This window comes from Pogoniulus pusillus, chromosome 18 (genome assembly GCF_015220805.1).
Source record: "Pogoniulus pusillus isolate bPogPus1 chromosome 18, bPogPus1.pri, whole genome shotgun sequence".
In the NCBI taxonomy this organism is placed as follows: domain Eukaryota; kingdom Metazoa; phylum Chordata; class Aves; order Piciformes; family Lybiidae; genus Pogoniulus; species Pogoniulus pusillus.
In genome coordinates, this window is record NC_087281.1 from 15696840 (window position 1) to 15985197 (window position 288358).

The 288358-nt window shown below is 42.0% G+C and overlaps 2 protein-coding genes across 8 annotated transcripts; one reads left to right on the forward strand and one right to left on the reverse strand.

The window, feature by feature from the left end:
• Positions 1 to 61121: 61121 nt before the first annotated feature.
• Positions 61122 to 189335, reverse strand: SIPA1L2 (signal induced proliferation associated 1 like 2). Of its 7 annotated transcripts, none has more exons than XM_064158534.1 (23): positions 188925 to 189333; positions 160834 to 160909; positions 141611 to 143311; positions 135350 to 135483; positions 133647 to 133835; positions 133353 to 133527; positions 131580 to 131683; positions 124099 to 124256; positions 121645 to 122221; positions 119539 to 119813; positions 109116 to 109373; positions 106446 to 106529; positions 104669 to 104772; positions 104200 to 104303; positions 93198 to 93586; positions 90504 to 90728; positions 86341 to 86494; positions 82167 to 82386; positions 74729 to 74860; positions 66700 to 66753; positions 65636 to 65759; positions 63469 to 63550; positions 61122 to 62353 (listed from the first exon to the last, which is right to left on the reverse strand). In XM_064158534.1, exons 3-23 carry the CDS (start codon positions 143073 to 143075, stop codon positions 62207 to 62209), a joined length of 5154 nt encoding a protein of 1717 aa, XP_064014604.1. In that variant the 5' UTR covers positions 143076 to 143311; positions 160834 to 160909; positions 188925 to 189333; the 3' UTR covers positions 61122 to 62206. The 7 variants fall into 7 exon arrangements, with proteins under 7 accessions (XP_064014604.1, XP_064014607.1, XP_064014605.1 ...); XM_064158537.1 differs by having other exon boundaries at positions 160834 to 160931; XM_064158535.1 differs by lacking the exon at positions 188925 to 189333 and adding an exon at positions 170100 to 170190.
• An 83725-nt stretch (positions 189336 to 273060) lies between these two features.
• MAP10 (microtubule associated protein 10) lies at positions 273061 to 275616 on the forward strand. Its single transcript, XM_064158543.1, has one exon. The coding sequence runs from the start codon at positions 273064 to 273066 to the stop codon at positions 275434 to 275436; it is 2373 nt and encodes a 790-aa protein (XP_064014613.1). The 5' UTR covers positions 273061 to 273063; the 3' UTR covers positions 275437 to 275616.
• The last annotated feature ends 12742 nt before the right edge of the window (positions 275617 to 288358 follow it).

Consider the following 288358-nt stretch of genomic DNA (forward strand, 5'->3'; position numbering starts at 1 on the left):
TATGTCAGCTTTTGCAGATCTCTTTCGCAGCTGCCTGACTCATTTCATAACCTCAGACCTCTCACTGAGTTTATTTTCCATTGTAAGAGCCTCTGCTATGGGCACAGGGCAGGAGCTAGGCCACAGCACTGCTGCAGACAGGGTGAGATGTTAGCCCAGATAGAGCTGCGAGGGTGGATGAGGAGAGAGACTGCCAAGCAAGGCTCATGCTTGGCACCTGACCTTTGCCAGGTCTGTGCATCCTAGCAGTGAATTCCAGCAGGGCACCTGAAGTTACACAACTGAGCCCAGCCACCTACTCAAACTAAACCTTCCTGCTGCCAAGGTCACTATCAGCCAACACTCAGCCCATCTGATGGATCTGTATATTTAATCCTATTACCTAAACATGAGAAGCTGAGCAGTGTGACATAGCCAGGAAAAAGAGTTAACAATTTGTGTGCATGCAGGAAATGTTTCAGTGCCGGTGGCAAAGCCACATCAACCCACAACCAAAGACAAAAACAACCCACAACCCACAAGCAAAGACACTTCCAGGAGTGATGATGATAATATCTGGTTAGCAGCAAATACAGAAACTTAATTTAATTAATTATAACAGAGCAGTTTTTCAAGATGCCTGAAGTATCTTACTGGAAATGAAATGCAATACCGAGGAGAGACAAAGTAAATCTGTATGCATAAAGCAGGGGACACTTCAGCTGCCCACTCTTGTTCTCCTCTGGTAATGCTTCCCCTTACTTGTTCTCCTTTCACTTTCGTCTTCACCTGAAGCTAAATGCATCATCAGTGATATCAAAAAGAGAGAGAAAATGTTGAAGAGACAGAGCACTCATAGCTACACCCAATAGGGGCAAGGTGTGTTCAGCTTCGTATTAAGCTCTGTCTTGATGAAAGAGCTGATCTGTGACTTGAAAGAAAGCCTGTAAGGAGAACAGGCTAAAGCAGACAATGAATCAGGCAAAGACTTTAACTGAAAGTGGGTGAGGAATGGATGTATTTCAAATTGCTCAGAATTTTATCTCAGTTTTTAATGATTTATCTAGCCAGGTAATGGGTGGACAGCTGATGGAAATAGATGCTTTTCTATCTTTCTCAAGGCTTCCTGCCTTCAGGGCATTTGCAGAAAATAATCTTCTTACAGTATTTTGAGATCATTTTCATAGCTGAGGCCACAAGCAAGCAGTCATGTGTAAGACCCATGTGTATATGTGGCCATTTTCTAAGCTCACAAACACCTTGGGCTTCATTCCAGTTCCAAGTAAACATCTTTTGCAGATATTATGCTACCTGAGGGGTTCACCCTTCTGCATTTCTTTCTGGTTCCACCCTAAGACTAAGAAGAAAACTTTCTTGTAAGGTTTACACCTCAGATATTCAATACCTTACTCTTCTTGCTTGATAAAAAAGAGCAAACTATTGCAGTGAAGATACATTACATGGTAAAGATCCAAGAGGGAATTTAAATTCATGACAGCTGTGACACAAGAGATGTATTTTGCTGGGTTTCCTTTTCTCCTGAAAGCAAAAAAAAAAACACCCAAATCCAAACAAACCAAAAACAAACCAAACAAACAAAAAAGAAACCCCACAACACAACAAAAGAGAACAAAATGCAGACAAAACTGGTTTGCTAGAACTGGACTACTAGTCATTACTTCTTCCATGCTAAACTTTCACCTACAGAGATCATTCCACAGAAGCCCAGGATAAAAACTTTCCTTATACTGCACGATACCTCAAACAGACCAGTTCCTTGCAAGTGTTTAATTTTGCATGTAAGACACAACTCTTAACTCCACAGAGTAAATATCTGGTTTGGATAGCCTGTTCTTCTTTTCCGTGCTGTGAAGCAGCTAAATGATGGCAATAATGAAGTAGAAAACAAAAATATTGTGGCCATAACTTTGGATGACACTTGATTTTGCAGTGTTAACTACGTGCACTGTTTTCTGACCAGCTCCAGGTAGATTGCCACACACATATGAAATGTCACCAGACTGATGTGATTGGTGCTAAGAATCATAGAATCAGCCAGATTGAAAGAGACCTCCAAGATCATCCAGTCCAACCTAGCACCCAGCCCTATCCAGTCAACTAGACCATGGCACTAAGTGCCTCATCCAGTCCTTTTTTGAACACCTCCAGGACCAGTGACTCCACCACCTCCCTGGGCAGCCCATTCCAATGCCAATCACTCTTTCTGGCAACAACTTCCTCCTAACATCCAGCCTAGACCTCCCCCATCACAACTTGAGACTGTGTCTCCTTGTTCTGTTGCTGATTGCCTGGGAGAAGAGACCAACCTCCACCTGGCTACAGCCTCCTTTCAGGTAGTTGTAGAGAGCAATGAGGTCTGCCCTGAGCCTCCTCTTCTCCAGGATAAACACCTCAAGCTCCCTCAGCCTCTCCTCATAGGGCTGTGTTCCAGGCCCCTCACCAGCTTTGTTGCCCTTCTCTGGACACATTCCAGCATCTCAACATCTCTCTTGAATTGAGGAGCCCAGAACTGGACACAGGACTCAAGGTGAATATATTCAAGAATGCATTCAAGAAAGAATGCCTGGAGGTCAGCTCTTTGAAAGCAGAGTAAAGATACCTTGCTAGAGCACCAGATGCATAGGAAAAAGCCTGCTAGACTGTGCCAGCACAGTATCTAAAGGGAAGAGGAAAAAAAAACCCAGGTTATTTCAGCACAGCCTTTCTTAGAAGGTCTACATTTATCTTAGTAACTTTCTTAGAGGAGTCTTTCACTAAGTTGCCACCTCTAGATGCAATTCAGTGAGGTTTAGAATCAGATCCCAGTTTCTCCCCACCCTTATTATTTTACATTTTTACACAAGACTTCATGATTATTGGTTTGGAACATTAAAATGCAAATGATAGAGGGAGCAATACATATTTAAATGTACAGTGTCATCTTGGTATAAAAGCTTTCCTGGAACAGAATGACAGTATTTTCTTCAGCAACTTCTAAAAGTGGCAAAATAAAAATGAAAGGGGAAAAAAAATCCTTCAGGCCTATTTGCATTCATGCTTTATTGCCCACGCTGAAAGAAAAAGCTTAGTAAGCTTGGAGCAGGGGGCAGGTGGAGAAAAACAGTCATTAGTGTAAATGCAACGTGCAGCTAACTGTGACTTCCCAGAGAGCAGAGTGAGGAGGAGAAGAGTGTTGGACTGGATGATCTTTGAGGTCTCTTCCAACCTGGTTGATTCTAAAACAAAACAAGAGAAAGGAAGAAAGGAAGAAAGGAAGGAAGAAAGGAAGAAAGGAAGAAAGGAAGAAAGGAAGGAAGGAAGGAAGGAAGGAAGGAAGGAAGGAAGGAAGGAAGGAAGGAAGGAAGGAAGGAAGGAAGGAAGGAAGGAAGGAAGGAAGGAAGGAAGGAAGGAAGGAAGGAAGGAAGGAAGGAAGGAAGGAAGGAAGGAAGGAAGAAAGGAAGAAAGGAAGAAAGGAAGAAAGGAAGAAAGGAAGAAAGGAAGAAAGAAAGAAAGAAAGAAAGAAAGAAAGAAAGAAAGAAAGAAAGAAAGGAAGGAAGGAAGGAAGGAAGGAAGGAAGGAAGGAAGGAAGGAAGGAAGGAAGGAAGGAAGGAAGGAAGGAAGGAAGGAAGGAAGGAAGGAAGGAGGAAGGAAGGAAGGAAGGAAGGAAGGAAGGAAGGAAGGAAGGAAGGAAGGAAGGAGGGAAGGAAAAGAAAGAAAAAAGTTCTTCTTTTTAGAATGCTTGAAAGTGATACAGGTTAAGCTGAAGTAAATTCCCGAGGGGCACAAACACTCTTCATGTCAGTCAGTTATCTCGAAATAGGGCTGTATTACTTTCACAGTTTCTAAGCTGCATGTGTTCCTAGGTTGTAGATTATCAAGCCACAAACTAAATTAGCTTGTTCATTGCTTGCATTGCCCTTCATTACCACTTAGGCCATCTTGTGCTCCCTCCAAGGATGAGCTCACTACAGCAGAGCTAGAGCCAGCAGCTGTGGGTGGGGGACTAGGCGGGGTGCTTTGCTCTTTTCTCTGCTGTTCTTTCCCTTTGGAGGGTAGAAAGCTTCTGAGCCACAAGTACTCTTTATGTCTCTTACCCTTCAAAAAGTCATCTTCAATAATAAAACTTATTCTTTAAAATAGAAATTCATTCCAAGCAGTGTCACTCATTCCTTTGCCTCATCCCTATGCTGGCATCATACAAGTGAAAGGCCGCCTGTTCCCCGCTGTCTGACCTCTGGGCCCTTTATCAGGGGCACCCCTAACTCAAGACAGGAAAAACTGCCTGCTCTGGGATTCTAGCTTCTTGTGCCAGTACATGAATCACACTGGAAAACATTACAAATGTGAATTAAAATAAGCCATGGAAATATATTATGAAGTTCTTCATCGTTAGTTGAATGTCAATAAGAGGGTAATGGTCACAAAAGGGAATCTGATGCTACACTCCAAAACAGGCACCTCAGAGAGGCTGTGGGGTCTCCTTCTCTGGAGACTTTCAAGGCCTGTCTGGATGTGTTCCTCTGTGATCTGTGTTAGATAGGATTGTCCTGCTCTGGCAGGGGAGTTGGACTTAATGATCTCCCTGGGTCCCTTCCAACCCCTAACATCCTGTGATCCTGTGATCCAGATTTAATGACCTGGGGAGTCTGACCTCTTGGTCAGCACACACCTTATCCCCAAATGCACCTGGCCAGAGGTGAGGTCCCTCATTTGAACTAGTGTCTGTGCTACCCTTGGAGCCAGCAGAAACAGAGGAAGGCAACTCTGATCAATTCGTTCCTTTTTAAACCAGGTGGATGAAGAGGTGGGATAAATCACTGCCTGGCACTGCCTCCATTGACTGCAGAGGGAATTAGACAACTAAATTAGGTCAGATGCTTAATTTCTAAGTGACTAAAATTAGGTTAAATTAATCCCTGCCTGTGTTTTATACTAACGGGGAAGGCTAATGATTGCACATTATTTGAAGAGAGATTGTTCCTCAGCCCAGTAAAACAAAATCCATTTGTTTTCCAGCTGTGCTATTTGTTCTGATGAGGGTATCACTGCTCTCTAATACAGCAGGTAAAATGAGAGGAGACAGCTTAATCACTGATGCAATATTGCCAGTTGTTTGTATCTTATTGCTGGTCTCTCACAATATGTTTGGTTTCTTGAAGCCTTGAACATTGCAAACAAATGAGAAGACCACCTCCATTTTTTAATATAAACCACAAGTTCATGCTTCTAGTCATCTGGAAAAGAAGTGTGAAAAAGCATGACCTGACTGCTATACAAGAAGAAGAAAAGCCAAACACAAACAAAAATCACCCAGGATATACTAAGGAAGAACAACTGTCCTCCGTTTTTATCTGGTTTTCAAGTTGGACCAAAGATTTCCTTCCTTTTGCTGCCAGTAGCTTTGCTTTATGAAACTCTAAGATTTCATACAAAGTCTTACTTAAAAAAAAAAACAAACCACAAAACAGCAAACAAAAACACCTAATAAAAACAAACAAACCAACCTAAAAACAAGGCAAACTTTAATATCAATTACACCATGGTCAATGAATGGCATGAAAAGTAGCCTCTTACAAAATCATAGAATGTTTTAGGTTGTAAGTGACCTCAAAGCTCATCCAGTTCCAATCCCCCACCTTAGGCAGGGACACCTCCCACTAGAATAGGTCACTCAAGGCCTCATCCAACCTGGCCTTGAACACCTCCAGAGAAGGAACATCCACAACTTCCCTGGGCAACCTGTGTCAGTGTCTCACCACTCTCACTTTAAATAATCCTTTCCTAACATCTAGTTTGAATCTCCCCTCTTCCAATTTAAACCAAATTACTCCTCATCTCTACTACCTTTTTCTTCATAAGCCAGACACTCTAGGATTTTTCTTCTTCTTTTTTTCCCCCCAAAAACCAAGGGCCACATGCAAAGCCCAGAAACTGTCTCTGTCTGTTACTTATTAATTGATCCACTGCGTGGAAATAGAAGAGAGTTCAAAAAGGTTTCATAGCTGTTGTGATGCTTTGGGTGTTAACTTCCTAAGTGTGGAGGTGGTGGAGTAGGAGTCAAAAAGACTTTTACTATTTTGCTGGGTTCTGAGCAGGGTCGCTGGGACATAACATCTGAAAATGAAATCAGGAAGAGACTTGATGTAAAAGGAGTTTGCATCTTGCTCGACAGTCAAAGATTCTCACTCAGGCACCAACACTTGATTTCTGTTTTAGTTGAGCAAGTCACTGGTGTCTCAGCCTTCACTAGGCAGCTACACTTCAAATGGACTTATTCCACTCAGTCTTTCACAGACAGTGGATTTTTTAAGTCACCTTTGACATGCTGAAATTCTGCAAGGCAAGGAATTATACACGGCGCACAGTACGGCTGCCGTTTGTGTGAGTCATCGACTGTGTTACCAAAGATAGATTTAGGTGAATTAATATGCACAAAACAAGGCTGCTTCTGCAAAACTCAGAGATCTCCTGCTCTCTGTGTAGATGTGAACACAACGAATGGTGCTCTGGGATTTTCCCAAGTCTGCTTCTGCTGCCCTTGGAGGGAAAACGCTGACTACTGGGCCAAGGCTGAGTGCTTTGAATGTCTCGCTGTGACTCCTTGCGACCCATGGGAAAAACAAGAAAGCCTGGGAGAGGAAGGAAACAGGCATCTGATCCACAAGCAGAGGAAATTTCTGGATTACTGACCTAGGATGCCCTGTTTGGCCAAGCTGCATAGAGAAGCATGCTGATGGAGAGCTGACCCTGATGAGCTGGCCATCTGGTACACAGAGCATGCTGCAGTGGGAAGAAAGGGGTGTTGTTTGCCAGGCGTGCTGTAGCCAAACTAGCAGCAGCAGTGGCAGACAGGCAAAGAGCCTCATTCTTTGGGCAAAAGCCTCTCCATCTATACATATGTCTGTTCCCTCACTCATCCCCTGTCTGAATGAGAAATCAGGGCCTTCTTTACATGAGGCAGCACATGCCAGATGCTGAACAGTCAACAAGAGTAATACTGCCAGAGTGACAAAAGAGGTAATCATATAAATACTTGAAAGCTCCTTTAAATCAAAATGTTCATTGTCCTTTTTTAAAAGCAAGGTACTTTTAAACAGCTATTTAATTCCTTTTGAAGGCAAGAAAGGGGTGGAGGAAATATTTCTTTACAAGAATGAGGCATTTTTTCTTTTCAGATTTATAACTTAATAGAAAATGTCTTCCTTTTATTTCCACAGTGTTTTTCCCCGTGGAAGTTTATGAAGAAAGCAAACTTGGACTACTTTTTTCTTCATGCATATGTAGATTTTAGAAAGAGTATGAAGAGTGTGTGTCTGAGGAAAAGTAATCCCCTGACAGCATGGCAGAACCTAGTACGAGCTGATTTGCTACACTGTCCCCAGCCTTCTGAAACACCCAGAAATCTGCTGGTTGTTAGACTCATGTGTGATGGTAGGCCTGGTAGATGTATCCATGTTGGTTTGCCCAGACATGTTTTCCTGCTCCCCCTACTTCTATGCTGGGGGAAACAACTGTGGGAGGGGTTGGTGAAAGCCCTGGCTTCATCTAATATGGTGAGGCTTGGCAAAGTGCCATTCTGATTGGCTAATCTATGTCCAATGCCCCATTAGTCTCAGGCTGGATATCAATAAAAAGGATAAGCAGGTAGCACAGGGGCTGCTGCTGCTGCCTCATTTTGCATCCTGAATTTGCCTGGAGAGCTTACCAGGAACAGGCTCTAAATGCCTGCATGTGATCTGCAAAGCCAGCATGACATTGTGCTGAGACTGCACATTGCATTGCATCCTGCCTGCACCTGATAGCCTCCTGCTAAGACTAGAAGTCCTAGGGGTACACAGATCATCCAAAGGAGCCAGGAGATAAGGTCAGAGATTGTCTGCCTCCTTTCCCCAGATGTCTGGGAAGAATCAAGTCTCAGCAGCCAACAAGACAGAGTTCCCCATGCTCTGGGTACTGTCTGATTTATACTTTGTGAGCAAATACTTAAAAGCCTCTTCCAGTATAATATTTGCATTTGTCACTTGAAGAAATAAGTGGTCAAGTTTTGCCTGTCCACTGCGTGTATAAATTTCCAACCTGTGCATTTTTGAACCTCTGAATAAGTTTTCTGGCGAGTTTTAATGTTAATGAACAGTTTTCATAGTTATTAACAATCACTGCCTGGATATCAGAATTAATACAGAGTATTAATTTTGCATTATCTGTCATAGAAATGTGCCTGACAATTGCCACCACCCAATTTTGTTATTAGCTTCTTGTATTTATTTCTAGTATGTCCATCTATGTCTAACATGTCCACTGACTCCCACTCCTGCCTGGAAGGGCATCTGAGCCTTTCCCCCATACAGAGGAAATGCCTCACCAAGTAGTGCCCAGCCTATCAGCAGGCAGCATCACCAGTGCTGTCCCAGCCACTACAGCAGAGTGCTCACTGGTGTGAGGCTCTTTGCTTCCCATAGCCATGCACATACAGAGCAGCTGCCTGAGCTACCAGAGAGGACAAAGACTAGCAAATGAGAATTGGATGCAACACATGGGCTTCGTGCTTGTTCCCTAGAGTGCCTCCTTTCTCTGAGGAAAGCACAAGAGCAGCTGTCTAAAAGTTCACTTTAATTTTAAAGTGAAGCTTCACCCATGGTCTTTGGGAACAGCTGCATTGCCTCTTCCCTTTTCAGTTGCGTGGAGGAAAAGCAATGAAGGATGGTACTGGGACTTGGCATCCCAGGTTAAAATCATTTGTATGGTTTCTTCTATGCTACCCACACTCCTCCCCTCTCCCTGTGAGGATGCTGGCACTGATTACAAGCCTGTCAAGGTCTCAGGGGATAACACCATCTGCAGTGAGGCTGCTGAATTAGATTCTGCACGCCAACAGTAGGCAGCATAAACAACACCCTGACCACTTGGTTGCTGCAGAGGCAATGATGGGGAAAGAAATCTTGATTTGTCATTGTGCCTTTTCCTGAACACATTCCAGACAAATGTTTGCCTTCGTCTTCTCATTTATGAAGGCAGCCCCCAGGACAACTTCCACAGCTAGTGATGCCAGTTTATGTGCAGTGGTTCTTCTATGGATCCTGTCTCTAGGATCCTATAAGGCTTAATTAGGCTGTGATCTTAGAATTATAGAATAAACCAGTTTGGAAGAGACCCTCAAGATCATCCAGTCCAACCTATCACCCAGCCCAGTCCAATCAACTAGACCATGGCACTAGGTGCTTCATTCAGGCTTTTCTTGAACACCTCCAGGGATGGCAACTCTACCACCTCCCTGGGCAGCCCATTCCAATGGCAAATCACTCTCTCTCTGTCAACAACTTCCTCCTACCATCCAGCCTATAAAGTGTCTTTCTTTAAATACATAAATAGTATAAGACCAGAGTCATGTCTTTTTTTCTCGTGATCTGTCTCACTCTAAGTATCACTTTAGTGTGGCACAAATAACTCAAAGAGGTTTCCTTTGGTTAGTAGTTATGCTCTTGGCTAACACAAGTGCTCTTCCTTCCACAGGTTTTACCTTGCCTTTCACTTAGAAAGAAATGCCAGACATTTATTTGATAGTGTGTTTTGTCAAGGGAAACTTGGCAATGTGACCCCAGATGATTACTCAGGAGCATGTCCCAGATGTGTTGTATCTCCATGATTGATGGCTGACAGATGGTGACTGTGGAGAGGGCAGAAATAGGTACCATTTTAACATGGTTTTGTCTAACGTGACCCCTTGATCCTCAGGAGAAAGCAAACACATGGTATACAAGAGGTGTTGCCTCTGGAGAGAGCAGATTAAATACAGAACCTCAGGAATATCTCATTTTAAACTGTGCCAGTAGCACTTTCTAAGTTCTGACCCAGGATCATGAAGGTTGCTTGTCTGTGTAACTGAAAGGAGAAAAGCAGGGAGGAGAAGCTGTTTCCATTCTGGCAGGAGCTGAATATTTGCAGTATACAAATGCTAACAAAACTCTTCACTGATTCACAGTGAGAATTGCTGCTGAGGCAGATGCAGCCTTTCCATGCTCAGTAACTCTCTCAGCACTCAGTGAGTGTTCAGGTGCTGTGGTAAGGGTACTTCTAGCTCATGAAGTTCTGGCCTGAGGAGCTTCAGCCTTTGTAGTTCAGTTTTCTCCATGGCATCCCTCTGTGTATAGAAAGTGTCATTCACAACACATTCACACAGCAGGACACTGTTAAGAAAACATCAGCTGACATGAACAATTAACATATTTAACTATCAAGACTGGATGAGGCACTTAGTGCCATGGTCTAGTTGACTGAAAAGGGCTGGGTGCTAGGTTGGACTGGGTGATCTTGGAGGTCTCTTCCAACCTGGTTGATTGATTCTATGATTCTGTGGTACCCTCTCTTATGAGATACTGCCACTTCCATATTGCTCAAAATCCACGTGCTAAAAAAATGCAGAAAACCTGTAAAAAAAAGTTATTCAATTGCTATTTACAGCAAGGATTGAGTGCTGATATTGCCAACTAACACCACCAATATCGAAGAGCAGTTTGTCTTTCTGTGCAAACCCCACCTGCCTGTAGCTTGGCTGAAGACAAAGCAAAGAGGTCATGAAATAATGAGGGGTGAACCTTCCTGTGACAGAACTTTCCTATGGAGGTAACTTTTGTGCCAGCTAGGTAAGTACACAAAGAAACCATTTACCTTCAGTGAAGAGTCTGTTTTGATATGTTAACAAAGAGTTGAAATGTGCCCGTTAATAGCAGAGAATCCTATTGTACATAAGCAGTTCCCACAAAACCTATCAGATAGGTGGTCCTTCTATCTGCCCTAGCCCATACCTATCTCTCTGTGTCGGGGGAGGAGAGAGAGGACACTTCTTTTTGTTTCCAGATGCCAGCTGTGGATTAAAGTCCCTTGGTAGCTTCTTGCAGGGTCAGAATTAATTCTCTGTAATGTGAACACTCAAGACTGGAGCACTTTGAATTATTTACTAAGTTATATAATGAGTTCAGCTTTCTGTTCCCATTCATGAAGCTTCTGCAATGAGAGAATGCCTTCTACAATGTGATGATTTGGGTGTTACTAACCCTAACCTGCCCCACTTAAGAAAATCACCCAGACTAGACTCAGTCGAGCTGCAAATTAAAGAATAAAGCTTTCTATTTACAGCTTAGCACAATACAGAAGCAGGCATTTACAATATATACAGCTATGGACAGAAATATGCAAGTTAAAAAGGTAATACAGAAACACAACAGCCCTCTTAGAAACCAGAGTCCCCAGGAGGGGCTCCCAACCACCCTTCCCCCTCCTTTCCACCCCTCTACTTTATCCCAGACTTTGCCTTATGTTCAAGGTGAGTTTGGAGAATCAGCCAGGGGGGTTAGGAAGCAGGCAGATTAGTCACACAGACAGAACATTACAGAGAGAAGGGAGGCAGCCAGAGCCAGAGAGCAACTCTGTTATCTATGTTTGTGTTCTTGTTTTTACATATCTCAGCAAGCCTAAGAGTGCAGTAGACATCACCATTGTTTCCTTTTCACAGCCTAGAATCTAATTCCTTTCACCAAAATATCCTTTTTGAAGGACAGCTAGCTTCAAACTAGCACATGGAAGCATGTTTCTTCTTTACGAGAGTTTGTTTTAGAGCTAACAGCTCTAAGCATATCTATACAACAAATGACCAAAGCTGCTATCCAATTTCTTCCTTGGCTGGGACAACAGAATAATAACCAGGACCTGCCTTCTCTCCCACCATTTGCAGTTGCTAGGTAAATCTTGAGTGGTTTTGGGAAGATTTTAAAACAGACCCAGGAGCACTATGTGAGCAGCACTTTTTCTGACTGTTATTATTTATGATGTTTTGGTTTCTACAAGTAATCCTGCAAGTCAGAACCCATTCATGTCCATAAAAGGCAGTGAAAGGGATTAGAGGCACCAGCAATGTGAGTCAGCAGCTTTTATTTTTGTAGGCATTTGTGAATACTCCTTTTTTTAATTTTAATTAACTAAGGGATCTCTCTTGCCAACTAAATAAACAGTGGCAAGTTGTAAGGCAGAGGAAAGGTTATCACAGAGACTATGTGAAAAAACTCCTCTAAGCAGATGGTCAAGTTAATAGTGTACCCCCACTCCTCTGTGGCAGCTTTAGGTAGTACTGCAAAGTGTCCCTCTGCCCTTTCTGTCCACTACCCATCAATCAGCTTCACCTCATAGCACTCTTGATGAGTGGGCACACACTGCCATGCATGCACACAGGCATGGAGAATGAAGTTGGATGTTACATCATCTATTCACCTGGAAAACTGACCAGATTCAGTACAAATGAGTCACACTTCTTACTTCTCCAAACATCATGAGAGAAACATCAGCGGTTGTTCTGGTAGCCCAGCATGGACATTGTGAAATCTCCATCATTCAGCTGGAGCTGGATCAAATCAGATCTTTCCCTGCTGTTGGCAGCCTTTCACAGTTCTGAAATGTGTCTCTTAAGGCCTGTTTTCAGGTGTTGGTGTTCAACATAGTGCAAAAACAAAGACTGCAGAATGCAGTAGCGCAGAAGATATTCAGCTATTCCTTGCAGTAGGAGCCAGCTGACTCATGCCTCATCAACCTGCACAAAATTTTCAGTCTTTCTTCTATCCCTAAGCAAGAATTAAGAGCTGAGTGCTCTAATGACTTCATGTTTTACTAAAATTTCATTTTTTACTAAATATAAGCCAGCACATTGACTAGCACATTAAGGAGTATTACTACCAATGATTAAAAACTGAACTACAGCTGTACAAATAAATGAAAATAGTAAATCTTATAATGCATGATTCTTGATTTTATACTGCATTTAGTCACTTTCTGATTTGCAACATCTAATGGTTCACTGCAAATTAGTGACATTCTAGAGCACATACATTTTACCAATGACTTATGAAACGTCCATTCTCTTGCTGGAAAAGATACCTGTGAGTGCAACTGGGAGAAAAAGCAATAGGCCAGCAGATCAGAAATTCAAAAGATGCAAAGGAAAACTCCTGCTTCACCTGTCTTGTCTTTCAACCACCAAGAGTCACTAGAAGATATTTTTCTTTGTGTGATTTCTGAGATACTTCAGGAGCATCCAAAAGACTAAGCGTCATCACTGCTGCGCTACTAACCTGGAGTACTGCAGAATGAGGAGACTTCTTGAGTTTCAGGGTGGTGCTGCAGAACATCTGCAAAGGATGGGTGTGTTCAGGAGGCTTAGTTGTAAAATGGAGTTGTGATACTGGCACACTGCAGGATGCAGAGCAGGGCTATGGAGCTGCCCATTCACACAAATGGACACCAGCTGCAGAGACTCAGAGCTATAGTGCAACAATGAAGAGAGAGAAGGAATGGGCTATGCCTTCACTTCCATCTTTATACCCTGCTTCCTGTAGCATGGCTAAAACCCTGTGCAGCCTGGACAAAACATTCAGAGGAGTGCCTATCCCCTGTTTAAAAAATGAATTGGGCTCTACAGATTCTAAGCTTAATGGGAAATCACAGAAGCTTTCTTAGGACACAGTACAACTTTGTCCAATTATTTAGAGAGCAGCAGATAGATTAACACATGGCTGAGAGAGAGAGAACAAGACAGAAAAGAAGATTGATCATCATAATTAGAAGTCTATGAGACACTCATATATGATGCTTTGTTACTGGGGTAGGTTTATTGCTTCCATGCCAGTGAAACTTAATAGCAAGTCATTAGCCATCAAATCACTAATATTGATTTTAAATGAAATAACATCTCTTTGAGATTTACCTGTAAGAGCTTGGGTGTCTGAAAGATAATGTGCTACTTGATCATTAAACCAATTAGGAGGCTGCAGGTTAAAGATGCTATGTAAAGGAAAGCTACAGTTTTCTGCAAGACAATAGGTCTGGTTCTTACTTAATTCACCAAGGGAACCCCTACTAAATCTAGCATTTCAAGCTAGATCCATGAGATCAGAGCCGGACTTAGCTTTTCAGAGTTCTATCTTCTTTTTGCACAGTGATTAAAGCCAAGACCTCATTACATGTGATCAGCTGCTGTGGCATACTATGTTAAATGTAAGTCTGTCAAAGGGTGAGAAAGTGAGGAAAACAAACTATTACACAAAACCAGGTGCCTGTCTGGTTTTGCCTTCCTATATAATTTACACATACTCACCTTTCTATTTATATTGCAAAACCAGCCAAAACTGATGAAAGGAAGGCACTTTGAAAGGAAGCTCGAGACTGAAGGAAATTTCACATCTGGGCGGTATGCTCTGGAGGAAAAAGGCTTTGTAAATACAAGTGCTACTGACATAACCTTCAGTGCAGCGATGCTGGCAGTTCCTACAATGTGTAAAAGCTGAGAAATGCTAACAATCGTTTGTTTCCAAAGGCATCACTTTCCATCTTCTCATGGGCAAGTTGCAATTAGGGGAATGTGTGTTCACAGTCCATGATCTCTCTAATCAAGCCCTCTTTAACTCTTTTTTTTCCAGACAAAATTCCTTTGAAGAGAGTGAGAAGCTCTGCACGGGGTATAGTTGTACAGAGTCATACAGCAAAACCTAGATTACTGAATATAATGGGAAAGAGCACCAAAACTGCAGATTCCTGCAATGAAGAGGAGAGAGGATGTGTAGGTGAAGCAGCTTCTCTTTTTCCAGCGTGGTGTAGGTTTTCCTATAAGCTACATCACTACAGAGGACTCAGCATATTACAGTAATGAAGCCTGTGGGGTTCTTGCTCATTTGGGCCTTACAGTCTCTATGCATCATATTGTATGACAGCTCATTATGGCAGGAACTAGAGGAAATCCTGGCTCCTCTTGGAAAAGAGAAGGTCAGCGGAAAACATCCAGCCATGGTTTTCATCTCAAACATCAGACTCAGGGAGAAACAGAAGAGTAAATGAGGACTTGTGAGTTTCATACTGTGGCCTCAATATTAGGGCTGGATGGTTCAGGCTAGCACAAAATAGGCACTTTTTGGTGCCTTCAAAGACACCAAAATGGCAGTAGTTGGCATTTCTCATGCTCATTTTTTGTGGGTACCTCTAAGTGGTTCAATGTCACCTCATTGATAATCTGCAAGCAATTCTCCAAGGTGCTCCTTCCTACAGCCTTCAAGACAGGGAGAAGGGTAGGGAAGTGAGATTGGTGACACAGAAGCAATCTTATCTGATTTTAAAAAGAGCTCTTTAGAGAGTTCAACTGAGTCTCCATGGCTGTGCCAGGGTATCATTAATAACTGTTCCCACACCACTGCTCTATTGACAAACAACAGCGTCAGCCACAGAGGGATCCCTAATGCCCTCTGGCCTTGCTGGTCTAGTGCTTCAGCATGAATCACCACAACCATTTTCCACTGGCACCTCCTTGTTTGTGAAGTGCCTGCCCTCATAAAAAAGTGTAATGAAGAAAATGCACCTGACCCACAGTAGTGCACAGCACATGGCACTAAATGTGTTCCCTTGGATACCACACAAGGCACTTTCATCCCAATGACTTGCCATACCTCAGCCAGGGGCATTATTTCAGGCCTTATTCTTGTAGGAAGTCTTTAGGTGTGAATAGAGAGCTGAGCTTTGTTACATTATGACTATCCACTGCCGACCCACGCTATTTTTCATGAAGTGGGCTGTGATCCTCTTAGCCATTTGCAATCTAGAAAGCAGAAGTTAAGCTCCCTCCTTGCCATTTAGCCTTCGGGTTCAGAACTGCAAGCTTTTGGGTTTTTTTTTCAGTATTAACTGTTTCCTCACTATTTATCAATTACAGCATTTTTTCCTGTGGAGCCACATTAATCTTTTGCACTAACATTTCACAGAAACCAAAGCTAAGCCTTCAGGGTATGTCTGGGACGCAGGCGGTGTCTGCAGTGTCAGTTGGTTTCACATCTCGAGAAGGTCAGGAAGCGGTGAAAGTCCAAATGGAAGCACCCTTCCCCATGCCTAGGGGTTACACCCCCATCTACTGCCAAAACTGCTGACCTCCAACTCCATGCCGTGCACTGCCAGCACCGGGGAAAGATGGGCAGAAGCTCTGCTGGAGCTACTGGCCCGAGGACTTGAATACAGATGGTTCATGGAAGTTGTCCTGCCTCTTTCCCCTCTTGGCTTCATCCCTTCAAGGAGGAATCACTGACCCTGAGATGCAAATATTCAAGGACATGGTTCATCCTTACCTTAACTGGGAAACGCTGGAAGGACCCAGCCATCTGGCTTCTCCATCAGGTTGCTAATGTAGTTCTACAGAAAAGTTTCTCAAGTCAGGAAGCTGCCCTGGATCACTGGTGTGGGAAGGAAGGAGATACTGGCCAAGCATTTATGAGTTCAGCTTCTTGTGACCCCCAAAAGTCCTGCTGAGGGTTAAAAATCAGGCTATTAAAGAGATTACTTTTATTCAGACACCTAGGTTACTTTAAAGATCTAGATTCTGGCAAAGCACGAAACAAAAGTGAAGGATGCAAAGTGCAGATTCTTTTTTTTATGACCAGGAGTTAGCAAATCTGTCAGAGACATTTTAATAACTCCCAGCTAAAGTCTAATTCCTGAATCTGTCAAAACAAAAAAAGCTTTATTGCTGTAAAAAAAGTAGATCCACTCAGTGCATGATGCTAAATGTGGGAGGATTATGGGCACAGATAATCTCCTACTTTTGCTTCTGGCTTATATTGTTTATTAACTGTCCTCCATTCCAAAAACTCATCTCTTGCCTTTTGCCAGCTTTTAGATGGCAACTGGGATGATATTTAGCAAGGCCAAGTGCAGGATTCTACACTTTGGCCACAACAACCCCAAGCAGCACTACAGGCTGGGGACAGAGTGACTGGAGAGCAGCCAGGCAGAAAGGGACCTGGGTGTACTGGTAGATAGTAGCTGAACATGAGGCATCAGTGTGCCCAGGTGGCCAGAAGAGCCAATGGCATCCTGGCTTGGATCCGGAACAGTGTGGCCAGTAGGACAAGGGAGGTTATTCTGCCCCTGTACTCAGCACTGGTCAGGCCACACCTTGAGTACTTTGTCCAGTTCTGGGCCCCTCAATTCAAGAGAGATGTTGAGATACTGGAACAGCTAAGATTCATATTAGTTGCTGAAAACTTTCTCAGTAATTAAATTTGCTGGCTGAATTGTGATAGACCTGTGCAAGTCATTTCATCTATATACTTCATCTCTGTGGCTGGAATATGGGGAAAAGAAACCCACTTATACAGCTCTTCAAGATGACTCAGGTACTGGAAGGAGAAGGACAGAAACCCCCAGGTCAAAAGCAGTGGAACGTGGGGCATGATCAAGGTTGCATAGGATGTTCTCAATGTCTGATAAAGGCATTTCATCAGGCTCTGCATCAGACACTGGGTCATGCGTTTTCTGATAAGGCTAGAAAGAACACTGGAACAAGTACACTGTTCACAGCACAGCTGCACAGTGTTCATCCTTCCAAAGGAAGAGGTAAAGATCCCAACAAAAACATTGTGTGATGGTGAAGTGATAGTCTGCCTTGTAATGGGTAGACACACATGCACACAGTGTTACTGGTGTGAAAACACCAATGGCACTTTATCACAGTCACTTCCCTGCAGCTGGTTTCACAGCCTTGAAAACCTAAATGTTCTTCTAATATTAGACTTCTGGTATGGTGTTTTATGACTTCATTTGTCATTTAGTTTTATCTTAGGCACTGTCTTTATTTGTGCTTTTAAATGGAGGATGTGTGGAGAAAGGGCAATAACTTGCCTGTAATAGGGGGCAGAAAGAATAAGTTCATTGCCTACTTTTGCACAAAACAGAGGCAAAATATTCAGTGTAAGAGAGTTTTGATGATAACTTATCTTTCAAGTCTTTCTCATATTTTCCAGTAATGGTGCTATTATGTATCTTTGATTTTTTTTATGATTACAGCTTGAGACATCCTAGTGCAGTGCATCAAATGTATTTGTTTGCAATGATACAGAAGCTTTCGTTTCCACTTCACTGCTTCCCTTATCTACCAGCTGCCCATCATTCAGTGTCTCTTTGTCACCTTCCCATTCTCCTTACTCCCCTTCACCCCAAAAGAAGAAATCAACTGTTGGTTGAAAAATAATCTTTATATGATAACTTCTCATTTCCATGGGTAGAAATATTAGTTACAAATGGAACCTGCTGCTGCCCCATGTTGATGAAGGAGGAGGTAAATTAATGACAGCACCTAAAAGCCAGAATGTGTAGAAGTCCAACAGATGCAAACCAAGACCACACTGCTCAGGACTGGCAAGGCTGGAGAAAATGTATTCCACTGCTCACATAAGTGCTTCGATCACAGTGGCCAAAACAATAATGGTTTTCTTTACAGTCCAGTAAGGACGCAGGTGGCCTGGAAAGACTATTACTTTGGCAACAGGTTATACAGGAATAACAGTGTTTAATAATAGATCTGATGCATCCTCCCTAAACCTGGATTACTAAATTTAAGTCTTGTCAACTTAGGTTTTGAAACCACAGAATTGTTTCAGTTGGAAAAGACCTTTAAGATTATCAATTCCAACAATATAACTAACTCTACCAAGTCTGGTACTTAGTCATGTCCCTTAGCACCACATCTATGAGCATTTTAAACACCTCTTAGGGTGGTGATTCAACCACCTCCCTGAAGGTTCTGTTCCAGTGTTAAAGAATCCTTTCAGTGACAATCTTTTTTTCCCCCTAATATCCAAACTAAACCTCCTCTGGTGCAATTTATGGCCATTTCCTCTCATCTTATCCTCTGTTGCTAGTGAGAAGAGACCAACATCCACATCTTTACATTGTTCTTTCAGACTGTAGAGCCTCCTTTTCTCCAGAATAAACAACTCTAAGTTCCCACAGCTACTCCTCATAAAGATCTGTTCTCTTCTTCCCTTCCACAAGATAATATTAGTTTCTACATCTAAAAAGGACATATAGATAATCCTCAGCATGAAGCCAGGCAAAGCACATTAAAGAAGAAATTATGTAGTGGATTGGGGTTTATATAGAGAAGAGGCAGTACCTGGTTGACCTAACCATGAAACATTGCCTGTCTGAGGTATGTTTAATCTTCTGCTGTACAAACACCTTTTAAGCAACTTCTGATGGAGTACTTTAAATAGACTTTTTGGAAACAATGAATAAGACCTTCCTCAGTGTCATGCAGTGCCCAGTATGCTGCTGATCATTCCAGGTAATAAACATGTGCAGACTTCAGGAATTTTGTGTGTCAAATACATATTTCCTCAATGAGGCTTGCTTAAAGTTAGCTTCTTGTAAACTGAACTTGGCTGTTTCAATTCCCATCTCAGTCCCTGGTTCAGGGGCCATTTGTGACCATGATGCACAACCCCCATTGCTGCTCCACAACAGAATTCCAGAAATGCAGAGAGTAAAGAATCTCAGAAGTCCTCTATTACAGTGTTGCAGTATCCCCAGCATCACAGAGTGTCTATAACAGAATCTCAGACTGTCCTTAACAGAAGAAGTCTCAGAAGTCCTTAACAGAAGAAACCCCTAACAGAATCCCTAAAGTCAGAACAGAACTCCCTATTACCCAAAGTAAATGGTTACACATAGAATCATAGAATGAACCAGGTTGGAAGAGACCTCCAAGATCATCCAGTCCAACCTAGCACCCAGCCCTAGCCAGTCAACTAGACCATGGCACTAAGTGCCTCATCCAGGCTTTTCTTGAACACCTCCAGGGATGGTGACTCCACCACCTCCCTGGGCAGCCCATTCCAATGGCAAATGGTATACAAGCTAAAAATGTCCCCTATAAAAGTGCTAAAAATATCCCCTATAAAAGTACTGAAAATAGCTCCATATAAAGAGGGGTCTCAGCACACCCAAAGGTCCAGCTTCTGCAGGGTCTGGCACTCATACAAACAAGTTCACTGTTGCATTAGAAATTAATAATAGTTATGAATTATGAATATTAATGTCTGGATGAATATTAATTTCATTAATATTAAAAAAACCAGGAAAATTCCCTGAGATTCTTTGGATTTTTGGTTGACAGGAAGCAATTGCAGAGAATGAAGCAGTTTAAACAATCAGAACTTGGAAAATAGTTACACAAAAGCAGGAAAAATTCTAACTATGTTCATGGAGTCTTGGCATTCACTCCAGCAGATGTACTCACGATGCTCTTGGTCCCTGAGTAAGTCTCCTGTATCAAAGACGCTTTCAAACTCACGATAACGATCCTGGGGTAAAATACGAACCATTCCAGGCAGAGGGAAGGAGAGCTGGGTTGCTGCGGGTGTGAGCTGCATAGACGTGGTCACCTTTAACGAGGCGCAAATGATGCGAGTTGGGAAGGCTCGAAGGCTCCATGCTGAACGCAGGAATGCAGGATGCAGAAAGGCTTAGCTTTCTAAACTCCTCTGAAATGCCATGGTATGCAACAAAATTCCTGCATCCTGCAAACTAGAAGAGAATACTGAGCTATGACCTTACAAAGAACTTATTCTAAGCAAAATTGCTCCAAACCTATTCTAATTACAACCTGTCCAATGATAGAACTTATTAATTGTCACCATTACCACTATTTTACTGTTAGCAGTTGCTATCTCCTTTATTAATATCACTCCTATTACTATTGTCTTACTATTTAAAATAATATATCCTGTATTATTCCACTCCATCCCATCCTATTACTTATTATTAATGATAATTAATTAGTAGTTATCACAGTCAATGATAATTATTGACTGACTATAATATTCTATTATAATTACTTATTACTCACTATAGTAATTATTTTATTATAATTACTTATTACTTACTATATTATAGTTACTTATTACCATAAGGAATAAGTAATTATACTTAGTATATTATAATTACTTATTACTTACTATAGTAATTATTTTATTATAATTACTTACTATAGTATATAATATATGAGAGAGTGATTTGCCATTGGAATGGGCTGCCCAGGGAGGTGGTGGAGTCACCGTGCCTGGAGGTGTTCAAGAAAAGCCTGGATGAGGCACTTAGTGCCATGGTCTAACTGATTGGATAAGGCTGGGTGCTAGGTTGGGCTGGATGATCTTGGAGGTCTCTTCCAACCTGGTTCATTCTATGATTCTATTCTATATTATAATTGCAGGCTATTTTATCATAATTATTTATTATCTCTCTGTTCCTATGCCCATTCCTATTAATATTATTATTGTCATTATTAGTATTGTTTTTCTCTTGCATTTCACATACCTCCCATCTCAACTTTATGTACTGCAATTTTACACTAGATTTATTTATCCACATCAAAAAACTTGTGTTGACTTTTACTTCATTTCACATTCCTCTGAAAGCATCCAACCACATTATCTATATCAAAATACTTCTATTTCTTAGCTGTTCTATTTTTCTTGCTACTGTTTCTGAAAAATTCCAACCACATTCTGTACACCAAAATATTGCTCTTTGCTTGTAATTTTCTTGGCATAGTTTCTGCTAAAACTCACTCATAGAGCTGTTTGTTGCTTCCCAATATGACGTTCACATGGATGGCATTTCACAAATCAGGCAGTAATTATTGCAGGCATTGAAAAGACAAATCTTAAAAATCTATTACTAATCAAAAAGTAATTACAGAATCACACAGAATCAATCAGGTTGGGAAAGATTTTTGAGACCATCAAGTCCAACTTAACACACAACATTATCTAATCGACTAAACCATGGCACCAAGTGCCACATCCAGTCTCTTTTTAGACACTTCCAGGTACAGTGACTCCACCACCTTCCTGGGCAGCCTATTCCAATGGCCAATTACTCTGCAAAGAACTTCCTAATATCCAGCCTAAACGTCCCCTGGCACAGCTTGAGACTGTGTCCTCTCATTCTGTCACTAGCTGCCTGAGAGAAGAGAACTCCCAACCAGCTACAACCTCCTTGCAAATAGTTGTGGACAGAGATGAAGTCCCCCCAATCCTCCACTTCTCCAGGCTAAACAACCCCAGCTCCCTGAGGTGTCATGAGAGAATTTGGCATCATCCATACCACAGTTTGTAACTGCAAAATCAATGCATGTTAGAACATCTCTTGTAACCAGTAAACAAATTCAAAGCACTGAACAGTTGTATCAGAAAAGCATTTAGAGGGAGAAAGAGCCGACATGGGGGCTGCACCAGGTCAAGCTGGTTTCAAACCGACTATGGTGCCAGTGAAAACCATAGGCTGGGGGCAGGGAGGATCCAAGCCCTGTAGCTCTTTGTAGTTGCTATTCAGGCTGCTTACCTGTAATTTTGCCTTCTAGTCAGTCATACACCCATAAATCAGTCACTTGTAAAGTCATGAATCGATTGCCACGTAAGGTAAAAACTGCACATGGGAGTTCTGCTCCCATCCGTTTCAGAAAGCAATCTTGTGCTGGTGCTAACAACACTTGACCAAGAAAAGCAGTGTGTGCATCTGGGAGAGCTACAACTGAGAGGGGTCGATGGACCACAGACACCACTAGACCAGCAACTCCTACCTGACTGGTGAGCTCATTTCACAAAGGAGCAGATAGATCCATTTAATTACAGACACCGAGTGTCCTTGGTCACCTCATACATAGCTGCCATTACCAGGCCAAGCCTGAAAGAGCAGCTTTTTTAAGCAAAACTGGAAGTGACATTTATGAGCTCAGCTTTTTCTCATCTTCCTGCTTCCAGAATCCTGAGTTGGATTCATCTGAGCTAGTTGATCACTTTATGCCCTCTGGAGAGAAAGAGTCAGGTTAGGTTAGCTTGGTTTCCTCTGCTCTTGCTTGTTGACACCTTTAAAACAAACCACTGGTGACAGGTCACTGCTTTAACTGCCATCTTCAAAATGGGAAAACAGTGTTGGCTGTCTCCATTTCCCAAAGGTTATGCAAGATTTAATTCATCCATTCATCTGCCCACTCCTCTTGTAAATGGCTTTAAGATTCCTGAAAGGAAGAAATTAATGGGAATGCACAAGGTCAGGTTAGCTCATCCACCCTTTGTTATGATGCAGCTGAGTGTAATCATCTTTTAGAGGAAATACTGTACTCAAGCCAGTGCTAAATTGAACAGGAGTGAAAAATCCTGCAATGCCTACAAAAATAATATTTCTCTTCAGGCATACTCTAATGTGCTCATTCTTCATAAGCGTTCGCATCGTTAGTTCTGCTTGCCTTGAGATCTCAGCTGTAAGTAAAAACATTGCAAGAAGGAAAACAAAAGACCTGGACTGATTTGTCATTTGCACTTTTGGTGTTGCAGTCTCTCTGTGTGTAGAGGCTTAGATGATTTCTCTGAAATTTGATTTGCTTTATGGAGTATCATTTCCCTGCTATGTCTTCATCTTTGTAGCCTGCTGTGCTCTCTCACTGCCAGTCCAGAGACTGCATGAGTGCCGGCAGCACCTGAGTGGTGCTTTCATTCAGCCTGCAGAGGGACTCATGCTGTCAGCAGGCTGGCACCGGTCAGACACCTTCATCAATGCCCTGGGGGAAGAGTTAATATTAGGAAACATTTGAAAAGTTCTTTTATTTGCTACAGTTGGTGGCAAGGACAAAGGCACACTGGCAAACCGAAGCCAGGGGCTGCACCACCTTCAGTGACTTCAGCTCACGCACCTTTCCTCACCTTCCAGTCCTGGTGTTTTTCCTTCCAACAAAAGGCTTGAGCTGTCATGTAGGGAGCTGTGGGATGGCAGTGGCTGTCCTCCTTGCCAGCTGCCATACAGTTGCCAGCTGGGACCCACTGAACCTGAATTCATGCATCTATTCAGCCCTGAGTTCTCCTGAAGGGGCTGAGGCATGGAAGGAACACATGCATTGTGTGAGGTGTCCAGGCCACCTACTCCCTAAAGGCAGTCAAGGAATGATTTGCCCTGGCACAAACCCTTTGCAGGGTCTCTTTGGACCCTTATGTATTGTGGAACTCCTTCCTTCTCCCCCAGCACTTAAAAAGAAAGAAAATGGCAATGCCATGTTTCTAACCAAGGCAATTCTACATTGGTGCCAAGTTACAGTGTCATTCCTGTTAGCTTGTTACGACAGACCTACCAAACCGGATCCTTCAGCACATGCATGCCCACAGAGTCCCCTCTGGCTTCGCTGGCAAGTAGCCTGGGTATGGGTGCTACCAGAAACACAGCAAGGATGAGGCCACAAGCCTTTACACTTTTGTAACTCCAGGACAAGAAAAATGTATAGCCACTATTTGAAAACCATTTTACTGCTTCTGAGGGGTTTGTTAGCTTCCCGTGTGTGCGAGTGACGGCCCCCTTCTGACAGCATCTGCTTCTCTGTGGAAGAAGGTATGGTGCTTGGGCACACCTTCACTTCTATAGGGGTGGGCTCTGGCTGTAGGCAGAGTTCCTAGAGTTTGGCTTGCTCCTGCATAGCATGCTCAGGAAGCACTGCTACCACACCGAGTTTTCCCAGGAAAAAAGCATCATTTAATCTGGAGGCACCACTAGGAAGCTGTCACTGCCAGGCAGCGTAGGTTTACATGTGTGCGTAGTTAAGGAGCCACTGAAAGGAAATACACTAACGTGAGGAGAATGTCGAAGGAAATTATGGTGCTCACTAACAGTATTCTAATTAATTAATAGTAAGTGACATGAGAAGGAAATGTTTGATGTGGGACCATCTGCTTGGAGCTGTGGCAGTTCTGCAGCATGGGGTGAGCTGGAGCACAGGAGCCATGAGTAAGTGAGGGCTCCCCACTGCCCTTTGACGCAGGTGGCTCCTGAAGCCATGAAAAGAGATTTTTGAAGGACACAAGAGTTCACTGATTAAAAAGATAAATCTCCTGAATTGCACTCCTCTAATTACATCATCATTACAGCAAATACAGCTAAATTAACTTACAGGATTATGGCTTTTGCCTTGCTCCACTGTGTTTACATACAAATCCCTTCATGTAGCAGACCCTTGACTGCTTTGCTGACTTGTTTAGTACCATATGCTTCGTTCTGTACACTCCAATGGGCAAATCCAGTCATCTTAATAATCCAAATAACTACATCACAAAGTTCAGAACATTGATTTTGGTCATATGGTGCTCTCTCTCCTCAGTAACAAGGGAGTCTGACTCACTGCCTGAGCTCAGATCACCTGTCAGAATTAATCTTTTCTTGTTAAATCATTGTATTTGGTATTCTTCTACTGCAGCATCACACTCAGACCTTTACCCCTTGCAAAGCTCAGCCCTTCTTCCTGACAATTCAGCATTGTGCCTTGGGATTGCTGTGCAAGGCTCTTTCTGACGGTGACTTAAGTAAGGCTGGTTTGCACCATGGGAAGAAATGCTGGCTTGTACTGAAGCTGGGGAGAGAGGAATGTGTTCAAAATAGGAACAGAGGAAAGAAACAGTAATAGCAAAGCCAGGGACTTTGCAATGAGAAACACAAGCACGGTTAATAACAGCCTCGTTTCTCCTCCTGTCCCATTTGAGTGATGTTCTCACTATTGTCAGCCTGTGAGCTAGTAGGAAGGTGAATAGGCTGTGCTGCAAAGAGCACCATGTGAGACAGTGTAATGGAGAGGTAATTAATTAATGTGAGATTATATTCTTCCAAAATTAATATAGTTTATTAATTCTCACTATTCAGGAGTCTCGCTACCCCCATCCCCCCCAACCACTGATTTTAATAATGATCAGTTCTTTGAATGGTCATGAATCCATTATACAGAGGAATAACTAGATCTAAAATTAATTAGCAAAATATATAACATCAATTGAACTAGAAGAGAAGGTTCTTGCAGTCAATACACTGCTTGTGGTCAATATACCTCTTGTCCACTAGATGGACTCAAGAAGCTTCTTTCTGCTTATGGCAGAAGGCAATGGTGAATCACGAGGGGCTTTAGTATTTACTCACAAAATCTTATCTCCTGACTCACTTCAGACAGCACCCAAACGCTTTCAGGGAATTCTGTTGGTCTTGTCAGCTGCTGAGGCTTCTGATTCTTCCCAGGCTTCACAGAGTGCTTGGGGAAAGAGACAGACTATCTCTGACCTTATCTTGGCTCCTCTGGATGATCTAAGCAGGACTTCCCATCTTGGCAGGAGACTTTCAGGTGTAGGCAGGATGTCTTGTGATGTGCAGTCTTAGCACAACATCACGCTGACTATGCAGGCTGATCACATGGAGGCATTTAGAGCCTGTTCCTGGTAAACTCAAAGCAGTGTATAGAATCACAGAATCATAGAATCAGTCAGGGTTGGAAGGGACCACAAGGATCATCTAGTAGTTTCCAGGCAAACAAATACGAAGCATCAGAGTTTGTTACCTTGTGGCAGAGCTAGCTTATAGCTTAGCATAGCATGGCAACAGGCAGCAGTAGGCAAGCAAGAATGAATACAACAGCAGAGCATGTCATGTTACCTGCTCATCTCTTTTTATCAATACAGTCCAAGACTAATGGCCCTTCAGACACAGAATAGCCAATCAGAATGGCAGTTGTCCAAGCTTGACCATATTAGGTGAAGCCATAGGTTTGCTTTACCCAAATTTGGGAAAAACATAGGCTTGCACAAGGCAGGCACATGCTAAGCCTGTGTACCTTGTTTAACCACAGGAGCAAAACAAGTCTGGCCAAGCCAGAGTCCTTAGACTTGGTGGCTTCAGGTTCTTTGCCCTCTTTCCCATTGTTACTTCTCCCCATGTCTGCTGAGCATGGTGAGGAAATGTACTTACACCAGTAGCCTCAGAATGGTTGAATTAGAGATGGAACGAAATGGGATGGGATTGGCCCCTCAAGTGGAGAATCACAGAATATATCTAGTCTGAAGAGACCTCAAAAATTGTCCAGCTCAACCTTTGAATCAGTACTGAAGGGTCAACACTAAACCACATCCCTAAGCAGCAAGTCTACACACTGCTTGACCACACTCAGGGATGGTGATTCCACCACTGCTCTGAGCAGACCATTCCAATTTTAGCCCTTTCAGTGAAGAAATATTCCGTAATATTCACTCTAAACCTCCCCTGGTGCATCTTGTAATAATTTCCTCTGTTGCTTTGTCATCAAGCAGAAGAAGCTGGCTGCTTCAGGTAGGTGTAGAGAGTGACAGGGTCTCCACTCAGCCTACTCTTCTCCAGGCTGAACAATGCCAGGTCCCTCAGACACTTCTTGTAGATCATGTGCTCCTGGCCCTTCACAAGACTTATTGCCCTTCTCTGGACATGATCCAGCACCTCAACATCCTTCCTATAGTGAAGGACTCAGAAGTCAACAAAATATTTGAGCTGTGGCCTTACCAGTGCTGAGTACAGGGAGACGATCACCTCCCTATTCCTCCTGGCCACAGTGTTTTGAATACAAATCAGGATAGCACTGACTGTGTTGACCACCTGGGCAGAAAGAAGCTACCAGACTAAAGGAGAATGAAACACAGAGGAAAGAGGGAAGAAGACATGGCTGGTCCCATTACTCTGGCCAAAGGCAGTGTGCACTCCCTTCACCAAGGCAGATAGAGACTGTAGATATCTGGTGGGGCACTGTCTGAGCAGGAGATGCCTGTATCCAAGCTGCTCCTCCTCAGTGGAAGCAAGACCTCAATTCAGACATGCTGAGTAGGAGTTTTGCCTGCCCTTGCTTGCCAGGGCTACTAGTGGATTCTGCAGCAAATACAGCCTTTGTTGATTGTCCACCATGGTCCAGCTACATCCCCTGAGCCAGGAGCAGGGAGTTCCCAGTGGTTTTGAAGCCATGGGGAGGGTGAAAACAAGCATCTCAGAGGCTCAGCCACTGCCAAGCAGTTTTGAGGGTGCTGAGCATTGTGCTGCTCAGAGCTGAGCTGTAACAGAGGCAAGCACAAGTTTTTCAGCACTACCTGTCAGTAACCTGGAAGTCACAGAACCACAGAATCATAGAATCATAGAATCAACCAGGTTGGAAGAGACCTCCAAGATCATCCAGTCCAACCTATCATGCAGCCCTAGACAATCAACTAGACCATGGCACTAAGTGCCTCAGCCAGGCTTTTCTTGAAATGCCAAATCACCCTGCTGTACTGGTTCCCAACTTGACAAAGCAGAGACTTTCAGAGTTCCTCATGCTGCCACTATGATGTACTTGTATGCAGCTATTGTATCTCTGCATTGCTGCTCAGCTCTCCTCGTGAATCCCACATTGTTAGCACCATATGGATACAAAATAAAAGATGATCTGGCATCCAGATGGGGGTAAAAGGCAATCATTTGTGAGCAGTCTGCTGTATGGATCTAACAGAAAGTAGGATGCTGGGCTGAAAGGAATCACTAAAGGCATTGTTCTTGTCCATCCTTCCTTCCTGCCTCAGTTCAGGAGAATGTTCTCAGTTCCTCCTGAGCTATTCAGTAACCTTTAATCCCTGGAGAACTCACTCTGCAACTGTTCTTGGCCAGTTAGCAACCGTTTCCCCCTTTGCTCAGCCCAACTACCAAGATCAGCAGTTCTGACTGCCGTAGGCAGTGTCAACACAGCAGTCAAGACATTCCAACTCCTCCAATTCAACTGTGTAGTAGGGCTCAGGAGCCAGAAATCAGAAAGGCAAGCACATCCAGCAGTTACCCTACAGGTCTTGCTTTCTCCTCCCTGGCAACATAGTAAAAGCTTATGCCTCAGTCCCGTCACATGAGAGAGCTGCAGAAGCAGCCACAGTGCTGAAAACAGATCCATCTGCATCACAGACTATAACGAGGAAACTCTTTTCTGAGGGAAGTGTCCATCTCCTAAGGTATGTGTGTGCTTCTATGAATACTCTGGCAATGCTCTTTCTGTCAGCCACAACGTCTAGGGAAAAAAATCAGTGGAAGGAAACAAACTCAAGCCTTTCCATGCCCAGCATCATCCAGTGAAGCAAGCCACACATCTAAATATTTTATCAGACTTGAGGATTCTTAGACTCTCTGTGTGTGTGTGTGTGTTTGTTTAGGTTTTTGGTTTGGTTTGTATTTTACCTAGGGCATTTCTCCTTCATTTTTACTGGATTTTCCTCACAGTAACACTGCAGTGGCAGGAGTGATGACTTCACATGGCTGTCGTGCTACCAGAGCTGTTTCAGGGACCTCATGCAGATAGCACCTTACTGTAAACCTTTGGCTTTTAGCATATTGTGTTTCTGGGGGTTTTTGCACTAAATGTGTGCATGGCTTACTTCTAAAGTAAGAATGTACCTGCATTGCTGTCATACAACAGACAGCTGATTTGGCCTGCACCAAGCTCTTGGGCCACCACAGCTACACAATTACCACTGCTACAGCCAGGCAAATTAATCCTGGCTCAGGAATTGGCATGTGGAATTGTTGCCATGTATGCCTATACAGCTGAAGGCGATGCTTGCCCCAGTCAGATGTTGCAGGAGGGCACACCTTAGCGGCAGAAGGAGCACACTCTCACCAGATATTTGGACTTCTCAGACCAAAGGTGAGGTGAAGGATGTGCGGCTATAGCAGAAGAGCAAAAGCATGGTTACTTTCCCCACTTCCTGAGGCAAGGAAACAATGTGTGCTGCTGACTTTCAGGTGAATGGAAGAGCTTGCAGGAGTTCCACTTCTCCATCCTCCAGTACATTCATGAGCTGCCCTTGCTGTAGAGCTCCAGCAGCACTGCTGTATCTCCTCAGCACATTCTGGTGATCTTTGTAAAGCCCCCAAAAAGGGCTTCAGGTATCCACACAGCTCTGTCTTGGGTGTTGTTTGCCAAATGACACAGAGTCTGTACCATCTCAGATCTATTCAGTCCTAGTTTTCAGACTCTGTGGTCACAGCTCACACCACCTGAATGAGCCATCGTGCCCCTTCTTATAAAGAGAACAAAGGCCATAACTGGAGGCCTGGGCCATAACTTGAACCTTGGGAAGTAGAAGTCTGGAGATAGAACCAGTAAAGTTCCACTGTCAAGTTTGCAAGAGCAAAAGTACACAGAGCTGTCACGCTCTCATTTCACTTAGCAAGCATCAGCATGCTGGAAAACCTTTTCTTTTATAAATATTTGCTGCAGCAGTGCAGAGCTCAGTAACTAAGAACAATGCCTCATTCCAGACACCACCAAACTCTGACTGCTATAGATGCTTCTCCTCAGTTTACATTCTATCCAATCTATATTTAACAGTTCTTGGCAGCTGCATGGACAAGGCAGAGCCGGCTGACTGAAAAGCAAGGCAGTGTTTAGTTCTTCTTTCACCTCCTTTCCTCCTAGGTCTTGTTTCTTCTCCTGCCAGAAGCTCACACACATCCCTAAGGAGTGAAGTACAGTAGTATTGTAGAAACACAATCTTGGAGTATATAAAGCCTTACAAAATGTATTTTAGATGCATTTTAAGCTGAACTGGTATCGTAATTTATTGTTGAGACCACCTGGTGCTTTCCAGTGTAAGCTCTTTTTATCTCCTGATTGTGATTTCAGTAAATGTTTCACGGATTTAGATCCTGAAATTTGTCATGCCCCCATGTCCTCCACACAGTAAGGGAGACTTCAGTCAAAAAATCTTACCTATTTTTAGAAAAGAAGCATAAAGACCAGAAAAGCATAATCAAGCAAAAGCGTTCAACTTTAAAATTACCTAGTTTGGGTTTGTACAAGGAACTCCCAACAAGATAGTTCAAAGCTCAAAACCTTCAGCAGGAGTTGCCTTCTGTCAGAAATGATTTTCATTTTATCATTCCCATAAAGATCTGGCTCAATTTAACCACAATCTCAGTTTGAGGAAGCTCATTAAAGACTGCTAGCTGCTTGGGAGAGCGTGACACTCCCACGATGATGGGTCTGTGTTCACAGCAGCTTTGGCAAGGAACAACAAGCCCTGTCTCTCTCAACATCTGGCTGCCTTATGCTGGCATTGTGCCCCACACTGAGTCCCCTGCCTTGCTCTGTGTGACCCCACCAGGGCAGATGGGGCTGAATTCCTACAAAGCCTCTGTGTACAGAGCCTCTGCCTCTTTACGTAGAGCCTCTGTACCTCTGAGGCTCTAAAACAGCCTTCGAGACCCAGCAGTGTCTCACAGACACAGTACTGCAAGAAGAATCAGGGGGCTGGGCTCTGGCAGATGACTCTCACTTTATACAAGCCTTATCCTTGAGCTTACCTCCTCAGTAGCATCCTTCTTAGGATTACGGCCACTAGAAATGAGAAGCTTACCTTTCCTGTCCTATGCAAGGATGGGATGCTACTGCCCAATTCCAATCTGAATGTGCAAGGAAGGTTACTTGACAGAAGGGAAGGCAGAAGACTAAAAAGATTGCACACTTTACCACAAATGTTCTCCAACACATTTGCAACACATACAGTTGCATATAGACATTAGAGCCTTTTCTTTTGTCCCTGTAGCACAAGGTATAGGGATACATTATGAATGCACTGTGCATGAGTAATGATGGAGTCTCTTCCAGTGAAGAAACTGTATAGTGGATGAGGAAAGGGCCTTTGGGAGGAAAAGGAGCAATTTCATGGAGGCTAACTAGACTGAATACTGTCTAGGAGCACTAGATTTAGGAGGAAGTTCTTCACAGAGAGAGTGATTTGCCTTTGCAATGGGTTGCCCAGGGAGGTGGTGGAGTCGCTGTCCCTGGAGGTGTTCTAAAACAACTGGATGAGGCACTTAGTGCCATGGTCTAGTTGATTGGACAGGGCTGGGTGCTAGGTTGGACTGGATGATCTTGGAGGTCTCTTCCAACCTGATTGATTCTATGATTTTAGTTCAGCCTTTGCCATAAGATTCCCATGTAAAGCTGAGTGAGTTACTTAACCCAAAGGTCATCACAGTTCCCTGTTTTCTGTCTACCTAACTTGAAATTTGGGCTTCGTTTGCAGCAGAGATGAGCCCTCAGAGGCACAAGGCTTCTCCTCTTGCTTCACCATACTCAGTCTCACAGAATTGCTCTGAAAGAATTTAATTGATGTCTGAACTTATCCCATGTCACAATGACGAGTCCCATGGAGAAGCCTGGAGGAAACAAATAGCTCTGGCTTGACAACAGTGCTTGCACCGCAAACTGCAAACAAGGCATGAGGCCACATACTGAACAAAGGACCAGCCAGTTGCTTCTCAATCCAATTTTGTTTCTTCTGTGCACTCAAGCAGTCAGGGGTGCATGAAAGCAATTTGAAACTTCTCTCCTTTGCAAAGCCTGCAGGAAATTTGACAGCGATAAGGAAGCTGCTGCTTTAGGCTTTCGGCTTGCCTTGCTGACAGGTGATTTCTTCCTCTGCTCCCTTGTGTATTTGGATCCATCATTTACCCCAGCTACCACACTGGGGCAAGGGTACAAAGGATACAGCTGTGAGCACAAGGGAGCCCCAGCTGAAAACACATTTCAGAGGCTACTTCAATGTGTATCCTAAATGATTGGGATGATATAAACATGCACACAAACCTCATGCAAGTCTCTCTTCTTTCTGTAGCTTCCTCTGTGTCTCCTATATTCACCCTGTTTCAGTGAGGCTGCAGTTTTGTAGTGCTGTATTTTGGATCATCTCAGGACTCCAGCTTACAGTCACCCTGGAAAACAGTTGTGATGAGAGAGTTGTCAGGGCATGGCACTGTAGCAAGGAGGTGGGAATGGGAAGCAGGATAGCTGCTTGTGCCACTTACAAGCAGTATGTGATAAGCTCCTGGAGTGAGATTTGTGTCTGACAGCTTGAGGAAAATTAAATGTGGGCCTCAGATCTTGGCCCAGTAGAATGTTACATATTTTCTTTCGTTTGCTTTCAGAGCACTTAATACATGTCAATGATTTCACTTTCATAATACCACCCTGAGCTGGGTGGGAAAATGAAAGGATCAGAGGGGTCAGAGCTGAAGGAGATGGGCACTTGTAATTCAGGATAGAGTTTCTAAAGCATTTAGTTCTCCCTGAAATGCCTCATCACTAGTCACGTTTTCAGATGGATGCTGAAGGCAGCTCCAGACTTGCAGTGGGGCTTTGGCAGTGCCTCCTTCTTTCTACTGCAAGGTGACTTCTGAGGCTATTTTTCTTCAAGTCAGATTTGCAAAAGAGGCAGCAATGCCACCTCTCACAGGGGCTGCTTGTCTCTTTGCAGGAAGAACTCCTAAAATGTTTTAACGCTTGACTTCTCTGGCTCTCTAACTGGGAACCCCCTGCCCCATCCAGCTGAGAGGCTCTGACCCCACAAGCCAAGCACCAGCCTGTGCTGAGCTTTATTAAACCACTGCAATGCTAACACCAAAAAGCCCTCACAGTGTGAAAAAATGTGCCCTCTGGCCTCTGGCTTACCCTGCCCTTGTCATCGAAGTATTGCCTCTCCTGCACTCACCAAGCTGTCTCATCAGCAAGGCAGAACCTCATTGTTTCTTCCAGTTTCCTGAAGCCTCTCTGCCTTCATGCACAAAATGGGCTGCCACAGTCAGCAGCCAGGTACACAAAAGGGCCCCTGCTCTTCCCACCTCTCTACTCTTATTCAGCCAACACATCACGGGCAGTGGGAACGTATTCATGCCAGAAATATCCACGCCAGGGCTATAAGTACTTTGCAACCTCTCTCCAGCAAGAAGCTTTGGATTTTTCTGTTTAGTGCCACTTGCACTTTGCTGAGCTGAGTCGACTTCTTTCTTTCAGCAAGCTAATCTTGTTCCCACTGTGTCTCCCTGTCACCTGTGTGAGTATGTTTCAAGCAGCCCATTTCCTTTCCCAGGCTCCAGGGCTTGTCGCCACAGGCAGGTGCCTTCATGCTGCCAAGTGCCAGCGAGCACTTCCCCAGCCTACCTTTCACCAGCACTCACCTGGAAGAGCTGCAGGTGGCACAAGGATTACCTTTCTTTACTGAATAAGATAATGTGTGGCTGAGTCATGCCCTGATACACAGTTCCCTGGGATGCTCACTTGGGCAGTGTGGAGATGTCATAGGCTGTTTGCTTTGCAGTGATCTGTTCATGGAAGGGAGAAATATGCTTTCTGCAGCCCACACAGGGCAGCACGTTTGGGATAAGCCTCTCCACCCACAAACAGCCCACTGGGAAGCTGTCGTGGGTTTAAGACAAGATGTCATTAAGAACCACAGAGTTCCTTAAGGTCCTCCAGAAAAGTTAGATAGGTCCAGGGGTTGGACACTGGAAATTGTAATCCCATAATGCCTGCATCTCTCCTGCATCTCTGCCTGCAGAGTCACTTCTGCCCCTTCTTCTGTCCTTTCCCAGCAGCATGGGCTCCCTTATCTTTGGGTTGCAGCTGAGCAGGGCCTTGAGCTGGCAAGCTAATTTTTCCTGTGTCATTTGTGCCTAGTGGGGAGGGAAGGCAGTGAGGTACTGGGGGGAGGGAGGGCATTTGAGGTCTGGTTTGGAGTGAGTTGTGAAAAGCTTTGGCCTAAGGAGGTTTTTGGGGAACTGTGGCTGAGGGGCATGAATTTGTGTATTTTATATGCTTCTGTACTCTTGTGTGTAGTTATGAATACTACTTCCATTTAAATTTCCAATTCTTTCCAATCCTACGTAGAGCATTTCCTTTACTCTTCTTGGAAGGCATGAAGAGCACCTGCCTTCCCTAAACCAGAGACAGAAGCTTTGCTTTTCCTTAGGAAGAAGAGCAGGATGTGCCATGCAATGTATGTACACATCAGATCAGGGGAAAGCCCATGGCCGAGGGATGTCAGAGGCAACTCCTCCCATTACAGAAAGCAAATGAAGACCTCTTAGCTTGGAGGTGCTCTCAGAGGCCCAGACTGGGTAACAGTGCTCTGATCTGAATCAGTGCTTCCTCTTCTAGGATGTAAAAGTCTTGCTGGTGGTGCTTAAATAGAGCACCTGTTTTTCTCCCCTGTCTGCAGGCTGACCTAACGGCAGTGAAGCAATTTCTCTCTCAGTGCACAGCTTGGCAGCTGCTCACCAGTGCTAAATCCAGGATTTTGGCCTTTGGGAATGCTAATAATTTCCAAACGATTTTACATTTTGCAGTGTGCATCCTGAGAATGCATACTGGCATGCACACTGGCTCAGGGCTCTTCACACAACACCTGAGGCCATTATGTCCTCCCGTGCTTCCCAGGCACCCCAAGAGCCTTGTCTGAACAATGCCCCAGCCAAACAGGCAAGGAGGTGTTTGAAGGACCTGTGCATGCTCTGAAATGGAAACTACATTTCATCTGCAGCTCCTGGGGTGTTGTGGTGGGAGAGCTTTTTCACTAAAGCAGAGGGTAAGCTGGGGCAATACACAGCTCCTGGCCCTTCCTAAAACAGAAAGACACAACTGGGAGATACAGCTCAGTAGGACACAGGAGGTGGGATAGGATTTGGGAATGTTGCAGTACAGGCACAAGGACAAAGCAGGAGGGAGGAGATAATGTCAAGTGTCACAGCTTCAGTAGCAATGCAGGAATCCAGCAACTGGCAAGGCTCTCCTGGGTTTTGGGTGATGTACACTGACCACAGTGTGGATTTAGGAATGGTGAGACTGCCAGGCAGACACCTGCCTTTCCTCAACAGTGAGATGAGAAAAACAGCAAGAGGCAGGATTCCCCTTGCCTGCCAGGGATCTCTGTGTTGCTTTTAAGCAACCACAGACAGCTGTGTTTGCTCTGTTCAGGCACCAGTTTAATTGGTGTACTCACTGTTTATCTTTAAAAATACACAGTTGCCTTTCCTGTGCAGCCTTACATCAAGGAATACAACAGCTCTGATCCAACACTGAACACTTTTTCCTTCCAGGTTATCAATAAAAGCCTTCTCCTGGCAGTTCCTTGCTCTCTGCCTCCTGGGTGTGGTGCTTCATCCTGGTAAGCCACAGCAGAGTCTGCTGTACAAATCTGCTGGACGATGATTTTGCTGGTGCAGCACTCAGACAGGCATCACTGAGAACCCTTCCAAAGCCTATCATGATGGCTCTGCTTTTATTCAGCCCACAACTTAAGGATTGATTTTCCAGAAATACTTAGAGGTTATAATTCACAGTTAAGAAGTGAAAGAAATAATCCCCATGGCATCTACCTGCTCTAAACTATAAGGTTACTAAATGCATTTGAAAGTATTGCCCCAGAGGTATTTGATCATCAGAAGCAACCCACACGCACATAGCCCCTAACTAGCTTCCAGGCACTTCTCAAAGTGACCCTTGGCAGCTGTCAAATGGACCTGAAATCTGTTGCCTGGGCTCAGATTTTTAAGGAAACACAGCAGCAGCTGAGAACATCAGTCACAGCAAGGACTGTTTTGGCAACACACAGAAACTCTGGGTCAGGTGATGTGCAAATGGCACACATGCAATTGCGCCTTTAGTTACAGACTGACATGTGTATATTTCATGCAAAAAGGACTTTCCTCCCCCCCACCTCAGGTAAGTAGTTTAAGAGTTTTGAAGCTAAAACAAAAGATGGGAAGCATCATGTAATGAAGTGGCAGTCCTGTCACATGTCACATGTCTTGTGAGAGGGTGGCAAGGAGAAGGGGAATGTGGGAAGAAGTCTTCGACAGGAGACCACATCCCCAGACACAAACGCCTGTGTGTATATACACTGGCAGGACCCAGCTGTGCTGGCCTGTCCTCCCAGAGGTGCTGTTACAGCAGCTCCTCTAACCAGGAAGACCCTGTAGCTTTCAGCTAACAGACAGACAGGCAAACCAAGCAAGGGAACCGGGATCACTTCACATCAGAGCGAAGGAAGAAAAGGGACTTTGGCTTTCACAGAATCACAGAATTAACCAGGCTGGAAAATACTTCTAGGATCACCAAGTCCAACCTATCACCTAACACCTTCTAATTATCTAAACCATGGCACTAAGTGCCTCATCCAGCCTCCTTTCAAACACCACCAGGGATGGTGACTCCACCAGCTCCCCAGGCAGCCCGTTCCAATGGCAAACCACTGATTCTGTGTAGAACTTCTTCCTAATGTCCAGCTTAAACCTGTGCTGCTACAGCTTAAGACTCTGTCCCCTTGTTCTGTCAATGAGTGCCTGGCAGAAGAGACCAACCCCCCACCTGGCTACAACCTCCTTTCAGGTAGTGGTAGACAGCAATGAGGTCTCCCCTGAGCCTCCTCTTCTCCAGACTAAATGCCAGCTCCCTCAGCTGCTCCTCATAGGGCTGTGCTCCAGCTCCCTCACCAGCCTTGGTGCTCTTCTCTGGACATGTTCAAGCACCTCAACATCTTTCTTAAACTGAGGAGCCCAGAAATGGACACAATACTCAAGGTGTGGCCTGACCAGTGCTGAGTAAAGGGCAAAATTACTTCCCTGGTCCTGCTGGCCACACTATTCCTGATACAGACCAGGATGCCATTGGCCTTCTTGGCCACCTGGGCACACTGCTGGCTCACATTCAGTCTCCTGTCGACCAGCATCCCCAGGTCCCTCTTTGCTTGGCTTCTCTCCAGAATGACTGCTTTCCCCTATCTTTGCAGAAAGCTTGGCCTTGGACAGTGCAGTGCAATGAGGTTTTGCACTGCCTAAGCAGGTTCAAATTAAAGTGGCCAGGAGAAGACTGTAGAAAACTGTAAGATCTGCTTCTAGGATTAATCTCCTTTTGTTTCTTCCCCACCCTCCCCCACATCCCCACACCCCCCTCCCCCCCCCACTCTCCCCAGCAGAAATATTTTACTGGCAAGTATCTATTAAACTCTTGTAGCAGATGTGAGTCAAATCTACAGTAGAAATCTGCATCATAGGACTATTCCTAGCAAATGCAACTTCCCTTTCACCATTCATTAAAGGTGCACACCAATGTTCCTGTATTGTCTTGCTGCTACTCAGGCAGTGACAGCATCTTTAGTCCCCAGAGCACCTAGATTCACAGGAGAAAGCCCATGGGAAGCTCTGAGAGGCAGGCAGAAATGGAAAGGGAAAATAAAGTATGTTTCTAAACTGAAAGAGAACCACTGCATGGGACATCCATCTCTTCCAGTCCTGGCAAGATAAGGACAAAGTAATTGAATTGTTACATAGAAGAGTGTAAGAGAAAAAAATCTAAGTAAAATCAGTGCTCTGTCATGGTACTTCCTTAGGATGAGCTGCTTCTTTCATTTTTTACTTCCTACTTTTCACTATCCAGATTTCATATGTGCCTTGCACTCTCTGTGTTTCACCAATGGTCCCACTACCCTGCCTCTTGAAGGTACCTGTTTTCCAGCACTCACAGACCTTGCCCACCCACCTCCATGGTCCCAAGCATGCACAGGGCTTCTGGGAAGCACCACTAGTCACCAAGAACCCTGTGGGGCCACTTAGTTCCCCAACAGGGACATGAGATCTGAGTCAAATAGGGACCCAGGACAAGCCCAGGTCCAAGTGTCTAATTGACAAAATAATGACTCAGCAAGTAGCTTATATCTATAGCTCAAACAAGAGGCAAATCTGCTGTCTCTTTATGATCTCACCACTGAAACCTGAAATTGCTGTCTAGATTTTCTAGTGCTCAACTACAAAAAGGTCTGTAATTGCTGAAGGCTGCAAGGCTATGGAAGTGCAGCCTGTAACTCCTTGAAATACAAACTGTAAGTGTTTAGCAAGGATTTCTGCCATGTGACTGCTGCCAGGAAAACAGACTCCTTGGGCTGAAAGCCCCGGGCTACAGATCCCCCTGAGGCTACATATTAGTAGTACAGCAAAGGAAGGAGTGGTAGGGTCACCAAATTGGGACAAAAGGATGAGAGATGGGGAAAGCATCAGTCCCTCATCAGCTCTCCCTGTTTCTGTACCTCCCTCTGTGCCTTGGAGGTAACTGTCATGCACTGAGTTGAATCTGCTGCTGTTATTTATACCATGCCATAGTCGTGCCAGCTTAAAAAATGAAAGTACTTGGCTGGAGCAAAGTATTGTGAGGCTTGAAGTTCAGCTTGTCACATGGGAGGCTTCCTGCTCGTGGTGGGTTTACCCCACTTACAGTTTGGGATTTACCCACCAAAGGTAAATTACCACACTGCTCAGAATTTGGAAATAAAATGAAATTATTAGTTACAAAGCAGGCTAAATAGAAAAGGTAATAAATGTATACTAATACGTGTATATATTTGTAACTAGACAAAACCCCCAGCTAACCTCCCCTGGACAAAAAGTCCAGAAGTCTGTGTACCAGCTGAGACAATATTATCTCCTCCTCACTCCCAGTCTTACCAATGGCCCAAACAAATGACCAGCTGTTGTGGAGGCAGGGAATTAACGTGGCCAAGTCAGGAAATATATAAAAATAGAATTGTTTTCTTTTCCTGGAACCCTGCCCCCAAAACTATATACAAAAACGAGTTTAGTTTATTAGCAGACTAAGTTTGATCAGGAATATTTAACAAAGGATATTATAGCTAAATTTGGCTATTTAGGGAGTCTGGAACTGGAAAAGGCTAAGCTATAAACACAGCTTCACCCCACTGTCAATTAGGCCAAGCAGAAGATTAAAGGAAGAGCTTACTCACGGATGTGAGCTAGGCACTCGGCAAAGATCCCTGCTGGATTCCTCTGCAGGAGCAGCCTTCTGACGTTGCAGACAATATCCAATAAAAGAGATCCACACAGCAGACATCTGAGACGAGTCGCAGAGCTGCCAAACTCAGAAGTGTTTCGAGCACTTCTTCCTGAGAGGGATGGTTGTGGTGCGATGCTGCCCTCACAACTGCAGGGGAGAGCCAAAACTGCTATGGTCCCCAGTCCGGGAGGCAGCCAGCAATTAGTACTGGTAGGGTCTGAGAGAGGGTGGTCCAGGTGCTGCTGGTTCTCTCTCTCAAAGGACCTGAGGCTTGCTAAGTCTGCCAGTTTGCACAAAGGGGGCAAAAGGGTGAGGAGAACCATCCAAAGCAGAGACAGAGTATAACCACAAGCCATATAAAGGTAGGAGCCATACAAAAGTGGGGACGGTCCAGTCATGGCAGGAACTTGTGCTTTGCAGTGGCAGGGGACTCTCCAGATGGGAACTATCAAGGCAGGAACCCAAGGCAGGAACCCTTGCTCTATTTATCCCTTTTTTCTAGACATAGTGTTCATTTCCCCTTTTCTAGTCAGTGGGGACTTCACCAGACTGCCATGACCTGGAATATAATAGAGAGGGGTTTAGCAACCTCACCTGCCAGGGGACTTGAACACTTTCAGGTTCTTCAGTTGATGTGCCAGTTCCCTCAGCACCCATGGATGTATCCCATCAGATCCCATGGACTTGAACACTTTCAGGTTCTTCAGTTGATGTGCCAGTTCCCTCAGCACCCATGGGTGTATCCCATCGGATCCCATAGACTTGAACACTTTCAGGTTCTTCAGTTCATCATGAACCTAATCTTCACTTACGATGGGCAGCTCTTCCTTCCAGCCCCTGTCACGATATTCCATGGCTCCAGGAGTGTGTCTGGAGGCATTTGCAGTGAAGACTGAGGTAAAGAAGTCATTGAGAACCTCAGCCATTTCCATGCCACTTGTGACCATTTCACCTGTTTCCTTTCTGAGGGGGCTCACAGCTTCCCTCGTCTTCTTTTTACCATTAATATACCTAATTGACTTCTTCACTTCATCTAAATTAGGGAAGAACAATTAAATGGCTGCAAAATCAAATAAATAGCAAGGAAAAGAAAGAGGTTTCCATTTGTTCTGCTTGCTAGAGGCACTGAGACTCTTGCACTGCTAGTAATATACAGAAATGCTCTTTATGTGCCTTGGGAAAATGGCTGCACACAGTGGACAGACTTAAGACAGCTAAACATGCAGGCTTAGCATTACCACTGTGGTCACACTGGCATACACAGGAGAAGGAGTAAGCTTACTTAAGGGGAAAAAGACAAAATCCAGGCCAATTAGCTTCTGAGGTACCTCAGAAAACCTGGCAAGTGCACAAGGAAAGCAAAGGAATCAAGAGAAACACCAGACTGAGGGACCAGCTGTGAGTAACACAAGCCAGTATACAAATCTTCTCAATCCTACTCTAAATAAGACCCTGGGAACAGACTTAAGCTGTGTAATACTGATCTAATGTAATAGTATTGCTGCTTCTCATAGTATAGCCAGAGATGGCTGTGCCTGGGAGTGGAGAAGAGCTGCTGTAAGGCAGTGTGGACCAGCTCCTGGTCTGCACACCACTGAGGTGCTCCTAGGAAGACTTGGGTCAGGAACTGGAGATGAGAAAAGTAAGGCTTCAAGTACATAGAGTAATTATTTATCATTTGGAAGGCAGCATGGCAGCAAAGGCTGCTTCTTAATGTTCCCCTCTGACTTTGAACTCCTAACATTTATTCTATACCACAGTTTGGCTAAATCAAATTTGGCTCTTATTGGACTGCTGCTGAGTGCAGACACCCAAGCAGAACAGCTCAACTGCCTTTCCTGGTGGTGACATGGTCTCGTCCTCTTCTCTCTTCTCTTCTCTTCTCTTCTCTTCTCTTCTCTTCTCTTCTCTTCTCTTCTCTTCTCTTCTCTTCTCTTCTCTTCTCTTCTCTTCTCTTCTCTTCTCTTCTCTTCTCTTCTCTTCTCTTCTCTTCTCTTCTCTTCTCTTCTCTTCTCTTCTCTTCTCTTCTCTTCTCTTCTCTTCTCTTCTCTTCTCTTCTCTTCTCTTCTCTTCTCTTCACCGTACTTCTGGAAGCTTCTTTCTTCCGTACCCTCATAAGGGTCAGTGGTGCAGGATACTTAGAACAGGCAACAAGTGCTGTCTCTCATCACCCTCCATGGGACTGCATTCAGGGCACGTCCTGAGCACTTCTTCAAACTCCTCCAGGAGAGAGGCTCACGTGCAACACAGAGAGTGACCTTGCAGAGAACTAATAAGCTTTTGACTAAGAAAGACAAATTGAACCAAGGAAGAGAAAGCTGTGATGGGTAGGTGAACCCAGTGAAATAGAGAAAAGCAAGGAAAGTTCACACTTCAAGGGCTTGTGTATCCTTGATCCTACGCTGCACAGACAAAGGCCATGCCCTGGCATAAATCTGAAGGTTGTCATAATGTATTGTGAGCTACCAACAGTCCCATGAAGCAGCTACAGTAGATAATGTTGCACAAGAAAAGGAAATCTGAGTGATGTCCTTACTGTCAGGCAGAAAGAGCAGGATGGGAGACTAGTGCTCTTTATCATTCTGGGAGTCAGCATGGCATTTCACCATGACTGCAATGCTAAGGATGAGTTTGCTATTTGCATTTCAATCTTAAAAATACTGGATAGCTTCAGCTCTTGGGCTGTTACATCACTTTGAAGGCTCTCACACTTGCAGGATGCCAGGCTGCAGCATCTAGACAGAGAGAGGTACTTCACACCACTTACCTCAGCATGTCAGCGCAAGTGGCATAAAGAGATATGACTCAGACTGAAATGGAGGCATTTACCTTAGGGAAAAAAAAAACAAAACAAAACAACAACCGATTTTAGAAAGCTTTAAACATCATAGATGAAAGGTGAGCTCACCACAACAGAGGTTAGGTAAGTGTTGGTTGTGGGAATATCCCTTAAGTGGAGGACAACGGGGCAAGAGCAGTGTTTGGAAGGGCAAGTGCAGTGTGCCCCTGCTAGTCCTACAGCAGGCAGATGCAGGCAGACTGCAGTAGTGAGCAGATGACCTCTGATTTACTGCGGGGCTCCCTTTCCTAGGGACAAGCAGGGAAAACTGCATAGACTGCCTCTTGGGTGAAGTAGTCAGTTACTAACTAATGAAAGCTTTGCCTTTTTTCTGCTGTTCCCAGGAGGGAACAAGGATTGAAGAGTCAAAGCCTTACTTCCTCTGATGTTGCAAAGTCTGTTGGAGGAGCTGGCCTGCAGCTCCAGCTCCAAATAACAGCAGCTCCTTCCAATGCTACAAAGATGGTGCAGAGCATTCACTGATGCTCACGTGCTCCTCCTCACTCGTGCAGATATTAAATGCAGAGAACCTGGCTATGTCCCTGAAGTCTGCTGAGCTGGTGCTCTGAGCCACCTGTTTCCTATGGACTTTGCTGCTGTTAGAAGAGACATTTACTTATGGACACAATGGACTGTTGTGCTTTCCAGGGGAGAGCAACAAGCCATGCCTGGTAGCTCTCAGGGGACAAGAGTCTTGCTTCACAGAGGACAGGCAGATAAGAAAGTGAAGCTAGGAGTGACAGTCCAGCCATCAGTTTCAAGGAGGAGTGGCCCCTCTGGACCTCACGTCAATGCAATAGCTCAGAAAACACCAGAAGAGAGCAGGACCACTGACCTCGAGGGCACCCAGCACCTCTGCAGAGAGGCAGCACAAGCAGGAAGGAGAGGGGCGGATGGCTTGAGAGGAGCAAAAAATTTTTCATGCTGTGTTTAAATGGTTACTTGCTGCCTCTGTAGCACTCCATTTGAAATGTTCAGCTTTCTGCAGGCTGTTAATTAATTTCACACCGTTCATTATTGCAGCCTTCATCTACAGCTGAACAAGCACAGTTGCAAGTGGGCTGCATGCAGCTTCCAAGAGCCATGTTGGCTTCCTGGGCTTGAGTTGAGCTTGTGGACATGGCTGCATTTGTGTGGTGACACTACTCTAGAGGAATGTCACACAGCTCAGGCCTGCTATCCCTGACTCTAATGTTAGTGACTGTTTTTTGGGAGACACTCAAGGCTCATTCACAGGAGGCTTGGGGTGAACTTACTGCTGCTGTAAGGGTTACAGCTTTCTTCCCCACAGCCCAGCAGTTTTGCTACTCATCTGAGGCTCAAGCTCCTCAGCAGCTGGGACAGCTGCCTATGATGGGCTGGCTGATGATATGTCCCTATCTGTGTATGTTTTTATATGTATATTTATGTGCATCTTCATCCCATGCTGGGTAACATTGAGGTGTCTGGCAAACAAAAGGGGGTTTGTACAGATGCTGAGAGAGAAGCAAGTGCAATTAAAATGGAGAAATCAATAGTGGATTTTGAAGAGAAACAATTATAATTTTAACAGTAGCTGACACACTGTTTGGAAACACAACAGGGATATTTGTTATCTTTTCTGCCATGATGACCAGGTCTGGGCTTATTGATGTTATCTTCAAGATGCTATCTGAAATGAGAATCTAGGCTTTAAGAACAGCAGTTGATGCTGAGGGACAGAGTGATTGAAATCAGCCATATTTTGTAATTCACAGTAGTTTCAGTAAGCAACTCGAAGATGCAGCTGCCCCACTGCTAACAATTTCCCCTCAATGGCTACAATTCATCTGCCAGAAGCATCTCCCTCAGCTCAAGTTATCCTTGAAGCAATAGTGGCAAATGTATCAGACATTTGTGTGGAGGGCTCATATAGTTTTGTCCATTTGCCCAACATCACACATCTTTCCTCTAAAGTAGCATCTCCACTCACATGGCTGGCAGCACTGCTCATGAAATTCCCTTCTGATTTATTAACACCATCAGTAGGAGACATCAAAAATCCCCAAGATACAGAAAAACCATGACAGTTGTCACATTAGGAACCAAGTAATGCACACTCTGTCCTCTACTGACAAAGTGAAAAAGAGGCTGATTAGTAGTTCTTAACAACTTATTTGTGCAAATACACGGAAAGATCAGACTCAACAGACTCAAAGACTGACACTTGTTTATCAATGATCCAAGAGCAGAAGAAATCTCCCTCCAGTGTGCCTCAGCTCTGACATCCAGGAGATGTCTAAATCATTCATCTCCACACCATGAAGGGTCCCATATTTCCACTGGCCTCATTAATCAGTGCTTTGCCATCATGGTAATGTGGGGCAGAGCTGAGGAGAGTGCAGGGGCAAAAGTGGCAGTTAGTGGTAGGTGAAATAAGAGGCCCTGTTCAGCATGACAGGGACAGGCTTTATTCCTTCTTGTTTAGAATTTTGGGTCCTGCTACCTGTTTGTACATCACATGTCTTGCCTGGTGCACTGATGGAGCTGATGGCTATCTGAGCTGGCCTGCTGTCAGATGTACAGCCCCAGCCTGAGCTGAAGGCTCTGATAATGTATTTCTGACTCCTGTCAGTAAAGCTACAAGGACAGCATCATGGTAAATCCAGAGGGTTAGCACAGAGAGCAAAAGACACCTCTGTGGTCTGCTACATTTGTGTATGGTAGCTCTTTATCATACAGAGTTACCGTGCCTGCTCTTGTGAAATGCAAAGCATGCAGGTGTTAAGCACAAGCAATTTGTTATTTTCACACTCTTCCTCTCAGCAAAGATATCTGTTTTATGCTAGGATGAAATCTGAGATTTGAAGGATCCACTTTGAATGACCAAAGGCTTTTAATCCCAGGCCCTCACCCTGAGCACATAAGGAGGAATGCAGAGGCACAAGGATGAAAGCCTCCTTATGCCTAGGCTGGTGCATGCTCTGCAGCTGGTAGGGTCACACAAAACCGTCTTGGCTGTGTCAGGTTTGGTTGGCTTTGAGACAGGACACTGGAATGTTGAAGCACTTGGATCAGGATAAGATGTGTGTGAGGATGTGAGGAAAGTAATGCATGCATCGGCATGCTGCTACAGCTGCCTCAGTTCAAACTCCAGCCAGCTCGAGTGCACACACCAGCCTGCTCACATATTCCTCTCTGAGAGCTTCTTGGTGAGGCATGTAATTAATTAATTACTCAATAAAAATATACATTTGGTTATTGTTTGTTAGTCACTAATCATACAGAGCTGTGTTTACCCAACACCACGAGAAAGATAACAGCAGAAAGATCTGACCCCACCCTGTTGATTACTAACCTCAGCAGAGAGCATCAGTCTCAGGAAGTGCTGCTGCACATCCACATGGCCAGCTGCTTTGCCTTTTGGGAATGGTTGAACCAGTCCAGAGCTTCACTCTGGGGAGATACTTCACTTAGACCTGTTTTGCTCAGGCAAGCTGGATAAATTGAAAACCTCCTGCAAAAGTGGCAGCCAGCCTCGTCTTTCTCTTGCTATATTGGCAGATGGATGCCAGATTTTCATCTGTCATCTCTTCCCATCAGCAGTAGTTTAAAAAGTGGTGCCAATCACTCCTCTACCCAGTGCTCCTTTCCCACCTGCATGAGAGGATCAGCTCCACAACTGATGACCCTGGAAACCTGGAAGACAGAAAAAAATCTTGTTACTTCTGTGTCCTGACCCTGATGCCTCACAACTGAGGCTGCAGCAACTAAACATTTTAATCCTTCCCATTATGCTTGCTTTGAAAATGCTATAATATTCCTTTTTAAGTTTGAATTTAAATAGGAAGAATATGCTTCTGAATGCAATTTTTCTCATGCTCTAATGCACTCATTCAACTGTAATATTCAGGGAACTGATTATCAGTAATGTATAACTCACTGTATAATTTTTTAGTGCAAGGGGGATCCAAATTGAGTTTCTGAAGCTGTTCTTCATTAAATGCAGCCAGGAACAAAAAAAAAAAAAACAGGTTTGGTTTGCTGCAAAATAATTGGCCCAGCACTTGGCCTTATGAGTTTTGAGTTCCTTTATCAGTTCCCTGAATGCACAGGAATTTGCAAGGAACAACAATGGCTATCATCTGCATTCAGTGTTTTCTGATAAGTTTACTATGCTGTCCAGGGCAACCCCAAACTCCTCTCTATTCCCTCTCACTCCATGGGTTTGAATGGGAGAAGAAAGGCACAAAAACCTGCTTCCCCTTCTCCCACTCCTTCCTGCAGACTTGAAGGGGGGCAGCAAAGGGTGCCTTCTGCACATGGGCTGACCTGTGTGGAAGCCCACACTGGAATTGGGCTGGTGGTTGGCTGGGTTTTCACACCCAGTATAAATGGTAAATGGACACTTTGTCTAGAAAAATGATAAATAGAGCAGGAGTTCCCACCTTGAGGGTTCCTGTCTCGATAGCTCCCGTCTTGAAAGAGCATCTGCCTTAACAGAGTGCCCAGCAGGACAGGTTTCTGCTGTGACTGGACCATTCCCACTTTTGGATGGCTCCTACCTTTTGTATGGCTCTTGGTTTTATCCCATCCCTGGTTTTGGATGGTTCTCCCCACTGTTGCACTCTTCTGTGCAAACCTGCAGGCTTGGCAAGCCCTGGGGTCCTTAGAGAGAGAGACGGAGACATGTGGAGCTCCCTCTCTCAGGCTCTATCAGTAGCAACTTCCTGGCTGCCTCCTGGAGACTGAAGAACACTAGCAATTTTGGCTCTCCTCTGCTGCTGTGAAGGCAACATCATTCCACAACCATCCCACTCGGGAGGAAGTGCTCAAGACCTTTCCGAGTCTGGTGGCTCTGTGAACCCATTCTCACAAAGGAATGATAGAGAAGATTCTGCACAAATTAAACTGGAGTTTCCTGGGGGAATCTAGCCCATGGAACCAGGCCAGCCTCAGAAGAAGCATGGTGTCCAAGGTTAAATAACTTCTCATGGATTAAGAAAATAACATTCCAAATCAGTTAAAGAACAGAAAGGAATCATTTGCATTGATTAAGGTGTATGGTAAATTGTAACTAGAAGGGATGCACCATGATTACATCTATTATCTCACTGGTATCTCTCCAGGTAACAAGTAGGAAGCTATTTAATTGTGAAAAGCAATTATGATTTTTTTTTAAGTATTCTGATTTTCTCCTCCTCTTTGCCATGCTACATGCTGTTAACCCACCTTGAAGACAACAGTTTGTCTTGCACCACATAGTCCCAGGATCACAGGATATTAGGGGTTGGAAGGGACCCAAAGAAATCACCCTTTCCAACCCCCCCTGCCAGAGCAGGACCACACAATCTAGCACAGATAACAGAGGAAGGCATTCAAAGAAGCCTTGAAAGTCTCCAGAGAAGGAGGCCCCCACAACCTCTCTGGGGAGCCTTTTCCAGTGCTCTGTGACCCTTACAGTAAAGAAATTCCCCCTTGTGTTGAGGTGGGACAGCAATGTCTCACCACAGCAAAGGCTACTGAAAGACAGCCCAGGTGCTCAAGCCACAACTCAACTGCCTAGAAGATTTGAGAGGTGTGGGAAGATGTAGCTGTCTCTCCATCCTTCACCAGCCCTTGTACCTGCAGGTGCTGAAACCTGCACTTTGCAATGGCCACATTCACTTATTATTTTGGGATGCTGCCAACTTTGGAGAAGGTTAATGAAGGAAAATAGCATTCATAGAAGTTTATAAGTGAGCTAATTCTTAAAGAGAGTTTTGTGGCTGAAGACAGGGTGTATCTTTAGATCAACATCTGTCCAGATGCCAAATTCTGACCATCTGTTACTGGTAACAACAGAAACAAATCTCTTGTGCTGCCATTCAGTGAGACTTGGACAGGCTGGGAGTTGAGCAGGGAGAAATGGAATGAAATTCACCAAGGGCAAGTGTAGTCTTGTACCTGGGAAAGAACAGCCACAGGGATCAGTACAGGTTGGGGACTGACTTGCTGGAAGGCAGTGAAAGGGAAAAGGACCTGGGGATCCTGGTGGATGGGAGGTTGACCATGAGCCAGCAATGTGCTCTTGTGGCCAAGAGGGCCAATGCCATTCTGGGGTGGATTAGAAGGGCTGTGGTTAGTAGGTCAAGAGAGGTTCTCCTGTCCCTCTGCCTTGGGTAGACTGCATCTGGAGTACTGTGTCCACTTCTGGGCCCCCCCAGTTCAAGAGGGACATAAAACTGTTTGAAAGAGTCAAGGACAGAGATCTGCTTGAAGGAGTCCAGCAGAGAGACACAAAGATGATGAAGGGAATGGAACATCTCACTTATGAAGAGAGCCTGAGGGATCTGGGACAACATCAACATGTAATTTCAGTAATGTATTATTACTGCCATTATTCCAGAAATTCCTTCTTCAGAAGTTATGAAATATGGATCAAGAATAAGCACATATTTTCTTTGTTCTGTTAATGGCCTGGCTGAAGTCCATCAAAACAGGTTTGCGTGTGTGTGTCTGATGGTTTTGTTTCAAACCTCTGGATAATTTACATATATTTTGACTGGCTGCATTTCTCAACAGAAGAATGATGATATATGACACATGTTGTTGGTTTGTTTTTTTTCTCACAGATAAGTCTTTAATTTCTCTCAGTGAAATATTTCAGTTAGTCTCAAACCAGCACTAACTGGATCATTGAGAGAAACCATCCCATGTCATCTTTCTTAACACGTGTTGCTCACCTCTTTGGACGCACTTACGCTGAACCAACATAAGCATCTAATCAGAGCCTCTGGTCTCCAGTGCCTGTGGGAATTTAGACTGGGTAAACACATCATCAGCCTTCATTTCCCCTTTGTTTTACTGACATGGATATGGACCTTCAGAGAGCCTCCCCACTGCCAGCCCTTGCACAACAGCACTGTGCACGGCCACACAGGATACACAGACCTTGAGCAGCCAGAGCATGCGTTCCCTCACTCCATTCGATAATCACACCCCACATCTGAATTGGATGAACTATGTCTGGCTTGAGTCTCTTGTCCAGCTCAGCCTTTTACTTCTCTTTCAAGACCAACAACAAAAGCTCCTGCTAGAGTCAATTGTGATACTAATACCTTCTGGAGACATCACAACATACTGCTTCACCACATCTAGGCTACCAAAAAACCTGCTGCTTTCTTTGCTCCCTGCAGGGAGTGAGAAAGTGGAGGAGGGAGAAGTGCTGTTGTAAGCAGGTAAGGTACAAACAAACCCTTGCATTCTCATCTTGCCCTGCCCTTTATTCTTAAGCCAGAAGTAGTTAATGTTTTTCTGAGCAGTGTGTTAAGTCATCAAAGGTGTTGTACCTGCCAAATTGCTCTCTGAAGATGGAGTTCCTTTGAGTGATGCTTCCCTGGAACCATTGCCTTTTGAAAGCACAATGCTGACACTACACCAGGTAACCAAACAGAACTAGTTCCCAAGAAATTGCAGGCTGTGGCATCTGGCATTTGACTTTGCTTTTACATCCCAGTGCAAATCAGTGGTAATGCCTGTGTGGGAGTGATCTTAGATCTGGGCTCCCATATGGAGACATTTCACCTTGGCTCCTAGGAGAAGCAGGTGCAAGCTCTTGAGCTATAAAAGTACAATGACTTCTCCCATAAAAACGTTTCAGAAGACACAAATATAGAACTGGAATTGTACTTTAGGGCAGCCAGAACCCATGTGCTCAAGGGAGGCACCTGGAAGTAAATAACATGAAAGAGGAGGAGTGAATCCAGGTTAGACCTTTCATCCGAAACAAATACTATCTGCTGTGCCAAGGCTGCTGCTTCACTTGACACATCCTGCTTACCTACCTCTCTTTTTTTTGCTTGGAATATCCCAGGCTGCAGCTGGCAGAGGCAAGTGAAACTCTCTGTCTGAGCCATCCTGTGGGTGAAAAGCTTTCTTCAAGGGAGTTTTCTGACTCAGGGAATCTGGCAGTCCATAAGTCACCAGACTAATGTTAATCGTAAATTAAGGCAGAATCAGCCAGGCAGAACACTCCAGTGGCTGAACATTTCACACATTATAAATAGGAGTAGTTGCCTTGTACATCATGAAATTATGAAGAAACAACAAGACATCCCTTACATTGTGGTTGCAGAGGCTCCCTCTGTGCACCTGGAGGAAGTACACTGTAACAGTATCGTAGATTTTATGATCAATGGTTAGGCTTCAAAGACAAATTCAGCTCCTTTTTCTTGGCTCTTCACTCCCAAGTGAAATAGAGTTTGTCATTCTCCTTCCTGCACTAGAGGAGGAAGAAAGCCCTATGAATTGTTCATCTTAAATTAGTGGGGAAGAGAAATAAACTGATTTCAGTTTAACATTTCCATGGCTCTAATTCATATCAAGGTGCCTTTGAACCTGCTAAGGGATTGAGATGTAATGACATACTGAAACAGCCAAACTGTCTTAAGGCTCCTCCAGGCTTCAAGTGAGCCCTAAGAACCAGGCTTGCAGCAGGCAGTCAATGGAATACCTGGTGGAAATTGTAGCAATTACAACTTCCAGGACAATCTCCCTACCTTCTGCTTAATTTAACCTTTTCCCTTTCCCAGGTCTGGCTATCCAGGGCTCTGACACAAGCAGAGAAAACACAGAAACAACATTTAAGACCACTGCTACCCCAGTTGCCTTCAGCTTGAAGCAGCAGAAATCAGTTGCTGAGGAAAGAGGCACCAGAAATATTTCAGATGGCTAAAATTAGTGAGTTGTGTCACTGGGTTTCCATTCTTCAGCCAAGAATTGGTATGGTTCCATGCATAGTGATGGTGCTTCAGTCATGTCTGGTCATGGCAATGTGTATGTCAGGCACTCCTGGGAGGTGTAACAGCATGCTCCACCTGGGATGGGAAGCTATATGGGACCAACACAAGGGGGAACTTCTTTACTGTAAGGGTCAAAGAGCACTGGAACAGGCTCCCCAGAGAGGTTGTGGAATCTCCTTCTCTGGAGATTTTCAAGGCCTGTCTGGATGTGTTCCTCTGTGATCTGTGTTAGATAGTATTGTCCTGCTCTGGCAGAGGGGTTGGACTGGATGATCTCCTTGGGTACCTTCCAACCCCTAAAATCCTGTGATCCTGGGACCATGAGCAGATGTAAAAATGTATCAGTCCAGAGGTTCAGGAGTTATAGATGAATAGAGCCTGTCACTCCATCAGCTCCCTGTTGCTGTATCTGCATTCATGTCCCTCTAGCCTCCACTTTTTAGTTTGTAAAAAGCTCTAGCTATTCACAGCCAACTGCCTTTGAAGCTCCCTTGCCTTCCCCATGTATGCACAGCTTTTGTTTCTGTCTGAAAGGATGAAATCTGTGGTCTGCAGCGTGAGCAGCCAGGTCAAAAGTCTTCACTGCAGCAGTTCTACCTAAATGGTAGGGAAATGCCATTCTGGCCAGGAAAATATCATCCCTCCCCTCATTCTGCAGGGGAGATCAGTCTCACTTGTTTCTAGGGATTCTTCATGCTCTTTCCTTACTTCTCTTCATGTCCCAGATACACATCTTCTGCTCATTCATGAACAACGTTGAGCAAAAGATTGCTTAAGACAATGAATACCATAGATTCATAGAATGACTTGGGCTAGGAGGGACCTTAAAGATCACCTGCTTCCAACCTCCCTGTGCCAGGTTGCTCAAGGCCCCTTCCAATCAGGCCTTGAGCACCTCCAGGGAGGGGGAAGCCACAATGTCTCTGGGCAGCGTATGCCGGAGTCTCACACCAAGCTTTGCTCTCCCTATTTGCTTCAGTCTGTAACTTTCTCCCAGTTGATGGCAACATCAGGAGGTCTCAGGCTGTTTGTAGCTGTGGGTGGACTAATCCACAGTCCCTGCCAAACTGTGGGTTCTTCACAAAATAGCCTTTCGTGTCCTGAGTCCCTTACCTAAGAACAGTTCGTTCAAGTCATGAGCAAGCATAAGAGGAGCTCAGCAAAAAAACCCCAATGAATACCCTTCAGACAGGCAGAGGAGGCAGTGTTTTCATTGCAGAACATCCAGAGGACATGTAACCATGACTCTGCTGAGCAATCTGCCAGCACGGCCCATCACTGGCTCTCCTGGTTTACATCAGTTGTGGCTTGAACTAACAGTAGTAGCAAGAACTAATAGGGTGTATGGAAGACCTCAAAGTCAAAGCAAGCAGGAAAGTATCCTGCTGTCCTATACTCAGTGGGAATGAAGACCACAGAGTTCAGATGCTCCTGCTATAACAAGTGCTACACAGCCATAGGATCGGCATGGGGCTCTTCAGATCTGGTAGTTCCCGAATGTGGTAAGGTTACTCATCTGGGCACACTCAGCCTACAGGGCTGCAAGTGCAGAATGTGAGGTGTATAGAACTCTGTACCCTGGGACAAGATACCAACAGAAGAGGTGGAGACTGCAACTCACTAAGTCTGTCCGACCATTTACAGCTTCACAGAGCAGGGAGTTTTATAATTCACACTCTCCTTTATCCCTGAGTGTTCTGCTTCCCTCAGCAGCGATATCACTTACTCCAAGACTGTCAGCAAGCATTTTTTTTAAGGCCTCAGGAGATGCAGTCATTTTGTGAAACCTCACACACTTTAGATCTAAAAAGACAGTCCCAAGTTGTGCCAGGGGAGGTATAGGCTGGATGTTTTTTTCCAAGAGAGAGTGATTTCCCATTGGAATGGGCTGCCCAGGGATGTAGTGGAGACACCATTCCTGGAGGTGTTCAAGAAAACCCTGGCTGAGGCACTTAGTGCCATGGTCTGGTTGATTGGACAGGGCTGGGTGCTAGGTTGGACTGGATGATCTTGGAGATCTCTCCCAACCTGGTTGATTCTATGATTCTATGTTCCTATGACATTAGATATATGATTAAAGATTGTGATAAAACATACATGTCTGTTCCCAAACCTAGTCTTGGAAAACTCTTGTATTCCTTCCCTAAAGCATAAGCACCAGTGTCACCATTTAAGGGTTTCAGGGAAACATTTTCTCACTGGTACTCAAAGAAACTCATGGTTTCACAGAAACACTGTGACTTTGAGTGCCATCCCTGTACAATGAGGCAAGCAAAAGAAATAGCATGTCTTCTGCTACTTGTGCTTGCAGTATGTCAACATATTCACCTATACAGCCCTGACACCACCCTGTGTACATTGACTTAACCACAATTATTCAGAAAATCTATAGAAGTGTGTGACTGCAAACCTTGGTACTCCTTGGTAACTCTATATAGTTCTTATCACCATCTCTCCACTCATTTCATTCTGCTACTAAATCCTTCGTGTTTTCTCAGGCTACTTATCCTTGCAGTCTAGAGGTCAGCTTGTACTCAGACTGGCAGATTCTGCTCTGATAGAATGTTCAATACCAGGGAGAGTCCCTGCCTTCAGCAAGCTTTTCAAATGAGATTATTGATTTCACTTTGTAAACTAATCAAAGTAGATCACCTGATAGACCACTGGGATTACATTTGAGGGGTAAGGACAAAAGGTGAAGGTTTTCTGTGGAATGATGAGCAAAATAAGCAAAGAAAGGCTCTTGTAGTTTTGAAACTCTCAACTCTGTCTTGGACATTGTCAGAGAAAACTGAGGGTAACAGAAATGGTCTCTCCACGTGGGATGTCACACTCATTATTCTCGTAATGACTGTTGGATTATGGGTCACTTCTGCCCTTTAGGTCAGTAACTGGCACCAGTACATTCACCTTAGGGTAAGACACACTGCCCTCTGCTTTCTGGAGTGGCAGAACTCCAGGTTCCATAGCACTAGGCTAGTTTTCCTGCTACAGCACCAGTTTACATCAAAGGCGAGTTGGTCTCTCCTGGCAGATTGAAGGCAGTGCCTTCTGACTCTTATTTCTGTTTAGGGAATGAACATAATTCTTTCTCACCAAGTTCTGAAGAAAGGCAGCTAAATTCTACCAGGCTTGCAACATGGCCTGCCCCAAGCACAGACCTCTTTAGTAAGGCAAAAGAACAACATTCTCAGCCAAACTCTTCCATAGGCATAAAGAGAAGAGAGGGAGGAGTCTTCAGCCTCTCTGTAGATCATGGCTATAGGCACTCCAGCCTCCTGGGATTCCAATCATCATAGAATCATAGAATCAGTCAGGGTTGGAAGGGACCACAAGGATCACCTAGTTCCAATCTCCCCTGCCATGCCTGGGGACACCCTACCCTAGATCAGGCTGACCACAGCCTCATCCAGCCTGCCCTTAAACACCTCCAGGGATGGGACCTCAACCACCTCCCTGGGCAACCCATTCCAGGCTCTCACCACGCTCATGCTCAATAACTTCCTCCTCATGTCCAATCTGAACCTACCCACCTCCAGCTTTGCTCCATTCCCCCAGTCCTGTCACTCCCTGAGAGCCTAAAAAATCCCTCCCCAGCTTTTTTGTAGCCCCCCTTCAGACACTGAAAGACCACAAGAAGGTTACCTGGGAGCCTCCTCTTCTCCAGACTGAACAGCCCCAACTCCCTCAATCTGTCCTCACAGGAGAGCTGCTCCAGCCCTCTGATCATCCTTGTGGCCCTTCTCTGGACACACTCCAGCACATCCACATCCTTCTTGTAATGGTTGCTCCAGAACTGGATGCAATAGTCCAGGTGGGGTCTCACCAAAGAAGAGTAGCAGGGGAGAATGTTGCTGTTCTTATACGTCTCAGCAAGCCTATGAGTGAAGTAGACATAACCTTTTCAGAGCCTATAATCTAATTCCTCTCACCAAAACATTCTAGCTAGCTTCAAACTAGCACATAATCCTTTATGGCCTTAATGTTCAAGGATCAGAAACCAGATGTCCTTAGTATTTCAGGCACACTCCCTTCAATGACAAGGTACAGGTACCTTTGCACCTCTGATGCCACTGAGCATCTCAGTTTACTGTCAGCACAATTTAGCAATCTCACTCACATTCACAACATTGTCTAAGGGGTTCCTACCATTATCAATGAGTATTTCCACATCACTTTAAAAAAAAAAGGGTATTTCTGAGAGCTTTCCTAATGCTGAAAAACAGTGATTTTTGATGGTAGGGAATTCGTAATATTCCTTGTGAAACATATGGACAAGTCATTATTACCATATTGTTAGTCAGCCACTGCAATGTGGATTGCTGGCTGCACAGCTTGACAGAGAACCTGTGGTGCATTCAGGAATTATACCCTGCTCTGTTAAATATGCAAACCTAGTTATTTCTCTCTTTTCCTAAGAGGATTACCAAAGCGTCTCTCTGACATTACAAAACCATTTTAAATGGATGCTCATCTGTGCTAGTCTGAAGATTGATTTCACTTAGTTTCCTTCTGTTTCTGTCAGAGTCTATTCTTTTTCATGTTTGGCTTATATTTAAAAAAAAGTGAAAAAATAAACAGTAGCTGAACAATTCTGGGTTGCTCTGCAACAATGAACGAGCATAGACTGGAAAGGAAGGTACTGACATACAGCCTTAGCAAGAATTCCTGCTTCAAGACTTTAAGAGGATTTTATGCATGACCCTTCATAAGGCTATTTACAGATGATAAAATTCTCCCCTCAGCATCCCTTTAAAGTTTCTCTATATAAATACCAACAATCTTGCTGGACAATTGGCGAGACATTAGGAGGCTTAGTGCATGCTGTGCTGTGAAGCTATCTAGTTTTAAAGAGCAAATGACTCATTTAATAGATATGGTTCTGTTGAAAGAACATTCTTCAGAGCTTAGTAAGAAGTTTAAACCACATTAACATTAGAAATCAACGAGCCAAAAAACTGTGGACCACTGAGGTCATGGTTAATAAAGAAATTCTTCAATTTTATTTTAATATCCTGGTTCTGGTCCAATCATTTGAGCTTGTTTTTAAGCGTGGTCTGGATGTAATTCACCATTCCACACAAAGAGACTGATTCCCAGTTTTACTCTCTCTGGTAATTTCAATTATACTAAACTTGATTTACACCAGACAAATTGACTACATTTGCTGATATTTCTACAGAAATCAGCCACCTAGCCCACAGTGCCCTGTGTGTCTCTCTTCAGAATCATGCAGGCAACCAGCATGACATCGCTTAGATATCAATATGATGTATATCATCAATGCTGTTTATTGAAGCTAAGAGTGATGCTTACATAGTGGCTAACACAAAGTCTATAATTCTGATTGGTCATATAACAGAAATACGAGCAGAGCTGACCAACTACCCCCCTGAATCCCCTCACTTAACTAGCCACAAATAACCAGCCTACTTTCACAGCTTGTCTGCCAGCCTTCCCAAGGCCACCTCCTTGCAGCTGCGCCTCCTTATCAGAGTAACCTAACATTACCCTTCCTACTCTCCTCATTTTCAGACTGCTCAATTCCGTTCAAACCCTGACACCATTGAGCACAGGTCTACTTAATGGTGCCATTTGGAGCTTTTCTAGCTACATGATATGCATCTTCTGTTGGCTTTGTGACATCAAAATATACAGCAGTGAGCCCAACGTTTGCTTTCACCTTTGAATGACATTTCTCACTGTTCAAGCCAATGTAGACTGGAATTAATGGAATGGCATTTCCCTCCCTGGAGACAAGGCTGCCTCTGGTCTATATCCAGACCAAAAGCATGCTGAAGACTAATTCTATCAATTAGTGCTTATGCTTAAGATCTACTCATACACAGACATTTCTACAGACAGACATTGAATTGTTCTAGTCACCCTAAATCTGTTTTTTAAGCTTTCTGACAGGAGATGTGTCATGGTAGGCCTGATAGACTCAAAATAGGTTTAATACATGTCCTGGCTTGCCCAGGCATGTTTTTCTGCTCCACAAGAGACACAGCTATGGGAAAGAAGACAAAAGAACCTGGAGCCACTAAGTCTAAGGACTCTGGTGAGATCAGACATAAACGAGGATGCCACTTCTAAGGCAGAGCATTTTGTAATTTGCCATGATTTGGTTTGGTCCCTTTTACAGAAGCAAACCTCTGTGTCTGCTCAGATGTTTATTTCTGCATCTCAGTACTTCACAGTACAGCCTGCTGTGCTGGACTTTGGTGACATTTAAAACTCCTCCATATTACTGTTTTAATTCAGATCACAAACATATCTCTGAAGTAAATTTCCCAACTGTCCACACTTACTCCGCTTTGGTTGATTGGTCTTTGAGTACCCAGATGAAGCTAAGCAAGAGCCCACCTAACATGCCACTTCAGGCCCTGCAATGTCCAGGCATTGGACTAGACAAGAACGAACCTCAAAGATCTCCTACACCCAAACCTAGGTTAACAACACTGCATTTCCCCAACACACCACACTAGCTGCTCATGCCAGCTTAGCCTTTGCTTCCACATGTCTAGAAAAGGCATTTTTGTTAGCAAAATATCTCTGAGATTATTTTTAAAAACTAGTGTAAAGGGTTAATCCCCTGGGGGAGTGGTCTTGACTCTGACCCTAGGTCCTACTGACTCCTCCTCGGGGGATGGGCCTGACCCTTACTCCAGAGGTAGTGTTTAGCCCACTCCCAATTCTTGTCTAGCCCCCTATAAAAAGAGGAACTTCCTGTTTCATTCTCTCTTGCCCTGCCTTCCTGCCTGCTAGCATCACCTTCCTGTTTCCTGCTGTTCTTTGTTTTACCACGTGGCCATCAGTGCACGAGATGGAAAACCCATTGCCTTCAATTTGGTTGTGTATATATATTGTATCTTGTTTTCCTTTCCTATTGTTGGCAAGGCAGGGAATGAATGTGGCCAAGTCAGGAAATATAAAAAATAGAATTATTTTATTTTCCTGGAACCCTGCCCACAAAACTATATACAAAGTTACTTTAGTTTATTAGCAGACTCAGTTCAATCAGGAATATTTTCCCCCAAAAAATGATATTATAGATAAATTTAGGTATTTAGGAAGCCAGGAAATGGAAAAGGCTAAGCTATAAACACAGTTTTACCCCAATATCAATCAGGCTGAGCAGAAGATTAAGGGCAAAAGCTTACTCACGGATGTGTGATAGGCACTCAGCAAAGATCCCTGAATTCCTCTGCAGGAGCAGTCTTCTGATGGTGCAGACAATATCCAATAATAGAGATCCACGCCACAGAAGTCTGAGATGAGTCCCAGAGCCGCCAAACTCAGAAATGTCTCCAACACTTCTTCCCGAGTGGGATGGCCATGGGACGATGCTGCCCTCACAATGGCAGGGGAGAGCCTAAAACTGCTAGGGTCCCCAGTCCAGGAGGCAGCCAGGAAGTTGGCTACTGGTAGGGTTTGAGAGAGGGTGGTCCAGATGCTGCCGACCCTCTCTCTCCAAGGACCCGAGGCTTGCCAAGCAACAGCTTGCACAGAAGAGTGCAGAAGTGGGGAGAACCATCCAAAAGCAGGGACGGCCCAGTCGCGGCAGGAGTCTAACTGGCCAGCCACTCTGTTAAGGCAGAAGCGCTTTCAAGATGGGAACCCCAAGGCAGGAACCCTTGCTCTATTTATCCTTTTCTAGACAAAGTGCCCATTTAGCATTTATACTGGGTGCAAAAACACAGCCAATCACCAGCTCGATTTCAGTGCAGGCTTCTACACAGGTCACCTCAAGCGCAGTAAGGACCTTTCGCTGCCCCTCCTTCAAGCCTGCAGTGCAGGGGTGGGGGAACACCTTTTTGTGCCTTTCCTCTCCTACAGAGTGAGAGGGAGAAGAGAGGAATTTGGGGTATCCAGGGCATCTATACCTTCTTTGTAACTCCCCTACTTCAAACACCTTTTATTTATTGTGAAAGTTTTCTCTTTCAGCTTCCAAGTCAAAGTGAGATTATTTATTTGGGTGCACTTTACCTTTTCCTCTCTACATCTAATTCTTTTTCTTTGGAAAAAAAAAAGAGGGGGAGAGAGAAAGGCATCCCATAAATTGTTATTGGTTCTATTAATTCACTCTGAGTGCCTGGGAAATGTAAACTAGAACCGAGACAACTAGTTAATTAAAATGTCCAATTTGATATCCTTTACCTATGCCAAACCTGTAATAACGGTCTGATAAATATTATATTCATGTTATTAAACCAGTAACAGCCGCAAAATCCAAACAGTAACAAAAGCTTTTTCCCATGGTGAAAGTTATTAAGGAACAACCATATGCCTCTGACAACTGTTTTTGTCAGCAAAGGGAGTAGGAGATTTGTAGACAAAGCTTTCTGTCACATTTGGAGAGAAAATGTTCCAACTGGGTGAATAAAGAAGGTAACTCCTGAAATCCCTTTTGTGTAGGTAGTTTTCAGTAACTTGTTTGTCTGATTCTATTACTTGCTTTCAATAGCTGAGAGATAAAGACCTCAAGTGAACACGGGACCATAAACTCATACAAACCTGATAGTGTCCCTTCAGAACAAGCTTATTCTCGAGTTCATTTCAGTTACCATGCCTTTTCAAAGCAGGCAAGTCCTCAGAGACACACATTCACAGCCACACTGCCCAGGTTGTTCAGCACTGTTATTTGGCAAGGTCTCCAGCCAGATGGGTTTGCTAATGACTCCTGTAAAGGGCTTAAATCAGAATCCAGTGTAACACATGACTGCCATGTTTAATTACTCTGTTAATACAGCTTAATGGATATTGTTTTGTATGCAAAAGTCAGATTCTTTCGGATGAAAATTAGAAAGATAAAACAGTCTTTTGCATTTGAAAGTAAGGACAACAACAGCTTCAGTATCTGCCCATGTATAACCTTTCCTCAGAGCAGTCACTCAGAAAAATTGCTGCAGCAGAGGTAGACATTGGTTCAGCTTCAAAATATTTCTTAGCCAACATGTACTAGCAATGGACACAATTTTACTTGCATTGGTTCATTGGTTGAATACTTCTTTTTCTATGGTTTTGGTTTTTTGCTTTGGGGGATTTTTTGTAACTATTCAACAACTTTCTGTAAGAGTGCCTGAATGCATTCAGCAGCTGAAAGGAAAGTGGGATACAACCATGACCTTGAACTACCTCTTTTTTTTTTTCACTCTCCACTCAGAAGGGTAACTTGAACCTGCTCATTAATTTAATCTCATTTTGCTACACTTTTCTGATGTAGAATTTAAGCTCAGCACTATAGGTAAAACATTTCACATATGCCAACATTGCAATCAAATCCTCAACTGCAGGCAGAAGAAGATGGCCAACTTCTGCTACAACAAATGGAAAGCAATATGAGAAACCCAGATACCTTTGAAAAACTACTTCAGGATGAATTTTTGGGTAAAGCAGGCTTTTTTGGTGATGTGAGGTTTCTCTGTTTTTATTTTTCCTCCCAGGTGACTATTGAGTGCCTGTGAACAGTCAAAGCAGCTTTTGCGCCTTGACTTGTGAAGCTACCTCCTCAGATATAGGACAGGACATACCAAAGACATTAACTCTGATAACGTTGATGATCCTCAATGGTACCAACGGATCATGAGGGGCTGGACTGTCCCTGGGATTGAGAATTTAAAAGTGTGCTGAACAGAAACTCAAACTATTATTTAGGGAGGTTATTCTTACCTTGTATTCAGCACTGATCAGGCCACACCTTGAGTCCTGTGTCCAGCTCTGGGCTCCTCAATTCAAGAGAGATGTTGAGATACTGGAACATGTCCAGAGACGGGCAACAAAGCTGGTGAGGGGCCTGGAACACAGCCCTGTGAGGAGAGGCTGAGGGAGCTGGGGGTGTGCAGCCTGCAGAAGAGGAGGCTCAGGGCTGACCTCATTGCTGTCTACAACTACCTGAAGGGAGGCTGTAGCCAGGTGGGGGTTGGTCTCTTCTCACGCAACCAGCAACAGAACAAGGGGACACAGTCTCAAGTTGCGCTGGGGGAGGTCTAGGCTGGATGTCAGGAGGAAGTTCTTGCCAGAAAGAGTGATTGGCATTGGAATGGGCTGCCCAGGGAGGTGGTGGAGTTGCTGTCCCTGGAGGTGTTCAAGCAAAGCCTGGATGAGGCACTTAGTGCCATGGTCTAGTTGACTGGATAGGGCTGGGTGCTAGGTTGGACTGGATGATCTTGGAGGCCTCTTCCAACCTGGTTAATTCTACAATTCTATGATTTAGGCCAGTGCTTACACATAATGCAAGAACCAATGATTGAGGTTTAGATTTGTAATGTTTATTAAAAAAGCAGGATGTATGTTCATTTCAAATTAAACAGTTAAAAATGTTAAAGCATACAAACAAATCAATTGTGTACTAGCAGCATCCAATTAGAATTTTCTAGAACTCCTCAGTACAGTCTTGGCAAGCTAAAAATATTACAACTTGCAACCAACTGACCTCACCATAGTGCAGATAAATCAAACTTTATAAAAACAACAATTTAAGGTTAAATAAGCTTAAATAAAGGTGTTAAATACAAGACACTTGATCAAAGCTTCTGTACAAAGATAAAGAAATTTGGCATTGTACAATAGATTGGCTGGCTCACACCGTACATGGTTTCCATAGTTAAGCAGTGTAACTGTTTAGCTGAACATCAACTATACAAAAGTAACTGAAGTTGGGAGAGGGCTAACCCCAGTGAGCCATTTACAAGGCATGTGTATCTTTAGAAAACCAGAACACTGTTTCTATTCAGGCACCATTTGTTCCTGCAAATAAATAATCTCTAACGTTTCTGCATCCAAACTAGTGTTAAACACATCAGTGCTAACATTTTATAAACACAGCTTTGTGACTATTCACTATACTTCTTATTGCTATGACAATATGGACTGTGGAAATAAAACTATTGTACATACAAAAAAATAGAGCACCTTTTAAACATTAAAGTATACGCCTGGTTATTCTTTTTATCTTACAATACTGAAGCCCAAGCTAATGTAAATTGCTTTAACATCTTCACCAGTGCACCTGAAATGCAGGAACTAAAACTCCAAATATTCCTCTTCAGGCAAGCCCCAGACAGAGCATCTTCTAAAATTGTCTAAAATGACACTAAGGATTTTTTACATTCATCTGCACACAAACAAATACCTGCTATTCTCTGCTTTCTTCATATGAATTTAAAGACAGATTACCACAGTTCTCTCCCCTTTTTAAATGAGTAAAGCTGGACAGAGAATGTGGCAGAAACACCTACAATGGATTGTGAACACAGTGAAATTATTACCCTGCTAATTAAAAAAATACAGCTGTTACATTGTTTGAAGAAGTATTTTCCAGGGGTCTGGTTGTTAGGATTTTTTGTCTATCGTGTTGAAAAACCATTCTGTAAATTTCCTCAGTTGAGCAGCTGCTGTTTGAGACTCCTCCTGAAGTCTCATGTTATCTTGTCTCAGGTGTTGTACCTCTGCTTGGAGAACTGCCTTGTCCTGTTTTTCCTGATTAACAAAGATGTAAGTTGAGTAAAGTGAGTAGCATTTATTTTTGTCATTAATATTTCTGTGCAAGTCATACAGCTGTATTTTGTTGAGCTCCCCAATTCGTTCTGGCAGCTGCTCTAACTCCCCAATATGCTCTAACTACCTCATTCACTCTGAGAAAATACTGCAAACCGGAAAGAAAATTAGATGCTCCTTAATAAAAAAATGAGAATTTACTACATTTAACAAAAATATTCAAGCACATAAGAAGCTTTTAGCAATCCTCTGTGACAGCTCAAGCCATAAGAAACTGATTTCAAGCATATGTCAACCCTAAAACATCTAGTTTCAAAATTTTCCCCTACATGATTGTTATCTTACCAAAAGCAGTCTCATTTCTACCAGTTCTGGCATTGCCTCCAGTTTAGAAATTAAGACAGCAAATGAGGTACAGAGCAAGTTTCTCATTCTTCTCCCAGGCAACCAGCAATAGAACAAGGGGACACAGTCTCAAGTTGTGCCGGGGTAGGTCTAGGCTGGATGTTAGGAGGAAGTTGTTGGCAGAGAGAGTGATTGGCATTGGAATGGGCTGCCCAGGGAGGTGGTGGAGGCACCGTCCCTGGAGGTCTTCAAGAAAAGCCTGGATGAGGCACTTAGTGCCATGGTCTAGTTGACTGGCTAGGGCTGGGTGCTAGGTTGGACTGCATGATCTTGGAGGTCTCTTCCAACCTGGTTGATTCTATGATAAGTAATTGTTACCTGACCAAAATACTACAAGTCAACAAGGATGACAAAACTGGAGCAATAGCACCTGTGTCCACACCCCTGCTCTGTGGTAAATCCAAGGTGCTACAAATGGAGAAGAAATGTGTCATTCTTTCTAGAGTATGAGTTTATGTAGGGCAGTTATTCTGGAATAAAGATCTCTAAGGCAGTTAGCCTTGGGGCAGCTTGTTCACATAACCATTCCTACAGGATCATCTGTACCTCAGCATTTTGATCACCCACTGGGCTCTACAATCCATTAATTACACTATATACAGTTCCCCAAAGCCCTGAAAGAAATTTATCAGTTAACCTAAAGATGCAACCATTACAGCTGAAGAGTAATAAAATAGCTTGTGACTTCTTACCTTTCTCAGATCAGTTTGTAGTTGCCGGAGGATTACTTCTAGTTGGTTTACTTTTCCAGTCAGAGTACTTGGAGCATGTTCCCTGTGAAGGAAACCACTACTTTTACTTGGAGTTTGTAAACATTTGCTCCCCAGGCTTTTGCAGAGTAACACTTTTAATGATAGCAGAGGAAATAAATCCATTCAGACACAGTTAGGAAAGCACAGACAAAATGAACATCAGCACAAGACTGTTATTGGAACATAAACCCCTTGCTACATCACCTGAAACATGACACTGCCTCTCGTGAACACCAGGTAGAAATTATGCTCATTTTCAGAAGAAATGACTTAAGATTTATTTGCATATACCTCCACAGTGTAAGTCAAACTTGCTGCTCTGCAGTGTACCAAGCACATTTGCTAACAAGCTACTTTCTGAGGACTGCATTACCCTGAAGCAAGCTGCAGTAGCAATTACTGTAAACCGAGAGATCTGTCAAGAGTTCCTTTGTCTGGTCTGCAGTTATGTCATTTCCAGTAAAAGATAAACATAGGTCTTTATGTAAACAAAGATTTTGTTTAGAGATCAAAACATATGAAACATTGCCACAGGTTAATGAAATGCTACAACCAAAGGAAAATACTGAGAATAACTTCTTCTCTGTGACAAAGAGCACTATGTGAGACAGTTTCATATATATGATAGATTAAATTAGCCATCCTGTGAGTAATTTTGTCTAGCAGGGAGAAGCTTTATATACAAAGTGAATGGGCTGCTTCATGCAAGTGCACAAATCTGACAGATTTGCCAATGCTCAAAGTGCAACATTTTTAACAATTGCTACTGGTCGCTAGGCTGGGGAAAGAAGTGAACTTAGAAGTCACTACAAGAAATACACTTACATGGTAAACTAAGTTAATTTGGGTAAAATTGATTCAAATTAAAATATGATAGTCTCACAAGCAAGAAGACTTTTCTTAACATTTCTTGTTCCACCATTCCTGCAGCTAAAGAGTAATGCTAATCAAGATGTGTTTTTCTTTCAAAGCATAACAGCAGACACAGTATATTGCTGAGTCTGTGTTTTTAACAAGTATACTCCTCATGGCAGGGAAGACAAGGAAAAAAAAAGGGGGAAAGGGGAAAAATACCCTCAGAACTCTGGTGCAAATTAGGCAACTTGGCATAAAGGTCTCCTGCAGTCCTCAGTTACAGGTTTTTTTGACTATTTTACCTTCGTGTAAAAGAAAAAATATTGATTGCATTTCCATTCATATCCCCTATGTACCCACTATATAGTAATAATAATTTGCTATGCTTATGTGCTGGTTCCAGGCTAATTTTTACTGAGAGAAATTAAATCCTTAGCTGTGAGAAGGAAGAAGAAAAACATGTGCCTTATATCACCATTCTTCGGCTGAGAAGCACAACTAGTCAAAATAGAGATGAGGCAGGCACTTCACACACACTGCTCAGCTCTTCATTTCGGGCTGTGCCTTCTTTCTGGCAGTCTGCTCTCTGGCTGATTCTGCCTTCAACTCTCTAATCCACCTAACCCCTTTTTCCTCTAACCTCCTTGTTGTCCCTTTTTGACATCTCACCTCAGATCTCCAAATTTATCATGTGAGATACATGTGGGTTGATCTGGTTATTTCTGAAGGGAGGGAAAGAGGGAGGGGAAGGGGGTTTGGGTGAGGAGCCCTCCTGGGGACTTTGTTTCTGGGAGGGGTTTTGTGTTTCTGTGTTACTTTTAATTTGTATATAACTGTATATATCTCTGTATGTATGCTTATATATCATGCTAAGCTGTAAATACAGCTTCATTCCTTAATTTCCAGGTGTCTGAGTCTAGTCTGTGTGATTTTCTTAAGTGTGTGTGTGGGTTGGTAACTCCCAAACCATCACAGCTTATTTCTCTTTTCATTTGATCAATTGAAGCACTGCATCTAACTGTACTCTGCATTAGAGGTCTACTCTAGTGAGAGAGCTTTATCTGCCTCTACTACAAATCTTCTAGGTAGCCTGGCTGAAAGATGGATTACAAGAAACAACAATTTTCACATTAAAGACATGATCAGTCAAGGTAACAGGTCTGCCATCAAATGTCAGTGAAACATGCAACATTAAGAGAAAAATAGTTCCTTAAAATATTATTGCAAGAAATACATCTTAGTTCTGAAATACCCAGTAGCCTCAAGGAAATCTTTTCCATCTGGTGGACTCTCATCCAAAGGTAAGTCTTGTGCTCCTTCCAAGCCCTGAGCTTGCTGCATGTCATTCAAGGTGCAAAAAGATGCTACTCTCTGATCTGTAAAAAAGTAACATAAATATATGCTTAAAACTGGACACACATACACAAAAAAAGGCTACACTACAGCTATTATCCTGGTTCAGACAGAGAAATGGATGTAGGTTTCTACATCACATCTTTGGAGATAATTGGCAGATTCAAAGTATATTCTGCTTAGTTGGCTTCCCCACACCTGCATCCAAAGGCAACCCCAAAGCAAATTTTTGTGTCTGTCAACAGAGTACGACCTTTTTTTGGACCAGTTAATGCTGATATGAACAGTAAATTGGTCTTGATGAAATCTGCAGAAAACTATTTGAGAATTCAGAGTCATAACAAACAACAATAATAATTCAGCAAAGTGGTTTGCATCTCCCATGGACTTAAAGCCATAAGATTGCTCAGAAATCTGCACTGTTCAACTTGTGCTGTTTTACTGTCTCAAGCATTTGCAGAACCTAATTGCAATCTGCATACTTGAAAAACAATAAATTCACACTATTTTTATCAATTGAGCTTTTGTTAGCTATTACTGAGGTAGGCTGTTTTCTACACTGGATTGCACTAGAACATAATCTAATGGGCAGAGATGCAATTACCTATGGATATACAGTGTGGTTGCCAAAGTATGTCAGTCACCACGTAATAGAAGGTTGCCATGCAGATCATCATTGCACAGAACAGGAGCAAATGATGCATTCATTAAGACTTTTCTTCTTAAAAAATAAAAGACACCCAAACAAAAAAAAAAAATATTCTGTGGAGGTTGATTTAATTTATTTCTCTCAAACAAAATCCACATCTATAGGCCTGCATAAATTCTGGCAACACATGCCTGCCTTGCCCTTTCTCCCCTCACTCTACCACCCCACAAGCCCGAAGCTTGCATTGTCATGCAAACGTGCAAACATAGGAGATATCAAAGCAAAAAGGCAAGTCATCAGTCTCAGACCATCACCTAGAAACGGCGTGTGATGACAGAACGGCCCAAATTCTTCATCTGAGTCAAAACCTGGAATAAGATTTAGAATGTTCCTATGAACAAGACAGTCCATTTCCACTGGAGCTGCTGTGGCCCTCGCGTACAGCGCACACAGCGGGATGCTCCCCGTGCCACGCACGCTGCCTCTCGCTCCCAGCCATGCAATGCTATTTCTACACAACATCAATAGTCAAAGCACAAGGTGCCACGGATTGTGTTACTAAGAGCAATACCTAGCATGGTGACACAACGTGACACCTTGGCACGATACAGAAAAAGCCAACCCTGCACCCAAACAATGAATAAAGACCACAACCCTGCACCCAAACAATGAATAAAGACCACAACCCTGCACCCAAACAATGAATAAAGACCACAACCCTGCACCCAAACAATGAATAAAGACCAGGTCACTTTAACTGGAAAGGAAATTTCGGGTTGAAAACCTCTACCCAATGAAACTAGGAAATGACTAAGAAACTCTTTAAAGAGGTTTTTTTTAAATGAATAGTTTTAAAGACTAGCTAAGCCTTACAATTCATCTACAAGATAATGAAGAAAAACTGTATGCAATTTTTTGTCCAGTTTTAATGATCACAGCTTGTTGTCCCTACTTTAATACTTATTTCTCACTAGGAATGGACTGCAGCATTGATATGTGCTGACAAGGTAAAAATACAATTGCAAACACATAATTGATGACACCAGTCACAGATGTGAAACTTAAGCTGAATAGTTATAATTAGTTCAGACAAAAATAAAAGTAGTTTCCCAGATCAAGCACAGTCTGTAGTCCAGAAACAAGACTGTGTAAACAACCAGTTTGAAGTAGAATCGTAATCATAGAATCAAACAGGTTGGAAGGTCTCCTTCTCTGGAGACTTTCAAGGCCTGTCTGAATGTGTTCCTCTGTGATCTGTGTTAGATAGTATTGTCGTGCTCTGGCAGGGAGATTGGACTTGATGATCTCCTTGGGCCCCTTCCAACCCCTAACATCCTGTGATCCTGTGGAAGAGACCTCCAAGACCATCCTGTCCAACCTACCACCCAGCTCTATCCAGTCAACTAGACCATGGCACTAAGTGCCTCATCCAGTCTTTTCTTGAACACCTCCAGGGATCGCTTGCGCCTTTACATTGTTCACATTTTCATTACCACTTGACTGGAGAAGACAAATATTATGCTACTGCAACTTTTTCTATGATCAACAACATGAGCCATACAACACTGTGTCTCAGAGGCAATTCTACTGCAGTATTAAAAAAAAATAATAATTGCATTTTTCTCTCTCTGCCAAGTAAACTTAAAGAGAATGGCCACTTGTCTGGTCTACTTTGTGAGGTGAGAGAACGCTTTTGTCAGTCTGATCTTTGCAGCAGTATTTAAAAGCATCTTTTTTTTGAGGGGATAAAAAGCAGGTACATGCAGTTATTAATGAAATTAAATGATGCCACTTTTAAACACAGTATTTTAAAGCATTTGTATGTTATTTCAACACACAACAAAAACATGGGGTCTTGGATCAAGTACAATGTGTGCATTTAGTTCTTATCTCTGTGTAGCTCCTAATGAATTTCAACTCCATATAGTTTAACAATAATAGCAACAATTAAGAGTAGGAAAATAATTGTCAAATCTTTTCTATTTTACTAGTATAATTTAAACCTATTTTTCAAATAATGATACCTTTATGATATACAAAACCATATTATCACATTCATTATGTATGAGACAAAGTCACTACATGTCCACTAGTAATCAGGTCTCTGATCATACAGCATACTACATAAATTCCCATGTTGCTCTTCGAAACGTAGTTGCTTAATTCTCAAAAGTCTAAACCATTCTCTGAAAAAGTAACAATAAATCTCTACAATAACTACTACAAGATCCTGGACTAGAAAAGGTTTTGCCTTTGAATACTTTTCAGGTACTTTAAAAGACATTTTTGTTTTCACTAACACCACCAAATCTCATTGATCTCCCCAGAAGTATTTATTTAGCATCACCAATTTATTATTTAAATCAAAAGTGGTTTAAAACCTTTAGTGTGGTGAAGGTTGAATTTGTGCTTCCAAGATCAAAATCTTCCTATCTTTATTTAATTAACAGAATTGTCTAGACTTTATATAGATGAAAATGAGCTCACAGCTCTCTTAACTGGCAGTCAAGTTTTCCAAGGAAAAAACAAGTGTATTTCTGACTATGGTGCTAGAGACATAAATTCTCTTTGTCCAAACTACAGGGATGGATATTGCTGTATTCAATTTACATGATATGTGCATACCAAACAGAAGAACACACATACAAATATCAGAGCTCTTATCTGGGCCATTATTGCCAAACCCCACATAGGACCCATCCAGAGAAAACTATTTGCAAAAACATATTGGTGCTTATATCAAAAGTTTAAGCAAACACTTAGCAGGACCAAAGATGAGACAAAATTCACATCTCACTTTGAAATTGTAAAACTGCACAGCTGTAACCGTTAAGAATTTGAATTTGTATTTTCATTGTTCAAGACCATTAACAGAGACCAGAAAAAAAACCCTCCAGGCATTTTTGAATGTATTTGAGAGAGCAGAAAAGGCTAAAATGAGTTTAGTGCATGAAGCTCCCCACACATTATTAAGGCAAAGCCTACCCACAAACACACACTGACGAAAACCATTACATGTGTGTGCACAAGAAATGACCAAACCTTAACTAATATTTTTTCCCTAGTAGTATAACTAGGGGGTTGGACTCAATGTTCTCCTTGGGTTCTTTCCAGCCCCTAATAATATCCTGTGAACATGCTAATTTGGTTAAAATAATTATTTCTCATCCTGAATGCTTCACTTCTTTCTCATTATGTGTAGCATTACTTGCACTAAGCTATAAAGGTTTTAAAGTAGAAGAATTAAAATAATATTAATTATAGTAACATGGAGGTTACTCCAAAGCTAAACTGGCATTAGAAAACACTGCACTCTGACTGGCACTAGTTATGTTCTTAAAAATAACCTGGGCAGATATCTGAAGTTGAAACCACATGTGCTAGTTTGAGCCTAGCTGGAATATTTTGGTGAGAAGAATTAGATTATAGGCTGTAAAAAGGAAACAGTGGTGATGCCTACTGCACTCATAGGCTTGCTGAGATGTATAAGAACAAGAACATAAATTATAGATAACAGAGTTGCTCTTGGGCCCTAGCTGCATGCACTTCTCTCTCTAACCTGTCATCTAATTCTTCTGCTTCCTAACCCCCCTGGCTGGTCCTCCAAACTCACCTTGAAAGCAAGGCAAAGTCTGAGGTAAGGTAGAGGGGTGGGAAGACAGTGGACAGGTGGTTGGGAGCCCCTCCTGGGGACTCTGGTTTCTGGGAGGGCTGTTGTGTTTCTGTATTATTTTTAACTTGTATATTCCTGTCTATAGCTGTAGATATTGTAAATATCTGCTTGTATATTGTGCTAAGTTGTAAATACAAAGCTTCATTTTTAATTTCCAGCTCGTCTGAGTCTAGTCTGGGTGATATTCTTAAGTGGGGGGGGCAAGTAACACCCGACCATCACACTACCTATTTTAAGAGCCTAAGACACATCAGAGGGACTTTCTTAGGCTATTAGTTCCTAAAGTATGATTTGCCAAGCACCAAAAAGCTTTTTTATCCTTTGAGCAAGATAAACCCAGTTTAAGGTAGGACAAATGGTACAAAGTTCTATTCACAACGATAATCAGTATTTATCTTTCTGTCAATTCCCTTCTGTAATGACAGTAACAGATACAAACACCTAGAAAGGCTTATTTTGTTCCCCAAAATATCAAAAAGATCCAAAATTAGCCATCATTGACATAAGAAGCATGTTGAAAGGCAGTTCTTTTTCCCTAACCTGGAGATCTAGTGGAAGGATAATACAAAAAGATAGTGAGAAAAATGCATTCTCTCCTTTCTCCTCATTCTTTTCTGAAATGTCTTTGTTCTCCCTTTTTTATTTGCCTTTGCAATTTATTCTATAAATCCCCTTATCTTAGTTTTAAATACTTTTTTTCCCCTTCTTTACATTTTCTCTTTTCTGCTGTACTGTCACATATAGCTCTATTTTTATTGTTTGCTTCAGGAATGGATACAAGAATATTGAAATAGTGCACTTCTACCATGTCAGCTGCTCCCTGCTTTCTATCTCTGCAGCTGCAACCAAAGCAAGAGAACTACTGGAAGCATCCATGTATGAAAGAATGAGAGCACACTCCTTGTTACTGACTGCTTGCAAGTTAAAGATGATCTCTGGATAAATATGAGAGTCAAAACTAAGATCTACTGTGAAGATCTACTGTGAAGATCTACTGTGAAGATCTACTGTGAAGATCTACTGTGAAGATCTACTGTGAAGATCTACTGTGAAGATCTACTGTGAAGATCTACTGTGAAGATCTACTGTGAAGATCTACTGTGAAGATCTACTGTGAAGATCTACTGTGAAGATCTACTGTGAAGATCTACTGTGAAGATCTACTGTGAAGATCTACTGTGAAGATCTACTGTGAAGATCTACTGTGAAGATCTACTGTGAAGATCTACTGTGAAGATCTACTGTGAAGATCTACTGTGAAGATCTACTGTGAAGATCTACTGTGAAGATCTACTGTGAAGATCTACTGTGAAGATCTACTGTGAAGATCTACTGTGAAGATCTACTGTGAAGATCTACTGTGAAGATCTACTGTGAAGATCTACTGTGAAGATCTACTGTGAAGATCTACTGTGAAGATCTACTGTGAAGATCTACTGTGAAGATCTACTGTGAAGATCTACTGTGAAGATCTACTGTGAAGATCTACTGTGAAGATCTACTGTGAAGATCTACTGTGAAGATCTACTGTGAAGATCTACTGTGAAGATCTACTGTGAAGATCTACTGTATCACTATGCCCCAGCTTGTGGACACCGATCCTCAACAGACACAGCTTAAGCAAAATCCCTTACTCATGCAGCCTGTGAAGATTGTGAAGTTCACAGCTGCATAACTCTCCATTGTACCATGAAGACCTGTCATAGGAATAATAGAGGACTGTCAGGGAGTGTTTGAAGTAATATTCCACTTTCCATGAAAGTTCTTGCCAAGCAACGGCAGTGAAAATTAAATCCTTGAAAAGTTGAAAGTATAATGAGAATTCTTTCTCATAACAACCAAGTAACTCTGCCCTCATGGACCACAGTTTAAAAACTATTCTACTTAAGACCAAAGCTTCTGTTGAATAAAAGCTAATTAATAAACATCCTAGTCAAATGTTCAAAAATGAGACTTCTGTTCTTGTTAGACCCACGAGTAAACTTGGAGTACTGATGATAGCAAAAACCTTGCTAAAATAGTTATTTTAGTCTAATGCCAACATTGCAAACATCTAAAAAGGTGGTATTTAGCATTAATCAAGATACAGTTGCATTTTAAGACAGATGAAGGACTGTGAGGCACACATTATGGATGTCGTACTGGCCAACATACAGAGAGATACAGAGAAATCATAGGGGAAAGATCCTGAGTGTGGAATCAGATTGGTCATTGTAAAACTGATGTTAAGACAAGACCTTTTACAAAGGAAAAACTGAAGTCTTATTTCCGAGTTCTAAAAGGGAACACACTTTGAAACATCAGTGGTAAACAATTCCTATCTGTTTTCTGATCTTTCTCATTGAATGTTTGGGTGAGAGTGGCATAGCTTATTTTGAGATGATAGATGGTCCCACATACAAAGTGATCACATTTCCACCCACTTTAACAAAAAGATTAATGCAGTTTTATATTCAGAATGGGATATTAAAACATCCACACTCTTCTAACTAAACAGAAGTTGGAACATTCATTTCAAATTACTCTTAAATAATAAGTTGAAGCAACTCCTAAGTCAACAACACTAAAATACAAGAGGAATCTACATCTGCTAATTCCCATCACAATGCATTCCCTCCTAGGCATTTTTTATGACCTGGCTATCAGTTATATTTTAAATGCTGTTCAAATTGCAAGATACAGGATGGAGAAGTTTGAAGAAGGGATTAAGAATTCCATTCCTTGTAAAAATGCCAAATTACAGCACTATGAACTTAGTAATACCATTTCATAGAACATATATACACAGATGTATCTATTGCAGTCCTAAACAGAAAATAACTAATTCCTTCATAGAAACCAGTGGTATTGCTAATCAAAGTCTTCCAATAATTAAAAAAGTAAACCAATTAAAATTATCTGTGTGGCAACTCAGACCATCAGCTCTTCAGTGTTATCTAGATATATGTAAGATGTTGCAATTAAAACCAAACAAGTGAATGCTACTCCACCCTAGGAGAGTGTACTGTGGATAGATGAATCGTTCTAACTCTTGCTCTCAAAATAGATGAATAGTTCTAACTCTTGCTCTCAAATACAAATGGTAATTACTATTTACTAATGTGAATTTTTTTCCATCATTATATTAAGTAGTAAATGAAACTCCAGTAAAGTTTTCAAAGAAAGCTAAAAATACAGGAGCATAACTAGTACAGAATGATCTTTTTAAGTCAGATGAACTGGAACTTGATCTATTACTTATGACCGTGATAATATAAGATAAATTCATAGAATGGTTTGAGTTGGAAGGAACTTTAAAGATCATCTAGTTCCAACCCCTCTGACATTGGCAGGGAGGCTTTCCGCTCGACTGGGTTGTTCAAGGTCTCATCCAATCTGGCCTTGAATAAACTCAGGTTTAGATTTTTGATGTTTATTGAAAAAAACAGAATGTATGTTAATTTCAAATGAAACAGTTAAAAATATCAAGGCACGCAAACCAATCAGTTGTGTACTAGCAGTATCCAGTTGTTAGACTTTTCTAGAGCTCCACAGCACAGTATATATTCTTCAAGTCTAAGATTACAGATTTAGTTGTTTGCTGACTCAAATCTCTTTTCAGTTGTTTAACATATCAACAACAAATAGCAGGATGTTCCCTGAGAATCTCAGCAGCGTGGTACTCGCTGCCAGCCCAAACAGGCATGTTTGAGTAGTGCTGAATAGTAATGAATGCACAGTTGATCAGGTTAGGAAACAATACAGTGTTTTATATTCCTAATCATCACTGTTGGGTTGGGTTTTTAACAGGGATGTTTAAATGAGTATAGTCAGTAGTTCTGAAGAGCTTTTGGTCCAACTGAAATTTCATTACTCAGGGAAAGAATTGAGTACCAGAAAGCTGATTATCATGGCTGCTTTTAAAAAACCCAACAGAACAACATCTCATCACTCATACATTTAAGACCTGTGTCTTAATAGAACAATGATTGTGGTAATACCATCCTTAATCACAGATACCTCAGACTTCTCATACATTCATTAATAACATCAGTTAAGAAATGTCACAAAATTCAGGACAGCACAGCAACCTAAACAAAACATCACTCCAAAACAGTGAACCACAAACATTTAACTGTAAATATTCATGTATATATATACTGAAGCCAACCTCCACCTTTCTGTGTTTATAGGTTGTGGAGGTTTAGCTCTCAGAGAGATGAGTAAGAATTTTTCTTAGTCAGCCTGGTCTTATAATTTAATAAGGCAAACCTGGTCTACATCCTGCACCTCAAGTTCTGCTGCTGGAAAACAGTGTACATTCTTGCTGATTTCAAGGGCTTATTATAAAAACTGAGAGAGACTGCAACATCATTTGGGCTACACATACAAGTTCACAAACACAATAAACTCAAGGTAGTATTACTCCCAATTTCATTTTAAACATCTAACTTCAGTGCTTTGACTCTGCCCCTAAAGGGATGAATTGCATCTAAGGAATATACTGAATGAATAACCCAAATTTTCGGTGATAATCTTCCACACTGAGAAGTGATAGTGCCAAAAACAACCTAGAGGGCTGTGTAGGCAAACACTGTTTTTTTGTAATTCAGAATGTGGCTATACAATATATATAAATACTTAAAAGTTTGCACACTGAACATTGATCTTTATTCAAGTTTTCCTGTTACCTTCAAACGCTCGTGCAGCATCTACCAGGTGAGACCAGTCTAGCCCTGTGGCAGTCTCTGGCAGGGGCATCAGGCCAGGATCATTGAATTTGGCTTTATCAGATAAGGACCCATCTGAGAACCAGAATTCATCTAAACAATAAACACAATAATTAGTCTTCCTATAACAGTGATGTACAATTAATTTTGAAGCTATTACAACGAGCTGTTAAAAAAGAGTGCTTCATTTCTCTAGTTTCTGTGTTTTTCTATTCAATACTTCTAACATGGGTAGAACAACTTTCAGGCTTTGGCAGAATAAGATGGGAAGGGTTTTTGAAGAGTTTTTAATGTCACTTTGCACATGAGATGGTCTTTGCATTTTCATGTGAATGCTGTCTGAGTAGGCATCATCCATTCTTAAAGCACTGAGCAGAAAAGTTGTTTGATACAGAGTTATATTTATAAGGCTGTGGAACAACGGATGAAATATTTATATGGAGAGGTTTATACTGAAACATATTTCAGTTCCAGAAGCAGTTTTAAAAATACCATTTTTTTCTTTTCATGCATTTGTAAATTCTAGCCTATATCCAAAGCTCACATTCACATTGAAAATATTACCCTATTAGTTTAATATTTGCCGCTGTATATCAAAGAATATAAGGTGTGTGCCAATCTCTACACTCCAGAGCATGCTGTAATGCACTGCATATTAACCAAAATGTATACACTATATTAGTTCAAACACAGCTTTTTTTTTCCTTCCCCCACCCCTTAATTTCTAAATGCAGTCTTTTAGAAAGGTACCACAAACATACATCTTAAAGAGGTTCATGTTTTCTTTATCTATCCATGGCGATCCTCACCCTGATCAATGTGAACACCACATGAAAACTGCTGAACAGGTACATAAACCAGATACATTATTTATAATGACATTTCATCTTAACCATAAAGCTGGTGATACAAAATCATACCTTTATTTCACAGTATAGCTAGGGAAAAGGAAATTTTGCTTCAGATGTATCTATTTCTATTAAGTAGAAAGGTCAACACAGTAATTTTCCCCTCCAATATTTCAGATGGATATTTCTATCTAGTTATTCTATTGATTCAGATTATAACGTTTTTAAGGAAGATTTTGTTCCAGGAAAACACCTAATGCCAAAGTCAATGAAGGAAAAGCAGCTCACATACAAGTGGAAGACACATTACAGTTTAAGAAAATGGCATGCTGTCATTGTCCTGATACTAATGAAAAAGAAAACAGAAATCACAGAATCATAGAATCAATCAGGTTGGAAGAGACCTCCAAGATCATTCAATCCAACCTAGCACACAGCCCTATTCAGTCAACTAGACCATGGCACTAAGTGCCCCATCCAGGCTTTTCTTGAACACCTCCAGGGATGCTGACTCCACCACCTCCCTGGGCAGCCCATTCCAATGCCAATCACTCTCTCTGGCAACAACTTCCTCCTAACATCCAGCCTAGACCTCCCCCTCCACAACTTGAGACTGTCCCCCCTGGTTCTGTTGCTGGTTGCCTGAGAGAAGAGACCAACCCCCACCTGGCTACAATCTCCTTTTGGGTAGTTGTAGACAGCAATGAGATCACTCAATCCACTTAAACACAAGCTTTCTGAGCTAATAAAGCAAAACCAGAGCATTCTACTGCACAGAGCAGTGTGACCAGGGCATATCATATTCTTTGCATAAGGCTTGGATTTCATTTTTTTCAATAATGTCAGGAACAGGAAAGTAATGTTCTGTATTTGTAACATAAATTGCTCAGTAGGAGTCCAACAAAGAAAAAAATCTCAGAAGCAGAAATGCTGTTTACTGTGGAATTTTATCTTGTTCTGTAACTTACAAGAAAGATGCAGTATTGGTATATTACAATTGGAAATAGCTTGACAAACATCTATAGAGATATCTTTCAGTATACCTGCTCTTAGCATACTAAAAGTGGATGTAGTAAGAAATGGAAGATGTAATGTAAAACTACATGACACCAAGCTGTGTGGCACAGTTGACTTGCTAGAGGGCAGGGATGCCACTCAGAGGGACCTGGACAGGCTGGAGAAGATACAAAACCACTATCTAAGGTTACCTGAGGCTGCAAATACATTGGGAGCTCACCATCAGAGCATTCTCTGTGCTTTTGCACATGACCTGGGAATTATAAAGACCTTATTTATGCAACTGCAGGCATTTTACACACCACCATGGTGGCAAAACGAAAGAATGCCTTATCTGAAAAGCTGGCAAGTCAGCTTTTGGTTCTGGACCAGGAGGCAGGCCCCAAGGGATATCTTTGCTTTTGTGTGAGCAGCCTACAGACACTGACTGTGAAACCTGTCAAGAAGATGCCTGTTCCCAGTGCAATTCTGCTGGCTTTCCAAATTAAAGTGTAGGAGTGATGCATTACCCAGTAGTCATCCTTCATTATGCACTGTCATTGTGAGAACCTCAGTTCACTTTAGAGTGGATCTTGTTTGGTCCTGTATAAGATCTGACAGAGCAACTCAACTGCAGAAAGCCTGCCAAAGCAAAGGTTTCAATATTGATAGCTTCGAAAACACAAGTGCTGCTGGCTGACACTGTGTGGAACAACTGAACAGGTATAAGCATGTCACCACAGAAGAATTCTCTTTCAAGATAAAAATTATGTGTTCCCCTGCATGGGGGCTGGAGAACTGGAAGAATGACACAAGAATGTTTTAATGGCATAGGAAGAATGTTCTAAAGACATAGGCCACTTTGTGCTTTTGATTGTCACAGAATGTGAAAAGCATTTGAATTTCCTCATCTCCTCCCTATTTACACTGCTGTTACCTCTATTGCTTCTCTGCATGACTGCTGCATTCTGATTTGTACAAAGGTGGCAAATTATGCTTGAACATGTCCACCCCTGTGTGTCCAGGAGGATATGGCTAAGCTTGTAGACTGCTATCTTGATCACCCACAAGATTGGCTTTGAAGCAACAGAGACTTACCTGTTATTTCCTCTGGAGAAACAGTGTAAGTGTTATCTTTCCATTTAAAAGATCATTTTCTGTACTCCTTTTGGCAGAAAAGCACTGATCTTGTGGTTGCTGATCCCTTCAGTTGTGCTATTCCCATTCTACACTTATGAATTTTCTTTATTTTTCTCATTGACAGTAAAACTATAAAGCATTTTGAAGCTCTTTTTTTGCACCAAAAACACATGGCCAGTTCATTTTCCAACAGAGCTCAATCAGCTTGTCATCAGTCCCACATATCTCTGTATCCAAGGCTTAACTAGTGATACAGAAAGATTCACCTAATTTAACCATTTCAACTCTCAAAGCAAGTATCCTGCCTCAACTGGAACCACATCATTATGTAGAGACTGTAGATCATGAAAAATATCTGCTAAGTACTCCTCACTTAATATGCTCAATCCAGATATCACTTAACAAATGCATCTCAAAAGGTGCTGCAGTTGAACAAACCCAACAAGTCACACAGACATAAACCCCACTGTCTGCTGTTTGTTCTTCTGTCATCACCAATTATAGCACTAGCAAAGGAAGATTAAAGAAAGCATACCCACTCAGATTTGTGTGGCAAAACCTTTCCAATTCTCCTGATCTTCCTAAATTACTATATTGCCAAGAAGCATCTTTGTGAAGATTTTCCCAAATGAATTAGACTCCTAAAATTAACTAATTTGTATATAGTTTTGGGTGGGCCTTTCCAGAACTAAAAATAACTATGTATTTTATAACTCCTGCCTCATTAATTGCCCCAACTAAATCACTGTTCCACATGCTGGGCAATAACATGCAAGAATATATTTTTCTAACATTAATTCCAGCCAAAGACACGTTCTGTGAACTGATTTCTGTAAACATTAAACATCAATAAAATGATGTTTTAAGATCAGAAATGTGTGAATTTTACAGAAGACTTTACTATGACAGTTAAATATGAAACTACATATTCATATGAAATATGAAACTACAACCCCGAGCTAAAATTATACATGAAAACAAACCTCTCATGTCATGACTGTTATAGAATCATAGAATCAACCAGGTTGGAAGAGACCTCCAAGATCATCCAGTCCAACCTACCACACAGCCCTATCTGACCAACCAGACCATGGCACTAAGTGCCTCAGCCAGGCTTTGCTTCAACACCTCCAGGGATGGTGACTCCACCACCTCCCTGGGCAGCCCATTCCAATGCCAATCACTCTCTCTGGGAAGAACTTCCTCCTAACATCCAGCCTAGACCTCCTCTGGCACAACTTGAGACTGTGTCCCCTTGTTCTGTTGCTGGTTGCCTGGGAGAAGAGACCAACCCCCACCCAGCTACAGCCTCCCTTCAGGTAGTTGTAGACAGCAATGAGGTCAGCCCTGAGCCTCCTCTTCTCCAGGCTGCACACCCCCAGCTCCCTCAGCCTCTCCTCACAGGGCTGTGTTCAAAAAACTTTCCTCAGAAGGGCCAAAAATTAGTTTTATATGAGGGCATAAACTAATCTTATTTTGAAAACAAAGGTCAGCAACTCATGATGTTTGTTTTAAGAGTGTAGTTAGGAAAAAGAAATCAAATCATCTTGGAAATAGCCATCATAAAAGATCCTATATTCCTGGCCTTGAAAGGCACTTTTATAATACAAAATCAGATGGAGAAAATAGAGGGGATATAAAAAAACAGCATGAACTACCACAGATACCAACAGACAGCTTCATTTTGATTGACAGGATAGTATTTTCATGTTTCATCCCAGCTCTGTGCAGAAATAACTTGCAGCAGTAAGAGTGGAAAATAAGGTGTTTAAGACAGAACTAATAAACAGAACAATAAAATTTCACCGCTGGAGTTGCAGTGTACAGCTTGAATACACACTACTAATTCCTGTGTCAATTGCTGGAGTAAAAGCACCCTGAAGATTTGATCCCACTGCACACTGACACGTACAAGAAATGTCTCTAAAAAAACCACACATCTGACACAGTAAAAGAATAAAATACAATCAGGGTGCCTGATTTACATACATAGGTCCTTCACAGATTACAAAATCTACTGAGTTAATCTCAATGAAACTAGCCAGTCAACTAGACCATGGCACTAAGTGCCTCAGCCAGGCTTTGCTTCAACACCTCCAGGGATGGTGACTCCACCACCTCCCTGGGCAGCCCATTCCAATGCCAATCACTCTCTCTGGCAAGAAACTTCCTTCTAACATCCAGCCTGGACCTCCCTTGGCACAACTTGAGACTGTGTCCCCTTGTTCTGTTGCTGTTTGCCTGAGAGAAGAGACCAACCCCCACCTGGCTACAGCCTCCCTTCAGGTAGTTGTAGACAGCAATGAGGTCACCCCTGAGCCTCCTCTTCTGCAGGCTGCACACCCCCAGCTCCCTCAGCCTCTCCTCATAGGGTTTGTGTTCCAGGCCTTTCACCAGCTTCACTGCCCTTTGGCCAGAACTCAATCTCATAGCTAAGGCCACTATGACTTCTGAAAGTTTAAGTGACTGCTAGTTCCTGAAGGACAGGATGAATGACAGATCCCTTTTTAATTACTACTTTCCTATGGAAATGTGCTCTAGTAAAGCCCTTAATGTATTCAAGAAATCCACTCACAGCTTCTTCACTATGCACCTCAGAGTCTGTAACAGCTCTACAATTTTTATGATTGTGGTCAGCTCTGATTCAACATTAAAGTTAAAACTTTCAAAACATGTAAAACTAAAGCAGCCCCCTTGTTTTCTCTTTTTCCTAGACTGAGTATCTCCTATATGTTAACCTAAAACAATTGAGAATTGAACAAATTTAGGTTTTGCTGGTTTATTTTTAAAATCTTATCTAAATATGGCTATCTACCCTAAATATGATTATTAGTCTGTTGATTTAGGCTATTGTGTATAAGAATACATAATTTAAACAATTTTGGGGGGTAACTTTCACAATTTTCATTTAATAAAAAAAATAAAGTACTGAAAATGTATAGTTCATCACTCCATACTGCATGACAAGCTTATAATAAGGATCTTGCTTATGAACATCTCACAAGAGACACCTTCATAAAAGTTTTAATTTGGAATCCCAGACTACCTGTCCTCTGCCCTTGAGAAAGTAAACCCTTTGCAAATAACACAAGCATGTTTAAGAAGCAATACCAGCAAATCCAGTTTTGAAATTGGAGATGATAACTACAACACCTTGAGTACTGTGTTCAGTTCTGGGCCCCCCAGTTTAGGAAGGACATTGAGATGCTTGAGCGTCCAGAGAAGGGCGACGAGGCTGGTGAGAGACCTTGAGCACAGCCCTATGAGGAGAGGCTGAGGGAGCTGGGATTGGTTAGCCTGGAGAAGAGGAGGCTCAGGGGTGACCTTATTGCTGTCTACAACTACCTGAGGGGTGGTTGTGGCCAGGAGGAGGTTGCTCTCTTCTCTCAGGTGGCCAGCACCAGAATGAGAGAACACAGCCTCAAGCTCTGCCAGGGGAAATTTAGGCTTGAGGTGAGGAGAAATTTCTTCACTGAGTCATTGGACACTGGAATGGGCTGCCCGGGGAGGTGGTGGAGTCGCTGTCCCTGGAGCTGTTCAAGGCAGGATTGGACGTGGCACTTGGTGCCATGGTCTAGCCTTGAGCTCTGTGGTAAAGGGTTGGACTTGATGATCTATGAGGTCTCTTCCAACCTTGGTGATACTGTGAACACATTTCCTTCCAAGATGTTACTAAAAGGATCATCTAAATAGAAGCTGCCCTGTTTAGCTATTGTTTTCAATATATATAAGAACATAATAAGGATCTTGCTTATGAAGATCTCACAAGTAAAGAGACACCTTTATAAAAGTTTTGGACTCCCAGACTACTTGTCTTGAAAAAGTAAACCCTTTGCAAATAACACTAACATGTTTAAGAAGCTGTATCAGCAAAATCAGTTTTGAAATTGGAGATAACTACTACACATTTCCTTCCAAGATGTTACTAAAAGTATCATCTAAATAGAAGCTGTCCTGTTTAGCTATTGTTTTCAATATATATTTGAATATATTTCAGTATTTTGGATGGCCAAAAAAAATAAAATGGTAACAGAAATGTCTTCAGAAAAAAAAACCCAAACATTTGTTGCCTATCATTTGTCTCATGAAATTTTTTTGGGGAAGTGAATTCTAGCTCCAAGAAAAGACTGGATGAGGCACTCGGTGCCATGGTCTAGTTGACTGGATAGGGCTGGGGGATAGGTTGGACTGGATGACCTTGGAGGTCTCTTCCAACCTGGTTGATTCTATGATTCTATGATCACCATGACAAGATGCATGCACTGCTGACCAAATATGCTCTTAGTAGGATATCCAGAACATTGATTTGACATTTCATAACTTCACTTTAAACATAAAATCTAATGATATTTGATGATTTGTTCCAGTTTATGACAAGCATTCCAGACCCAGGAATTAAAGGAACAATCACTTACTTCTCAGATTTCCCATCCCAGGTGTAAGGCTCATTCTGGGAGGCAGTGTACTGTGATATGGTGGAGTAGTGCTGAACAAGATATCATTTGGCAAGGCCTGGTCTAGCATTGAACTTCGAGAGCTAGCATATGAGGATCCTCTTCGATTGCTACATATACTTTCATCAGACAGGGTACGGTAAAGTGTCCTCCGTGGAGAAAGGTTTCCATAAAATGAAAACTAAACATTAAAACAAAAAGATATAAAAGCACATATCATGGTTAAAATAATTCACACAGTCATATCCCATCACTACTTTTCTAGGCAGGCATTCTGGAATTCTTGAGCTCATATGGAAGGTCAGAGATTTATTCCACTATAGCAGATCTACTGGAGTCTCAAAAGGGTTACTGAACTGGATTTTCATACTTCTTCATGATACTTAGGAAATATCAACATAAATTTATCAGATACTGAATAGTTTTACTAATTCTGCAATGTTAAATGAAACCTCCATAGTCTTATGACAGCAGTGTTTTCCAGAAATACATACATACATTTATTCAAGACTACCCACAGAGCTGGTTCTATTTCAATTTGAAATGACTACGCTTTACTGCAAAGCATTCTGAATTCCTGTACGGTGCAGTATTGTTCACTGGACAATGAAAGTGACTGGAGATGCTGCTTCTCTCCCAATACCATGAAACAGGCTTAGAAAAGAGGACAAAATCCAATGAAAACTGTTTATACATTTCAAAACATAGCTGTAGTAAAGCAAGATATTCCTGCACTGTAAAACTGAGCCATTGCACTAAGTAAGTTGTCCATCAGCACCACAAATAGAGTTACACTTCACATCTACAATATAGAAACAGAGAAACAGTCAGGGTTGGAAGGGACCACAAGGATCATCTAGTTGTAAATCTCCTACCATGGGCAGGGACACCCTACCCTAGATTAGGCTGGCCACAGCCTCATCAAGCCTGGCCGTAAACACCTCCAGGGATGGGGCCTCAACCACCTCCTTGGGCAACCCATTCCACACTCTCATGCTGAACAACTTCCTCCTCACATTCAATCTGAATCTACCCACCTCCAGCTTTGCTCCATTCCACCTAGTCCTGTCACTCCCTGATGTCCTGAAAAGTCCCTCCCCATCTTTTTTGTAGGCCCCTTAATTTTTTAACTGGTTTATTCTGCACAGAACAATTTAATGTCCTGTCATTTTTGCCTTGTAATTAATTATGAGCTGTACAACTCCTATGCAGAATGTATGCTTAAAAGCACTAGCTTTTATATTATATATAATGAATATATATACTATATTACACATAGCGAGTATAGCATAAGTTTCAAGGTATATACATTGTCATACTTCTGTCAAAACTTGCTCAGTTATAAATGCTTTTAAAAGGAATGCTCAGAAACACTCAGTCATGGCACAAGACGTGGTCTTTACAAAATGCTTAAATACACTCCATAGTGCAGGTTCAGAAATGCATCTACTTTGATGGCAATAGAATCAATCAGGTTGGAAGAGACTTCCAAGATCATCCAGTCCAACCTAGCACCCAGCCCTAGCCAGTCAACTAGACCATTGCACTGACTGACTCATCCAGTCTTTTCTTAAACATCTCCAGGGACGGTGACTCCACCACCTCCCTGGGCAGCCCAATTCAATGCCAATCACTCTCTCTGGCAAGAACTTCCTTCTAACTTCCAGCCTAGACCTCCCCTGGCACAACTTGAGACTGTGTCCCCTTGTTCTGCTGCTGGTTGCCTGGCAGAAGAGACATAATATGCTCAATTGTTTGAAGCCTCAACTATATCTGAGATAAAAATGAGGGAGATACTCAGATTCTAATCTAGGAAAGCATCAAAAGACTTGTAATGGGTTCACCACCTGTTTCCCTCCAACACAGAAGTGAGGCAAGTAACACCAAAAAAACCCTCTGGGTTGAAGAGTTGAGATAAAGAGCTTTAATGAGAAAAATGAGATAACAATGCACAATTTGCAGAATGCCCAGCACAGCAAAATACAGAAAGCAGCAGTAAGCAGTAGCCAGTGAGCTAAACCCCACCACTCTTGCTATTCCATGCCAAATCCAGCATATGAGACCAACACCCCTATACTGGAAGCTGCAACCAGAACAGGAAACCTCTCATGTTGCAATCTGAACTTCAAGACCCATGATATTTTGCTTCAGCCAGCACTTTCATTTTGAGCCAGCATGACTGTGGCATGGTATGAGTAGCAGAAGATTCAACACAACCTGTGGCAATACTATGTCAGTTCTAGAGATCAGCCTGAAAGATATACAAGGTGTGGGAATAATTATCCAAAACTTAAACACATCTATACAACAACCACAAAAATAAATATAAGCAGCATCCCTAAATGAAGATAGAAGACAAGCACAGCATCCCTAAATGAATGGATATATGGCATCTTTCTACAAGCAGATGACAAGACTGTGAGCTTAATTAGGGACAACATTGGGCAAAAGGTTAAAAGCCTTCACCTTCCAAATTGAAGCATCTGCAATCCTCTTTTCTGCACTCAATATTCCTAGCAAGCAACCTGCTGCAATTCTTGGCTGCTGTTCAAGACTCCTCCACCTTACACCACACCTTCTGTCTATGAAACTATTCATTAGCTATCCAGCCATGCTGAGTGTCAATTGTTGCAGCTTTACAGTTTACTTTCAGAGTGCAACAAAAATTAAACATTACCAAAATGGATCATTATTCCTTGGTCTATGAAAAAAGTAAAATCAAGCCAAACCAAGAATGTGATTTGGCTCTGAAGATTCTCATCTAGTGAGAAAATTCTTTCCTAGCTTTGCTGTCAAAGACAACTGACTTTGTCAGTTGCCCAGGGAGGTGGTGGAGTCACTGTCCCTGGAGGTGTTCAAGAAAACCCTGGATGAGGCATTTAGTGCATGATCTAGATGATTGGATAGGGCTGGGTGCTAGGTTGGACTGGATGATCTTGGAGGGCTCTTCCAACCTGGCTGATTCTATGACTTATATACACCAAGATTACTACCCTCTATGAAGGCATAATCATAGACAGCATACTACTGAGTCCTGCAACTGGAGATCCTCTGTGATTGAGAGCCTGCAGTCTCTCTCACTTAGGGAGATTTTGTTTCAATGTCTTGCAAGGGGAAGAGAACAGCAGAAATTTATCTCAGGATGGCCACACCTCCCCATTCTTTGTTGTTTCTTACTCAAGTAGCCAGAAACATCAGCAGTTCTTGAAATCATCACAGAAAACCAATTACTGTATCAATCATCAATCTTAAAGCCCTCCAGGACATTACTCTTGAGAATTCAAACACATATAATGCATACTTAACATAGTGCACATTTAAAACAATATATGATCTGAATTTTCAATTGCACTCTGCACTTCCAGGATTCCCTTATGGTACTTTGTTCAGACATGATGATTATGCTGTTTAACACACTGTATAAACATAGTGGGTTAAGAGAGTATTTAGTTAATATCAAAGTGTGACAATTATCTCAAGGCATTTAATTGCTCTGTGCTTTATTCCACATTAAGTGCAGTATTCAGAATCATGTATACTTTAGGGAGTATTACATTTTAGTTTCTCTCTCCACTTTTTGTGAACTTATATGTATTACAAATTGCCTTCACACTATAAAGATTTGATGTATCCTCTCCACTAGCACAGAGAATTACGCTCCTTGAGCAGTCACCACCAACATATTACACTGTGATTCAGACTTCAAAAAGAATTGTTGGTACTGAGTATCAAAGGGCCAGGAAAAGCAGGGGTTTATTCATGTGCCTTAATATCATATGACATGTATATATTTAGGCATCCAACTTTGAAAATGTTACTTGTAATCTTTGAAACTATAATTAAGTTGTTTGGCTGCAACTGTCTATGCTCAAGCTAAGCAAAAGCATATAGAATTACTGAATCATAGGTAGAGGCTGGGAGAGATCTCTAACAAATAACTCTATTTCACATATACTCAAACTGAATATAATTTCTATATTGTTGGAAATTGCATTTTCAGACTCATGATCAGTACTCATAGCATCCCCGTGGAATATACTTAACTTCCACACAATGCTATTGCCTTCTCTATAACAAGTTTGGGAATATCAGAAATTCATTTCTAAGATATACAGAGATGAGGAAAGTAGCTAACCTTTCTTCTGCCTTCCTCCACAGAGAGGCTGTCTGGCAGCATCAACTTCAGAAAATCTTCTTTGGACAAGACTTGCTGGCTTTCAACAATGGCATCCCTCACAGAGGTTTGGAGTGGACTCGATGTAGACACAGCATCAATATCATCATACACTCTGTTGAGAGAATTGTGTTTTTAGCAAGACAAGCAATAGTGCTCTTGTCTCCTGACACAGTACATTCTTACTTAAATGGAACAAAAACTTTTCTCCATCATTTTATATTTATGAAACTGTCTGTGGGTCCAAAGTGAAATTCTTTAATCACTGAGATAAATCCATTTCAGGAATTCTGGACAATTTAAAAAAGCCTAATGCTTGTTTCTCCTAGCTTGTGCCTCTCTTCAATTCTTCACACCACACTTCTCTGTTATTAAAGCTATATTTATATCAACATTTTCAAGAGTTCATTACCAAATACTTTAAGTATTTTCAGCAAGTAAGAGCAATACCTTGCTAGTGTGATATTGTATCCAGCTTCACAATCTGACAGAATTCCTATGGTGACCAGTAGCAAATTTGAAGTGCATTGTGCCATGTGTCAAGTGTGTTTTCTTATCAGAAATTAAATAAATCTCTACATATAAAAAACTACCTTACTTATGGGCATAAAAAAATGCATTTACAGTCAACAAAAGACTGTCCAAGAGAATTGTTATCTTTCAGCTTCCTTTCAGATAGAAGAGAGAATTTTAACAAGTTTACTCTTGACATGCAGCTGAAGAACTGGAGATTCCAAATCATACAGAACATACATTTGAAGCCAGTATTTTCTGCCAGTGACTGTCTTCAACAGAGAGGAAACAAACTTTCCTATGGTAAAACATAATTCTGAGTGAATTATATCACAGAAGGTTTTAGAGGCTGGAAGGGACCTTGAAAGATCATCTAGTCCAAGCCCCCTGCCAGAGCAGGATCACCTATACCAAATCAGGATCACCTATACCAGATCACACAGGAAGGTACCCAGACAGGTCTTGAATATCTCCTGAGAGGGAGATACACAACCCCTCTGGGCAGCCTGTTCCACTGTTCCACCACCTTCACAGTTAAACTCTCTCATGTTTCCATGGAACTTCTTATGCCTCAACTTCTATTCACACTACTTGTCTGTCATTGGGCATCACCAAGAAGAGTCTGGCTCCATCCTCTTGGTACTCACCCTTTATGTATTTATAAACATTAATGAGGTTACATCCTATGATGGCACAATGTTCAGCAACTGGCTTAATTTTCATTATCATACCTCATTACAGATGTTATTTCCTCCCTGTAATGTACAGAAGGCTTTGCTAGAAAGCAAAGGCGAAGCAATGTTGTACAGCATGGAAAAACCTGAAAATGTTTTGCTGGATGAAGTTCTGCCATGTTGAGTTAATATTCCTTAAACAGAACTACCTCCAGAAGATGCCTTTCTAAATTGCTGTGGCTTCAGTACAAATACCAATTTTGTTTTAAGGGTTCCATTCAAAGTAAAGAGAAATTGTTCCAGGAGTTAATCAATTACAAAATGCAAACACTTGTGGAAATCAGTGAAGTTTCCACTTTAAATGCAACTACTACTATGACTGAACAAAGTGATTAAACATTAGGACACACACACATGAGAATCACCAGTAAAATAACATAAAGAACTAGAAATAGGCAGGACAGGAAGGTGGTAAAACATACTATTTTAAAATATGAAAGTTGCATAAATATGAGCATATATGCAATATGAGGTATTAGATGCAAATAACATATTCCCATTAAACAAAGAATAATCCTACATTAAACACTGGAAAATCAGGTACTGCATGTCATCTTGTCAGCTTATTGAGATACATAGGGCTGAGCATGATTTACTGAGAGAGACAACTGAATAGCTTATACACAAACAGAAAGCAAAGAGGTTATCTGAGATGATGATTTTGAAGATAGCAGGAAAGTAACAGTTTGTGCTAGTTTGAAGCAAGCTGGGATGTTTTGGTAAAAGAACTAGATAATGGGCAGTGAAATGAAAAACAATTGATGTCAACTTCTCTCACAGTTACGCTGAGAACTCTGGGAAGAAGAAAGACTTTTTCTCCATTTTGTTTCTCACTCTTGCTTTTGCCTTAGACCTGGTCACATCTTATTAACCCTGCTCCTACTAACCTTGCTCCCTAACCTCTTGGCTGCACCTCTTTTCTTCCTGAGAACTGGGGTAAGGTTGAGAGGGGCTGGGGGAGGTGTTGGGGTGGTTTAAAAGCCCCTCCTGCGGACTTAGGTTTCTGGGAGGGGAGTTGTGCTTTTGTATTGTTTATCCTTTGTATATTTCTGTATATAATTGTATATAACTGTATATATTGTAAATAGCTGCTTGTAAATTCTGCTAGCTGTAAATAAATTGCTTCATCTATATTCCCAGGGTCCGTCTGAGTTAGCTGGGGCAAATTCAAAAGTGTGGGAGGGGTGGGGTAACCCCCAAACCATCACACAGTTTATGAACAGGAGATTCAAACATTACTTATTACTGCTGCAACACTCAAAAAGCATCACCTCTATGTTCGAGATACTGCATCTTTTCCTTAGAGTGCAAGCCTTTCAATTCCACCTCAGAAGAATACATTTCTCATGAGCTATTCCTGTGTTAAGCTCTACATATAAGCTATTCATTAGAACTGCTCTGAATATTTTTTCCTAAGTGTCACTTGTTAAAACAAAATTGCAGTTGGATTGAAGTCTGCATATTTTGTAGAGTCTTGTGAAGAGAGAGTCAGATACGTCCACACTTAATCTTTTTCTTGTGGGATCATAAGCATGGGCATTAAATTCTGCACACAGCTGCCAGTGACAATGGTCCCACTTGGACTCTTTGGCAGAGAGCTCCTAATTAGACACATGGTCATCCTCTTGGTTTCTGGGATTGTAGCTACAGAGGTTCAGAGGCACATTACACCCCAACAGAGAAAGAGATACTAGCATATCATATCAGAGATATCATATCAGAGATATCATATCAGAGATATCATATCAGAGATATCATATCAGAGATATCATATCAGAGATATCATATCAGAGATATCATATCAGAGATATCATATCAGAGATATCATATCAGAGATATCATATCAGAGATATCATATCAGAGATATCATATCAGAGATATCATATCATTGAATATCATATCATAGATGTAGCAGCCTATGAAGGAGTGAAAGCAGCTTCTGAAGTGATTGGAACTGATTGCTTTTAGTTCCTAGACTGCCAGTTCTAAACTGAATTTTCAAAGGCAAAGGTTCATCATCACATCATGCCACAGATGCAACCTGGTCTAAATGGATGGCTTTGCTAACCCAACAAGCATGAATGGGTAATCTCAATCACCCTGCTCTGGTGGAAGTCTGGTGGGCAGATTCTTTGTCTGGGAAGGAATTCAGATTTCTGTATTACATCTAATTTGTATACAGTTGTAAATACTTGTAAATATATTGTGTATCTATGCCTGTAAATTCTGCTTTGCTGTAAATATAGCTTCATCTTACTTCCAGTTTGCACGTACTGATGAAAAACAAAGTCACAAAACATACCAAAGAATCACTAAAATGCCCCTAAATGGCAACACATTTTAAAATACATCCACCATAGGTCACCAATACATTTATGGCCATGTCCCTCCTCTGTAATGGACTAGGTGATGTAATAAGCAACAAGGTACTAAGGTTTAATACAGAAACATCAAGAAGTAAGCTTTTTTTCAAACAAGTAAAGCTTCTGAAGATTTGTAGGAAAAGGCTTTGGGGCATTAATAACATTGTACCTTCACAATTGTTTCCTAGAGTTTCAAAGTGGAAATTCAGGATGCCTGACACAGCCTCAGCCATATGTTTTTGTCTACCCGCACTCTCAGAAACTTCTGTCAGCTTGCTTTATTTGACATGGGGAAAAGATGCAGGTGGATAGAACAGAGAAGAAAACAGCCTCCTGTGCAGCACTTTTACCCCTTTTTTTTTTTAATGTGTAGCTTTGCTACATCAGTGTATAGAAAAAAACCCAAACATTTAAAATTGAAGCAGAATTTGTAGTTTTTTCACTTTTTCTATCCTATTTTAAAACTTGTTTTTCATTACCCTTCTTCCTCCTCAAACTTAAACATAGATCTTACTCATGGCATTCAGAAACTTCAGATTCTTCAGGTGTAGGGCTTCCTTCTGACTTTTTCCATCCAATGACATATTTATTCACTGCTCCTTGTCTGTGGTACGGTTTTGAAACTGACCCGGAAATCTGTTGACTACTATGTTGTGACACTATGTAGACTTTGGAGGTATCTAGGGAGCCACTCTTCTTAGAGCAATGTGTTGATGGGCTTCCTGAATGGTGTGACCCACTAAAACCAAAGAAAACACACAAAAATAAAAATTAAATCACAAATGCTTCATTCAGTATGCAGGTATTGTTCTTCTGAAGGTTAAAATCAAGGTAGCAATATTGGTACAGTAGTTTTCTACATACCAGATTTCTATATACCTTTAAGCTCTTTGAGAACAGAATGTGACGAGTTTCTACAAGTACTCTATATAATTCAACTTGTAATCGTAGAATCAACCAAGTTGGAAGGCACCTCCAAGATCATCCAGTCCAGCCTATTTAACCTAGTTCATCCAGTCCAGCCCTATCTGATCAACTAGACCACAGCACCAAGTGCCTCATCCAGGCTTTTCTTCAACACCTCCAGGGATGGCAACTCCACCACCTCCCTGGGCAGCCCATTCCAATGCCAATCAATCTCTGGCAAGAACTTCCTCCTAACATCCAGCCTATACTTCCCTCGGCACAACTTGAGACTGTGTCCCCTTGTTCTGTTGCTGGTTGTCTGGCAGAACAGACCAACCCCCACCTGGCTACAGCCTCCCTTCAGGCAGTTGTAGACAGCAATGAGGGCACCCCTGAGCCTCCTCTTCTGCAGGCTAAACATCCCCAGCTCCCTCAGCCTTTCCCCACAGGGCTGTGTTCCAGGCCCCTCACCAACTTTGCTGCCCCTTTAAGCTCTTTGAGAACAGAATATGAGTTTCTACAACAAGTACTCTATATAAAATTCAACTTGCTGAAATGCCAGTGCAAATTACTAATTAAAAGATTAAATTCAAGACATACATATATATATATATATGTATATAATTTGTGCATGGAATTTTAAGCAAACACATACATGTGTAACTAATGGTATCATTCCATTTACATCAAGAACTACACAGGGAATTACTTCAAATATCTTTCTAATTATAAAATTTAAGTGTTTTTCACTTAATGTTACTTTGGCCAGTTCACACCAGTTTAAGCTGTGTTTTCATGAATTATTGTGGAGAACTTAAAAGAGGTAAATTTCAGTTCCAACAGTCCCAATGAAACTAATGAAACCTCTACTGAAGACTCTCAAAATTATTCAAAACTAAAGCAAACACTTCCCTGAAGAATAATTTTCTTCTCATCTTGGGTGAAGCAAAGCATTCAGAAACCAAGTGCCTTGCCTAAAAACAGAATTTCACAGAATCATAGAATCAACCAGGTTGGAAGAGACCTCCAAGATCATTCAAGTCCAACCTATCACCCAGCCCTAGCCAGTCAACTAGACCATGGCACTAAGTGCCTCATCCAGCTGACACACAAGTGTTAAGAATTCATACACAAGCCATTAAAAATCTATTTCAGCTCATTATAATGACTTCCAAGAAACACAGACTTGTGTTTTAGAAGTCTCATGATACAAAATCAGATCTTGACACAAAGTAGAGTACATCTGGATTATTACAGGGGTAGGGAAAGATTAATGTGAAAGCATTTGCCAAGTTTTCACAACAGTCTATATGTTCTTCTATAACCTGTGTACAAAAACACAGAACTCAAAGTATTCAAGATTAACTCACTCATGTAAAGCACATAAATGAGAATAGAAGATATAATTTGGTTATTTTCCTGCACTTGTTGACATTTCAAACAAGAATCAGAGAGAAAGAACTTTTATTCTTTCACAAAATAAAAACCTTAACAGAGAGACCAAACCTTCAACTCCAAAATCACAACAAAATAGAAACTCGGAGATAGAGGCAACCAGCTGTAAAAGTGAGCTTTCAAACTTTGCTTTACAACAGATGTACCATGCACATGTTTCACCTGGTAACAAAAAGAAGAGCTGAAAACCAATGAGAATTTAAGTTCAAACAATAAATTTGTAAAGGGTACATCATCACAATGTCAAATAGGGGGGAATGGTATGCAGTGCAGCTCTACTATATGAAAAAACTGTCCATCACTACTTGTAATAACTGTCCAATGCAATTTCTCTGATTTCCCATAACAGTTTTTTTTTTGCATGTCCCTAAAAGAAACTTCACATCTGTTCAGGGATGTTTCCCAGCTTAAAAAGCTAAGCAATATGCACAAGGTCACATATAAAGTCTTCATCAGGTCTGTGAGTAGGGAATAGCTGTGTTTTTCAGACAGACTGATCAAAAGTTGCCTGAAGATTGCTCACACAGGCCTTCAAAACCAGTAAAAAGTCAAAATCAGTTAAGTGCACTTCCAAATAGCAACAATAAAAAAGTCCTGCAGGTTTAGGCTGGGTGTTAGGAATAAGTTCTACGTGGAAAGAGTGACTGCCCATTGGAACGGGCTACCTGGGGTCACCATCCCTGGAGGTGCTTAAACGGAGGCTGGATGAGGCACTTAGTGCTGTGGTTTAGTTAATTAGAAGGTGTCAGGTGATAGGCTGGACTCGATGATCCTAGAGGTCTTTTCCAACCCAGTTAATTCTGTAATTAGTCTATAGCCCAGTCTTTAATTTTTAATAAACACATACCTGGAATGAGATGAGATTTCACTTAGGTCTCCCATACTGCCTTCAGCTGCATGACTGGTAGACATAGCAGAAGCATAGCTATGAACAGCATAGATTTTAGCTGGATCATCATCTGGTCCAGGAGTTTCAGTAGACTCAGTCCACTGTTCAGGATGACAATGTACTCCAGACCTGCTGCCAGCAAGGTGCAAAGGGGCCAGGAGAGGAGCAGGCATGCACGGAGCTGTATCAATTCCACTGTCAGTAGAAGCCCCCTTTATATATGTTAATCCAAGCAGCTCAGGATCCATCAGATCTCCAGAACCAAAGTGTTTTTCATCACTGTTGCTGGAGGTATTACTGGATAGGGTGTTGCTGCTTGAGTGGCTTGAACAGCTTTTGTCTCCAATCTGAAGAAGAAAACAAACAAAAAAGACCCTCCTCAAGTTAAATATTTATTTTCATATAAATGAGTGGAGATGTGCCACTCAAAGACCATTTTGTTATATTTTACAGCATGCTGTAATTGCAAATAAAGAAGAAAGCTAATTACACCACCAGTTTCTATGAAATTAATTGCATATTACAGGTTGATGCCACTGCAAATAAGAAGGCTCTAGTTCCATCTTCCATGGCAAATTTCAAGATCACACTTGAATTTTCTGATTTTAGGCCCTGCTTAATGTGCACAACAGTTTCTGAACAGTTAAAATAAGCATTTGTTAAAGCTAGAAGCACTAGTAACTCTTTGTTTAAATAAGATCTACAGCAAATCTCAAAACCATCAAACCCTGGATTATCACTGGCTTTGTCTCAGTGTGTGTGAAACACGTAGCTTGTTGGATCAAATCCATCTGGATGTGCAGCTAGTCAAACTGAAGCCAACTGCAAGGCATGCCTACCAGATAAAAGTAGCTGAAGCCACGGGACCCTAAGGTAAGCATATCAGCTAATCACGTCAGGCCTTTGTGTACATGAAATTGGGGAGTTTTGTGCATTATCTTTTGTAAAAGAAATTCCAGAGTTGGATTACCTAAACTATTTGACAGAATAGCCACAATAAGGGCACATGGGACATCTATTATGTGCAGAATGGGGAAGGTTGACTGTTTGAGATCATCCTCCTAACAGATGCACATAATCACAGCTGTTGCTCACACAGTAAAGGTGTTAGACAAGGCAGCCTTTCCAGAAATGATAGTTCTATCCCATATGGAAATTAATAGGTCTCAACAGCCAAGGAAAAAAGGGAGGGTTACCTTTAAAAGATGTCTGTGGCCTTAAAAGCAATTGAATAATTGATAAAGATACAATGAGCAGTTTTTCCAAGGAGAGAGACTTGAAGAAAGGTGTATGGATAAAAGACATTTCACTTCTTACTGTAAATGTAAACTGGAACTTAAGTGGAATGATACAAGGGAGAAAAAGTTCCAAGGCATAAAATGAGTCTCAGAAGATGTATTGTATATATGAATCCTCCCTAATGCTGTAGGCACTGGAAAATCTGAACAACAGCTATTAATATAAGATATCTTGAACTGCTCAAAGTTCACTGTGGCCATAGCTTAGGATCATTTTATGCATTTCTTCTTGCCAAGAGAAATTACTGCATGAAAGCTCAGCATGGCTCTAATTGTTCATGTTGTTAAAGACTGTTGTGGAGCAAGATTTGAAACAAAACCAAACAAAATCAAAAGCAGCAGGAATTTGTTTATTCCAGGAGAACAAAAGAAGTTTGAAGATAGCCAGGGAAGCTCCTTTCCCCCTGTGCTAGTTTGAAGCAAGCTAGAATGTTTTGGTAACAGAACTAGATAACGGGCAGTGAAATGAAAAACAATTGATGTCAACTTCTCTCACAGTCACGCTGAGAACTCTGGGAAGAAGAAGAAAACATTCTCCATTTTGTTTCTCACTCTTGCTTTTGCCTTAGACCTGGTCACATCTCATTAACCCTGCTCCTACTAACCTTGCTCCCTAACCTCTTGGCTGCACCTCTTTTCTTCCTGAGAACTGGGGTAAGGTTGAGAGGGCCGGGGGAGGTGTTGGGGTGGTTTAAAAGCCCCTCCTGGGGACTTAGGTTTCTGGGAGGGGAGTTGTGCTTTTATACTGTTTATCCTTTGTATATAACTGTATATAATTGTATATAACTGTATATATTGTAAATAGCTGCTGGTAAATTCTGCTAGCTGTAAATAAATTGCTTCATCTATATTCCCAGGGTCCGTCTGAGTTAGCTGGGGCAAATCCAAAAAGTGTGGGGGGGCGGGGTAACCCCCAAACCATCACATTTTTTATTGGCTTTCCCAACGTGGGGCTCGATATTTCAGTGAGTGGAAATTAGCTCTGGGAATTAAGATGAAGCTAATCAAGCAGCTATTGTACTTGGTGGGGATTGCTGTGTGGCCTGTTTTCTGGTTTTTTGTGTACAACTGTATCAAAGATCAAATTGGTTATTTCTTACTTCATGTAGTTTTTAAGAAGGCTAAAGTTAAGCTTTCAAACATGTTCTGGAGCTGGGGTGATTTTATTCTTGGTTATGCTGGTTTTAGTGTCACTGAGAATATTACTAGTGATATTACAAGAGTTTTTGTCAATAATGTTACAATCAATCGAGAGTCTGCTTTATCTACTGCTCTCATGAGGGTCATCCAGCCCCAAACTGAAATGCCAAATCCATGCAAGGATTTCTACTCGAAACAGAGCATGGCAGGGATGCTGGGCATTATACTGGCTCTTGTAGTTTTAAATTTCATATTAATTTTGGCATTATGTGTGAAAAATTCAAAACCAGCTTCTGTAAGAGCTAGGAAAAATTCTGTGTCTCAGAAGCAGTCTCTTTCACAGCAAAACAAGGGAACACAGTTATCGGCTTCCCCCTTGCCAGCCTCTCCACCCTCCTCTGTAGGTTCTGGGAACACAGCCAGCGTTCCCGCCACTAACGTAAACAATGATAAGGATAACCAAAACAAGCCACAGAGTTTAGCAGGAGCCTCAGGAGGACAGGCAGGTACCCAAAATCAGAATGTTCCTAGCAACAATCAAAACACATCAGGGTTGGCAGGCATCCCAGGAGGACAGGCAAACAATCCCACTAATGCTAATAATACTACTAGTGCTAGTAACGCTAGCCCAGTCAGTCCAAATCCTAATGACACCAGCTCAGCTAATTCGAACCCCCAGCCAGCAGACCAGAACCAAAATCCTCCTGTTAAAAGCAAGGCAGATTTGAACTCACAAGCTCCAAGTCAGACTCCTAAAGATTCAAATCCTCCAGCAGACACATCCAAGTCTGTTGCTGCTCAGGCTCTTCTGGCACCTGCTAAGGCAAAAGCTAAGACAAAGAGTGGTTCGCAGGAGGATGTAAGAGATGGGACCTCTGGTGATCAGCAAGGAGAAGAGGAAGAGGAGGCAGTTAGTCTACGAGACCTTGTAGATGTGCTGAGACAACAATACTCAAGTGAGAGGAGTGCTGTGAGGTTAGCTGCCAGGAGAGAGGATGGTTCCCATGAGTTTAGGAATGCTATGAGGAAGATTGTGTTAGGCCCGGCACCACCAGAACAACAGGAAGAGGAGGAGGAAGATGACATCCAGGGTTCCAAGGATCCACTCAGAGAGGTCAGGGAAGTTAGGAAGGAATACACAAGGGAATCAGGTGAGCCAATCTTAAGCTGGCTAGTGAGATGCCGTGGCATTGGTGCTAATGCCCTGCAGGTAGGAGACAAGTCTGCCAAGCAGCTGGGACCACTCACTAAGGAGAGTGGAGTGGACAAACACCTAGCAAGTCCTCTTGGTAGGGTTAGCTTGTGGACACGCCTTCTGTTGGCTGTGGCTATGAGATATCCTTCCCGAGATGATTTGCCATGGGCTGCCAAGAAGTGGAACACTGTTGAGCAGGGAATTAAGCTTCTGAAGGAGTTTGCTGTGAAGGAAGTGCTTTATGGAGATCATGGCACACATGAGCCTGATGATATTCCTTTGGGAACAGGTCTCATGAAGAAGCTGATTAAGCTTGCTCCTTCATCCTATGCTAACATCTTGGCCAGCAAATTCCTAGCAAGGAGTGATAATGGAAGATCTTTCACTGTTGGTGAATTCACTGACCAGCTCAGGCAGATTGAGGATAGCTTGTCACATTCTGGTATAATCTGTGCCATAAAGACTATGACTACAGAGCTTAAAGATGGTATTAGAGATGGCATTAAGGAGAGCATGAAAGAACTGAAGGAGGATCTTACAACCTCAATTTCCAATCTGGTCAAGGATACCATTCCTGCATCATCTGAATGGGTGAATGTTTCTGCAGTCAGGAACAGACGCCCACCTCCTGCAAGGCAATTCCAGCCCAGGAGGAGACAAATTCCACCCAGACAGCAGCAATCACGTGCGTCACTGTGGATACTTCTGCGTGACACATACGGTGAGAACATGAACAAATGGGATGGTAAACCTACTTCAGCTCTTTCAAAGAGGATCAGGGATCTGCAGAGTGGCAGAAACAGAGGCAATAATGCCAGGAAAGTAGCTGTCACTTCTTCAGCTCCCGAGAGCAACTGCAATTGTTCCAACAGTTGCAGTTCCTCTCACAACACCACCAATCATTGTGTACACCCTACATGCCATGTTCAGCATTAGGGGTGCCCTGCCTCCAGCCAGGAGGAGGAAAGGGATAGTGGAGAGAACCGAATCTATTGGAATGTATTCATTAGGTGGCCTGGCAGTTCAAGAGTTCGGAAATACAGGGCTTTAGTTGACACAGGTGCTCAGTGTACTTTATTGCCATCTAATTGTAAGGGGACAGAGTCCATTTCTATCTTTGGAATCACAGGTGGATCTCAAGAGTTAACTAAGATACAGGCTGAGATCAGTTTAACTGGTAAAGAGTGGAAGACACATACTATTGTAACTGGTCCTGATGCGCCTTGCATTTTGGGAATTGACTTTTTGAGACAAGGTTGTTTCAAAGATCCTAAGGGTCATAAATGGGCTTTTGGAATAGCATCTGTAGAGATTGAGGATGATAAATTGAAATTGTCTGTTAGACCTGAACTTTCTGATGAATCTGCAGTTGTGGGACATCATGACATAGAGGACCTGGAAGTGCCAATTGCAACTCAAACTGTTCATCATAGGCAGTACAGAACTAACCGTGACTCTTTGTTGCCCATTCATCAGCTGATTCGTCAGTTGGAGAGTCAGGCTGTCATTGAGAAAGCTCATTCACCTTTCAACAGTCCCATCTGGCCTGTGCGCAAACCTACGGGCGACTGGAGACTGACAGTTGACTTTCGTGCCCTCAACGAGGTGACGCCACCCATGAGTGCAGCTGTGCCGGACATGCTGGAACTCCAGTACGAGCTGGAATCGAAGGAGGCTAAATGGTATGCAACCATAGACATTGCTAATGCTTTCTTCTCTATTCCCATAGCAAAGGAGTGCAGGCCTCAGTTTGCATTCACCTGGAGAGGAATCCAGTACCAGTTCAATCGTTTGCCTCAGGGGTGGAAACACAGCTCAACCATCTGTCACTCAGTCATCCACAATGCACTGGAGAAAGGTAAAGCTCCAGAGCACATCCAGTACATCGACGACATCATTGTGTGGGGCCAAACTGCTGAGGAAGTCTTCGAGAAAGGTAACAAAATCATTGACATTCTGTTACAAGCAGGTTTTGCCATTAAGAGAGACAAGGTCAAAGGACCTGCCAGAGAAATTCAGTTTCTGGGAGTGCGGTGGCAGGATGGTCGCCGTTACATTCCTCAGGATGTGATCAACAAAGTCTCTACCATGGCAGTTCCCACCAGTAAGAAGGACACACTTTCTTTCCTTGGTGTGGTGGGATTTTGGAGACTACACATTCCTGGTTTCAGTCAGATTGTCAAACCTCTGCATGATGTGACTCGTAAGAGAAACAATTTCGAGTGGGGACCTGAACAACAAGCAGCCTTTGATCAGATCAAACGAGAAGTAGTCCATGCAGTGGGCCTGGGACCTGTGAGATCTGGTCCGGACATTAAAAACATTCTGTACACGGCTGCCAGTGACAATGGTCCAACTTGGAGTCTTTGGCAGAGAGCTCCAAATGAGACACGTGGTCGTCCTCTTGGTTTCTGGGGACGTTGTTACAGAGGTTCAGAGACAAATTACACTGCAACTGAGAAAGAGATTCTAGCAGCCTATGAGGGAGTGAAAGCAGCTTCTGAAGTGATTGGAACTGAGTCACAATTGCTTTTAGCTCCTAGACTGCCAGTTCTAAACTGGATGTTCAAAGGCAAAGGTTCATCACCACATCATGCCACAGATGCAACCTGGTCTAAATGGATGGCTTTGATAACCCAACGAGCACGAATGGGTAATCTTGACCGACCTGGTCTGGTGGAGGTGATCACCAACTGGCCGGAAGGCACAGACTGTTCCAAACCTCCAGAGGAGAAAATAACTCGTGCTGAGGAAGCTCCTCCCTATGGTGATCTCTCTGATCAGGAAAAGAACTATGCTTTGTTCACAGATGGTTCCTGTCGTCTTGTTGGGAACAAGCGAATATGGAAGTCAGCGGTTTGGAGTCCAACCAGGAGAGTTACCGAAACGAAAGATGGCGAAGGAGAATCCAGTCAGTTCGCTGAGGTAAAAGCTGTTCAACTTGCTCTTGATGTGGCTGAACGTGAAAATTGGCCTATCCTTTACCTCTACACCGACTCGTGGATGGTAGCCAATGCTCTATGGGGTTGGCTAAAGGACTGGAAGAAGAATGGTTGGCAGAGGAAAGGAAAGCCTATTTGGTGTGCTGATCTATGGCAGGACATTGATGCACGGCTGGAGAAAACTCCAGTGAAGGTGCGGCACGTAGATGCACACATGCCCAAGAGCAGAGCAACTGAGGAACATCAACATAACCAGCAGGCAGACCAAGCTGCTAAGATTGCTCAAGTTGATACCAACTCTGAACTTGACATTGACCTTGATTGGAAACACCGAGGTGAGCTGTTCTTAGCTCGGTGGGCCCATGACTCATCTGGACATCAAGGCAGAGATGGAACATACCGATGGGCTCGCGATAGGTCAATTGACTTGTCCATGGACGCTATCACCCAAGTCATCTATGACTGTGACATTTGTGCTGCTATTAAGCAGGCTAAGCGAATCAAGCCCTTATGGTATGGTGAGAGATGGTCAAAGTACAAGTATGGTGAAGCCTGGCAGATTGACTACATCACTTTACCTCGATCTCGTTCTGGCAAGCAGTATGTGCTGACGATGGTAGAAGCCAGCACTGGATGGTTGGAAACCTATCCAGTTCCGCATGCTACTGCACGTAACACCATTGTTGGTTTGGAGAGACAAATCTTGTGGAGACATGGAACTCCAGAGAGAATTGAGTCAGACAATGGTACTCATTTCAAGAACAATTTTGTGAAAAACTGGGCCAAAGAGCATGGTATTGAATGGATCTATCACATACCCTACTATGCACCAGCTTCAGGGAAGATTGAGCGCTACAACGGTTTGCTGAAAACCACCCTAAAAGCCATGGGGGGTGGAACTCTGAAAAACTGGGACAAACATTTAGCACAAGCTACCTGGTTGGTAAATAGTAGAGGTTCAGTAAACAGAGCAGGACCTGCACAATCAGATTTGGTCCAAACAGTAGACGGTGATAAAGTTCCTGTTGTACGTGAGAAGAATCTGTTAGGGAAAACTGTTTGGGTATTTTCACCTTCGGGCGAAGGGAAACCTGTCCGAGGGGTGGTTTCTGCTGAAGGTCCTGGTCATACATACTGGGTAATGCAGGAGAATGGTGAAATCCAGTGTATTCCACAGAGAAATTTAACTTTAGCTGAGAGAGCTTAAACTCAGAGTGTGTAGCATAAGTTGTTAGGAGTTTTCTATTCCAGGTAACATCGGCGCCCAACACTGAGAGAATCTACAACAGAATCTACAGTACGTGAGCACGAACCCAACATCACCTGGGAGTCCCTGTTCTGAGCTTTTGAATCACCTACATCTGATTGAAGTGTGAACTGAACTTGTATATATTGTTTTAGTGTAAATATTGGTTTAGATTAGATTGGATAATTCTCAGCGATACTCTGAGCGAAGTAGACAAGGGGTGGATTGTGCTAGTTTGAAGCAAGCTAGAATGTTTTGGTAACAGAACTAGATAACGGGCAGTGAAATGAAAAACAATTGATGTCAACTTCTCTCACAGTCACGCTGAGAACTCTGGGAAGAAGAAGAAAACATTCTCCATTTTGTTTCTCACTCTTGCTTTTGCCTTAGACCTGGTCACATCTCATTAACCCTGCTCCTACTAACCTTGCTCCCTAACCTCTTGGCTGCACCTCTTTTCTTCCTGAGAACTGGGGTAAGGTTGAGAGGGCCGGGGGAGGTGTTGGGGTGGTTTAAAAGCCCCTCCTGGGGACTTAGGTTTCTGGGAGGGGAGTTGTGCTTTTATACTGTTTATCCTTTGTATATAACTGTATATAATTGTATATAACTGTATATATTGTAAATAGCTGCTTGTAAATTCTGCTAGCTGTAAATAAATTGCTTCATCTATATTCCCAGGGTCCGTCTGAGTTAGCTGGGGCAAATCCAAAAAGTGTGGGGGGGCGGGGTAACCCCCAAACCATCACACCCCCTCCCTTCTTCCCTCAAGTAAAAAACTGATAAAAGAAACAGCACAAACTTCTTTTGTAATGGTTAAGTATTTTAGAGTTCTGGTACATTCTCTGTAGGCTACAGTTTGAATTTCACTGGTTGTCAGGGTCATATGACAAATTGAGCTAAAAAACCCCAGGTGTGCTGGTTTGAGGCTTAATAGGAATATTTTAATGAGAGAAATTAGATCATTGGTTGTGAAAAGAAAATGATTATGAAGTCTATATCATTCATTGGTTTGCTGAGGGGAACAAAAAGCTGAAACGTCAACAATTTGTCCCACTCTGTCCTGGAACATTTCCCTATTTGCTTCCTCTTCACTCCACTCTAATATCTCTCCATTAACAAATGACAAGTAAGTTCTGGTGACTGATTGGTTCAGTTTCTGGCTGGGAAGGGAGATAGAAAGTGAGAAAGAGGGGGTAGCTTTAAGCCCTTTGGGGCAATTTTCTTTGTCCAGGAGGGAGTTTGGATCTCTGTATTATTTTCCATTTGTATATAATTGTAAATACTTTGTGTATGTGCTTGTAAATTAAGCTTTGCTCTAAATATAGCTTCATCTTACTTCCAAACTGTCTGAGCTGGTTTGGTAAACTTCAGTACTGCGGGAAAGTAAAGTTCTTAACCCACCACAACAGGCAATACACAAGAGAACATTACAAGATCCTTTACAATGTGATGGCAAATTTTCTGGTTTATGGTGTCAAGCAACAAGTAGTCTCATTGCATTTGCATTATCTTTATAATAACTCTGGTTCTTTTTTACAACACAGTTCTTTTGCACCTGCACTACATATAAGCCTATGCAGGCACACACAAACAAAAGATATTTGCTGTGTTGATTGAGATGATTCCAAAAGTGCAAGAACTGCCACCAGTATAAAACTCTAAGGTAAGCAAACTCATCACTTAACTTTGGTATAGGTACTCTGTAGTGATCATTACAAACACTGATTGTAGCTCCCTCTCACCTTTGGCTTAAGGTAAAAGAAAGCATTTTTGTCTTCATGTGCATAACTCTACAGTGTGATTTTGCTTGTGGTGGTTTGGGGTTTTGAATCAAGCTAATCTCAAAAGATATCAATGTACATGAGAAACTAGATTCATATTCTTACCAACATAAGTCTGCAAATAGCGTACAGATTCCTACTATATATAGCATGCAACAAACATTAAAAAAAATATCACACATGTCATTAGAGTCATTTCCATCCCTTGGTCACTGAGGATTTTGCCATTACTGAAGACAAGCTGCTAAAGTAGGTAGCCTAGAAATCTGAGCAGCACACTTAACACAGAAAGCAAGATTTTATAGTTATACTACATGGGTATTTCACACAACACAAAAAAACATATGGTGAATACAATTATTTTTGGGTTTAAAATATGAAATACAGATTAAGTGTGTCAGTATAAATGAGGATGTAAATGCACAGCTCAATGTAGACTGCATTAGTTTTATCTCCTTAGTACTCCAGACTGAAGTGTTCTTGGAGTTCTTAGTTTAAAAACACAGATTAAACATAGCAAATTCACCCCACATCTGGGTCAACATACACTTTATAGAGTCATAGAATCAGTCAGGGTTGGAAGGGGCCACAGGGATCATCTAGTTCCAACCCCACTGCCATGGCCAGAGCCTCATCCAGCCACCCGGCCTTAAACACCTCTAGGGATGGGGCCTCAACCACTTCCCTAGGCAACACATTCCAGGCTCTCACCACTCTCATGCTCAACAACTTCCTCCTCACATCCAGCCTGACTCTCCCCATCTCCACCTTTGCTTCATTCCCCCTAGTCCTGTCACTATCTGATATCCTAAAAAGTCCCTCCCCAGTTTTTTTGTAGGCCCCCTTCAGGTACTGAAAGGCCACAAGAAGGTCACCTGGGAGCCTCCTCTTCTCCAGATTGGAAAAGCCCCAACTCTTTCAGTCTGTGCTCACAGCAGAGCTGCTCCAGCCCTCTGATCATCCTTGTGGCCCTTCGCTGGACACACTCCAGCATCTCCACATCCTTCTAGTAATCGGGACTCCAGAACTGGATGCAGTACTTCAGGTGGGGTCTCACCAGAGAGAAGTAGAGAGGAAGAATCACCTCTCTCGACCTGCTGGCCACACTTCTGATGCAGCCCAGGATCTGGTTGGCCCTCCAGGCTGCAAGCGCACAGTGCTGGCTCATGATGAGCTTCTCATCCACCAGCACTCCCAAGTCCTTCCCCTCAAGGGCTGCTCTCCCACTTTGCTTCCCAAGACACACACATTCTCTTCATAAATTATTAAAACATATTTTTAACATATATTTCTTTAAGTCCATGGTGCTGGTTTGGTAATATCTAGAATTCTGAATGACATTCAAGTAAAAGACTTACATGTGACAGCTTGTTTGGTGACTCCTTGCCACTGCTCTCTTTCTGTAAAGCCCGGTCTTTGTAGGAGCTCAGGACTTTGGTCGATGGAGTGTGCCACTTGGCTTCTGCCAGAAATAATTGTGGTTTAATTTCTGAATGCTAAAAAGGTGAGTACACCATACAAAGAAAAAATGCACACAGCTTAGCATCAGGTTTCAGCCTGTATACTCTTTGGAATCAGAGATGTGCATTTTCACAGCATCTACTTTTTCAGTGATAATTAAACAAAGCTCAGACAGTTTTTCATCATTCATGAGGCTTTCTCAAGTTCAGGAGTAGTTTGTTCCAAGAATTATCTCAATATTCTGTTAGACTGTCTATAACAGTCCCCACTTTCAGTGTTACATTACATGCTTTTTGTGTATCAAACCTCTGCATTTTGGCACTGCACTGCCAATATTTATTCTTAAGATACAGTGAGTTTTATTACCAGAATGTCTAGATCCTTCCAAAGTTTCCTCTCGTTCTCTGCCTCCTTCACACTCCAGTGAGCCTGTGCCTTGGTGGTGTTCATGGAGCAAAGGGGACTGACACCTTTTAATGCAAGCAGAAAATTCAGCTGTTTCTTGTTGTTTTATTATTCCCAGAAAACTAGTTATATGATGAACAACATCACTTTCTACTCTTCAGAGCAAATATTCTGTAACTTATTTGTTAAAGTCATAGAATCAACCAGGTTGGAAGAGACCTCCAAGATCATCCAGTCCAACCTAGGACCCAGCCCTATCATCCCCTACCACCAAGCAAGTGCACTAACATTTCCAGACACTGCATGCAAATACTTACAATACATTTTTTTTTTCAACAACACACAGTTTTATCTTAAGTGTGAACAGGCCAAAAAGACATTGAACTTTAGATAAAGAAATACAGTCTTGGGGGTATACATCCAAAGGTGTTTGTACTGGAGAACTATGTTAATATATGCTTAGAATCATACAATCAACCAGGTTGGAAGAGACCTCCAAGATCATCCAGTCCAACCTAGCACCCAGCCCTAGCCAATCAACTACACCATGGCACTTTATGAACATGGAACTTTATGAACTAAGCCCCACAGAAAGTAGCTCTGTTTGAGGTTTACACACATAAGGTTAGCACCAGCATTCTACTGCACAAGTTCAATTATTTGACAAAGCAACATACTAAACCCAAGGTTGCCATTAGAAAGAGTTGTGCTGGAAAAATTACATAAGATCCACTTTCATTCATTTACTGACCAAAAAAAGAACTGCTATAGTTTTATTTTAATTATTGGCATCTATTCAGAGAGATCTCAGAGTATTCTGAAATTCCTTGGGGAATCTCCAAGATATTGCATATATAGCTGTGACATGGAACATCTCATCCACAGTTGTGCCAAAGCAATATTAAGCTTACAGACAAGGAACCAGGCTGATGTTTTTGATATTCACACTTTTTTTTCCCCTGAAAAGTAGCTTCTGAAAGCGGTGTGGCAAGTCTAGAATGCTTTTCTATTATGCTATGTAGATACTGCCATGTATTTTATAGCAAGAGTAGTTTTGGTAGCCATATCTATCTAAGAAAGAGATATGTTTAAAGTCATTTACAACAGATGTCTCACATAATATTCTTATTACAATGACAGTATATTGGGGTGCCTTTTTTTTTTCCATACACAGATGGGTAAATCCTGAAACTTCAGCACCAAGAGATTGACAGGGATGTAAAACAATCATCTACATACTGTAATAGCCTTTTATGGAGAAAAGGCTTATGAAAGACAAACTTTTTTTGAGCAGAGATGTTAGGGAATGGATGCTAACAGAATAAACAGAGTAGGAAATAAAATCCTTGAGAACCATAAAGATTAATTTTTTTTAACCAAATACTCTGCCACTGAAGCAAAAGGAGGAGGTATTATTTTATTCTAGCTCTGAGTTATTAGCTGATTTCTGGTTTGCTTTCAGGGAAAACAAAGCTAAGAACTGTTTGCTATTTACTTGAATTGTAAAATAACAATTTGGTTCTAAAGAGTTAGAGCAGTGTGGGTTTAAAATGCAGCATGCATGACACATTTAGGGCCAGAAAACACACAGTCTTAAAAATATACTAAAAAAAATATACTATTTGAAAATAAATCTGTGATATAGAACTTCCATTTAGATTTTACATAAGAAAGATGTACATGAGCCATAGCAAGATTGAAAACAAAGAAAAGATAGATAAATAAATATCACCAATACCCATCATATCCAACTTGCTGTCTCCACTGGCTGCTCCCACTGGGTCCTGGGTCACTGGAGGAGGACTGGTTGCTTGGAGAACTTCTGCAATGTTGACTACAGTCACTAACAGTGTACTGAGTTATATTTGTGGGGTTTCAGATTTGAATCAGGCTGTGCTTCTTTTAAACATATATATTCATTTTCACAAATAATGCAGATGGAATATGTACACTGGATTGTGTTCATTTTGGGAATTTACAGTTTTATCTTAGTTTCACAAAACTTGAACAGCTGCATTATTTGTATGTTATAAAAGGCACAAAAAGGAAGACAGTAAATGCCAAACCATCTTTTCCTTACATCTAGCTTATGTCAAAACAAGTGGAATTACACAGAAGTCAGAGTAGCTGAATTACTTCTCTAAACTCAGGCTCAGGGGTGACCTCTTTGCTGTCTACAACTGCCTGAAGGGAGGTTGTAGCCAGGTAGGGGTTGGTCTCTTCTCTCAGACAACCAGCAACAGAACAAGGGGACACAGTCTCAAATTGTGCTGGGGGAGGTCTAGGCTGGATGTTAGGAGGAAGTTCTTCACAGAGAGAGTGATTGGCATTGGAATGGGCTGCCCAGGGAGGTGGTGGAGTCGCTGTCCCTGGAGGTGTTGAAGAAAAGCCTGGCTGAGGCACTTAGTGCCATGGTCTAGTTGATTGTCTACGGCTGTGTGGTAGGTTGGACTGGATGACCCTGGAGGTCTCTTCCAACCTGGTTGATTCAATGATTACATGTGGGGAAGCTCTCATGAGGGATCAGAAATTACATGGTTTGCAAGTATAATAATTGCAAGTATAGCAATTAGTAACTTAGAAGTAGTAATAGGAACACTTAAATTAATTCTTTAGCATAGAAGAGCAATAAGAAAACATTTTCATTAATAATGTTTTGTATTTATTATTTAAACTTTTGAGCCTCGTGTCTTAACGACTCTAATGATTCTTCTTGGATTTCCACACAGTTGAAACGCAATGCTCAAATTTGGGTTTTGATCACCTTCCTATGCCTCACTTCTATGCGTATAGAATCATAGAATCAACCAGGTTGGAAGAGACCTCCAAGATCATCCAGACCAACCTAGCACCTAGCCCTATCCAGTCATCTAGACCATGGCACTAAGTGCCTCATCCAGGCTTTTCTTGAACACTTCCAGGATCAGCAACTCCACCACCTCCCTGGGCAGCCCATTCCAAAGCCAAGCACTCTCTCTGGCAAGAAACTTCCTTCTAACATCCAGCCTAGACTTCCCCTGGCACAACTTGAGACTGTGTCCCCTTGTTCTGTTGCTGGTTGCCTGGGAGAAGAGACCAACCCCTACCTGGCTAGAGCCTCCCTTCAGGTAGTTGTAGACAGCAATGAGGTCAGCCCTGAGCCTCCTCTTCTCCGGGCTAAACAACCCCAGCTCCCTCAGCCTCTCCTCACAGGGTTGTGTTCCAAGCCTCTCACCAGCTTCATCACCCTTCTCTGGACACGTTCCAGCATCTCAACATCTCTCTTGAATTGAGGGGCTCAGAACTGGACACAGCACTCAAGGTATGGCCTGACCAGTGCCGAGTACAGAGGCAGAATAACCTCCCTGGTTCTACTGGCCACACTGTTCCATGCTTACATAAATGCACATCTCCTTTTTTCAAGGGGTGAGGAGGAACACAGCGGGGAAGGAGAAAATACACAATCAAATGGTCAGAGCTGGGAGTCTGCCTTTCCCAGACCCTGGCATAGACACAATTTCAAATATGCACTACTATCACCTGTATGTTTCAAACAATGTAAGAACTCACTAATTCTTTTTTATTAAATAAGGGATTGTATAGCACTAGAAGTATTCTTATTATTTCATCCAGAATTTGTATGAGCAGTATTTTGTATTTTCCTATCCATTAGATATGTTCAATCTGCAGTAATTATTTCTTTGGAAATTGTAACTACACTGCTCAATGGGAAAAGGACACAAGCAGAAATAACTGCAAACAATAAAGGACAGTGAGTTCTGCTCAAGACATATGGTTTCCCTTAGTAACTCAAAGGTCAAATGTATTTACAAATCTGCAATTTTAAAAATGGTGTTTTTTTAATCTTATGAAGAATGGTGATCAAATTAAAAGAGAGCTAACATCTAAGAATACGGTCCCATCATCTAAGAGGTGTTACATATTCAAATCAAAAGCTCTGTTTTCTTTAATTAAAACCAAAGCAAAGCATAAGGACTGGTAATGAGTTACAGAACCCTTTGAAACTATGCCAGTAGCCTGGTAATGAGATTAAATAATTCATTCTTAAAGGGATTTTTCTTTTACACTCATTATTTGCCTCCACAGGCTCCCAAAAGGTGGGGGACAGGATATTGTTTAGATCAAAAAGTTGCAAGACACTTTCCCACTTTACTCAGTTCAGACTAAATGGAAAAGGTTAGTGGTTCTCAGCAGTAAGAACCTCAGCACTGTGCACTTCCATCAGAAACAAAAGTCACTTGTTTCAAGTAGAGGGAATTTGGCTCAGTGTATGTAAGCTTTCTAATACAGCCTCAGAGTAAAAGTCAAAATAATGTTTGAAGAACAAGTATGCCCAAGTTCTAGAAAGCAGAGTCATCTAAATTAGGGCATATTAGGAAAATGACAGGCATTAAACAGAGTGTATTACCTTGCACCATCTGGCAGTTTTCTATCAAAGGAAGTGCTGCGAGGAATGGCTGTCTGAGCCTGCTGGAGAAGCTGCTGGCACTGCAGTCTGTCAGATGTTCCTAGGATTGGAGAGGCACGAGAGAGAGGCTGCCCAGCGGGAGTCGGCACCCGATGCCAAGTAGTATTCCTTCTGAAAGGGGTTTTATACTCACATGGGGTGCCTTCGCTGTCAAGTTTGTACTCCACCATGGGTATACGACAAAGTTCTGAACAACCCCTGTGGAAAACAACATTAATCAATCTGACTGTTGAGAGCAGAAAAAGAAAACTCCCATCCTACAGTCAGAAGTACATACACAGTTTTCTTCTGGGTGTCCAAAGGTGTTCAGACAACCCTTTGAATGTTTCAAAACTATCATGACAATCATTTTGAAAGAAAGGATTCACTCTTGTGCTCAAAGGGTTTTGACCTCTCTCCCTTTAAAAAGGACACACTATGCTTTTATAAAGTAATCTCCAGCTTCAATTTTGCACAATGAAAAAAAAAAGTACAAACAAAGCAGTCAAAACTCAGAAAGCATGAACTCCGAAAAACATCTTTAATCTGTTCAGATTTCATAAATACTAATAAATTCTTAGGGGAAAAGTGTACATAGACAAAACAACACAACAGGTTTGTTGCTTTGCAGCAAATTACAGTTTTCTTAGTGGTACTGAGAACTCCTTTAGAATCCCACCTTGTCCACACCAAGTGGTAGTGCATTTATATTCTGATGGAAATGATTAAGTAGCACCTAAATACTTTTCTATTTGTTTTCAGAGTGTATTTTCTAATGTCTCTCTTCCTGAGGGTCCCTATGCCTGGAAGAGAAATGAGAAATTGGAAGGAGACAAATCTGGCTTACAATCTCTGCTTGAAGCTTATACTGTGGTTAAATACCAACAGTATTCCCAGGAGTTTTAGCTCAGGATAAAGTATTGACAGTGTTGCCCAAAACATCAGTTTGCCTAACGACAAAGAAGAAGTTAGAGGATGGCAGATTCACACCCACTTTAAGCCAGCACTGATTATCATTACAGGTATTATCTAGTCCCTGGAGGTGTTCAAGAAAAAAACTGTATAAGGCACTTTGTGCCATGGTCTAGTTGATTGGACAGGGCTGGGTGCTAGGTTGGACTGGATGAGCTTGGAGGTCTCTTCCAACCTGGTTGATTCTACAACTTTTATTTGTCTTATAAGCAGTGTGTACTAAATTAATATCTATAAAGAAAACATCCTAATTCTAGAGCAATAAATTAAGTACAAAAGAGTGAAAGTTTGCTTCTGTCTCATTTACTGCTCTATCCCTTGAGCTGAGTCTTGACCAAGCTTCGCTTTTGTTGAAAACTCAACATTCATCACTTCCAACTACATTAAAATTACCTAGAAAAAAAATGTAATAAAGAGTTGTGTAAAGTGTTTAATCTTAATCCTGAAAAATGTTCTGACACAAACAGCTTCACACAAATGCACAGATCAAATATAACGTATAGATTCTCATAAACTAAACAGCTTTGCCCCAAAGCTTCTGAACCAAACTGCCAAGCAACATTTTTTTATTGTCAGTGCTCTGGAAATAGTATTTTTAAAAGGTATTATAAAAATGCTAACTGCATTATTCAAGGTTGATGAAGAGAAGGTACATGTGCAGCTGTAGCAGTTACATTCTAGATACTCTGACCATGCCCAGTCTCATCTAGGCAAATACTTCAGGCACACAATTTTGTGGCACTAAATAAGCAGACTACTTATCCTGTAGCACTAAATCTCAGTCCCTGATAGCACTCAAACATCTGAAAAACGTTTTAAAAGAATACCAAGTATTAAGAATGGAGATTAGTAGCCAATGTAGGACAGAAAACAGCATGCAGAAGATGAGCTGAAGAGAGGTCACTACAGTGCTACAGAACTCAGTAGAGAACTCAGAATTTCTGTTCCTTGGTTAGATATATCAGTATTGAACGCACCATTAAAATTCAACATGTGTAAACACTGCTGACAAATCATAGCTGAACAGGCTGGAAGTATCAGAATTTCACAATAATGATTTTTCTGGTTTTAGCTTCCCTGTGGAGGTAAGTCTACTTCAACAGTCTCCTCCCACAGACAAGGAATGGAGCTACAGAGAAGCCAATATTATACAATTAATTTCAGAAGGTCAGTCTGATCTATTTATAGCCTTCCCTTCACTCTGAAATTGGCACAGTTATTCAGACCACCTTCAAAGTACCTCAGTTCATGCAGCTATCTGTTAAAATTGTTTTATACTTCTGAAAGTCACAAATCCTCTACTGGGCTCTTCGAATGACAAGGCTGAGTTAAAAAGCACAGCATAGAAAGAGCAAACATTTCTACATTCGAAGCATACATAGAACACATTTCTCCAGTGCAATATTGAACTGCTCATATTCCAAACCCATTCTTCTCTTCACAAAGTTTCCTTCCTCACTCACTGTTGCAGTAGTTTTAGAGTTAACACTTTAGTTTCATTAGAAATTTCAAATAAAGAATTGTATTGGATCCAGAAGAAGAACACCAGATAAATCTGTAACATTCCATTCATCCACTATTTAGGATAAAGTCTGCTGTTTAAACAGTTTTCCTTCCCTTCATTTTTCTGCTTCCCGTTTCACTCTCGTCCTTTCCTCCTCCGCCCTGACTGACTTCTGCTGCACTAACCTTGGTTGAGTAGATAACAGTTGGGGCCTTTCTGGTTTTCTCTCCCAGGGTCTGGGGGGGAGAAGGTGCTGGTGGTGGTTGACCCCTCCTGGGCTTTGTCCAGGGGGAGATTTTTATGTTATTTCTCAATTGTAATTGTAAATATATGTAAATATATTTTGTACATATGCATCATATTATATGCTTTTAGAGTTACAGCTTGCTCTAAATACATAGCTTCATTTGCTTCCAAGCCTTCTGAGCTAGTCTGGTGATTTTATCTGGAGGCAATTTTCAACCCACCGCAACAGTCCACAACAAGTAAGAACAAGGTATAGAAGACAAAAGTTTCCAGTCATGCAGCTTTGATTCATCTTCAGACCAGGTCCACATTGTGTGAACATTGTCCTCAAAGGAAAAAAAAAAAACCTAAGATTGATTATCCAATTAAAACTTTCATTAAGCTTTATATACAAACCAAGCAGAACTAAGAAAGCAAGCTTAAGATTAGTTTAGTGCACTGTATTATTTTTCATGTGGTCATATATACATATCTTGACATTCCTTGATACTGAACAAAGTCCTTCTCTCCAAACTGGAGAGATGGATTCAATGGATGGATTGTTTGATGGATGATAAATCAGTTGGATGGATTTCATGTCCAGATGGAGATTGGTGGCAAGCAGTATCTCTCATACTGGGTATAGTGTCCTTTAATGTCTTCTTCAGTGACACAGACAATGAGTACAAATGCACTGTCAGCAAGTCTCCAGATGAGACCAAGCTGGCTGCTGCCATTGACATGCCAGAGGGATGGGATATCACGCAGAGGAACCTGAATATGATTAAGAAGTGGACCTGTGTGAACCTCATGAGGTTCAGCAAGGCCAAATGCAAGGTTCTGCATGTGGGTCAGGGGAATCCTCATTATCAATACATGATGGGGAATGAAGGAATTAAGATCAACCCTGTGGAAAAGGACTTGGAGTACTGGTGAATGACAAGCTAGATATGAGCTGGCATACCTGCAACCCTGAAAGCCAACTCTATGGTGGGCTGCATCAAAAGAGGTGTGGCTCACAGGTTAAGCTGCTCCACTCTGATGAGGCCTCACCTGGAGTACTGTGTCCAGTGCTGGAGTCTTCAGCACAAGAAACAAATGGACCTGTTGAAATGGGTCCAGAGGAAAGCCACAAAACTAATCAGAGGGTTGAAACACCTCTGATATGAAAAACAGACTGAGAGAGTTGGGGTCGTTCAGCCTGGAGAAGAGAAGGCTCTGGAGAGACCTTACAAGGCTCCGGTACCTAGAAAGATCTCATAAGAAAGATGCTGACAATCTTCTTAGCAGGACCTTTGCAACAGGACAAGGGGCAATGGATATAAAGTAAAAGACAGTAGATTTAGAATAGACATAAGGAAGAAATATTTTTACAACAAGGGTAAAACATTGGACCAGGTTGCCCACAGAGGTGGTATATGCCTCATACCTGGAAACTTTTAAGGTCAGGTTAGATAATGCTCTCAGCAGCCTGATCTAGTTGCTACAGAAACTATCTCACTTCCTCCAGTTTAGCAAAAGACTCTGCATAACTCCTCTCCCTTCTTGGAGAATCTAATCTCTTGTTTTTCCTTTCCTTGTTTGATCATGTAAATGCCAGTGCATCTCTGTCTTTCTGTCACAGCATTTTATCTCTTACTTGGGTGGCTGGAGAGAGAGGGCAGTAAATGGGAGCCACTTGGGATATGGGGGCTTATTACTTACTGATATTCCTAAGATATCCCTGCTCACTGCAGGGCAGGCTGGACCTTTAAATGTACCTTTCAACCTAAACCATTCTCTGATTCTACAACTTTTAGATTGTAATTTAAAACCACCAAGCCAATCGGTTCAATGTTTATATGAGAAATGATGCTTTATTGCATCACCTGTACTGCCTGAAGAACAGGTAACTGCAGTATACTGAGGTATGTATAGTCTTAATTGTAGCTACCTAATCTATTAGAAACAAAGAGTATCAATTACTTTGTGTCTACAGTCCAATAAGGGTCTTTACCCCCAACCACGGATCAAAGTGCAAGATATCTTACATGAAAAAAAAAACCACAAAATAAAATGCAATTTCTTATTGAATATTTACTTCAAACATTATCTGGCCTCTGTTTAGAATCATTACTTATTCCATTGGATGAAGAATATACATTGGCACTGATACTGAATAATAGCTTTTAATTCACTTTTAAATTTTAGCCTTTAAATTTTTGTTGAAAACATCAGTTTAGAGAAAATGATAAAAAAATTGTCTTTAAAAGATATTTAAATCTATGTTAAATAAATATTGTATATCTTTCCCAATTATATTTTATATAACTCATTTACCAAGCAAATGTGACCAAGCCTTAACCACGTATCAGAAATTACAGCACTTCCTGCCCTTCACTACAGTTTGGTGTTACTTACATCAAGCCTTCACCATAAAGCAACAACTCTCAGTAATATTTCCAGTTCAAGAACCTTATTACTCTATAAAAAGTTGGGTTAATAAAATCTACTCTGCAATTATACAGAGCATGACTATGATACAGTTAGCAGGTCATGACAGCATACTAAAATTTAAGAGCCCATTAAAAAAAATGCAATAGTCAGATGTTACTGTAAGGAGCATTATGTTCTGAAACAATTATCAAGCAGCCCATTAAATGTTTCAATTTATGTTAATCAATCCTTTAAATATTAATTTATGGATCCATGTAAAGGTTCTTGATAAGGCTCTCTAAAGGGTCTACATTAGGTCAGGATGCTAACTTTAAAAAGGTAAATGTTCATCTCTATGGCAGTTAGAAGCTTTTGTATACTACAATCAGCAGTGTGCCACTATGGTAACTATGAAAAAGCCTTCTTCTCTGTTCTATTCCTACCATTATCAACTCCTAGATATGACTTTGTGCTAGTTTGAGACTCACTGGTAAATTTTGCTGAGAAGAATTAGATCATAGGCTGTGAAATGGAAACAATGGTGATGTTTACTTCACTCATAGGCTTGCTGAGATGCATGAGAACAAGAACATAAACACAGAAAACAGAGTCAAGACAAAAATTCCAAGTTCTGACACCTCTGAAACCTCTTAATTGCAGAAACACTGCATCAAAAAACAGAAAGAAGTGTTATTTGAAAAAACAGTAAACTGGTTTTACTTTAAAATAACTTCATAGCACAACAGATGTCTGCAGTTGCTGATGGCAATCTCAGGAAAGGTTGCTGCCCACTTTATGACTTGGTTTAAGGTGAGTGGCAACTATCATCACAGAGATGAAGTGCTGAGTATCATAGAATCACAGAATGGTTTAGGTTGGAAAGGATCTCAAGGATTATCCAGTTCCAAACCCCTGCCACAGGCAGGGACACCTCCCACTTAGAACAGGTTGCTCAAGGCTTCATCCAACCTGGCCTTGAACACCTCCAGGGAGGGAGCAGCCACAACCTCCCTGGGCAAACTACGCCAGTGTTTCACCACCCTCACTGTAAAGAACTTGTTCCTAACATCTAGTATAAGTCTCTCCTCTTCCAGTTTAAACCCATTACCCCTCACCCTGTCATTACAAGACCTTGTCAATAGTCCCTCCCCAGCCTTCCTGTAGACCCCTTTCAGATACTGGAAGGCTACTGTAAAGTCTCTTCGAAGCCTTCTCTTCTCCAGGCTGCAGAGCCCCAGCTCTTGTAGCCTGTCCTGGATGACAACCACTCTTTTATGAGGATAACTCATTGTCCTTCTGATCTTTGTTACTATTGAGTTTTAAACAGAATCTTTGTGTTAGTAAGCTAACAAGCAATTTAGATGCCTCCCTAGGAGTTTCTATGCCTGCATTGTTGTATGAAAAAGACAAGAGAAACAGAAAGGACACTGGATGAAAGGAGCTAGTCAGGAAATCAAAGATGAAGGAAAAAAAACCCAAACAATAAGGGTGTTTAGATAACTTGTATTATCAATAAGGCACTAACAACCCTTGCAGTCTCTGCTGATACAAATCGGAGTGCAAGCGGAGCAAGTCACATTTCCAAATCCCTGAGAACAGGAAAATAGCTACAACAGAAGACAACAGTTATGGGCAATAAAGGCTTGAGAAGCTATTGCCAAGAAGGAAGGATCACTGGGAAAAAGATATAAATGGGATATTAAAGAGAAAATACTTCAAAATTCATAGAATCAACCAAGTTGGAAGAGACCTCCAAGATCATCCAGTCCAACTTAGCACCCACCAACCTATCACTCACTATGATTTAGTGAGTGTTTGATTAAGGCTTATCCATAAAGAGCAAGAGCAGGGGTATGCAAGGAGTATCTCAAAGCTTAGGTTATGCCCAGCAGTAGAATCATAAAAGGTCTGAACCTGTGACCAAATAGACAAACAGGGAAAGATCATTTTGCTCTGGTTGGAGGAAGGAACAGAAGATTATTGCTGTTGCTGAGAGTCTGCCAGGCAGGCAGAGGCAGTTCTCTCCTTCCCCCCACAGCAGCTTGGTGCCCCCTGGCTCGGGGTGCCCCAGTAACTCCTGGCTACCCTCTACATTTCACACCCTCCTGCCAGCACTGTGTGGAGATGGCTGTGAAAACGATGCCTGAACCAGGAACAAGGCTGATGGTTTGTGTTTTGGCATCTGGGAGTTTCCTTTAAAGCAAGAGCTCTAGAGTGTCAATACGTAGCCAGGCTGGTTGAGATTGGCATGAACAGTATCACAGTAAGACTGTAAGGCACCGTAAGACTGTAATATTAAGAAGGGCTGGAAAACCAACAGCAGATGGGATGCAGAATTCTACTATTCTACTATGCTCCAACTTCAGAAATTGAAATGATGAGTAAGAGAGTATAAACAAAGTAGAGGGAACAGTACTAAATGGAGATCTAAGTGTTCGAGCTCTGAAAGGACTGAGTTCAAAATTCTGAACAAGTCAGCTCAGGAGAGATCTTATTAGTGTATTTAAATGCTTGTTGGGGTGAGGGGGGGGAAAGATGACAGAGCAAGGCTTTCTAGAGGTATACCCAGTGGAAAGCTGAGACAAGATGCACAAATTGAAATACAGGAAATTCCAGTTAGGTGTAAAACATTTGTTGCAGTTATGTGTGATTGAACACCATAACTGAAGCTGGGGAGCCTCCATTCTTGGAGATACTCAAAACTCAATGAAGATGTCCCTGATCAATCTGCTTTAATTGACCTTGCTTTGAGCAACAATCTCAAGAGGTCCCTTTAAAACTCAACTATTTTCTGTTTCTATGATTCTGCAAGATAAGGCATTGCAGATGACTAAAACAAGTGAACGAATAAGAGCCAAGGACTTGCTCAACTTTTGGCTATTAAGTAGCTGTCATAGACTATATTCTTTCTTCAAACCTCTGGCAATTTATGCCATTGCTGCTTTCTCATTCATGGATTTCACAAACAATGTCACAGGTCATGCTTGTCATCTGCAAATTTCAGTCTTGTCACCTGATATCTATACTGCTGTCTGCTCTGTTTAGACTACAAATACTGCGAAAGGCAAGCTCAAAACTCTCCAAGTATCAGATCCCTTTCAAGTTGTGTAATCAAAATCATTTATCTTATTTTATGAATATAAAAGAGAAAATGAGGAGCTTTCTGTTTCAGTGAGAAACTGATCTCTGAAAGAAAGAAGATTTCTTTTCATATTAGAGAAATGAAACTGAAAAGAACCTAAACATAAACGCTTTGGTGGGGGTTGTATTTTAGAACAGAAACATCATTTTCCTAGTAGTTACTCATGCAGTTTTAAAAATGCAAAACCAAAACTGATAAACAAGAAAAGCTTTTGCAGGTTTTTTTTCCTAGTTTGGTGGCACTCATTTAAAACTCCTCCTACTTATGCACTGAGTGCTACGTTTCACACCCATTTGGGGATTTAACATTTCATCACTAAAAATGTATCAAAGCAGGTATAAACAGTTCATGCAGTATGTATGTTTCCTTCAGGGCCTATAAAATATACATTTTTACCTTCCATATAATAGGATCAGCTCATTAGGCTACTATTCTGTAAACAGCTTGGAAATGTATACCAAACAAGTAAGTGAAAATTCATCTCCAGAAGCAGATGGTGAGAATAGCAAAGCTAAGCAAAGAGAGGCTCAATGGCAGATTCTATCCATCTAAGCAAAACAGTGGTGTTCAGAGTCCTTTTCTTCAGAAAGGAATGCAGCACATCGACGTGCAGGTTGAGGCAGGGGAGGGCACTTCTGTGCCATTCATCAGGCCAATGAGTGCTTGGAGAATTGCCACCAATTAAACAGTATTTCTGTACAGTTGGCACCAGCTTCATAGCACTGCATGCTACATAAAATTTTATGGCTTGCTGTCTTGCCAAAAGCAACACATCTAATGTTTTTTCTGTTAAATTAAAAATCAATAAGAGATTTAAAAGTTGGCCTACAAGAAGACAAGTAATTCAATTTACTCTGGTAGAGTTCTCACTCAGAACAAGCCAAATTAGCAGTGCCTAGATGTGGTATGAGAGAAATAATGCTGTATTATTCTACACCTTTCATTTTTTTCCCTACATCTTCTCTTATCATAGTCAAAGATTAAGAGAAATACATTTTTGCCACCAAAAAAAAGAAGGCTGGCAAAATAAAACTGCCTTTCATCCCTGAAAACAATGGTACAGTACTTGTATTAATATTTAATAGAGGGTTTTTTTTTCCTGAATGTGTGGGCATTTATTGCATGGTACAGTAAGATCTATAATCATTGCTTAGTATGACTAATTCATTATTTAATATGAAATAGGACTGTTAGGTACCTGTAGAAAGTGAACAGGACTCAGACTTGATATCATACATGTTCATAACCCAGCATTTCAGTACTTCTTGATAATATTTCAATTAAAGAAGTCAAAAATCAAACAAAAATATCCCCAACCAGAAAAAAAATATATTTATACAGGAGTCACAGAAATAGCAAAGAGAGAGAAGGCTTCATAGAAGGATTAGCAATTTTCAAGTTTAGTATTAAAACATAAAATTCTCTGTGGGAATGCAAAGTGAAGAAGGATGTGGGAACGGAGTGAAGAAGGATAATAACAGGCAGATGCTGAGCTTGGTTCCCACCAGCTGCTGGCTAGCTTATCTCAGAAGGGATAGATAACGGACACCTCGTTAATGAGAAAAACAAGGCATGGTTTATGCTGATGGAGTGGGTTGTCCTTGACTAATTATGCTAATGTGTAGGTGTGTGCCTTGTGGCCCTGAGGGTATTTACTGAGAGCTGAATGATCAATAAACATCTCTGGCATAATTCACATTGAATCCTCTGGAGTCCATGTGGCCTTGCCTTTGGTCACACTGATCCGTGAGGGCGCTGACCACGTTTCCCACGGCAAGCTAATCAGGGTTTCTGCAACACCTGAGCTAAAACAGGTGTTTTGCAACAATTCTCCTTTGGAAGAAAGGAAGGCACATCCCTTTTTAGAACAGTTCAGTCATAAAATCACACTGAAGTTCACTCCTTACTCTTTCAAAGCAATATAAAAGTACATTTCCTATCAAAATTCTTCTAGGATCCTATTTTGTCTTCTATTACAAGCCAACAGGGGCTTTGGGGAAAAGATTAAGAGTCTCAACAACACTACCACCAAACATGAAAGACAATATCCACTCCCTGAGAACCTGTTATAAAGGAGCCATTATTTATGCAGCAGCAGAAAAAATCCCCAAACCAACAGACCTTACCTTCTAGGTGCTCCATCCTCATGTGGTTGAATAATCACCACTTTTACTGTCACAGATGTGCGTAAAAGGTCAATCATTTGTTCATGAGTCAAAGTTGCCACAGCCACTTTACAGATCTCCACCAGACGGCTCCCTTGCCGTAGTCCTGCCTTCCAGGCAAAGCCAAAGGGCTCCACATCTGCCACTATTCCTTCAAAGTTTACATGGAATCCAAGTTGGCCCAATCCATTCCTCCGCAGGGTCATTTCTGTGGTTTCACATCCTCGGGTCACTATCTAAAGAAGAACCAGATTGTTACACTACTGTTAGGACACTCACTTCTTTGGACACTCAAGTTTGACATGAAATACATTTAAGATACTAACACTAAAAATTAACATTTGTAGTTGAACAAAGGTTTCTGTATAAAATAAAGCAAACGAAACATTTTACAGTGTTAAATATCTTACCTCTCCAGATCACCCAGCTGCCCTATGTCCCCTTCTTCTGTTGCTGGGTACCTGGCAGAAGAGACTGGCACCCTCCTGGCTACAGCCTCCCTGCAGGTAGTTGTAGACAGCAATGAAGTCCCCCCTGAGCCTCCTCTTCTCCAGGCTAAACAACCCCAGCTCCCTCAGCCTCTCCTCACAGGGCTGTGTTCCAGGCCTCTCACCAGCTTCGTTGCCCCTCTCTGGACACATTCCAGTATCTCAACATCTCTCTTGAATTGAGGAGCCCAGAACTGGACACAGCACTCAAGATGTGGTCTGACCACTGCTGAGCACAGAGGAAGAATAACCTCACTCATCCTACTGGCCGTACTGTTCCTGATCCAGGCCAGGATGCCTTTGGCTCTCTTGGCCACCTGGACACACTGCTGGCTCATGTTCAGCTACTATCTACCAGTATCCCCAGGTCCTTTTCTGGCTGGCTGCTGCTCTACTTCAAAATAGGCTGCTCTGCTTACTCGATTGCTGCCTCATAGAACATGTGGCTGTGCATGAACTGAGCTAGCTTCTCTGAATGCATTTAATCCAGATTAAATTAAAAGATAAGAGAGAATTTAAAATTTCCATTAAAAAAATGAAGAGTTTTTTTTTCAGTATGCAGGTTTTTAAGGAATTTTTTTCTACTTACACTCTTGTCAAAAGATCCACTCAAGGTTGTCATATAACTGTATCACTCTGCCATTCTCTGTTATTAGAAAGCTCAAAATCACTTCATTTTCTGCCTTCAAGCACAGCCTGCCAAGTTCATCTATAGTCTGACAAAGATATCCTTTCAGTCTTCTTTTTTCCAGGCTAAAGAGCCCCAGGTTTGCAACCTCTCATCATAAGAAAATGCTCCAGTCTTTAGTCATCTTTGCAGCCCTCCACTGGACTCTTTCCAGTACTTTCCCATCTTTCCTGAACTGGGAATTCCATAACTGGACACAATACTCCATATGTGGCCTAATTAGGGCCTCCCTTGACCTTCTGTCCACACTCTTTTTAATGTATCACAAGATATATTTAGTTTTCTAAATTTAGTGGTTTTTCTGTAAATACAGCTTTAGATTACTTCCAATCCATCTGAGCTGATCTGGTACATTTCAATTGGGGTGGAGGAAGTTCCTAACCCACATTTTAATTTGGTGCCCAAAGAGAAATAATACAGAAATCCAAATGCTCTCTTGGACAAACAGAAGAAGCCCAGACGGGCTCAAAGTCACCCTCTCTCTCTCCAAGACAGAAAACAACCAACAAACCTTACTTGTTATCTGCCAGCCAAGGTTAGTGGAAGGTATTAGAGAGAGAAATAAAGAGATCCACGAGCAAAAAAGAGACCAAATGTTTACATTTCGTCTTTTTAACCCTTTTAGCCAACTCATGAATGACATAGACTTTATCATTATTTTCTTTTTACAACTAATAATCTAGTTTCTTTCACTAAAATATTCCAATTAGCCTCAAACCAGCACATAACACTTACATGCTGTTGTGACAATTATTGTTTGTAATTCTCTCTGAAGGATGAAAACACTCCCAAAGTACAAATAGGATGGTGTCACTCATATTCTAAAGGAGATGTACACAAGCAGCTCATAGTAAAAAAAACCTGCCATTCCAGTTTAGAAACTCTACTTACTTCAAGCCTTTGCACAATTTCTCTGATGTCCTCAGTACAATTATCTGCTGCAGACAGCAAAATACATTCTCCTCTCTCGTAGAATATTTTTATGCTCATTAGTCCAGATGTCCATCCAATAACATCTCTGCAGGAGCAGTTAAACACAACATTTTTTGATTCCTTTTCAATCAACATGATAAATTCATTGGAAATTCCAAGGAGACAGTCGATGTCGGCAGATTGGCCAAAATCTCGAGCGATAACGTTCCACATAATAGCTCCAACGCTGAACAGATGTGCATCTTTCCTTGGTTTCACTTTCTCCTTTTTTTTTGCCCCTAAAGTAATAAAGCTAAACTTTGCTGAAGTATCCACCGTAGCTGTGGTAACAAAGTTTTCTGCTAGGTCTTTCAAGTATTCTTGACGTGTCCTCGTGGCCATGGCTCGAAATTTTTCAGACTTATGTGCAGCATTTTCAGCATTAATAACTTTGGCTAAAAGGAAGTCCCTAAAGACTGCTGACTTGGGGAAAGTGACTCCTTTGGGAATGGGTGGACCAAACGGAGGTACATCTTTTGACCGCGAAACACCGACACTGCAAATGAAAAGAAAAACAAGTACAGTGTTTGAGTCCTAAAAAATAAAGTAAAATTAAAAATTGGTTGTTAAGTATAACTGATTGATGCAGTCTGTTTACACAGCTGAGTTTAGCTTTGACAGGTCAATTTTCAGACATTTTATATGTAACAAACAGATTGAATTCTCTGTTTTAAAATGTTTGGTTTTCTTTACAATATGTAAAAGCCATTAGAGATGTATCTAACAACAAAATATTGAGGATGACTTCTCAGGATATAATGGTCTCCCTTCTTTAATGAAATCAATATAAAAATGCTTCCTTTCAACCCTCAGCATTATGTGACTCTCTGCATGTGATAGCTTGGTCCATTTCTGCAGTTTAAGGGACCTCTAGACCAGCTCCATCTCTATTTCTAACCACCTCAAAACAAACTAGAAGTTGGAATTTCCTCCATCTCCCCTGAGTTTTATGGTCAAAAGTAAAATCAGTGCCTTGTAATAATTCTCCTTGAAAAAAAAAAAAAAAAAATCAACATTTTTAACATACTCTTTTCCCTCCTTGCTTTGAGAACAACAAAAGCTTCATAAAACAAAACCACTCCCACTCTTTAAAGATCCCTCCCTTGTAAAAGGAGCACGGCTCAAAGGTGAGCCGGGGAAATGGTGGAGTCCCCGTCCCTGGAGGTGTTTAAAAGAAGGCTAGATGAGGCACATGGCTTAGTTAATTAGAAGGGCTGGGTGATAGATTGGACTTGATGATCTCAGAGGTCTTTTCCAGCCTGGTTAATTCTGTGATTCTGTGAGAAAGAGATTTTTCTATAATATTTTCCCATGTATATCTGGTTGTGACTTTCAGCTGCCACTCAGTTACATGATCTTAAAACCAAGAAATATACAAGCAGGAAGAGAATTTATTTTAATCCTCACATTTTGCTACAATTAAGTGTGAAGACAAAGTGCAGTGTCACGTATGTCCATAACAGGAGCGTTCTGCACCTGTTTGAGCTGACTGCTCCTTGTACTTTCACAAATAAATCAGTAACATTTTTACATGATAAACTTGTACCATTATTTGTTTAGTCCTTATCATTAATTTCACAATTCCAAATCAGTTCAGGAGGATGTTTCTGCCTTAGTTACCTTGATCAAATTTATGATGCAGTAACTGAAGTGTGACATTTAAGGCCACCTGAAATTCGAGATGTTTTTATAGGTTCTTAAAGTTCTCATTCGTGTGCTCAAAAGGCCATCACTCACCCTGGTCATAGAAGACTTGCAAAAATGGAATACTTGCAAACCAAGTAATTTCTAATCCCTCATGAGAGCTTCCCCACATGTAATCATAGAATCAACCAGGTTGGAAGACACCTCCAAGATCATCCAGCCCAACCTAGCACCCAGCCCTATCCAATCAACTAGATCATGGCAATAAGAGCCTCATCCAGGCTTTGCTTGAACACCTCCAGGAGCAGTGACTCCACCACCACCTGGGCAGCCCACTCCAATGGGTCATATTCTTATACTCAGGGATTTACACAGGTAAATATCATTCTGAAATAGTTTATTTTACATAACTTTCAGTGAAAAAGTTAAAGTACAATACGAATTCTTTTGCTACGTCTGGAAATCCTTTTGCCAACCCAGTATATCCTCATTTTGTACCTATAAATCAGCACCACAGAGTTCTGCATATACCCATTTAAGTCTACTCATTGTGGCCCATTAATTGTAGATGCATGCAAGGTAGACCCTAGGGTTTCAAGCTTCCAAAAACTACATACAAAAATTCTAACACTACATACATAATATCTCTAGAAAACACAAAATTGTTAAAAGATGAAATTCCATTGCAGTCTCAATAACAAATTTAAATAGTTATAAGGCTCTACTCACCTGTAGCACACATTTTCAGTGCAAGGATTATGCACTTTGACTATGACAAACACATGTTGAAAGTGAGAACGAATATTTTTTGGAGTAAAAGGAAGTGCTCCTGGCTCTTGGAAGACAATGGTAACTATGTCATTTCCTATATGTCTTTTCCTTAGCAGCTAGACAAGAAACATGCATTGGAAAATTAGTTATATATATATATATATATATATTTTTAAAAAAAGGGGGGGGAAATCTTATTTTTAGGGGGAAAAAACCCAACAACCACCACATAAACCAAAACTGAAATAAATTGAGCTTGATTTTCAGAAATAACTTTTAATTAATAATATCCTGGATAGCTGATATCTACAGATAAAGGATATCAGACCAAACTGCAGAAACATAAGGAAAGAAAGCTGGGCTAAGGAAAATACTAGTGAGTTCTCTCGTATCGCCACACCAGTTCTGCATTGTCTCTGCTCATTTTTATTCCATGAGAAAAATACATTCCCCTTACTTTAGTGCTTTGTTTTAGCAATAAAAGTTACATCACTTGACAATTCTCACTATCCAGAGAACTGTACTCAGTTCTCTCTGCATGTGCAGTGTTTGCTTCTATATCACAATGTCAGGCGCTGGAAGGGACCTTGAAAGCTCATCTGGTCCAGCCCCCCTGCCAGAGCAGGATCACCTAGAGCAGATCACACTGGAACATATCCAGATGGTTCTTGAATATCTCCAGAGAGGGAGATTCCACAACTCCCCAGGGGCAACCTGTTCCCAGTGCTCTGTCACCCTCACAGGGAAAAAATTCCTCCTCAGGTTCACATGGAACCTCCTATGCCTCCACTTCCACCCATTGGCCCTTGTCCATTTTCTCCCTCCATCCCCGAGGGGCACAACTAACATGAGACCTGCCTTGGAGCAGCTGATGCATCTCATAAGACCTGAGTGCAGCTCTGCAGACCCAGGATGGAGGTAAAACCTCTGTTCTGCCCTACACCGCATGCTCCTCAGCCTGTGAGACAAGCATCCACCACCCTAAACCCATGAAGGAGGTAGCTGCACCTTCCTCACAGGCAGAAGCCCACATCTGAGAACCCCCATGGGTGGGGTATCAAAAACATAACATTGCTTTTCTTTTTCAATCAACTTTCCTTTTCCATGTTGCATTTTCATTAAACTCTGTTCTTAATATTACAATTAAAAAGGATGATCATGCATCATCACACATTTTTACAGATACATACTTCAGGAACAGAGTTGAGACTTGTGAAAAAAACAAACAAACAAACAACAGTTATTAGAAACTCCTTAATTAAAAACTTATTCTTAAATATAAATCACCAGAATATATTTTAGGCATAATTTAAAAGACTAAATAATTGCTCCATGCTAAAACTTACTAAAATCTACAAAACACATTTGGCAATAAGGGACCACTTCTCTCTCAAAAACCCTCAACAACACAGCACAATTAACATCATGTTCACTTTCCTCATGGACATCTGCTGCACCTCATGGAATTTTCACACCTTTCCCTTAAACATCTTTGTTTATAAAACATCCAAGTACATTACTATATGGAAAAAAATACTATAGCACATGCTACATTTGAAATATCCATTCAAAGTCTGCCAAAGACCTTAGCTCGTGGGTAGCTAAAAAAAGATACAAGAAGGAATTTGAAAACATTATGACAGAACAAGTAAAGCTTTCTCTATTGAACTGACTTTACAGGACATGAAGAGTACTTGATTGTATTTTCTCAGTTAAGTGTTAATATCTCAGCTACCAACAAAAAAAAAAAAAAAAAAAAGGTGAAATTGCAGACAGTAAATGCTAAGATCCATAAATGTTTCATTACACACAACACAAAGGATACTAAGAATGGCTAAAGCCACAGTTTTAAGGCGCTCAGTATATTTTGAACATAAGCAAAATCCCAACTACAGATTAAAGAAACACAAGTTCTGATGAATCTTTAAAACAGGTATAAGAGCAGAAAATAGTATTTGGTGTAAGTTATGTGGCTCAGTCAAGTGTTCAGACTTTTGAGACTAAAAATAATTACCCTGCTATTTGGGAAGTTCAAGATACACATCCTGTTGGGTACAAATTACAGCAGAAGGACACTATGTGGAACTGACCACAGAACTAAGCGTGTCAGGTATACTTTAATTTACTGAGCTAGTGAATCATGCAATCAGATCACATTAGCAAAGCACCAGTTCACCTTTAGAGGTTATTATTATCTCACAGGCTGGAATTTACACTGCAGTCAAATTTATAAGAAACCTTCCAATTATGAGGTACAAGGTGATTAATTTCTGCCTTTGTTATATAACAAAATGCTCAATTAGTCTTTCTTGCTATGGTGCCTCCTGCCTGTGCTTACACATTTCCACAGAGCAAAATTACAAAGATTAGGAAGCAGCATCCTGAATAAAGTTACATTCATTTCTCTACTTTTGTAAACCTCTCTAGGACATTCTGCTTGTCATCATATGTTCCTTAAACAAGAACAGACATCTCTTAATACAAGTTTAATTTTACTAGCAAAAATAGTCTTTTTGAAATTACAGCAGTTCCCATATCCTAAACCTAACCAAATTTTTAAGAGCTTAAATTAAGAGGCACAAAACTAGAAAACAGGAAGTCAGTTGATAATCTTTAAGAGCCTTACCAGCTTGCAGAGATCTTAGTGACTTCTTCAACATTTAAAAACAGAATTAGTATAATACGGTTATAAATGTCATGCATAAGTGATCGGTGAACTCCAACACAATGCAAAGGCAAAGCACAGTTGCAGCTGTGCACAGAGCATCACAATGCAAAGAACTTTGACAGGGAAGAAAACTGGAGTGATCTGGAATATGGAAAGAAGTGCTCTGGATAGGATAAAGGAATAGGGAAAGAATGAAGCATTAGATGGAGAAGGAGGAGGGAATGCATACTTAGCTGGAAAAGGTGAGATAAGGATAGCATACTGAAAATGAAAAAGGAATTAAAGGAAACCAGAATTAAGCAAAAAGATCTGTAAGAAACCCTTTTCTAGCTTCCATTCTCTAACCTAGATTTTTGCACCAACTTTTACATCCTAGGTTGTTGGTTTTTTTTTTCCCAGGTTCTCAGTTTCCCCTTCCTCTCCCATTTTCAGGTCTGCTCAGGTTTGAGGTTTTTTTTTGGGGGGGGGTTCATATTACTAATGTTTTTTCAATCTGCCTTTCTAACATACTCTAGAGTCTCATGCCAATGTGCAGCATGATAGGAATTCTCAACAGGGTGCACAATCACAGGGAATTACTTCCAGTAAGGAGACATCAACCACAATTCTGCATCATTCTAGTACCTAATATTCTAAATTGGCATGGTGGAATTTGAAGATGAACTCAATCAAGCATGATGGGCAGCCAAAACAAAATCAGTGAGGTTTAATGTAAGAATACAAGACAGAAAGTAAAATATGTTAGAAAAGCAGCATTTATTAGATTTAAATTATTGATACCAATTAATCATTGTTATATTAATTTGGAGAGTTTAACTACTCAATGCTTAATTTTCAGATATGCATCTCCAAATAAAAGTTCTGTCTTTAAATTCAAGACATTTTCAGGTTATGTCCAGAAATAAAAACCTATCCACTTCTGTGGAATTTATTGTCCTAGTCAAACTGCAACACAAGAAGAAATTTCATAAGATATAATCTTCATTCAATTAAACCAAGAAATGTTAAGAGTCAAAGAAGAAAATCTTCAAACTTATTTTAGTGCAGATCTAAAATAAGTGGTTTCAAGAGTTTTATTTTCAATCTGTAATCTTAACAAGTACCAAAACTAAACACCAAAAGATGTTTCATTAGATCTTGTTAAACAGTTTGGTATAATTGCAGGGATTTCATGTCTTGTTATCTTAACTGTCATAATAGTAGCTTAAATTCCACAAGTTTATTTCATTATTGCATATCTGTCCTGTTATTGAGTTCTCATTAAACCAGGTGAAAACAGATTGTCTGAACTGACTTGGATTAATCAGGTTTGACCACAAGCAGTCTTTAAATGTGCAAATGGGAAACTTGCAAGGGAATGATTTGGAAAGGGATGTTGCAAAGGTAAAGTTTGAAGGGGGAAGCCTTGAACTATAATTTGAAGGCCAGTAAAGGAAAAAACGCTGGTCACACCAGGGCTGGCAGTCTTTTCTGTCCTAGAGAAGGACCAGCTCCCAGCCTGTGCTGCAACCAAAGTGAAAATTACCTTGCTCTTTGGATCTCCTGCTGGCTCTAAAACTAGAGGGATGTCCTGGTCAGGGACCAAGCAGGGCGTAGTTATGTCCTGGAAGAAGCAACAAACAATTCTGGTGTGGCCTATCTTTGGCTCTCAGGTATTTGGAATCCAAGCAATGCTCAGTGCTTGCTTACTGAAGTCTGCAGTCTTAGACGATGAAGAGTGACTCAATACCTTGCCCAGCCATCACCAAAAAAGGCACACGAGGATAAAGCTCAGTAATTTCATTACCAGTACATATGCAACATGCCAGCACAAAATAACTGTTCAGTGGGGATCTTCATTGCTAACCTAGTCTAAAAAGAAAATTACCATCAAGTCTAATTCCCCCTTACTTGGGGATGTAGAAGCAGTGTGCCATATCCTGAAGAGACAAACTACATTCATATACCACAGCACCTCTAAGCCTCTCTGCCTTGAGCACAACTGATGCAGCTGAATCTGTGGTCTTCAGCATCTAAAATGTCTCAACAGAACAGACCTAATAGAATTTGATCCTAACTTGTAAGAAATATCATTGTTGATGTTCGATGCTTCCTGATGCATTTTGGAGCTAAGCAGTAATACAAGAAAAATAAACAATTATTCTAGATTCCTTTTGCACATTAAGGCTGGCTAAATTCTGGTCATTTGGGTGCATTTGTCACATTTCCTTAAGACAGTGTCCATGCTGTGCTAGATCCAACACCTAAAATCATGTGGTGGGGGTCTTCATAATACTTGAAGTTGGAAAACTTTTCATGCCTAGAAAGCCATGAGTAACAACATGGTGCTTCTACTAAAGACTGAACCTGTTAAAGTGACAACGGTGAGAGGTTACTCAAACACTGTGGAAAAGTGTGTTTGTTGCTGGGAAAAAACACGGAGGTAAAATTGGAAGACTGTTACATGCAAGAATCAGCACCTGACTATAAAGGAAGAAATAAGAAAAAGATGAGAATGAAAGGAAGGCACAGAAGGAAGTGAAAGGACAGTAACAGGAGGTGGCTGAGCAACAAAGCAGTGATGCTGACAAACAACAACCATGAAAATTAGCAGATTGTGGCAAGAGGATATCCTGTTCTCACAAACAAGGGAAAGTCATGAAAGACAACAGAAACAACAAACTTCAAGTAAGGACATATTTATTGTCAGTGCCTGTGATTAACTATGAAAATACCATTTTTCCCCTTTTAAGGCAAGCTCATTCAGTGTATTATATCTTAATAGTGTGTAACATTCCCTATTTATTTGTATGTTCCCATCAAAGATTGTTGTGACTGACGACAGACAGATCTCCTAGTGCACTTACTGACTTAATGCTGTATTGTAATAAGGTGTATGTTAAAGTTTAGAGAAGCAGAGCAATCTCAGATCAGTGATGATGAGCCAATGACATGATTACAAGCTATTAGCACAGCTTTATGTTATAGCCACACACCTTAAGATGTGGTCATCTAAATATTCACATGATGAAGAGTAGTTTCTGTATTTTAATTCCTACTGCAGTTTCTTTATCTCGTTTAAATCCAAAGTGTAATGGAATCATATATGCAGTTGTCTTAACAGTTCACTTTAAACAGCTCAGACCACTATGCACTATTTAAAATGCATAAATATATACTTTCTTTCTTCCATTTTTCAGTTTTCATTTATCCTTTCTCAAGAATTTTAATAATTGCATTTTATCCTTCTCTTGCTACCTTGACCTCTCTTCTTCCCACAAAACCTATTGATGGAGTAGACATGAAAGATACAACTTCCATATGGTTTAAAAATCAGCAAATGCCTTTTATATGCTGTTCAAAAAAGACTGAGATGGCATCTTTGTTTCATGACACCCCTCCTGATGACTGATTGTGCTAGTTTGAGCCTAGCTGGGACATCTTGGTGAGAAGAACTAGATTCTAGGCTGTGAAAAGGAAACAATGGTGATGTCTACTTCACTCGTAGGCTTGCTGAGATGTATAAAAACAAGAACACGAACATAGATAACAAAGTCTCTCTCTGGCTCTTGGGGCTGCATGAACTTCTCTCTCCCTAACTTGCTGCCTGACTAATCCTTCTGCTTCCTAACCCCCCTGGCCAACCCTCCAAACTCACATTGAACATAAGGCAGAGTCTGGAGTAAGGCAGCGGGGTGGGGAGGAAGGTGGAAGGGTGATTGGGAGCCCCTCCTGAGGACCCTGGTTTCTGAGAGGGCTGTTGTGTTTCTGTATTACCTTTTTAACTTATATATTTCCATATCTATTGTAACTATCTGCTTGTATATTGTGCTAAGCTTTATATTTAAAGCTTCATTCAATTTCCAGCTCAGCTGAGTCTAGTCTGGGTGATTTCATAAGGGGGGGGGAGGGGCGTTATACACCCAAACCATCACACTGATGTCTTCATATCTCATGTGACTGTGAGAGAATATTCTAAATCTAACTAAACAACCCAACAACAATTTCTGCTGAGCTAGAAAAATGCAAAGCGGCAGCACACAAAGTAGCGAACTATCATCGGTCTGACCTATGAGCAACTCTTACTGCTTTTTTGAGTCTCAGTGTTTAATTCTACTGCCCTTTTATTAAATACAGCATTAATGGTGATATATTATACCAAATGTGCTTGTAATTTTTAACTCAGTTACAAGAAATATTCAATACAGGCAAGATAGAGTAATCTTACTGGCGCACCACACACTTTGGATGCTGTGTCGGTTTTTAGCCATCCTTAATGCTTTAAATACATTCTGTACTATAACATAAGCAAAGGGAATTCTCCAAAAATGAAGTAAGTACCCTGCAGTTTTCTGTCTTCACAAGCAGATATTTTGAATGATACAGTTGAGCAAGTATTACTATACTGAGACATGAATACACATTTCAAGATATGTAATACAAGGATTAAGTGGAAACTTGGGGAAAAAATATTACATACATATTTTAAACTGCAAGACTATTTTCAAACTTCATTCCTTCAATGTTTAAAACATATGCAAGAAGTGGAAAGTGACAATAAGTCGTTCACCACAGGCAATGCTACCTTTTAATAAAATGAAATGGGGGGAAGATAGGACAAGTTTCTGAATAATGTAGTATAAAAATCCTATGAGATTTCTAAAGAAAAAAAAAGCAACAACAAATGAATTATACATAATGCCAAGCTTTTCAGGTTTTAAATCAGTATTACTTAAAAAAAAAGAACAAAAAGAACACTTCTAATGTAAAATTAAATAATTAAAAGACATACCTGTTGCCTATTACTTGGCATGTATGGAAGCATTGTCGATACGTGAAACATTAACTCATAATCTTTATAGGTAGTATAGAGGGAATGAGTTCCTGTTGAATCAGCTAAAAATGAATTCAACCACAAGGTCAGTAAAACAATATTCACCTTACATTTTAGGACACCACTCTTTGCATGCTATGATTTAAAACTATCAGTGCAAGTTTAGTACTTTTAATAGAAGAAAAACAGTTCACATCAGCCAAAAATCTATTCTTTAGTTTCCTCTTAGGACACAGAAGAGTTCTGCAAGAGATTGCACAAAGATTTTGCTGTCTATGAGACGAAAATGATCACATTTTGAATACATTTACATTTCATGAAAATCTTAACACTTAGCTATTTCAGCAGAGTTTTATATATTTTGATAATTTAAAACATTAACACAGACAATTGAGTAAACCCCACAGTGTACCAAAAATAAACTAGCACTCCTGCTTCAAATTTGGTATTAAAACACATACTGCAGATCAGACATTTAAAAACCATCACATTTTTACATGATATTTTGTAGCACAATGTCAAATAATTTTGCTGGGAATTCTCAGATCTATTAAAATGTATTTCATACATGGACATGGCTTAAAATATTCTTTTCTTTAGAAACAGATTTAATATAGTTAGCATTTCAGAATTTTAACAGCAAATTAAAAGAGTTTCACTCTGTAGTCATAAATTTATCCTTTTAATTCATCTTCTTTACTATGTAGTGATTATTTAAGTAAGCACAATTAACTCAAAAAAAAAAAAAAAAAAGAAGTTGGGAACACTCTACTGAGTCAAGACAACTCAAGGTTGGAATCACAGAATCAACCAGTTTGGAAGAGACCTCCAAAATCATCCAGTCCAACCTAGCACCCAGTCCTATCCAGTCACCTAGACCATGGAACTAGGTGCCTCATGCAGGCTTTTCTTGAACACCTCCAGGGACAGTGACTCCACCACCTCCCTGGGCAGCCCATTCCAATGCCAATCACTCTCTCTGGCAACAACTTCCTCCTAACACCCAGCCTATACTTCCCTCGGCACAACTTGAGACTGTGTCCCCTTGTTCTGTTGCTGGTTGCCTGGCAGAAGGGACCAATCCCCACCTGGCTACAACCTCCCTTCAGGTAGTTGTAGACAGCAATGGGGTCTGCCCTGAGCCTCCTGTTCTCCAGGCTAAACAACCTCTCCCACAATAGAGATATTGCACTATCACACTTAGGGAAACTGAAAGACCCGAGCAAATGGCATAGTAGTCTAGTGAACAAATGTTTATCAATCACTGAATGGTACCATGATTACTCTGGATGTGTGAGAAACTAGGGAACAAAAACGTGGATTGCTCCTCAAATACAAACCTCAGTATGCATGATGATTAAAAAGAAGTACAAGACTTTAGCTAAAACAAAGAAAATGGTCCCTTGTCATGACTCCATATTTCGAAATAGATTTCTTTTGCATTTTGAAGCATAGGATGCTAAAGTGTAGTTGTGAAATTCTGAAAGATATGAAAAACCACTCACATAGTATGATTTCAACTAAGTGCAAACACATGAAAGAAGTTGCTTTGGCTTTCAGTTCTACTAATACCATAGACAAGTAGATAAGGTGTGATACATGCTCTTTGTCATATGCTTCATCTTCCTCACTTACCCATAATCTTATTCATCAAGAGCTTGAAAAGACAAGATTTACAGGAGATCAACTGGACAATGACAGTTTGTATCATAGGTCAGAAACAGAACTTACTTTTATTATCTAGTTGAGCCCTGTATTTACTAAATCCTTTTAGCCGTACTCTCTGGCCCAGCAGATCAAGGAACTCTTCAAAGGCTGGTCCTGCCATCTCGTTGTTATACATTTCTTCCTCTGTGCTTTGGCCTGCTTTGCAGTAAAGGATACCAATCTTATGTTGAAAACTCAGCTGAAACACAAACACCAAACAACCAAAGAGGAAAGGAAAAATTACAGAGGGAAAGTCAGCACTAGATCATACACTAACACTGCTACAGCCCCTAGCAGAAGTACTGATGTGATACATACCCCTTGTTCATCAAGTTTAAGCAGCTGTTCAGGTACTTTGGGAGAGTTGGAAGCTTGCCTCAGGCACTGAATGCTCAGCTCTGGTATCACATACTCTAGAACCTCTTTGAGAGGCAGACCCCTTGCTGTGCCATGCCGAGCAGTGGATGGTATCGCATCTTCTAAAATTGCTCCTCTAAGTGTAGTAAGCTGCAGTAAAGTACAACACACCAAAAAATTCAGTTCTAATATTACAATGACTTTTAAAGATATCAACTTCAAGTTTTAGCAAAGGCACAGAATAAAGAATGTGACGATAATGATCCCCATTTTTAAATTTTTAACCCATAAAAAGATTACTAAGCAATTTTTAAAGAGGAAACACTCTCATAGTTTCTGTGACAAATAGATTCTTTGCTTAAAAGAAACTCATGGATTTACTTATTCCAAAGGCTTCTTTCTTTCCCCCTATTCCAATGGCTTCTTTTTTATTTTCCCTTATTCCAATGGCTTCATTTTTTTTACTTACTCCAATGGCTTTTTTTTTTTACTTACTCCAATTGGCTTTTTTTAAAGCTTATTCCAACTGCTTCTTATTTTACTTATTCCAAGTGTATTTTTTTTAATATTTAAAACACTACAAAAACTAAAAAATGATAATTTTAATGCTGTACTACCTTAACAGACACAACAGATGAATGTGAGGTTGGACAGGTAAGCAACAGCTAATGGCCCCTTCATTGAACCAACCCATCTATGTTTTCAAACCCTGGTTCTTTATTGATATTGGTTTTGCTAAGAAGAGTAATTTCTAAGAAGTGAGTCCACTGAATCCTATCACTCCACACACATACAGATATCCATTTTCCAAGCAATAGGAGTAAAACCTAGTCTAAAAAACTAAATTGCTAATTATCTATGTGTTTCTATATCAGTTTGTAAAGCACATGAAGCCAAAGATACCAGATGTAGCCAATCTCTCTACATCCTAATCATAATAAAAAGCAACAGTCTGAAGGATTATGAAAACTCATAGTTGCTTGCTACAATAACAACACTGTGTATTTTCATATAAAGCAGCAAGTAGTTTGCAAGAGATACTAATTTACTTGAAACAGAACTTGGAATGTTTCTTCCACAATGACCACAAGAAATTTATTCCTTCAGTTGAGACAATTTTTAATCAACAAATCCACAATCCACAAATCATGGATGTGCAAGTATATAAAAAACATCTTACAGAGAAAAGCCTCTAACAAAGTACTTGGAAACAGAACATGCATATAAAATTAAGTCATATTTTTCCTCTCCCTCTTTCCCTACATTTCTTAGTCTTCTATCACAGACACTTCAAATCATAGAATCAACCAGGTTGGAAGAGACCTCCAAGATCATCCAGTCCAACCTATCACACAAGCCTATCAAGCAGCTCAATCTAAATTTATCTTAGGTTTTGCTCTTATCTGTTCCCTTGCTTGCTCCCAGTATTTGCCCTCAGCCAACTTACCTCCTTTTGGATGCCTACTCAAAATACTTTTACGCAGTACAGAAGAGGACAGTTTTGTTCCAGGAGAAATTATGTTTACTAATGGTACAAGAAACACCCTTTTCCCATCAGCAGATTGACTTCCTAAGTCAGTAACACATCCACAGTCAAGTAACTAGTAACCTAGGCTCCAAGTGAACCTTTCAATTCCTGTGTAGAACCACTGAAAGAACATTACCTCACTTGTCCTGAAAACTATACGATAGTTGAACTGAGATCCTTCTTTCTCCTTGGCATCTTCAACTTTTTCCCTCCGGATGCTGACTGCTACAGGTCCAAGATTTTCATCTGTTCCAAAGTAATTCTGATGCTCTTTTGCACAAGAGTAAATGAAGAGGGGGAAGAGAATAATGTAGTTTAAGTCTCCTAGAAAATGTTGACCAAATTCATTAAAAAAAAATCTAGAGCAAGGGAAAAAATATTTTTGAGGTATGAAGTGTGTAAATACCCTTGTGATCTTCAGAACTGCAAAGCACATAAATCACAAGATGCAAGTTTTGATGAGTACAATGGCCCTCATGTCACACAACTCAAATTACTGCAACTGTGAAATATTTTTGTTGCTTTTTATTACTACAACACTAATCATTTGACCTGATGATGTAAGAAAATACGTTAAAGAAACAGTATCTACATAAAGTCTTCAACAGAAGTCAACCATCTTCAACCAAATTAGGTGCTGTGTAGCTTCCTTCATTTCATTCAATTTAATCTCATTTGAAGCTTTACATTCAAAGCAGCAATTCAGTTTTAACAAGTGAAAACTGAAGTTAGTAATTCTTCAGTCTTCAAAGAACAGTTAAATTCATCCTTGAGCTAACTGGTCCAGCCTGGGAGAGTGAAGAATTACCAAGAGAAGACAAAGACCAAGTTAGAGACTACTTAAGCAGATTAGACACATCCAATTCCATGAGACCAAACAGGATACATGTTGACTGAACTAGCTAGTGTCATTGTAAGGTCACTCTATCACCTCTGAAAAGTCAGTGAGTGTTTACACCCATCTTTAAAAAGTGCATAAGAGGATCTGTGAAGCTATAGACTATTCATGATAAACTTTAGTCTCCAGGGAGGTTAAAGAACAAATTCTCATGAAAGACTTTTCCAGGCACATGAAGGTCAAAAAGATGCTTGGAAACAGCCTGCATAGATTTACCAAACCATGCATGACAAGCCCAGTTGTTTTCTAAAATGAATGAATGGAGGAAGGAGAAGCAAGTCACCTATTTGCTCTTTAGCAGTGCTTTTTACACAGTATCCCACAGTAGCCCCATAAATTGAAAACACATGGTTTGGACATGCAAAATACAAGGTGGGCATAAAGTGGCTGGATGGCTGGCCTCAAAGGACTGTCATCACCAACACAAATTCCAATTACTGAGTAGTTACTAAAAGGTTTATCAAAAGTTGACAGTGAAGTAGCTGTTGTTTAGTTTTGGGGTGGGATGTTTTGGTTTTTTGGTGGTTTTTATTAGTACCTAGTTTAATAGTATTAAATTAGGAATAGAATGCATCCTCAACAGGCAGGCTTTTAACAAATGTGTAGAACTGGCATAGGGCAGATACTGAAATGCATAAACCTTGCAGTATTTTACAAAAGCAGGTAAAGGAGACAACTCATACACATGGGTAGAGTCTAACAGCTGTAGGGTATCTGCACTTCACTGCCCACTCTCGCCTGCCCTAAAAGGCAGCTGCTGGTGAAATGGTAAGCTGAGCTGCATGTGAAGCAATTCAAAGTTTTCAACCTGACTCTCCCTTTGACAATATGAAAAAAAAATGGACTGAAAAAAAAAAATCTCATGAAGGCCAGCACAGACCTGTACATCGAACAGAGAAAGCTCATCCAACAACACAGGATGGGGACCAACTCAGGAGTAGCTCTGTAGATAACTACTGGGCACCCTGGTGAGCAACAGGTTGCCCAGCAACCAACAACACTCTCAGCAGAGATGAAGGCTAACACCACTCTGGGCTACAGCAGCAGAAGCATATCAGCAGATAAGAAGACATTATGCCTCTCTCTTTGGCACTTTTGAAACTGCATAATAGCAGTACTGTCTAGTTTTGGACAGAGTGGAACAAGGCCAGCAGACAACTACCAAGACAGTTGGCAAGTTGATACTTGTAACAGATGACGAGAGGTTAAAAGAGGTCAGTTGTGCATACTGCAGAAAAGTATGTTAAGGGTGGGGAGAGAAATAACTGCAGTATTCCACCAGCTGATGAGGAGCTACAGAAAAGAGACAGCCAGACTCCTCTCCACTATACAGAGAGAAGGGATAAGATGCAAGTATCACAAGATGCAGCACCCCATGTTAAAAGGGCAGCTAAAGAGCAATTACACTGGATAACCTCCGCAGCACCCCATGTTAAAGGGGCAGCTAAAGAGCAATTACACTGGATAACCTCCAGAAAAATCTTTCAATTCAATTTAAGCTATGATTCCATATTTTAAATACCAATCAAGTAACACATTAAGTTCTTTTACAGATTTTAAACCATTTTGCTAGCATTTCTGAGCTACTTGGATACTTTTTAGTTATAGAAATGCAGGGGGGAAAATCCAAAGTATCTTTCACCATAATCTTAAGATAGAGACAGAAAGACACAAGTTATCTCTAGGTAAATGACAGTCTTGTCAAATCAAGTTTACATTAAGTTTCCAGTAGCCTTTCAAGAATCTAACTACCTACAAACTATGTTGGTAGTTACAGTGCATCTCCCAGTGGCAACACATTACAAGTAGCAAACTTTGGGGGTTTGGGTGTTTTTTTAAGGAACAGTTGCTCGTGCTCATCAACTACAGCCTGAGCATTGTACCTCCATGGATAAATTATACCCTGTAGAACATCTGACTTTGAGCCTTAATGGTCAAATTTGTCAAATAGGACAGGCCCTAAAAGGGGGAGGAAGTAGAGTAGGAGGGAGATGCACAGGCCAAACACAACAGCATATAAACTCCCCACAACTGCATATTTAGGTTTTGACAGAAACCAATTTTCTCAGTTAGGGTTCTATAACCTTTCGTTTTAATGTAAATCTAGCAAAGGGTATCACAATGTTACCAGATATCTTGGCTAAAGTATTACTGAATGAAAAATGCAAGCTTGGCAGGCAGTTGCTTATTTCTTGTAAAATATGCAAGACAGAAAACACAAAGGCATTATTTACATTCATGGAAACAGATAAAACAGTTTCAAGCACAGGAATCAAAGAAACAAATTAAAGAACAGTATGGCTACTGATATTCTGGGATTTAGTGAAAACATTTTTAACTCAAGGTACATTTAAAAAAACCCAAATCTCATAATGTGCAAAGTCACTAAGATCATTGGATTGCATTTACACTGATTTCAAAGTATGGACTGGAGAAAAGAATAAGTGCTGTTTTCTAGCTGTGCAGAGAGAGATGGTAAACTAGTACTAATTTTTTTACTTTCTCATTTTGAGGGGTAATTGTCAGCTTTTCTTCAAACAAAAGTCTTACATTACACAAAACAGAGTTATTACCAAAACCTTGTTAAACCTGTGTATTTATTCTAAGACATTTATTTTGTTTCATTTCAGCAGATAGAAGCAATAACATACTAAAGACATGGTGGCAAGCATTCCTCAAATAAAAACCAGAGCAGTAAGAGCAATGTCTCAAGACATTATGAGGATCATCCACATGGAGAGAAGGACAAATCAATGATAATAAAAGCATATTTCCATGACCCTTTTTAAAAACCAACACAGCTTTGTCTCATCCACTCTTACCCCACCAAAATGTGGATCATTAAAAGGACACCATTAATAAATTGAAGTCATGAGATAAAATATTCTAGCTTTAGCAAACCTTAACTGAAAACAGAGATTTTCCATAACCATGAACGTGTTTTACACGGGTCGTGTTGGATGTGGTTTTAACAAGAGTAACAAAGCTTATAAATATTCAGCATAAAACTACAGCTCATTTCAGAAGACACTGAATTCCAAATCTCTCATTTCTTGAAATGGAATGGAATAATTAGTGCTACACATGCCAGGGTGTTTCTTCCACGCATCTTAAAGCAGAAATAAAACTTGTACACTGACAAGTGCCAATTATAAAACTGTGAACTAAATAAGATATTCAGAAAGTTATTTCTTTTTCATAGATATCTTGTTGGAGGTAGTAAAAATCAATGGCATTACATATGTATCTATATGTAAGTGACTAATGTTTGCTATTTTTTTATTTCCACAATTACTTGGCTAAATTCAGCTGTGCTGTTAAATATCACAATTCAATGAGCAATCAGAACTCACTGTCATGGAAAAACACCAAGTAAAAGACTCAGTTTACATATAAATGTAACTTTTTCTTATACAGTAGATTGACCCAGCAGCAGTAGATCAACCCCTCTGGTGCCCAAGGCAAACCATCCATTTTATTTCCTCTATCCATAAGAAATTTTTCTTAGGTGAGAACTGTGTCCAGCTGGAAGTAATTTGGAGTTTCCTTCTGTGCTTGATCCCTTGAGATAACAGGTATCAAAAACTAAGATTTAATTATGCCAACATGCAACATGTTTGCTTTTACTATCTGCCTTGCTATCCAATATAGAGTTCTCTCACATAGCTTCTGTTACAACTCTACCAAAGGATAATGTAGAAGAGAGCATCATTGTACCGGTAAGAGTAACAATTTATCACTGGATATTAAATGCATCACACATTTACTCTACCTACAATAGAGTAACAAGGACAATAACAATTCCAGTTTCCTAGTAGTTTACTATGCAGGATAAACATCTTGGACACTGTTTCTTAATGTATTGATACAATATCAATTTAAAAAAATCATTTTTAGTCAAAAGATTATATATGGATATATAAATCCCAGAACAAATGTTAAATAAAATCCATTACATCTGCATCAAATTTGAAGAAAGGTCATTAGGTTTGTATATATTATAGTACATATTTTTTCTTCTTTTTTTAAACTCTTTGACAAGTTTTTTATCCACAAAAAATCATACAATCACAGAACAGTTTGGGTTGGAATGTTCATCCCTTCAGCACCTGTAGCTCGTCTAGGAAAAAGGCATCTCACAAATGAGACCTCTTTAATTTTGGCTTAATCCTTGCCTTTTCCCCTATGCTCTTCCCCCCTCCCCTTGCCAAACCTGCCACCACTGACAGCCTTCCTTTCTATTTACACCAACCCTTTATTCTCTCTCCTCCTTCAATCAATATGCCACACTTTTGCTACAAGTTTCCTTCGTTGTCTTCTGCTCTGTGTGCATCAGGACTTTATTCTTTGCAACATTCCTATTTTAAAAGATATTTGAACTTCTGAAATGCACTGCCCACTCCTTGCTTGGCTCTGGGCCTTTTTCTTTCTGTTCCATGACATCTAGATTTCTTTTTACTTGCCTTCTAAATACAGTGATCTTAACAGACAGTGTGTTCTAGCTCTCTGCTATACAGTGAATACAACCACTGTACTGGATTCCCTTGAACCACTGAGTCCCTTGTAAAAGGTCACAACAAAAGGGATACAGTACAGTGTTTGTTTCCTGATGTTCAAATATAGTTACAAAGCAGAGGAAGTATGATTTCTAGAATGCTCACGCAGTAGCAAACAGTCTTTTAAGGACAGAAGCAAATTTGTTTTCTTCTCTTAATACCAGCAAAAAGAGTAAGATGGAATTTATAATACAGGCAGGACAGAAACAGGTATTTTGGGTTTCTTCTCACAAAACCAGATTTCATACACATTGCACAATGTAGTATGGAATACAGAGAGGTAAAGCTGCTCACAAAGTGGAAACAGTTTATTTGAACCAGGATTCAACCCAACATAGTTACTCTGATGAGAGCACTTTCTAGCGTGAACATAACCCTAAAAGAACAGAGTAAAAGGCTAGGAGAAAGGCATAAAACAACCTTCTCCAAGCTGAAAAACTGAGTATCATCAGAAGCTCTCTTTTAAGAGCTATGTATGTGTGCATACGGTACAAAAGGCCCAGAGAGACACTCAAAGACAGCAGAACCTAGAGGAAGGGAATCAGAAGCCTCAATAATAAAGCCTTCTCTTTTGGAGATGCCTTTTAGGTAGTAATGATTTCCACTCTGAGTATCAGCATTTCCAGTGAATTTACTGGGTATAAATGTCATCTCTTCCTCCCACCCACCAAAGAAGTTTGGTTCAGAGAATGCAGTTTACATCCTAATGTAAATTACCCCACACTTAGTGAATTCACACAAGTATTGCACAACTCTATACATAACCACTGTTGCTGAATTTCCCTCTGGGAGAGCAAGAATTGTGGTAAATAATTTCAGGATCCTCTTCAATACTTAAGTTTCTTCATAAAGCAAAAGGAGCGGGGGGGGGGGGGAATCCTTTACTGACCAACTTAAACCTAAGGCATGAATATCTCAGAACAGTTGCATTAGAAAAATTTACCTTTTCCATAGAAGAACTTGCGGTAATAATATGCTCCGAGATCAATGTGTTCTATGATGTAACGCTTCACTTTCTCTCTGTGAATGGACTGGTTTTCTCTTGGTACTTCCAGTACTGAAACACCAGCATTTGTGCAATGGGAACTCAGAGAGGATTCAAAAGAACAACTTTCACCTGATGAAAAAGATGCAGAATTTGCCCTAGAAAGTGCAATCCTTCTATCTCCTTCCCCACCAGTTTCATTCCTGAAGTAAGGGCAACTCAACACTAAATCATTGCTTTTCCCATCACCCTCATCAGCATCTAAATTCTCTTTTGAATTGAGGTCCTCTTTGCTTCCCAAAGGAGATTCACAGTTTCCTGTTTGACCTGCTGGCATCTGAGTTTGTGACGCAGCTGAAGCCCCAGTGGTTATATTTTTCCTTTTTCCTACATTTACTCTGGTAGCCATTGCTTCATTTATGTTAAACAACACGCTCTGAACATCATAATGTGCAAAACATTTCTGACAGTTCCAAGAACGGACACTTCTCTCAAGTCTATCATCTAGATCAGATGCAAACTTTAAAGTTTCGTGCTCACTTTTCACTGTTCGTAGTTTTCTAAATAGAGATGTTTCTACTGCTTCCGACTTTAGTCTCCTCTTGAAAGATTTCTCCCTGTCTCGACCAATAAGTAGGGCACTATCCATATAATCTAAGCCAGATATCCTGACAAACTCTCCCCTGGAAATCTGTGCAGCAGCATGTAGACTTGGAGAAACTGCAGGATCACAGTGGAAAAAGTCAGAAAATCCAAACGGAGCAAGGGGTTTATGTTCAAAGTTTTCCACACGGTATCCTCTTAGCATGGCAAAAATATTTTCTCCAGATAAGCCTTGTCTATCAATTGAAGAGGTGCTGCCATATTCTCTATGAAGAGCTGCTCCAGTATTTGGGTTAACAGCATTCTGGTCTAATACATCTTCAGCATCAATATCACTTATTGTCACATCGCTGTTGCTTCTTTGCCTTATGGGATGAAGTCCCCTTTGAGGGGAATGAACAAAAAGATCTCCGATTGAATACTTCCCCTCCGCGAATTCCAGTTCTAGCTCTTCCTGCTGTCCATCGCTTTGGTCATTCTGTCCATTTGGAAGTACTGAGCCAACACTTTCATAATTGGTTGGAGGTCTGTTTTCCCAAGCAGCTTTGCTAAGCTCTTTAGAGCAATCCTTTTTAGGAGGCCATTCAGATACCCTTGCTCGAACACCCATTTTAGGCACAGCCGGTGTACCATTTGTTTGATTATTTTCAGTTTTGCTAGACGTGTTTGAAGGAATAGGAGGACCCATGCTACCATTCAAAGCTTTCAGTTTTCTAGCAAAATAATCATCAGATTGCATGCTTCTTGAAGACTCCCTGAACTTCGAGGAAGTTCTGCTAACTTTGTGCTTATCTTCTTGCAAAGACCTTTGATCGCTCATGTCCAGTCGGTGGGAGAGGAATCGCTACAATTGCATAAATTCACTGCTACTTTTGTTATTACATTGTCTCTTACTGGTCAATAAACTGTAATATAAAAATACAGTCTTCTGAGAAGTGCAAACAGAAACTTCAGTGTACCATTTTTGTACAACTTCAGTCAGGAGAGCAATCTTAAAACATTTTCGTCAGTTCAGATGCATTCACTTCAGTATTAATCCAGAGAAACTTCGTTTATCTGTTTATAAGGGAGAAAAAAAAAAGAGTATATTAAAATGTTTATAGTTAATAATGGTATAAAGTAAGCTTCCAATGTTTCTTGTATATGGGCTGCCCAGGGAGGTGGTGGAGGCACCGTCCCTGGGGGTATTCAAGAAAAGACTGGATGAGGCACTTAGTGCCATGGTCTAGTTGATTGGATAGGGCAGGGTGATAGGTTGGACTGGATGATCTTGGAGGTCTCTTCCAACCTGGTTGATTCTATGATTCTACGCACAACATTCCATGGAGCTGGAAATAATGTGAGTTGCTTTACATGGTTTCCTGTTCTCTGCCTCCTTAAAACCCAACCAGAGCAGTAACTCCAGTTTCCCACGTGGTGCTCACAGGTTGTGAGCAGTCTGAACCTGCCTATCTCTCATGGGCTGAACCAGAACACGTACAATGAACAGCAGACCAGGTCCTGCCAAGAACACCCACGTGTAATTCTCCCTGCATTTCCTTCAACGCTGACAGCAATTTAAATGCCTATTCTCTGTCTAATCACTGGGGCTTTTTACACAACGTGAAAGAACATAGCCATGTCTAAGGCACTTCAAATTTGCTTAAAACTGGCTAATGCACACAGGAGTTACTGGAGAAGCCTGGTAGAGATTGATGTGAAATATACAAAACAGCACTTTAGATGAAGAAAAATGTTTTGTCTCACTTAAAATAACATTTTAGAAGTAATCTCTCCACTATCATTAATTCATTGGATAAATGCATTTGATTTTTTTTTACTCTCTCTCCTCAAAGGGAGAATTACTGACATTTCTATTTTCCATTATTTAACTGCCTAAAGCAGCTAGAGTTCTTTCTGTTTCATTATATTCCTCTGGTTGGAAGCCTAAGCAGGTAACTCAGGTACTGTACTAAAGGACACACCTGTTACATTCCACAAATAAGCCCTATTGGCAAGTGTTAATTTGCTTACAAAATTAGAATTGTCAGCATATACAAATGCTATTCAAAGAGTGTTCAAGTATTCAAAATGTTTAATGGACTTAAGGATGACCCTGCCCCATACTTTGAAGACTCATTTGCAGGCAGAACCCATCCTTTAACCCACTGCATCAAACTAGCCTAAAGTAAGAGACAAGACAGTAAGTTATGTACTTCCTTTTCAGCTTCTGTTCCTTAAATAAAAACACCACCACGGTAATTCAAGATGATGCTAATAAGCATAATGTACATTTACCAGAGTTGAAACAAAGGTCAGATAAAATTAGCCTTTAATGGTGAATTCTCACCTGATTTCAGTCAACATATGAGGTGCAAAGAGTTGCTCAGAAGATGGTGGTTTTTTTCCCCTGTACACTTAATGACATAAGAATCTTAAAAATAAAGAGAGAGGCAAGGGAAGAATATAAATGAAAACCTGAAAGATTATTTTTCTGCTTGTCAGAAATCAGTACAAAGTTGTGTCTGACACCAAACTCTAGGACTCTCTTACCATAATGTGTTAATAAACACAAGTTAGTTACAATAGCATCATCACAGATATGGCTTCTACCTGACTGCTATTAGGAATCAACAACAATAACAATATACAAATACAGCTAACTTTCACTACAGACAAGTCCCTCAGACCTCCTGTTTAATGGCCAGCTTTGACAATTAAAGCAAAGCTTTTGGCTCCTTACAGGGATCCAAAAGACTGTTTAAACAACTGATCTGTTCAGGGAAACAAGATTTCAGAAGTGGCATGTAGGTTATGAAAATACAACACAAAAAAGAAAATATCAGTGAAAGAATCCTAGAATAGTTTGGGTCAGAAGGGATCTCAAAGATCATGAGGTTCTAACTTCACCATACCAGGCTGCTCAAAATCTCAGCCAGACTGGCCATGAACAGTTCCAGGGAGGGCAGGGGGAACCCACAACTTCTGTGCACACTCTGATCCAGCATCTCAACACCTTCATAGTAAAGAATTTACTCCTACCATCTATTCTAAATTTCCCCTCTGACAGTTAAAAGCATCACCCCCCATCTCTACAAAAAGTCTGTCTCCTGAAGGCTCTACAGTACTGGAAAGCTGCTGTAAGGTCTGTCCAGTGCTAAATCTTCTTCAACCTGAACAACCCAAACTCTCTCAGCCTCTCCTCATAGGGGAGTTCCTCTACACCTCTGACCAACTTTGCAGCCCTCCTCTGGACCCACCTTCCTTTAATGAGAAATCCAGAGCTGGACACAGTGTTCCAGGTAGGGTCTCCATGGGAGGGGAGTAGAGGTAGGGAATCACTTGCCTCAACCTGATGGCCACACTTCTCTTGATGAAGCCCAGGATACAATTGGCTTTTGGGCTGCAAATGCATAGTCTTGGCTAATTCACAATTTCTCTTCTATCACTACCCTCAAGTCCTTCTCAGCCATGTCAATATGCCTAATACTTTCGAGGCACAAGTGATATTATGAAGATGAAATACAAGTAAACTTCTGTGTGATATTTATTAACATGAAAAGATAACACTTTTTTAATCATCTCTTAGAGTGTTTTTATCCAGTTGTAGAGATATGACAAGCCTTTGCCAAATAAAAACACTGTAGGAGACTAAACCATTCCAGAAGCATCTTTCTGTAAAAATAAGAGTCAGAACACAGAAAGACTGATCTAATGTATCAGGAAAGTTATTTAACTTCTTATTTAAGATTAATTCATTTTTCTTTGAAATTATGATGAACTACATCTTGTAACCCTCTTGTCTTTTCCTACAGAAATGGAAGCCATCAGTAGATCCTCTTTTTGTTGTTTTAATAAAAAAGAATCTGTTGCAAAATGGGAAAATAGATCCAAGGTAAGAAAATGCTATCCTGCAAGAACTTCAGTCTTTTCTTCCTTTGTGTTAATTCCTTTTCTGTCACAACCACTTGTGCAAAAGCAGCTAAACCAGGAACATAATCCAGGTTGAAACTCAACTGGGAATGAGTAACAAATGCACACTACCATCCCATTTACCTTCAATCCAAATCCACAATGTGAGTTACTGTCAGCCTCACAAACAGCTGCATTTGTGGAAGGCAGGAGAGAGCCTGAAGGCCAGAGGAAAGAAAGACTTTCTGGTGACAGGAGCTGATGAAGTATGGCCTGACTATTTTAAGATGAAAGTACACTGCAAAAGATTCTTTACAGTGTAAAACTGGTGTGACAGAACACCAAAGCAAAGCCTGTTTTCAAATTGTAGACTGACATTGTACTTGAAATGTTTATGTTTGCATATCTAATGCAGTATGTTTAAGGTATGATAGTAACTCTTAAAGAAAATCTGAATTCCTGCCTGCTTCTAACATAAATCACAGTTTCTGTCAGTTCCTGTATCTCAGTATAGCAGCATGCATTTGTTGACTGTAGACCTACACTGAAGGTTAGCACTGTTTTCTCTGGTGTCTGCTGTTCATTAAGGTTTTTCTTTCTCCTTACTAAGAATTTAACAACTTACAAACATTATAGAAGCCATTAGTAGATTCTTTATTATAAACTGGTTCTGTTTCCCAAATTTAATAAACTACTGCTTCCACAAAGAAGGCTGTCAATATGATCATGAGTACCCTTCTCTTTGGATCTCTACGGTTTATTTGGTACAGTTCTTCACTTTTCCCTCTTTTAATCTCATCCTAGCATTTAAGAATGGAATCACTGACAGACACGATCAGAAAAGAAAAGCTGAATGCCTACCCTGCTGTTGTGCTCCTGCCAACCGTTCCCACTAAGGCTGCTGGATGTTATGCAAATAACTCAAGTTCCTTCCACACAGCTACAAAGACTTCCTTCTGAGCTCAATACAGCAGCTGGTTTGTTAGCCACAGTTACAGTTCTTTAACATGGAATGATTCCAAGGACCTGGACGCATGCCCATAAACGTTCCTGTGCCAGTAGCAGAGCAATGAATAAGAACTGTACTATTGGACTATCCTGTCAAAAGGAGGCTGTTTGGTAGCCCTGCCTCATGTCAGCCTTGATAGATGGAAATGAATTATTTAAGAAGTCTCTCTGTGATCATTTTGTTGATCAAGACTTTGGAAATCTGCCCCTATTATTATGTAATGCTATCACCGTAAAAAGAATGCATAATTTGAATGAAAGCATTAATCTCTACTACTTATCAAGACGACAATTCTATAAACCATGACTCTCAAGCTCTACTCATCTTAAGAAATGGGAAGTGCAATTTGATAAAAGAGGAGTATAGGCAGGAATAATATGCCAAAAGCTCAGACATTTAATTTGCATTCAATTGATTCTACATAACATATTCTGTGAGCTCAGTCTGATAAATTTCCACCCTTCAAAGAAACACATAGCAGGGCTCTAGTCTACGTATTTTACCAGTACAGCAGAGTAGCAGTTACACAATGGTGACTTAACTGGAACCCAAAGTAGGAAAGGAAGAAAACTGCCCATACTTTTATCACAGTATCACCAAGGTTGGAAGAGACCTCATAGATCATCAAGTCCAACCCTTTACCACAGAGCTCAAGGCTAGACCATGGCACCAAGTGCCACATCCAACCTTGCCTTGAACTGCCCCAGGGACGACGACTCCACCACCTCCCCAGGCAGCCCATTCCAGTGTCCAATGACTCTCTCAGTGAAGAACTTTCTCCTCACCTCGAGCCGAAATTTCCCCTGGCGCAGCCTGAGGCTGTGTCCTCTCGTTCTGGAGCTGGCCACCTGAGAGAAGAGAGCAACCTCCTCCTGGCCACAACCACCCTTCAGGTAGTTGTAGTTGTTTTATGTGCAATGAGAGAAAACAGCGCAAAGAAAAAAAATTTGCATGGGTCATAAACTGCCTGTATTAAGTGCTGAACCAGGTAACCCACTGAAGAAACCTGTCACTAGGTATTATTTCCTTAAACTAAAGTTGCCACTAAGAAAAAAGACAGCACTTCTTTAAAAAGAAGAAAATCATACCCAAAAAAACCCCCAGGATTTATGCAAGGTCAAACTCATTTAATTGCCTGGAGAAGAGGAGGCTCAAGGGTGACCTCACTGCTGTCTACAACTACCTGAAGGGACATTGTAGCCAGGTGGAGGGTAGCCTCTTCTCCCAGGCAATGAGCAATAGAACAAGGGGACACAGTCTCAAGTTGTGGTGGGGGAGGTCTAGGCTGGATGTTAGGAGGAAGTTGTTAGCAGAGAGAGTGATTGGCATTGGAATGGGCTGCCCAGGGAGGTGGTGGAGGCACTGTCCCTGGACGTCTTCAAGAAATGCCTGGATGAGGCACTTAGTGCCATGGTCTAGTTGACTGGATAGGGCTGGGTGTTAGGTTGGACTGGATGATCTTGGAGGTCTCTTCCAATCTGGTTGATACTATGAATTTTTATTATTTTATAAACAGGCTACACTAAAAAGTGTTTTTACATTTGCATATTTTAAGAATATCTATTAACAGCAGTTATTTCTTCATGAGACCTATATCAGAACTATCCAATTGGCAAAATGAGATGCAAAATGAGAGCTCTGTCTGGTTTTCAAGCCACACCATTTACTACTGTGTCCAAAACAGAACATTCTGGCCCCGCTTCACTGTGGTATTATATGAGAGTTGATTATGATGTCACATGGGAGGACTATTAGTACAGATAGAGCATGGAAGAAGAAAATTAGGTCTTTAGACATTTGTTTTCATGCAAATATTTTTAGAATAATTGTTGTTAAACAGAGATTTCTGTCAAAGTTTGGGTTTTTTTTGTAATCTGCATAGAATTTTAAAGGATACTGCACAGTATAATAGAGACACTCAGACTGCATCTGTGGAAAATGGACTGGAAGTAGTAAAATGGAAAAAATACGAGCAGAGCTCATGAGAAAAGGGTTCAAATTATTAAACATCAGATTTACTATTAAAGAAGTAACTGCTACAGTATAAATGGGTACTTCTCTCATGCCTATTTCAGATAATTAACATGCAGACACAGACAAGAGGTACAAGAAGGATGGGAAGGCTGTGAAAAGGAAACAATGGTGATATCTACTTCACTCATAGGCTTGCTGAGATGTATAAGAACAAGAACGTAAACATAGACAAGTTTGCTCTTTGTCTTTGGGGCTGCACTTTTCTCTCCCTCTAACCTGCCATCAGTGTAACTAATTCTTATGCTTCCTGACCCCCCTGGGCCAATCCTCCAAACTGACCTTGAATGTAAGGCAAAGTCTGGGGTGAGGTAGAGGGGTGAGAAGAAGGTGGAAGGGTGTTTTGGAGCCCCTCCTGGGGACTCTGGTTTCTGGAAGGGCTGTTGTGCTTCTGTATTACTTTTTCAATTTGTCTATTTCTGTCTATAGCTGTATATATTGTAAATACCTGCTTGTATATTGTGCTAAGCTGTAAGTATAAAGCTTCATTCAATTTCCAGCTCAGCTGAGTCTAGTCTGGGTGATTTCATAAGAGTAGGGGGGTGGGTAAACACCCAAACCATCACAAGAATGAAGAGTCTTTAACATAATGGTACATGTGTGCCAAAATCAAGATTCATAAGAAGAAATATTAGTCAGCAGATAAACACAGTCAGCTAAACTTTGCATATATGCAACATAGCTCAAGAGCTTACAAAGTAGGAAGCAAAAATCTGTTCCCATGACATGCCCTTTTCCTCAGCCAGTAAAATCTATTCAGTGAGAAAATTCAGATTAGACAAAGCATGAATTATTCTGGAAGAGTAGAGATGATTCACATTGAGTTACACCACGGAAACATTGCACTGAAACAAGATCCACTCAAAATCAACAAAGAAGTAATGTTCAGCATTCTTCTCAAGCAAGTTTGACAACTTCTGAATCCCCAGCAGAAACAGTACAATCTACAGACTCATATGCCCACTGATTTTTTAATTGCCCTTTCTTGCTTGAATGCATACATTCTCATTTAAATTGTGAAGCAGAGGGTCACCCTCCAGCTACTCCCCTGTCATGTGACTAAGCAAACTGCAAACACACTCACAGCCTCTCTTCATAGATATGCATCAAGATCCAGTGACTGATTCCTCCAGCATCCCACAGTTTCCCAACCAAGAGTACAATGGCAATGTGCTAATCCCCTTCCTGCATTCTGCTAGACCTGTTGCATTGACATTTCCAAACACCACTTGGCACTGAACAATACAGCCTGGGCTAAAACACCTCTGAGACAGCCAGCCTAGAGGTCAGCTCTACAACTGGTCACCTTCGGACAGCCATTGCCTAATTCTTACCAAGTATTTACCACAATAAACTCAGTGTTTCTCAAGTTTTTTTCAGTGTGGCTCCTGTCAAAAGTCCTGCCTTTCTGCCATCCTGACCAGCCACATTCCTCCAGGATGGCAGAATATAGCCTGTAATTGTTAAATGCAACTGCAGGCATTCACTTACTCTTTAGAAACCAAGCTGCAGCAGCTAACACATTTTCAACACTGCAGCCTCTGAGGAAAGAGGGAATAACAATGTGGATAAAAGCAGTTTTAGATGTTAGTTCATTTCTAGGAGAAGAAAGCATAGGCCCACTCCATTGTTAAAGCAAAGGAGAATTTGAATGTCATCCATCATAAAAGTTCACAACCATGAACAGAAGCCTACAAGAACACACTCTCCCAGTAATTAATAAAGAGCCATTGAACAGCTCCTATGGCAGCAAATGAAGTGTTCAAAAATGCAATGTATTCTAGCGCAGAAGAGATTTAACTGATTCAGTAAGAAAAGAGTACAAAGGCACATTTTATGGAGAAAACAGACACAGTAGCTTTGCTACTGTTTTCAAGACAATAAAGCAGGAAGTAAGTTTCATGCCATGTCACTGGCAGTAGACTGACTCTGATGTCATAGCTCTGAATTATTTTTGGTAGTAACGAAGGAAGTGGTTGATTAAAATAAAGTAAGTTTTAAAGGATAGGAAATATGAGCCTTTATCTTCACTTTTTGTTTTGTTTTTAATTGAATCTGTTCTAGTTTGACCTTGGTTCTCTATTAGCTGGCATTAACAGTCAGATATCAAACACTGATAGTATTGCTGGTCAGTGTTCTGAATCTTTTGAATTGACTGGAGTTCTGCAATGTCAAATGTTGGTATGTAGCTTCTCACATACTACTGCTTTGTTTTAGAATGCCAAAGCATTTTTTCCTAACACCACACAAAGATCTTTTGAAATTCTTTTTTGAGAATAGATGTTTCACTTTTTTTGAGTCCTACACCTCCAAATCAAAAGAACAGAAAATTCATATAGAAATTACTTTGAGATCTATGGCAACTGTAATAAGCTTAAGTCACACAATCTTACTACATAAAAATAGCAGTTCTTAATTTTACAATGTAAATTTGGAAAGCAGACTTAATAATAGTCATGAAATACAATAAATATCTTGGTAGTTACTAAATAACTTGATAACTTGTGTCCACATGACATTTCCAAGCATATGCAACTGAGCCTGGACCACTGTGCACTGAAAAAGAGAGCTCAGACAAGCAAGCACTTCTGAGACAGCACACTTTGATAGCAGTATCTGGAACTAAATTGCTCCCCTGCCAAAATTGCTTGTTAGCAATGACACTTAAAAGGACCATAACAGAATATATTTAGGTTGAAGTTTTAGGTAAACTCTAGGGGAATAAAACAAAACAAAACACCCACACACACCACACCTCAAACAAATTCAGAAAACAAACTCTCACAATCCAAACTAAACAAAACCCCCAAATCCCCAACTGAAACACAAACCTCATGAGGAGAGGCTGAAGGAGCTGGGGGTGTGCAGGCTAGAGAAGAGGAGGCTCAGGGCTGACCTCATTACCCTCTACAACTACCTGAAGGGAGGCTGTAGCCAGGTGGGGTTGGTCTCTTCTGCCAGGCAATCAGCAATAGAACAAGGGGACACAGCCTCCAGTTGCGCCAGGGGAGGTATAGGCTGGATGTTATGAGCAAGTTCTGCACAGAGAGAGTGATTGGCATTGGAATGGGCTGCCCAGGGAGGTGGTGGAGTCTCCATCCCTGAAGGTGTTCAAGAAAAGCCTGGATGAGGCACTTAGTGCCATGGTCTACTTAACTGGATAGGGCTACTTAACTGCATATTTGTCAGCAAATTATAAACAGCTCAGAAAAGGTCTTTGCATAGTTGGTACTCAAAGTACAACTTGAGTATTTGCTGAATCTCCTTTAATTTTTAGTACATCTGATTGTTAATGCATGTATCTGCAACGTTTGTAACGAAGAAAAATGCACATTATTGTTAAAGCACACAGAAACTAAATGCACTTCACTGATATACAATTAATTATTCCTACACAAACAATGACTCTACAGCAGAGCGAGACAGAATTCAATACATCACACAAACTACTTTGCACATTTCACCAAAAAAGAGTTGGGTAAAACTACTATAGTAGCATATTGTTCTTAAGCTAAACAGGGCAGGCATTATTTCCACAGAACTCTATAGAACCCCAGTGACAGTGTGAAGTGACTGGAGGAGGAGTACACATTAACATAAAAATTCTGAGTCTACTGGAGAAAAGCTGCTTTGTGGGAGAATGTAGAACTGAAGCACAAGACAGAAAAAGATACCCAGAGCAACTATGCAGTACAACATCTTCCTACACTGTAATACTCTCAGAAGGAACTGAATTTGAGTTTGGGGTCTCTGGGGAATTTGTTTTGTTGTTTGCTTGTTTGTGGTTGGTTGCATTCAGTTTCAGAAGGCTGGGGATTTTTTGGTTTTGGGGCCGTGGGGGTAAGTGTATTTGGGTTTTGGTTTGAGAAAGATTTTACTAATTACAGAAATGAGTACAGTCAGTCCATTATACCGCTTGTTTTCCAAGTGATGTTTGTAATTGTGCTTTCCTCCTGTGTTGTAACACTCGGATTCCAGTCAGAAATAACTTCTCACTTCTTCATTTAACACAAAGAAATAAATCTCATTACAAGTCTACAAAACAAAACTTCAGCAATCAGTGAAATACCAATATAACAAAGCATGATGCTGCTCTGAAGTGAGAGGCATCTTGAGAAACATTTGCAGACTTGAAGATCAAAAGATTCACTTAATAGGAAAAAATATATATTCCTAATTTTAGCTATCATGATCTAATAATTTTAGCTGAAACAATGGAAGCAGTACTTTCTGGAAGTGTTTGCAGGGAGGTCATTCTGCCCCTGTACTCTGCACTGGTTAGACCACACCTTGAGTACTGTGTTCAGTTCTGGGCCCCCCAGTTTAGAAGGGACATTGAGATGCTTGAGCGTGTCCAGAGCAGGGTGACGAGGCTGGTGAGAGGCCTTGAGCACAGCCCTATGAGGAGAGGCTGAGGGAGCTGGGATTGGTTAGCCTGGAGAAGAGGAGGCTCAAGGGTGACCTTATTGCTGTCTACAACTACCTGAGGGGTGGTTGTGGCCAGGAGGAGGTTGTTCTCTTCTCTCAGGTGGCCAGCACCAGAACAAGAGGACACAGCCTCAGGCTGTGCCTGGGGAGATTCAGGCTGGAGGTGAGGAGAAAGTTCTTCACTGAGAGAGTCATTGGACACTGGAATGGGCTGCCTGGGGAGGTGGTGGAGTCGCCGTCCCTGGGGCAGTTCAAGGCAGGATCGGACGTGGCACTTGGTGCCATGGTCTAGCCTTGAGCTCTGTGGTAAAGGGTTGGACTTGATGATCTGTGAGGTCTCTTCCAACCCTGATGATACTGTGATACTGTGAATATCACTTGACAGACCATATATGTGGTCAACTGAAACTGGTGTTTGAGAACATTAATCAGTATCAAAATCTGCCTCAAATTAGTCTTCTAATTCAAGTAATAAGTAGACCCTATAACAACTGAATAAAGAAGGTAGCATGTATGTAACTGAATGAATTAAGTTTGAATGATACACTGCAAAGATTTATCCATAGAACACATACAGGCACTTCTATCCTGCCTTTGTAAGGGAGCACATGAACTAAGAGTGCTTAAATATAAACAACCACTCACCCAAAATTCATCATTACTGATAGCCTTCACAGGAGGTATAAGATACCTTTTAAGGCCTTCTTCCATTCTATGAAACAATGTCATATTATACCTTCTGTGATTCTCTAGTTTAAACTTAAAGAAACCTCTACTTACACTGTACGTAGCTCTGTTTCTGCTAGTTGAGCTCAGTTCTTTTACCAACCATGTGGATCACGTGCATATAACCTTGTGATTTAACTGAAGCTAAAGTAAAAGTAGATGGACAATTTTTAAAACTATTTTAGAGAAAGAAAGGGCAGAGGAGAGTATTGCATTAGTGACTGAAAAAAAGAGAACAAAAGAATATGAGAAAGATCCAAAAAGGAAGCATGTGTGCTATGAGGGGGCGCAGTAGAATGCATTCTATCACCAGCAGCCCCTCATCATCTCTTCAGTTTATGGCCAACACTGAGAGGGATTAGTATGAGTGACTTATTTTTCTGACAAAAGAAATAAATATAAATTCAGTTTACTTAAAAGTTAGGGGGAGGTTAAATGCCTAATTCTAAAATAAGCACAGGAATAAGTAGTAATACTACATGATATGAGGAACAGTGTGGTCAGTAGGATGAAAAAGGTTATTCTTTCCCTGTACTCAACACTGGTCAGACCACATCTTGAGTACTGTGTCCAGTTCTGGGCTCCTCAATTCAAGAGAGATGTTGCAATACTGGAACGTGTCCAGAGAAGAGCAACAAAGCTGGTGAAAGGCCTGGAACACAAACCCTATGAGGAGAGGCTGAGGGAGCTGGGGGTGTTTAGTCTGGAAAATAGGAGGCTCAGGGGGGATCTCATTTCTATCTACAACTATCTGAAGTGAGGCTGTAGCCAGGTGGAGGTTGGTCTCTTCTGCCAGGCAACCAGCAATAGAACAAGGGGACACAGCCTCAAGCTGTGCTGGGGGAGGTCTAGGCTGGATGTTAGGAGGAAGCTGTTGCCAGAGAGAGTGATTGGCATTGGAATAGGCTGCCCAGGGAGGTGGAGTCGCCATCCCTGGAGGTGCTCAAGAAAAGCCTGGATGAGGCATTTAGTGCCATAGTTTAGATGACTGGAGTTTTTAACTAGAATAGAACTTTTATTTTATTCCAATACTCCAAAGACATCACTATTCCTACTAATGCTCTGCATAAAGGTCTATATCTCATGTGACACCAAGCAAAACATCTTACATCCATTTAAGTTATTTCTTGATTGTTTTTCTACATGATCCTACTAAAACAATTCCTTCTTTTTCAAATAACTTTAAAGTGTTACTTTTAGTTCAAGGAGATCATAGAATCAACCAGGTTGGAAGAGACCTCCAAGATCATCCAGTCCAACCTATCCCCCAGCCCTATCCAGTCAACTAGACCACGGCACTAAATACCTCATCCAGGCTTTTCTTGAACACCTCCAGGGACAGATTAAAGGCATTATCCAGAAAATGTAAAAGTTTAGAAACTAACAGACTTCATCTCTGCAAAAAGCTGTTTTAATACCTCTCTTGTCACAGCACCACTAGAAAATTCTTATACGACTTCAATTTTTGCTTCAGAAATGCAGTCTCAGGTATAGTTTTCCTGGGCCCTAATCTTTCTGTAGACATGCAGCTGTTCCGCTGGCAAGTGTCATGTTGTTCCTCAGTCATGAGTGTATCTCATTTCAAACCATGCTTAAGTTTGCTTCTGACAAACTAGGAAATCTGAAGCTTCCAGCAGTGAAATAATTACTTCAGTATACAGTTCTAGAAGTCATGCATACACCTCATAGTAAACCACATACACCTAACACAATGCAGTACTGTACTTTGGTTTTCTGTTGGAGTTTAAAACAAAAAAAAATTATAAGGGCTCATAAATATAAAGAAAGATGCATGAGAAAGCTATTTCATAAAACACACTTACCAAATACAACAATTTCACTCTTGAATTTTGTATTTTCACACCTCTGATATGCTCCCTTCCCCTCTCCAAAAAAAAGCAAGCAAGAAAGCTTAAACTAAAAAACACACTTAATTTTAACTTTTTTGCTACTTCATTACCCTGCCAACCCCAACAATTCATTGTAGTGGTAACAAACCTGTTTCCTCTCCACCTCATCCAGTAACACCACACTTTAGTATCTTAACATCTACAGTGGTTGCATACATTAACCTGGTTGCATACATTAAGCTGTTTGAGAAAAACTAAGTATTTCAAATATTCATTTCTATTCTGTAGTTTTTCAAAGTCAAACTATATCAAATGCAAAGTAAGAGAGACTCAAGATTACCCTGCTAAATCTAAAAGCAAATGCTGTCTGCCCCTGGAGACCAAGGTAACTGAAATGCATACAGCTGTCATATAATCCACACTCTTCCTCCTCCTCAGACAAAGCCAAATGCCACCTAATAATTAGCATATGTAAAGCAAAAGGGCTAGACTATGACATCAGTTTATCTGCTCCTTAGAAAATAGTTTTGAATTAAAAACCTGCAGCCCTTTCTAACCTTTGGAATTCTCAGAAAAGCTTGCCACTGAGAATGAAACAAGGCGGGGGTGGGGAAAAAAATCTATTTACAGATGTATTATACATTTTAAAAGGATCAGGAAGGTATCTCCCTTGTTGAAGATTTTTAAATCTTGCTTTAAGGAAAGATGGAAACAACCAGCCTCAAGAGTCAAAGTCACAGCCTTTGTGTCTTGCTTCTAAATATAAAGAGAGAAACATTCATTACTAAGAAATTAAGTAAGTATCTGTGCGTGGTGCATTGAAACCAATTGAGAAAGAGAGGCAGGTGACGTAGAAATAGGCAGCCTATCTAACCTGTCAGTCATGCAAACATAATTAGCTGTTATTACCACTAATAATAAAGAAGACTACTTTTCTACAATCTCCAAGAGACAAGTGACAAAAGGATGTCACCTACAGAAATGGCTGAACTTCTTTCTTCTAAGGAGACAGTATATATGCTTAACAGAAGTACATGAAATTGAACCTTGTGTTCCCGATCTTAATCACTTCAAACAAAAATGGTTAGAAGTTTAGTTTATGTATTTAGGAAAACTTTGTTGCAGCAGTGGACTTTGATGCTCAGCATTTGTTGCCATGAGGCCGTTGCCTTCCTGAAGCTGTCCAGAGCAGCTTGAGCCACTGGTCTTAAAGATGATCTCAAGACATTTCAAGAAGAAAATTATCCTGTATGTTTTTTTTTCCCCAAGTACGATTCCTGACCATGCACATCACTTTCTCCCATTCACTGTGAGATGAAAGAAAAAGTACAAGTGGAGCCTAAATGAAATGGAGGGACTGGGAGGATTTTGTATTCCTCTTTCTCTCCCCCCAGCCTTCCCGGGCTGCCACACATGATACAGTACACACTCCATTCAGAAGGAGCAATCTGGTGAGGCTACTAGGCTAAATGACAAAAGTGAGATGCAAAGACAAAGAAAGAACTGGGGAGGAAAAAAAATGTAACAGATAAGAACTATGAAGTGTTATTTTATAGCAAATTAGTAATTTTTAGAGGACTGACAAAGATAAATGGAGTACTTGTGAGATTTCTATTTTTGAAACTAGATGCTTCCTCATTTCCTGCCCCCTCCTCCCCCACCTTTGCAAACAGACAGGGCTCAGAGTGTGCTGGGTTAATAACCAGACCAGGTCAGTCAGCTAGAGATTATTTTAAGCTGTCTGCACTTTTTAAATAGGAATGGATGTGACAAGGCTATGCAAGAGAAGACCAAATATAACAACAGATCATCTGTATCATATTATGTATATTTCAAGACTAAACTTTACTGAAAACAGTCACTTGAGACATTCCACAGAGAAAGATATTACAGCACAACCAGGTTCACTAAAGTTAAAGCACTGATAGTCCTTTTAGACAATACAATTTGACCCTGAAAAGTGCTATAAAAGTGCTTCCAAAACCTCATTAAATCTTTCCCTCCTAATGAACTGAGCCTAAAAAAAAAGTCTGATCTGTATCACCTCGCTACCCAAGCTTACTAACCAAGGAATAAATTATCTGTGTATTTTCCCTTCAACTTGATTAAGCACAAGCTGCAAGTGACCTTGCCCTAAAGTTCAGTTGACGGAATTTATCTGTGTGTTCCAGCTGTTTTATGCTTGGAAAGCACTTATCAATTTAATCTCTTTTCCTATAAATTTTCTCTCAATCACTAAACAGATGAGATTGGAAGGAGCCACTGGACATTACAGAAACACAGAATCAGTCAGGGTTGAAAGGGACCAAAAGGATCATCTAGTTCCAACCCCCCTGCCATGCCCAGGGACACCCTACCCTAGAGCAGGCTGCCCACAGCCTCATCCAGCCTGGCCTTAAACACCTCCAGAGATGGGGCCTCAACCACCTCCACTGGCAACCCATTCCAGGTCTCACTGAATAGTAGCACAGCCTTCAGGTGTGTCATCTTTGTATCACCAACAAACTTGCTGAGAGCACTCTCTGTTCCTTCATCCAGATTGACAATGAATATGATGAACAAGACTGGATCCAGTACTGAACCCTGGGGAACATCACTTGCCACGAGCCTCTAACCAAACCCTGGACCAGTGATCATAGCACTCTGTGCTCTCTCATTCAGCCAGTTCTCAGTCCACCTCAATGTCCACTAATCTCACACTTCCTAAACTAATCTATGAGGATGCTATGGAAGACTGTCAAAAGCCTCTATTACCAGGAAACATGCTGAGAGTACACTGACTCTGCTTTTAATTCAACTGGATTTCACATTCAGCATGTTACATATCATATGATCATATCAGAATCTAGAACGAGAGGAGGTAGAAAGGACTCAACTCTGTACTCTGTCCCCTAAATCTGCCTATTACACAGAAGGAACACAAGCACAGCACTTTCTGCTATGAAACTCCAAGAGCTTCTCCTAAACAAGTTTTCAGTATTTTACTTTGCTGCTTTATTCTACAGTAGCTGTAAAATTGTGAAATCCTGAGTTGTATCACAGTGTAGCCTTAAGTCTACAAACATTTACTAGCTCTTATGTTTAATTTTATGTGCCTCTGCTACACATTTGACATTAGACTGTTCAAGGAACACTGAATGACCCACAAGCCATACTGTGGCTCTGTACTATTCTATCTCTTTTTGACAACAGGAATCTCCTCCAGCTACTTCTCCCTTTCACTTATGACCTCTCTCATCTTGCAGTGCAAGAAATCCACGTTGCTGTTTTCACATATAGATACTCACTTTTCTTTTAAGTTAGTTTTCTTCAGATTGTAAAAGACTGAAAAGTTTTTCATCTGGACCACAAGTGAGCAAGCACAATTTTCAAACTCTTACTCAAGTTTCCCACAACTATATCCAATTTATTTTTCAGTGTTTGTCATTATCAATGATACTCCATTCCTCAAACAAAAGCAGTTAGAGCACATATTCACAGTGTCTGACAATGATCAGATTACTAGATATGCTAACTGCAGAATTATTCATGTGGCAAATTTCTCTCTAGGTTATAGAACTCTTGATGAAACCATGGAGTAAAAACAGAATTAATTAATTTGACCAAAATTTTCAAGTTTCTATTGAAATACCTAACAAATGTTTGCATCTTGTTGAAAGTAAACAGTTTATCTACAAATCACCCAAATGAGCTGTTATTGAGAAGTATGCATGGACAGGAAGGCATTCATCCCTCAATAAATCATTCCCTTCGCTGTGCTGCAGGAGGCATGTCTTCATCAAATGATAGATTGTGTTCAGCCAGCATGAAGCATTTGTAAACCTGAGCCATATGCTAGAACTAGAAAACAATTCAGTTGGAGTAGATCAAGCAGTTGGCAGAATTAGGAGCTAAAGGAGGATGACAGTTGGACTGGATGATCTTAGAGGTCTTTTCCAACCAAAACAGCGCTAGGATTCTCTGACAACGTTCCGTTTGTGCCAGTTTGGGACATGATTTAGTGTGCATGGTGGTGATGGGTTCACAGGTGGATTTGATGACCTTGGAGGTCTTTTCCAACCTTCGTGATTCTATGATTCCATGACTACAACTCTTAATCCTTGTTGCAGAAAATATCAAGACTCTATGGTTTTTGAAAACTGGAGGCTCAGAATTTCCTACAAACATCCTAATTAGCCCCTACAAAGAGCACTTTTTTCCAGAGTACTATGCTAGTGTCTATTTCTGGCCACATCAGCTCTTTTCCAGAGGAAGAGCAAGCTAAGAATTTCTGAATCACTAAAATTACAATTTTATTTTTGGCTCGTTAGATGTGTAAAGCAATGTGATCATCCTTCTATATAATAACAGCTGGATAGTAAGAGTTGCCTCAAAATGACTGTAACATATATTTCAATATTAATGAGAGGCAATCTGCCAAGTTTCAGGCTTCAAAAAAGACTGAACTCCACTTGTAAGTGAATCATTTACACAGTTCAGCATACAACTTTGTTAAAATGCTTTAGATATCCTAAAGAAACTCAGTTTGTGAGATATCTTGCATCAATAAAGACACTATCACACTTGCCATTTTATTTCAGAGGTAGAGTAATTATACAAGCACACTAAAAATGCATTTGTCTCTGGTTAGAAATTATGCTTACCTTTGGCTAGAAGAATTCACAAAGGATGCCAACTTGAGATGCTTTTTTCTTTCTGATATCAGCAAAATGGAGGTACCTGCAAGTAAAAAATGATTTTGCTTTTATTTATTTATTGACTAACTTGTCCATTTACTCTATCAAGCATAAGTAAAAATTACTTAAATGAACACTTGTGCAAAATGAGAATGTACTAATTTATACATGAAAATAAAATATCAAGAACAGCTCAATGGCTTCAAAATTTAGGACAGTATAACACAGAATCAGTCAGGGTAATCATAGAATCATAGGATTAGTCAAGGTTGGAAGGGACCACAAGGACCATCTAGTTCCAACCCTGCTGCCATGCCCAGGGACACCCTATCCTAGATCAGCCTGGCCTTAAACACCTCCAGGGATGGGGCCGCAACCACTTCCCTGGGCAAATCATTCCAGGCTCTCACCACTCTCATGCTCAACAACTTCCTCCTCACATCCACTCTGAACCTACCCATCTCCAGCTTTGCTCCATTCCCCTAGTCCCCCCTGATAGCCTGAAAAGTCCCAACCACATACCATGTGTACATGTTGTAACAGAGCTGTTGGCAATACCTGGAAAAAAGCTTTGCTAGGGGAAAAGGTTATGAAGCAGTAGCTGCTGGTTCATTATGGTTGTGTTTCAAAGGTCACAATAAAGGGTTTATAGCTATTCCTAGAATCATGTTATAAAAGGCAAGTAGCTTAATGACATTTTCAGTTACAAACAGGAGATAAATTAATGAAGTTCCATAAAATATTTTGAACCAAGATAGTAGCCAGGTCATCCAAAAAGTTTGGAAACATTCTATGGAAACCTGTGAGATGACTTACAGCCAGTAAAGTACCTAAAGCTGCTACTTCTGAAACAGCACATGTCAAAGTATTTTACAGACGTCTTTCTGATCAACATACAGCAATACAGAACATAAAACTATCATGAAGCAGTAGCTTTTTGGTTTGCTATTTTATATCTGCACTAACACAGTTACAAAGGGAGTTCCTTTTAGCATGACCTCCGATAGTAAAATCCAGCCTGAGAATACACAATGTCACATTCATATTGAAAGAAAGGAAAAAGAAAGCACACAGAGCAGGAACCAATGTTATTTCCTGTATTAAACCATGACCAGAGGGATAGAAATAATACTTGTCAGTATTTTACAGCCTAGTGAACACAATGGAAAAGAACACAGAACCTCAAAATCCCAAGGTAACCACAAATCTGTAAAGGTGCCTTCCAACCCAAACTGTTCTGTGAATCACTGACATTAAACCAACCAACAAAACAACAAACACACACAAACAGCACGCAGCAAAAAACACCAAGCCCATGTAGATGGAATTCTGCCCAGTTTACTGCTAGCCTCATTTTAGGCCTTGCCAAAACTAGGCAGCCACTTAAGTATACAGTAGGGAAAAACCACCTCCTGTAGTTGTAATCTAGAGCTTGACCCAAAAAAACTTTCACCAGTGAAGCTTCTATGGGAAACCTGAACCAAAGCTAATCAATCTCAGTAGTGGCGTCGACCAGTATCACAAAATCTGCCAACAGAAGGCAAAATCTGAAAACTAAGGGCATTAAAAAGAAAAAGCTCATTCCTAACATCTGATTAACACAAATAGCAAGCACAGGTCTGACTGAAAACTGAAATGATGTAAAACACATCCAAAATCCCATTACACTGGTTCAAAATTATATGTAGACCAGCAAAACAAATTCCATACAGCATCACTAAGACTAGTTAATGCCTTAGTGAGGCACCTGCTCTAGATCACAGTATCACCAAGGTGGGAAGAGACCTCATAGATCATCAAGTCCAACCCTTTACCACAGAGCTCAAGGCTAGACCATGGCACCAAGTGCCACGTCCAGTCCTGCCTTGAACAGCCCCAGGGACGGCGACTCCACCACCTCCCCGGGCAGCCCATTCCAGTGTCCAATGACTCTCTCAGTGAAGAACTTTCTCCTCACCTCGAGCCTAAATTTCCCCTGGCATAGCTTGAGGCTGTGTCCTCTCATTCTGGTGCTGGCCACCTGAGAGAAGAGAGCAACCTCCTCCTGGCCACAACCACCCTTCAGGTAGTTGTAGACAGCAATAAGGTCACCCCTGAGCCTCCTCTTCTCCAGGCTAACCAATCCCAGCTCCCTCAGCCTCTCCTCATAGGGCTGTGCTCAAGGCCTCTCACCAGCCATGTCGCCCTGCTCTGGACACGCTCAAGCATCTCAATGTCCCTCCTCAACATTTGCTTCTTCAAGACTCCACACACTTTTAGAAAGATACCTTATGCCTTTGTCTACACTTAAAGTCACATTCATGACTGCTGTAGCTCTTTTGGTAACACTACCAAGAATGAATAAATTTTAAAATTACAGAGAGAAAGCAAAAGAGCAGACAGAGACTTGTGGCCTACCAGAACACAAAACTAAATGCAGGCAGCAAAGGTATCATTCTATTTCTTCTACAAGGACAAAAAGAGGGCACATGCTCTCCTCATGAAGGCATGCCAGGAGATAGGCCACTCAGTTAACATTTACACTGTGCTAGTTTGAAGCTAGCTAGCGTTGTTTTGGTGAGAAGAACTAGATTACAGGCTGTGAAAGGGAAACAGTGCTGATGTCTGCTTCCCTCATAGGCTTGCCGAGATGTGCAAGAACGAGAATATAAACATAGATAAGGCACTTCTGCTGGGGAGCTCCGAGCTGCATCTCTCTCTCTAACCTCACCCTCCATTTCTGTGATTAATCCACTTTGCTTCCTAGCCTCCTGGCCGAACCTCCATTCTTCCCTGGGACTGGGCTAAGGTTGAGAGGGGTAGGGGGAAGGTGAAGGGATGGTTGGGAGCCCCTCCTGGGGACTCAGGTTTCTGGGAGGGCTGTTGTGTTTCTGTATTACCTTCTACCTTGTACATTTCTGTATGTAACTGTATATACTGTAACTATCTGCTTGTATATTGTGCTAGCTGTAAATCTGAAGCTTCATTCAATTTCCAGAGCTGGCTGAGTCTAGTCTGGGTGATGTCCAAAGTTGGGGAGGGAGGGAACACCCAAACCATCACATACGCACACATGCACACACTCCAGTCTTATTTGCCAAATCAGAATGGCATCAGGATTTCCGTGTAAGGAACTGGATTTGTCACATAGTGGGCAAAAATAAGATAAAATAACAATAAAATAAAATAAAATAATTTCTGTAAAAGGAAGCCCTGCTGATAAGGCTTTTTGCACTTAAACACTGCTTTTTTAAAGTGAATTTCCAGTATCTATTAAGCAAACGAGATTTTTTACTTTCTTCATTTCCATTCTTGCTACTGCCTTTTGTCACTATTCAAGGGTTAACTACTTTTAATATATCAAGCAAAAAAAGATGACAAAAACTGCTACAATGAAGTTTCCATTTTCAAGTGCAACTACAGTAAAAGAACTGCAGATAAAATATAGATATATCTAATGACAAGTAATATTGTATGAACATTTTTCTCTACCTTGCTAGGTTTTATTGGCATAGCTATTGTCTGTCCTATCAGCTTATATATATATATACACACACCTGAGGTTTCAAGAAAGCCAGATTATTTTATAATGCTTAAGCAGAATTTAGATTTAAGTACCTAATCATAATTCTTACTCATTATAAAGGCTCTTGATGGTATTACAAAAGATAAATCAAATTCAAACAGCTATTCACAGAAATTCATTTTCTAACACAGGCAAGAATAAGATAGGCTGACTTACACCAGAATTACAGTTAATATATTTCACAGGTGAAGCAGAACTTGGAAAATATGTACACTCTGTACCCACTTAAAACCACTACTTTCAGAGTGAGGAAAAAAAAGGCATCTCTAACAAAGACAACTGTATTTCAGAGACACACAAGTGGAAAACAACTGCACAAATGTAACTTGAATCAGTAATCAGAAGTATCAAAAGTGATTGGTTTTAACTAAAAGCCACATTCCATGAGCTCTTAGCTTTTATTCTAAAGTATAACGGACAAAGTTCTGCCAACAACCACAGGTTACATATACAACATGGGACTAATCCAACGCATTCCATACCCTAACTTTTGCTTTGATTTCAGCAGCTAATGGGGACATCTAGCACTGCTCAGGGCCAAGACTGAAATGATATATTTGTTTTGCTGTTTACTTCCCCTCCAAACTCAATTTAACTGCCTATCACTTCCAATATTCCCAACACAATAGGCTGATCTCTGTAAAGGCACTTTTCCTTCCTTTCATACAGAAAATATCCTGTAAACAGCCTATTTCCCACTCTCTAAGTGACTCCTTTTGTTTATAGGAAGGAAAGGCAACAGAACTCTTGCCATGAATCTGTGAAGTTCTACTTCACTTCTAACTGTGCAGGTGTTTCATATGTGAAATCTACTGTAATTCTTTATTTCAGAGATAAAATATGCTACTTTTGAAATTCAAACTGAAAATGTTAAGGAGGTAGCAGCACACTTTAGTGTGACCAAAAAAAAAAAACAATAAACAAGCCATAAACCAAGATCAACAGCATAGGTTTTTTTGCCCTTTGCTCTGTACAATGAGATACAGAAAAACAAACAGGCACCAAGATTTAGAAAGTGAAATGTAATAAAAGCCTATGCTTTTAGACATCAGATCTAAAACAGATCTGACATCTAAAAGATATCATAACAGATGTCACTGATCAGGCATTGATTTGGTTTGTATTCATTCCAGTTCTCTCCCAACTCCACCCTCTGTCTTTTCCTTTACCATGCAGTTCCTGCTGCAAAACAATCAAATTGTTTTTCAAGGCCTTGAATGTAAGCTATGCAATGCAGTATCTTTCCTTTAAAACTTGTTAAATCCTTGGCTTTGGACACAATTCTTCTATGTATTGACTACTGAATTGGGCACAATTAATTACATGGCAGAGGTAATTTGAAATGCAGTATCTGTTCAGCTTTTCTCTGCCTAAGTCTGATTGACTGCTGAGAAGAATTGTGGAACCCACTGAGCAACTTGCAACTTCGGATGATCCCTCCTCTGATAACAATAACACTTGTTAACATGTACATTGGATAGTGCAATCTACACTATTGGATCACTCTAGGCAGCAGTGTAAATAAGTCTACCCTTAGGTCACCCTACTTTTCTTATACACACTCAAATGATACATTTATCCTGAAGATGAAAAAAGAAGAGAGAAGTTCCATCACATTTTGAGTATCATCTTCAGTAACGAATATTCTCCATTCTAAAAGCAGGAAATGGAAATAGAGACAGCTATAGGATATGTGGATTACACCAAACTACTTTGTAAGAGACAAACCCAACACCCCACACTATCATTTCTCTAGATGTCTTTTTACTTACAATGCATTAGTAATAAATATGGAATGCAATTACTTTTAGGAAAAGGTAATGAACAATGAGTTACATCTTTATCATTTCTATTTTCAACATGCTGCTTCATACATTGCCCTTCATCTCTATAACATGAACATCACCTTCACTCCCATCTTTTATCTTTCTTCTAAGGAATGATGTTTAGCTTTAGGTATTTTTTTCCCCATTGCAACATGTCATTTTGATCACACAGCAGAGGCATGTAATAATCAAGACCACAAAGACAGCATGACACATACCAGTTTTGGCACCACAAAATATCCCAACTGGACCATAAAGATTATAGAAAACACAGTAGATTATAATAGAGTTTAGTACAGACACTTTCAGATCCATTCTGTATTTGCTGCTTCTCTGTCCTCTGACAGGAATGCTCAGCATTTTGTGCTCACATTCATTGTTTTTTTCCACTTTGTACTGTCATAGAATGGTCTGGGCTTGAAAGTACCTCTAGAGGTCCTCTAGTAGAGCCCCCCTGCAGTCAGCAGGGACATCCTTGCTAGACCAAGTCACCCAGGGCCCCATCAAGCCCCACCTTCAATGTCTCCAGGGAAGGGGCCTCAACCATCTCCCTTAGCAACCTGTTCTAGTGCTCCACCACTCTCATAGTAAAGAACTTGTTCCTAACATCCAATCTAAATCTGCTCTTCTCAAATCTGTACCCATTGCCCCTTATACTGCCACTGCAGGCCTTTGCAAACAGCTTCTCTCCAACCTTCAGGTACTGGAAGGCTGCTATTAGGTGCCCCTGGAGCCTCCTCCTCTCCAGGATGAACAATCTCAGCTCCCTCAGCCTATCTTTGTAGCAGAGGTTCTCCAACCCCCTGATTATTTTCATGGCCCTCCTCTGGATCTGCTCCATCAGATCCACATCCCTCCTATACTGAGGGCCCCAGACCTAGACATAGTACTCCAGGTGAGATCTCACCAGAGCAAAGTGGTAAAATCACCTCTCTGGCTCTGCTGGCCACTCCTTTCAATGCAGCCTAGGGTATGTCCAGCTTCTTGTCCACCAGCACCCCCAAGTCCCTTTCCACAGGGCTCCTCTCTAACACCTCATCTCCCAGCCTGTGCTGATAGTAAGGATTGTTCTGTCTCAGGTGCAGGACCCTGCACTTGCTCTTGTTGAACTTCAAAAGGTTCACCTGGGCCCACCTCTCCAGCCTGTCCACCTCCCTCTGGTGTGTCAACACCGCTACACAGTTTGGTGTCATCTGCAAACTTGCTGATGGTGTCCTTGATCCCACTGCCTATGTCATTGATAAAAAATATTAAGTAGCAAAGGTCCCAGCACAGACCCCTGAGGGACATCACTTGTCACTGATCTCCACCTGGACTTCAAGCCATTGAGCTCCACTCTCTGGCTGTGACCATCCAGCCAACTTCTTACCCACTGAACGGTCCACCCATCAAATCCACATCTCTTTGGTGAGCAGGATGTTGCAGGGGACTGTGTCAAAGGCCTTGCACAAGTCCAGATAGATCACATCTGTAGGGTGTCCCTTATCTAAGGACTTAACCACTTAATCACAGAAAGCCACTAGGTTAGTCAGGCAGGACCTGTCCCTAGTAAAGCCATGCTGACTGTCATGAATCACATCTCTGTCCTCCAAGTGCCTCAGTATGGCATTCAGGAGGATCTGTTCCATGACCTTTCCAGGCACGGAGGTGATGCTGACAGGTCAGTAGGTTCCAGGGTCCTCCTTTCTACCCTTTTTAAAGATTAGTATAACAGTTCCTTTCTTCTGGTCCCCAGGGATTTCATCTGACTGCCAGGACTTTACAAATATCGTGGAGAATGGTTTGGCAAGTACATCAGTGAGTTTCTTCAGGACTCTGGGATATATTTCATCAGGTCCCATGCCAGACTCCAACACAGGATTTAAGAGGTAAACTGCTTAAATGTGAGTGGCTTGGTATAACCACAGCAAAGATGGATGCCACATCCCACAAGTAAAGAGATATGACTCTTATGTATTTTAGGAGTACAGTGATACCTGCAGTGCATTTGATGCCACCTAACACAAAAAGAAACCCTGTGAAAGCATAAATGCTGAAAATATATGTGACAAAGATGAGTTACCAAACTTGTAACTGAAGTTACTACACAAGACAGAATCATCGATGGTCTCCACAGAAAAGCAGATTATATAAAGTATTTTAAATGGAGGGAAAAAATAAAATCAATTACTTGCCAGATGATTACACAGTAACTGACAATTTCCAATTCAAGAGCAATGCAACAATTGACTCAGGAAAACTGCTAAAAGCAGCAACCATTTGAAAATTATTCACAGACCATAAAGCAGGCATAAACAAACTTAAGTAAATTTCAGTTTGTGAACATTATTGACAGAATATGATGTGCATTTTTTATATTGCTCCAGTAGGTCTGCTTAATACCTTATTTATAGAATAGTAACTCCAATTATACAAAACTTCCAGTTTAAATTGCTAAACTCATTATTCTTGCAGATGGAACATCAACAACTAACCTCTAACACAGAACAGTTCATGCGGTTCTGAATGAGAAACACAGTCTCTTTCAGACATGTCTGCCTTTCAATCAAACTAGAAGCATCCCAAAGGCACTACTGCAAAAGAGATGAGGAAATACACAGGTTAATACCCTACCTCCTGTACTCCTGTGAAACAAAGTACTAATTTCTGTTTGTTGTACCAGAAATATGCAAAAGCAGTATTTGTTGGGGACTCCTATAAATTTTACTTGTCTGAGGAACAGAAAAACAATACCGTGCATCTAAATTATCTAAACTGTGGAACAGTTTCATTTTGCCATGTGCTATATTCAGTAATTCTCTTTCCATCATCAGTAAGATAGGTTTGTGTTTTCAAAGAGGCCATCTGCTGCTGCACTTACATAGATGTCCTTATCTGTGTTGTAGTTACAGTTATTCAGTACTTGTGAAGCAGGAGTAATAACCACCTGTAAGATGAGGGGCAGGGTGGGATGAGAAAAGGCAGCCAAGAGACAAATCCACTCCTTGTATTTTAGCACAGAGTTTAGAAATCAGCATGCATAGCAGAAATAAAACCAGGGTTGTTTTTTTTAAATACATTTGCAATCTCAATTTAAAACTCCACCAGTTAAGATTTAACATAATTCAGAGATGACCTAACCAAGTCCTAGACAAAACAATAGTAAGCAGGTTTGAGATATATTTAAGCGATTCATAGTTAATGTAAATATACGATTAAGAGGCTATATTGGGATAATATTCTGTGAAACAAAATGTGGATGATTACATTTATATAAAGAAAACAAATCATTCTCTCAATGTATGTTTTTTCCCTGTACTACTTCTTTTTTCCTTCCAAACACTACTTACAATAGCTCTAAGGTCATGCATAGGAGAGAATGCAAATGAAAGTAATAAGCATCGTGTATTTCAGTTGGGAGTAAAAAAGTTATCAAGTTTCTTGCCATCTTTTATACTCAAACACTGTATAGATCATTGTATTTCAGAAATACAGCAATGCCCTGGACCTTCACACGCCCCAAGAGCTAGCACAGGTTGAGCAGAACTCAATGGCTTTGGCATCATGCCGTGTCACAGCTTTTTCACCTCATGTCTCAGTTCTAATTTTAGTTTCCCAGAGACTCAAATAGAGTTAATAGAACCTATAACAATTTATAGTATTCCTTTTCTTCCTCCCCCTTCTTTCACAAAGAAAAGGAATTAGGTGTAAAGAAAGGAAGAGTAAGCACACCCAAATAAATAATCTCACTCTGATTTGTCAATTAAAAGAAGAAAAGTTTAACAATAAATAAAAGGTATACGAGGTAAGGAAGTTACAAAAGGTATAGGGAAGGGAAAACAAGGTACAAAATTTATACATACAACCAGATTAGATGGCAATGGTTTGTCTGCCTCACAGGTTACGGCCGCGTGGTAAAACAAAGAGTAGCAGGAAACAGGATGGTGACTGCCAGCCAGCAGAGAAGCAGGCAGAGAGAGATCAAAAGATGAAGTTCCCCTGCTTTTTATACAGAGAGGCTAGATAGAAAGTGGGTGTGGGCTAACCACCACACCTGGGAGTGTTTGGACCCGCCCCCAGGGAAGCATCAGGACCACCTGATGTCAGGTCAGAGTCAAGACCACTCCCCCAGGAGGGTTAACCCTTTACACCTTAACACTAAGTCTTCCTCCCTCCCTTAATATCTTGATCTTGTGAATGCAGCCTTTAACTCTTGCTAAAATAAGAAGTAACAAGTAAGAATTTAACCTTACCTGAAACAAACTTCCAAAGCTGCCAAAGTTCTAGAAACACATCCCTTATCTAAAGATCAGAGGGCTGCAGCAGCTCTCTATGAGCACAGACTGAAAGAGTTGGGGCTGCTCAATCTGGTGAAGAGGAAGCTCCCAGGTGATCTCGTTATGGACTTTCAGTATCTGAAAGAGGCCTACAAAAACGCTGGGGAGGGACTTTTCAGGATATCAGGGAGTGTCAGGACTAGGGGGAATGGAGCAAAGATGGAGGTGGGGAGATTCAGAGTAGACGTGAGGAGGAAACTTCTCCAGCGTGAGAGTAGTGAGAGCCTGGAATGGGTTGCCCAGGGAGGGGGTTGAGCCCCCATCCTTGGAGGTGTTTAAGGCCAGGCTGGATGGGGCACTGGCCAGCCTGATCCAAGGTAGAGTGTCCCTGAGCATGGCAGTGAGGGTTGGAACTAAATGATCCTTGTGGTCCCTTCCAACCCTGACTGATTCTATGGTCTCACTCATTGAATCAAAACTAAATGAAGACAAACTCTTGCATTACAAAGCTTCAGTTGCTACTAGAAAGATTTACAAGGCATTCTGAAAGTGTATGTGTCACCACAGTTTTATCTCAATAACGCACTAGCATAACAGCTTACAACCATTAAGGATGCTACCTATATCCCATTCTAAAAACTGAAAAAAATCTAGATAGAAGAGTAATGAAAATAATCAGTCAGCACCATACAGCATTTCCACCAGGAATAGATATCTAGCAATCAAAACCAAAAAAAGGCAATTATTAATATCTCAGACCAAAGTTAAACTGTCTTTTTATGCTGACTTACAAAATCAGGATTAATGAAAACATAAAAGAATCAGTGCTCCTTTTCAAATCTGAGAGTGAATTGCTTCTTTTCACATGTGCAGAACAGGTAAGAGAACCATCAGTCATAGAATCAACCAGGTTGGAAGAGACCTCCAAGATCATCCAGTCCAACCTAGCACCCAGCCCTGTCCAGTCAACTAGACCACAGCACCAAGTGCCTCATCCAGGCTTTTCTTCAACACCTCCGGGCACGTTGACTCCACCACCTCCCTGGGTAGCCCATTCCAATGCCAATCACTCTCTCTGGGAAGAACTTCCTCCTAACATCCAGCCTAGACCTCCCCTGGCACAACTTGAGACTGTGTCCCCTTGTTCTATTGCTGGTTGTCTGGCAGAAGAGGCCAACCCCCACCTGGCTACAATGTCCCTTCAGTTAGTTGTAGTCAGATGTGTGCAAAGGCATGCACACATAACACATCCCAGTAACTCACCCATCTGGCAAAGATTTCACTCCTTCCCAACCCAAACACTTTCCTGTTCTTTTAATTCTTTTTTAGGAGAAGGCTTTGCACAAGAAATGCCTACCACTTGGCTACAATGTTGAGCCTGGCTTGACAAAAAACAGCACATCAAAGGCTTAGTAGTACAAAAAAATATGCTTTATACTTCTGTACAGTTGCAACATACACAACTTTGGAGCCATCACAAATATCCCAAATGTCACCCAGCCCTTCTTTTCCCTTCCCACAAAAGGCTTAGTGTTTCTCCTTTCAGTGATCAATGATCGCAAATTATACATCTCCAATCCCATTTGTACTCATCCAGTAACAGCCAAGAAAAAAGCTGAAGGGAATTCTACTGACATAAGGAAAAAACACTATCTAAATTCATGTGACACAGATGGACAATTCTTTTCATCTACCAGAAAAACAGAGAAGACTTTGTATATATGCAAAGTATTGTTAGTGGGTTTACATGCCACATTTCCATTCACTTGGTCTTCTCATTCTGCATTTAAGAGCATCTTAAAGGCAACTGTTGTGGAGGGCCTGTAGGCCCAAAAGCAGGCTTATTTATGCCTGCTCTGCCTGGACATGTCTCTCTGCCTGCACCAGGGGTAAACGAGCACAAAGGGGCACAACAGACCAGGGCCATAAAGTCAGTTGCCCAGGACACCTGATTGCGTAAGTCCCCACACACCCAGCTCATGCCTGGCTGGTGCTGGGCCCATGTGATTCCCATATTTGGAGTCCAGGCCCGTGGGGTTTGCCTAGTATGGTAAGGTTTGGCTGACTGCCAACCTGATTGGCCATTCAAGTGGCCAAGGAGACCACAACTCTTGGCCCACATTTAATAAATAGGGGTGCACAGGCTCACGTGCAGCCTCACCCACGTTACTTGCGGCTCCACCGCATGCTTGCTTGCCTGCCTGCCTGCGTACTTCCTTGCAGCTGTGTGCCTGCCTTTGGTCAGCGTCAGACCCATGCTCAGACTGCACAGAACCCTGCCTCTGCACTGGAGATCCTGCCTGCGTACCCCTGGAGAGAGCAGCCAGCAGGATCTGGCAGCATAAGGTCAGACTGCCATTGCCCCTGAAACCGGAGGATTCCAGCCTCAGTCCACAGGCAGAGACCCTGAAGAACTGGACACTTGTAATAGGCTGTGACGTAGCTCTGGAGGGTGATTATTGATTAACCTGAATTGTGAGTAGATGCCTCTGTAATTTCTATTACCTCTGCCATACAGCAGAGAGCAGCTTTCAGCTCAGCTTTGCTGGGCAAATAGTATAAGACCCCAGGCAGCATTAAGCCACAGGGAAAACTCTCTCTCTGTATATAGTTTGAATGTTTGCTAGTTATTAATAAGTTTCTTGTAGATATATATTCCCATAATGACTTCATAATCGTGTAAAGAACAATTTAATATTGAAGTTCAGTAGTTGGGGGTGGTGAGAATTGAAAATATCGGAGAAAAATAAATATATATCTATTTTATAAATATCCTCTTACATTAATTAATTTATCCCCTTCACCAAACAGGAGTAGGTACTGGCAATCCTCCTCTGCAACAGCAACAAATACTGACTTATTACACAACAAACATAGAAGTAGAAAGCTAAACAACACAGGACCTATTCTACAGCCCATCAGTTAATGGAGAGAAACTGCTGCTAACATATTGACTTTTCTTGTCAGAATGAAAGACTGCACGTGGGAAGAGGAAAGTATTAGGGCAGAAATTATGTTATTACAGTTTAAGAACAAAATGCACTCTAAAGAGATTTTTTCATTCTTATTATTTATTGCCAAAAAGGTTGCAGGCCATAAACATTTTATTAGAAGCTCAGGTCTTAGGTTTCATAACATCTCCTAACTGCAAGGTTTTGCTGTGGTGAGCTCAACTAAGAGAACTTTTTATATTGCTGCCATAAATCATCTGAGTTGATTAGGTGCAATTTTGTGGAAATTGAGTTTAAATGAACAACAAAACAAACAAACAAAAATAAAACAAACAGTAAAGAGACCGAAAAACACAAAGCAAATACACAAAACCGTGTGTTTATTTTGGTGTATGCTACCAAAAGACCATTATGTGAACAGATCTAAGTCGAATTATCATGGCCAGAAAAAGCTATATAATGAAACACTGAAAAAAATAACTATTACAATATAGTAATCTGTGATCCTTGCATTAAGAAGCTGAATGACAGCCAGACTGCCTTCAGGAGGGGGAAAGGGAAGATAGAGGGGAAACGGACCAATGCATAAGTCTTTTTTTCCACCCCAAGCCAAACCTTTGAAACCCTCCCCAAAAAAAAGAAAGAAGAGTGACGTAATTGCTGTTGACTTAATGCTTTTAGATCTCCAGTACAACTCCCCTCAATCAGATTTCCTTAGTGGTGTGGGTGCATTTTTTTGCTTTGCTTTAAAGTACCCTTCCCATTGAGTAATCACATCTCAGATTGCTCAATTCAATTTTAGTGAGATGGCCAAAATGAAGACAATACTTTTTATAATTCTTTTCAAGTCCCAGCAAGTTAAAAGAAAAGATTGGATTGTCCTTTGTACTCAGCATTGCTCAGGCCACACCTTGAGTACTGTGTCCAGTTCTGGGCTCCTCAGTTCAAGAGAGATGTTGAGATACTGGAACATGTGCAGAGAAGGGTAATGAAGCTGGTAAGGGGCCTGGAAAACAAACCCTATAAGGAGAGGCTGAGGGAGCTGGGGGTGTGCAGTCTGCAGAAGAGGAGGCTCAGAGGTGACCTCATTGCTGTCTACAACTACCTGAAGGGAGGCTGTAGCCAGGTGGGGGTTGGTCTCTTCTGCCAGGCAACCAGCAATAGAACAAGGGGACACAGTCTCAAGTTGTGCTGGGGGAGGTCTAGGCTGGATGTTAGGAGGAGGTTCTTCACAGAGAGCGTGATTTGCATTGGAATGGGCTGCCCAGGGAGGTGGTGGAGTTACCATCCCTAGAGGTGTTCAAGCAAAGCCTGGATGAGGCACTTGGTGCCATGGTCTAGTGGATTGGATAGGGCTGGGTGCTAGGTTGGACTGGATGATCTTGGAGATCTCTTCCAACCTGGTTGATTCCATGATTCTATGACTTCCAGAACACTCAGAACTAAGTGATTACTTTTTGTTTTCTTCTCACATATGCACCTTTTTTTTTTTTTTTTTTTTTTTGGTAAAGCATGCCAATTTTAGCCATATAATGTTTAACTTCCAATTCCTAATTACTCACACTGTACAGCATTTGGAATTATGCTAAGGTCAACATTTGCAGGGGGGGGCTTAGTTTGAGGAATGAAATTGCCATTCTCACACTAGTCCATCATGCAAACAAAATATTGGTAACTAGAAAGAACAGGAGATGAATTTTGAAATCTTGACTCCACTCCAAAAATAGAATGCTAATGAACAGACTATTTAAACCCACTAATGAATGGAAATAATGAGTAACTGACTTTAGAATCAGAGTCAAAAGCTTCAAAAGACAAACAGAACTCACTGCTCCCTACAATATAATTTTCAGTGCCATTTACAGTTTTCCCAATGTCTCTAGAGTTTACTGACTTTTTTTGGAATTACTTTGTTCTGAAGTGTTTCTAAGACACATTTACTTTCAAAATGCAGCAACTCTATCTCATTTGTGAAACAGCCAGCTGCAGAAGCTGGTTTGACAACAGGTTCTGAGGAATTCTATTTTGTCCTGTATATTCCATGAGTACATGTGCAATTGTGTAGAATGCTGCTTAAACTGTTACTAGCCATAAAAACAACATGCAAACAGAACATGTTCTGTTGCCCAGCCACCACACTGTACAAGAGGTTTGTCTAGTTTAAAGACTGGCTAAGATTTGGCTAGATTAATCTCAGAAAAGCTGTCCAAAACCTGCTGGTAAGTATCAAGAAGAAAGAAAAAGTACTTAGGTTAAACAGAGATGTTGGTAAAAATCAAACAAATAAGCTGCAATCTCTATTGGCTCCACATACAGGTTAGTCTTCACTAAAGCAAATCACTGAACTGCCTTATACTACAAATATGACATGGGGGAAAACAAAACCAACCCAGAACAATGGAAATTCATCAATAAATCAAAACCAAATGCAACAAACTTATGAAGGATTTCAATGATACAGGTTTTTTTATAATAGCAACTGAATCGGAAGAGAAATCATAGAATAGGTTGGGTTGGAAGGGACTTAAGGAATATGCAGCTCTGGCCCTTCCGCCCCTGCCCAATTATGGTCAGGGACACCTTCCTCTAGACCAGGTTGCTCAAGGCCCTGTCCAACCTGGACTTGAACACCTTCAGGAACAGGGCACCCACAACCTCTCTGAGCAACCTGTACCAGTGTCTCAGCACCCTCACTGTAAAGAATTTCTTCCTAATATCCAATCTAAATCTACCCTCTGCCAGTTTACATCCATTCCTCCTCATCTTATCACTACAAATCCTTGTAAAAAGTCCTTCTCTAGCTTTCTTATAGGGCCCCTGCAGATACTGGAAGGTTGCTGTAAGGTCTCCTCCAAGCATTCTCTTCTCCAAGATGAACACTCCCAACTCTTGCAGCCTGTCCCCATAGGGAGCATCTTTGTGGCCCTCCTCTTCACTCACTCCAGCAATTTAATGTGCATCTTATGCTGGGGGCACCAGAACTGGACACTGTACTCCAAATGGGGTCTGAAGAGCAGAGCAGAGCAAGACAACTGGCTGTCTCATCCTGCTGGTCACAGTTCTTTTGATGCAGCCCAGGACACGGTCAGTCTTCTGGGCTGCAAGCACACATTGCTGGCTCATGCTGTTTTTCATCAACTGACACCTCCAAGTCCTTCACCTCAAGGCTGCTCTCAAGCCACTCCTGCTTACATTTGTGCTTGGCATTGCCTCAACCCCAGCATTGTTAAACTTCACAAGGGTGGCTTGGGCTCACCTCTCAAGCCTGTCCAAGCCTCTCTGGATAGCATCCCTTCCCTCCAACATGTCAACTGGACCACATAGTTTGGTGTCATCCACAGACTTGCTGAGGGTGCACTCAATTCCACTGTCCATATCAATGACAAATGAGAAGTTCAGTTCAGGGCAGATTTGAGGGTAGGGCTGCTGATCTGCACCTATCATCAGACAATTCAATAATTTGGGGGACCTATCAGTTTAATAAAATGAATGTTCTTACTCTTCCTGTTGAAAATAAGGCCCAAAAAGACAATAGGCTCCACATCACCTCACTCTTAGCAAAAGATCTTCCAAAGCAAAGTATCTAATCCTCTCTGCCAACTGATAAGCACTATCAAGGTTATTTCAACTATAAGGAATTTTACCCCAAAGGAAATTCTTTCCATTCCCTTTCCCATTTGTTATACTTAATTCAGCAAGTATTTACAACCTCTCTCATACTGAAGCTGAATGTTATACAAAACCTTGCATTTTTAAGCAGTTAATAAAACCAATTATAAAAACCAAAACAGAGATCTCAAAGTCTGGTTCATACTTGGGTAAACACAGAAATACTAAAAAGTATAATTAGTGTGAAGTTGGATGAGTAAGAACAGGAATGACCTCAATATTCTATGGTTCTGCTGTCTCTTTATAGTTAACAGAGCTATGAAGTGAATACTGAATTAAAAGCTGCAAACCTCAATTGTTTTTCACAACTGAACCACTTTTTTTTTCCAGCTACTTGAAAAACTCTAGTGTAGATTAATCAAAAGTTTCACAGCACTAAAATTAGTAGTCAAAGTCAAAGAATTGGTTGGGAGCCAATTTTAAACTCGCACATCCTGCTCTTTAACAGTAAAAAAAAACACATCTCTTTTGGAAGAGATTCAGAATCGCTCAACAGAAGTTCACACATTCAAATTCTAGTACTGCTAATCACATTTTACAACTCAGTGACAAGGTGAACAAAAGTATACCTGAAGCCAAACCTGAAAGGATGCTGCTTTCTTTATATGCTTATTCTGCTGTTAAGTACTACAGTTCTACAACGTGTAACTGTCAATAATTTATTTGGGAATCTGTGTCAGCTGGCTTAAATAAGGAATATATAATGATATTATTTATTTCCTAGTCTTGTAAAAAAATAATCTTCCCAACCCCATAATAGAAAAATACCCTGTAGAACTACTCTGTCCTATCACACAGTGCATGGGAATATCAGCTAAAATTCTGAGTTACAGACCAACTATCATAAAAAAAGAATCATGTATTTCATTGAACAATTAACACTGGAAGGCACCACAGAAAATCATTTAACCCAGCTTCCTGCTCAAAGCACCTGAATTCAGACCAACTTGCTAAGGGCTTTGGCCAATTTGGTCTTAAAAACTGGAAAGAATATAGATTTCACAACCTGCCTGTTCTACCTGTTCCAGTCCCTTCCTGTCTTCAGAGTGATTTTTGCTTTCTAGTGCCAAATCAGGACCTGGTTTTGATTATGACCACTGTCTCTTTCCCCATGTACCTTATGTTCTTCAAGCAACTCATTTGGCTGGCCCTCCACTGAACTAGCTTCAATTTAAAGTTTCTCACATATTTGGGGAACCAAAACCAGATGGCAGTTATCCAGTATGTCTCAGGAATGCTGAATACCTGCAATCCACTGGCTATGCTTCTCTTCATAAAGCCCATGTAGTATGCTGGTAGCAATTTTCACTGTCAGAGTGAAGACTGACATGCTGACTCACATCCCTTTCAGCAGAGGCTGCTCCCCAGGCAGTCAGTCGCCACCCTGTACTATTGCAAGGCATAAGAATATTCATCTATCCTTTTGCAATGTCACAAGGTTCATGATGGTTGAATCCACCACCTTCTCTAAAACAAAGAGCACTGTCCTCAAAATACTCCCCCAATGGGATGCCATGTGCAGATTTGATGGGGATACACTTCATCTCCTCCTCCAAGTCACTGATCAAGGTACTAAAAAGGACAGGTCCCAGTACTCCAGTTTCAAGGTGGAATGCAAGCCATTAGCTAGTACATCTGGAGCCTGCCAATCCAGCCAGCCTTCCCAGCCAAACCATAACACTGCAACTAGGTTATATGCTGTGAAAACTACGCTAAAAGCCTGACTCAACTCAAGGTATAGGCAAACTGCCACAAGCAATATTAAATACTCTCTGATGGCATTTACAGTTTCAACAGTATACAGAAAGGTCCCAGGGCTATTGATAAGTGTATAGAAGATAACTCAGAAACTTCACACAAGGCTATTTTAATTACTGTTTAGGCACAGAAAACAAAACAAAAAACATCTGCAAAGCTCAAAATAATTGCACTAAATTTCTCCCTATGAGGGAAGAAAATAGGCCTGAAGAAAAATATGTTTATGCACATACTGGAAAGGTTTTTAGGTTTCAGAACTGTAAATATAAGCCAAGAAAACAAAAACTAAATGTCACTACACAAATAGAGAAATTCAAAGTCATTATTCCCCTTATACATCAACTATGAAACAGGAAGGACTTCATGCTGTAACACAAAAAGGAATACAAATAATGACTTAAATGCAAGTTAAACTTATTTATCAGTTTAATTGATTAGCATTTCATATAGGACTCTGAAAGACATGTTGGCCTTTATTTAAGAGACTTATAGTGGAGCAAATGTGCCCCACAGATGATTGGGAGTCTGGACAGTACTTGCTGAAGAGTCCATGAGAAATTGTTTGTCTGGTGTTGTTTTTTTCAACCTCATAACCTGTTTTTAAGGCACAAAGAGGACAAACATATTTCAAATGTCTCTTATTATTCCTTTTCACCACAGTGATTGCTGTAGCTGCCACAAAGAATTCATACAGTTGTACTTGAAAGATGCGGTTGAGAAGGGGAAAAATGGTTTATGAGAATCTAACTTGCAGTTTTAAATACCTTTGACCTACAGGCATATCAAATGTTGTAAAATGAGTAAACAGTAACATTAACACTGTTTGGTACAGTCTAGATAAGAAAAACATTACCACTAAACATCTCTTTTCCCAGGACAAATGATTATTTCTCTGGACATATGTAAATACTCTATTTCAGCATTCAGCCACAATATTTTCATAGATGCCAAGCAAGGCAGATATTTAGGTAACTATTTGTGAATACAAAGAGAAGAGGAGGCTCAGGGGTGACCTTATTGCTGTCTACAACTACCTGAGGGGAGGTTGTGGCCAGGAGGAGGTTGCTCTCTTCAATCAGGTGGCCAGCACCAGAACGAGAGGACACAGCCTCAGGCTGCGCCAGTGGAAATTTAGGCTGGAGGTGAGGAGAAAGTTCTTCGCTGAGAGAGTCATTGGACACTGGAATGGGCTGCCCGGGGAGGTGGTGGAGTCGCCATCCCTGGGGCTGTTCAAGGCAAGGTTGGATGTGGCACTTGGTGCCATGGTCTGGCCTTGAGCTCTGTAGTAAAGGGTTGGACTTGATGATCTATGAGGTCTCTTCCCACCTTGGTGATACTGTGATACTGTCTGTATGCCTACCACCAGGTACAAAGACACACATTGATACATGGAAGATTATTAATATAATATTACATATTTAACAATACTTTTAAAAAATGCAGGAGCAAAATTTAAAGTAGACCCAAATCTCTTCATAAAATGCACTATCCATTTGCTGTAGATCAGTATTATGGCAGGAATGATCAGCTGTTTCAAAGAGTTATTTTCCAAGTAGATAAATCCTAAGCAACCATACGGTGCAACACCTCCCTGCACCTCAAGATGTTTTGAGCCTTGTTACTTGACTCAGCAAAACTGGATAGAAAAGATAAACTTTCAAGGGTAATTATGCTTATAGAAACTTCATTTTAAAAAGCTACACAAACACAGAGAAAAAGTACAAAGCATACTAACTGAGAGAGAAATACAGATATTGGCAAAATCACCAAATCTGAGAACCTCAGATTACTGAAGTGCTGCTTGCCCTTCACACTTAGAAATCACCAAAAAGTATTTTTCAGGTGTGCAGTGTAAGAAGCCTACCAAAGCTCAGAGTCCCAGAAAACCCTACTGCTCTAATGGTAGAAACCTCATCTCATCCCTTGTTGGATCTCAATTGACACTTGACAGTCTGAGGGGTTTCAGTGTAGCAGTCATAGAATCAACCAGGTTGAAAGAGACCTCCAAGATCATCCAGTCCAACCTATCCCCTAGCCCTACCCAGTCAACTAGACCATGGCACTGAGTGCCTCAGCCAGGCTTTTATTCAACACCTCCAGGGATGGAGACTCCACCACCTCCCTGGGCAGCCCATTCCAATGGCAAATCACTCTCTCTGGCAAGAACTTTCTCTTGACATCCAGCCTAGACCTCCCCTGGCACAACTTGAGACTGTGTCCCCTTGTTCTATTGCTGGTTGCCTGGTAGAAGAGACCAACCCCCACCTGGTTACAACCTGACCAACCACCTGTACAGATCTTGAACAGTTCAGAAAATCTGTTCTATCCTGTTTCCTTCTTGTAACAAAATGGTCAAATTCTACATCTGAGGAGAAATGAAAATAACTGAACCTGTTCTAGCAGTTCTGGATTACAGCAACCACTTATGCATCTCTTACCTTGACTCAACACCTTCAAAAATAGTAATTTGAGATGGTGTTCTATGTAAACAAAGCTGTGTGAACGAGAGATGGACAAATACACTTAGAAAGTTGTTTGATGAGGGGTCAGCAAGTACCAGAGAATTTGAGAGGTACGGAGTCATTCTGGAGTTCGTGCCTGATCTCCAGATAAAGGAGAAAACATTTGAGCACTAACAGGTTCATCCCAACAGCTTCTAGCTCTGTCAGCCAGCTTACATAACTGAAGGCAGATGCCTATGTACCTCTGCCAAACTGCTCTATGAATGGACTGTTGTTTCTGTTGTCTGAAAAGGGAGTTTAAAATAGAAGGTTACTGTTTTGATAGGGGATTTTTAACTACCTGGACATCACTTCATTGACTACTGCAGATCAGCCTAGATCAAAGTATCTGAAGATCAAACTAAGGGATGTCTTTATATAAACAACACAAAGGAAGTTATGGAAATGCCAAAAAACCAAAAAATCCCAAGTGTTAGCATATTTTATGAAACTTTGCCAAAATCTTCCAAGTTATTTGGAAGCTTTCTTTACTCGGCTCTCCCGGATCACAGGATGTTAGGGGTTGGATGTGACCTCTGGAGATCTTTGACTCCAACTCCCCTGCCAGAGCAGGACCATATAATCTAGTACATTTCACACAGGAATGCATCCAGACTGATTTTGAAAGTCTCCAGAGAAGGAGACTCCACAGCCTCTCTGGGGAGCCTGTTCCAGTGCCCCATGACTCTTAACAGTAAAGAAGTTCTTCCTCACATTGAGGTGGAACTTACTATGCTGTAGTTTGCAGCCATTGCCCCTTGTCCTACCACAGGGCATAGGTGAGAACAATCTGCCCCTTCCTTCTTGACACCCAGCCCTCAGATATTTGTATACCTTTATTAGAACCCCCCTCAGTCTTTTCCTCTCCAGACTAAAAAGACCTAGGTGTCTCAGTCTTTTCTCATAAGGCAGTGCTCAGTCCCTTAATCATCCTTATAGCCCTCTGTTGGACTCTCTCAAGCAGATCCTGTCCCTCTTGAACCGGGGAGCTCAGAACAAGATGCAATTTTCCCAGTGGAGCCTTACCAGCAGAGTAGAGGAGGTGGAGAACCTCCCTTGATCTGCTGGACACACTCTTCTTAATGCGCCCCAGGATACTATTGAGCATCCCAACACCCTAAAATTTATTTCAGTTGAAATTAGTGCACCTCTTGCATGTTATGACTACTTATGGAGAAGCACCTTTGTAGTCATTTAGCTTGCTATGTGTAGCAGCAGGTGTTCTCTTCCTCATTTATCATGTAACATGAGTAGTTCTTCAAAATGGCAACACTAAAAGACTTACTCTATGGCTTATCACCAAACAGCAACTTCATACAGTGTTTTTATCAAAGACATGACAAACCAAACCTAGCAGAAATCCACAGTGGTTTTGCCTGTTAGTCCCAGTGTCATACTGGAGCACACTGATATATTGTAGCTTTAACTTCTACCTCGTCTCAGGTCTTAGGTTCCGTGTTGTCAAACAGAAAACATTTCTCTCTGAGTCTCAGATGGAAGAGAACAGAGGAGTAATGACAATACTGCTGAGAAAATAGGCCATGGGTTTGTAAATATGATGGCTTGTTTTGCATTAGCCCAATGAACAAAATTATTCTCACACTGGGTTTGCATTCATCATCAATTAGAATTTTTACATGACAAACCCAGAGCATCCTGCTGAACCCAAATCACAGCTGGCAATCTTGCAGCCCAATGTGGCAAGGCAGCCACTCTTTGAAACAGCTCCCTCCATTGCTATAGAGAAAAACCACTAGGAACAATAATAAGCTGTTGTCCTGACAACCTTACAAAGCAAAACCAAGGCTTACTTTGCTACAGCAGAACAGCAAGGATAACCTGATCACCATAAACTGCTCAGAATTCTACAAAGAGCAGCTGGCCACTGAAATAAGCAAGACCACCACAACAAAACACGCAGTTACTATGTTACTATAGATGATATGCACATTATGCATGAGAAAGTACACATATGCACAGCTGCACTTTTATTTTCCACTTTGTGTTACGCTAATATTGTAATGAGAGTTCCTTCTAAAATGTGTCAGATATTTTTTAGTGCTGAGAGACTAGAAAAATAGGAGCAATCTTTTTAGATACCTACAGTAAATTCAAGAAAAGTAGGAAATAATTAGTTTTGAACAGAAAACCACAAATGTCAACAGCCAGAGAGGAAGTGTATTAAGTAACTTGCAACTCTCAGATAAAAACAAAAGAAGATTGAATTTTCACCTCTTTCTCAGCTGCATTCTCCATAAAACATAGGAGATAAAGCTAAGAACTGTGCATTATTTGCAGAATTCCTTTTTTACTCTCCCACATGAAAGGTAAAAAAACAACAGTCTAAGTATTTTAACAGTATGTGCATTTATAACATCTATCAAAAGCTTTACTCTGTCCTTACTCCTGTTAATTGCCATTTCCTTCTCACATTATTTCACAATTTATCTAATTTCAGTGAAGTGCATGCAGAAATCCAACAAGAAATATTGGGTGCCCCAGAATCTCATTTTCCTCACACATGGAACAAACAAGTGTCAAAAAGCCACAAAACAGCACCAACAGCAAAACCTGGCTTAATGTGTTCAGGAATATATACTAGGTTTTAAAAAGAACATTTTATTCCATTTGAATTAACCTGCCACACAACTGGTACTGTGGCAAGTTAAGGTTATTTCCTATAAATCCACCGTATTAAATACTGTCATCTGTTAATTATGTAATCTGTAAAGGAGTTCTTCAATTTTATCACAGATTGGATCACATTTAAAATAAACTGGTGAACCAAAATGGAAATGGCAGGGCAAACTGTTGAGTTGTACAAGAGCTCTGCATCTCTGTTGCATGACCTTGAACAAGATTTCCATCAAGTCGGTTTCAGGTATTGTGAAATACCTACGATTCAAAAGCTTCCTTAAAAGATGAGGTAGCAAGCAGGTATTATCACAGCCACTGAAAATTTGGGCAGCAAAGGGAGAAGACCAGGAAGGAAGAAAGGAACAGCAAATAACATAGGAAGAGCATACAAGTATCTGCAGAGCTGGATATATCACTTTGCAGGATCCAGGACAACAAATTAAGACATTATATAAGAAAAGAATCAAAGTCAATGGCAAAACTCCAAGTCTTGTGCCCAGAATTTCATTTGAGCTGCTGATGGGGAAGGAAAGTCATAACAACTTCAGCTACTGCCACCTTCCAGACTCCCAGCTACTACAGCATAAATTCACTACCTTTCCTCCAGCCTCTTCCTAGATTCCTTTACTTTGCAAACACCTATCACATCTTTCTACATTGTATCTCTCAACTTCTTTAAATAAACAACCACCAAGTAAGTACAGATCATTTTCCTAAGGAACACAGTCTCCAGTTAGAAGCAACTACAACAAATGTCTACTTCATTTCAAATATCTACTATTCCTAAAATGTTTTACAAGCACCAGATTCAATAAAGCTGTTTGCTTGCAGATTCAAAAAGATGGCACAGCAGCTGCTTACATTTATTATGCATTCAGAAGATTATGTCCATAAAGATCGAAGACTTTTTTTTTTTAAACACAACCTTTAATTATGTATGAACTGATCACTATTTAAGAAATTCCAGAAACCTAAAAGAACCCACTTAAAAATAATGACTACTTAACTGTTGATATAATTACACTTTCACGATCCAAACAAAAGTCTGCATATCTTCTGGTAAGAACTATGGTGGAAAATAATCACGAGGCTATTTCTGCCTACTGCTATCAAGGCTCTAGATAAAAACTAGAAGTATATCACCAATTATAACAATCCTTCTCAATCTTCAACTCATTCAGTAATGTCTGAAAATGGCTTTAAATCTGGGGTCATAGAATCATAGTATCAGTCAGGACCACAAGGATCATCTCATTCCAACCTCGTTGCCATGGGCAGGGACACCTTACCCTAGATCAGGTCAGTGTTTTCCTACAAAGGAAGGCAGGGTCCATCTCATTTACTTCAGTCAGGATAAATCAGATGTTTAATGTTAAGTTTTTCCTTTCACAAGAAACTGATTTAAAAAAGAATAGACAACTATTCATGTGAAGTTGCAGCAGTTCTGAAATATCTAACCAGTCATATGCTGTCATCACTGAATGTCGTGAGGGATTAATGTTATTCTTAATGCAATCTGTGTGAAAAATGAGCATCAAAAAAAGAAATATCCTTCTTAGTCTACTAAATAAAAGTTCTATAGTCATCCTCAGGGTATTCATGGATTTCCAGATTTGGTCGACAGTCCTCACAGTATTTCATCAAAATAATTCCAGTACTACAACAACAACAACAACAAAAAACACAAAACAAAGAAACAAAAAACCCTAGAAAACCACTCTGAGGAGCATCCCTACCCTGCACTTCCTGAAGTGTTCAGATTTGTAAGAGCATGGAAATGCCCTTAAAAATAAAGAGATAAATTGAAGTTTATCTCAACTTTGCAAAAGGTAGTATTTCAAATAATTTAAGATGAACTATGCTACCAAACATACCAAAAATTTCTACTATGAGTACAACATTGCAAAACATAAACAGCCATCTCCACTTTACTGGTTCACAACCCAGCTTGCCCAAATACTTTGAAACTGCAAAGCATTTTAAATTAAAAAGCAAAAAAATGCATGGAGCATTCATCATTTCAAGCTGTCAACATGGCCACTTTTGGTAATCTTGGATGACTAACATGAGAAAACTGGATAACCCAACACCCCACCCTCTTTCCACATTCTATAACCTACCTCTTATTTTCATAACACAGCATTTCTCAGTCAGTATTATCAAACTGGATCACTCATCAGGAAATGGTATGAAGGTACAAACCTACTGAAAAATATTTTAACATCCAGCCACCTAAATATAATCATTCCAGCCAATGCAAGAAGAAAATATTTACTTTCTCCCTCAGCCTGAGCTGCTGATATGCAAATAAAAATCTCAAGTGCAAGCCTGATTAATACAGCCAAGATGAAGCTGAAAGTGAGAAAATAAACGGCCTCAGTTCACTTACAAATGTCAAATAGCAAATGAAAGGGATGGTTTTGCCTGTTTGACCACTGCTTCACTTAGTTCCTCATTTGACTCCCATTATTTGTAAGAGTATTTCACAATGCACTTGAGTAATGGCATGTCAGAAAATGTCTACAAAAAAGACTTATTATCTTTCTTTCAGGGACACAGAACAGAAACCTTCAAAAATACTCTGGTTTGCTGAGTAAGCAATACCAGTTACAAAGAACTGAGGTTTTGTTCAGTTCCAGGTTTCACGTTATACCCTTCAGAGAATGGCACAGTCTTTAATTGATCCAATACAACTGGTGAAACAGTCTGGCATCCTTACAAGAAAGTATTCCTCCATGTCACATTTAAGTGCTGCATGACCTGGTAAGGTAACCCACTGGGCATGCAAAACCAAAACAATACATTCAGAGACCTCTCTGAAATCTAGCTTCATAGGAATGCTACATAAATTATAAATCAACTGTTGTGGAGCCTAAGTGATGCTTAAATATCCATAATGCATTAGAGCTCTTGATGATTTAAACATGTTTGCATTAATAATAAAAGATATTTCAAAGATCGAATTTAAGATTGAAATATTTCAGAGCTGCTAGCAAAGAAGCGAAGTCGGGGGGAGGGGGAATAACACATTCCACTGACAACAGACAGCTTCAGAGAAAAACAAGAAACAGATTAGCATGTCATCAGGTCTAGGCATTCCTATATCCAGTGGGGTATACTATGTTTCTGAACCCAACTCCAAAACCAATCTAATGCAGTTAGGTGCAGAATCTGGGGAGGGGGTGGGGAAAGCTTAACAAACAATACTAATGCACTGTGCAGTAGTATTTTTTTAATATCTCTTTTTAAAATGTCTTTTAAAATATATTTTAAAGAAAAATACTTATTTTAAAGATTTATTTTAAAGATAAAGATATTTTAAAGATAAAAAAGTATCCTTTTAAAAATAAGCCCCAAGTAATAACCCAGAATGAATCATTGTGTTTGTCCCATTTTCAGACATCACTCCTCATCCAGCTGCTTTCCTTTAGAGCAACCTAAATATTTTGCAGAGCTACCTTCCAATTAAACAAACTTCCTTTAGATATTGACAGTATGTATATAAAATAATGCCTGTACGTAGCAAGGTGAGCTGATCAAAGCACAGCATTATGTCAGATAGTAAGCGAATTTCGAAGTCTGCTCTTGTCTAATTAGTGCAGAAGTGATCAAGAAGGTAGTTTATTATTCACACGAAGGAAAAAAAAAAGACAAATACAGAAATAGTAGGCTGCAGAGACAGATTACATGCTTTTCCTTCTCTGATGGATACCTGATATAAGAAAGCCATCTAGCGTTGACTATTAGAAGTGAAAACTGCGCACAAAAGAGCTCGGGAATTTTTTGCATGTGCGATTTAACTTTGGCATATCTTCTGCACCATAGAAAATAGAAGTCGTTTCCTCTAGAAAAGCCAGGCTGAAAGCAAATATTCCAAGCTACTAATATGTTAAAACAATCCAGCATCAGTCGCTAACCTAGGTTACAGACCTATTTCATGAACGTTAATAGCCGCATCTGAAATGTGTCAACTTCAGAGTTGCCTTTGTCAAGACCGCGCAATGCTACTTTCGCGTTCACGACGACATACACACACCAGCTCAGCAAAACGCTGCGGAGCACCGCAGAAGAGGTACACAGCCAGGAAAATAAAGCAAAGTTCAACTCAACTGGCTGCTACTTAACGAATCAAACCCTAAATCGGAAGAACGGACCACTGAACGCATAATCTGAGCACTAAAAAACAACAGAGCGCAAAAGGTTACAAGTTGCGCCTCGTACACAGAAACTAGATAAAGAACATTAACATCACTCAAGTAAATTGCACGGGCTAAAGAATCTTCTCCTCTGTTACCACAAACCCTTAGCGGTCACCGCTGCACCATCTCCGCTCCAAACGCCGGCTATTACCCCTGAGACGTCCGATCGAGGCAAACTTACTCCGCAATTACCACTGAAGTGGGCTTCGGAGACGGAAACAACGCGACTGGTCGCAGAGCCGCCACCGCCGGTGGCAGAACCGCTCTGCAGGTGACTGCCGACTCGGTTTACCCCCTCGCAGCCCCCACGGACACCGCGAGTATTATTTACGTAGAAGATTCCAAAGCTATTTATAAAGGCGACGTGCGAGACCGAGCCATCCCACTTCGGTGCAGTGGGAACGATGTCGAAGCTGGGGCGAGGAAAAGGGCCCGCGGCTTCTCGTTGCTCACCACCTCCCCAGCACGCCGGCCTCTTGCGGAGCCCAGAGAAGCCGAGGCTCCCTCCCAACAGCACCTCACGGGAGAGGAGACTGGTCCTTCCCCAGGGCACCCCCATCTCCAGACTGCTCCTGAGCTCTTCCCAGGAAGAAAACCACTGGTACGCCAGCGCTCTCTCAGGCACCCCGCCCGCCCGTCGCGTCCGACTCCCCCATGCCGCGGCGCACAGACGCCGTGGCAGGCACCGCTCCTTACCTGATGCTGCGGCTCCTGCCTGTGCTCCGGCTGCTCCCACCTCGGGACCTCCATGCCCCACTCCGTGAGCGCACAGGCTCGGCTCGGCTCCCCCTATCGTTCCCAGGCGGGACACGCCGCCCGTGGGACGCCGCAGCCGTTAATGGAATCGGGGCGGGGTGGGGGGAGTCCGTTACGATCTCGCGGGCTAGTGTGCGCGCCGCTCCTCTCGCCTCCCGCCCCGCGACGCTCTTCCTCGAGCCCTCCCGCTCCGTCGCGCTCTGCCCCGGCGCTGGATCTCCAGCGCGCTTCAGCCGCCGGACAGGCAGGGGAGCGGCGGAGGCGGGAGCAGCACCGACACTCACCAGCGCTCGCCTGCCCTTGCACTTCCGCGGGCCCCGCCCCTCCCCGGCTCCGCCGGCTCGGCCCCGAGGGAACGCGAACTCTGCATTGGCCACTCGCGCTGTCGCGTAACACAGCGCCAGGCCCCGCCCCGCGGCGTGCCCGCGATCTCCCTCTGCCTCTCCTCGCCACCTTTAACCGCGGCGGCGGGGGTCGTAGGAGAGGATGACCGCAGTGTCGCGGGCCACTGCTGAGCCAGGTTACGAGTCCGTGAACAGAGCAACAGGTGGGATGGAGGGACGGAGGGAAGAGGAAGCACGGCTCCTCGGAAAGGAGCCCTGCCCGGCAGCGAGCCCTGCCCGGCAGCAAGCCCGTGAGCCCGCGCTGCCGCCCCAGCTGGATCGGCTCCGCCAGTGCTGCCGTGTCCAGCCAAGCCCCATCGGACCGCCGAGGCTCACGGCGCATCGCGGCAGCAGGGCCTGTGCCCCGCACGAGCACTCGACTTTGCTTTCAAGACCCTGGACAACGCCACGTAGCCCGGCCCGATCCGACCCGGACTCTCAGCCCCCGTCCTGCCGCCCTTACCCCACTGCTGTTACGGCAAACGGCCCTGCACCGCCCGCCCTCGGGCTCCTACCACGCCCCGGCTCCTCTCAGAAGCCCCGCGGGGGGGCGAGCAGTAGGGTGAAGGGGCTTCTGTGCCATCCTGCTTAGCTATGCATTGTCTGTGCGAAAGGGCCTCAAGACCCCCCCGCCCCCCGTGCTTGCAGTAGTTTGGCGATACCTGCCAAACCTTTATCTTTGTGCACGTGCTGCAGCGCGTTCTTACCTATAACTTTAAACCAGTGATGCTTAGAGCCAAGGAACACCTGGCAGTGGAGTCCTTGGAATTCTCCGTGTGCTCTGCCTCCTGTATACTGCCCCTGAATTGCACATGGTGAAGAGCAGCAGTGCTTTCCCTTTGTGTTGTACAGCCCCGAACATGCTTATTTTGCCTGCCAAATAAGCCATTGCTAGGTATTTGCATTTCCTTCACCTCCTCCATGTGTTCTAGTAAGCAAACCAAAGTCTGCTTTGGGAATTTGGATTTCCCTGTTTCTACTTTGCAGGCCAGTTCTGCAAGGGGCCATATCTGCAATCGTAGGGACCACTTCTACATAGATGTTGCAAAATATAAGATGTTATCAGGACTGATGTGGCTGCTCCCATTTGCTACTCTAAATTACGAGACCTGCAACATCATTGGAATAAAGCCTACTCCTACAGAAACAACCCCAGTTTCTTTTATGTTTTTCCAATCCTCCCTCGCTTGCTTTCCCCTGTACCCGCGCCCACCTCTTATGGGTATGTAAGTTTCTGGTTGTACCAGTTCACTCGGCTCTGGTGAGCAGGGTGCCTGTTGACATTTACAAGTGTTCCACTGCTGTGCAAACTCCTCTTCATGGCCTACCCTTCACTGGAAACAGAGCAGATGGCTGTAGTGGAAAGGAAGTGCTACGTGAATGCTAAAGTTCCAAAACTCCCAGGACAGGACAAATTTCAGGTTATTGTGCTTAACTGATCCTTTTATATATATATATACCTATATTAATGAATAAATACAGTCTACAATCATAAATTTAAGCAAAGGTTCATGCAGGTTTATTAGAACATACCCAAAGATCTCAGCGTTGAAACTGGCAAACATTACATTCATTGCTTCATGTTCTGACGCCTTCCTGAGTGTTATATTGTTGGTTAAAATAATCTGAACGTTGTCATTTCTACTCCAAATCACTAGTCCAGTTAGGCAGCAGACTGTCTCTGCACTAAAGCATGACCACGGAAGTAATATTATTATTATTGTTTTGACAAAAGAGTCTCCTGGGGGGAGGGAAAAGGGGGGGATACTGCAAGTGAAAAGAACAGTGTCTTTTTTCCACTTGAATCACTTTACAGATAGTGTTCTTCCTGGAAGGTTCATTCCTTTGAAACCTAGCCCAGGAAATGTCAATGGACAGGCAAAGAATTGGCAGAGGTGTATGTGTGTACCAAGGATAGCAGGCAGTATTTGTCTCTGATTTCTGTGCTGGCTGTGCTCTCGTTACTGGAGTGTTCTGGCTATGCCTTTCAGGGTGTCCCTCTCACTTGGAAGACAAGCAGTTGCTGAGTTTTCTCTCCTTGCTATCACTCACGTTGTACGCTGCATCTCTTGCTCTGAAGGAAAACTAGATGAACAGCAGAACTGCTCTTCCCCACTCTCAGATCTTTAGCAAGCTTCCTTCTCTTTTTCGATCGGCTCTGCTAAAACTCACTCCCTCTACATCAAGCTATGTAGTTTCATACTTCTGCTGTGGTTTGAACGCGCCTCTCTACAACCTGCCACGAAGAACCCTACTCTGACAAGTGAGTGATAATACCGGTTTATGCAAAACACTCTTGGTCCCACCCTGGTTTTCGGCAGCGTCCGTTCACGTCTGAAGGCCCGACCAGGGCTTTGCCAGGCGCCTGCCTTCTGCAAGCCCCGCCGGACCTTCAGCTGAGCTCTCCCCAGACCACGGCTGCAGGACGACCACGCTGCGAGCAGGGCAGCCTCGCCAGGCGCTCTGCGGCACGGGTCAGGGGCGGACGGCGGCGAGGGGAAGCGGAGGGGCGGTACGCTCGGTCGGAGCAGCGCCCCTGCCGCTGACAGTCGCTAGGTGTCCTCTGGCCATTGCGCCGGCGGCACACCGGGTCCGTGCAGAGGCTGCGGTCTGTCTGCGCTCGCCGGTGCAATCAAGCACCTCGCTTCTACCGTGTCGGCTGTGACGCTGAACTGCTCCTTTATCAGCTTGGCGACGTTTCATGCGCGAACCTGGAAAGATGGTAACACAGGGTACCACCAGGGAACGGAGCGGCAGTATTTTGTAGGCAAAGAACAGTATTTGCATTTGCTTATCGGGTTTTCCTTTATAAGCTTGTTTTATAAAGCACTCTGGATGCAAATCAGCTTTCTCTAAAAATACTTCGGTGTTTCACCTGCTATCCCAAAGAACACTGTGCTTTAAAAAGGACATGACTGAAATTAGCCAAAAGTGATACCATTTCCTTATCCTTTGAAAAAAATGCCAGTCAATCCCTACAAGACCACACTGCTCAGACTGACTGCCTCCTGCACATGGGTGAATTCACCTCTCTGCATGCTGTGCCCTCAGCCTGTGTAAGGGGGCTTTATTTGGACATGGGAAGCACTACGGCATTCTGCTTTGTGGTGCCCCTGAGGCTGCCATCCACCATTAAAGAACAGGGTAACTATACTACTGGCTGTGAATAAAATACTTCTCAACTGACAGAATGTACTTCATGACAGAACTGTGCTACCTTTACTTAACAGATCTAAACATTTGCAGCCAACAGGCTACAAGTTACAGGCTGCATTCCCAGAACTATGCATTACCTGCACCTTGAAAAGATCCAGCACACTGGTAAGTATCAGGGTTTTATTGTTAGGACAATCTGGAGGCTTGCTATGATGGCTGCTTCCCCCTCCCCTTTCTTATTGTTTTCCCCTTTCTTACTTTTCTTGCCTCTCACTTCTTCAGCACCATTACTTTTGACTTCTAGGCTACCGTCTGTGTATCCTCAGGGTGTCAACAACAAGAGCAATGGCTAGAAAACAGAACACTGAGAAAAGAGGTAAAGAAGAGCTCTTGTGAAAACAAAGGGCAGGGCTGTTCAAGCCCCAAGAGCACAAGAACAAATGGGGTAAGAGGAATCCCCTGCCTAAACTGAAAACTAACGAACATTCAAATGTAATTGAAATCAGTGAAGAGAAAGGAGAAGACTGATTTTCTATTCAGGAAATTCTGATTCTTCCAGGATTCGTTTGTTTTACTTGAATTGTCTAGCAAAGGGCACTCACTTGCTGCAGACTTGTAGTAAGTCACTTACAGCAGGACAGGCCAGCCTTGGACAATATGGATCCAGAAGCTACTATAACAGTTCAGCTATGTGCCAGATAACACACAACAAAAAGCCAGACAGAAGACATTCCACAAGCCACAGTTTGCATAGCTCTTCCTAAGACGGGTGCAAACTTTTTCTTGCAGTATCTTTTAATCACTCCTCCCATTCATATTAAATTTCAAAGTACCTAGTTTGGTGATATTTGAGGCTAGTCTTCAGACACTAGTAATACACAGACAATTGTTCCCAGTATCTCCACAGACTCTTTCTAGTGGCATAAAGACTAACAGCAAAATAGGACTTTTCCATTTGTTGTTTGGGGAAGTGGGTCAGAGTGGGATTCTTGCAGGTGGTGCAGGAGGTGGAGAAAACATCTAGTAGCCACATGATGAGGCATGTTTTGCTGACACAAAGCACTCATGAATAGGCAAGCTGAAGAAAGCTTAGTTTTGTTTCCTCAGCCTTGGGCACAGGTCTAGAATCCAGGTGAAGTAAGTGCATGCTGAGCAAAAGATCTTACCCATGCATAAAGATGTCATCTCACTCACTAATCTTTTTGCTGGCGTTGCTCAGTATTTACTGATACAGTTAATGAGGTGAGATGCTCTATAAGGGAATTCTGGCTAGGACTTTGGAGCAACTTCAACTGCCTCTGATCACACCAGAGGGAAGCTGTGAGCAGTAGCAGAGAGTCAGCCGCGGGCTTCACGCACTCCCTGTGAGTCACCATGCCATCTGCAAGCTGGTGTGAAGGTCAGTGCTGCAAGCAGATCCCTGGACCTCATGGTTCTGTAGATCCAGCAGCCCTGGAGCTACACACACGTATCGTGGAGACAAGAGAGCTCTTGTTCCAGTATCCATGACTGTTTGGCAGTTTCTTGTATCTCAGTGTAGGCTGTGGGTGGATTTTTCTCTTGTAACCCCAAGCTGCTTTTTCATTTGGACATGATGTGGGTGAAACCATGTACTCGATTTGTAAAGCTCCTAAAGCACAATCACAGTTTACCACAATACTAATATTTCATCCTAGTGGTTTCCCTAAACTATGAGCAATTCAGTGAAACAAAACATCCTCTCTATCCTCTGAAACTGGTTTTGAAACCCCAGATAGAGGAAACTACTATTAGTTTTAATTAGCAATATCCTTTACATGAATCTCTATTAACCAAATGACCATACTATATTTCATTTCACTTCCTCTAGTTTACTAACTGTTGCCTCTCTTCTCTGTGGTTTACCAGCAGGAAACCACTGGAGGGGACATATCCAGATAAGATTAAACAACATATTATCATCTTTACCATGGTTGACAGTTAGATGCTGAAATGGGATTCACTGCCTTCTTGGCTTCTATTCACTGTAGAAAGAAGCCACAATACTCACTAATTCTCAGGCTTGAATTCCCTGTTTCACTTGTGACAAACTATTTTATTTTGTTAGTATTTTATTTTTCACTGAAACATACTTCTGACAATAAGCTAGGTTCACCCTAGCCAAATGCAACAGGAAGCAGAACTTGTGGGTCCTGGCAGTGGGTGTATCTTCAAGGGTAAGACTGCAGTAGAAGAAGGCAACTGTAGCCTCTCCTCTGCTGAGGAGCTTTTTGAAAGCCCACAAGTGGCTTCCTCCTAGTGCTGGTAAGAAAAGAGCATGCCTAGTGCCATACATTTCTACCACAGATTCCACCTGAACGTCTTTCAATAGACACAAAACCTTGAGGGTATAGAGGTGAAAAAAGTCAGTGAGAAGCAGGAAGAAGTTGGGTTTCTCTTGTACCATGGTGATCTCACCGTATGGTGGGTATTCCCAGATGCACTGTCATGCCAGGTAACAGATAACTATCCTGCATTGATGTGAGATAACTTTCGTGAAGCCTGTGAAATTTACATCCACCACACCATTTTTCACCAGGACTGGGGAAATAATAGCCAATATTTGATCCAGATGTTTAGTTTCTACTTGCAAAGAATATCTCATGGTCTTTTATGGGATCAGTGCTCTTCCACACTTCCAGCAGAGTGCTGCTGTGCTCTTTATCAGAAATCTTCAGTGACTTGGAATGACATCTCTCATCTCTTACCTCTTTCACAGATACTGATAGGTCCCACGGATTTTTTTCCTGACAGGTAGCAAAAAGTTCACCCAGTAAGGGTAACTCCTCACTGGAGATAGGTTGCAACATCCAACTGTGTTGAGGAGGGAGGGGAAAGGACTGGATTAAATTGGCATGACGAGGCATGTGAATGAAGCCAGATTTTTCAAGGAGAAAGGACAACCTAGGCATCAAGAAATAGGCTGCTTCAACACACCTCCTGGGCAGCTTCTGCTGGCAGGTCTCTTAATGTCTGCATCTCAGACAAAGTGATAATATGCACCAAAATTCCACTGCAATTACCTCTGAGTTCAGTCTTTACTATGACCACTCCTCTTTTTTTGTTGTTGTTGTGTTATTATTTTGAGAAGCTTGTTCTCTGAGACTGACATTCTCCAGACTTGGCTTTAGCACATGACAAGTTTGGGGTATTTAAAAGATGAATGATGATCAGCAGAGCTATCAAAGCATGTAAAGATTATTTTCCACATGGTCCACTTTTGCAATTGAGTAGCTCAGAAAAATCTGAAATTAGAAACTGTAAATGAAATTATGTCATAAAAATATTTAGTTCATGATAGAGGGATGTTCAGAGCTGATTTTTAAAGGCCTGTTGAAGTTTTGGCATTTCTTAGCTAGCAGTTTTACTATGCTCATTACAACATTCGTTTTAAGATGCTTTAATGATATGTAATTGGATGGGTTGTTTCTGATCTGGAATGAAAGATCATATATATCTAGATGAGACAGTTCTTTCAATAAGGGAGGCAGGCTGAAAAAGAGAAGATGCTGTGAAATCACTATTGATCTTACTACACTAATCTAATTTCTTTGTAAAAGACTTAAGACAGTGATGGAAAGTATAGAAAATCCATTGATAGAGAGACTGATCTTTGTTAAGGACATTTGGGTGGAAGAAAATTTGTTAATATTTTTTCAATCTCCCATAAATTCCAAGACTTGAAAGCTCTAAAGGCTCATTTGTGACAATATAGTCTGACCTCCTGTGTATGACACAGCAATGAACTTTGGAGAATTAATCTTTATTTCAGCTTGATGTCTTCTAGAACAGTTTCCAGTTGTTCTATATGTATTCTTATTGATGGAAAATTTACTCAAGTCCTTGCTGATTGTTTCGATTACTTTTGCTGTTAAAAGTGTGTGCCTCATTCCTAGTCTGAACTGTCTGCCTTTCAGTCAATGCATCTTGTTATACTTTTGTCCCCTAGACTGAAAGTTCATTCATGTTCTGTACCTATGAATAGTAACTCTGTTACTCCTTTTTCAGTTCTTTTAAAACACCAATAACATACTCAGATTATTTTTTCACTATGATCTGCTTTTCACTTCCCATAATAATTCTCATACCTTTTCTCTGAACTGTTTTGCCTCTGAGCTCGTTTGAAACTCCTTGTTGAAACAGTGGAGAGTATTGATGCCACACTGTCAAGAACCCCAGAGAGATGTTTTCCTCAAGCATAGATCTTTTTTAAGTTCCTATTGAATTGTTTAGTTACTTTTCAAACTGTGCCAATAGAATCTAAGCTCACATTCTCCCTCACCTCTCCCAGTTCTTGTTTCTCAGGCATTCAGTTTGAAACAGCAGAAAGACAGGAAACAACAACAGCTCATTATGTAGGTTTATTATATAGCATTGCTATGTAATAATGAAAGGATTCACAGATCTTATAGAAATCATTAGCTTTGGTTCACCAAACTCTGTATAGTGTAATCAAAATGCAAATGCACTTACTTTTGATGGTTCTTTGCACATGGCCCAAAGCTGTATTTAACTCTTTATCTTTGAGGTTATGTGGTAGATGATGAAGCCTTACTTGGATCACATACACATGAAATTAATTTCATTAGTAAGTCTGGCTTACATGGGGGAAACAAAGGTGAATAATCTTGAATCTGAGCCTCATAATAACCTCTGAACTTCTGCTCTTGCTCTGTGCTGTGGCACCTCACTGACAGCACTGTTTTCATACATTTTCCCATCAGAAAACACTTTTGCCCCCTAGGATTCACAAGGCATTCAAACTGAGGATCATTAGAGCCCAAACATTCGCCTCTCATTTGGAGCCATATGCAACAGGTATCTGATATATCTACTAGTGGTCTTTGGAGAAGACACCTGCTTCTTCTCACTGGTAACTACTGGAAAGAATGACAACCACATTTTAATTGCTCAAATACTTGAAGAACCTGGACACACCCTTTGCTCACATAGTGTGTCTCCTAATATTTCGTAATTGCTATATCTTGTCTTTCATCTACCCCAAAAGCTATGGGCACTTTTCACCATTTATCTCTTCTTTGTCATCCAGAGCTTTTCTTGTTTTACAGCTGGCTAACTTGCTAACAGTGTAGCAGGAAACAAAGTGTTTCTGACTCATCTACCATGAGACATCTAATAGTTCGGTGAGGTTTGTTTTTTCTGCTGTGACTCTTCACCCATCACTTGGAGTATTAGAGCAACATTACCTTTATGTTTCTTCTGATGCTGCATTAAAACTTGTGAATTGAGTATTCCACTCCAGAAATGAGCAGGCCACAGAGGAAACATTGCAAGTACCCTCAGGCTTCTTTGTGCTTAAGTCATAAGTGATTCAGACCAAATTCTGGATTCTTTGACTTGAGTTTGTTCTGCACCAACGATTTATTTGCCTGACTTTGGCAGCAAGGTTTTGATCTTAGGAGAGCCCAAGCAGAGTGCCCAGGCAACCACAGCTTTTGCTCAGTTGCATGGCTGTTTTGGGCAGACTTTCTGCATGGGAGCAGTAACAGATTCGAGCAGTAAAAGTTTGAGGTAGTCAGCTGAAGAGGGAACATTACAGCAGAGGCTTTATCACATAGTCAATCTGAGCAACTCTGCTCCACAGAACTACTTAGGTGGCCAGAGTTAGCTAAAAGGGACAATGGCTCTGTTAAGCTTAGAAAAAGAAGCATTTCAGGTTCTCTTGGCTGGCTGATCACACTGATGGAATCCCATGGGGGGGGTTATGACAGACACACATGGCATTAGCTGAGCCCTGATATTGTGAGTTGCAACTATTTCATCTTAACTACTCGTGTATTTGAGAAACAACTTCTTTTTTGTGTTGGTTTGGGTTTTTGTCCCCTCTCATTTTACCATTTACATTTGTTGCTGTTGTGCTTTTCCATTTTACGCTAGAAGGTTGCTTGATGTGAATTACTAGATTTGACAGTCTGCCACTGTGGACACAGGAAAACTGGAGCAGCCAGGCAACAATATAACCTTGCTCTTTTGGCTTGACTGAAAGCTTACTGATGTTGTAGGAATCTCTTATTCAGCAAGTTTTTTGCCAGAGTTTTACAGCATGAGTCTGGTACATAGAAAAGGAAAGAGAGGCAAGATGCATAGTTTTCAAATCATAGAATCATAGAATCAGTCAGGGTTGGGAGGGACCACAGGATCATCTAGTTCCAACCCCTATTGACATGCCCAGGGACACCCTACCCTAGAGCAGGCTGGCCAGAGCCCCATCCAGCCTGGCCTTAAACACCTCCAGCGATGGGGCCTCAACCACCTCCCTGGGCAACCTATTCCAGGCTCTCACCACTCTCATGCTGAACAACTTCCCCCTCACATCCAGTCTGAACCTACTCACCTCCAGCTTTGCTCCATGCCAGACAACATTTGTCTTTTTAATTCTCCTCCCCTCTCTGAATGAAAAAAAACCATACTGGTGCAGAGCTTGGGTACATTTACAAATCATCATGGAGCTGGCCTAAACTTGGAGACAGGAGATGGCCTAAGCAGAGCAGGAGGTGTGCCAGCCAGGCAGTGCAGTGCAGTACCCAAAACAGTTAGCCTTGTGGATGGGTAGGTCTGTGGAGTCTAGGCAGTGTAATGGTCAGAGGGATATACTGTTCTCAGGACACGGAAGTCCAAGCAATGCTAAATTTAGTCACATGCAAACTTGGTCAAAAGTGGATCTTTGCATGATGCCTCACAGAAAAACACAAACGCCCTCCCCATTTTATGATCTTACTACTGGTACTCAGTTTTGCTTTCTCTCCTTCACAAGTCAGATGCAGACGAAATGAAAAGATCATTCACCCATTAAATAGCTCAGTGGAACAGAAACATTCAGTATGGGGTTTTGCCTGTTTTACTGGGTGGTTGATAATGTTAATTACTCTTTGCATAATAGCCAAAGAAGAGCAGGCAAGTGGATCAAGTTTCCAGACAGTTTTCCACAGATTCAATAAATGAGGCAGTGACTCTTGGGTAATCTCCTAATTCCTATTGCTTTTGAAAAGTTGGTATTTTTGTAGATACTGTCTCCTACGTTATGTTGAGCAAGCATGACTGTGTGAGGAGAGCACTGTTTCTTTCTCTGGCCTGTCTTCCTTTTCACATACATTACCTGGGGTGATTGTGGCTACCCAGACATTTCTCCCTTAGTACAGTGAGCTATAGTGCCTCTCACCTGTCAAAATAATGTCACTTCTTGGTGAGTTATAGAAAAGTGGTCAATTGGCTTTTGTTTTTGCACTGTGAGTTTCACCTTGCCCCAAACAGGAACTCCCAGCTCATTGTGCATGTGCTGTTATTCTGGATGGAGCCAAGCCCAGACACTCACTGCAGAAGTGATCACTAGCTCAGACTTGGTTTGGATTCAAAAGGACCATGTAACTCCACTCAGTAGAGGAACAAAGAGGACCCAAAGTAAAGGAAGGAAAAATACATTTAGTCTCATTATTTGGTTTGGCAGTTGAAAGTTAATTTTAATTACACCTAATAGCTCAGGAAGTGCTGTCTCACAGCCAGTTGAAACAGGCCACTGTTAAAGTAATGAAGATGTAGTAATGTGAGATAATGCTGCTGTGCTTGCTTCTAAATCTGCCCTGAGCAGTGAGGAAGACTCATCTTTGCACATGGAAATGGCATCTCAATTTGGTTAAGTGCTAAATATATCCACACAGCTTTAGTTCTTTTCCCTTAGCACAGCTGCTTTCGCTGCTTGCAATGTGGCAACCTATGTTGAGCCACACTGCACAGTGGTGAAGGAGGGCTGAGAGGCGTCGCCTTTCTATGCATGGCTTGCTCCTGAGGAAGTCAAACACAGCTGCCAGCCTTGCTCACAAGTTTGGCACAAGGCATCCCATTTGGGGCAATGCAGTGCAAGGACCTTGCAAACAGAGAGCATCTCATCAAGGCAGGCCTACAAGAGCTTTGTGCTATGCATGCTGGGAAGCAGTCTAATACTGAGTTCACAAGCAACTAGGCAAGTGTCATGTTCCTTAGCAAGCTGCCTCAGCTCTACCACTGCCTCTTGGCAGCCACGTACTGCAAGAAGGCAGCAGCATTGCAGCAGGGTTGCAAGGCACTATAGTGGAAGCAGTGCTGCTGCAAGCAGGGTGGGGATAAATCAAGGACTCCAGCACAGTGACCCTGAGGCAGGTCTCCAGGGAACTAGCAGTGAAACTTTGTGAGGGAGTGTAGAGGAAGACAAAAGCACTCTCCTTAGGGAATGAAGCCTTGCAGAATGGCTCAGCAAACCCCATTATGGGAGACCTATAAATTTCTGCTGTCTGCTCTTGGCTCTATGGGCCAGTCAGAGCCTTTTGTTTTCAAATAGAAAGGTAAAAAGCACACATGCCTTCCCTAGTGCTCTGGAAGAGATTACCTAGTTGGCATTGCTTCTCTTCAACTACCACTGCTAGCTTACTCACCTCAGCCCAGCTCCCTGATAAATTAGCAGCAAAGCTCCCATCACCTCCAGTCAGGAGAATGAAGGCCCAAATAGAGATAAATTTTGAATCTTCAATGACACCAAAATGCATCTGCTGGTTTACATACCACGGTCTTCTTTTAAAAGGCTACATGCACACTTTGCCCAAGTCAAATCCCAAGAGGTCTGTGACCAACAGACATTGCCCATGACCTGCCTATATTCCACTGTTATGTTTGAATGCATTGGCAGGGGAGGAGAGCTCATATGAAATGAATTAATTAGGAAAGCAGAAACACCTCTAGAAAGTAAAGAACACTATAAAAAAACCCCTGAACTAATTCCTGTAGGAACAGGAATTTCTGTTTCACTCCATTCATAAATTGCATTATGACTTGTTATACTACTATTTGAATGTTTTCTTGGGTTTACCATCACAACTATTCTATGAGGAGTTGAAACAGGTTCTTCTTATTTTGCAGGTGGAAAAAAAAAGTGAGAGAAGATAAGGAAGGGAAATACCCAAGGTGACAGGAAATCCTTGACACAGCCAAGAACTGAACACAGGTCTCTAGTGCCTTGCCCTGATTCACCCCTCTCTCAGGCTGCAGTGTCAGGACACAGCAGGAGCTGTGTGCATGGGGCAATAATGGAAAGAGAAAGCTACAGCAGCGTGGTAAGCCATGCCACCCTACCTAGATGCCATGCCATGCCATGCCATGCCTTGCCTTGCCTTGCCTTTCCTTTTATATTGCCTTCAGCACCTAAAACCATTTCATTAATATTTCTATCATGGTGCAGCTGCATAAGCCAATCTCCTGCTACTCTCTGCCAGACTCACATCTGGAAGCTCTGGACAGTGAAAGATCAGGCAGCACTGGGAAACCTCAAGTTGATGTAAACCCAGTATCTGTTGCTTCTCTAGCAGTGCCTAAATGTTACACCTGACTGACAAGACCTGAAATTATTTGGCAAGTCAAAGACCAGTATTAGAAAATTGTTCAGGAGGATAGGAGCTGCTGTCAAAAAAACTGACAAGACTATAAAGAAAATCACAGAGGGAGAGAGAAATGAGAATGGGGAAAGAAGAAAATTAAGTGTACTAGGTGAGCCTGAAACAAGCTTATGTAAGACTTGATGGCAATACTCTTATTCATACTTAATGGTACGTTAGCACATGTGGGGTAAATTATTACTGTCTTGAGGGCACCAAAATCAGATTCATCAGGCTGCAAAAGTAAAAAAGCTCCTGTCTGGAAACATCTTCTGAAATCAACATGTCAGCTAAACTGTTTTAGCATGGGGAAACAGGTCACTGTGCTTTGAATTCCTTCAGCAGATAATGCTTGGAAATGGCTATGGCTGATGCTTTTAAGAGTGATTCACAGATAGACTACAGAAGCAAAGCTTGAATTGAGAAAGAAGAAGAACTGCATACTAAGTGTATTCCAAATGAGAAAGCACACCCAAATTTAGCTACAGTGGGTTTGGGGTTTTTTTTCAGTCATCTGGCAGCAATTGAGAAGCTATGGTGGGTACAATCAGCTCATGGAGCTTAAGCTGCAAACAAAAAAAAAGAAAAAAGAAAGAAAAATAAAAAGAGAAAGAAAAAGAAAAGTTGGGGTAAAAGCTAGGCACTGCATTTTATCTCTGAAATATTCTGAGGCAAAGCAACAGCTGACATGGGTATCTGGACATCTGGTATGTGGCATGTGAAGGTTCTTCCAGGTAAAGCATTATTTGTTCAATACACTCTTAAAGAAGTTATCAAGCCCTTTAGCAAATCCAGTTACATGTTTGAATTTTCCAGGACAAACACTGACTCTTTTGCCAGGAGGCAAGGAGTGGAGAACAAGATGCATATGTTACATTTTCTTAGATAAAACACACAACTGGTACTACAGAAAGAGGAAGACATTAAAAATCATAGAATTGACCACATTGGAAGAGCCCTCCAGGATCATCCAGTCCAACCTATCATCCAGCCCTATCCAATCATCTAGACCATGGCACTAAGTGCCTCAGCCAGGCTTTTCTTGAACACCTAGAGGGGCGCTGACTCCACCACCTCCCTGGGCAGCCCATTCCAATGCCAATCACTCTCTCTGCCAACAACTTCCTCCTAACATCCAGCCTAGACCTCCCCCACCACAACTTGAGACTGTGTCCCCTTGTTCTGTTGCTGCTTGCCTGGGAGAAGAGACCAACCCCCACCTGGCTACAACTACCTCCCTTCAGGTAGTTGTAGACAGCAATGAGGTCCCCCCTGAGCCTCCTCTTCTCCAGGCTGCACACCCCCAGCTCCCTCAGCCTCTCCTCACAGGGCTGTGTTCCAGGCCCCTCACCAGCTTTGTTGCCCTTCTCTGGACACGTTCCAGTATCTCAACATCTCTCTTGAATTGTGGAGCCCAGAGCTGGACACAGCACTCAAGGTGTGGCCTGACCAGTGCTGAGTACAGGGAAAGAATAACTTCCATTGTCCTGCTAGCCACACTGTTTCTGATCCAGGCCAGGATGCCATTGGCTATCATGGCCACCTGGGCACACTGCTGGCTCATCTTCAGCCTACTATCTACCAGTAACCCTCACTCCCTCTCTTCCTGGCTGCTCTCCAGCCACTCTGTCCCCAGCCTGTACTGCTGCTTGGGCTTGTTGTGGTCAAAGTGTAGAACCCTGCACTTGGCCTTGTTCAATCTCATCCCATTGGTCTCTGCCCACCCATCCAGCCTGGCAAAGTTCCTCTGCAGGGATTTCCTACACTCCAACAGATCGACATCTACTCCTAGCTTGGTGTCATCTGCAAACTTACTGCTGCTGGACTCAATTCCCTCATCCACATCATATAATTAATAAATTGTGGATTTGAGCTTATCAAAACTTGCAATTTCAGCAGCTGTCAGCATAAGGAGATGTATTTTCCTGCAAAAGAGATTTATATAAGGACTACCAGCTTACCATCTTTCTCTGCTACCTTACATAGGTTCAGGTGAGGAGAAAGTTCTTCACTGAGAGAGTCATTGGATACTGGAATAGGCTGCCCGGGGAGGTGGTGGAGTCGCCGTCCCTGGAGCTGTTCAAGGCAGGATTGGACGTGGCACTTGGTGCCATGGTCTAGCCTTGAGAATTGTGGTAAAGGATTGGACTTGATGATCTGTGAGGTCTTTTCCAACCTTGTTGATACTGTGATAAAATGCAGTCTACCCAGGATCTATTTTAAACATTTATTAACAGCAGTGAATAAGAGAGATGTGTTTGTGTTTGCATGTGTGTGTGATGTCAATGGTCTGATTTGAAATTTGAAGAGGAGAGATCAACTACTACATAAACCATTTTCAGACTAGTGAAACTGGAGGTCAGAAGGAAAACTCAGATGAGAGGACATTCAGACGTTCTCTGCAGTGGCTGTCAGGGCAGAGGAGCAAGCACAAGGGCTTCTCTCTCACATCACCATTAAAGCACCATCTATTCTCCCTGACTACAAATAAGGAAGGTTGCTGACCCTGCAAGGAGCTCTGGCAGCCCTGTGCTCCTCAAACAAAGTCACAAAAGCAATGTTGAGACCAATGGGTGGCACCAGGAGAAATTCAAACAGCTCCAGTCTGGCAGACAAGATAACTACACATGGGAAAGATGTGGAAAGCATTGCTAAAACGGTTGGGAATGCCCAAAGTGAGGAAACCAGATAATTATTGACATTAAGACCTGATTGTCCTGTCATACTGGTTCTATGATAGCATAGCTGTGTAAACTATGAAAGAGCTGCTTCTGATTCAGACTGAAATAAGCATTTTCTGAGCATCATCACAAGTTCTGAGCCTGATGTTGATCTTGGTATACCTTTGTGATTCTGAGTCATGAACTGGCATGAGAGTCAGGACTTGAGAATCCTTGAGTCTTCCTGACCCACTTTTCTAACGAGAAAAACCAAGCCTGTACTCAATTTGCTTCCTGCACAGGGAGCAGCTAAGCTCTTTCTGAGAATATTTGTGATTGAAGTACACTTTCTTCATTCCCTGCAGCACAGAATGGCCAGGGACTTCCCTCATATGGCTCCTTGCTGCTAGTGCCAGTCTTGTACCCACACCAGTTTTGGGCAAGCGCACACAGATCATAATTTCAAGTGAGATACTTTTCACCTCCATCTACTCTTCTGTCTGATTCATCATGAATCATATCAATGTTCATGTCACCACAAGAGGCAGCAGGCACAAGTGGTTACTAAGGTTTATGAAGAGGAAAATCATAGAATCAACTAGGTTGGAAGAGACCTCCAAGATCACCCTATCCACCTATCCAGCCATCCACCTATCCAACCTGTCCAACCTAGCACCCAGCCCTGTCCAGTCAACCAGACCAGTACCCCCAGCTCCCTGTCTTCCTGGCTGCTCTCCAGCCACTCTGTCCCCAGCCTGTACTGCTGCTTGGGCTTGTTGTAGTCAAAGTGTAGGACCCTGCACTTGGCCTTGTTCAATCTCATCCCATTGGCCTCTGCCCACCCATCCAGCCTGGCAAGGTCCCTCTGCAGGGATTTCCTACCCTCCAACAGATCCACACCTGCTCCTAGCTTGGTGTCATCTGCAAACTTACTGATGCTGGACTCAATCCCCTGGTCCAGATCATCAACAAATATATTGAACAGGACTGGGCCCAGGTCTGATCCCTGGGGCACACCACTAGCAACAGCTGCCAACTGGATGTGGCACCATTCATCACCACTCTAGGCCCGACCCTCCAGCCAGTTCTTGACCCACATTAGAGTGAATCTGTTCAAGCCATGAGCTCATGACTGCCAGCTTTGTCAGGAGCTTGTTGTGGCAGACAGTGTCAAAGGCTTTGCTGAAGTCCAGGTAGACTACATCCACAGCCTTCCCCACATTCACCAGGCAGGTAACCTGATAATAAAAGGAGATCAAGCTGGTCAGGCAGGACCTGCCCTTCCTAAACCCATGCTGGGGCAGCACAAACAGCAGCAGAAGTTTATGTCAGGTTAAAGTAACATGCTTAGTAAAATGCAAATTTTGTTAGTTTTGTTTTATCTTTCATTAGCTTTTGAGAGAAGCTCAATAATTTTCCTGGTGTCCTAGAGACACTGACAATTTTGCCCTGTTTGGAATTCTCACAGTAAGGGCATTTCTCCTCCTTCCCTCCAGGACAGCTTCTTGTGTTGAGCAGCAATAAGATCTGCCATTTTAGTGGTGAAAATGCAAATGAATGTCATGACAGTCTTTCCACTTCCTACTGGTTCTGGTGATGGACCACAAATCTACAGAGCTATTTAGACAGACTGTGCCATTACCAAACTATGTAGCTACTGTAACAAAGTGATTTCATTCTTGTATTTTAAAGAGGACCTTTTTTTTCCTAGGAATTTAGTATGAACTGTTCCAGTCCTCTCTGTCTACCAACACCATCACATCAAATAACACCTGTAACAAAAGCAGCTGCAACTGAAAATCAGCACACATTGAATGTGTCACAAAGACAATTAGGATTTAAAAAAGCCAGAAATTCTACACTTCCTTTACTTTTGCATTGCAAGCATTTCCTGAAGCAAATAACCAAAGTATATTCAAGATAAAGCTCCTACCTAGAGGACATGAAATGGAAGTGTTAATAGCACCAACACAGAGGTGTCAGTGCCACTGCAGTAATTGCACTACAAGTCAGAGGCTGACACCTTCATGAAAGAATGTGTCAAAACAGTCAAAATCAAGGCTTTGAGATTTTCTTCACTTACAAAGAAAAAAAGGCCCCAAACAAGTATTCAACTGTTTAACTGAAATTTGCTACTATATTTAAGATGACAAAGATGACCTCTTTTCACTCAAAAAAAAAACCCTCATGGAATTGTCATGTCAGCATCATTATGGGAGTTAAGTGCAGTAGGCTTTTCTACCCCAGGTGACAAGCACTCATGGTTTGTGAGCCACCTCTTCCCACAGAGCTAAGCCTTACTCTCTGTGGAACAAAGACATATCCAATATTTCAGGTAATATCCAATATTTCAGGGGGGTTGTTAAAATAAATAAGCCATCCAATCAATTAATCAATCACTCAGCCTTACAAGAGCAGAAGCGTTCATAAATCACCATAAAATGCAATCTTACATAAATGAGATTTCTAACTCTCAAGAGTGGCTCTTTTTTTTTTTTGAACATGTGCTATTTTGAAGCTAGCTAGAATGTTTTGGTGAGAAGAATTAGATTACAGGCTGTGAAAGGAAAACAAGGCTGATGTCTACTTCCTTCATAGGCTTGCTGAGAGATAAAAGAATAAGAATTGAAACATAGATAACACACTTCTGCTGCTGGGAAGCTCTGAGCTGCATTCTCTCTCTCTTTCTCTAGCCTCTCTGATGATTCTTTAATTAATTCACTTTGCTTCCTATCTCCCCTGGCCGAACCTCCATTCTTCCTTGGGACTGGGGTAAGGTTGAGAGGGGTAGGGGAAAGGTGAAGGGGCGGTTGAGAGCCCCTCCTGGGGACTCAGGTTTCTGGGAGGGGAGTTGTGTTTCTGTATTACTTTTTACCTTGTATATTTCTGTATATAACTGTAGATACTGTAAATATCTACTGGCTCTGGAAATATGAATGAAGCTTATATTTACAGCTAGCACAATGTACAAGCAGATATTTACAGCAACAATGAAGCCAAGTGTGTTATATGTGTTTTGACTTATGTTTTTATACATCTCAGCAAGCCTATGAGGGAAGTAGACATCACCATTGTTTTCTTTCCACAGCCTGTAGTCTAGTTCTTCTCACCAAAACATTCTAGCCTGCTTCAAATTAGCACAGTTGGGAAAATGGGCTTCTACCTGCCTTCAGTCAGTGTCACTAAGAATATTTCAGAGTTTGTGTTGCAACAAAGAAATTAATTGCTCTCAACCTAGAATAAGTTGGTAGAAACTGGAATCTTAGCCCAATCTGTAGCCAAAAGACCATTGTTAGTAATATGACTAATACATGTTATTTTCTGATCTCCTCAAGTCAAAATGGACATGATGTACCAAGACAGATTATTTGTCTGATCACTTCCCCTGACCTTTGATGCAATCACTGCTTTCTGTATGGAAGCCCTTTGCACTTAGCAATTTGGTCTCCACAAACCAGGCTTCACAAGCATGGTGATTTCCTCCAGCGTAAGGAAATCATGGGACAGATGAGGTTATCAGATATGATCAAGAGATAAAAGCAGGAAAATAGCAAAACGTTTTTACTCTGCAAACACAGCTGCTGAGAATAGAGTTGGGAGCATCTGAGTTGCCTGCTTAGTTCTGTTCACCACAGTGGCAAGCTGCAATGTCTGCAAGGACAGCTGAGAGGCATGGAGTACAAGCCCACGGAGTACTTTGTAAGCTCAAGTTTTGTGTTTGTGCTCTGGCAACTGTAGTATTCCCATAGAACTGCCAGTAGGTGACATCTTGAGGCAAGATGCTGTCTAGAGTGGTCGACAATACAGGCAGGGGGAAGAAGAATGAGAGGTGAGCAACTTGTGAGAATAAGTGAAAAGGATGGAAGTAAGGCGGGAAGAGAAAGGTTGACTGGAGACTAATTTGCAGCTCAGCACAGCAGAGAATAATGAAATTCCTGACATCACTTCCAGCCTCCACATGGGTATAACCCAGGCTGGTCTTTGTTTCCCTTCTGCAGGCTGCCAGATGAGTAAGGGAACCTTTCTTCATTGTCTTTTTTTTTACTCTTGGTGCTTGCAGTTATGAAGGCTAAATATGCATAACTACAACCCCAAGTATGTCCTTAATGTGAAAGCACTGATAAGAGGTATACTGGCATGAAGCTGTTCTTGATTTCAGAGTACTTTGCAAAAGCTCTTTGCAGCCAGGCATCCACCTGCAGATGCCTTTTACACCTATTCATATCACAAAATCCCCAGCACATTTGCAGAGCTCCTGAGTCAAGTCACTGGTGCAAGTCGTTAGTGTGCCACTCTATGTATGCCACCTCCCAGAAACACTGGCAGAACTATAAACTAGGCACATGAGGGGAATTACTTTCCTGGTCAATGAGGTAATGATTTTTTTTTTTCACATATGTCTTTGTCTGGATGCTCAGAAAAACAAAGACTCTCCTCACCCCATCACTGTGCTTTGTACTTGAAGACTGCTTGTGGAAAAAAATTGTTCATTTAAGAGCATAAAGAACACTGAGCTCTTTGAAAAATCAAGGGAATGCTGTTGTAGGATAACTCAGACTGGAACTCGTGAGATGACAGTTTTCATTCAAATATCATCTGTACAATTAAAGAAGGCAGTCAAGAACTTTAATTAGTGCAGAAGTGTGGCACATTTTGCAGGTAGCAATGGCTATTCTGGCCTCTGCAGTAGGGAACAGATTCATGATTCATGTGAAGGTGACACCTTCCAAAGCAGCAAATGGAGAACTGTAAGTCTAAGTTGTCACTCTCCAGACCCAGTTCTGTTACTGCACTGGTGCAGCAGGATTTACTTCTGGATGTATTTCTAAAGGGAGAGGTTGCTCTTAACATTTTAATATATATAATAAAAGAAAGCTGTGAAGAATCTCCCCAATGTGCCCCCACACTGCAAATGGCCATTACATTAGCTTCCTAGGATGCAATTCATTTTCAGCTTGATCTGTCTTATAGCCAAAAATTCAGTCCTGACGTTTAGAATTCAACTTTTTTCCCCCCAACTCTGAATACTGCACTGTGTAATTCTGTATGACAAACAAAAAATGTTTTAACCACTAGGGTTTAAAAACAACAAACCAAACAAACACCAAACTGTCAGGATTTTCATAGATGTGCAAGCTGATATTCTGTTAGTCCATATATTTATAGTTGGAATTTTCCATGGCTTTCACCCATCTCAGCACCTCACAAGGATTAATCAGTTTATCTTTACAAAACTGAGTGATGTAGCCTGGTTGCCTTGGATCTGTATGTTCAGCCTATCCCTTAGAGTAACTTCTGCCTTCCCTCTCATTTGTTGCCTTCTGCACCTCAGCCAACGCACAATTTTAGCAGGATCTATTTGCTGCAAACGAGTTAACCCTCTGTCAACACTCCTGTAACACAGGGCAGAGCTCTTACTGCTGACAGTCACAGAGGCACTGAACAACTTCCACAAGATCAAAAGCAACATCTGTGGCTGAGGCAAGAGTTGTCTCTCCTGGATCTCAGTCCAGTGCTTTAACCACAGAACCCTGCTATCCCAATAAATAATCAGTAAGGCTGCAAAGTATGGAGGGAGAGCACAGTAAGTCAGCTTCCCAGGTGCTGAATGGTACCTTTTAGTTAAAGAAGAATGCTATGAAGTATAGCAATATATGTATCTATATCAAATATATATATTTATACCAAATATATATATATATATATATCTCCAATATAACTATATCCAATGTTACAGCTCTAGAACAATAAACCTATTGTATTTTCACTATCACATGTCTATATGAAGCTCTGTCCTAAATAAACTGATAGTATCTTAGAATCATAGAATCAACCAGGTTGGAAGAGACTTCCAGGATCATCCAGTCCAACCTAATACCCAGCCCTATCCAATCAACTAGACCATGGCACTAAGTGCCTCATCCAGTTGTTTTTGAACACTTCCATGGATGGCAACTCCACCACCTCTCTGGTCAAAATGCAGAAATTGTCATCAAAGCTGGTACTCTCTGGCATTGTTGAGAGATCACAAAAAGGTCCAGGATATGTGGATAGTGCAAAGAAAGGGACCTGGGGGTACTGGTAGATAGTAGCTGAACATGAACCAGCAGTGTGCCCAGGTGGCCAAGAGAGCCAAAGGCATCCTGGCCTGGATCAGGAACAGTGTGGCCAGTAGGACAAGGGAGGTTATTTTTTCCCTGTACTCAGCACTGCTCAGGCCACACCTTGAGTGCTGTGTCCAGTTCTGGGCTCCTCAATTCAAGAGAGATGTCGAGGTACTGGAACGTGTCCAGAGAAGGGCAACAAAGCTGGTGAGGGGCCTGGAGCACAGCCCTGTGAGGAGAGGCTGAGGGAGCTGGGGGTGTTTAGCCTGGAGAAGAGGAGGCTCAGGGATGACCTCATTGCTGTCTACAGCTACCTGAAGGGAGGCTGTAGCCAGGTGGGAGTTGGTCTCTTCTGCCAGACAACCAGCAACAGAACAAGGGGACACAGTCTCAAGTTGTCCTAGGGGAGGCAAAGGCTGGACATCAGGAGGAAGCTGTTGCCAGAGAGAGTGATTGGCATTGGAATGGGCTGCCCAGGGAGGTGGTGGAGTCATCATCCCTGAAGGTGTTGAAGAAAAGCCTGGCTGAGGCACTTAGTGCCATGGCCTAGTTGACTGGATAGGGCTGGGTGCTAGGTTGGACAGGTTGGGTAGGTGGATGGCTGGATAGGTGGATAGGGTGATCTTGGAGGTCTCTTCCAACCTGGCTGATTTTATAATTCTATTTTTTTTACAAAGTGGTACTCATAAATAATGTGCCAGGATGGAGCATGGAAGCTGGCACCTATGCCGCTGGTGTTACAGCTTTCTGTGTGTAAGTAAATTATTACAGTATGATGGACCAGGAAGCATGGGCACAAAGTTCAATCCAGAAGAAAAATGAAAACTGAAGAATTAAAAGAAACAAACTAAACAAGGAAAATCAAAGCCAGTGAGTGAGAGAGCTGGTGAGTTTCCCAAGAGAACTAAATGCAATGATAGTTAAGCACTAGCAGTGTTAAAAGGCATTCATTTCGTGAAACAAATGTTCTTTGACCCATAGAGTGCTACTGCCAAGACCTCTGAATACAAAACATCCAATTGATTTGCACAGATGTGAACAGCTGCCATTTTATCTTCCTCTAATTAGGATGACCCAAACCCAAGCACAGATCTTGAGTCCTCCAGCTCCAACTTTTTTTCCCTCTGAGATGCATACTTTGGTTTCTCATAAAATATTACAGTCTCTGCCCCTCTATCCTTCTAAGCTTTGGTCTTTTTCAACTCATGTAGAAAAGGCATCATCTATAGCAAAAAAATCTTTATCTGTCTCCTCCATTCCAAACCATTACTGTCCAAACAGATAGTAATAGTTAAACCAGCATGAGACTCTTAAACAAGTTGAAATGCAGTCCTATGTTTTGAGACAGCATCAAATATAATTTCCAAATCAACATGACATTTAACATTTCCTACCTTGATTCAGATCTTTGACATACCCTCTCGTGGCTTGGAAGGGTTCAACATGTATTGTGATTTTAATGCAGCAGTGCCCAAAGGCCTCTACTAGAACCAGGATCTTGCCCTCATTAGTGCTTTTAAATGCACACAAAGATTAAATGGATGAGGAAAAGCTTCCAACTGAGTGAGTAGGCAACACTATCAGGCTTGTTCTAATCAGGGAACTGGGAAGGTACCAACGGTTCTTGTTCATTCTGAAACACCATTCCACTTGGTAAAATGGAAAGAGTAGGAAAATCTGCCTGCAATTTTAAGTAATTCTATGTGCTTTCCCACAGCAATTTAAGTGTATGACTAGCTTGAAGTTACACACCTGATTCAAACTGAGGCCTCTTGCAAGCATTTTTTTCCATGCCATTTGGATGCTTGAGAAAATTCAGCAGAAGAATTAGGAAAATTGTTAGAAGATATTTCATAATAGATGAACATTGCTCCCTGACACATTTGCAACGACAAAGAGAGGTCTTGGGACAAGAGGTGCAGCTTACAGCTGAATGGAAATTAGAACCCAGCCTTTGGGGTGTTTTGTGATATACTTAAAATACACATTTCTCAACTGCTGAGCTGAAACTCCAGCTGTTCAAAGACTTGAAGAGATTCTTAATTGTATGCTGGGCATCTAGCTCTAGAGATGTCAATAAAATTATGCACGTTGCCAGATGTTAACTGTGGGTATGCATCTTGCCAAATTTGGTCTTAGATACTCAATCCCACAAGCTTCTGGGCATCCTGGCTCCAATCTATCAATCAGAAGAACTTTTCATGTCATCTACTCTTTTCACTGAAGTAGTAAGTACTGCAAAATCTGTGATTCCAGATATAGTATGTTTTTTTTCTGTGTAGTTACATAGTAGCTTAGAGCCCATCCTTTATATGGTAAGATTTTTCTTTATGCAGCATTAAAACTGATCTGTATGAAACTCTGGTGAATAACTGAGTTGAGTTGCTAGCAAACTGGACCATGTATGACAATGCTTATTTCCCAGAAGAAAGCCTGTATTTCAAAAACCACACTCTGGTGTTCCTTCTGTATTCACTGAAAGGACTATTTTGTTCAGTACTCTGAGGAGAGTTTTGTACCATGGGTAAACCAAGTTTGTCAGAGCAAAAGCACATGTTTTACAGACAACTTACTTCTCTCCTGCCTTGGCAGATACATCAAGCTGAATCCTGCCAATTTTAGCATAACTCTGCAGCTTCATCAATGTGCCACGTAGATGCTAATACACAGGTGCACAACTATACGGGATGCTGATTGTGTTTTAGAAAACAGGAAGGTCAAATGTGGTCATGGGAATTTCCTTTAAACCTATATAAGGCATCAACCATATGCAGCCTTCTCTGACAATTTTATGCTCTATCAGATTTTTTTTCCCCACGTCTAAAAAAGCCTACAGAGAGCAGGAAACATTATGTTCTTTCTGTGCTGAGTGTGATGTTACTAGCAATTTGCTGAATTAAAAGGCTGATTTGTCGGCTGTGTCTAATTTGAACAGCTTCTCCCTTGTTCTAAATCTGGGGTTGGCACTTTCTGCAAACTGTAAAGTATCCTCAGATCCCCTTTGCGTCCTTATTGCTACCAAGAGTGGGATTCACCAGACATTAAGGCATCTGTTAACATACATTTACAACTGAGCTAAATCATAGAATCAACCAAGTTGGAAGAGACCTCCAAGATCATCCAGTCCAACCTAGCATCCAGCCCTATCCAGTCAACTAGACCATGGCACTAAGTGCCTCATCCAGTCTTTTCTTGAACACTTCCAGGGATGGCAACACCATCACCTCCCTGGGCAGCCCATTCCAATGGCAAATCACTCTCTCACTGCCTAAGGTAAACTAGGTCCTCTACATAGGGTTTGGAGAGATAGTAGTCTTTTTAGGAAATGAGTAATCTAATCAGTTTTGGATACATGGAAGGAAAACAACTCTTTTTTGGCTTTAAACAGAAATTAAGGTTACTAAGTCACTGATACCTATTCAAAGTGCCTCTTTTCTAATACCATTTATCAACTACCTCTATCACTTTCCCATGTCCTGGCACAGAAAAAGTTTCATCTGCTGGTTTTGTTTGTACAAATCTGTACCTGAAGGTGTGCTGCCAGTGTATTGTGACTTTGTTCCAGACTTACACCACTGTAAAATGAGGGTGAATTCTGGTGCCCCAAACAAGCTGAAGAAAAGTGAAGCAAGTCTGAGGCTCATGTAATGTGCTGAACTGATACAGTACTGCTCTTCAGAGGCACTCTATAAACTGTATCAGTAATAATCAGCCACCAACAGAGAATATTATCAACTTAAAGCTTAAACTGGATGGCTCATTGGTTTACATTGCCACAGCTCCATTTAGTTCAGGGAAATTGCACTGACTTGTGCCACCTTGTGGGTCTAGCTTCTTCTCTTTTTATTGCTGATTCTTAAATCAAGGTAGTGAAATCAGCCAAATTACTCAGAGCAAGCAGGTTCTACATTCATCATTGTTTTCTGAATACAGTTTTCATTAGCTTTTTCAAACCCCCTAGTAGTTTGTTTGGCAAGAGTCAGTCTGCCATTCTCCTCAGAACATGCCTGCTCTCAACATTGTGGTAATTTCCTTTGTGTATTAGCACAACACTCTGGATGTAGAGATGTGGCCTTTTATTATACCACCATAGGAGGCAAACATGCACAGGCACTCAATCTCCAAACCACTCTCTGTCAAGGTCTTTAGACACAGATCATTTACTGTCATCCACAACTCAGAACTACAACACATCAAACCACCCTGGATCCAAGATGTATCCCCCTGTGACTAAACAGAAAACCAAGAGAAAGGTAGACACCTCTCACACAAGAGTCATTACTCTCTCAGTTTGGCTCACCCCACAGTCTTCTCAAATCTGAAAGGTACCTGAAAACTAACAGCATCTAAAGCTCCTTGAAAAGTCCTTGAAAGTCAGAAGAAAGTAAAGGTTTACATTTATTCTGCAGTTTGCATTAAAGCAGCCATTACTGCTGCAGGATTACTTAAGGAACAAATCCCCACCCGAGATTAGTCCTGAAGAGCAGCCTGTAAGCTACTAGGATCTGGGCAAATTTTTGGATCAGGCCCTGAAATGCTTGAGTTGTGCCTGTCATTGAGAGAACTAGATGGCTGGACTCATGATGGATCTGCAGCTACCTCCTTCAGGGCTGTACCAGGACTCAGTACAGACTCTGGGGGGTGGCAAGAGGTATGTGGAGGTGAGAGCACTAAGCTGCTGCCAAGGACATCCCATTGTCAGGACTGACACCTTCGGGCCAATACTTGTTCATGAGAACAGATATAAAAGTATGTCTTTCAAGATGCATTTTTTAGCATGGCTCTTGCATTGTTGTTTCACCCATGAGGTGGTTCTGCAGGAATACAGCTTTGGAAGTCCCTGCCTTGAGGTTATTTCCACTAGTATAATGTGTTAGAGTAGTTATTCAGAGTCCACTGGAATCACACAGGTGCTGCTTTAACAATAGTAGGTTGGTTTTCATCTTAGGTGAAAATATCAGGCAAGTTAAGGCAGCATAGTGACAGAATCAGACCACTGCTGACTCAAGTTGGGACTCCAGTTTCTGAGTCATGGGTAACTGGACTGGTAATGAGCTTATCCAAGGATGAGCAGTTGCCCTACTGCAGCAGCCCAGTGACTCATCCCAGGAGTATCTGCACTACTATTTGTCTAGCAGGGAATGCTGACAGAGTGGCAGGGTGGGTGGGTGAAATGGCCTTGTTGCAGAGGAATGAAGTAATGGTATGATGGCAATAACAATTGACTTTTGCAAAGTTCCTCTTCTTGCAAAGAATCATTTAACAGATTATATATGGTGGATATGTAGGGATCATCAGTCTCCTGTGCATGGGATATGGCAACCGTTCCACACCAGCAATGCTGCAAAACAAGCACTCTGAGGTGGGGAACATCTTTGCTTGTCTAAATGAGCAAACAGAAAGAGGATATTGTGCAGTGAAAGACATCCAAGACATACTTATGGATATTTTTCTCTTTGAACAAGAGGCTTATCTTTTGCTTTTCTAGTGCCAGGGCAGTTTGAAGGCAAGGCTTTAAAAAACACCCAGGCCAAGAGAAAAACCCAAGACACAAAGGAAAACAGGAAGTACAGGCACATCTAGAGAGGTGGAAGTCAAGCAGCCTACCTGCACTGTTACGTTTAGTCTCACCCCCATGGAGCTCCTATTCTCTGTACTCACAGACCTCACTGCAAAACCTTGTCTTGACAAAGCCTCAAGGCATTACACTTTCCTCCCTGCTCAGAGGACCCAGTTAGATGGAATCGGCAAATAAAGGGAGAACCCCATGTATGAAAATGTGCCCTCCACCCATGCAAGAGTGGCCACCACCCCTTCCTCCCACACGTCTCTCTCTGCTGCTCAGCAGTGTGGGATTTCACACTGCCATAAAGAGACTCACCGAGTTGGAGTCGCTCCTCTGAACACAATGATTTTGCCCCAGGTTAGACAAGCTAAACATATCATCTCTCAGCTCTCACCCACCACCAACGGGAGAAGGCCAGGTGAGTGAGAGCCTTCTCACACTGGGGGCAGCAGCTGCAAAGCCTCTGCCCTGCCCAGTGCAGCAAGAAATATTCTTCAGCTGGAGCTGCTCCACCCTCCCACGAGGTGCCTGGGCTCCTACACCCTTGCCTTGCTAAACCATCCTTCAGCTTTAGGGCTGCTCTGAAAAGAGGCAAGTTCACCTTCCTTCCCGCCTGGCTGAATATGCCATCCTCCCCTCTGCTCTGTCACTAGTGATCATCTGGCTGTGGGGTGACCAAGGGAAAGGACTGATCCAGCTTAGCACAAATAAATAAAATCAAATAAATATGTTCTTAAAAATTATTGCCAACTCGGTTCTCTGATGCAACTCCCAGCACAGAAGTACTTCTGCTGACACAGCACACAGCTTCTGGCTTCTGCCCTCACCCACACCCTCTGCTTTGCAGCAGTTGTGCAAATCCACAATCCTCTGCCCAATTCTTACCCACACCTCAGGCACATCTGAGGATACTCTAAGTGGGTGCAGATCACCACTAGATAGTGTTAGTGTGCCTGCAATGAGGGCTATTTTATTATCTTCCTTCCTTTCACAACAATCCTAGAGGAAAGCACAATAAGGTTCAAATAACTGTGTGAGGTGTTACCTGAAGCCTTTGCAGTGCTAGCAGTCTTTTGCAGCACAGTAGGGCCAGCCAACATGCTGCATCCCATTTAAAAGACAGCCTATTCCTATCCATTGCAAGCAGGCTTTAGTATAAAATTTAATGTAGCTTATGGATGTAAGCAACTCAGAACAAAGGTAAAAAGCCAGTAGCTTTTTCAAGACAATGCCAGCCAAGCAAAAAATAGACAAGCCCAATGTGGGAATTCAAAGACAATCAACAGTGACCTAATCGTTCTCCCAGGAAAATCTAGGGGGCAGTTGGTAGTGACTTTCTATATAGTTACTGTTTGCATAGGCTGGAATTTAACAGCAGTGCAAAGACCTCCTGTCTACTTTCAGTTTTACAGACTTGTCTCTTCCTATTCATAACTGCAGAGGCCTTTTTTTCCATGTTAGCTGCAGAAAGTTTTCATATAGTAAAGTCATAAATATTCAACCCTATTTAATTTTCTCTTGGTGCAGTTTGGAAGTGAGACAGAAAAGCCAGCATCGTATAGAATCATATAGAATCATATAGAATCAACGAGGTTGGAAGAGACCTCCAAGATCATCCAGTCCAACCTATCACCCTGCCCTATCCAATCAACCAGACCATGGCACTGAGTGCCTCATCCAGTCTTTTCTTGAAGACTCCCAGCGACGGTGCCTCCACCACCTCCCTGGGCAGCCCATTCCAATGCCAATCACTCTCTCTGTGAAGAACTTCTTCCTAACATCCAGCCTATACCTACCCTGGCACAACTTGAGACTGTGTCCCCTTGTTCTATTGCTGGTTACCTGGGAGAAGAGGCCACCCCCCACCTGGCTACAATGCCCTTTCAGGTAGTTGTAGACAGTAATAAGATCACCCCTGAGCCTCCTCTTCTCCAGGCTAAACAGGCCCAGCTCCCTCAACCTCTCCTCATAGGATTGCATCTATCAGGAAAGCCAGATTCAGAAAAGAATCAACAAACATTGCAGGGCCCCTCTACAGCAAACCACATCTACTGTCTGATACATGGATTCTTTCTGAGTGTTGCAAGAAATTTTCATTTGGGAAGCTATGGATTCAAGGAGTGTTTGACTCACTGGGCAGAGGAGTAAGAGCCTAGAGTATGATACCACTGTAGTCTAGGAATCATTGAGATCAAAATCCTATCAGGTTACTGGTGTAGTTTACTTAAGTGCTCAGACATACATACATTCACATTTAAGCATATGTGGCACCACAGCCCCATGCCTCCCACAAAAGCATATTAGATATTTGTATTGTAATAATGGCCAAGCACTGCTGGCAGTGATACTTTTTAATATATTTCCTGTCATTACCAATGTTGTGCTTGAGAACACATGGAACAACCCCCCACTACAACCTAGGGCAAGAATGAGACCCCTTAGAAGGACAAGATGAGCAAATAAACAACATATGGGTATCATATTTTGCCACCCCTCTGTTTGCTCACCACCCACCCGGCACCCATGTTTTATATCTAAGTTATTTGGAATACACCAACAAATGTAGTATGTTTATGCACAAATGTTTATTATGCCAATGTAAAGGAAACTGAGACTATATTAATGACCATCTCTGCATTTTGCTTTGGCTTTGTTTTCATTTCACAGAATCACAGAAATATTCCAGTTGGAAAAGACCCCCAGGATCATCAAGTCCAACCATTTATCCCTACTCTACAAAGTTCACCCTTAAACCATATTGTCAACTACCACATCCAAACGACTTTTAAACACACCCAGGGCTGGTGACTTAGCCACCTCCCTGGGCAGCTCATTCTAATGCCTGACCACTCTTCCTGTGAAAAAACGTTTTCTGATATCCAGTCTAAACCTACTCAGTTGCAGCTTGAGGGCTGTTCCCTCTTGTTCCATCACTATTTACCTGTAAGAAGAGACCAGTGGCAGCCTCTCCACAATGTCCTTTCAGGTAGGTTAGACAGCAATGAGGTCTCCCCTCAGCCTCCTCTTTTTCAAACTAAACAGCCCCAGCTCCTTCAGTCGCTCTTCATAAGATTTATTCTCCAGGCTCTTCACCAGCTTTGTTGCCCTCCTCTGCACTCACTCCAGCACCTCCATATCCTTCTTCTAATGAGGTGCCCAAAACTGAACACAGTACTCGAAGTGTGGCCTCACTGAAGCTGAGTGCAAGGGAACAATCACCTCCCTACTCTTGCTGGACACAGCATTTCTGATACAAGCCAGGATGCCATTGCCTTTCTTTGCTACCTGGGCACACTGCTCGCTCAGATTGAATTGTTTGTCTATTACAACCTCCAGGTCCTTTTCTGCTTGACAGCTTTTCAGCCACACTTCCCCAAGTCTATAGTGTTGCTTGGGGTTGTTGTGGCCCAAGTGCAGGACCTGGCATTTGGCCTCGTTGAAGCTCATGCCATTAACATTGGCCCATCGATGCAATCTATCCAAGTCCGTCTGTAGAGCCTCACTACCCTCCGGATCTGCGGATCAACACTGCCCCCAACTTGGTGTCATGATTTGATTCATTGAGATGTCCCCACTGAGTTGCAGTGTGCCTGAGGTTTAAAAGCACACATGATGGATCTCTCACACTGAACTACCCAGCAGCCCTTGTAGCAAAGGTCTTGCCTTAAACCACTCCCCTGCCCATAAACATGTCAGAGTCAATAAACATTTATATCTGAATAACAAATATAGCAGTGCTGGTGGTTTAGAATAAGGAGGAAGGAACACAGATCAGGCAAAGAGATTACTCTACTGGTTTTCTCTGTCACAATAGCTTTGATCAATACAAGTAGCATTTCTCACCCCCTGTCCCACTACCTGAGAATATTCGACCTACCCCTGCAGAGCAGCCTGCCTGGAGGCTCTTGTAAAAAATATGATTACTCTCTCAGTATTTTACAGAACCTTGAAATGTGATCTGTTCTGGTCTTTTCTTCAAGGTGAGACATGATCTTTTCAACAATGAATTTGCAAAGCTAACAAAACAGTTCAGACATATTCATAAGGTTGTTTCCAGCCTCACCAGGACAGATAATAAATTTTGCTACTTTTGCCAGAAACAGGAGATAAGCTCTAGGATAAATTGCAAACTCAGCTAAGGCAGCTCGAGACTGAGCCTGAATGCTTCTGGCACCTCTGCACATATGTTGAATTACTTGTAGTTAGCCTCTGGCTTTCAAAATTGGCATTTAAGTAGGCAGAGTCTGCACTCCTATGGGTCTCAAATAAATTATACTGAGTGGAAAATACAGTATGTAAATTATTAGTCCCAAGATTTTGGTAATTAGGGGGTTAGCCAATTTATATCAGCAATCTCAACAACAAAGCAAATGCTGCAGTATGCTTTCTGCATGTGCTGCACCAATCAGCACTTAATAACAGTGAAATTCAAGGTATGCTGCTGACGAGCCAGTCCTCCTAAGTGACAGCTGGAGCTTGTGAATTGCTTTCTATGATTTTTCTGCTAATGCTGTGTGCAAATTGCTTGAAATCTCACCTCTATGGGAAACTGGGAAAATGAGGGACCTAGGACTGAGCATTTGCACGTTAAATTTCATCTAAAGCAACATCTGCTTTTAAATGTTTTCAAATCATTGACTCAGAGCAGTCACTGGAGGGATGGGTTCACTGTGGCAAAATAATAAAGGTTTGTGAAACATTCTCAGTATATTTTAGTATATTTGGAGTACTCTCCTCTGTGACTTTTCTTTGAGCACCTGGTCATCTAGATAGTTTTAGAAGACAAAAATAGGGGGGGAGGAAGAAAATAAAAGAAACAGAATAAACCCAGTTTAAAATCCTGACATGATGCAGCATCTGTATGTGAGCTGGGTGTGCCAGACCTACAGCAAATGTTGTAGTGGAACAGTCAAATCTTCACTCTCATAGACCTTACAGAGGTATTCATGCCAGGGAATTGTAACAATTGTAAAAATTATTGTGATGGTTTGGCTGTTTCCCACACACACACACTTTGGAAAATCACCCAGACTAGACTCAGTGGCTCTGGAAACTGAATGAAGCTTTATACTTACAGCTTAGCACAAGATACAAGCAGAGAGTTACCATATATACAGAAATATACAAGTTAAAAGGTAATGCAGAAACACAACAACCCTTCCAGAAACCTGAGTCCCCAGGAGGGGCTCTCAACCACCCTTCCACCATCTTGCAAAGACGTGAGTATCAATTACAAACATAAAAAGAAACAGAGATGCTGAGGCAGACCGCTGCAAAGAAACACCAGACCAGAGTCAGGCCAAGTCTAGGTACACAGTGCTGAGAAAAACTAAACCAAAGAGACTTCTGCATTGACATGCAAAGTGGAAAGGGGCTCAATGCTGCAGGCAAGGACACTGACCAGTTGGAACCCCTGTCCTGTCAGGAAAGTGTGTCTCTGGCTCCACAAAGAAGAAGAAATCAAAGAAACCTTTGATTCTGTTGGCATTTTCTCCAGCTATGGAAACAATCTATCATGACACTTTACACTGAGCTGAATGCTTGCACCAAAGAAGGATAAAAACAGGAAAAGCACTAGTACTGGGTCTTTTATGCTGCTTTCCATAGGAGGTAATGTTATTTCCATTTTGTAGGCAGTAAAACTGAAATGCAAAAGGAAATAAAAATGTGCTAAAGCAATACTGTACAATGCCACGGAAGAAATAATATTTCCATTCTAGAAACTCCTATAACATTTATTAAAGCAGTAAGTTCTCAGTTTTACTTTTTATGTCATGGTAAAAAGGCAGCAGGGGAGGGGGAGAGGAAAAAGAGAGCTATAGCATATTTAATTCAATAGAATGTTAGTGTATATTATCCACATGGAAAGAGCCACTTGAAAATTCTACAGAACATAGATTGGCATCATCTCTGCTTATTTTACACCTCATGCATTTTGTTCTCATAAAGATCTTCTTCCTTAGAATCATAGAATCAGCCAGGTTGGAAGAGACCTCCAAGATCATCCAGTCCAACCTACCATCCAGCCCTATCCAATCAACTAGGCCATGGCACTAAATGCCTCAGCCAGGCTTTGCTTCAACACCTCCAGGGATGGTGACTCCACCACCTCCCTGGGCAGCCCATTCCAATGCCAATCACTGTCTCTGTCAAGAACTTCCTCCTAACATCCATCCCGGAACTCTCCCAGAACAACTTGGGACTGTGTCCCCTTGTTCTGTTGCTGCTTGCCTGGGAGAAGAGACGAGACCACCCCCCACCTGGCTACAATGTCCCTTCAGGTAGTTGTAGACAGCAATGAGGTCCCCCCTGAGCCTCCTCTTCTCCAGGCTGCACACCCCCAGCTCCCTCAGCCTCTCCTCACAGGGCTGTGTTCCAGGCCTCTCAACAGCTTTGTCACCCTCCTCTGGACACATTGCAGCACCTCAACACCTCTCTTGAATTGAGGAAGCCAGAACTGGGCACAGGACTCAAGGTGTGGCCTGATTTGTGCTGAGTACAGATGAGAAGTATCCTGGAGCTTCAGTTTTCTTAGTTGCAAGTTGAGAAGGAGTGTTTTTATACCCTATTCTTTCAGCAGAAGTCTATTTTAGTCAGTTTAATTAGCCTGGCTTCCAAGGTTAGTTGATTGCTCTTTGTGTGTGAAAAATGGGAGCACTACCACAGATTCAAGGATTTCCTTGTAGAAAAAGAAATACAAACATAAGAGGATTATCACATTTACTACTTAAAGTCCCAGCAACCTGCAGGATTTATTTTTATGAGTCCTGTTAATTGCCATGGTTATAGGAAACTGTAAAGTAGCAGAAAGGAAGCGGTTTTGCTTGTGGTTTGCTCTAACAGAAAGACTAAAACTGATCCAGACTTTTCAACTCTTCCAGGTATGCACGATTTTGAAGACCCAAAAAGACAGTGTATGTTTGCAGAAAGTAAAAGAATTTGGTCTGTGATTTACTGCTCTGGAGGGGCTGTGAGGCTGAATTTTGAACTGGTGAAAGGGTGGCTAACTCTTGCCCACTTTCAAGAAACACTGTTTCACCGACTCATCAGCAACTGCCAAATTGCTGGTAGGAACACCCTGAGCCTAATATGCCCTGGAGGGACACAACTGTTACCCTACTGCTAGTTGCAAAATATTTGCTGACCAAATGTTTCCTTAAAGGTTTTCCAGAAGTGAAAGTTTTAAAGGAACTGTGTCCATCTGGGCCAAGTTACCAAAAAAAAAAGGAGGAGGTTTAAATCAACATTTTCTATAGCTTTGCCTTTACATCAGATGTTCCATTTTGTTAATGCCATCTTGGTTTTGTGAGGCAAAAAATATTTACACTTAACCTAACTATTTTGACTATTTAAAATAATATGGCATGATGTTTAATAATTTACACTAAACTGTTGCAATGTGACCAGAATGAGACAATCAAATACTTTCAAATCGATTTTGGGTGACAATTTCCTTTTCAATTCTTTTAAATCTTTGATTCTTATTCGGAATATCAATTTTCAAACACTCAAATGTCTGTTTTTCTCATCTTTTTGTTTGTTTCTTTGATCAAAGTGCCCTACAGTTTTATAGCCTGGAGCTAATTTTCACTGTTCTTTGTCCATTTAATAAATATATCTTCCTACAGCCCACTCAGAGTTCACTGCTCCAAGTATATTTCTGTAGGGAGTTCTTTTCTACGGCCATGACACATTTCCTTCCAAAATTTAACTTAGAGATGCCCTATGAGGAGAGGCTGAGGGAGCTGGGGTTGTCTTCTAAATGCAGAGTGGACTTCCTACCTAGCCACATGATCAGAGATCACAAACCAATTTTTGCTTAGGAAAAAACAATACCCCTGCAGAATCCAGCCTGAGAGAAAGGAAGCATAAATATCTTATAAATACACAAAGCAAATTGCTTTTCTGCATGAAATTTTGCTCTCCAGAGTTTTTACACTATGGATCTTCTTTCACATAAAGCTGGGCTAAAATTGGCACAAGTGAGATCAAGCCCATTGTTGCAGGCTGAGATATTTATAAACAGCTTTGTCTTCAAACAATGTGAGCCATCCATCATGTGTCTTGGCCTTAGAGAGTAGTGCACAGTACTGAGGAGCAGGATGGAGTTTAAGTTTGTTTCGAAAGAGGTCATGTTCAAAGAAAAATATCTTCTTCAGTCAGCAAATTCATTCCAATTTCCATGGTACCACACCAAGCATGTTCTAAAGGGATTGTTTCTCCCCATTAACCTCAGTCGGTGCTGGTGCTTCATCAGCTGCACAAGGGCTCTTATTGCCTCAAATATATTTTAATTGAGGGACTTTTTAGGCTCTCAGGGAGTGACAGGACTAGGGGGAATGGAGCAAAGCTGGAGGTGGGGAGATTCAGACTGGATGTGAGGAGGAAATTCTTGAGCATGAGAGTGGTGAGAGTCTGGAATGGGTTGCCCAGGGAGGTGGTTAAGGCCCCATCCCTGGAGGTGTTTAAGGCCAGGCTGGATGAGGCTGTGGCCAGCCTGAACTAGGGTAGGGTGCCCCTGCCTATGTCAGGGGAGTTGGAACTGGATGATGCTTGTGGTCCCTTCCAACCCTGACTGATTCTATGTTTCTATATTAAACTACATAGTTCTCTCTGGCAATCCCAGGTCAGCTAAGGAAACCAAAGATTCGTAGAATCAACCAGGTTGGAAGAGACCTTCAAGATCCAGCCTAGCACACAGCCCTGTCCAATCAACTAGAACATGGCACTAAGTGCTTCATCCAGTCTTTCCTTGAACACCTCCAGGGGCAGCAACTCCACCACCTCCCTGGGCAGCGCATTCCAATGCCAATCACTCTCACTGTACAGAAATTCCTCCTAACATCCAGCTATACCTCCCCCAGCACAACTGGAGACTCTGTCCCCTTGTTCTGTTGCTGGTTGCCTGGAAGAAGAGACCAACTCCCACCTGGCTACAGCCTCCCTTCAGGTAGTTGTAGACAGCAGTGAGGTCTGCCCTGAGCCTCCTCTTCTCCAGGCTAAACACCCCCAAGCTCCCTCAGGCTCTCCTCGTAGGGCATCTGGGCAGACATGATGTCATGCAAATTTCTGTATCTCATAGCACCAGCTGTGAACAAGACAATTTAAAAAGCCAGGTATGTAAATAAAATAAGCTCTTTTAATGAACATAAATAATTACAGTATCTTCCCAACCCCCCTTCTACATCCTTGCAGCCCATTGCCTGCCTGCCCTCCTTTCCATGTTTGCTGAGAAATATCCATGGTTTCTCAAGCTCATACCACTCAAGCAGATGGATTTGTATGTCTGAAAGCCAGAAATGAAGGTGAGCTGGGAGATTAAAGATATGCCACAATAGGTCATCCAGAGGAATCATCTCTGGAGGAGAAAGCAAAATCCATTAATAAGAGACTTGTTTCTTTCCACTTCAGAGCTTTTGAGGTGCAAAGCTTCAGATGAGCAAGACTTGACAGGCCTGTAGCACTTACAATTAGAGTACAGAAATGGGGGCATTTGGCACAATGGAGGAAATGTAGCATCTTAGTCATTTGAACATAGGAGCATTAGACACTTGTCACATGCAGAATTCAGAGGGAGACAGCAGCCAAACAAGAGCCCTGACTTGTAGCCAGGTCAGTAAGAAGCCCTGAGTAGGCAGTGGGAGAGGAGTGCCTGGTGATCAAATACCCAGAGGAGAAATTCAGCTGTAAGGAATAGCACAGGGGAGTAGCAGTGCAGTTGAAAGAGGAGTCAGTATCATTAATCCAATACAGGAGACTCCTCAGGACCTATATGACAGTCAGTGAAGCCAAAGCTGAAAACCAGCAAGCTTCACCATGGCCTGATTTACAAAAGTAGGGAAGTCTGGTGAACTTCAAGCCAAAGCAAGGGTGAGTCCCCACAGGTGAGTCTCTGATCCTTCAGGATGTGAAAAAACAGTGTCCAGCTCAGCTGTTACACCCTCTCCCAGGGAAGCAGCTCCAAGGTGCTGGGAGAGGCAAGGGAGCAAGGGTGATGCTTGATTAGAAGGGGACTGACAGTTCTGGTTTCTCCAGTCTGAAACACAGTAGTCAGTGTTTCAGATTTGATGATTAAAAAAAGGGGGGAAAAAAGGCAGAAAGTTCACATCTCAGACACAAGCAATATAATATTAATCAGCTTCCCACATGAAATACATTATAGGACTCACAATGCTTAGGAAAAATTCACTAACACAATTTCCATAATTAAAAAGAAATTAAATCACTCATTCAAAACAAACAAATCCTTTGAAAGTGAAATTGCTTTCTTAATTGGAAATTATTTTCCCCTTCAGCTTATGTTTTTTGGGGTTTTTATTCCTTATTTCAGTATGACAAGAGGTTGAATTTTGATGGGGTTATTTTACTTGTAGGTCTAGATGCTGATATCACTTTCCACACTAAAGTTCTGATGGCTTTGTTGGTCGACAAGCAGTAAAGTCTACTTCACAAGGGAAATCTAGCTTGGCTTTGATCTTTTCATCGTTAACAAAAGATGACTTCACCTAAGTTAGCTGTCTGAAACCGGTGAAACAGAGCAGAGAGAAATGAAGCCTCCCTATTTCCACCACAGCTTGTTCTGTCAGCCTTGGAGAGACTGAGCAGGTATTTTCTTCATCTTTTCTACTTTAGCAAAAAGTTCCTAGCAATCTTCCTAACACCTACCATTATGTCTGCTTTTTTATAAATTACATCAAGTGAAGGATCAAAGATCCACCTCTTGAACTGGTTTTGAGCATAGACTTGACTCTTGTCTGCTGAAGAATATGCTTGTTTTAATATGCATTGAACACACTGGGAGAAATAAATCCTGTGTCAGGGAAAATGAAGTGCAGAAGACTGGCTGCTGATTTTATCACACATGGAAACTGAATATATAAAAGCATTTCCTACAGAAGTGTGGATTTATTTTGCTACAGGAAGAAAAGAACTGAGCCTATCAGAGCAGTCAGTATGAGAAACACAGATTAGCAATGGGCTTGGTACTAAAGTCACAGTGGTGCAAAGCTGATTCACTTCTAATTTACATTAGTGCAAATTCAGGCTGGCTGTGACTTTTTGATTAATGTGATGGTAAATCTCAGTAGTCACTGATCTGAAATGTTTCCCTTAAGGCAATTGTAAGAGAGTGATGACTTCAAGAATGCTGGTTTTATTATGGTTGTGTCACTTGATTGCTGTCCATGGAGTAAAATAAGCTTTAGAAACCTGAACTATTCATTAAACCAGTGCAACTTGTAACTGGGGAAACAAATAGGACATTGTATGAAAAACAAACAAACAAACCCACAAAAAAAAAAGTCCTTGTGTCTTTATACAACTCTCCTCTGCAAATAATACAGGTGTAAGGCTGTATAAAATCAGACCTCTCCGTTATGTAAATGACAGCTGTCTAGATTGCCTTTGTACTTGTTTCTCACTAGTGAATCACTTCCTGTGTTCTTGTTACATATTCTTCAGTAACCATAACATAAACTACTGCTGTAGATGTCAGAAGAAAAAATATTTCCCTTCTTTTGACAGAGAATTTGAAGTCCTCATGGAAAAAGAAGAGCTCTGACTACTCAGCACCTGCAGCTATGGCAACCTACCAGCATGATCATCTAATAAAGTATGGAACAATGATAAACCTTTATTGCAGTCTTCCCAAATCAAATGGATTTTCAGTGTAGGATAACATGTACCTAAAACTCTGCAAAGTGATGTGAAATTGCAGTGATTAGCAAAATCTGAGCAATATGTCACAAGCAATCACATATCCTTGCCAGTCTTCTAGCAGACAAGCAGACGTTTTATCTCTTAAGAAGGGAGAAGTATGAAAGGGCTTAATCCATTTATTCTGTTCTCAAAACCAGGGTCCAATTCTAGCATCTTATCACAAGAAGCATCTGTTTCATGTTGACACCAGTCATTTAAGCCACTATAAATTCATCGACCCAGAACATATCTTAGGGAAATCTCATAACTGGAAGAGCAGGAATGTTGTTGGTTCAGAGTAAGATGGTGACAGCTCTAAGTAGGGAAGGTCTCAAGCTCCACTGTCAGGCCTCCTCCTTTTAAACACGTCCTACCAGACCTCATTCAAATCACACAGGCACTAAATCCACATGCAAGCATACCATGTGAAAAGCCAAGACACTTTCCCGACCCCTGTGTCCACAAAGAAAATTATCTCCTCAGGGCATATCCAACCTGAATGACTCCACTGACCGAGTGGTGTCAGTTTTTGCCACTTCCTATGCTATCTTCTACACTGAGTTAAGCAGTCTTCAGAACCAGGTGCAGCCCACTGCCTGTAGGCAGCACAAGGCATCTCTGGCAGAGTGAGTGTTTCTTGCTGCCTGATGATTCCTCAGAGGTCTCTAACCAGAGCAGTCAGCACTGCTTTCAGTGCCAGGGCGTGAAGGGTTGGCATGCCAGGGTGTGATAGATTCATGTAACTTTAGCCTTTGCTTCTGCTGCTCTGAGGAGGTGTCTGTACACTGCAGAGAAAAGCCACAAACGCACTGCTGCTGCAGCACTTTGTCCTTAAAAAGCATTTAGGAAGGCAAGATAGCTTCACCAATGCTGCCTCTGCAGACAGCTAGGTTTAATGTCAGATATCTAAAGCAGGATAAAGTTAACTTTGCTGGGGTTAACATCAGGTACTACCTTAACTCCCAATGATCAGATTGATCACTTTTATTCCAGGAATGCAGCACCGCTCCTGTTCCAATCCATGTGCTACAACACTTCCCTTTACAGCCACAGCTCCCATGAATGCTTTGTTGAAATCAAATGTGTGTACACCAACAGCCATGGAAGTAATGTCTTAAATTCATTAAAAATACTTAGATGATGCAAATTTCTGATTTCTTACAAATGCCTCCTAGGTAGCTGACATGACGTGCACTTTGGATGGCTCCAATTGTGAACTGAGCTGTGGGGCAGCTACGAGAGACTTTCACCTTCCTCTGTTTCCCCCTCTCTACCTGGCAAGTAAGAGTGGCCTGGTCCACAAGCACCATCCATGTGCACTTCAAAGTGCAGCACGGTGCCAAATTGGGAGTCTCTCCTAGCAGATTATGCATCCATACATCAGGGAGTGTTTTTAGAGACATCCTACTTATCATCTGCACTCCTCACAGATAATTTTTAAAGGAAGCCAAATGTAGAGCTACAGAACAAAAGTCTTGAAATGGTTTACTTCAGAGTTTTGTCTGCCCTCTTCATCTGCTTCAGAAAAACTCAATGTTTCCCCACATATTTGTCATTCTCAGGCAGAGACTGCACATTTCATGCACTCAGAATATCTGATTTAGAATTCATATGTACAAAAATTTGCTGAAATCCTATTTGCATTTACTGGTTTTGAATACAGGAGAAAATTACTGATATTATGTACGATGGCAAATGCCTAAAAAGAGCATTCCGTGGGTTTTATATTGCCAATTTCTTGGCTCAAGCAGCAAGATTTGGATTCTTTTCTGTTAAGAGTGAGATGTAAAGTATACTGGTCATGCCTAACAACATCTGACACCTCCCAGGACATCCAAGCGACATCTGGCACAGGACTTCTGGAAGGTCATTTCCCACTGGAGAGGATGTAGGAAGCTAAGCAGAATAGTGTCAGAGCATCCCAAATGATCCTGGATGCTTGCACTTCACCAAATAGTTTTCCAAATCTTGCTTCTTTCAGGGAAGAAAAGGAGGCAGTTTCCTGGCTTAGAAAGTCTCTGCCAACTATCCCAGGAGACTCCATATCTAACTATTCTCTCCATCTACTTCATTTTAAAGTCAACTTTCTGTTTGACTGGATAGGGCTGGGGGATAGGTTGGACTGGATGATCTTGGAGGTCTCTTCCAACCTGGTCGATTCTATGATTCTAAAAACATTTCCTTAGCTGCTAAGTTCATTGTGTGTGTGTGTGTGTGTGTGTGTTAAAAAGCCTTGCAAAAACACTGACCCCATATAATTTAGCTCTGAACCACAACTGAGGGCTTCACCTTCAGAAAGAAATTAAAAACCATACCAGCCTCAGACAGATAACTCATTATAAATGTACCTTCTGTGATCTATGGGCTCACATGCAGTGCTCTGGTAAGCCTTGAGTGCCTCTCTGTAAAGCAGACCAGGCCATTTAGAAATCAGACATTTGCCAAAACTACTTACAGATATCTCAGTGTATTTATTGAGTGTTAGTCTCATATATCTCAAATAGCCAGCTCCTTTTACTATAAAAAGCAAAGTTCTCTTGAAGCTGAATGCAAATGTGATGGTTTCTGGATCTGAGCCTCACTTATTCACAGTTATTAACACTCCTCAGGCTACGAGGATGTCATTAAAAGTGTGACAATGTCAATGTAACAACACAGAACAAGTAACAAGCCAGTTTCAGTGAAGCATTTATAGTGATGGATTAGTAGCAATTTTAAAATACTTGTCATACTTCCTTATGTCTGGAGTTAGGAGTTACCTTCACAGGCTCCTTGACTGGAGAAGAGGAGGCTCAGGGGTGACCTTATTGTTGTCTACAACTACCTGAGGGGTGGTTGTGGCCAGGGGGAGGTTGCTCTCTTCTCTCAGGTGGCCAGCGCCAGAACAAGAGGACACAGCCTTAGGCTGCGCCAGGGGAGATTTAGGCTGGAGGTGAGGAGAAAGTTCTTCACTGAGAGAGGCATTGGACACTGGAATGGGCTGCCCGGGGAGGTGGTGGAGTCGCCATCCCTGGGGCACTTTAAGGCAAGGTTGGACGTGGCACTTGGTGCCATGGTCTAGCCTTGAGCTCTGTGGTAAAGGGTTGGACTCGATGATCTGTGAGTTCTCTTCCAACCCTGATGATACTATGATACTATGATACTATGACTGATTTAACTAAACACAGGACCTTTCCCCTGAGACAGCTGTTTTGAGTCTCTGCAAAGATGAGAGTGAATGGACACCTGCAAGGTTTGAATCTTGTGTCCCGATATAGGTACCTGGAAAGGGCAAAGAGCCATAAAAGGACCTGTTTCTTTCCTTAATAATGGGCAGGGTGACCAGCTTGGCTGGTGACCAGCAAGAATATCTCAAATATTTGAGATGTTATTAAAGAAGCACATTCCACTCTTCACACACATTTTAAACTGAGTATTATTGTTTCTTTTAATGTGGGTCTCTTCTCATTACCCTCAATAAGGCTGAAAAGCTGAGGGTGAGCAGTTGCATTGAAATGCAGGGCAACGTGCTCTGCTTTCTCTGTCCAGTAGGTAAGGTTGAGATGTTTGAAACAGAACAACTTTGATTTACACTGATCAAGAAAAATGCCTGTGTCTTTATAACAGGAAATGCAGCTCTTTGCAAAGTCAAAATGAATGTGGGCAAAAGTAATTTTTTTACTTTTCCATTAGACCACAGAAATGAAATGCCTGAACAGAAACATCTCAGATGAATTTGCAGTGTATTAGTCCAGCATTAAACTGTGTCCACTCGACTTGCTGCAGAGCTACACACACAAGACTTTGGTACAACAGAAGTTTTTCTAAGGAGGATAGATTCTCATCCTGTCATTTTGGCTGAGCAATTACATGTATATGGGCAGTGCACGACTGTGTTGTGGCCAAACAGGCTCAGAACAGGACACTCAACCTGGAGAGAAAACTCAAAAGCAGAGGAGCTGGAAGCAAAAGTCCCCTAAGACTCAGATTCTCAGTCTTCTGGAGATACTGAAGGTAATAACAACAGCAACAACAACAATAATAATATTATATAATTAATATTATGTAATACTACTACTACCACTACTACTAATAATATATTGTTATTATTATTATTATTACTACTATATTTTGGTTAAACAAGCACTATGACTAAGACTGGAAAGTTTGGGGCTTCCCTAAACTGTCTCAACTTTTTCATTCCCAGTTATGATGAAGAAAAATCAGCAATATCCAAATTTTCCACAGGATGGAAATCCTCATCTTCTGCCCAACTACAGGAACTACCTCAGGTTTTCTACATTTAAAATGGATGTGGACAGGAAGTGAAAAAATAAGATTTTTCTTTCTCAGCACTAGTGTTTCAATTTACCAATGACTCAGGAAGAACAGAGTATACTGGTACACATTCAGAGGCAGCTTTTTCAAATGAAAACAGCTGTCTGTTTGTTTGCTTTAGGTTAGAAGTTATATTTAGCAGAAAATAAAAGACAGAAATTCTGCACACTGTATTTCTAGGAGCTATAATTACAGCTCACCTCTCTTCAGGATAAATTAAATCCACGAGTAACAACTCTTTTGCTATGAACTAAAATAGTATTTAGACCATCCTTCATCCTAAACCTCTTTCTTATCTTGTTACATTTCTAAAGATGAGACTCTTTCACATGTGAAAGATTCCCTGAAAGGCAGGTGTTTATAATGGAAGTGACAGTAGGAAGTTGACATTTTTCATGTTAATTTAACAGCAGCTCTCTTCAGTTACAAAACACCAACATGTTCTTCCTCTGATTTTGAAATGGCACAAGTAGAGCTGATGCTTTCCATTGATGCTTCAGGCAATCCCATATATTCCCTGATCACCTTAACATGCTACATACAGGTAAAATGCACATTTACTTCCCTTATATGCCCAAGGGTCAAAGTGTGCTGCAGGCTGCACAATTAGACTTATAAATATTTATGCAGATGTATAACTCTTCTGGATATGATTTAAATGTTCCAATGCAAGAAACAAAATATGTGTGGTGGAAAATAATCTGCACAATACAAAGACTATTCCATATGCAAAAATTCCTAGGAATTTTACTCAAATAATACCACCCACCTTCCACTTTTTTTATCACAGGTTGTGCAAAAAATGGTTCTACTGAAAAAAGTGAAAGCAAGAGATCCTATATTTCTGCCTCACTTAATTCACTCCTTCCTAAACATCTATATTAAGGACAAGAGGGCTCTGCAGAGGGACCTGGACAGGCTGGACAGATGGACACAGGCCAATATCATGAGTTTTAACAAGGCCAAGTGCCACATTTTGCACTTCAGCCACAATAACCTCATGCAGTGCTACAGGCTGGGGACACAGTGGCTGGAGAGCAGCCAGGAAGAGAGGCTTCTGGGGGGACTGGTCGACAGCTGACTGAACATGAGCCGGCAGCGTGCCCAGGTGGCCAAGAAGGCCACTGGCATCCTAGCCTGCATCAGGAACAGTGTGGCCAGCAGAACCAGGGAAGTCATTCTGCCCCTGTACTCAGCATTGCTTAGGCAACACCTTGAGTACTGTGTCCAGTTTTGGGCCCCACAATTTAAGAAAGATGTTGAGGTCCTTGAACATGCCCAGAGAAGAGCACCAAGACTGGTGAGGGGGCTGGGGTTGTTCAGCCAGAGAAGAGGAGGCTCAGCGGAGACCTCATTGCTGTCTGCAACTACCTGAAAGGAGTTTGCAGCTAGGCAGGGGTTGGTCTGTTCTCCCAGGCACCCAGTGACAAAACAAGAGGACACAGTCTCAAACTGTTCCAGGGCAGGTTTAGGCTGGATGTTAGGAAGAAATTCTTCATGGAAAGAGTGATTTCCTTTGGAATGGGCTGTCTGGGGAGGTGGTGGAGTCACCACCCCTGGAGGTGTTTAAAAGGAGACTGGCTGAGGCACTTAGTGCCATGGTCTGGTTGATTGGACAGGGCTAGGTGATAGGTTGGACTGGATGACCTTGAAGTCTTCTGACCCAGTTGATTCCATGATTCTATGATTCCATGCTATCATCTCTATTGGGTTATATTTTTCTTTCATAAACAAAGGCTTTGCTTTGTAAAGCATTACTATTTGGCACAGTCTCTGGTTGTATAAAAGGCAAATCCTTAAACACTGTGCTGGGCGATAGGTTGGACTGGATGATCTTGGAGATCTCTTCCAACCTGGTTGATTCTATGATTCCATAATTCTATATGCTGTCACAGTATCTCATGATAACCAACCTTCAAAGGAATGTTAGATAACATGGTCAGATGAGTACTTATGGTGCATCGTTTCTGGGACCTCCTGTCTCAGGGAGGTTGGACTAGATGATTTCCAGAGGTTCCTTCTAACACCTACCATTTTGTGATTGTGATTCTGTGACTGTTATTCTGCCTAGGGGAAAAAAAAAAGGCAATTGGCAAATCACTTGTAAAAATGAGGGAGTTCCTTACTTAGTGACAAAGGACTCCAGATGTTTCTGGGAGAACAAACTGCTTATTCAGTGGCAGGAATTAATGTCTGTCCAAGGGACTTCCAAGAGGTGCCTCATCAAACCTGGGGTATGCAAGCTGTCTTCCTAAGGTGACCATGAGGAAAGGCTAAGGAAAACCAGACTATTCATATAAGAGACTTACCTTCCTCAGTACCTCTACTGGGGAATGTGTCTGGGCCATCAAATAAGAATAAAAAGCCCTCAGCCTGCTCTAAGTCAGTGTGAAGAACAGCTCCATCTTACACAAAAAGTAGAAAGATTGCCTCCAACAGAGTGAGAAAACCCTGACATTTAATGACAGTTGTTTCTAACATTCTCTGGAATAACACTGGTCTCATCTTTTAGATTGCACACCATTTGTTGTGCCATCATCTTGCTGCTGTTTTCATTTCAGAATTAACTCTGCAAATTAACTCCTTGTCACCAGAAGCAATGCATGTTTCTTTTTAGTGTCTAGCTCCAGAGGTCAACTTTTACACCTGAGAGTCCCAGATCCTTCTGACTTGGCAGAGCTGAGTTTGGGATCAGTAGGCAGACTTCTTTATGACTACAATGTCTGCTATGATTCTGAATATTATGCAGACCTGCTCTAGCTTGCAAAATGCATAGTGACTGAACACTGGACTGTCTTTGAGAAAAAAAAAAACAACCTATCATCAACTGAATACATTTTCTGTGCTTTTTAAATACATGATCAAGTTTTTTTAGCACCCCTACTCCCTTTAAGTTTCCACTGACTCGTTTTCAGCATCAATGCCCACCTGTCTACAAGTGAAATGAATGTGTCAGGAAGGACAAACATTAAGTCTAAGAATACAGTCACTGTGGTAATTACCACTGCTGAGGAGCTGTGCTTGATGAGGCCCTTCATCCCCACCATGAGGAGCATAGTTGAGTGTGACCAGGTCAGAGGAGCGAAGCTACAGCTGGATGGAGCAGGAGGCTGGTAAGGGATAAAAACCTTTTTCCACATCACATCTGTTTCCCCTCTCTCTCACAGAGAGCAGAATGGCACTTCTTATCTCTGATAATTAACAAACCCAAGGGACCACTGCTGAACAAGTACCATGGTGTAACCCAGTTGTCGTCACTCCTACTTGGGCCTGCACAGCGATTGGATCTCACATATCTCTGTGGAACCAGTGCCTAGGAGGCAGAATATATTCCTTGGTAGCAATGTCTGTGGGAAGAGTCAACAGTTGACAAAGTATCTGGAAATGTGTTTCTTTGCCAGAAGTTATACAGCACTGGGCTGAACCAAAAATTCCTTGTTGCTATGGTTGCTGCTTGCTCTAAATCTCTTTACTACTTCTTGCTGAACAGCAGCAAAGGAGAATAAAAACAGATATGCTTTTAATTGCCTGGTGCATATTTTAACATTTCTCTTTGGTGGTGCTTTAAATTATGCAGTAATATTGCTGGCATGTTTCTCCAGTCCTTCTTCCCTAAGAGGATACATTTTGCAGTGCTGAAATTGGATGCTGGGTGTAAGAATCACACATTTGATACGTTTTTTTTGGTAGCAGATATGTCACATGCAATGTCTTACAACTCAGGCTGTAAAAATTAAGTGGCATTTGCATTCATTAAGCATACATGAAATCTAATTCCATTAGGTCCAGCAGCATTAAGGGCTGTCTGTTGCTGCTGATGTTACAACTTAAGGATGTGGTTATCTTCTGGCTAGATTCTGTTTCATAACCTAATAAAGGCAGGAATTATATCCTGGCTTGATGCCTTTGCAAATCCAGCTCAACAAACATACAAAACAAAAGCTGTAAATGTAAATTGTTTACATTCATCATTGTCCAAAATATTAATTTAAAAAAAAACAACAACATAACAGATTAAGCAAACTACAGGCACAGTGCCCACAGCAAAACCAATTTAAAAGACAACAATTGGATTTGCTGAAGCTGAAATTCACTTCTAATCTTCCCACTTTGTTACAGAGATGATACAGAAGAACTGTTAACATTTCATTATGGCTATTTAAAGAATCAAAAGCTTACAGTTCAGTCAGCTTCCCAGAAACATCGAATCTCCCAGGAAAATCAGTGACATGTTACCTTTTCAATTTTGATGGGTTTAGCTGATGCAGAAATTAGATAAAGAAAAGGAAGGCAAAATGTGAACCAATTTGAATTGCAGCTTTCAGAATTTATTCAGCTGAAAGAATAGTTTGTGTACAGTACTACAAGTGAGGACAAATCATTTTAGTCTGCAGGTAGCCTCACAGAAGACATGACTGAGAGCACAAAACTGCAGTACTTACTACCCTGCAATCAAATCTATCCATTAAAAGCATTAAATCATTTTTTACTGGCATCTTTTGTGAGACAAATCCAGGTGTCAAGTGTAACTTTTCATTCACAGTCCTTAACTTCCAACTACCAAGTTAAAAAGAGTTCATGAAGTAGAAGTGCCTGTCTTCCAAAGTTATTTCTCCTCAGATCCTTAATGACACTGTCAGACTAATCCTCTTGTTAGAAGTACCAAAAATTGCCTACTTCTAATAAACTGAACAACAAATCTATCTCCTTGGAGATATGAGAAACAGAAAGGACTGGCTTAATTACATACAAATTATGCCTTACTTTCCTATAAGTAACCTCCCAGTGGTCTGAAACAGTATTTTTCAGAAATTAAGAGTTCTCAGCTGCATCTACAACAATTTCAATAGCCTAAGTGTCCACAACAGGCAAACTATTATTATTTCTGCCTTTCAAGGACTCTTTAGGAACAATCTTATCTTTGTTTTGCCATAAAACATGGTAAGTGTTGCACTCTCTCCAGTATATCCTTGTCTCTCTTGAACTGAGGAGGCCATAACTGGGCACAATACTCCACAAGTGGCTTCACTAGGAAGACTGTCTTAAGGCACTCCAGGATACCACCAGCCTTCCTGTCCACAAAGCACACATTATTAGCTCACAATTAACTTGTTACCTACCAGGACTTCCTGACCGTTCTCTACAGAGCTGCTCTCCAGCAGGTCTACCCCTGACCTGTACTGGTGCATGGAGTTATTCCTCCACAGGTACCTACACCTGTCTTTGTTGAACTTCATCAGGTTTCTCCCTGCCCAGCTCTTCAGCCTGTCCAGCTCTTGTCCTACTGGCCACGTTGTTCCTGATACAGGCCAGGATGCCATTGGCCCTCTTGGCCACCTGGGCACACTGCTGGCTCGTGTTCAGCTACTATCTACCAGTACCCCCAGTTCCCTTTCTTCCTGGCTGATCTCCAGCAGCCACTCTGTCCCCAGGCTGTAGCACTGCTTGGGTTTGTTGTGGCCAAAGTGTAGAATCCTGCACTTGGCCCTGTAAATCTCATCCCTTTGGCCTCTGCCCACCCATCCAGCCTGGCAAGGTCCCTCTGCAGGGCTCCCCTACCCTCCAATAGATCCACAGCTGCTCCTAGCTTGGTGTCATCTGCAAACTTATTTACAAAAACATCCTTTTGAAGAATTCCCAATCGAATTAGAATCTGTAAATAACCCCAGACTAGTTTTGTATGTAGTTTGGGGGTGAGTATTTCAGGAAAATAAAATAATTATATTTTTGTATTTCCAAATGAATCCCCTGCCTCCACAACACAAGTCTTCCAAGTCATTGATGAATATATTGAACAAGACTGGATCCAGTACTGATCCCTGGGGATCACCACTGCAGGCCTCCAGCTAGAGGATGATCACAACCACTGACCACAATCCTCTGAGCTTTGTCACTCAGCCAGTTCATTCCTATGTCATATAAGTGAAAGTATAAAATTAAACTAAACTCCTGGCAGCTTTACTTACATTTTGAAACCATTCAGTCATCTCTTTAAAAAATCTCTCAGACTAGTAAGATAGCCTTTGAAATTCTTCAAACTATGCTAAGTCACCCATATCTTTCAACATAGCCAATGAAGAGACACAAGAACCCTCAGAAAACAACTAAGCTCATTTTAAAACAAGTAGCTTAGTTAAGACATCTGAGCCACTTTGGAGGTTCCGTTTCCCTCTAGGAAAGCATGCATTGGACAGCTTAGATTACTAACTCTTAGAAAGCCAAAGTTACTTGGGATGTCACTTGGGTTCTGCATTAACTTTGAGAGCACAGATTCAGCAGTTATGTTTCCTATTAATTCACTGTTCATTGTGGGAAGAAGTAAGAAGCTGTACTTCTCTTTATTTATGAGTCAACATAAACCATTCCATCTATACAATAAAAGCACCCAGGGGATGACTTAGCCACAAATGGTGCAGGCTGCCTCGTATCAAAGTAAAGTCCCAGTCATTAAAGAAGTTGCTTGGGGGGTTTTATGAAGTTGGAAACAGCGATATTTCATTTTCTGTTGTCTACTTGTCATGTTTTGACAGTGGTGTCTATCTGAAACTTGATACACCATAAAATATGAACTTATTTCTACAATGCTTAAAGCTGGAGAAATACAGAAGGCTGTCAGAGGCCCTGCCCACTTCACACTGCAGAAGTGAGACAATATATCCAGAAAAGGCACTGTAGGGAAGCTGAGTTTACTTTAATCTGCAGTGCCTTTGCAGTGCAGGTCTGCATCAGCTGATCCTGACCCTTCCACCACAGCTCTCTGTGCCAGACCTTTGCAAAACCATTTTCCTCAGTGCAGTACGGACCCTGAGATGGGAAACATTTCAGGCCAGGTAGTGGTGGAGGGGAGAGACATTTTTCATGGGCGCTCATGAGCCAACATAGGAAAGTGCCTTTCACTTGCAGAGTGCACTTAACCCCTTTCTCTCTCTGCCTCAGCACAGAGCTGCTGTCTGTAAAGAGAGAAGCATATTTAAAGTAAATCACTTCCTGGTAGAGTCACACTTTATTAATATGGACAGCTCTGAGGGGACAAGCGCATGGCATTTAGCAGCAAGGACTGATAATGCAAATGTCATTAAAGTCAGTCTGTAAGACTTGAGATGGCCTCTCTACCTTGTTCTGTGCCTCTTCTGGGGCTTTTTGATTTTTATGTCTTACACACCTCTGCATCTCAGGGTGTGTGCTACTTTGAGCCTAGCTAGAACGTTTTGGTGAGAAGAATTAGATTACAGGCTGTGAAAAGGAAACAATGGTGATGTCTACTTCACTCACAGGTTTGCTGACATGTATAAGAACAAGAACCCGAACACAGATAATGGAGTTGCTTTCTGGGCTTCATGGGCTGCACTTCTCTCTAACCTGACCTGCCATCTGTGTGACTAATCCATCTTCCTCCTAACCCCCCTGGCCAACTCTCCAAGCTACCTCGAGCATAAGCCAAAGTCTTGGGTAAGGTAGAGGGGTGGGAGGAAAGGTGGAAGGGTGGTTGAGAGCTCCTCCTGGGGACTCAGGTTTCTGGGAGGGCTGTTGTGTTTCTGTATTACCTTTTACCTTGTATATTTCTGGATATAACTGCATATACTGCAACTATCTGCTTGTATATTGTGCCAAGCTGTAAATACAAAGCTTCATTCAATTTCTAGAGCTGCCGAGTCTAGTCTGGTTGATTTTCCAAAGTGTTGAGGGGTGGGTAAAATCCAAACCATCACAGGGTGCATTTCCTTCAAGTCAAAATTTTAGTACCAGGTCACAGCTTTACATGGAGTGGAGCATCAGTTTCTGACCATCTGGCCATATTTGAGAGGAGAAGTAATTTAAATGTTATGGAAATGTGTCAGAAATACATTAGGTGGACATGGGACTAAATTGCAAGGCTGAGGAAGTAGACACTCCAATGACTGGCTACAGAATCATAGAATCAATCAAGTTGGAAGAGACCTCCAAGGTCATCCAGTCCAACCTATCATACAGCACTATCCAATCAACTAGACCATGGCACTGAGTGCCTCATCCAGTATTTTCTTGAACACTTCCAGGGATGGTGACTCCACCACCTCCTTGGGCAGCCCATTCCAATGGCAATTCACTCTCTCTGTGCAGAACTTCCTCCTAACATCCAGCTTAGACCTCCCCTGGCACAATTTGAGACTGTGTTCCCTTGTAGGTCAGGCAATTTCCAGCAGCACTGATCTGGAAGTTGCAATGCAGACCTTTGTTGCATATTTTGCGGAGTTGATGACTGAGCATCTCAATAGCTTAGATCTTGCAGTTTCTTCATGCTTATAATTTATACTATTAGCTGGAGTAGCTTTCTGGTCACAGGTATGCAATGGGGATCTGCTTAGCTGATTTGAAAAAGCCTAATCCAACTATTCTGTCAAGAAGTTCCCTACTCCTTCAGGCTGTTTATATCTCAGCATAGTGGACTGTATTAACTAGAGGCAACTGTCTGATAAACTGACTGAAATTAGCAATGAACACATCTTTTTTTCTCTGTCTCCTGAGGGTTTTCCATTTCCATGGCTGAATGCTGAGGTCTCTCCTTTGGAAAAAGCAGTTACTAGTGTCAGAAAGAGGTCCTGCTGGTCTGAGTGTACATTTTCTGATCATGGCTTGCATTTTTAAGTTAAAAAAAGAAATAGTTACCTCTCTTTCTAATTCTGAAGGTTATCAGAATCTGCATTGTATGCATGTGCTTATATTAAACAAAAACTAAAACCCAAGTGTGGATAAGCTCAGTATCTTTCATTAAAACAGCCCCTGTATTTATAAAAATACCCAAGACTTTAGGCATATAGAATGTGATGACAGCTTAAGCCAAACAGTCTGTCAATTTTTTTCTTAGCAATATTATTAGTGCATTAAAAATAATTTTACTCACAAATGCTATCTCCCCTACAGCCTGACAGAACTATGGCTGTAACAGCCCAAAGTCTGCAATTATAGGATCACAGGAGAGTTGAGTTTGGAATGGATCTCTGGAGGTCACCTCATCAAAACTCCCTGCTCAAGCAGGGCTACCTAGAGCTGGGTGCCATTTTCACACAGCTTTTGAATATCTCCAAGGATGGAGACTCTGCAACCTCCTTGGACAACCTACACCAGCACTCAGTTGTCCTCACAGTAAAAGAAGTGTTTTCTGACGATCAGTCATAGAATCATAGAATCAACCAGGTTGGAAAAGATCTCCAAGATCATCACCCAGCCCTATCCAGTCAACTAGACCATGGCACTAAGTGCCTCAGCCAGGCTTTTCTTCAACACCTCCAGGGACAGTGGCTCCACCACCTCCCTGGGCAGCCCATTCCAATGCCAATCACTCTCTCTGTGAAGAACTTCCTCCTGACATCCAGCCTACACTTCCCTCACATCCAGCCTGTACTTCTCTCAGCACAACTTGAGACTGTGTCCCCTTGTTCTGTTGCTGGTTGCCTGGCAGAAGAGACCAACCCCCACCTGACCACAGCCTCCCTTCAGGTACTTGTAGACAACAACGAGGTCACTCCTGAGCCTCCTCTTCTCCAGGCTAAACGACCCCAGCTCCCTCAGCCTCTCCTCAGTCAGAAACTCTTGTTGAAGTATACTGTTTAAATTGTCTATCAACCTTTTTTTGTGCTCAGCACACACCAACCTGGCTTGCCTGTACATTCCTCTTCCCATAAGCTTAGAAACAGATTCAAGCTTTTACATCCCACCAGCAGCAAAAAGGGAAAAAGGTAAGTCTCTGTTTTATTGAGTATAGAGTGGCAGCTCAACACACTGTCGGGAAAAAAAACCAAAACCAGCAAAGAGAGAAACACTTTCCCATTTTGCGAAGAAACAGAGGCAAAGAGAGAGACTGCCACAGTGTAATTCTGTGCCCTCTTCTTCTGTTACTGTACTTGGCAAGAAGAAAGAAGGAGTACTGCAAATGTTCACACTAGCAGTTATATGTAGCCAGTGATGGGCAAGGAAAATCAAAGCAAAGCTGTTTCTTGCTGAAGTATCCAGAAATAAATGGAAGTCCAACAGATAAAATGTAACAGGCATTTCAGAATGCTGCTCTTGCTGCCTTTGAAATTTGCACCCTGGTTTGGAAGCTGTCACCGGGGGAGGCCACTAGAGCATGTCTTGACTTTTGTGGGATGCCTGTGGGACAGCCAGCAGTGCTGTGTGATAGCCCACAGTGATTTGCTGTGGATCACCCCTGTATCCAAATGCTATTTATTGTGCAGGACACATACAACATTATGCCTCAGTGGATGTACTTCACTGTCATACCTGATCAAAAGTGTTGCCTTGGAGCAATTTTAGCTTGAGAGAACCCCAAGCAGTTTTATAAGTAGGAAGTCACCCCAAGGTAACACTTGAGAGGAAAAACATTAAAGTGTACTCATCTCTCTTGTGTCCTTGGCTATATCAGATACTCACAAAGCCTAACTTCGCTAGATGGTACTCAAAGAGTAAAAGGCTTCTTATGCCCTTGTTCATGTTTTATCAGTGCTTCCTAAGTAGAAAACTAACTAAAAATGCTGACTCTAGTCATGAACACTGGAGTTTCACATAGCAATAGTTAAGTAAAAGATTTATTTTAGGGATATTTAAGTATGGGTAAAAATATGTAAGCTGGTGAGCTCACTCTTCCTCAAATCCAGGGAGAAACCAATGGCATGCTTCAGGCCTGACATCTAGACACAAAACAGATTAGTTACACACAGAACAATCATACACCCATGCACATATGCAGGCAATCCCCCTGAGCAACACAAGCCACATTCCACCAAGGATTTTTCTTCACCTCCAAGGAAATGCCTCCACTGTGCAGAGAAGTTTGGAGTAGAAACGCCTGAGCTAGCTCCGGAGGCAGCAGAAGCAAAGCCAGTACACAGCATCACCGGATCCACGCTAAGTGGATCTGACACAAGCCAAGTACACATTTTCCACACCCAAGGCTGAGGCACCGTGCCATCTCTGCACCACACTGCACAGAGGCAGTCTCGGTGTGGGGAAAAGGAAATGCTCCCCCTGCGAATCCACTGCATGCAAATTGCAGACAGTCATTCTGCAGTATCTTTCTGGTCAGCACTTACCACATTACTGCCAAAGCCATGCTTCCTTACTCCTCAATTCAGTCTGCTTAGAGCATCTGCACTGTTTTATCTAAATTGATGTTCTCCCCACCAATACAGCACCCACAAACAGTTTGAATTCTCCACCCTTTTGTCTCCTAGGCTGATTGATAAGAGGTTCGGCTGTGATTAGCTCCGCGTCCATCTGCTGAAATCAGGAACACAAATCCCAGGTGATGGGCTGCATCCAGAATCCAAGAATGGGTTTAGTGAGTCTCTTGGACAAGATGAAAAAAACCCACTTCTCTCTTAGGATCTGAGATAGGACTCATCTTGGGCAAAAGCACTTGAGATTTTATTTATGTCCTCAGTCAAATGGTCAAAGGGAAGGATTTGTTAAAGATTCATCAACCTTTCTCATTTAAGAGCTGAGAAATTCCATGTAAGGACCCTCTGCACAGACCTCTTCTGAAGGCAGAATACTTGGGTGATAAAACAAGCAGAGCAGTGTGCTTAAGAACAAGAACAGCTCTACTTTTTAGATGGTATCTATTAGAAAGAAAAAAAGCAGACCACCTTCTCTTATCCCAGTCAGGTCATCAGGAGAATTCCAGGTTTGTGATATGCCACCACAGATAACAGAACAGCCTCTCTGTTTTTACAGCTGATGCAATTTTAAAACCCAATAAAGACACCAAAATTGCTATTTAGCTGCCCCAAACCTTTCTGTGGTATCAAGTAGTGTAATAGATTTCTCTTAATTTACTCCACTAAAAATTGGGGGAAATAGTTAATCTCTCATTTTTCATCACATGGAAGTGCATTTCATGTTTGGAAATGTTCTTTCTTTTTACCACATAGTGCACCAGAGTCCTATGTCCCAAAGTCCTCTGAAGAAAGAGCTAAGGTATGAAAGATGTGAGTCACATACTAGCAAGCATTCAGAAGGTAGTGCTCAATAGCTTGAAGCCAGATGCAGAGCAGTGACAAGTGGTGTCCCTCAGGGATCCATACTGGGACTTGTGCTGTTTAATATTTTTATCAATGATACAGCCAGTGGATCGAGTGCACCATCAGCAGGTTTGCAGATGACAACAAGCTAAGTGGTGCTGTTGATAAGCCTGAGGGAAGGGATGGCATCCAGAGGGACCTAGACAAGCTGGAGAGGTGGACCCAGGTGAACCTCATGAGGTTCCACAAAATCAAGTGCAGGGTTCTGCATCTAGGCCAGAACAATCTTCACAATCAATGCAGCCTGGGAGATGAGGTGATAGAAAGCAGCCCTGTAAAAAATGACTTGAGGGTGCTGATGGACAAGAAGCTGGACATGAGCAAACAGTGAGAACTTAAAGCCCAGAAGGCAAATCACATCCTGGGCTGCATCAAAAGCAGCATTGACAGCAGATCCAGAGAGGTGATTCTGCCACTTTCTGAGGAGACCTCACCTGGAGTACTGCATCTCAATACAGGAGCCCTCAATACAAAAAGGACATGAAGCAGGTCCAGAGGAGGGCCACAAAAATGATCAGGGGCTTGGAGAACCTCTGCTACAAAGGCAAGCTGAGGCAACTGGGGTTGTTCAGCCTGGAGAAGAGAAGGCTCCAGGGAGACCTAATAGCAGCTTTCCAGTATCTGAAGGGGACTTACAAGAAGGATGGAGAGACAGTGTTTACAAAGACCTGCAGTGACAGGATGAGGGATAATGGCTTCAAACTAGAGAAGGGCAGATTTAGATTGGAGGTTAAGAACAGGTTCTTCACCATGAGAGCGGTGGAACACAGGAACAGGTTGCCCTGGGAGGTGCTTGGGGTCCCATCCCCGGAGATTTTCAAAGTGAGGCTTGAGAGGGCTCTGGGCAACCTGACCTAGTTGAGGATGCCCCTGCTGTCTGCAGAGGGAGTTGGATTGGATGACTTTTGGAAGTTCCTTCCAACCCAGACCATTCTATGATTCTAAGCCATATAAAATGGACCACTCTGAAAACAGTCATTGGAAATCTACCAAAATACAGTAAAAAAAGATCCAATGCTGTCAAACACTTGGAGGTAGATCATGATGTTCTTCAATGAAACATTTTGTTATCAGAAAATAGAAAGTGACTGAAACAAGTGTTTTGCAAGGAAACATAGCAGCATTGCCAGAATTTTTATCAGCAAAGATGTTTCATTGCTAGGGCATAATTTATGGTCAAAACCTCAGAGAAGCTTACAATCAACAACAGTTTAAAGTCCTGTGTTCTCACAGGCCTGAACATAGAACCTCTGTGTAGTTGGTAGATACTATAAACCATCAATCTATTAACTACCTACCAAAGCCAGCCTCAAATTTTCACAGATTGGCACTGTTCCATTTGGCATAAAAAAATCTGCAGATTGTGAAGAACATTCATAATACTTCTGTGGTCAAAGCATATCTCTGGAATGTGGGAGGCCTGCAATGTTGAATCTTTTTCACTTGATGGGAGTTGATTAATGAACTGTTGGCTATGCTAAGTGGTGATCTACAACCCAAGCAGTGCTACAGGCTGGGGATAGAGTGGCTGGAGAGCAGCCATGAAGAAAGAGACCTGGGGGTATTGATAGATAGTAGCTGAACATGAGCCAGCAGTGTGCCCAGGTGGCCTGGAGAGCCAATGGCATCCTGGCCTGGATCAGAAACAGTGTGGCCAGTAGAAGAAGGGAGGATATTCTTCCCCTGGACTCAGCACTGGTCAGGCCACACCTTGAGTGCTGTGTCCAGTTCTGGGCTCCTCAATTCAAGAGAGATGTTGAGATACTGGAATGTGGGGTGGGTGTTGTGGTGCAGTGGTAGAATTCTCGCCTGCCATGTGGGCAACCCAGGTTCGATTCCCCAGAGGGGGGGATGTGTTTGGTGGCCCAGGTTCGAGTCCTGGCCAATGCACGTAAGAAGGAGAGAAGCCTCCGTTTGGAAAAAGCACCAAGAATTGATGTCCCGGGTTGGGGGAGGTGCCCCCCGGGGAGAAGTCGACTCAGCACAACACAAAACCCATCCTTTAAAAAAAGAGAGGGATCTGGGGGTACTGATTGATACCCGCCTGAACATGAGCCAGCAGTGTGCCCAGGTGGCCAAGAGAGCCAGTGGCATCCTGGCTTGTATCAGGAGTGGTGTGGTCAGCAGGAGCAGGGAGGTCATTCTGCCCCTGTACTCTGCACTGGTCAGACCACACCTCGAGTACTGCGTTCAGTTCTGGGCCCCCCAGTTTAGGAAGGACACTGAGATGCTTGAGCGTGTCCAGAGAAGGGCGACGAGGCTGGTGAGAGGCCTTGAGCACAAGCCCTACGAGGAGAGGCTTAGGGAGCTGGGGTTGTTTAGCCTGGAGAAGAGGAGGCTCAGGGGTGACCTTATTGCTGTCTACAACTACCTGAGGGGTGGTTGTGGCCAGGAGGAGGTTGCTCTCTTCTCTCAGGTGGCCAGCTCCAGAACAAGAGGACACAGCCTCAGGCTGCGCCAGGGGAAATTTCGGCTCGAGGTGAGGAGAAAGTTCTTCACTGAGAGAGTCATTAGGCACTGGAATGGGCTGCCTGGGGAGGTGGTGGAGTCGTCGTCCCTGGGGCAGTTCAAGGCAAGGTTGGATGTGGCACTTGGTGCCATGGTCTAGCCTTGGGCACTGTGGTAAAGGGTTGGACTTGATGATCTGTGAGGTCTCTTCCAACCTTGGTGATACTGTGATACTGTGATACTGTGTCCAGAGAAGGGTGATAAAGCTGGTGAGGGGCCTGGAACACAGCTATACGAGGAGAGGCTTGGGGAGTGCAGCCTGGAGGAGGCTCAGGGGTGACTTCATTGCTGTCTAAAACTACCTGAAGGGAGGCTATAGCCAGGCAGGGGTCGGTCTCTTCTCCCAGGCAACCAGCAACAGAACAAGGGAACACAGTCTCAAGTTGTGCCTGGGAAGGTCTAGGCTGGATGACAGGAGGAAGTTCTTGCTGGAGAGAATGATTGGCATTGGAATGGGCTGCCCAGGGAGGTGGTGGAGTTGCTGATCCTGGAAGTGTGCAAGAAAAGCCTGGACGAGGCACTTAGTGCCATGGTCTAGTTGATTGGATAGTGCTGTATGATAGGTTGGACTGGATGACCTTGGAGGTCTCTACCAACCTGGCTCTCTATGATTCATGTGTTTGTTCCCATAAAAAATAGAAGGAACTTGCTTTCAGCCCTGTATTGAATAGAAAAAGGTTTGGGTTTCTTTTAAACCTCAAAGTTGTGTATAACTAGAAAATCCTCTCTTAACCAGCTGTTGGAGATGACTCATCCCTGTATCACGGCTGTAATTTTCTTTTGGGACACTCAATAGCTTCCAGGTGAGCAGCAGCACAGCACATAATGACCATGTCCTGAACTGCAGGGACCTCTGAAGCAAGGCCAGATTAAATGGGCTCCTCAGAGTTTGGGAACAGAAATTTAAGAGATTTAACAAAAACCCAGAGGGAGAGAGCTGCAGGAACTGAGAAGTCACAGGATTTCTATCTTGCCTGCCTCTACCAGGGCTCTAGCAATTCATGCTCAGGTCAAGATCAGGAATTAGGAACCAGATTTGTTTGTTTTTTAAAGCAGCCTGCTGTAGATATGGGCAATGAAATTAAACATTTGTTGCAGAAGGACCAGTTTCACAGTTCGAGTGGATCTAAGTCCTTTTTTAGCCTTAAATCAACCTTGGGATTTAACAGTTCATTCTGGTCTAGTGCCCCTGCTTTCATCCTATCACAAGCTAGCCAGGAACCACTATGCAATCCGGTAGTTCCATGTAGCCATCTGTCAGGATCACTGCACAATTACTCATCAACAACAGAACATGATTTCAGATACATTTCAGATATGAAGCAGCAGTGAAGCACAGCCATCATGCCAAAAGCTGCTTTTAGGGTCACAGCTTGGGCAAAGTGGAGTGTACCCAGATTTCAGCTCCACCTATGCAAATCAGATATTGCTCAATTGTGCCACTACAAATACAGTTTGCATATGTACCTATATGTACATCCCAGCTAAGTGAAGTTGGAATGACTGCCTGCAGCCTGGAATTTCTACCTTTGAGCATCTAAGGATGGCTCAAAGAATTGGTAAAAGAAACTGTATACCTTCTGCAGCCCATGGGCAACAGGGTATCTCCACAGTTCAATCTGCTGTGTTTTCCCACATGAGCAGAGCTGGAGGGCTGCACAGCACAACATTTCTCACAGTTCTCTCCTGAGTACCTGATATCACCTCCTTCTCTCAAGCCTATGCAAACTTTCCTCTCCAGGCACAGGATCTCAGATCCTACCATCTTCAGGAAGGAGACACGACTTCTCTTACAGCTACTCAGCAGCTTAAATGCATATCATGTCTGGATGTAGGTTGTCACTCTTGTCCCCTCACTTCCTCAAACAAACAACCCAAAACTTTCTTCCTAAAAGAAAACAAACAAACAAAACCAAAACCAACCCCCCAACAAACCAAACAAAACTCCAAAACCAACCAAACGAGAACTCAGTAACTTTATTAAAACTACCTGCTTCACCTGTAGCAGAGGTACATTCTGCTGAAGTCAGCTGCACAGTTCTTTAGAATAGAATAAACCACTCTTCCCCAAGCAAAAATGTATCTAGGTGTCTAGGGATTTCCTGAAAATCTGCAGCTCATCAAAGCACTGAAATAGATAGAGATCTGGGAGAAAACATGATGAAAGTAGATGACAATCTACCTTTTCCAATCAGTTCCCACCTACCTTAGCCCCAAGGAAAAGCATGTGGCTGCAGTAACATTCCTTCAGCAATTGCTTATCCTTTTTTTGTAAGACTTCAGATGGCTGAAGGCCCACTGTCCTTTTGAAAAGCAAGCTGTTCTTACCCTTTCAATTATCCAAAATAACAGTTTTAGATTGGCACTTATAGAATCATAGAATCAACCAGGTTGGAAGAGACCTCCAAGATCATCCAGTCCAACCTAGCACCCAGCCCTAGCCAATCAACTAGACCATGGCACTAAGTGCCTCATCCAGGCTTTTCTTGAAGACCCCCAGGGACGGTGCCTCCACCACCTCCCTGGGCAGCCCATTCCAATGGGAAATCACTCTCTCTGTGAAGAACTTCTTCCTAATATCCAGCCTATACCTACCCTGGCACAACTTGAAACTGTGTCCCCTTGTTCTATTGCTGGTTACCTGGGAGAAGAGGCCACCCCCCACCTGGCTACAATGCCCTTTCAGGTAGTTGTAGATCACTCCTGAGCCTCCTCTTCTCCAGGCTAAAAGCCTCCTCTTCTCCAGGCTAAATGAATATGGAATATAATTTTTCTTCAAAAAAAATGGGAATTGGGCAGAAGTCCCTTGGGATGTGAATGGTGCTGCCTTAATTTCAGGTGTGCTGGCTGAGAGCTGACTCACACTGACAGTAAACATGAAATAATACAACTACATTTATCTGTACATGTGATTGAGCTTGTGGACATTGTCACAGTAGACAAAGCTCTTGCATCCCATTTAAAGAGACAGATAAACAGATTTAGCTTTGAGTATCGAGCCATCAGAGACTAAGATAAATAAAATGTCCCAACATCTCAGAAAAAAACTTGTTTTGAGCTAAATTTCTGAGCAGTGCTAAGCAAGCACCCTGCTTGTATTTACTGTCTCAAAAATCCTCTCTTGCATGAGCTCAGACTCCCAGAAGCTCCCAAAAATGAACAACTGGGAGAAAAAAAAAAAAACAGCTGGGAAATGCAGAGTGAGCTTGTGCACACTAACATGGGACCACCTGCCTGACTGCTCAGCTTGCGTGGACTGAAAGACCACCATTCTGGACCACCACACCTGGAAGTGAGCTCCTGTCACTGAACACACACAGGAAGTGAAGGCTTCCTGTAGTGACAGGTGATGCTGATTCTGACCCAACTGCGGTCAAGCAGCTTCTGGTTTATCAACAGTAGCGATCATTTCGGAGAAACTGTCTGGACAAGAAGGGCTCAACTCTGGAACCCCCCTACCACACTGAGCATGCCCAACACAACTGGACAGTGGGCCTGGCTAAGCAAATCACCCCTGGAGAATGCTAAGTGATTCTCAGAAAAGCACTGCTACTCAATGAGGCAGCCAGGTAAAAGAGGAGAAGCTCCAACCTACAGACAGAGCACTCCCCACCCACTCTCTTCAAACGGACTTTCAGGATGCCAAATGACTCCAGGGTGACCTTTCTTCTCTCTGCATGGGGGTACTTCTTTGTCTTCTCTCTCTTTTCTCCCCCTTTTCCTCTCCTCATCCCTCTCTATCCTCATGTATGTATGTCATATGAATGCAATGCAGCTAACCTACATGTTTGACATCGTTTATGCCTTAATTCTGTGCCTGAGAATCCCAACTTCCCATACCTGGGACTCCTTCAAACTGGGACCAAGTACCCATAGTATTTATCACAGAATCATAGAATCATAGAATCAACCAGGTTGGAAGAGACCTCGAAAATCATCCAGTCCAACCTATCCCCCAGCCCTAGCCAATCAACTAGACCATGGCACTATGTGCCCCATCGAGTCTTCTCTTGAACACCTCCAGGGACGGTGCCTCCACCACCTCCCTGGGCAGCCCATTCCAACGGGAAATCACTGTATGTGGTTGTGCATATGTGTATGACAGACAGCACTGGAATATTTTAAACACTCAACTGCCACATCCAGAGATTGGTAAATTAAATAATCATTCATTAGTTACCATAGCAATGCAGATGCAATCACAGGGAACAAAGAAAGAATGGAGGGGGGGGGGACGTGGAGGGCAGGAATAAAACAAATGCTGACAGGAGCAGGGCCCTGCGATTTCCGTTAATATATTGTTAGTTATTAAAATCCCCTGACTGCAAGAGCTTGTTCCATATTCATTAGTGCTTCACCTGCTTCCAAGGAGAAATGGCAGATATTTTGATACAGCCTGAAAGATCCAGATCCTGATTTGGAGCAAATTGGTATAGCTCTATTGACATTGGCAGAAAGCAGCCAGTTTACAGCAGCTGGAGATCTGGCAAGAAAAAGAGCATTAATTCTCTTCAGCTTCTGCAGCAACTGACAACTACTGCATCCTCTGCTACTTTTTAACTTCTTGCAGCCTCTCTCCCCAGTAAACAGCCACAGACAGGGAGAGGCTTGCTCTCCCAGGGCCAGCTGGCAGGTTTAGCTGTATAACTGTCATTAATTTCAGTGGCAGCTATATAGCTCAGTCTTCTAGTCAGCCTTGAGAATCTCATCAAGAATCCCTTTGCTGACAAGAAGAGAAACGGCATGGGGCTAAGAACAATGCTCACCCAGCACGGTTTAAGTAGAGGATGTGTCACCTCACCCAGGCCCATTGGTCCTGCTGGTCACAGATAGCAGCACACCCAGCAGTGTCACTCAGACCCCTGCAGCACCCAGACATGAAAGCAACATCATGCATCTGTACGAGGCTATATGAGACTGAGACATGACTCTGCCTTCCTGTGGGTCGCTAGCAAACATGCCCACTGTCAGGTGCCTGATGATAAAGCTAAGTGACTGATCTGCCTAAAGGCAAATTAAAACTCAGTTTATTTCTGCATGTGTATTTGGATAGAAGAGAGCATGCTGATAGATAGAACTGCTGGGGCTAATGCCAAGGTCTGGAATAGAGGACAGGGTGATCAGGCAGTGAGGTGGAATGTGAACTGGTTGAAGGAAGGATGTCAGAGAACTGTGGGCAATGGGACAGAGTCTAGTGGGAGGGCTGTATCTACTGGAATCTCTCAGGGGTCCGTACTGGGGCTGGTACTATTCAATATATTCCATCAACAACCTGGATGAGGGCACAGAGTGCACTGTCAGCAAGTTTGCTGATGACACAGAACTGGAGGAGTGGCTGACACACCTGAAGGCTGTGCCATTCAGTGAGGCTTAGACAGGCTGTAGAGTTGTGCAGGGAGAAATGTAATGAAATACAACAAGGACAAGTGCAGAGTCTTGCATCTGGGAAAGAACAACCCCATGTGTCAGCATACGTTGGGGACTGACCTGCTGGAGAGCAGTGTAGGGAAAAGAAACCTGGGTAAGTGAGGGTCCAGATGGACAGAAGGATGACCATGAATCAGTCATGTGCCCTTGTGGCCAAAAAGGCCAGTGGCAACCTGGGGTGTGTTAGAAGGGGTATGGCTAGTAAGTTGAGAGAGGTTCTCCTCCTCCTTCTCCTCTATTCTGCCTTGGTGAGGCTGAATCTGGTTTATTGTGCCCAGTGCTGGTCTGAACTTCTACTATATACCTAAGTGGATAAGGCCTCAAAACAAAGTCTTTGCATTCACAGCAACTTGAAAAGAACACCACCTTGAAAACATGGTTCATCTCCACTCTCACTCCACAGGATGCAATGGTGCTGAACACAAGCAGGATGTCCTGCATGCTCCTGTAGCTGCTCTGTTCATGCAGCCCTGCAGGCACAGCTGCTCCCCACAGATACGACCTTCCACCAGCACTCTCACCTCTGGCATAAAGTCTTTCTTGGCTCCAGCAATCAAGCAGCAGCAAATAGTTCCCCATTACTCTTTGCAGTGAAGCAAGAACCCTTGCACAGCCTGGCTCTGCCCACAGGACTTGCTGTTCTCCTCAGGCATCAGTAAAGCTTGGGCTGAGAACACTCTTCCCAACGCGAGATGTGTCCTGCACACTTGCTCTGTGAAGCTGTATAATGGAAGCACATATGGGGAGCACATTGGCATTGCTAAGGTTAACAGTATGACAACAGAAAGCACATCTGCAGGCAAACTAATGATCATCGTTGCTCAAGCACACCGTATGAGCAACATAACACAAACTGGCCTTCAGCAGGCCTCAGCAGCGCTGTTGTCAACATCCTGTTTTCACAATGGGTAGTGCACTACCTCTGATCCTGATGGACATAATACTTTCCAGAGACTCTCTGCACATAACTGTTGACCACACGTAAGACAAGCCTATGGCCTATAGCTAACTGTATACCCAAAAGCCCTGTTGGGTGCCTTCCTCACAGCTTTGCAACACTCAGAGAAGGGGGTGATGTGATTTCTGTATCACATGTGTTTTGCCTTCGACCTCCCAACTACTGATTGCAGGTGTTTGGCAGCAAGATGCCTTCAGCATGAACCCAGTGAGGCTTAAACAGCTTTAACACTGTGAGCTGAAGGGGCACAGAAAGTAAAAAGTGACTAAATCAAGAGATTCCCCTCCCTACCTGAAACCCAAGCAGGGAACAGCTTCTTTATTTCTTTACTTGGTAGTCCTGTTTCTGGATATTTTCAGTACCAGTCACGATCTTCTAATGGTTTTGTGTGATGAAAGGCTTTGACAAAAGCAGTGTCACAGAAAGCACAGTGGTGAGCCATGGCTTTCATATATATGTTAACCAGCCTTTATAGCATTACAGCGCCCGGGTGACACAAGAGTAATTCAGTTAAGGCACAGTGCAGTACAGAGATTCTGTACTACACATCAGAGGATGAAGGGTGGTGGGACTGAAAGGCAAGCAGCCAGAGAACAGCCAGACCCATGGTATCCCACAGCATTATCCCATGGTTAATATGGAATGCTGCTGTGCAGCACACGTGGGACACACACTGCTGGGACAGTGCACTGGGAAAGCATGGTGTGGAGAAAAACCTCCCCAGTCAGACAAGTGTTTACATACAGCTTAACACTGAGTGAGATTCCAGGACAGCTTGAGGTGCTGAAGAGTATCAGATTTCTGCTGCAGATAGCCAGATCTGCCCACAAGCAAAATTCACTCAGAGACATACACAAAATGAATTTGCTTTTCCCTCTGATAACGTAACCTCCCTCCCTGTCTAAGAGGAATCTCTGGCTGGTGTAAACCTGCCTTTGAACAAAACCCATGCCTCTAAACTCCTTAGGAGCTTTTTTGAAAATCTGACTTTAAAATGTCCTGGTTTCTATCAGGGTAAGTTGTCTTGTTTAGAAAATGACAATATAGTCAGCATCTGTCCATATTTGAAGTCTCTAAGGAAAACTACTGAATAAATGCAAGTATTCTGATTTGTGGTTTGGGTTTTTTAGTTCAGGTTTGTTTTTTTTTTTTTTTCTAAAAAAGCTTAAAAAAACATAATCTGCTAAAATACAGAACCTTGAGGTGAACAGAATAGAATAATAGAAATAAAATATCTCTCAGGTTAACTTGCAGCCATTTATTTGCTTTCTATTTCTAGGCTTCAATTAGAGTAATGTAATTTGTAAAAAGCTGAACAGGTAATCAAATTGCAATCAGCAGATCTTCTTTAAAAAAAAAAGAGGCAAAGAAAGAAACAATTTAAACACCAAGCTTTACAGATAGAAGAAAAGGAGTGTATTCACTCCTACAGCCCCATGAGAAAATCTAGATGTAATGAATTCAGGGTAACTTTTAATTAAAACCCAAAGCAGCAGGATGTGGGCCAAAATTAGGGTACATAAGAAATCTTTGAGAAATACTTGTGTGACAATGCAGTGAGATCACTGTTACTCTGCTCAAACAGTTGAATCCTGTCAATAAGAAATCTGTATACTTGCATCTTTTGACTTACAGGCAAATAAAAAAATTCATTTTCTCCCCCTAATCTATTAGCTCCCATCTTAGATGGGTTAAATGACCAAAACAACTGTTTGATAGTATTCCAAATATTTCTGTGCCTATTCCCAAAATAGTAGCTGGCTTATCAGTCCTATTTTATCTGAACCTTAACTTCACACTGGCCTGCAACACAGTTCTGGCTGAAAATGATTTAAAAATTAAGAAAATAATAATTGTAAAAGGGAAGGAGAAAGATAAGAGATAGTCAAGGTTTTCTTTAACCAAAATCCAGTACTGAGGTTTCCAAGGAAGGAAATTTATTCAGTTAGGCACACAATGCATTTTTAAAGACAGTCTTGTCTATCACAGAATCACAGAAGCAACCAGGTTGGAAGAGACCTCCAAGATCATCCAGTCCAACCTAGCAGCCAGCCCTAAACAATCAACTAGACCATGGCACTAAGTGCCTCAGCCAGGCTTTTCTTTGAACACCTCCAGGGATGGTGACTCCACCACCTCCCTGGGCAGCCCATTCCAATGCCAATCACTCTCTCTGGCAACAACTTCCTTCTAACATCCAGCCTATACTTCCCCCAGCACAACTTGAGACTGTGTCCCCTTGTTCTGTTGCTGGTTGCCTGAGAGAAGAGGCCAACCCCCACCTGGCTACAGCCTTCAGGTAGTCATAGACAGCAACGAGGTTACCCCTGAGCCTCCTCTGCTCCAGTTTAAAACCCCAGCTCCCTCAGCCTCTCCTCATAAGGCTGTGTTTCAGGCCTCTCACCAGCGTCACTGGCCTCCTCTGGACACGTTCCAGTATCTCAACATCTCTCTTGAATTGAGGAGCCCAGAACTCAAGGACACAGGACTCAAGGTGTGGCCTCCCTTGTCCTACTGGCCACACTGTTCCTGATCCAGGCCAGGATGCCATTGGCTCTCCTGGCCACCTGAGCACTCTGCTGGCTCATTTTCAGCTACTATCTACCAGTACCCCCAGGTTCTTTTCTTCCTGGCTTCTCTCCAGCCACTCTTTCCCCAGCCTGTAGCACTGCTTGGGGTTGTTGTGGCCAAAGTGCTCATAAGTGGTCATAAGGACCATTAAGTTAATGTACACTACAAACAGCAAAGTAAGTAAAACTGCATCAACTATTATATATTTCTAACAATCCAAAGATTATACAGCTCCCTTAGAAAATAGCTGGGAAATGCTGGTCATATGACAGATGGTGTGAGGAAAAGGCATGAATTATAACAAAAATGGAAAAGAGTCCAACGTTACCATTGTGCCATTGTACCACTGAAAATGTTACTACTGATTTGAAAAGCATGAAGAAACCAAACCTAAAATGCCAAGACATAAATTAATCAAATCCTTCACCCAGAAGTGTAGCTTATATACCACATTTCATTTCCTGGAGGTTGTTGAGGGGTTTTTTGACAGGACACTAAGGTGCATGATGGGCCAGATCCTGAGCCAGTGACAGCTGCTAGCAACCTGTGACTCAGTTCACTGAGCACTGCCCATGAGAAGCACAGAATCGCAGAAACATCCAGGTTGGAAGAGACCCTCAGGATCACCAAGTCCAACTATAACCCTTCCTCAACAAGATTCACCTTAAACTATATCCCTAAGCACCACATCAAAACGACCCTTAAACACATCCAGGGTCAGTGACTCCACCACCTCCCCGGGCAGCTCATTCCAGTGCCTGACCACTCTGTCCATGAAAAAATTTTCCTAATGTCCAATCTAAACCTGCCCAGTCTCAGCTTGAGGTCACTGCCCCCTGTTCTGTCTCAAATTATCTGTGAGAAGGGATCAGCATCAGCCTCTACACAATGTCCCTTCAGGTAGTTGTAGACAGCAATGAAGACTCCCCTCAGCCTCTTCTTCCTCAAACTAAACAGCCCCAGCTCCTTTAGCCACTCCTCAGGAGATTCATTCTCTAGACTCTTCACCAGCTTCATTGGCCTCCTCAGGACTCGCTCCAGCACCTCCACATCTCTCTTTTATTGCAGTGCCAAATTAAGACAAGCCAGGATGCCATTGGCCTTCTTGGCTGCCTGGGTACACTGCTGGCTCATATTCAGCTGCCTGTCTATTATGACCCCCAGATCCCTTTCTGACAGGCAGCTCTCCAGCCACACTGCCCCAGGTGTGTAGTGTTGCTTGGGATTGTTGTGACCCACGTGCAGGACCTGGCGTTTGGCCCTGTTGAAACTTATCCCATTAATGTTGGTCCATTGATCCAGCCTATCCAAGTCGCTCCAAAATGCTGCTAGTGGAACAAACAACAACACATAAACATCTCAACACCAAGGGCAAGTGAACACAAACAAAAGGCACCTGGCAGGTGGGTCAGCTACTCCCAGAAATCTGGAAACAACACACGGCACCACCTCTGTGGACACACTACAAGTCCAGACAAAGGCCAAGCAACAAAACAGTGTTTCAACCTTCCACACAGGCAGAGAAGATTTTGTTAGGATACTAAATATGCTTTTCATTACCTTTAGTAGTGAGAGTATGCTGCAAGATTTTCACAAGGCTGGTCAGTTTTGCCAGCTATGTGAGGTCACTCATATTGTGCTACTCCCTGGAGACTCTTTCAATGCAGAAACATGGACAGTTGCTGGTCCCAGGCCTCTCTGCAGCAGGTTTTTGTGGTTGCTGCCCAAAATATAAATAGCTCCCATCCATCACTAATACTCCCTACAGGCTACTAACTCCTCAGTGTACGACTCACCTACTCCTTCTCAGCATATTGGTGCCTTTGCAGAGGCCTCCAGGCCACACAGTAGCAAAAACAGTTGGGCTTCATGACCCTAAATGTCTTTTCCCACTGAAACAATCTATGATTCCACACATATGCAGGAGGAGGGAACCTGTGGGTGAGAACTACCCTACTCCATATTAGACCTATTTTCCAGAAAAACACAGGGTTGTCAAAAAAGTAACCACAAAGATTTTTCAGATAGATTTAAAAGCAAAAAATCCAACCCTGTTTTCAAAACAGCTTTCCTGCTGTTGACCTCTGACTCCTGTACACATACTGGAGTTCTGCACCTGTATGTTTGAAACTGGCCTAAGCCCTCATTGTACAAGGACGGGGAGCTCAATGGTGGGATACTGGGAATCTTTGAGGCTAGGTAGAGAGAAAAAGGCTGTCAGAAGGAGGAGGTAAAGGAGAAAAACAAGGATAAATGTATCTCCTTAAACTCTAAGTTTCATGAAGTCCTTGTAACACTAAGAGAGAAAACATTTCACATAGAAATGTAGTTGTGTAAGCTGAGACAGTTTCTTCAAAACTGTGCTACAAGGACAACAGTCTCCTGTTTGTGCTTTCTTGGCAGAGGTTTTCCACTTTCAAAAGGAAAATGACAGATTTAAAAGTCTCTTGTTGATAGACACAAGGAAAACATTGCTTTGTTTTGTTTAAATGGCCTTTATAAAATGTTCATTGCCTGCTAACTGACTTCTTAATTATTTATAAGGGGAAAGCAGCAGGCAGCACTGTGCTCAGCTTGACTGAGAGTGGGGAAATGTCCCGGCTTGTACCACTGAATGCGGGAAGCGCCCAATCCACAGGAAGCTGTCCCAAAACCAAAATAACATTTTAAGAGAAAATTTCCACATGAAAGCATGACACTAGTTAAGACTAAATGCTGTTTCTCCTTCAGACCCACTTTCTCACTGAAGTGCTAAAGTGCTTTTACTTAGAATCATAGAATCAGATAATCAACCAGGTTGGAAGAGACCTCCAAGATCATCCAGTCCAACCTAGCACCCAGCCCTAGCCAGTCAACTAGACCATGGCACTAAGTGCCCCATCCAGTCTTTTCTTGAAAACCTCCAGGGACGGTGACTCCATCACCTCCCTGGGCAGCCCATTCCAATGCCAATCACTCTCTCTGGGAAGAACTTCCTCCTAACATCCAGCCTATACCTACCCCGGCACAACTTGAGACTGTCCCCCCTTGTTCTACTGCTGGTTGCCTAGGAGAAGAGGCCAACCCCCACCTGGCTACAGTGTCCCTTCAGGTAGTTGTAAACTTCAGATGAAATGATGCATCATGCTAACATGCTTTTTTAAAACTTGTAGTCTAACTGCTAGGAAAACAAAAGTGGAAAACAAGTTAAAAGACCTGAATGGCAAAGCCCCTAACAGCCAAGTTCTGATACAAAACAGAAGAAATACATATATAATGTAGATGTATACAATACTTGCTGGAAGCTCTCTGCTGGAAAAGTCACATTCAGCTTTTGCTTAAAATCAGGTTACAGTTCAGTAAGTTGTGGGTTAAACAACCCTAGGATTTTAGACCTAAACAGAAAAAAAAAATCATGTTACATGTACAAAGTTTTGCCAGCATGGCAAAAAGTTCAGCTGAATAAAAAGTTAAGGTGTACGCTGTGTGCATGCTGCATAAACAAACACATACTGCTCAAACTCAGATCTGCTTTGGAAGTTCATTCCCAAAGACAATGCTGGGGATGGTGTTTCTGACAACCTAAAAAATCCTTCTATTGATTTCCTTTGCTTTAAAGAAATCACATGCCTACCACGTTTCAAAGGAAACCATCCATCCTGCAAAAGCTCTTGTTTTCCAGCTGTTGCTTTTCCCTGGGTCTCAGCAGGGATGCAGCTACACACACAAAATGTGTATACAGCAGGCCAGCACATTGCTCACTCTCTGTACAGTCAAAATCCCTGCTGGCAGGCAGGCAGGCTGGCCTTACTGCTAACACAGTTGCACAATAAGGGGGTCAGAAGTGCTAATGAAAGCCCTGCTGAAGAAATTGAAGAATTTTGGCGAAACTGTAAGAACTCAATCTGTAATCAGGTGCACAATGCTTCACACACACAGTCCTACCTAAACCTTGGCCTTCCTATTCTCTTCACCCTAAAATCTTCCTATTTCTTTCTTTACTTTCTTTCTTCTTCTACACAAACTGTCCTCTTGGTCCTCTGAGTTGATTTACAGGATCCATTCCTGACCTACTTTTCTACTGTTACCCCTGCAGCTCTCATCAAGAAACTTGGCAGAACCAAAAGGCTTAGTAGAGCAAGACAGTGAAGTCCTGTAATGAGCTACATCACTGAGCAAACCTTGCTTAGCCTCATCCTGCCCTTGTTTCAGTTTCTTTGTCATTCAGGTCAAGAGTAAGCTCTCAAAGGAAGAAGCTTGATCTCCTTCGTGGAGCAAAACCTCTGGAACCAAGCTGTTGAATTTAACCAGAATAGCAGCTCATGGAGGACTCAAGGAGCAAGCAAAGACATTCTAAACTTTTAGAGAAGAAACTAAACACATTTGCCCTATTTAGAGACTTGCAACTTGGAACAGAAATGTCTGGTTTGGAATATCACTCTTAGAAGCTAACAACATGACAAAGCCCAACAATAAACACAAAGACACAGTCAAGGACAAGAAAAAAGAAAGATATGGTTAATTTGGACATCATGCTTGTCCTAAGAGGTAAAAAAGAAAGTGGCAGTGAAAAAGAGTTTGAGTTTCCTTCTGCTAATTTACTTTTTGCATCTGGCAGAACTTTGTTGCTTTTCATTCTTTCATGTCTCATCTGTTTTCCACCTCTACAAGATAACCCATACATCAGGTGCCCATGTGTGCATACACAGCTTCCCTAGGGCTCTGAAATGCCTTTACACCAGTGCACAGAGGCATCCCAGCAGCCAGGACTTGCAACATGATTAATATGTTTCGCCCTTGCTGAAAGGTTCCACCAACCTAACCATTCCTAACTAGTAAAGGGGAAAAAATTGTGAAACTGAAAGAAATTTTAACAAGAGAAGTCAGTGCATGCTCTCTCTTTACACTGTGTTACAAGAGAAATTAAAATCTCCTGCAACTTACAAAACAGCCAGACATGGAGCATAACCAACACTTCCCACACTGGGGAAGCTACAGTTCCAGATCTGGAGCATTACATTATCTTTAGCCTTCACACATCAGAGCTCTTTAACAGCATCAGAGCTCTTTAACAGCAGCAGGTGCAACCACTGGCATGATATAAAGTTTTTGGTTGCCTGGGTAAAGTTGATGTTTTCAGGTTCTCTAGTATTCTTGCTAGGTGACAACAACTACTGTTGTGGAACAACTACTGTTCAGGAAGAGAAGACCTTTATTATGTACAGTACAGCACAGTTTATTCTGTTCAAACAAACACAGAATATACGAAATTGGCCAGAATTGCTGCTGCAGAAAGTAAAGTACATTTTAATTTGCAGTATGAGCACACTCACTGACACCAGGAGCTGCATTTGGTTCCCAAATTATAACAATACATATCTCGACCCAGATTTTTTGGCCACAAAGGTCTATTAATATAATTTAGCTTGAACAGCACTGGCAATGTTCATTTTATTTAGTAGCTCCTTTCAAGAATACCAACAGAGGAACCAACTAAATTTGCATTGGTCATTTGCAGAATGCCACCTCTTACCAATTAATGACTTCAGAATGGCAGCCCCAATTTTCTGGGAACAAGAGAGCCTTTAGATATCAGCAGTGGAGTTATAGAGCCACCTGCAAACCTGCGAACAATGGCTGAAACTCTCTGTAAGTAGTTAACAGCTCCCTGTATAATCCAAGAGTTAGTGACAGAAAAACACAAGTGTTTTCTCTGATCTGAATAACTATCTACAAATTGAGCTTTCCTGTTCTGGAAAGAATACATATTCATGGCACTGTTAAGCTTACAGCCTCACTTATTTAAGCTAATATTCTCTCTTTTTTTTTCCTGTGTGATTTCAGAGGAGTTTCCAATATATTTTGCCACATCTATGCAAATATCCTGCCACAAATCATACGGATGATGTACCCTCCAGCTTGCATATCAGATACAATCACAGCACAGTGTTTAAAGATTTGCTTTTTATACAACCAGAGACTGTGCCAAATAGTAATGTTTTACAAAGCAAAGCCTTTGTTTATGAAAGAAAAATATAACCTCCCAATAGCGATCATAGAATGGAATCACAGAATCATAAAATCAACCAGGTTGGAAGATTTCCGAGATCACTCCGCCCCAACCTATCACCCAGCCCTGTCCTGTCAACTAGACCATGGCACTAAGTGCCTCAGACAGGCTTTTTTTTAACACCTCCAGGGATGGTGATTCCACCACCTCCCTGGGCAGTCCATACTCCCACTCTCCCTGTGACGGACTTCCTTCTAATATCCAGCCTATACACCCCCTGGCACAACTTGACACTGTGTCCCCTCGTTTTGTTGCTGGTTGCCTGGGAGAAGAGACAATCCCCCAAAGAGCAGCCCCATGGAGAAGGATCTGGAGTCCTGGAGGACAAGTTACCCATAGGAAAGCCATGTGCCTTTGTGGGATCCTGGGGTGCATTAAGAAGACTGTGTCCAGCAGATCGAGAGAGGTTCTTCTCCCCCTCTACTCTGCCCTAATGAGACTTCACCTGGAATATTGCATCCAGTTCTGTGCTCCTCAGTTCAGGAGGGTCAGGGATCTACTTGAGTGATTCCAACAGAGGGTTATGCAGATGATTAAAGGACTGGAGCATGTGCCCTATGAGGAGAGGCTGAGAGACCTGGGGCTTTTTAGTCTGGAGAAGAGAAGACTGAGAGGGGATATAATAAATGTATATAAATATCTGAGGGCTGGGTGTCAAGAAGGAAGGGACAGACTCTTCTCACTTGTGCCCTGTTGTAGGACAAGGGGCAATGGATGTAAACTACAGTGCAGGAAGTTCCACCTTGACATGAGGAATAACTTCTTTACTATAAGGATGATGGAGCACTGGAATAGGCTCCCCACTGTGGTTGTGGAGTTTTCTTCTCTTAAGACATTCAAGATCCACTTGGATGTTTTTCTGTGCAACCTGCACTAGATTGTATGATCCTGCTCTGGCAGGGGAGTTGGACTCAATGATCTCCAAAGTCCCTTCCAACTCCTAACATTCTGTGATCCTCTGATCTTGTGTATATGAGAAATCATAGTTGTAAAATTAGACCAGTGTTGCTTAATGATTAAGGCTATACTCCCAGGGCTGACATTTTTCTTGAACAGCATAATTTTCCCAGACCCTCTTCATGTTCTTGTTGTGGAAGGATAATAGGCCTAAAACATGTCCTGGCTTGCCCCACCCTTCTGCTCATGGAGGAAGCAAGGGCCAGAGGAAGACAAAGGTTTAGGCCACTATGTCCCCTCCCAAAGTGATAAATAGGTACCCACAGGTGTTTAGGTACTTGTTAGTGTCTTGCCCAAATAAGAGTAACCAAGCCCTGGTTTCACCTACTATGGTCTGTTTTGCAAATGCCATTCTGACTGACAAATCTCTGTGGACAAAGGAGCCATTAGACATGGGCAAATAATATAAACTGAGCTAAGTTGCGAGCAGTTGGTGCTGCCTGTGTCTCACTGCATGCTGCTCTGCTCAATGTGCTCTGTCTTGCTACTCTTGGCTTGGACAACGTGTTCTGCTCTGCCTTGTGCTTCAGATCAGCTTAGCCCTGATCTTTTGGGCTTGAACTACTTGGAAACTTAAGTGCTTCAAGTTTACCAGGAGAAGGCATTAAGTGCCTCACAACATGATCAGAAGTGCCACCGGCATTGTGCTCTCTGCACATCTGCAAGACATCCTGCCTGTGCCTCTGCAAACCTTTGTGCCAAATCTGGAGTCCAAGAGGAACCAGGATCAGAACAGAGATTGTCTGCCTCTTTCCCAGCACCTTGTTTTAGCCTGGGAAGACCTATAATCCCCTCCACGACTATCAAGATGTTGAGCAGATCCAATGCTGCCCCAAAGAAGCCAGGAACTATCTCAGAATTCCTACTCCACTGCCATGAGTAGAACAGACTTTCCCTAGGGCTCTGGGCTGCCTATTTATAAGCAGGGCAAAGCCATTCTGTGGCTAAACTTTTCCAATTTTCTGATTTTCCTACATTACTAAATCGCCTGTAAGCATCCTTGTGAAGATTTTCCTGAATGAATTAGAACCCAAATTTAACTAGTTTGTATACAGTTCATGAGCAGGGCTTTCTGGAAATAAAATAACTACATATTTTATATCTTCTGCCTTGTTAATTGCCACAACCAATTCAGGACTTAAGAGTATTTTATTTCACGTTGAGTTAGTTAAGGGTGTAAGCATGGTCACTGAGAGATGCAAGGCTCATCAATGTTTCTCGAGATATCAGCATCCATCAGCTGTCCATACTTGTTCTCGTGCTCAGGGTTGAGCTAGTCACCTTATTTGGAATAGGAAAGCAATTCTCTTTCAGATTAGCTCATCACAGACTACTGTTCTCTGCTTGTCTTCCTCTGCAGTATAGTGCATAGTTCAGAAGCGCTCGCAAATGTCACCCTGCAAAACTCCTGCTAGCCAGGAAGACTTAGAAGTGCCCTTGATCTCTGCTGTTCTGCTCCTGTGACACAATTACTGTGGCATTTGGTCTTCTAGCATTGACTTGGAGTCTGTTGTGAGAAGCCTGGAAATGTACAGCATCCTGGGGTGAGATGAGCTACAGCACACAGGACTGTGCATCTGCAGTATGCCTGTCTGCAATCTGAGAGACACTGACTTAATGACTCAGGTGGTGTCCTTCAGTCCTGTATCTTTAGTCCACCTACGTGACTGATCCCTTGCTCTGGAATTTTGGCCACAGAGGAAGCTCTGTGGATACAATTTACCTACATCTCTAAATGTAAGCTACTCAAATGAGGACTCAGGAGAATGAGTTTTTCTGCTGTTTTGGTTTTTTTCCTGTGTGAGATCAGCCTACAAAGCATAGCTGAGATTTTAGAAAGTATTTTACCCCCTGCCTGTTTGCAATGATACAGAAAGCTTTCAACTGAAGTGAGAAAGTATTGTGGGGGGGAAAGGAATATTCCTCAGAGAATTTCCAGTGTTAAGGCCTTCGTGAAAGATGTCATTATAAAGAAATGAATGAATGCATTTATCAGCCTCTGGGAGGTCTCAGAGTGGCTTCTATTTTTATCTCTTTTTATCCCTTGAAGGAACTGAGAACCAATATTTGTGACGCCTGACTGAGGATATTAATGTTTTCAAAAACCTGCCATTCCTTCTAGTGCAGGAAATAGAGTAACCTGTGTGAGATTTTTTTCCACTGGTTCATTTCATGAAATGAAATTTCTGCAACTGTGTTTCCGGTAAGACATGCTTGTAGGACCATCCAGGCCTTCTATTTCTGTTGATTTATCCAGTATTGAACCTTAAGAAATCTAAATGATGTGTGACCGGATAAAACTCACCCAAAAGACATTTCATTTTCCTTTTCTTGCAGCATTTTTTCTATGCCATGCACTATTGTTTAGTCTGGACTTAAGACAGCTCAGAGATCGCAGGTTCATGTAAAATCATGAGGAGAGAAGAATATGAGAATGAAAAGGATACTTTCAGAACAGAAAAATCTCATGGCTAACTGTTACATTGCTACCAAACACTTGGAGTGTAATGGCTTGCTTGACTGAAGCAGAAATATTTCTATTTATAGTGAGCAGAGTGGGAAATCCTTAAATCATTAGTCCAGTTCCTGGTACATTCATGCCTCATACAAACATCTACAAACATGAGAAGGTTTTCTTCACCCTCTACTGCAAGATTAGATGAGACTTGTCTAAAAGAGTGTTGATGTTGCACCTGACAAAGCAGATGGGTCACTGCTGAGCACACACTATTACCTTACCAGAGGCTAGGTCTGCTGTCACAATAACACTTCAGGCCTCCATTGACCTGAACAGCAAATGATCAGCAGAAGAAATTGAGACTGGAGAGTCCATCAAAAGGAGATGGCAAAGACCTTGTTGCATAAGATTACATTAAGGATCCTTCCTTTATGGAGCAAAGATTTCATACATACTTTCATTCATAAGGTTTCAAATGCCACTCTTCAAAATTCCCAACCCTTACCAGCTTAGTCACGTGCAAACTCCATCAGAACTTAGTATGAGGAAAAGGCTGAGACACTGCAACTTCTGAGTGCCCTGCCTCAAAAACAGGGCAGGCTTGCATTTTTCAGAACTTTTTGTTCTTATTTCCTCTGAAAAATTAAAAAAAAACCAAACAAACACCCAAAAAAAAAAAAAAACCAACAAACAACAAATCCCCAACAATTTAAAGGCAAATTTAAATTAGCATAGTGCAGGCAGTTTATTATTTATGAGATGGAAATCAGGATCTTGGATGACTGAACTCATTAAAGACCCTTTGGAATAGTTCCAATCTATTTCTTCCATCGTACCCAGACGACAAATAATTCCCACAGCAGTTAATGCCACGTCTTCCCAAACAATACATGCTTCCGACAGGAACTGCTCAAATAGGAAATGCACAAAACTGCACTGAAATAGCAATAAGCCTAAAATACATACTGGCAAACCCAGGAAATTGTTAGGGCAATCACTGCTGCTTTAGCTGAACTTACTGGACCACAAACATCCCTGGATTAGCTCAAAGTCAGTGGAGTTAGACAAGGAGGGAGTTTGACCAACCAGGCCCCTGCACTGGCTCAACTCTTGTCTGATCTTGTGTTCAAGGGCTTACAAGAGACAGTGCTCTTTATTTCTGCCCACACAGACTACGTGGTGTAGCACAAGTGGAACAAGCCTATTTTCCTCCCTAGCTGTAGCCCACAGGGCTATTTGCATAGCAGTGAATTAAATACTTTTCCAGCATTGTGACTACCCATGAAAAGTTCCTACAGGCATAGCTATACTCTGGAATGGAACACAGCCCTGGGATCCCCCACATGGGATCAGCCAAGAAACAAGCAGCAGGACAGCTGTGTCAGCACAGTGCTATGCCTGTACTAGCCTTCTCAAGAGCTGAGGAGATAATTAGCCTAGGCAAACTGCCACATTTTCAGTGCCTAAGAACCCCCTGACTGGCAGCATGGTGAGCTATGCAGATACACTGGCCTCTCAGAGTGTCTCCCCTTGTGCTGCACTGCCCACTCCTGAAATGTGGCAAGTAGCAGTTTGGATCTTAAAACAAGGAAATGCTCTAGCCACTCTTTGCTGCTTGTGAGAGCTACTGGCCTCACTACTGAGATGTGGTAACACATTTCAGGGCAAGCAAAAAATTCTCAATAATAGCCACTTGCCAACACTCCCCAGGGCAGGAGCCTGTAGGGCAAGTAAGCATGCTGTGTATCCTGTGCATCCCAGAGATTTTTTTCCCTTTCCAGGAAGTACTTATCCACTCAGCATTGCTATAAAAGACAGGTCATGTTGTATGAGAGGAACTCAGGCACAAAGAAATTAGCTAATTAGCTCTTCCTGAGAAAAACCTATGGCAAAAGAGAGTAGAAGCTAGATCTCCAGATTCCCACACATACCATTGTAAAACACACTTTGTTCTTTCCTTCTAATCAATAAAGCAATATAACAGGCCATGATTTCACCCTGATCATACATTTAAGTTTCACAGATATCACCATGGTATGAGTCAGCATGTTACAGAGAGCAGGAGGGCACCAAAAAGAAGTACTCCACACTCACTACCTGGCAGAGCAAGAGTAAAGACAGATGCTTGGCAGGATGAAGCATTCGAGAGGGGATAATGTTGTTGAGACTCTTGGAACAAGCTCTCAGCTTTAGACTAGAAATCCCACTGCCATGCAAGCAAGGGACAAACATCCATCAGAGAGTCACTTTTCCAATAGTTCACCTTACTGAACTACACGTTTGCCACCATGTCTCCTAGGAAAACAAGAAGGGACATGAAAAACATAGAACTAACAGGTTCATCTTTTTGTGACCTCCACAAGCAGCTTCTTACTTCCTGTTCACTAAGTGGGATGGAATACTTCTGCCCCCTTCCAACTAGGTACAGGCAGCACTTGACTATTACTAAGACTCATGCACAAACAGTGAGGAGCATCTGGCACAGCTCTGCATAACACCCAACTCCTTTTGTTTTACTGTCTCTAAAGAACAGCTCTCAAAGCAGTCAAACAGATTTTAATTTGTTTTTAAAAGGGAAAAGTGAAACATCTTAGTTGTTGAAAAGGTTCAATGAACCAAACAACTGTAGTGCAAACTCCTTGAAAACATTTTACAATGGTAATTATGACAGATTAAACGATGAGTGCCATCTGTATGATGGTACAACACACACAATACTGTTTCCTACTTAAATATTTGCAGACATCTCCAATTCTTTTATTATTGTTATTTTAATGAAATCTCATCTAACTATTGAATTGACTTTAAGAACTACCCTGATGCTCACAAGAGCTTTCACTGTGAGAAGCTCTGTCAGAAATTTGAATTGCAATTTACCCCCAGTGGTTTCCAGCTTGAGCTAGAGAAATGCTGTAAATGTAAACAGCACAGAATCAATCAGGTTAGAAGAGACCTCTAGGATCATCCAGTTCAACCTAGCACCCAGCCCTGTTCAATGTAGCTTTTTAGGAGGTGGTGAGTCTGAAAAATCACTGCCTACAGAGAGAAAGGAGAGCAGAGGACAACAGGAGCTGCAAGGACCTTCATACCTTGAAGAAAAATTTAGATACCAATTTTCTCTGTTTCTCAAACACACACAACTGTGCTGCTCTGTGCTTGACTTGTCCTCTTCAGATGGCTACATACCTGAATTCTTTTGTCATACAGTACATACATGCATAACAAGTATGGGCTGCAATCATGAAACCAAAGAAAATAAATAAATCCTTTTGTGAACTTTCTGAGATCCTCCCAGATGTTGAAAGAGGAGCAAATACAATTTAAACACTGTTATATTAATCAGTGCTAAATGACAGCATGTGAACCCATGTGGTTTCCATTAATACTGAATAATACCACAATGATGTATATCAAATAAAAGGAAAGACTGAGGGTAAAGCTTCCACAGTTAAGGACACACAGTTATTTAAAGAAATCAGCTTTGCATGTTGCTGGGCATTATGCAAAGAATATTCAAGGAGCTGAATTCTGAGAATGACCTTTCACTATTGTTTTGTTTGCAACCAAAATATTTGTTTTAATAAGAGCTTTTTTTTAAATAAAGGAAATCACCTCAGATGTGACCCCTGTGGATATGTCTCATTGTCACATTCAATACAGTTGTCTAAGCTCCTGTATTTGTGACATCCTGCTTCCTGTTTGCTCTTACAGTGCCACTCTCTCAAATATTAGCCAGATTCTCCCATGTTTCCTTTAACTGTCTACTTGAACTGAGTTCCCCCCCATCCAAGAAAGACAATGAGTACTCAGTACACAAGGAGAAGTTGTGTTTTTACTGCAGTCTCATTAATTCTTGGAGAAATTTGGATTCAGAAGGCAAGCTGGCACAGGTTGTATTTCCCAGCTGGCTGTGAAAGGCATGGATCTTACAGGTGAATCATTTCTGCCCTGACGTAATGAGAAGAAAATCCACTGTGCCACCTCTGCTGACTTTACAGAAGCAACTCTACCATAAGCCTTAACTCTCACCACTCTGAGAAAGCAAAATGCTAAGGACAGCAATGAAATCACCAAAAAGACAAAAACCAGACTGGCATTTGCCAAATGGAGAAGAGCATTGAGCTAGGCAAATGTTTATTTTAACATTCCCAAAGTCTGCTGGCGATAGTAGAGAATGAAAATAAACATGAGAGCTATCACACTGAAGTAAGAGAAATTAACAACCATCTTTAGGATAGCAACACACAGGTAGTATTTTTGGAGCTGTTACGTCTGAAGAGATTCTGTATGAGGCATTTTAACCACCCAACTAACCAGGAATTTTGTGCACAGGAAAGTACACCCTGAGAAATGGAGGAAATCACAGTCTCCTTTATTTTAATGGGTATCAAAATGCCTGTGTCAGTAATATCATTGCAACTGTTCCTATGCTGTCCATAACATGAAGTTAAAGAGCATGAAGTAGAATCTGGATATTGGAAACAGTAAAGCCTTTTCCAAAACTGGGCATAATATACAGAAGCATGTGCAAACAGCAATTTCTGATTGGATTTAACATTCCTTTTTGAAACTTTTTCCAGATTCCTCAAGAAGTCTAAATATATTGCAAAAATCTCAGATGGTTTGCTCATGTCTTTTATAATTTCTCATTTCTTCTGAACCGAAGAAGAGAGATAATGAATACTGAGAGAGTTGCTGAAGGCTGCCATCCTTACTTCTGTTTATTGCCCTTTTGCAAGTGGCTGACTCAACGGATAGCTGAGAAAAGACTAAATAAGTCTTATCTGCATGGCATTTTAAGATGGAGTATTTTAAGAACTGCTATTATGTTGCAGCTGAACATGCCAGCAGACTGACCCCCTTCTGAACCAGAGTGCCACTAGATGGAATATTTGCACAAATTCCAAGCATTGCCCTGTAGATTTGGCACAGAGAAGAGCAATCTCCAGGTGAACAATGATCCTTACTCCAGAATTTGATCTGTAGAAAATGCAAATTTCAGAACAACACTGTAGTAAGTAGGTATATTTGTAGATCTAGTAAAATCCACCTTTGTGTGTAATTTTTTCCCATTATTTATTAGTCACACTTCTCTATCCATGAACAGGCACATGACTGTACAGAAAACTCTGTGTAGACAGATCTATACATCTGAAACATTTCAGAAATTAAGGGCAAAAGAAGGCATTTCAGAGCTTTCAAACAACAGATCTGAATCAAAGTTGCTGAGTTGCTGCTCATATTATCAACTGTCTAGGGTAGAATTTTTTGAGATGAAATGTTGGTACTTCAAACAAATAAGGTCAACAAAAGACTTCATTCACCGAATCAGCAAAATTCCTCAATCTTAGAGTTTTTTAGGGAAAAAAGAAAAGAAACAAGAGAACTGAAGTTTAGTTCTAAAAAAGGAGGACTAAAGAGATTGCACAGAGAATAGACTCAACCAGGTTGGAAGAGACTTCCAAGATCATGCAGCCCAACCTTTAAGAAGAACCAGAGCTACTTCAAAAAGATTACTAACTGCAACTAATGTGCCTTCTAATATGCACCTGTTGCCTTTGGGCAGTAGCACATAATGGAACTCAGCTTCATAACCCTGCCTCTCTGAGGCATGCCTATTTTCTAAACTAGTCTTTTGTGAGGTGCATCTGAAGAAGTGTTATCATGAGTCTCCTTAAGTGGTGGCTAGTAGAAATTAAGACCATCAGAGGGAAAAAGTCCCTTTTTCTAACTTGAAGCTCAATCTGTTGGTTTAAGAGAAAGGTGCTCTTCTGACCAGAGGATTAACTTAATAAAACAAGAACAAAGTTAAAAATCAGTACCTCTTTCCATTTAAATGACTGTTTTGTCACTAACTTGGTGACTGACCTTACACAACTTATTACCACTGATATTTTTACAAGTATGCAGTCATTTTTATTTATATTGTCTGTGCAGAATAAAGTAAGGAATTGAGTTGATTTTCAGGAAGATAAACCTGAAAATTTCAGCATCACAGGAAACTGCTGGGAATGTAGAGGCTCAGCACCTTAAAGCAAGGCTTCAGTTCCTCCATGATTTCCCTTCTAACCAGTCAAAGCTACCACACGATGGCTACATGGGTTGGTAGTTTCAACACTGAGGTTAGAAATACTACAGTATACAACCACAGTATGCCCATCTGTACAACATGCAAAACACCTACCTACCCATTTTCTTCTCAGGAGGCCTTGAAAGCAACTATTTGAACCATTGTTAAATGCTTCTGTTGTTTTCAGTGTATCAGAGAGTCTTTTGTCATTCTCCCTTTATGGAGAATGACAACTGAACTCTAAGTCCTTCCTGGCATGGGAACAGGCAGAAGGAAACAGAGGAACAGCAGATAAGCGGTAGCTGGAGATGAATGTGATGGTGAAATGCATTGGCCATTTGTTTTGTCTGCCACAATGCCAGTACAGTGGTAACATCTCAACACTCGCAGCCTCGATAGCAGACAACTTACAGCTCTGAGGCTCATATTCTTAGAATAGAGGCAGTGGAAGAACTGAGAAGAGCTTAATTACTTATTTCTTAAGGCCTGGCCACAATTCAGAGATGACAGCTAATGGAAGGTGTCCTTTAAAGAGTAATGACCAAGAGACCTGATCAAGAGTGAAGAGTCAGGATTCTTTAACCAGTTCCTGCTGGGTTCTGCTTTTCTAAAAAGTGATTGTGATTTAGTAAAGGAAAGAAAGAAGTGAAATGAGGGAATAAAGAGAGGGAATTGGTGTTATAATTACTTCCCTGGTAGCAAACACTGAGTGCCTGTAGCAAGAATGGTGTAAGGGAAGGGAGGTCAGGGAGAGAAGAGCACACTCTTTGCCAGGCAGGAGGCGAGAAGTGGAAGTTCCTTTGCTACCCCAACTCCCACTTTATATGCAGGTGGGAGAGAAAAGAGGAATTTATCAGTGCGTATCTAAGGCACTCAGGCATTACAGAGATGGAAACATTAAGAGATGACATTCACAGATGATTAGAAAAACCTAATTAATGTAGCACCACAGTTCTCAAAAGATCAGATATGAATGAAGCCTCTACTGTGGAGACTCCTTGGCTCCGATTTCATGCCTTCGCACACACTCCTGCTGACAGCGCACAGCGCACCATTCTATCCCTGCTCCTGTAAGCCACAGTGGGGAACATGATCAAGAGCATCGCTTGTAGCCTAGAGAGGGCTGGGGCAGACACCAACCACTCTGCTGCACAGGGCGCTTGTGAGCAGACTAGTACCAAAGAGCACTGTTTCCACAGGTTGTGTCAGCTGCCCCAGACCCAGGCAGTGATCTCTGCCATGGCAGACCACAACACGGCTGTGGCGAGCCACACGCTGAGGGCACTCAGGAGGCCACGGAGCCCAGCCCACCTCCCCATCTGCAGCACCAGCGCCGAGGCAGCCCCTCAGAATCCCTGAGGCCGTCCTCCGCCTGCACTGCAGGCAGTAGCTGGTAGCGGCTCCGTGGCTGTCCCGGGGCGGTATGGCTCGGCAGGGACAGACCATCCCCCGAAGCAGCGGCGGCAGGAGCCGGGCGGCAGGAGCCGGGCGGCAGGAGCCCGGCGGCGGAGCGCAGGGGCCCCCGCGGGGCGGCAGGAGCCCGGCGGCAGGGGCCCGGCGGCGGAGCGCAGCTGTCCCCGCGGGGCGGGGCGGGCGGCAGGAGCCCGGCGGCAGGAGCCGCTGCTCCCGCGGGGCGGGCGGCCCTCCTCTCGCGAGACTGCCCCCTCGCGCCCCTCTCGCGAGAGCAGAGTCAGGAGCCAGCATGGCGGCGGCCGCGGAGGGGCTGTTCGCGCTGGAGCTGCTGGTGGAGGAGGTGGTGTTGGCCGCGGCACCGGGTCCCACGCTGCGCCCGGCCGTGGCGCTGCGCCTCTTGGGCTTCCCCACCCTCATGTTGCACCCCGTCGCCGCCGCGCCCCCCCTGCGGCCCGGTCGGGCCTTCCCCTTCGGCCGCGGCAAGCGCTGCCTTTTCCGCTGGCGCCGGAGCTCGCTTTACACAGCGCTCTGCCGCCAGCCGCTCCGTGCCCTGCTCTTGGCCTTCCCAGTCGAGCTCGCTCCGAGCACTCCACGCCTCCTCGGCAGCTGCGACGTATCCCTGGCCCCCGCCGCCTCCGAGCTGTTGCAGCAGCCCGAGGTGCCTGCTTCCTGCAGTCGCCGGGGTCGCTTCCCGCTGCGAGACGCTGCGGGACATCCCGTCGGGGAGCTGGTCCTGGGCTACCGTCTTACGAGCCTGCAGGCGGGTGAAGAGCCGCCCCCGCCGAGCACCGCAAGCCCCTGCGCTGCTACGCCGCCTGCCTCGTCCCCCGAACCGAGGGCCGAGGAGAAAGAGGAGAGTGAGGAGCTGGAGGGCAACATCTTTTGCCCTCCCATGCTCTACTACAGTCGCGAGGCAGCTGAGTCCCATCTGTCACCAGCAAATGCAACCACAGGGCAATGGAAGTATATCAAGGCCGGGAGACTGGAGGACAAAGACAAGGGCCAGAGCCCCCCACGTCCTAGTGCTGGGCCCTCATTGCTGCACCCCACCAGCCCTCAACACCTCCATCACACACTGGGGCAGCTGCCGTTACTCAGTGCTTTGCTGGGAGAGCTGTCGGTGCTCACACGCTGCATTACACCTGTTGTTGCGCACCCCAAACATGCATGGCTCTACCAGGTCCCAGGGAGTGGTGGCATGGCCTCACAGCCCCCTGGCCCTGGCCACTCCTCTGCCCTCAAGCCTTCAGAGGTACCCATGAAGGTTCATGGAAGCAGTGAAGATGCCAAGTCTGAATTCAAGCAAGAGCAAGATACCACCACACCAGAGTCTTTCCAGCCTAAGAAAGGACCTAAGAAAGGTTTACTCCAAGGAAAGACAGGTGCTGAAAGGAACTGCAAAACTAAGGAAAACAGACCTCCCAGAAGGAAGTTGTTGTACGGGCTGACAAATACACTGAGACTGCGGCTGCAGCAGACCAACCCTGGTAAGCTGGAAATTCATGAAAGGAGAGAGCAGTACAGAAAAAAGCAAATTGAGGTGCTGAAAGAGAGAAGCACTTTATCCAAAAGAAAGCTGCTGAGAACTGCTGGAGAACAGCATGCGGTTTCTTACAGGCATTGTGGCAAGACAGACAGTTCAAAGAATGATAATCAGTTTCATAAAGCCATTGAGACTTTGCAAAATGATGCTCTCGCAGATAATATTTCAGTGACAGGAGATGTGTCCCTGGACCTGCAGAAATGGGTTACTGCAAGTCTATTGAAGGACAATGAAATTGCAGACTGGGGAGGTCCAGCTTCCTTAAAGGAGAAAACTGTATTAAAACCCGATGAAAAGGAAAAGTCTGCGAAAACCCAACTCACTCATGCAAAGGGAAGTAATGAGGAAGTAATACACTTAATCCATCGTAAAACCATGGAGCATGGTGGTGTGTCTGTTGCAAGTGGTTGTAAGCCAAGCCCCAGCAGCAGTATTGAAAACAGCTCTGAATTCATATACTCGGATGACTTTGTTGCTAGCCCTGAGAACACAGTTTATTCAGAAGATTTCACCAGTGCTGAGCATGTAGGCAGAAACTTAGAAGCTTGTGACAGCAGTCCTGAACCTCTGAGGCTTGAAAGCCAAAAGCAGGGTACAGAGCTGGAATCCAACAAGTCCAGAATTTCAAAGATGAGTCAAAGAGCTGAAAGTGCTTCAGAGCCTCTGTCAATTTCTTCAGCTTCATCTCCAGGCCAATCTCAGAAGAGAAATCATGACTTAAAAATCAGCCTGAGAAATAGTGGTGAATCAGTTGATTCATTTAGTCTTGCCCAATTGGAGTTGTCATTATTGGATGAAGAGCAGAAAGCCCAAAAAATCAGTGAGGATGAGAATGAGGGTGATGGGCACATTAAACAAGTAGCTACACAGAGAAGCAAACAAGTTAGCTTGGAATCTGATCTGAATATAGGAAAGGGGCAGACCTCTGCAGAAAAAGGACAGTCAGTAACTGAGGTTAGCTCTTACTTACCATCTAACATGCCTGATCCTGAACTTAGCATCCTAGAAGACAGTATGTCTGACATAGAGGATAACTTTCTGGGGAAACTCTGTGTTCCTAATCAGTACAAAGACATCAGTGAACTTGTAGTGAGCAAGCTTCCAGGATACACAATGTAGTCAAAAGTTTTCACTATCTGGATTAAGATACTATACTTTATAAGGCATTATACAATTATCTGCAATATAGACAAGTTAATGTAAGGCCTTATCATGCACATTTAATGCAATGGTGAATTTACTTAAGAGGTTTTTGGAATAAACTACTATTGGAATCTCTAATAAATGGCTCTTAATTGGTATGCTGAGCATGACTTTCAGTATCTAAATACAAAAGTAATCCAAACAGCACAAGAAACATACCGTTGAATGTAGAAATGAAGATGGAAATGCAGTAAGTGCACACAAAACCTATCCAGGTTAGAAGTGATAACATCCTACAGAAACAGCCAAGTATAAAATACATTGCTAACTGAAGTATCTATTCCTCATGAAAATAGTTCCACATTTCATTTTCATTACAAATAGTCACCTAGAACATACAGGCATAGCCTGTAACAGCACAGACTTTTAGCAGCTAATCTCTATAATGATGTATTTATTTCACTTTCCTATCAATATAGTGACCAGAACTAGATGAGCCCTGTTAAGAGTTTCTTAGATTGAAGTTTCTTCCCATTAGGTCAGTTTTTTACAATTTATTACAAAAGAGTTTAGGAATTATTGGTGACAGTAAATCATTATAATCTGGGCAAAGCTTTGAGGGGTTGATGGAAGTTACTTGACCTTGAAGACTGAGTAAAGAGTAGGGAAGATGGTATTAAATTCTCAACGCTTCACAACTCCCTGATTGCATTCTCTGACACTGGGGAAAAGGAGGGGTCGCACCTATTGTCCAGAAATTTGGAACAAAATGGTGTATTACATCATGATTTAAGGATTCAGGATAATGGAAAAATTTGCTGTATCTCCTTATGGTGGCTGAACTACCATGTGATGTGTTCGGGTTTGATTTCCAGTTTGGTTTTTATGACTTCCATTTTGATCACTGAAGTTAACAACTTTTGTTTAACTCCTGAGTCTTTTTAAAAGAGTCCACATCCCTGTTAAAAATCTCAGATGTCCTTTGACTTGAATCCGAAGAGGGCTTAACATTTCTGGCTTAGTTTGTAGGTCTTTCTTGTCCTCGTTTCCCCACCCTGTCCCCCCCCTTTCCACTCTTGAGTAGTTTGTTTCATCAATTAAGACATTTATCCTCGGAGTCAAATGACAGACTTACTGTCATGGTTTGGGTGTTACCCGCCCCCGACACTTAAGAAAATCACCCAGACTAGACATGCCCAGCAGGGGCTCTAAACCACTCTTCCCCCTTCCCACCCCTCTAACTTACCCCAGCGTTTGCCTTCCATTCAAGGTGAGTTTGGAGGATTGGCCAGGGGGGTTAGGAAGCAGACAGATTAGTTAGGGAGATGGCAGGTTAGAGAGAAGCGCAGCCCAAAGCCAGAGAGCAAAACTCTCTTATCTGTGTTTGTGTTCTTGGTTTTATACATCTCAGCAAGCCTATGAGTGAAGTACACATCACCATTAATGTCCTTTTCACAGCCTATAACCTAATTCTTCTCACCAAAATATCCCAGGTAGGCTTAAACTAGCACACTTACTAATTCCCCTTTTCCTTGTAATATGATTTATTTGTGGAATTTTTTTTTTTTTTTACTGTAGTTTTCCATATTCTTACTGGAAGACCTTCTCCCAAGTGACCAGCAGTAGAGCAAGGGGACACAGTCTCAAGTTGTGCCAGGGGAGGTATAGGCTGGATGTTAGGAGGAAGTTCTTTGTGAGAATAGATGGTGGCTTTAATGTAACGTGAATCTAGAGCTAATGGCAATCACATCTGCTATAGCTGATGTTTGCTGACAGCTAGCTGCTTGTATTTCCCATCTCCCTTTTAGTGAGTATACTGTTTGATTTCAATTTCAGTTTTGCTCACATTCAGATTGTTCCCTCATTTTAAATTCCTTGTATATATGCAGTTCTGTTATGTTGAAGTTGCCCTGATGAGCTGCAGCTTAACTCTCTTGTTTGGCATTGACAGTCACCTGTATTAAACAGTTTTGGTTTGGCTTTTATGACTTCACTTGTCTGAATTTTATCTGACAATTGTAATGTAAACCTCCTCTGACTTTATGGAATTGCTTGCATTTTCCCAGAAGGGCAGTCGGTGTTTTGTTCTGGTTTCTTGATGGATTTGAATGTCTCATGCTGAAGAAAGCATTATTAATCTTCAGTTCTGCAGAGACCTCTGCAAGTGATTCACATACCAATTGTTCAAGATAACATGGCTTGGTAGAGGAAATGTTTAAATACATATTACTCCTAACTAAATTAACATTTCAGGATTGGCTCAGGTACAGTTAATTGAAACAAAACAAAAAGCCAATAAAACCAAACCAACAAACCCCAAACCCTAAAATGTTAAGTAAACAAAATTCAGTTGTCTGTTATGTATTTGTTCTAATCATAGACATTTTTCAAACATTTTGGGTGATAGCCCAGTAGATTTCCTTCATACATTAGAGTATCTGAGCTAAATCAACTAGGAATTTGGTTCTTTAGGTATCCAATAACAGAAGATAGTAGGTTTTCAAAAGGAAGGAAAGGTACTTACATGGTCAAATACCTTGAAATTCCATGGGAATTAGTCACCTCAATAAAAGGTCACAGAATGGAAAGCCATGCAGAGGCTCTAACAATATTATCTCTTGGTATGCAAAAATGTTTCTGAAAGAAGATAAGTCATGCTTCAACAAATATTTTCAGAGCCATTTGGAAAGTTTAGTGGTATCCTGATTGAAAGAAACTCCTTTGGTGTCAAGGAAATTCCAGCTCTTTCTCCTGTCTTTCACTGTTGGCAGATGGAGTATTTTTCCTGTCTCAAGCTTATGTACAGAACTTTTGACTCTTTGAATTTCAATGCCACCATGCAGTTGTGCCTGTTATTCCTTATGGTATTTCCAGAACCTTATTTCAGGAGCATCTCTCTGCCCCCACCAAATCTGTGTTGTGCTTTTCACCTTGATGCCTTGCCTATTCAGGTTCTCCTTATCACATATTTCATGCTATCTCTCAAACTCAGCTTGCCCTGCTTAGCATTAAAAAAAAAAAAAAATCTCTAAACACTTCTCAGTTACCTTCACTGGCTTGTTCTCATCTTTGATACCAAACTGAACTCTGCTGGGTTCTGCATGTTTGTCCCCTTCCTGCTTCTGTGCACTGTAATTTCCTATTCAGAGTCCATTTCTATATAATTCTAACTTCTTGCATTCTTAAAAATGCTGTAAGCTTCTGAAACACAGTTAGTAGAATGGTTTGGGTTGGAAGGGACCAAAGATCATTTAATTCAAATTCCCCTAAATGGGCAGTGACACCTTCCACTAGACCAGATGAGGTTCAACAAGGACAAGAGCAGAGTCCTGCACCTGGGAAGGAATAATAAACTGTAGCAGTACAGGCTAGGAGGTGGCCTGCTGGAGAGCAGCCCTGTGGAGGGAGACCTGGGAATGCTGGTGGATGACAACCATGGGAGAGCAATGTGCCCTTGTGGCCAAGAGGGCAAACAGGATCCTGGGGTGTATTAAGAAGAGTGTGTCCAGCAGATCAAGGGAGGTTCCCATCCCCCTCCACTCTGCCCTGATGAGACCTCATTTTGAGCACTGCATTCAGTCTTGGGCTTCCCAGTTTAAGATGGACAGTGATCTGATGGAGAGAGTCCAGCAGAGGGCTACAAGGATGATTAGGGGACTGCAGCACTTCCTGATGAGGAGAGACTGAGGGACCTGGGGCTTTTTAGTCAGGAGAAGAGAAGACTGAGAAGGGATTTAATAAATGTCTATAAATAACAGACTCTGCTGACTTGCTCCCTGTGATAGGACGAGGAGCAATGGATGTAAGTTGCAGCACAAAAGGTTCCACCTCAACACAAGGGGGAACTTCTTTACTGTAAGGGTCCCAGAGCACTGTAACAGGTTCCCCAGAGAGGTTGTGGAGTCTCCTTCTCTGGAGACTTTAAAGGCCTATCTGGATGTGTTCCTCTGTGACCTGAGCTAGATTGTATGCTCCTGCTCTGGCGGGGGGGTTGGACTTGGTGATCGCTTTGAGTCCCTTCCAACCCGTAACATCCTGTGAACCCCAAAGCAAAGTACTTGAGTCCATTTCCTATATGCCTAATTTTAGTAACAAACAGATTCCCTTTGGCCATAGATTAGCCAATTGGAATGGCACTTTGCCAGGCCTCACCATATTAGGTGAAGCCAGGACTTTTGCCCTCCCCTCCCATGGTTGCCTACCCTAGCACAGGAGGAGCAAGGGAAGAGAGGAACATGTCTGGGCAAGCCAACATGGATAAGCCTATGTTTGCCCCATTGAGCCTACCACCACAATGGCTCATGAGCAAACTTAGGGAAGTTTGGTGTCAAGGTGGGGACTAAGTTCCAGATGTTCCGATGAAACTTTATTTGCTTCTTTTAGAGTCTTAAAATGGAACTGAAGTTTTGTTGCCCTAGTCTCTATGAGATTTATAACAAGTCAAAGAGAAGACAAGAACTAATTTTCTTGAAAGTACCTTGTCTTTTTAAACACACTAAACCTAGGCACAGGGAAGTTATTCAAGGAATGTTTACAGAAACCATTTGAGAAATACTTCTAAGCACTTTCCCATTCCACTTAACATCCCAAACAGTTTGAGAGCAGCATCCTTCACTGTATTTATTACTTCTGATTTCAATAGGAAGAACTGTGAAGATGTGTTTTGGTTTGGGTTTAGCAATAGTGTAGATCCCATCAGTTCTGCTTTTGCTGGAGCCATCTCCCACAGGCCTGACAACAGTTCTGCAACTGCAGTAAATACCAAAGTTATGGATCAGATGTACAGCATAAACCAGACTAAAGCTGTACTGATGCCATGCTAACAACAGGAGTTTGCTCCCAGCACTCCAGGTCAAAGAAAGTATGTCTTTCTGGAACAGCCCCACAAACTTTGCATTTTGACCTGCATGACATTAAAGTGAAGACAAGAACAGGAAGAAGGGATTAAGTTTTAGGGACAGGCTCCTTTCAGAGGGGCCCTATTTTCATTTGCTTCTCCCCTGGCTAACTTAAGCATCTCAACTACCTTCCTGACATCACAAGGAAGTTTGCCTTTTAAAACAATCTGGGTAAAAATTCCATATCAGAAATGACATCTTGTGTTGTATTCTTCAAATAAATAGTGGCCCATACCTGCACTGAACACCACAACCTACAGGTCTCTTCCTTTTCAGCTTGGGATTTTCACTGGACAAAAAGCTAAAACCAAGCAGTATACATAGAAACACACACACACACCATCTAACACCCTTTGCCACCCTAGTTAAAGGAGTAAAGCAAAAACAACTGAAGAAGCAAAGAGGAAAGCCTTGCCACTAGAAGTTTAGATTGCTCCAAAGCCACCAGCGCTGATGAGGATTACTTGTTCATCTTCCTTACAGCCACTGGGAGCCATTCCTGACAGTCTTGTTGCAAAAAGACACCTCTTGGGGGTAAGTGCAAAATATCTCTTGATGCCAATGAGTTGCTGAAATGCATCATCTAGGAAACCTCCTGTCCTCAGTCCTGCAAGTGGTCAGGAAGTTGTTCAAGCACGATATCATCTATGATTACACTCTGTTTTCCAAAAGCTGCCTTTGTGATTTTCCTCCACAACTATGTCTAACGAGGCAGCTGGTTCTGTCATTCAGCATTATGTTTATGACTCCTAAAGAGACCTAAATAGTTGTGTCCATTTCTGCATGAAAGCTCCCATTTACTCAGAGCAGGCCAGATTCCACCTCTGCAAGCACTTTACCTCCTACTGCTTCATTATCCCACATGCAGTGACAGAAATAGCCACAAGGAAAAGGCCAGGCTACTGCTTCACACATACGAACAAAATGAAAAAGACCTCCAAATACACAGGCAGGCAGGGAAGCAGAGTCCTACCAGTGTCTGCAACTTCAATGGGCTTTAGTGATCATTCTCCCTTTCTGCCACTGATAGGCCTGCCCTGCTTCAAAGAGCAAGCTCAAGACACACTTTTTCTAAGCCCAGCACACTGAGTATATATCCTGGCCCAAAAGATACTCAGCAAGAGTCTGAGAAGTGTGTTGATACATGTCCTCTCAGTACCTCTCCTTCCTTAAATCTGCAAAAGCTTCCCAATTTGAGTATCCTATCCTGCAGCCTTGAAGGTATCTGCTTCAGGGTAAGTTGCACACAATGATCTGATGAAACAGTGTGAGCTGAATTTTGCAGGTTTCACAAATTCAAAAAGTCTGATTTATTTAATAACTAAATAAAATAAATAAATAAATAAATAATAGGGAGGTGGTAGAGTTGCTGTCCCTGGAGGTTTTCAAGAAAAGACTGGATGAGGCACTTAGTGCCATGGTCAGTTGACTGGCTAGGGCTGGGTGCTAGGTTGGACTGCATTATCTTGGAGATCTCTTCCAACCTGGTTGATTCTATGATAAAAACCCACTAGTTAATTGTGATAAAAAAGCTGGTTTAGTCTTACTGATGATTTAGAAAATAACTTAAAATTGCAACTTCAAATGTTCCCTGTGGAAGTTATTCCTCTACACTGTTTAATAAATACTGAGATGATTCTCTTTACATTATTTAAACAGTAAGATGTGTATATTAATAAATTGCAAAGTACATGTAGCAGTTGTCCCAGAAACATTTGCACAAACAATGTCTGCTGCAATCCAGCACAGAATATGTGGACATAACAATTAGGGACCATCTGGTGACCTGGCACTTGCTCATACAGGAATGAAATTTCAATTAAGTTTTATTATCAGAAAGTGTAAGTGACAGCTCCCACTTGAAACCCCAGAGCCAGTAAACTGTCCAAACAAAGAGAAGGATGTCAGCCAGTTAATGGGTTGGATCACAGTGCTTGATTACGTACTTTGTAAGTAATGTGCTCCCTTCCAGTGTTTTTGGGTACAAATTGGTTATGCAGTTAGATTTTTAAGAACTGGCCATATGGCAGGTAAATTGGGAATCACACTGCAATTTACTGAGAATAGAGTAATACAATAGAGGAGTCAATCATTGCCCAGGCTTGACAAGCCAGGGTTATGTCTTGTGCGAAGGAAAAGCACAACTGAAAAACTCTATTCTAACAAGCAGGTCGTGTCAGCCAGCACTGCAGCTGTGTTTGGCTTTACTTGCAGATCTGAAACAAAATTTACAAGTGCAAGAAAATGTTTTTTCTCCTACCCAACATCTACCTTATTATCGAGCAGTGATGCAGGAAGTCTGGGCCCAGTCCTGTTCAATATCTTTATTGATGATCGGGATGAGGGGATTGAGTCCATCATCAGTAAGCTTGCAGATGACACCAAGCTAGGAGCAGATGTCAATCTGTTGGAAGGTAGGAGAGCCTTGCAGAGGGACCTTGACAGGCTGGATGGGTAGGTAGAGGCCAGTGGGATGAGATTTAACAAGGCCAAGTGCAAGGTTCTACAGTTTGGCCACAACAAGCCCAAGCAGCGCTACAGGCTGGGAACAGAGTGGCTGGAGAGCAGCCAGGAAGAAAGGGACTGAGGGGGTACTGGTAGAGAGTAGCTGAAGATGAGCCAGCAGTGCGCCCAGGTAGCCAAGAGAGCCAATGGCATCCTGGCCTGTATCAGGAACAGTGTGGCCAGCAGGACAAGGGAGGTTATTTCTCCCCTGTACTCAGCACTGGTCAGGCCACACCTTGAGTGCTGTGTCCAGTTCTGGGCTCCTCAATTCAAGAGAGATGCTGAGATACTGGAATGTGTCCAGAGAAGAGCAATGAAGCTGGTGAGAGGCCTGGAACACAAACCCTATGAGGGGAGGTTGAGGGAGCTGGGGGTGTTTAGCCTGGAGAAGAGGAGGCTCAGGGGTGATGTCATTGCTGTCTACAACTACCTGAAGGGAGGTTGTAGCCAGGTGGGGGTTGGTCTTTTCTGCCAGGCAACCAGCATCAGAACAAGGGGACACAGTCTCAAGTTGTGCCAGGGGAAGGTCTAGGCTGGATGTTAGGAGGAAGTTGTTGCCAGAGAGAGTGATTGGCATTGGAATGGGCTGCCCAGGGAGGTGGTGGAGGCACCGTCCCTGGAGGTGTTCAAGAAAAGCCTGGCTGAGGCACTTAGTGCCATGGTCTAGCTGATTGGACAGGGCTGGGTGCTAGGTTGGACTGGATGATCTTGGAGGTCTCTTGCAACCTGGTTGATTGTATAATTCTATGATTCTTCAGAGTCCCAGAAGAAAACCAGCCCATTAGTACTAGATGAACAAGACCTACATTTCCTCTCCTCTCTCAGCCATTAATAACTATTATTGTTATGATTGTTTTCATTAATATTTAGTATGTAACACTAGGGGTTTAAAAAAAAAAGTCACTTCATCCAAAAAATACTTAATCTTTTTTTACATTACAATTGATGGTTCCATTAAAGAAATCACTCAGCAGCTACTGATCCATGAAAGTTATTACAAATCTCAGTTTTATAGTCAAGAAACCAATTTGTGATACATAGTGCCTGGTGAAGGTCTGTTCTACCTCAGTCAATCTGCAGTTGTCCGAACTAGAATCAGAGTTTACAAATAAGAAAGTTAAATCTATATTGTGACCCACTATGCTCTGAATTAATTAAAGAACAATTCTACAGAGCCACACTGCTGAAGACAGTTACAGTCTCGGTCTGTGGAGAATTTCTCCAGTGCACATTCACAAATATGTGGATATACTTGACTTTGCAACAGTAACCTTAAAGTATCCATCAGTTTAAGAAGGAAAGTAGACAATTTCTATACATTAATTTTGAAGATTCAGCAGCTCCTCTTCTAGCAAAGGTGACTACACAGTCAGTACCATCCTCCACACAGACAAAGCATCAGAGCCTTTAGATTAAGCTTCATTGCACCAGTACAGTATTTGTTATTGTTTATGCTTTTAGGGCACTTTGTATTAAATTATGTATTTTCACTCATAAACTTATTTCTCACAGGCTCTGTGTTTAGTAAGGCAACAAGCTTTGTACAAACAATTTTTTTTTTCAGTGTTGAAAAGCTCTGATGTAAATTGACTCTACACCTAAACTCAGGCAAACATCAGTAGCATCATTAGAGTAAACTCTGCTTGGAAACTAAATGGCCAAAGTGCTCCCAAGGGCAGCAATTAGTATTTTAGCCAGCAGAATAATTTAGGGAGATTCTTGTAAATTTAATGAATTCCCAAGTAGTCAATCCATCATAGTCAATAATATGCTGGCAATACTGCTACTGATAATGTTGCAAATACATTACAAGCCATCATTTATTGCCTTAAGTTTTAATTCAATGAATTCTGCATGTGAACTCTTCTCAGATGGTGATGCTTTGTGCTAATGCAATCATAGATGGGTCATTTGGGAGCATAACGAGTCTGAACTCAGTACACTTGGCAGACTGTCACTGGGAAGGCAAGACATTTCTCACCCAAGCTTCTTCTCTTTATCTCTTACCTCTCCAATACTTGTGCCTCTGAACTAGAACATAATTAGATCTACCCCTTCTGGACTTCATTTTATGGATTAGAGGAAAGCACAGGAGAGAGGTCTGAGTGAAATCTCAGGCTCCCTGTGTATTCAAGCCTGTCTTTAGACATGAAAACTGAAGTGCTGAATTCAGCAGTGACATAGAGAATGACAAACTACAGAGCTTGGAGAGCTCAAGACTTCGTCTAACCCATTCCCCTGCCCTTAAGCAAAAATCAGCTTTGTAACTACATCAGTCCTGACAGATCTTTGTCTGGCTCATTTAAAAACAAGGGTTGGAGCACCTCTGCTACAAAGACAGGCTGAGGGAGCTGGGGCTGTTCAGACTGGAAAAGAGGAGGCTCCGGGGGGACCTAATAGCAGCTTTCCAGTACCTGAAGGGGGCCTACAGGAAGGATGGAGAGACAGTGTTTACAAAGGCCTGCAGTGACAGGATGAGGGGCAATGGCTCCAAACTAGAGAAGAGCAGGTTTAGATTGTATGTTAGGAACAGGTTCTTTACCATGAGGATAGTGGAACACTGAAACAGGTTGCCCATGGAGGTGGTTGGGGCCCCATCTGGAGATACTCAAAATGAGGCTTGAGAGGGCTCTGGGCAACCTGATCTAGCTGAGGATGTCTCTGCTTACTGAAGAGGGGGTTGGAGTGGATGACCTTTGGAGGTCACTTCCAACCCAGACCATTCTATGACACTGTAATTTAAGTCAAGAATGAAGTGTAAGTGAAGAACAGCTTTAAAAGTTACAAACTTTAAATCCAGCAGCAGAACTTGCAAAGCTGGAACACAGCTATAGAATGCCTTCCTTCATTGCTTATGCATGACTCCAGCTTTACAGTGAATAATAAATCATTCTGAACATTGTATTCTTACTGTATTTTTTAAAAGATCTATCAAACAGATAGTTCTTAATTTCTGAATTTAGAATTCATTTTGCTTTAGCCAACAAAAAAGCATCAATTAAATGTTTAAATTCCCCCCACCCAAACCATTCATACTCAAGGGAAAAAGACAGCACCACCCATAAATGCACTTTACATTTCCTGATTCAATTTGATGTCACTGTTCAAAGACAATCACTAGATGTGATATAAGAACTTCATAAGTTTTTCCTTTATACTTTTCCTAAGCAAATTTCACAGATATAGCACAAAATACACTGATTTGCTTGTTCTACTCTTTCCTGCATGTTCCATGAGAAGAAATTAACTTCTGATGCTAAACTTGGTTTCTGTTCCCAAAAGAATCAAGTACAATGAGCCAAATCTGAAGTGTGTTTGCTTGGGTGGTTTGGGATTTCAGTAACAATTGCTTTAAACATGGATGCAGGGCTTTTAATGCAGTTCCTGCTACATTATTCAGGCTTGAATCCATTATCAAAAAAGTGACTTTGTTACTTGTAAACAAAAGAGAAAAAAATGTCCTTACTAAGTCAGATTTCCCAGGAGCTTGGACTGGATGCTTCTCAGCAACAGCAAGAGCTTTGCCTTCTGCATTACTCTCCCTTAGGCAAAAGAGATGGGCTTCATGCTTTTCGAAGTCAGATTTTAGTTGGAACCTATCAGGTGTAACAACAGAGGCAACCTGGAGTGCCAAGGAGTAAACCCTTCCTTAGCGCAAGCAAGGAGGCAGAGAAGTGCAGATCTCAGCATTACAGATTGGCAACAACATGGAGAATCCATCATCTTCCTAAATTCATTTAATAAGCATATTTTTTTGAGTCAGCTATTCTTAGATTAATATTCTTTGGTTGCACCCCATTTAGAGGTGTTAGCCCTCCGAGCATAAAGATTCAAGAGGAAGAAGTTGTAAATTATGAAAGAGCTCTCCCTTCAACTGAGAGCAAACTGGAGACTTCATCAGAGTCAGAGCAGAGTAAAGTGCTGTCTTTCAAAGATAAGCCGAAAGACCTTTCCATTGGGAACTGATCACTTAGTTAAAAAATTATATGCCAAGTTTTAAAAGCTGTTTTATCTAGGTCTTCACAGAGTGGCTGCACCACATTTAACTAAAGGTCCAGTAAAAAGCATAAGAAAGGGGGACATACTCAGCAGCCCTTCTTTCCTGCACTTCTAGCTTTTGCTGGATGCATTGTCCCATCCCTGACAACATGCTGGTGATCCCTGCAGTGCTAAAATAATCATTTTAGTCAGCTACATCCCAGACACCCTTACTCCATCCTTTTATCCTGTGGGAAAGCAAACATGGGGCTTTCTCAGATCCTTCTGACTTCTATTGTTTTCTAAGGGCCTGGGGTGGAAATATAGATCTTTTTCCAGAGGAGAGACTTTCAGGCTGACCCAACAGTCAAGATAGTCCAGATCTACTGAGAAGGATTATATATTTAGATTAGGTTCTTTAAATAATAGTCATTATTGTCAGCAGTCTAGGCATACCATTAGTCAGTCTTTGTTTCCAGTGTTAACTGCAGTCAGCCGTGGAGCTCGAGACAACTATGTGGATGAAAGTTGGATGAACACAAAAATAGGTTGGGAACCTGTGCTAGTTTGAAGCTAGCTAGAATGTTTTGGTTAGAAGAACTAGATTACAGGCGGTGAAAAGGAAACAATGGTGATGTCTACTTTACTCATAGGCTTGCTGAGATGTATAAGAACTAGAGTGTAAATGTAGATAAGGGAGTTGGGAGTCGCGCTCTGTCTGAGCTGTGGGCTGCATTTTTTTCTCTCTCTAACCTAGCCTGATTAATCCACCTGCTTCCTAACCCCCCTGGCCAACCCTCCATTCTTCCTTGGAAACAAGGCAACATCTCGGTAAGGTAGAGAGGGGTGGGAGATGGTGGAAGGTTGGTTGGAAGCCCCTCCTGGGGACTCAGGTTTCTGGGAGGGCTGTTGTGTTTCAGTATTACCTTTTAACTTGTATATTTCTGTATATAACTGTATATATTGTAAATATCTGCTTGTATCTTGTAGTAAGATGTAAATATAAAGCTTCAATTTCCAGAGCTGGCTGAGTCTAGTCTGGGTGATTTCTAAAGTGTGGGGGGGTGGGTAACACCCAAACCATCACAGAACCTTTAGTTAGCATCCTCTCTGCAGTTCTTGGCTAACCAAGAATGGCACTCTGCCAATCTCTGGGGTGCCAAAATTTGGCACAGAATTACTGTTACTTTTCTGACAGACTGGTTCTTTTCCTAGGCTCCTGCTCTGGCACTGCCAGTAATGTACCAGGCAAAAAAGGACAATTGCTTCTCTGCAAGCCTCACTAAACATGTTGTCTTGAAGGCAAGAGAAGCCCTTTTCTGTGAAAGAGCCAAGTAAATGAAGAGCTACAGTAACTAATAATGTGTGTTGGAAAAACTCTAGTTTTAGAATGTCAGCTTGCAAGAGGAAGACTCAGTGACAGCACATCTCCATCCTTATACTCCCACAACGTCCCAACCTACCAGAAAGTTGTGAAAGGCTGTGAAATGTTACAAGACTAACTGAAGGGGAAAACA

Coding starts and splice junctions, on each gene's coding strand:
- SIPA1L2 (XM_064158534.1), bottom strand. CDS start 143,075: ATGAGCGATCAAAGGTCTTTGCAAGAAGATAAGCACAAAGTTAGCAGA. Junction 133,836..135,349: donor TAGTTTTCAGGACAAGTGAG/GTAATGTTCTTT, acceptor ACTTTACTGCAG/CTTACTACACTTAGAGGAGC. Junction 106,530..109,115: donor AAACTGCCAGATGGTGCAAG/GTAATACACTCT, acceptor TCAACATTGCAG/AAGTTCTCCAAGCAACCAGT.
- MAP10 (XM_064158543.1), top strand. CDS start 273,064: ATGGCGGCGGCCGCGGAGGGGCTGTTCGCGCTGGAGCTGCTGGTGGAG.